Source organism: Malania oleifera, chromosome 1 (assembly GCF_029873635.1).
Source record: "Malania oleifera isolate guangnan ecotype guangnan chromosome 1, ASM2987363v1, whole genome shotgun sequence".
Lineage (NCBI taxonomy): Eukaryota > Viridiplantae > Streptophyta > Magnoliopsida > Santalales > Ximeniaceae > Malania > Malania oleifera.
In genome coordinates, this window is record NC_080417.1 from 132,604,615 (window position 1) to 132,884,266 (window position 279,652).

At 36.8% G+C, this 279,652-nt stretch overlaps 1 protein-coding gene across 1 annotated transcript; it reads left to right on the forward strand.

Annotated features, from left to right (window-relative positions):
* The first annotated feature begins 82,234 nt into the window (after positions 1-82,234).
* LOC131157945 (uncharacterized) lies at positions 82,235-227,488 on the forward strand. Its single transcript, XM_058112416.1, has 17 exons — positions 82,235-82,545; positions 82,629-82,692; positions 110,890-110,998; positions 113,054-113,116; positions 131,403-131,506; positions 160,076-160,142; positions 160,247-160,318; positions 181,082-181,243; positions 182,795-182,868; positions 182,962-183,059; positions 196,239-196,346; positions 203,702-203,799; positions 212,869-213,006; positions 213,138-213,185; positions 220,122-220,236; positions 226,478-226,575; positions 227,143-227,488. Exons 1-17 carry the CDS (start codon positions 82,476-82,478, stop codon positions 227,227-227,229), a joined length of 1,575 nt encoding a protein of 524 aa, XP_057968399.1. The 5' UTR covers positions 82,235-82,475; the 3' UTR covers positions 227,230-227,488.
* Positions 227,489-279,652: the final 52,164 nt, after the last annotated feature.

Below are 279,652 nucleotides of genomic sequence, written 5' to 3' on the forward strand. Positions count from 1 at the left end.
GATAACATTACCCCCAGCATTGTCTAGGATTCACGACGTGTTCCATATGTCCATGCTTAGGAGTTATGTTCCTAATCCTTCTCATGTGATCAACTACGAGTCCTTGGAGCTCAGGCACACTTTAGCATATGATGAAATATCGGTTCAGATTCTAGACCATAAGGAATGGAAGCTACGTACTAAGAAGATTCCGCTTATGAAGGTACTTTGGTGTAATCATACAGTCAAGGAAGCTTCATGGGAGTTAGAGTCAAAGATATGTCAAAAGTATCCTCAGTTATTCAAAGATGCTCAAAGTTAGACAGGTAAGTAGAGTGGTAAGTAAGTGGTTTGTTTGGTCTTCGGAAGAGCTTGTATTTGTAATCTCCCAAGACGTTATGTGTAATCACGGTATTCCTCTGCCATAAGTGAGGACAGGTAATAAATTTGGGACGAAACTGCTATGTGGTTGGCTACCGGCTTTTCCTAGAGACAGAGTTGTTAGAGTTTAGACTCTATGATAGAAACAGTTAGCAAATTTCAAGGACGATATTTTAGATGGAGGAGAGATTGTAGTAACCCGAACAAAAAAAAATATCTTGGAGGAGATATTTTTAGATTACTTAAAGTCTAAGTTATGTTTATTATATAACTCTCTCTCTCTCTCTAAACCACGAATTCACTCACTCACTCTCTCTCTCTCTCTAAGATCTTGGGCGGCTCGTTACTTGAATTAATAATCCAAAGTTCCTACGTGGATCAGCGGGTGAATCTCTACAAGTTCTACGGAGTAGAATCTCGATTTGAGGATTTCCAAGTTTTTACCCTGAAGTTGAGGTAAGGTTCGAAATGAGCCTAGTGACTTGTAAATCTGTACTAAATAGGGTGATGTTGACGTATGGTCTTTTGGTTTTAGGACTTGGGAATCCGTGTGGCTGTTTCGAGCCGTTTGGAGTTGTGTTTCGGTATTGAGGAATAGGTAAGGGAATTTTTTTATATCAATTATTTTTCAAATTTGATCCGGTAGAACTATAGGTTATGTTTATATGGATGTTTTGGTTACTTGTTTGAAAAATTTCACCAGGTGAGATTACTGATTTTTCGAGTGTACGATTTTCGGGAAAATTAGGGTTTCGAGTACCGTCTCTGTTTCTTTTGGAAAATCATTTATTTGAATAAAACTAAAGTATAGAGATGATCATACCTTTATTTTATTTTAAATTGTATTTTCGGATCAGTTATCATATGATTGTTTAATTATCCAAATAAGTGTGGCAGGAAAGGATATTTTTTATGATTGAGTTGTGGTGTGTTTGAAATGGAATATAAGAAATGGAGTTCCAAACTGTTTTCAGGAATGTAGTTATTGACATGTCAGTTTCATTACCGTGGGGTCAATAATGACATGCCAGTTTGATTCCGTGGGATCGAGACATTCCAAATTAATATCGTGGGGTCGTAAGACATATCGGGTTAATACCAATGGTTGTAAATTGTTGGTTTATGCCGAAGAGTGTGAAAGCACTAGATTTGTGTCAGTTCAATACCGTGGGTCAATAATGACATGCCGGTTTGCCAGACTATGGTTACTAAAACGCCGATTCAATACCGTGGGGTCAATAATGACATGCCGATTTGCCAGATTACGGTTACTAAAACATTGGTTCAATACCGTGGGGTCAATAATGACATGCCGGTTTGCTCGATAATATTGAGGGTTGTGGAATGCTGGTTCAATATCGTGGGTCAATAATGACATGCCGGTTTGCCGAATTATACCGATGATTGTGAAATACACTCGCATTGTTTGTGAAAATACTGGAAATGCGAAATGATTTGTTTCTTATTGGAATAACAGTCATGTGCCCACACACTAATATAACCTAATTCTCACTTATTGAGAAGTGTCTCACCCCAATCATACAAATTTGTTTCATGTCCTTCAGGTAGCCGGACCAAGAGTTCTGAAGGGTTCTAGAGCGTAGTATTCTTTTAGTTTTTGTAAGTACTGTTGTGAGTACCGAATTGTAGCCGAGATGTCATTTTGGATTATGTCGGATACCTTGGGTTGATGTTTTGTATTTTGACAGACTTAGTACTCTAGTATGAATGAATGTAATAGGTTGAAATATGTTCCGCTGCATTATTCATGTGAATAGTGGTTGTGAGTAGGGTATCCGCGAGCCCTATCGAGTTGGACCCTCATATTCATTGGTATCATGGATGTTTATGTGATACAAATACAGGTTAGGTTCTCATATCACGCCCTGGGGCCCATTTTCGGGGTTCGGGGCGTGACAAGAAGACCCTGGATGACCCAACAAAATTTTATGAGAATCTTTTCCTCTTGAGAATTATACTTTTGTAATTAAATTGTCGTCAATATTGTAGTCAATATATGTAACGCCCTGAACCCGAAAGTGGGGTCGAGAGTGCCATGTACAAAAAACATACTGCTCTGATACCACAATTGTAACGCCCCTAAAAATATTCCATAATAAATGTAAAAATGAAATCATCATACGACATCTCTGATACCACCAATGTGACAACTAGAACCCAAAAAAGGGGGTCCTGGGTACATTCTTTACATAACATAATTTACATGCATACATCAGAAGCAAAAAGGCCATCCATTCCATACGTACCAGAGTACTACCTCACAATCATTACCCCAACCATACTCAACATTAATATTACAACTCAGAATACTCAAAACATCTAATATAACATACCAGTGTCCCACCAACACTCACCCTCAACGAGATCGTCTAAGTCCCGCTTTGGAACTCCTAGGCTTGATTTCCTGTAGGCCTTGAAAAGTTGATATATTTGTTGGGGTGAGACACTTCTCAGTATGACGGAATAAATTATTGTTAGTGTGTGGCTAACATGGGTTTTAGTGATATAAAACAAATTCATTAATTTACTATATCTGACCAACATGGCATTTGCAAAATATAACTCACACCTATATAGTTGAAAATACACATTTTTCCTTCATAATATAAATTGACTCAATAAATAATACCATTTACATAAATTCACATATATGTGTAGAAGAAACCCCCCTTCGGACAAACAACATTATCATGAATAACCACCATGATCGGGTTGTGCAGTCCGAAGACTGGACTGAGCTCTGGTTGGCCTACCACCAAGCTAAGTAAAATTCCTTATCTACAAGTCCAATTTTCCTACCAAAACCTGGTCCGAACTCCAAGGGGTATAACAACTCTTCAGGGTCAAATCGACTTTCCATTACTAACACTTTTCAATACAGTGTGGTTGCACTATCTCATTCACTAACGCTGGTACAGTGCTTTCATTACATTTAGTCCTCAAGGTTCTCAAACCATATAATGCAATTTAAGTAATAATAACAGTTTCATGATCTCATTTTCTCAACATACATCTCAAATCAGTATTTCCAATCATTTACAATCCAATATAAAACCGCCATTTCACAATTTGGTATCAAATCTTCATTTCACATTTCACAACATTCCTAGTATTTCCATAAATGAATATAAAACCATATTCTCATCGTATAACATCATAAAAACCCTCAGATTCAATTATGCAATCACAATAAATCATTCTCATGCCACGCGATTTAAACGTTAACTCGTAATATGATAACTGCTCGCGAAAAATACATTTTTACTAAAAACTAGGTCAGATCATCTCATTAATTTTATTTAACTCAATATATATATATATATATATATATATATATTTGGGAATCGAGATGATTAACCTATTCACTTGGGTTTTCCCCAAATACTTATAATAATCAAAACTATAAATTTCAAATGCCTAATACAACATTCACGAAACCATTTATTCAAGTTTAATCGGTTCAAATTTAAGAAAAAACTGACATAATTTATTCCCCTTACCTGTTCCTGAAAATAAGCCTACCACACTCGCTGTAATGAACCCTAGGTTTTCTTAACACAACGAGGAGAAAGCCGCAGGCACGCCGAAAAATGAGAGAGAGATGATTGGAGGTTGTGTCGGAGCACTGGGAGGCCATAGGAGAGAGAGAGACACATGAGGGTGGAGAGAGGAAACCCTAGGAAAGAGAGTGTTAGAGTTAAAATGAAATAGAAATAAAAGATTCTAACTTATAAGCCTCTTCCCCATAGGAAATTGTTGACGGTTTTCTAAAATAGTCGATGGTTTGGTCACTTACCAAACCAGTTTCTGTAATGCCCCGAACCCGAAAGGGGTCCGGAGGGTTATATTAAATAAATCTTTGATACCAAATAAATATACAGCGGAAGATCTCTATAAAAATTACCAGAGTACTAAAAACCGTCTTTTATTACAATAAAAATCCCAGTATCACAATAAAGTTATGAACTCATCAAAAACATAAATAAAATAATAACAATTCTAAATGAGGACCCTCTACCCCACCAATGCTTCCACTACGCACTCTGATTACTGTTATACTCCTTATGATAAAAAATATTGACTAATGATGGGGTGAGATACCTCTCCGTAAGAAGGAATAAATTATTATCATTGTTTGGCCAATGAGTTTTTTTGTATCATATATAAATAACATTTAATGTCATGGATCATGTTTACATATAAAATAGTATTACTATTTTCTCATTTCCTGTGTCATGTTTACGTAAAAAGCAATATAATGACCTCCTCGTTTCAGTGCCAACATTGTATTACAATTTACAGGATAGACAATAAACGAACTCCACATTTCCTGTCAACGTTATATTGCAATCATTTTTCAACATTTCCCAGAAAACCAGTATATCACCAAACATAATCTCTTAAATATGTCATAAAATACCACTCCACATAATCTTACTATAACCAGTTCCATACCATGAAAATTCCAGCAGGTTTAATTTATATAATAAACTGAATTGATCTCATGCCACACATTTTAAGTAATATTTCATAATATAATATTTGCCCAGAAAATATATAATAATCCAAAACCACTAATTCCATATGCCTGATAAGTCAGAAAATCATATACAATATTTTCATATTCTCATGATTTAAATTAATCAGTTAATTTTCAAAATTCCTGACATAATTTATTCCCTTTACCTTAACCTTGGAGTGGCGCTGGCACCTACGACGTCCTAACGACGAATCCACTCCGATTAAAATATTCGTGGCAGAAATTGGAACGTAAGGATATTTTCCGTTCTTCAATTGGCGCGTGATTTGCCAAAGAAATTGATGAGAATTAAGGGGTTGAGAAGAGAGAGAAACAGAGAGAGCGCAGAGAGAGAGAAAGAGAGATGAAATGGCCACTCGAAGGTGCCTTTGAAATTGAAATCAAAGGTTCTTGATCGAAGAAGCTTCAGAAACCATTATAATATTATTATATTATATTATATTATATTAATATTGTAACGCCCCGGACCCGCCACGTGGGGCTTAGAGTGTTATGAGACTGACACGCGTCTCTGATACCATTCACGCAGCCGAAGTAATAAAACAACCTCAAACATAATATACCAGAGTTCTATATTTGTACATCAACGAACTCATATCATACAACCACGTTCTCCATATTACAAAAGCTGGATGAAATATAATAAAACATAAAAGGTAAAACATAACCGTTCAAGTACCACTCACAAAACTACCCTGCCCTGGAGCTATCCAAGCTTGATCACCTGGATAACCTGAAAAGTTTAGAATGTCAACGGGGTGAGACACCTCTCAATAAGGAAGAAATAATTTATAACAGTGTGTGACTGAAGTGTTAATATATATTTAAAATATCCATCAGGATGCATTCACGATCCTTAAGCAGCCCAAAATATCATGCTCATAATCACAACATGGTCAACGTCTTTGTCATCATATCACATGCCCACAATCATAAATATTTTACTAATAATTCCTGAGCATAGAGAAGTCTACCCGCCCATACAAGTAAATTCCTTCTGCTCTAGTGCTAACACTAGGGCACTCACCTTTCTCAGTAAGCCTTTAGGTTAAGTATCTAGGTAAAGTCACCAAGAATAGGGAAGGTCACCCGCCCATACAAGTGGCTTCCCTATACTCTGGTATCCACAAATTACCAAAGTACTCGTCTTCCTCAGCAAGCCCTCGAGTGGAGTAATCTACTTTACCGTAAATACTTAATTAATTAAAGTCACACATAGCCAACCATATTTGCTTCATAGAACTCCACACATATATGCATATCACAATCAAACCACACAAGAATTCATACAGTCTTCAATCACACCCACACAGGGTCTACATCCAGATATCATGTAATCGTCCACACAGGACTCTAACACACACATCATACATGTCCACACAGGACTAATCAAACCACAAAGCATATATGTCCACACAGGACTAATAAAACCACACAGGATACAAAACAAACACTCTGTTCATGGTAAATAGGTAAACAACCTCCTCATACCACTGTCAATGTTTGCCTCCCAATACAAACGCCCATATAATGACCTCCTCATTACCACTACCAACGTTATATAATGGTTATACCAAGTACGATATAACGACCTTCTCATACGACTTCCAACGTTATATCGTAATTTACATGAACCACAACACAAGTCAACAGCAACCAATCATTCAACACATCCACAGTATACACAACATCTTTATCCACAATCAACGAGTATATTCGACCAAGTAGATTTTATAGTCAAACAATATTTGCAGTCTCAATGATTTATCATTCCACATTACTTACAATCATTTAATTATCAAAAATGACTTCAACCACACGATTTTTCCCAATATAATTTATCTATCTAAAAGCAACATTTTCAATACTAGTATGGTTTAGAAAAATTATAACTGAATATGTAGAAGTTTATACCCGAAATTTGTCGTTTAAAATTATTAAAAATCTATTATAAAATATTTCCCCTCACCTGCTCCTCGAGATTCGCCCTAAAATCAACAAAACGAGACCCTATAATCCAAAATTCCAAATTTCTCAAATCTTAGTAAAACACCCTTATAATACTTCCTAAGCTCCAAATACCTCAAAATAATAATAATACCTTAAATTATTTCACTTACCCTGGTTTTGGAATGTTTCCCAAACTTCTCAAATCGAAAATCCACTCCGCCTATATTGCAGAGAATCTTTCCAAGAGTCTCGTGGTAGCTTCCGATCCTCGAACCGAGCTAAATTCGGCCCAAAATCGAAGAGAAAAGGTAGTAGGGCCGAAATTCTAGAGAGAGAAAGGATATATGTAGAAAATTTCATGCTAAAATGAAAGAACACACTATTTATAAGCAAGGGTTCATCGACGAGACACGTGGACTCGTCGACGAGTCCTAGTACACAGTTCGACGATGAAACAGTGAACTCATCATCGAATTTCAATCATGTGAGAACCCCTCTCGGTAATTCCTCGTTGACGAGAAATGTACCCTCGTCGACGAGCCAAGACAGAACGCTCGTTGACGAGACCAGTTGGTTCGTCGACGATTCTTTGCTAACATTCTTTAAAATATTTCTCTTCCTTCCCTTTTCTCTTCTTTTATTATTTTTATTAATTAAAAATTTTGGGTCGTTACAAATATATTATTATATTATATTATTTAATTAATAATAATTATTTTTATTTATTTATTTTATTTTAATTTTTTTTTAAATCATAACCTTAATCAAGTGTAATTACTTTTGGGGTCGTTACATTCTCCCCTCCTTTTAGAAATTTCGTCCTCTAAATTTGTTAAACGTAATCTTGAATAAAATCTATTGTTAACGCCTAACACTAAAAATATCCTAACCTACCCATTCCTACCTTCATCCTAATTCATACCTATACTCTTGTATTATTATTCCTAGAGTTTATAGAATCTGTATCCTAAACTCTGATACCACTTTGTAACGCCCTGAACTCGAAAAGGGGTCCAGAAGGTTATATTAAATAAACCTCCGATACCAAATAAATACACAGCGGAAGATCTTTATAACAATTACCAGAATACTAAAAATCATCCTTTATTGCAATAAAAATCTCAGTATCACAATAAAGTTTTGAACTCATCAAAAACATAAATAAAATAACAACAATTCTAATTAAGGACCCTCTACCCCACCAACGCTTCTGCTGCACACTCTGATTACTGTTATACTCCTTATGACATTTGAAAAATATTGAGTAATGATGGGGTAAGACACCTCTTAGTAAGAAAGAATAAATTATTATCAGTGTGTGGTCGATGAGTTTTAATGTTTTATATATAAATAACATTTAATCCTGTGGATCATGTTTACAAATAAAACAATATTACTATCTTCTCATTTCCTGAGTCATGTTTACGTAAAAAGTAATATAACGGCCTCCTCATTTCACTGCCAACATTATATTACAATTTACAGGATAGACAATAAACGAACTTCTCATTTTTTGTCAACGTTATAATGCACAATCCCTTTTCAACATTTCCAAGAAAACCAGTATATCACCAAACATAATCGCTTAAATATGTCATAAAATACCACTCCACATAATCTTACTATAATCAGTACCATACCATGAAAATCCCAATAAGTTTAATTTATACAATAAACTGAATTAATCTTATGCCACACATTTTAAGTAATACTTCATAATATAATAATTGTCTAGAAAATATATGATAATCCAAAACCACTATTTCCGTATGCCTAATAAGTCGGAAAATCATATAAAATATTTTCATATTCTCATGCTTTAAATCAATCAGTTAATTTCCAAAACGTTTGACATAATTTATTCCACTTACCTTAGTCCTGAAGTGGTGTCTACGACGTCCTAACGACAAATCCACTCTGATTAAAATGTTTGGGTAGAAATTGGAACCCAAGCGTAATTTCCGTTCTTCAATCAGCACACGATTCACTGAAAAAATTAAGAACCGAGAAAAGGGTTGAAAAGAGAGAGAAATAGAGAGCATAAAGAGAGAGAGATGAAACGACCACTAGGGGGTGCCTTTGAAATTGAAATCAAAGGTTCTTAAAGAAGCTTCAGGAACCATGAGGTTATATATATATATATATAATATAAATATTATATTATATTAATACATTATTATATTATATTATTTAATTAATAATTATTATTATTTATTAATTTATTTTTATTTTTATTTAGGATTATAACCCTAATCAAGTATAACTATTTTTGGGGTCGTTATAGTTTCCCAGTGTTCTTATACATGCACTCTCGATTGTTCAGGAAAATCGTCGACGGTTTTCCCTAAGCTCCTGAAACCGTCAACAGTTTGGTCCTGTGCCAAACCGATTTCCTTCTTTTCTTTTTCTTGGTTTGGGTTTCTACAATATAATTCTAATCATAATTTTATATATGATTTAAGGTGTTTGTTTAATGGTTGAAGGTTTATATGGAGTGTGTAAATATACTTTCATTGTGTTCACCTTTGTAAATACTAGAAAACATAAGAAACATAATTTTTCTTTTTAATTCTCTCTCTCACTCTAATGTGGTGGCATCAGAGTAAGGTCATTTCTATGTTCTCTAGTGTCATAACGTTCTAAAGCTTGAGGTTAAGAAGCTTTCGTTGAAGGTGATTTTGTTCTTCTAGTGCCACCTGCTTCAATTCACCATCCTTTGTACACAATTCTTTTTGTCTATTCTACATTTGACATGTCTTCCTCAACTTTTTCAAACATGCATGTACAATGACCTTAGTAAACCTGCCATTTCATTACCCATCTACACAATTTTTTATGAGTGCAATTATCTTCTCTAGGAGCAAGAGATGTGCAATTTCTTGAAGGAAATAAGATTTTGGGGTTAAGTTTATGGGGTTTTCATTGCTTAGGAAAGTAAAGTGTTCTAGAATCATGCCGAAATTTCAATAGGAAAAGGAATTAGAACTTATATTTTAGGTAAATAAATGGGCCTAAAAAAATTCTCTCAAAGAACTTTTCCCCAATCTCTACCATTTGTCAACTAGTAAAGAAACAAAGGTGGAGGAACTTCTTAGCACTAAGGAAAACTCCTTTTGGAACATCTATTTCAATAGACTGATTAGAGGGAGAAACTCTGACTCACTAGCTGCTCTTTTAAAGATGTTGTATAACAAAAAAATTTATCTCAAGGGGGGAAGACTCGTGTTGCTAGAATCTCGCAATAAAAAAGACTTTCAGTGTTAATATTTTATACTCCTATCTCAATTTGAACTAGAATGGAACTCGCCCAGGAGTAAACATTAGGAAATATTGGAATGTCATCATCTTGTTCAAAATTTCCTTATTTCTTTGGCTTTCTTCTCCTAATAGAACCCTCCCTTGCGAAAATTTACACAAAAAAAAAAAAAAAAAGGAATGGACACTGGCCTCAATATGGCATATTTGTAAAAATGAAGTCGAATCAGTGGATCACCTACTAATGTACTACACCTTTAGCAATGAAATTTTTGGGCATAAATGCTACAATTTTCAAGATCACTTGGATCATGCTAAAATCATTCAAAAACTTTCTTACAATTTGGTGCAACTCAAGCTACAATGTTAGCCCAAACAAGCTAGAATGCTCAGTAATGACAACAATTTTTTGGGAATTATTGAAGGAGAGGAATGTACGGATATTCTAGGATACTTATTCACCACCCCTGAAGATTTTTCAAGAGAACTTAATGCAACACTTATAACTAGAGTCGTTTCTACCTTGAATTTCACACACTAAACTGAGAAGACTTTTTTAATCTTTGTTCTTTGTTTGGATTTTAAAACACATGCCTATTTGTGTTTTCTATTTAGCTGTACTTCAAGCTCTCAAGATCCTTGCTTGGTAGCTCATCATTTAATAAAATTTCTTCTTTTACCTCTTTAAAACAATTAGAGGAGGAAGCTAACTGTCACGCCCCCAACCCGGTAATGGGACCTAGGGGTGAATTAGTAACTTAACCTGTCCCTGTATTATACAAAATACCAATGATACACTAATGAATGAGGGTCCGACCCGTGGGTTCCCGTACACCCTATACACATTCACAAATATGACAAATAAGTAGCAGAACTGTTCTTTCTGTACATACAATGTACCATACTAGAGTTTATACAAAAAGGAGTCTAGGCTCAATAATACAAAACATAAACCCGGGTATCAGCCAACAACCCAAAATGACAACCAAGTTATAGTCCTAGTACTTACACAAGTACTTCCCACACTACACCAACCACTACGTTCCCAATACAAGGATGCTAGTTCCGGTTACTCGAAGGACCTGAAAAACATGTATGTGCGATAGGGGTGAGACACCTCTCAGTAAGGCAGATCCAGGTTATATCGGTGTGTAGAATATGAGTGTTATCATGACATAAAACATAAACAGTTCAATGCAATTCCACTATTCTCACAAAACAATTTTAGTATAGTGCATATCACGCACACACACATTATCAAGTGACCCAATGTCATCACACCCTTCGGCCCAAAGCCGACCCACATTACACGCCGTCCCCAGCACATGGCATAGCCCCAAACTCCTATGGCATCATACAGGTACAACTGGTGGATCCACACCCTTTGGTGATCAACCGGTAAGGCTCACGCCCTCGGATATAGAGTTGGACACTCTTGCCAAACATGGAAGATGATATTTCACACCCTCGAATATAGAGTCAAACACTCTTTCACAACCTGGAACAATTTGGAACCCAGTTCCTATTTCGTTGTAGTAAAACACAACCATGCATGTTCATATAGCCAAACAATCCACACCCATTTGGTAATATAAAATCATGATTTTCCAAAAATATACAGTTTAAACAAGTCAAGGCACGGCCATCCCCATAACATAATATATATCACAATATATTCACGGTTTTCCAACAAAACCAGATATGCAACCCAATGCCCCCTTTTTTCAAAAACTGTAACATGAAAAACCCATACCTTTACCGTTAGATTTTCCCAAATGAGTAACCAAAACACACACAGGACCGTGAACCACAGTTCTACTGAGTTCGATTTTGAAAATAACCGACATAACCACAATTCCCTTACCTTTCCCCAAAAATCCAAACTCGAACTCCACGGCCCCTAAACCACGAACCGAGTTCCCAAAACCTATAAACCACAGTTTAAAACATACTCACAATTCTATTCCCTACATAACTACTGAAATAGAATTGAAAATCGAGCCTTACCTCGATTTTAAGCCAAAACCTAAAAACGCCCGAAACGAAGATCCGTTCCATAAATCTTGAAGAGAATCCTTCCCTGATCCTCATGGTAACGTCGGATCGACAATTCCAGCAACGTATGGCAAAGAAATCTAGAGAGAGAGAGAGAGAGAGTGGTATTTGAGTTCCTAGAGAGAGAGAGAGTGAGAGAGAGGATTTTAGATTTCCTAGCTGAGAAGTAATGGAAAATGATATTTATAACCCTTTGACTCGGCCAACCTCATCGACGAGATGGCTTCTTCGTCGATGAGTCCATGAAGACAGTTCGTTGATGAGATGGTGGCCTCATCGATGAGCCTGAGATTCTCGATTTGCCGAAACTTCTTGGCCTCTCCTCGTCGACGAGCCTCTGCATTTTGTCGTCGAACATTGTAAGGCCTTCGTCGACAAACTCTAGCTTTGTCGACGAAGCCTACTTAATTTACAATTCTACCCTTCTCTTTAACCCCCTTTCTCTCTAAAAACACTCCCCTCTCCTTCTCTCTTCGATTCTGACCCTGATTCACACCGAATTGACGATCTGAAGCCACCACGGCGCTCCTGACGAAGTTCTCTGCAAGTCTGCTAGAGCTGATCATTGGTGGAGTTGGCTTGGATTTCGTCCCAATCTCAAGGTAAGACATTTTATTTAGAATTTTCCTTTCCCTCGGTTATAAGAAATACAAGACACGAAGAAATACTTGTATTTTGTTATGGGGGAATTGATTTTCAAGGTGTTGAGTGGAGAACTTTGCGGGTATAGGGGCTTTTCAGAGTTAAGGTAAGTGAAATATGCTATGCTAGGAGATTTACTTACGTTATCAGAAATTTTATATATGTAAGCATGTATACCAAATATTATACAGGATATGAATTTTTAAAACATGTGTGGCCTGAGTATATGATAATGATATGGAGTTTTATGTAGTCTTTTTCTTTCAGTATTTCAAGTTATACAGATATAGTTAGATAATTGCAGATTTTATATAGACAGAATTTGTATACATATATAGTTTATTTCAGATGATTACATAGACAGTTATAAATATATATATATATATATATTCATCAGTATACAGATATTTATTCAGAACAATATATATAGTGTATATAGAAAGTTATGTTTTCCTAAATGCCATAACACTTAAATTATACAGAAAGGAAGTACAGACAGATTATATAGAAAGAAAGTACAGACAGATTATACAGTTATAGCATCAAGATGCTACAGATATTACAGTATTTACAGTACAGTAATATAGTGTTATGGTTATTTTGGAAATATAATGAAAATAGTATAAAGAGAGTAGTATGTATATATATAGTATCAGATCCCTGTGGAAAGATTACAGACAGATACAGTACAGATATAGAATACAGAGCACGGTACCGTTGCTAGATACAGATAGAGTGCAACCACATATCTCAGAAAGTGTGTGGGTACCATCGATCGCGCTCAAAGAGTATGCAGCTCCCTAGTTCGCTAGGTTCACCAACCTGATGTTCACCAACCTCTTCCTAATACAGAGGAGACCGAAACCTCCGACCATATAGAGTCTCGAACAGTGTCATCCCGATACTAGCCTGAAAGCTATTGTTATAGGCAAACTCTACTAGTGGCAGAAATTGCATCCAACCACTACCGAAGTCTAACATGCAAGCCCGTAACTTATCCTCCAAGATCTGTATTGTCTTCTCCGACTGTCCATCAGTCTGGGGGTAGAACGCTGTACTAAAAGTAAGTTTCGTCCCTAATGTGTCCTACAAGCTCTTCCAAAAACGAGAGGTAAACCTCAGGTCTCGATCTGACTCAATGGACGCTAGTACTCCGTGCATTCTAACTATGTCATGCACGTACAAGTCTGCTAGCTTGCTTAAAGGGTAGCTAACCATCATCGGTAAAAAGTGAGCAGATTCGTCAACATGTCCACGATCACCCAAATGACATTCTACTCATGAAGTGTTAACGGCAATCCAGTCACAAAGTCTATGGAAATATGCCCTCATTTCCACTCCAGAATAGCTAAGGGCCGTAGCGGTCCTGCCGACCTCTGATGATCAGCTTTCACCTGCTGACACGTCAGACACTGCTCCATGAACTGGGCAATCTACCTTTTCATACCACTCCACCAGAAGGTCTCGCGCAAATCCCGATACATCTTCATACTACCCAGATGTACTGTATACAAAGAACAATGTGCCTCCTCCAAATTCGTCCTTTTGACCTCGTCGTCGTTTGGAACACATAGCATGGTTCTAAACCTCAACACCCCTCCTTTAGAGATGTTAAAATCTGCAGCCAACCCCTACTGTACTTTCTCCATAATCTCAGTCAACTTTGCATCACTAGCCTGCATAGCTTTAATATGCTCAAATAAAGTCGGCTGGATCACCAAGCTAGCAATGAAAGCCCGATGATCACCGGACACCAAATCTATACCAAGGCTTTCCAAATCCCATCTGATATGATGCTGAGCTGCAACAGTAGATATTGTTGCATGATTTGACTTCCGACTCAATGCATTGGCTACCACATTAGCTTTCCCTAGGTGATAACTGATGGTACAATCGTAGTCTTTGATCAGTTCAAGCCACCTCCACTACCTCATGTTTAACTCCTTCTGTGTGAAAAAGTATCTAAGGCTTTTGTGATCAATGAAAATCTCACACTGCACACCATACAAGTAGTGTCGTCGAATCTTCAGTGCATAAACAACAGCAGCTAATTCCAGATCATGCGTAGGGTAATTCTTCTCGTATTCTTTCAGTTTTTGAGAAACATACGCTATTACCTTACCTTGTTACATAAGCACACATCCTAAACCCTTCAGAGATGCGTCACTATCGATCACAAAACCACCATCCCTAGAAGGAATTGTCAAAATCGGAGCAGTAACTAGCCGGTGCTTCAACTTCTGAAAGAACTGCTCACAATCACTGGTCCACTCAAACTTCACCCTCTTCCTGGTCAATCGAGTCAGAGGTCTAGACAACTTAGAGAGCCCCTCCACAAACCAACGATAATAATCCACCATTCCTAGGAAACTACGAACCTCCTACACACTCTTCGGTCTCACCTAGTCAACCTCAACTTCGATCTTGCTAGGATCAACTGAGATACCACCTTTAGACACCACATGGCCTAAAAATGCAACCTGATTCAACCAGAATTCACACTTCTTTAGCTTGGCATACAGTTTCCTCTCCCGTAAAATATGTAGCACCAACCTCAGATGGTTTTAATGCTCTTCCAAACTCCTCGAATATACTAGAATGTCGTAATGAACACCACTATGAAATGGTTCACGTACTCATGGAAAACCTTGTTCATAAGATCCATGAACACTGCCAGAGCATTCGTCAACCCGAAAGGCATGACTAAGAACTCGTAGTGGTCATATCTGGTTCGGAAAGCAGTCTTCGCAACATCTTCAGATCAAACCCTCACCTAATGATACCCTGACCATAAATCGATCTTTGAAAAGACCTGCGTCCAATGTAGCTGGTCAAAGACATCATCGATATGAGGCAAAGGATAACAATTCTTCACAATCACCTTATTGATCTCACGGTAATCAATGCACATATGCATCGACCCATCTTTCTTCTTCACAAACAAAACTAGAGCTCCCCAAGGCGAAACACTAGGTTGAATGAAGCCCTTGTCCAGTAATTCCTTCAACTACTCCTTCAACTCCTGAAGTTCTACTAGAGCCATCTGGTACAAAGCTTTAGAGGGGTGTCTTGCCAGGCAGCAACTTTATTGCAACTCCACCTCACGCTCCAGAGGTAAACCGGGTAAATCTTCGGGAAACACATCAGAGAACTCGTTAATTACTCAAATATCCTCAAATTTCAACTCATCCCATGGCGGTTCCCTCACGCAAGCTAGGTACCCCTAACATCCAACCAAGAGTAACCTCCTCGCCTATAATGCCGATAGAACCTGTGGCGTCAAATGCACACACGATCCTACAAACTCGTACTCCTACTCCCCAGGAGGTCTGAACACTACTACCTTTCCACGATAGTCGATCACAGCATAACTGGAGGATAACCAATCCATCCCTAGTATGACATCGAAACCAAACATGTCGTATACGACAAGATTCGTCGGTAGAAATCTTCCCTGAATTACCACTAGGCAGTTTTCTAACATCCTCCTACAGAACGATACACTCCCAGATGGTGTAGCTACAGACAATTCTTCATTCATGACTTGGGTCACAACCCCACACAGTTTTACAAAATTAGCAAATATAAAGGAGTGGGTTACACTCGAATCAAATAAAATCACATCTCAATTTAAAAGTAACATCATAGTACCTGTTACCACATTCCCCGCATGCTCAGCATCCACTGGAGTAAGCGAGTATACCCTTGCCGGAGCTGTGTTCGTCTGATAAGCTCCTCAGGATACCTGATTACTTCTCTTATTCTAACTCGAAGAAGGCGTACTCCTCTTTGGCCCAAGACAATGACCAGCTATTTGGCCTAACTGCCACAATTGTAACAGTTACCCCCAAACGATTGGCATTCACTACTATGCCATCTATGGCACCTGATACAATGACTCATCTGAGAACTCTGTTGCTCGATATTCTGGCGGTAACCCGAGCCCCTGCTCTTCTTCTTCCATAACCCCTGGCGAGATCCAAACTAAGAACCAGAAGGTGCTGGCCTCTTCTTCAGCTCCTGATCCACCTCATCCTCCTAGATGTCGGTCTCGATCATAGTGACCTTATCCACTAAAACTGAGAATTCGCAAATCTGAAGCATACCCATTAATCTACGGATGTCCTTCCTCAAGCCCTTCTCGAACCTCTGAGTCTTCTCATACTCATTCGAGATCAAGCACAGTGCAAAACGGGATAGCTTTATATATCGAACAGTGTACCCCCGCATCGGCCTATCTCCCCGAGTCAGATCAAAAAAACTCATCCGTCTTTTCATCACGCATGGAAGCCGGGAAGTACCTCTCAAAGAACACCTCCTTGATACGGCTCCATGTCATCTCTATAGGACTGGCTTTCTGCTTCTCCAGTAGACTCACCGCAGTCCACCATCGCCTGACCTCCCCAGACAGTTGGAAGGTAGCATAGAGGATCCTTTACTTATCCGTGCAATGTAAGACCTCCAAAATCCTCTCAGTCTTCTCAACCCAGTCCTCTACTATCACCAGGTCATGTCCACCTGAGAACGTCAGAGGGTGCATGCATGTGAACCTCTCAATGGTGCACCCCGAAGTAGTAGGAGAACGTTCGCATCTCTTAACACTCCCCCTGATCTCCCACATGACCTGCCTCATCAACCTTCGAGGCACGGAAGGAGACTCATCGCTCACAGTCTCTTCGGAGCCACTCTCCAAGTTATTATCCTTGGGTTCCATTCTAAAATACAATAGAAGTCTATTAGCACTCCTATATCACGTACAGTTAACACAATCATTTACAACTAATCATGTTAACTACCACCTGACGGGTCTAGGGGTGTCCTGTCACACCTACACGAAAAATCATCAATGGTTTACTATGATTTTACTAAAATCGTCATTTTAGGAAAAACATGGAACACCGCAAAGGAGTCCCTATCTAGTAACAAAACAATCCTCGACCAACTCTGCCCATTTCCTACCCCCTATACTATGGAATGTAAACATAACAACGCGTAACCAAGTCTAGAAGACCTAACAACCTGGTTAGCTCTAATGTCATGCTGTCATGCTTCGAACTCGATAATGGGACCTAGGGTGAATTAGTAACTTAACATGTCCTTGTATCATACAAAATACCAATGATACACTAATAAATGAGGGTCCGACCCCGTGGGGTTCTCGTACACCCTATACACATTCACAAATATGACAAATAGGCAGCACAATTGTTTTTCTATACATACACTGTACCATACTAGAGTCTATACAAAAAGGAGTCTAGGCTCTATAATACAAAACATAAACCCGGGTGTCAGCCAACAACCCAAAATGACAACCCAGTTACAGTCCTAGTACTTACACAAGTACTTCCCGCAGTACATCGGCCACTACGCTCTCAACACAAGGACGCTAATTTCGGTTACTCGAAGGACCTGAAAAACATGTATGTACGATAGGGGTGAGACACCTCTCAGTAAGGCAAATCCAAGTTATATCGGTGTATGGAATATGAGTGTTATCATGACATAAAACATACACAGCTCAATGCAATTCTAGTATTCTCACAAAACAGTTCAAGTATAGTGCATATCACGCACACACGCATGATCAAATAACCCGATGTCATCACACCCTTCGGCTCGAAGTTGGCCCACATTACACGTCGTCCCCGACACATGGCGTAGCCCTAGGCGCCCATGGCATCGTACCGGTACAACTGGTGGATCCACACCCTTCGGTGATCAGTTGGTAAGGCTAATGCCCTTGGATATAGAGCCGAACACTCTTTCCAAACATGGCAGGTGATATTTGACACCCTCGAATATAGAGCCGGATATTCTTTCACAACTTAGAACAATTCGAAACCCAGTTCCTATTTCATTGCGGTAAAATACAACCATGTATGTTCATATAACCAAACAATCCACACCCATTTGGTAATCTAAAATCATGATTTTCCAAAAATATAAAGTTTAAACAAGTCAAGGCACGACCATCCCCATAACATAATTACATCACAATATATTCACGATTTTCCAACAAAACCAGATATGCAACCCAATGCCCCCTTTTTCCCAAAATTGTAACATGAAAAATCCATACTTTTACCCTTTAGATTTCCCAAAATAAGTAACCAAAACACGTACAGGACCATGAACCACAGTTCTACCGAATCTGCTTTTGAAAATAACCGATATAAATAGAATCCCTTACCTTTCCCCTAAAATCCAAACCCGAGCTCTACGGCCCCTAAACCTCAAACCGAGTTCCCAAAACCTATAAATCACAGTACAGAATATACTCACAATTCTATTCCCTACATAACTACCGAAACAGAATTGAAAACCGAGTCTTACCTCGATTTTAAGCCAAAACCCAAAAACTCTAGAAACAAAGATCTGTTCCGTAAATCTCGAAGACAATCCTTCCCAAATCCTCGTGGTAACGTCGGATCGACGATTCCCGCAATGTACGGCAAAGAAATTTAGAGAGAGATAGTGGTATTCGAGTTCCTAGAGAGAGAGAGAGAGAAAGAGAGGATTTTAGATTTCTTAACTGAGATGTAATGGAAAATGATATTTATAGCCCTTTGACTCGGCCAACCTCATCAACAAGATGGCGTCTTTGTCGACAAGTCCATGAAAATAGTTCATCACGAGATAGTGGCCTCATCGACGAGTCTGAGATTCCTGATTTCCCGAAACCTCTCGGCTTCTCCTTATCAACGAGCTTCTGCATTTCATCGCCGAACATCATAAGGCCTTCATCGACAAACTCTAGCTTCATCGATGAAGCCTGCTCAATTACAATTCTACCCTTCTCTTTATTTATTATTTCATATATCACGGTTCAGGTTCTTACACTAACACTTTTTTATGAATGTTTTGAGAACTATGATCCTAATTAAGTATGTATCATCATATATATTCTTACTTGGTTTCATAATATTTGTGTTCCTCTATCAAGTAATAACAAATTTAGAGTTTGTAAGTGTAGAGACCCGAATAATTATCGTAATTTAATAATAGGAGGAGGGGAGAAAAGAAGGAAACAGGATCTCGTTGACGAACAGAGGGAGTTCGTCGACGAGCACATATGAGGGGCTTATCGATGGGGACGTATCTCGTCAACGAGAAGATACCGAGAGGATATATCTCAGTTCTGAATTTCATCAACGAGGAGTGATCATTCATCGACGAACTTCCTTCTTGACCTCATCGACGAAGGCCAGTGTATAAATAGCCTAAACTTGATTTTTTAGCCAAATTCTCACGCACAAACCCTTCTCTCTCTCTCTCTCTCTCTCTCTCTCTCTCTCTCTCTCTCTCTCTCTCTCTCATGTTCATCCCTTCCTCATTCTTTCTAAGTTTTCGAGCCGGATTCTTGTCTGTTTGATGATCCGAGGCCACCATGACACTCTTAGGAAAGGTCTCTTCAGGCCTGTTGGAGTGGATCGTTGGTGGGGTTGCCTTGGATTTCATTCCAAATTCAAGGTAAGACTTTTTATTCAATATTTTTCTTTTCCAAAGTTATAAGAAATGTAGTACACAGAGAAATACTGAAGTCTGGTTCTGGGAGATGTTGTTTTCAGGGTGTTGAGCGGGCAACCCTATGGTTGTAAGACAAAACTTTATAAGGGCTTTTCAGTTGTCAGGTAAGGGAGTAAACTAAAGCAGTTATTTTCTATAAAAATCATTATTACTTATTAGAAAATTAATTTTCAAGAAGCATGTAATATATATATATATATATGTGTGTGTGTGTGTGTGTGTGTGTGTGTGTGCGTGTGTGTGTGTGTGTGTGTTGGTAAAAATGCATGTTTGGGAAAATACTGTTGTTATACAGGAAATATGATTTTAGAATGGAAATTATGATTTTATTTAGCATGGTGTCATTGAATATTATTTTACTCAAATTGTATTATGTTAAAACAAGTCTATATAAAAAGCATATTTATAGTTATTTCAGGAATAACAGTATAATATAGTACGTTATGATTTCAAAATACATGATAAAAAATACATTTATTTAGATCAGTATGTATGTTATGTTCGGTGCAAGGCCGTGATTGATAGCTGGCGCAAGGCAGTGGATTACGTATGTTTTTGGTGCAAGGCTGTAATTGTGAATGTTTTCGGCGCAAAGCCGCAGATATGAATGTAATCGGCACAAAGCTGCATTTATTTACGTTATTACAAAAATAAGAACATGCTATCAATTTATTTATGTTAAACAGTATATTATCATGTATTATATGTTATTAGAACTCGGATGATAGTTCAGATCAGTTTCAGGAGCACGGTACCGTAGCTATAAAGTTCAGTTCAGTTCAGTTTAGACTTGTACTAACTGCCCCTACTAGTAAAGGGTGTAGGAGATGGATAGTCGATGTAGCTTTAAGTGTAGAGTTATAGACATCCACCTGGAAGTCCGGACTAGGGTGTGGCGGGTCCATCGTACTTACAGACATTTTTTACTCGACAGTGATCGGCCAGCCATTGTCGGGTCCCGCCTTCGAGCTGCACAACCCATCATGGGGGTAATACAAGACATCAGCTAGCTATTCATCTTGGGTAAATTTCAGAATTACTAGTTATATTAGATGGTTTATGAATAGTATGATTTAGTTGAATTATTAAATTAAATGTTTACTCAGTTATACTATTAGCAGTGCTTTCAAGTATGTGACATGTACTGTATATCTATTATAGTACTAAATACTCATGTTGCCACACAACATTATTTAGCTTATTTTCCCTTACTGAGAGGTGTCTCACCCCAGATTAAACCATTTCAAGGAACCCAAAAAGACAGGCGGATTGAGCCCGCCATTGAGGCAGTATTACTACCCCGCTAAGAGGGCAAGTTTTAAGCTAGGATCGGTTGATTTTTGGTATTAGATCCTAGATATATCTTTTGATGACTTTGAAGACTGTATATTTAAACAGTATATGGTGGGATGTAGAAACTTTGGTATTATGTATCTTATGGTTTGGTGAATGGAATTTATATTTACTGCTGCTTACGTTTTCTTTGTGTATGACAGGAGTGTCCCTAGTGCCCACGGGTTCGGGTTAACCTTATTATATGATTAGTTGTGGTATCAGGGTATTTAATGTGATTAAATATATAATGAGTTAAGCAGGTTATTACCATTTGGTATCAGAGCCTAGAATGCTAGGTTCTACAGACTCTAAAGTGCAGCAGTAATAATAACAGAGTATATGTAATGCCTCAACTTCGGTCTGCTAGGGAGCACTACATCTCTCCTCCTCCACTTAGACCAGACAACAGGGGGGCGGGCCTTATCGGACTAATGACTGACCCCACAGTTCAACACGTGTCCTTTTCAGTGTGTTTTGTCCTCACTCACACACTTCTTGAGAAAACTTCCTAGGAGGTCACTCATCCCAATATTGCTCCAATGCAAGCACGCTTAACCATGGAGTTCTTATGGGAAAGCTCCCGAAAAGAATGCACCTTATTGATATGGGTAGTAACATCTAATCTTTTAAGTCTTTCATCCATGGGGTATCACATTCTCCTCCACTTATAGAACGCAACGTCCTCGTTGCGAACCCACATTTCCAAACCCAGGCGATGTGAATCTCATCACACTTCTGCCTGGGTGTTGGCTCTGATACCATATGTAACGCCCCGAACCCATAAACCCGGGTCCGATGTGTTATACCTAATAAAATCCAGACATTCCATAATTTCATACATACGCAGCGGAAAACATAAATATAATCTCCATATAACATAATACCAGAGTTTATTAATTCTAACTATAATATATAATAAATCGTTCATCACCTGCATTTCCATAAATCTACATAACTCCCAAAACAATTCAGTATTTTTACAATTATTCCTTACTCAATAGCCTTAAAATATAAAGACATAAAACATAAAGATTTACATTCCCCAAAATTAACATAGAAATATACCCTTTTCTTTTTCTATTTCCCAATAATGCTATAAAAACATCAAACTTTTAAGGCTCGACCTCGAGGATGTTCTGAAAAATAAATACATTTATATTCAAGTGAGACACATCTCAGTAAGGGAAGAAACAATATATTAAACTCAGCATTTGGCCATCATGAGATTGTACATATCATTTTGTAATATTTGCAAATCATTAACATAATACTGAAAGTCATTTTTTGAACCTAACAATCACATGCAAAGGTTTACCCATGAGATTACCCAAGGATAGGGGTGATTACCTGCCCATACAAGTAACACCTCTCTGCGCTGATTCTTAGGTAACCCGAAGGTCACTACTGAAGCATACTAGAGCACTCACCTTACTCAGTAAGCCCTCAAGTGTTAACTTGATCTTGTACTCACGCATTCAACTATAGTTTGCCGGCAAAGACCCTAAGGATAGGGAAATCTACCCGCCCATACAAATAGTTTCCCTCTGCCCTAGTATGTTATGCAGCTACTGCCACATCTGAAGCTACTAATGCACTCACCTTACTCAGCAAGCCCTCAGGTGAAGAGTATGCCTCGTCTAATCATAACATGTTTTACATACATAAATACTTCTAATATCATAATACATCATTCTTTCCATCATTATTCAATCATTCACATTCTTTCATGTTCATAACTTAACATTTCCTTGTGTTTCACTTTAAGTGACTCTTTCCCATTCGTGTCATTCATTTCATTGCATTGTCATTCCTTGTCATTTCATTTCATAACATTTTCATTTCATTCCTTTGTACTACAGCCGCTCTTTAGCCGTCATCAGTTAGTCCACATAGAAATGCGCTAGAATCTGCTAACCCGACTTTCAGCTGTCGTACCTTTATATGGTTGCATTTAACATACACAGGCAACATTGTCCATATCATATTTTATTCTTATTGCTTTACTTACTTAGCCTGCATCTCATACATTTAACATATAATTTGCATCGATTCTCATGCCACACAATTTAGTAGTAAAATTCATACATATTTCTCATAAAATAAGTCAACCCACATTTAACATTTATATGCTCAAAATACATTTCATTTCTTATTTAATTCATTAGAAAATTCTTTTCACTTTCATTCGTTCACTTTCACATATACATAACTATATCGACAATCTTAGGCTCAGAAAACATAAATTTCATGGTTGGCATTTTAAACCCACATAAAAACATATATACATAAATAACACAATCATTTTTAATTCATGAAAATTTTGATTTAATATATAAATTTCCCCCTTACCTGAATTCTCGAACTACACCGACAGGGACTCTGGAAAAATACCTGTGGTGCTCACCCAGACCTTGAATCAAAATTTCTAGTTCTATGTAATTATTCCTAAATAAAATACTATTTAAATATTTTCTAGGGTCATAATTTTCAAATTAACAATTATACCCGCAAATTTAACTAATTTGCCAAATTTTCCAAATCTCACTCTGGCTTTGGAATGGGGCCTAAAAAACCCCAATTGGAAAATTACCTACGCTAAAATGACAACAACCGTGATTAGGACCTCGTGGTGGTACCCGATCGTTGATTTAACCGCATATTAACAGTGAAAATGGGAAAATTGGGAAAAATTACCTTTTCCTAGGAGCAGTGCCTAAGTCATTCCCACAAAAAACCTGCTCTAGTAGAAATGTCAGTGGCAGAGTCAGGAATCCAACACAACACCTTTCATTTCTCGATCCGCTGCGAATCCGGCGAGAAAGTGAGAGAGAGAGAGAGAGAGAGAGAGAGAGAGAGAGAGAAAGAGAGAGAGAGAGAGAGGTGGCTGGCACGTGGAGGAGGATTATTCAGGGGGGGGTTTGCGCCTCTAACTTCTTCTTCTTCTTCTTCTTCTTCTTCTTCTTTCTTTAACTTTACAGAAGTATATATATATTATTTCAATTAGTTTTTAGTTTTTTTTTTAATCCAATGTAATAATGTTTAATTTAATTATTAATTATTTAATTTATCTTAATTTAATTTAATTTCTTTAATTTTTTTCCTTGTTCCCACGTCATTCCTTTTATTTATTTATTTTTTATTTTATCTATATATTTTTTTATTTCAATCATTTTAATTTTTCAGGTCTTTACATTCTCCCCTCCTTAAGAAATTTCATCCTTGAAATTTTACTAAGTAATCATCCCTTCATATTACTTAAATTAATTTTCTAACTACCATCATAAGAACTCAACATACATATCATCATATTAATCATTCAATCATTCATCATTAAATTAAATCATCATTATCTTAAATATACTCTCATACCTGCATCCCTAATAGTATCCTCCTCAGCTTGAAGTGTGTACAGCCGGGGTGGACCACCTCTTCTAAGTGGTACCTGCTATTTTCCTCGGTCTTGATTCTGAGCAGCTGCCATAGGCAATGGTGCCCGGTAATCCTTCCTGATATGCCCTGGCTTAGCGCACTTGAAGTAATTCAGAGTGCCAAACCAGCATTCGCCCCTATGTCTCTTATTACACTTCGGATATACAGAGCCTACCGTTTCCTTCCCTTTCTTTGCTGGTCCCTGACTGGCCTCAGACTGAAAACCAGATGGTGCAGGTCTCTTTTTCTACTCGGAAGGCTCAGTGCTGCCTTGAATACTCTTCTCTAACACCGATGCCTTATTAACTAATTCTGAAAAATTCTAAACTTGAAACCCCCACCACGAGCTCATAAATCCTGCGCCTTAGGCCTTTCTCAAATTCCTGGCTTTCCTTGCTTCATTTGGGATTAGAAATGGAGCAAAACGTGATAGTTCTATAAATTTAGCTGCATACTCTACAACTGTCATATCCCTCTAGGTCAGACTGGTGAACTCTTCAATCTTTTCCTCTCTGACAGATGAAGAAAAATACTTGTCAAAGAACAGCTCCTTGAATCTCTCCCAGGTAAAATCTATCTTTACAACCCTCTGACCCTCTACCAACTTCGCAGAACGCCACTAGCGCTTTGCCTCTCCTATCTTTTTAAAGGCAGCATAACGGACCTTCTGCTCGTCCGTGCAGTCGAGTACAACCATAATCCCCTCTATCTAATAAAAAAATATATAGATAAAATAATAAATAAATAAATAAAAGGAATGGCGTGGGAAAAATAAAAAAAAATTAATTAAAATTAAAGAAATTATATTATATTATATTATATTAAATAATTAAATAATTAGTAATTAAATTAAACATTATTACATTGGATTTAAAAAAAAAACTAAAAACTAATTGAAATAAGATATATATATATATATATATATGTATAAGTTAATGTTTTATATATACCTGAATAATCCTCCTGCGCGCCAGCCACCTCCGTCTCCGTCTCTCTCTCTCTCTCTCAATTTCTCGGCGAATTCACAGCGGATCAGGAAACGAAAGGTGTCATTGGGTTCCTGGCTCCGCCACTAACATTTCTACTAGAGCAGATTTGTCACGGGAACAGCTTAGGCACTACTCTTAGGGAAAGGTAATTTTTCCCCATTTTTTCAATTTCGCTGTTAATATGCGGTTAAATCAACGATCGGGTACCACCACGTGATCCTAATCACGGTTGTCGTCATTTTGGCGTAGGTAATTTTCTAATTGAGGTTTTCTAGGCCCCATTCCAAAGCGAGAGTGGGATTTGGAAAATTTGGCAAATTAGTTAAATTTGCGGGTATAATTGTTAATTTGAAAATTATGACCCTAGAAAATATTTAAATAGTATTTTATTTAGGAATAATTACATGAAACTAGAAATTTTGATTCATGGTCCGGGTGAGCGCTGCAGGTATTTTTCCAGAGTCCCTGTCGGTGTAGTTCGAGAATTCAGGTAAGGGGGAAATTTATATATTAAATCAGGTTTTTCATGAATTAAAAATGATTGTGTTATTTATGTATATATGTTTTTATGTGGGTTTAAAATGCCAACCATGAAATTTATGTTTTCTGAGCCTAGGATTGTCGATATAATTATGTATATGTGAAAGTGAACGAATGAAAGTGAAAAGAATTTTCTGATGAATTAAATAAGAAATGAAATGTATTTTGAGCATATAAATGTTAAATATGGGTTGACTTATTTTATGAGAAATGTGTATGAATTTTACTACTAAATTATGTGGCATGAGAATCTGTACAAATTATATGTTAAATGTATGAGATGCAGGCTAAGTAAGTAAAGCAATGAGAATAAAATATGATATGAACAATGTTGCCTGTGTATGTTAAATGCAACCATGTAAAGGTATGACAGCTGAAAGTCGGGTTAGCAGATTCTAGCGCATTTCTATGTGGACTAACTGATGACGACTAAAAAGCGGTTGTAGTACAAAGGAATGAAATGAAAATGTTATGAAATGAAATGACAAGGAATGACAATGCAATAAAATGAAATGTGAAATGTGAATGAGACGAATGGGAAAAAGTCACTTAAAGTGAAATACAAGGAAATGTTAAGTTATGAACATGAAAGAATGTGAATGATTGAATAACGATGGAAAGAATGATGTATTATGATATTAGAAGTATCTATGTATGTAAAACATATTACGATTGGGTGAGACATACTCTTCACCTGAGGACTTGCTAAGTAAGGCGAGTGCACTAGTGGCTTCAGATGTGGCAGTAGCTGCATAACATACTAGGGCAAAGCGAAACTATTTGTATAGGCGGGTAGATTTCCCTATCCTTAGGGCCTTTACGAGTAAACTATTGTTGAATGCGTGAGTATGAGATCAAGTTAACACTTTAGGGGTTACTGAGTAAGGTGAGTACTCTAGTATGCTTCAATAGTGACCTTCGAGTTACCTAAGAATCAGAGCAGAGAGGTGCTACTTGTATGGGTGGGTAATCACCCCTATCCTTGGGTAATCTTGTGGATAAACCTTTGCATGTGATTGTTAGGTTCAAAAAATGACTTTCAGTATTATGTTAATGATTTACAAATATTGTAAAATGATATGTATAATCTCATGATGGTCACACGTTGAGTTTAATATATTGTTTCTTCCCTTACTGAGATGTGTCTCACCCGAATATAAATGTATTTCTTTTTCAAGACATCCTCAAGGTTGAGCTTTGAGAGCTCGATGTTTTTATAGCATTATTGGGAAATAAAAAAAGAAAATGGTATATTTCTATGTTAATTTTGGGGAATGTAAATATTTATGTTTTATGTCTTTATATTTTAAGACTATTGAGTAAGGAATAATTGTGAAAATACCGAATTATTTTAGGAGTTATGTAGATTTATGGAAATGCAGGTGGTGAACGATTTATCATAGATTATAATTAGAATTAGTAAACTCTGGTATTATGTTATATGGAGATTATATTTATGTTTTCCGCTGCGTATGTATGGAATTATGGAATGTCAGGATTTTATTAAGTATAACGCGCCGGACCCAAGTTTATGGGTTCAGGGTGTTACAGTATAGGATAAGGGAATTTGGGGTCTGGTTCTGTAGTCTAGATGCAGAACTTCAGTGATGGTTTATGTGTCTTTCCTAGGGTGACAATTTTAGGAAAGTCATGGTAAACTATCATCAGGTTGGGTATCTAGATTGCAGGATTGAGCCTTGAATTAAGATTATGAATGATGAATTGGTTAAGAATATAATATACTAGTTAGACGATATGTTACGATGATAGGCTACTAAGTTAAGTTTATTTTATTTTCAGGATGGACTCTGGAGGTAGTAGCACACATGCTAGTGATAATGAAGGTGCTGGGCCCTCAGGTGCTCTGAGTGGTGATTCAGATGCAGTAATGTGCAGCGTGGCACAGCAAGTCATGGCTGAAATTGCCAGGAACTCTAGACAGTTAGGTGGTTCGTCTGCAGGCCATGGCAGTTCGCTACATATAAATTGACTAGAGAGGTCAAGAGATAGTGGACAGCAGTGAAGCTCTTAGAGCAGTAGAGGACAATGCATATAGAGATGACATGGGAGCGATTTAAGGAGATATTTTTCGATATATATTTTCCAGCCTCGTCCAAGGAAGCTAAAAGGGAGGAGTTCCTAAATCTAAAGTAAGGACAGCAGACAGTGCAGCAGTATGCGGTAAGGTTTATTGAACTATATCGCTTCGCCCCGTACATTGTTCCAGATGAGACAAAGAAGGTAAGACAGTTTGAAAGAGGTCTGAGCAGAGAAATATATAAGTAGGTATCGATACTGAAATTGCAAGATTTCACCAAGCTGATAGATAGGGCAACTGTAGAAGAAGTTGGAGAGCGATTGGAAGCTGAGGAGCAGAGATAAAGGAAGAGATCCACTCCGTCTGGTTCCTAACAGGGGTCCAGTCGTGGTTCGTGGAAGATAGGTGGCTTCTATAGGGACCGGAGGTAGGAGATAGGGAATCATGGTTTTCAAGGTATGCAGCCACTTCCAACTTGCCCGACTTGTGGGAAGGGACACTCGGGTGACTGCCGTGCCGGGAGAGGTGTTTGCTACTGATATGGGGAGCCAAGGCATGTGATGAGATATTTTTGGGCTCAGATTGGTGTTGCTCCCGCTCCTAGACCTACTCGAGGAGTCTATCAGACGCCACGTGGAGGCCAACAGAGGAATATGGCTTCAGCCAAGATTTTTTCTTTGACGCCGGGTGATGTTGAGACAACCGACGACGTGGTGACAAGTATGGTTAGCATGTTTTCGTTTAAAGTTATTGCATTCTTTGACTCAGGGGTCACACACTCGTTTGTGTCTATAGGGTGTATTAAATATTGTGGGGTAGAAACACAGTTATTAGGTGTCGAACTATTAGTGACTACACCAACCGGGCCAGCAGTGAGGTGTAGTAGGGTGCTCTGTGGCTGTCCCATTGATATTCAGGGAAGAATTTTGTCTGCTGATTTGATAGTGTTGGACATGCATGGCTTTGATGTCATATTCGACATGGATTGGCTAGCAGCTAACTTTGCCAATATAGATTGTCGTTCGAGAAAAGTGATATTCAGACCCCCAGGAAGATCAAAATTCAGGTTTATAGGGTTGCATGTGCAATCCCTACCTCTGTTAGTTTCAGCTATTCAGGCGAGGAGACTACTCCTAAGTGGTTGTCAGGGATTCGTGGCCTTTGTAAAGGAAATGCCAAGGAATGAACTGAAGCTCACTAGTACGCTAGTAGTAAAAGAGTTTACAGATGGGTTTCCAGATGAGCTACCAAGCTTGCCACCTGATCGTGAGGTAGATTTTCCTATTGATCTGCTTCCAAGTACAGCGTCGATCTCTAAAGCACCTTACCGAATGGCACCAGCAGAGTTGGCAGAATTAAAGAATGAGTTGCAAGATATTCTTGATAAGGGTTTTATACGACCTAGTATATCTTCGTGGGGAGCTCTAGTATTATTTATGAAGAAGAAAAACGGGTCCATGAGGATGTGTATAGACTATAGGGAAATTAATAAGGTGACAATCAAGAACAGGTATCCGTTACCCCATATAGATGATTTATTTTATCAGCTCTAGAGTGCACAGGTGTATTCTAAGATTGACCTCAGATCAGGCTACCATCAAGTGAGGGTAAAAGTAGAAGATGTCATGAAGACAGCTTTCAGGACCAGGTATAGGCATTATGAATTTCTTGTTATGCCTTTTGGTCTGACGAATGCTTCTACAATATTCATAGATTTGGTGAATAGGATTTTCCACTAATATTTAGACCATTTTGTTGTTGTTTTTATTGATGGTGTACTGGTCTATTTGAGGAGCTATGAGGAGCACCAAACGCATTTGAGGCAGGTTTTGCAAACACTCAGGGAAAAGAAGTTGGACGCCAAGCTCAGTAAATGTGAATTTTGGCTTGAGAAGATTGTGTTTTGGGGGCATGTTATCTCAGGGGATGGAATTTTTGTGGATCTTTATAAAATTAATGCAGTAGTGAATTGGGCTAAACCGAGAAACGTCTAGGAGATCAGGAGTTTCTTAGGGTTGGCTGAATATTACCATCGTTTTGTTGAGGGATTCTCAACGTTATCAGGGCCTCTGACATGACTAACTAGTAAGAACGTTAGATTTGAATGGGACGATAACTGTGAGTAAAGTTTTTAGGATTGAAGCAGAGGCTTGTCGCGACACCAGTGTTGATCATCCTGTCAGCGGGTGAAGGTTATGTTGTTTATAGTGATGTGTCCTTAAAGGGATTTGGTTGTGTATTGATGCAACATGGTAGAGTGATATCGTATACTTCTAGGCAGTTGAAAGAATATGAAAAGAACTACCCTACCCATGATCTTGAATTGGCTGCAGTAGTACACGCATTAAAGATTTGGAGGCATTACCTGTATGGTGAGCGATGTGAAATCTTCTCCGACCATAAGAGTTTAAAGTACTTTTTCACTCAGAAGGAACTGAACATGAGGCAGAGAAGGTGGTTGGAGCTTATTAGAGATTTTGATTGTACTATCAGTTACCACGCAAGAAAAAAAAATGTGGTAGCTTATGCGTTAAGTGGGAAATTTGTGGGGCCAGCACTGACACTTATGGAGATTCAGTTACCGATCATGATGGATATGGAGAGACTCGGCATAGAGTTGATCGAGAGTGATCCTCAGGCATGTATTGCCAGTTTACTGGTACAACCTACTCTACAAGGAAGGATTAAAGCTGCTTAGAATGACGATCCAGAATTGGCAGAAGTATTGGTAAGAGTGCAGAATGGTTAGGGAGAGGAAATTTGTATTACAGATGATGGAGCTTTGCGGATCCATTCCAGATTATGTGTTCCTGCTGATGCTAATATCAGAAAGACCATCCTAGAGAAGGCTCACAGATCTTTGTACACAGTTTATCCCAGCAGCATAAAAATCTATAGGGATCTACAAGAGTCTTATTGGTGGAGTGGTATGAAGAAGGATATTGTCGAGTATATAGCACAGTGATTGACGTGCTAGTAGGTAAAGGCTGAGCACCAGAGGCCTGCATGTCAGTTGCCGCCACTTTTTATCCCAGAGTAGAAATGGAATCAAATATCCATGGATTTTGTTTCAAGGCCGCCATTGGCATTGCATGGCCAGAATGTCATTTAGGTGATTGTAGACCATTTGACTAAGATCGCCCATTTTCTTCCTATCAAGATCAGTTACTCCCTTAACCACCTGGCAGGGATTTATATTCAGGAGATAGTCCGTTCTCATGGAGTGCCAATGTTTATAGTGTCAGATCAAGACCCGCGTTTCACGTCACGTTTTTGGAGGAGCTTACAGGAGGCTCTAGGGTCTCAGTTATCTTTCAGCACGCAGTCTATCCGCAGTCAGATGGGCAGACTAAGAGGATGATATAGATATGAGAAGATATGCTTCGAACATGGGTGCTGGATTTTGGGGGTAGTTGGACTCAATTCATGCCACTGGTGGAGTTGGCGTATAATAACAGTTATCAGGCCAGCATTGGTACGGCACCATTTAAGGCACTTTACGAGAAGAGATGTCGTTCTGCTTTATATTGGGATGAGATGGGTGAGCAACGAGTTGGGGGGCCAGAGTTAGTACAGAAAGCGTATAATAAAATACGACTCATCAGAGATAGAATCACTACAGCTCAAAGCTAACAAAAGAGTTATGTAGATAACCGTCGTAGGAAATTAGAGTTTGATATTGGTAATCATGTGTTTTTTGAAAATAACTCCGTTAAAAGGGGTTATGAGGTTTGGAAGGAAGGGTAAACTTAGCCCTAGGTTTATTGGCCTGTTTGAGATTATAGAGAAAGTGAGGCCAGTTGCCTACAGATTAGCTTTACCACCTGTATTTTCCAGGATACACGACATATTTCATGTTTCCATGTGGAGAAAATACATCTCAGATCCTTCTCATATAATCAGTTATGGTGAATTAGAGTTAAGTGATTCACTAATTTATGAGGAGGTACCAGTATAGATTTTGAACAGAAAAGAGCAGGAATTACGTAATAAGAAGATTTCTCTAGTAAAGGTTATATGGAGAAATCATGCAACACAAGAAGCTTCTTGGGAGCTCGAGGAACAAATAAGACATAAATACCCACAATTATTCCACGTGATTCAGTTATAATCGGGTAAAGTATAAGTAATTATGTAATGTTTCTTTTGCAAGTTAGTTAGTGTATGTATTAGTTTAGTTAGTAAGTAATATTTTAGTTTTGGAGGAATTTTATTTTGCATATGTAATCTCCCAGAACTTGGAATGTAACCACGGTATTCCTCCACTATTACTGAGGGTAAGTAATAAAATAAGTAGACCATTTATCTTTATGGGATGATGAATCATATGAATAGTAAATTTCAAGGATAAAATTTTTATAAGGAGGGGAGAATGTAGAGACCCGAATAATTATCGTAATTTAATGAAGGGGAGAAAAGAAGGAATTGAAATAGGGTCTCGTCGACGAACACAGGGAGTTCGTTGACGAGCACACATGAGGGACTCGTAGATGGGGACGTGTCTCATCAACGAGAAGATACCGAGAGGATATATCTCAGTTTTGAATTTCGTCGATGAGGAGTGATCATTCATTGACGAACTTCCTTCTTGACCTCGTCGACGAAGTGACGTGTCTCATCGACGAATGCCAGTATATAAATAGCTTAAACTTGATTTTTCAGCCAAACTCTCACGCACAAACCCTTCTCTCTTTCTCTTGTTCATCCCTTCCTCCTTCTCTCTAAGTTTTCGGACCGGATTTTTATCGGTTCAACGATCCAAGGCCACCACGACACTCCTGGGAAAGTTTTCTTCAAGTCTGCTGGAGTGGATCGTTGGTGGGGCCACCTTGGATTTCATTCCAAATTCAAGGTAAGACTTTTTATTCAATATTTGGCTTTTCCATAGTTATAAGAAATGTAGCACATGGAGAAATACTGAAATTTGGTACTGCAAGATGTTGTTTCTAAGGTGTTGAGTGGGGAACCCTACAGGTGTAAGACTAAACTTTATAGGGGCTTTTCAGTTGTCACGTAAAGGAGTAAACTTGTAACGACCTACTACTTATTTAGCATTATTTTACTGGGGAAGACTCTGTACGTCATACAAAACTAGGCAGCGGTAAACAAAAACTGGGAATTACTATATACAATACAATACCAGAAAACTATAGAACTCTGGAATATATTTACAATACAAATTACCCAGTAACGCCACTATAATCTGAAAACTATCCCAAAACACTGTTATCTCAAAAATACCTACCCTTCCCACAAGGGCAGCTCAAGTCAACCTCTACTCGCGAGCCTAATCTGCTCGCCAAACTGGATCTCCTAAAAAATGATAAGTCACTGGGATGAGACAACACTCAGTAAGTGGAAATATGCTATTATTAGTGTGTGGCAATTGAGTTACATATTTAAAATACTAAAATAATACTGAAATCTAAGAAAACTGATAAACTGTACAGAATATATCTATCTATCATATAATCTTTAAAACATGACTGTGTATCTGAGTTTGCTATCTGAAGGTATTGCTAGTATAATAATATAAACTGTTGTTGTGTGATATATCTATACATAGGAACTTCTGCTATACCCTGAGATCTGTATATCATGATATAACCCCTCATGATAAGGTTGTGCAGCCCGTAGGCTGGACTTACTCTGGTTGGCCTACCAAGCAAGCCAATATATTTCTATACATCAGCCAATCTAGCCCACTGCAATCTCTTCGGGCAATCTCCAAACTCTAATATCGTCTAACTGGCCACCTCAACCCAGCTCGTTGGGGAAACTACAATCTCTCCTAGTTCGGCTAGAAGGAATCCACATACTATCTGAGTTATGTGGTTGCACTCTATTCTATACTAGCAACGATACCATGTTCTGCTGTATATTTGTAATAACCCCAAAAAAGGACTATAGAAGATTAGTGGAGTGATTCCAAAAAAAAAAAAAATTAATTAATTAATCAAATTTTAAAGAAAGAAAGAAAATAATAATTAAATTTTATTTTTTATTAATAAATATATTATTATTAATATTAATTAAATTTATTATTATTATTATTATTATTATTATTATTATTATTATTATTATTATTATTATTATTATTATTATTATTATTATTATTATACTCTCCTAAAGCTTCTTTAAGCTTCAGGAGGCTTTTTTTTTTCTCTTTCTCTCAGACTTGCGCCCCTTTTTCTTCTTCTTTTTCTTGCAGCGCAAGTTCTCTCTCTCTCCTCTCATTCTCTCTCCCTCTATCCTCGATTTCGTGGCAGATTTTCGCTCGATTGAAAATCGGAAGATACCGTTTAACTCCATTCTCTCCTATCATCATTTCTACCGAAGCAGATCGGTGGTTAGAGCGGCGTAGACGTATCTCCTGGGGTAAGCCAATTTCTCCTTTTTTTTATAATTTCTTGTAAATTATAAGCCTGATTGATGAACGAACACCACCACGAGAATCTAGGAATAATTCTCTACAAGTCTAGCGAGACTGAATTCTTGTGGGGTCGTCGTGGGCAAAACCCCAAATTTGGGGTACGGGGGTTATTAAGGGGGTTATTTTTAATTAATTAGGATTAATTTAGAAATGCTAAAATGTTGAGCATCTCGAGTTGAAGTAGAATTTTCAGAATTTAGGGCCCAAGTGAGCGCCGAGGGTGTAATTTTGGGACCCGTAGGTAAAATTCAGAAAATTAAGTGGGGGTGTTAAATAATAGTTTAAATGATAATTTGGGGTATATGGAGCTTAGGGAAGGTTAGTTGAGTATTGTTTTGGGGGAAATTAGTTAATTAATATGGGAAAAATGTAAATTTCAAGAGTTGAATTTCGGGCGCCAAGGGCATAGAATCTGGGTGTTAACGAGTCTCTCAATAAGCCAGGTAAGGGGAATAAATTATAGCAGCATTTTTAGAATTATTGTTCAAATTAATATGTAAAAATGAGCATATGATATTTTGTCTGAAAATTATTATGATATAAATATCAGATAAATTGTGTGGCATTTGAGTAATTTTAAATTGTGATATTTTGAAGTGTGAAATATAACAATGAGTAATTTTTGAGAAAATATTGAAATGAGAATTATTGATGTGATTAGTGAAAAATAATGAAATATGGTATTTATATGTGAGTAGAAATGTTTTTCCTGAAAGATGAGATTTTGTGAATTTCTGATATTAGAAAATAATGAAATGTGGTATTTATTTGTGAGTGGAAATTATTTGCATAAGAAATGAGTTGTACAAATTGTTGATATGAGTATTTTGGGAAAATGTGAAAACTACGTGAAATTATGATATATGATATTACGAGATGATGAAATGTGCACAGAAAATAATGAGAATATTTATATTAAACTGAATTGTGATATACTGGAATATGATTGATGAAATGCCAATACCGCATAATGAATGCGGGTATTTGGTAGTGAACCGTGATAGATGGTTATGATATTGAGCACGGTACCGTTGCTAGTGGTGTCAATGCAACCACACGAACTCTTGGAGCGTGTGGCGTGATAGTCGACTTTGCCATTTTGTAGGGTTGTTGGGCCCCCTAAGTCCAGATCAGGGTTATAGGCCGGCCAGTCGTACTACAGACACGATATGTGATATGATATTTGATCTAACCGGGTCGGCCAACCGCGGTTAGATCCAGCCTTGGGGCCGCATAACCTTGACTATCGGGGCAAGCATGGCATGGATAGAAAAATCCTCAGGATGGCCATGAGTTACAAACGCGATGTTGGTATTTGATACCAAGGATACTCATGAGCCGGAAAGTAAAATTGGAAACGGAAAGTGAAAGAATGATAAAATTGGCTAAAATGAGAAATCAAAGAAAGAATGGAAATTGAGAAATAAAGAATGTTAAATATGAGAAATAAACTGTGTGAGTTAATGACATAAATAATTGAGGCGAAGTGAAACTCTCTGCCTGAGGGCTTACTGAGTAAGGTGAGTGCCCTGATAGATATCAGATAGGTCATACCTGACTGCATAATGTGTTACGGCAGAGGAAAGCTACCTGTATGGGCGGGTAATCTTCCCTATTCTCAGGAACTTCGTGGATAATTATGTGTTGAAAATATTGAATTTAAGAAATGATTTTAAAGCTTATAAAAGCTTGTGTTGTATATCTATATGACTATGAGAATATATTTGCCAATGTATTTTCTTAGGTGAAATGATGATTTGAAAAGTAAGGTGTATTATAATTGTACTCATATGACCACACACTGTAAATATATAAATATATAATAATCTTGCTGCTTTTAACATGATTTCAAAAACAACCATAACATTGTAGTTCTGAACTATATTCATAATATCTGTTGACCATCTGTGATTTCTGTCTGTACTATCTGTAACACTGTATATAATATCTGTATAATCTGGTTATAACATCTTGATGCTATAACTGAATAATCTGTCTATATTATCTATAAAATCTGTCTGAGTATTATGGTGTAGAAATCATGTTACTCTCAGAAATACTATAAGTCTCATTCATTGCTAATGATCTGAAATATCTAAATATCTGTAATACTGAAAATTCTACATACTATACTGCAATAAACTCATGCCACACATTTGAGTAAACATACTCTCATGCTCAATTTCTATAATTCTGCTATAAAGATAATATTCAAGATTCTCTAGGAAAAATAATCTGATCTGCATGCTTGTATATACATATTCATAATATTTTGTACACATATTAAAAATCACTAGCATAGCATATTTCCCTCACCTTAACTCTGAATTCCCCTACTAGGCTCTATACCCGTAGGGTTCCTAGCTCAACATCCTGAAAACAATATTTCCCAGAACAAAATATCAGTATTTTCTTACCTACAACATTTCTTATAACTACACGGAAGGCATAATCTAAATAAAATGTCTTACCCTGGATTTGTGATGAATTTCAAATCAACTTCCCCCACGATCTGCTCCGGCAGAGTTGCAGAGAACTTCGCTAGGAGCGTCATGGTGGCCTCAGATCTTCAATCCGACGAGAAATGGAGCCAAGATCGAAGAGAGAAGGGAAGGGGGTCGTAGGAGAGAGAGAGAGAGAGAGAGAGAGAGAGAGAGAGAGAGAGAGAGAGAGAGAGAGAGAGAAAGGAGGGTTTTGGGCTAAATATTTTGGTTAAAAATCTGAGTTTCAGCTTTTTATAGGACTGGATTCGTCGACGAGACACGTCACCTCGTCGACGAGTTCTTAAGTAATTTCATCGACGAACCCCAGACTGCCTAAAAATCCTCTCTCGGTATCTTCTCATCGATGAGACGTGGCTTCGTCGATGAGGCCTACTTATGCGCTCGTCGACGAACTCCCTGTGTTTGTAGACGAGGCCCTGTGCAAAATTTTTTGAGTCATTATATTCAAAGTGCAATGTCGTCGACGAACGTTCTCTCTCTCTTTATTATTTAAATATCATTATTCTTCGGGTTGTTACAAAACTAAAGCAGTTATTTTCCATAAAAATCATTATTACTTATTAACAAATTAATTTTCAGGAAGCATGTATTATATATATATATATATATATATATATGTGTGTGTGTGTGTGTGTGTATGTTGGTAAAAATGCATATTTGGGAAAATACTACTGTTATACAAGAAATATGATTTTAGAATGGAAATTATGATGAAAATTATGATTTTATTCAGCATGGTGTGGCATGAATATTGTTTTACTCAAATTGTATTATGTTAAATCAAGTCTATAGAAAAAGCCTATTTACAGTTATTTCAGGAATAATAATATAATACAGTACATTATGATTTCAGAATACATGATAAATAATACATTTATTCAGATCATTATGTATGTTATGTTCGGCGCAAGACCGTGATTGATAGCCGGCTCAAGGTCGTGGATTACGTATGTTTTTGGCACAAGGCCGTAATTATGAATGTTTCCAGCGCAAGGTCGCAGATATGAATGTAATCGGCGCAAGACCGCATTTATTTACGTTATTACAGAAATATGAATATGCTATCAATTTATTTATGTAGAACAGTATATTATCATGTATTATATGTTATCAGAACCCGAATGATAGTTCAGATCAGTTTCAGGAGCACAGTACCATAGCTATAAAGTTCAGTTCAGTTTAATTCAGACTTGTGCTAACTGCCCCTGCTAGTAGAGGGAGTAGGAGATGGATAGTCGATGTGGCTTTCAGTGTAGAGTTGTAGACATCCACCTGACAATCCGGACCAGGGTGTGGCGGGCTCATCGTACTTACAAACATTTTTTACTTGACAGTGGTCGGCCAACCATTATCAGGTCCGGTCTTCGGGCTACACAACCCGTCATGAGGGATAATACATGACGTCAGCTAGCTATTCATCCTGAGTAAATTTCAGAATTACTAGTTATATCAGATGATTTATGACTAGTATAATTGAGTAGAATTATGAAATTATATGTTTACTCAGTTATGCTAGTAACAGTTCTTTCAAGTATGTGACATGTATTGTATATCTCTTATAGTACTAAATATTCATGTTGTCACACAACTGTATTTTATTTATTTTTCCTTACTGAGAGGTGTCTCACCCTAACTTAAACCATTTCAGGGAACCCAGAAAAACAGGCGAATCGAACCTGCAGTTGAGGTAATATTACTACCCCGCTAAGAGGGTAAGTTTTGAGCTAGGATCGGTTGATTTTTGGTATTAGATCCTAGATATATCTTTTGATGACTTTGAGGACTGTATATTTAAACAGTATATGGTGGGATGTAGAAACTCTGGTATTATGTATGTTATGGTTTGGTGAATGGAATTTATATTTACTACTGCTTAGGTTTCCGCTATGTATGACAAGAGTGTCCCTGGTGCCCACGGGTTCTGATTGACCTTATTATATGATTAGTTGTGGTATCAGAGTATTTAATGTGATTAATAATATGATGAGTTAAGCAGGTCATTACAATAAGTTTGTCTAAGATTTCATTTCTACGTTCCTATAGAATTAGAGTCCTAATCGCCTAGAAACTATAAAAATAAAATTTTAAATTATGGGAAGACCAAAATGGGAAAGGTCTAGCTCCCTTGCGTATAAAGTTTTGAATTTTTTTCTTCATCATTAATATGTTTCTTACTTCAAAAATTTAGAATATTTGGAAATAGGAGATTGGAGTTTGAGTTTGCTTAGTGGCTTCCCTTATATTAGAGTAGTTGTGCATTTTTGAAGTACGATTTGCCTTTGGTGCTATGAACTGAAATCAATTACCAATAGTATTGTCTTCATTGGTGGAGATTATTTCTTGTTAACTTATTACATGTTATATATTGTATTTAACTTTGAAAATCCTAAATAATTAAATTAATTTGACACGTCACAACTCAAAAGTGATACAAAGTCATCCTTTCAAGATTCTTGAGGTAAGAGAAGTCTTATGTACTTTATCATAATGTTGAATGGTCACATAATGGATATATCAATATTTAATGGAAGATAACCTAACTAAAACAAAAATGAAGAATCAAAGTTCATGCATAGTTTGTATTTGAAAATTATGAAGTTATCATGGTACCACATTTGTGGAATAAATATATAGGGAGTGCTAATACCTTTGGCTCATATAATTGTACTCTCATACCTAACTCTATTTGGTTATGCAAGCCTTGATAAGTATCAAACTATAGGCATTTCATTGGTTTGTAAGAGTATTCGGATCCTTGGCCTTAGGTGCACACAACTAGAAGACCAATTAAGTAGTAGTACTTAATTAGGTGTTCTAATTGCACCTAGGATAAAGTAAGTTAATTCGTAGCAACTTCACCATTCAAGTCGAAGTGGTTTGGAGATTCACCTCTAGAAGGTGATGGTCCTCTAACACGTGCACATTGCGACACTACCAATAATTCTCCTATACATGGCCGGTTATGTTACCTTGGATACACTATTATCATCTAATGTTTTTCTTGTCCCTAAACATTCCTTTTATCTAATTTCTGTTAGACAACTTGGTTGAATATGGATTAAAAAGAGAATGTCGGCTCAACTTGGCATAAAAGAGAACACGTTAGATTCTTAATATATTCCCTAAGCTTGAAAGAATCTTTCGGGGCTTAGAAAAATTATGTATGTGCACGATGACTTGGTATAGGAAGAAGGGAAAGTGTCATTCCTATTACACACACACACACACACACACACACACACACATATATATATATATATATATATATAAGAAATATGTAATTCCTGAAATTATGGAGGGAAATTATTGAAGAAAGAAGGGTAACCCTTAAAAATAAAGCCCCATAACGTCCTCTAACTTGAAAGCACATGACATTAAATTTAGGGGTAACTTGATTATAAAATGAGGGGCTTTTTTCAAGGTACGAGACATCAAATTTATCTATATTCTTAATATTTTTGTCTTTAATTTGTTGTTATATACTATTATTTGCTCTGCCACACATCAATATTCTTAGGGAGATTTTAGTGATATGTAGTTGGCATGGCGGATCTAGGTTAAGCCCAGCGGAGGCAAGTGTTCCCAATAAAATTTAGAAAATAATATATTAAATATCTAATATGAGTTTGCCCCATTAAAATTATAAAATAATAATATTATACTAACAATTTTAATCCAAATTAGATGAAAAAATTATTTTTCAAACATAAAAAGTAATTAAAATGTTCCTTAAGGAATATCCTAATGGTTTGACTTCTATAAGACTTCTATATTATACATTAAAAATCTCAAGTTTAAACCTTGCAAGCATATGCATGTTGTCTTCTCACGAAAATTTCTGGGTTGGCCACTGATAGTACGTGCTTGCGCTTGTGCTTATTTTTGGGTGGGTGAATGGGCAAGCATATGCAGCAACTCTTGGCTTGAAATCTGAAAATGCAATGATGGTGATGACTGCATGGAGGTGCGTTTGGCAACGCAAGTAATCAATTATATTGCTAGCTGTACAGTTTTGGGGTTGTGCATGAAAGCAGTTGGAGCTGGAGGTGCATGGAGATGGCATGGCACGCGACATACCCATTTTGGTGTAAGCTAGCTAGCTAAAATGGTCATGAATGGTGATCATGATGACGATGAAGTTAATATATATGGTCCCCATGCATGTACGCACCCACGCTGCCGGATTGAAAAAAAATCAGGCGTGTTGGTGGAAAACGGCAAATACTAACGTCCAAACACGCCCCAAAAGCTGACCTTTGGAAGTTTTGTACGTAGAAATTCAATTATGAACCCTGCAGATGAGGCAGAACATGTGGCTGGGTTTTACATGCATGGTCTTGCTTGGTCTGCCAATTTATTGGCTTAGGGCAGCCACAGCCAGTTCAGTTAATCTATTCCCTTTCAATGAGTTCAAGGACTTTATGATTATTATTATTTTGGATAAGAAGCGTTCAAGGTTCTTAATTGAGATGTACTCCACTAATTCATATGGATAACGGATTAGCTTGTTCTATAATATACTTCTAAGGTCACGGGTTTGATTCCTCCTTAAGAGTTTATCCTGATGAATTATCAGGGGTGCTTCAATGGGCGGGCAACTTTTACTGCATGAGTTTGGTGCCACACCAAAATGTCCAAAGTGGCGTGATGGTGGCAGGAGACCCTGAATTATAAAATAAAATAAAATAAATATGTATTTTGTTGATGTATGTATAACTTGTTCGGAATTTTATTTATAATGAGCGTAAATAAATTAGATAAAATGTGTGTGTGTGTGTGCGCGCACGCGCGCGCGTATCATCACAAAATAAGACAAATATTCGACAAAAAAAAAAAGGCATACTCATGAAAATGAAGAAAAACATTTAAGATCTGCTTAATTATAAAAAATAGTTCTTATTTTAAAATTTTTAAATTTTTTTTAAAAAGTCAACTTAATTTTAAAAATTTTCAACATTTGTAAAATAATTGAAAGAAAATAATTTGTTGGCATTACTCTCTTGTTGAAAAAAAAATTTATTTTCACTACAGAAATGTTACCTAACTGTTCAATTTTCTAAATTTATAAAAATTTTAAATTTCAAACTCTTATGTAGATTTTTTTAAAAAAATAGAAAAATAACATATAATTTTTTTTTATATTTATGTAGAAATTTAGATGAAACTTATTTTGGACAACTGAACAAACTCCTTATTTACTACCTTCTTCACGCAACTCATGGAAAACCAAAAAATAATAAGTTGGCATTTTCATTATTATCTGAAAAAGTAAAATTAAAATATAAAAATAATTTTTTTACCGCTAAATAAATCCTTAAATATGTACAATTATTTCCCAAAAATATGTTTTCCTGTAGTTGTTTTCTAAATATTTTCAATATTTTTTGAATTTTTAAATCTATTTTCCTAAAAAATATTATTTTATTGTGCAATTTTAGTTGTGATTTGCTTTTGTATAGCACATTGAACTTGCAAATGCACACAAATTTTTTCCTCTTTAATGTGTAATAAATCCCTCTCTCTCTCTCGCGCATATTTAATACCTCACCTCTCACTTTCTCCCATCTTTTTTCCCCCTCATGCTTATTTGACATAATGTATTTGTTTGTACCCTAATATTCTTTCTAATTTTTCTCTTTTATGCTTTTATATGGTGTTTTGTACAATTAATTATCTAGTTTTAACATGTTATCTTTGTTTGAAACGTTATTAACACTTTGAAAATGTCAATCTTGTGATGATCATGAGCATGATTAATATCTCTATTGTTTCTTTTGCATAAATTTTACTTCTACCCTCGCTACTCTGGTGTGCAAAAAATTTATGATTTGTTGATATGCAATAATGAAATCGTTTGTGTCATCTTTGTGCATATAATTTTGTGATATGAAAATATTGGCATGAAATATCGTTTGTGTCATCTTTGTGCATACAATTTTGGGATATGAAAATATTCACATGACTATGCATTATCTTCTAGACTTGTGACAGATAAGGCAAATTACTTACCTCAACATCGTCATAAGAATTACAAACGACAAGACATTTAAGTGACGCATATGATGAGTGTTGAGACAAATCATTTTCGCTAAACCATCTAAGGAATTGTAAGAAATCACTTACTTCAACTTGGCCATAAAAATTACAAATGATAGGTCATTTAAGTGATGCATATGATGAGTGTCATTTGGACATATGATAGTCACTAATGTGAGGTGAATCATTTATCGCTAAACCATCTAAGAAATTGTAAGAAAGATCACCTATTCATTTGAAGGTCATCAACTCACCAGGCAAGACGGATAATTAGTTGCCAACCCAGTTGATAGATTAAGGTTGCCTAGTCATCAGACGAACATCGCTTAGTTATCAAACAACAAGACAAGCAATTAAAAGAATTATGTAATGAGAATCAAGCTCTCTCATCTAACATTGGACTTCTAATTCTAATAATCAAATCCAAAAAAAAAAAAGAAAAAAAAAGCAAGAAAAAATGGAAAAAACCGTGGATATCCAGAAAAACCATGGATACCTATAGCTAAGTGTGAATCCGACCCGATGTTCAGACACCGCCGCCTCTAGTATTTTTTCCCATTTTATTATTATTTTATAATAATATATTAAATAATATCTTGTTTAGGAAAAATATTCCTAAAATGACGCTCACATAACCTCGCTAGACTATCCAACAAGATTTAAACGATGAGGGTAGCCATTGAGTGACACGTGGCAGGCAAATCTCGTTGGACCAAACACAATATTTGCATGGGCACTTCCAAAAGCAAGCTCTATTTCTCTTTGTGCAGATGTTCCATTTCCTTTGTCCTGAAAATTTGATTTCTTGTTTCAAAAAGATTTCAACAACTTCAGGTGAGCAACAGACACTAAATCCCAAGCCCAACCTTCCATCTAAAAATCAAATTGCCCCTTGCAACTCGCAACCCAGAAGTAGATGCAGACAGCACAAGATACAGTGCACAATTCGAAGATGATGACGAAGAGGAAGAAGAAGACGAGTACGAAGAAGAGACGACCAGCTACACCAGCTCCAACACACCCCTCTCTTGCTGCTCCAGAGGAGTCTCCACAGATGAGGCATTAATCGAAGACCCACAACAACCTCAAATAGAGGTGTTAACCCGGAAGAAGCCCATCAAGTTAACACTCGAGACCAAGTCGCCGCCGTCGACCTCATCCACTAAAAAACATAGCAACAAGAGCCAATTGCAGCAATTAAAGGTTTTATTCCATATGCTCTATGCACAAGAGATAAAAATCCATCCTCTATTGCAGAAAAACCACCTTTAAGAATATCCTCAAATATCATCCAATTTTCTTGTGTTCCATTTTCTCAGACTTTCCATAATCACAACACACATACACAACAAAAATAATCGATGCAGCCTGAGTTTTGAAACAATTCATTATCAAGAAGCAGAAGGTGGCCTGCCATCTTAAAACTTAAGGGATGCTACTTTTTTTCATAACTTTGATTTATTTAAATATTTAGAAATTTTTAATTAAAATTAGAGATGAAATCTTTTTTTTTTTTTTTTTTGCTATATTTTAAGTTGCAGAGTTTAGAGGTTGTGGTGGGGCGGCAGTAGAGGGATGAAAATCTTAAGAATTTAATTTGGGCTAATTTTCTCTATTTGATTTCCAAAAAATCGCAAGCACCTCACCAGCCTAGGGTGCAATGGCCGGCAACTCTCGCTCACATTGTCACCGCCGAGCCTGTGCTGGTTCTACCGTAATCAATGGCTTCAACGTTCCCAATGAAGACGAGGAGGAAAGGAGAGATGTGACCTCGTTGAGTTGAGTTTTATAGAGATCAAAAACTAAATATGGTCCACCATAGGCAAATCAACATTCACAGCGAAGACGAGGAGGGAGGGAACCCTGTTCTGCAACTTCATCCACTTGATCCGGCTAAAGAGATGTTATAGACACCCGAAAAATAATAATAATAATAATAATAATAATAATAATAATAATAATAATAATAATAATAATAATAATAATAAAAAAGAAAAGGGAAAAGTTGGTTTGGCACAGGACCAAACTGTCGACAGTTTGGCAGAGTCTCTAGAAAATCGTCGACGGTTTTGAGTGCATAGGGTTCTGTGAGGACAAACCGTCGACAATTTTAGCAAGTTCAGGAAAACCATCGATGGTTTTGATTTACCAAGGCCTAGTACAGGTTAAACAGTAGAAAATGGTATGGTTAAAAGGCCAAACAGTCGACAATTTCAGGAAAACCATTGACAATTTCCCCTGCGCCAGCAACCCTATATAAAGCATTTAAGTTCATTTTTGGAAGAAAATCAAATTCTCTTTGTTGACCTTATAGGTCAAACCCAATTTTGATAATGATAAATACTATTGGTATTTGATGACTTTCGAGTTTGTGTGCACCAGTAGATCAACTAATGGCACATGAAGACTCAAAGTCTAAAGACCCTGAAGACTTCTTTTATTGTTGTAATCTACATTTCATTTTCACTGGGTCTGTAATAGTAACTAGGTATATCAGTCTGTAATAATCTCTATATGTCATGCATGTAGGTGTGTAAGCTCAAAAATGCCATAGACTAACCATAGAGACCGAATGACCTTAGGGCACCCTTCGGTCGACTGAAGGTCGACCGACGCCAAGTTTTTAGGCGTACTTGAAAAGACCCTAGGATCCTACACATTGTGCACAAAGTCCCCATATCACTTACATTATCAGGGAAAAGAATTGAAATATAATTGGACAAAATAGGGTAAGTATGTGAGAAGTCGGACGATCGAACCCCAGGATTTCAAAACTCCTCGGGCGCTCGAACTGTTGAAAGGTCAATAGTTTGACCAGGCTTTGGGCGACTGAACTAGAAATGAGGGCCTCTGCCTCGGGCGACCGAACCCATCTCGGAATGCTTTCCACTAACCCGGGCACCCGAACCTTTTAGCTCAAAATGAGCCTCGAGCGACCGAACCTATGACCAGGCACCCGAATTTACGAACAAAGGCTATTGAATTTGTTTCGGGCTGCTGAAGCATGACAAGGGCGACCAAACTCGTTTAAATTACTTTTATTTCTGTGTCTGTTTGGGTGACCGAACCATGGTTCAGCCACCCGAACCTCGGTAGGTTAAAACTATTTTAACTGCGGTAAAATTGGTTTAAGTTGAGTTAAGTGTGTTTAAACATTTTGAATCTTTTCTAATAGTTCCTAACAAGTCTCAAATGGTTATATTTTTACCTCTGCCTATAAATATGGGTTCATTTGTGAGGATTAGGGTGAGATTAGCTAAAATAATTAGCAAAAATCCTCTCTATCTCAAAAATCCCATTTTGGCCAAATACTCTCAAAACTTCTATTCCCTTAATACATTTTAGTATTGTGAGAGTATATTGATTGTGCTAGTGTATATTAGGTATTGCAAATACTCCCAGTATTCTTAATTGATTGATTTATTTATTTTTGGGGAGTTAGCAAAATTTATCCCATAGATTTGAATATAATAAATCTTGTGTTGGGATAAACTCAGTAGCTTAAGGATCTTTGCATTATCACTACAAGATTCCTATAGCTTTACTTTTGTTGTGCAAATATTTTTTCAAGCTATAATATTTTTCAAACTACTCCTATGCTCATTACATTGAAGGAAAATATTTTGAGTTAGTTTGAATATTTGTTTAGCATCTTTGAAACCCTGATTATTATTGAGATTTGATATATGCTGTTACAAAGAAATAGCTTTATTAGAACACTCTTAAGCATATTAGCGATCATATCTTGTTGAGTGTAGCTTGCACAAAACTACACATCATTGAGCTTACATTTCCTACATTTTTGATGTGTGGTTGATTAATTATACTATTCGTAATTGGGTACATATCTGCTTTACATGAAAGCATAATCACTGTACCAGTTGATTGTAATACTGTTGTATTTCCAGGCATGGCCTAAGGGGGTTTGATCTAGCCTGGAAGGATCAGGTTGGGGTCAGCCCTTTGAATTTGACCTAGGGTCTTCTCTGCCCCGCAAGGAGAGTTTGTAAAGGTCGAGGTCAGTCCTATGCTAATTGATCTGGCTGTATTAGGTGTCACTCCACCCATTAAGTGAGCCATTAGTAGAATCCTCGGGCTTGCAAGCTAGAGGCGAAGATGTAGGCACAGTTGGCCCTAACCCCGATAACATATCGTGTGTCTGTTTTTATTTCTGCACTTTATATTTACTGCACGTGTATGTTATGGTGTGAATGATGCGTATGATTTAATTTCCAAATCATATTTATCTGCGCATTTGGAAATTGTATAGACAAACCCTAGGTTGTGTAAATACTACTTTTGGATAGATTAACCTAGGAGAAAAATTTAAATACCAATTCACCCCCCCTCTTGGGAATACACCAAAGCCTACAATTGGTATTAGAGCCTCATAGCATTGACTTAAGCGTTTTTTCTAAAAGATCAAGATGACTTACATTGGTGTATCCCCATTCGGTGAGGGACAATCACTTTCCATCTGATGACCCAAAAATATATATACGATTAAAGCACAATAATAATAAAATAATAAAAATGGTCATTCAGTTAATATCAATACGAAAGTGTTTCTCTGTTAGGATTCTTGATTCCATGTTTGATGCCTAAGAAAGACCTTGTCTAAGCGAGTGCTCAGAGACCATTGCGGTTCAGTCGCTCCCTGGAGGTCGGCCTAGTCAAAATAGAATTTCATAAGATAAAACAGGGTAGACACTGTTTATATACATAAATAAGTACATTAAATAATATTTTGACTGACATAATCTGTAGAAATATATGATAAAATAATAATAATTTAAGTATCCTATGCGGGGCCCACCTAAGTCCCAAAGCTATGTAGAGGTTTACACGAGTCTCAAAGTTATGTAGGACGCATAAAATCGTATGAGGATTATTCAAGTTACGTAGGATTCATTTGGGTCTCAAAGTTGTGTGGGGCCCACATGAGTTTTCAAAATTCAAATTTAATTCTTATTCAAAAATAAATAATAAAATAAATGAACACTAAAAATAGTTTAAAAGTAATAACAATAAGAATAATAATGATAATAATGATTAATAAAAATAATAAAATAATTAATTAACTAATTGATTAATTAATTAGGTAAGTAATTAATTAAAAATTTATTTATTAGAAATGGTGGCAAGCACTCCCACATGGCCTCCATCCCCATCCCATACTCAACCCATACCTTACTCATCCCTTGCCTATTCTTTTATTTTAAAAAAATTATAATTTCACTCATCTCCCCACACTTTTATAAATTCAATTTCTTCCCCCAAATTCTCCTATAAATAGAAAGCTCTAAACCTTCATTTTTCACAACAATTTTCCAAGAAAGAGAATAATTAGTGAGTGAAAAGATTTGTGGTGGAGAGAGAATTTTTGAGTAAATTCTCAGTCACCCACTCTTTTCGATCTCATTTCTTAGAGATAGTTATTGTGTTCGTAGCACAAGATAAAAGAAGAAGGTAAGTAAATTCGATTATGTTAGTATTTTTATTCAAAATTTATACCCAAGTTTATTTGTAAGTAAATTTCGTTTATGTTACTTAGTTTCGTAAAATTCCTATGAGTTTATTCTTACGCATATTTAATTATACCAGTTTTAATTTTAATATTCTTGCATTTATTTTTTTTTTGGTTAAGAAATATTCTAATCCACTCGGGTAATTTTCAGCATTTCTTTCTATTCAAAAATAAATAAATAAATATTTTTACCACAAAAATTGTGTGGCATGAGTTTATTTCTATGTTGCATGTGTTTATGAAAATATGAGTAAAGATGAGATTTTCACGCTATTATTTTAAATTGCATAAATTATAATAAGATGAGTTTAAAACCTCTTATGGCAACCAAAGTTCAAAGTTACAGATACTCGATACCGCAACTTAAAGTTTATACAAATTAGAGTGCACCCACACTGTTTACAGAGTGGTTATTTATGTTAGTGGATTTCTCCTGAGTGCACACCTGGTTCCGGGTCAGGACTTAATAAGGAAAATCTTACTTAAAGTTTACGTACGTTGATTTAGTTTGGTCGGCCAGCCAGCTAAGTCCAGTCTTCGAACCGCACAACCCAATCATGGGGGTAAACATGACTTACGGCAAACAAGTCTAAGGGTGGGTTTTACAATATATGTTTATATATAATTAATTACGTATACAAAGTTACTAATGATTTGAAGGAAAAATGTAAGTTTACATGAAAATGATCATTATGGTACTTAAACGACGATCTAAGGAAAAAGTATAAGGAAAAGTATATGTATGCTTATCATTAAATATTTTTACTGTTTTAAAGTTAAAAGTTTAATTTAACAGTTATAGTATATGATTATAAAATTCTATTGTCATAATTGATGGTAAAAGTTTTATATAGTAATTTTTAAATTTATATTTATTCTAGAAGCAGTTTTAAAGTTATAGTATTAAATATTGTTTTACAAAATTTTTAAAAAACTCATTTTGGCCACACACTAATAATAATCTTATTTACTTATTGAGCGTCGTCTCACTCCAATCATATTTTTATTTCAGATGACTCTAAAGGGCATGTCGAAAATCAGGCTTAATAAGCATGCGGGTAGGAATTAGAAAAATTAAAGATTGATTAGAAATATTAGTATGATCCCAGATATTTATGCTTATGTAATTTTTCTTCTTTTGAAATAAATAATTGTAATATGGATAATTAGCGCTCTAATTTAATAAAAATTGAGTTTATTTGCTTCCGCTGTAAATCACTAAAAAAAAGTAAATATCACAGACCCTTCAGGGTTGGGGTGTTACATTCCAGCTCTCCATTATTTTGTGGTGTCGATTACACCACCTGAAAAATTAGAATGACCATACTTTTGAAATCTATGGACTGGAGGATCTGGCTTGTGACTGCTAAAGGAAGATGTGTACAAATAAATGAAAACGATTTTAATATGATTAATTCTAATGCCATGGATATATTGTACTATGCTTTAAAGACTAATATTTTTGTTGAGATTGTGGCATGTAGTAGTGCATAGGATATCTGGGATGAACTTGAAGGGAAATATGGAGAGTCCCAGGAGAATGAGACCACCACTCAGGAAGTGGTAAATAATAGGACAATTGCATTAACAGACAGTGAGGTATATGTTTCTATCTTAGCCTCCATAGATGATTCTATTGCTGAATGCTATGATGTATCTAATGTTGAATCATCTTTTGAATATTGTGATAGTTATGTTATTGATGCACTTGATGATTCTCATGTTGAATACTGGAATATATCATGCAATGAATCATCTGATTGCTCTAGTGATAATTATGCTATTAGCTCATGTAATAATCCATGTGATACATGTTGTGATGACTCTTGTGCCAAAACTTGTGATATATTATATGATGAGTCATCTATTGGTTCTGAAGATAATACTGTATGCATTGATTCATATGAATGTTATAGTGATAAACTTTGTGATGAATCATGTATTGAATCTTACAATGAAAGCATGCCCTCACATATAGCACTAGAAAATGAACAATTTAAAATGCGTAAGATTCTAGTCGGGATGTCTAAGAAGAAAACCTTTTTGAAAAATGAGAGTAATAGGTTGGCAAAGCAATTAGAAAAGTTAAAAGAGTATCATGCCATCATTGAAAAGAAAAAGGTTAAGAAGATCTTGAAAATCATCTGCTTAGAGAAAGAAATAAATTATTATTCTAAAGCTGCTTCTAAAGTAAAATATGGAAAGAATAATCATAATAAACCCTTACGATTCAAAAGAAATAAATTTTTCAAAAAGGGTTCATATTATAAATCCCACAATCATGCTTCTTTGTACAAACATAAAGTCAGAAAGCATACTCTATTATACATGACTTGCTTACACTACAAAAGAAAGGGGCACACTAAACATAATTGTTCATCTGGAGATGCCCGTGGCTTGGATAAGAAAATGATATGGCTTATCATGAAAGCAAACCCCATAGGACCTAAAGTTAAATGGATCTAAGTTAACTTTACATAATTTTTTTCAATCATCCTTAGTTCCTAGGTTTAGGGGGTTGTGATGACTGTAGGTTTGGGAAGTGGTTGTCGCTTAAAATGAAAATCTTAGTATATACATTCACCAAACTATCCAGTCATACTAAGAATCTTTATCCACTTCCAAATGGACTAGGCATCATTGCTAGGTAAATATTTCCAAAATGCTTAACTCATACTTTAAGACAAAACATCTTAAGTTAAGCAACTATTGTCCATTGCTCAGAAATGAACTTTAGGGTCTCATCCTATTCTATATATCTCTAACCCTAATCTCATCAACCAAAATCTAGTCATCACCTTAGGTATAAGCAGTATTCATTAAAATTCAATATTTATTGTGTGCTTATTAAAAGTCATCATTCTCAATCAAAATTAGAGGTAACCACTAAGGGATTCAAATTTTATTGATTAAATCAAAATATTCCCTTTGAACCAAAAATATAAAAATCCTTTAATTTTGGCTTATCTCATCCATAGAAATCCTTACCAAACCACGATCATATTCTGTAAGGTTTCACTCATTCTTTGGTTCGTATCCTTGCTTCATATTTGAAGGATACTTTCCAATCACCAAAGAGCATTGTTCAAGAAAATTCAAACACTCATAAACGCTCTTTGCCTAAGCAGTTGGACATATTCAATTCCACGTGAATATCCTGAATCTTGTCCACTCGCTCTAAATACTCTTCTGAACTAAATGATAATTTAACTTTAAGAGTATTTGTTTTTAATTCACTTCATAAGCTCTCAAACATTAAATCAAATGATTTAGAGCTTCACCTTATCAAAATGATGTTGAATGGCTAAAATTATTTGCACTAGGTTTCAAATCTAGATTATGAAATGAAATTGAAAGAAACCTATGCATGATGAGTTAAATTTAAAAGTCATTCAAACTCATGCCAATCACATTTTGAAGATAATAAGAAAAGAGGCAGTTATAGGCTTATCACACTTAAACAAATATACATTGTGACATTTTGCTCCAATAAGCCTAAGCATTCATGCCAAGTCTAAATATATTAAAAATCTTATAACTCTTGGCTAAAGAAATTAGAAAATGAAAAAGGGATTAAATTAATTGAGTTACATAACTCAGGGGGAGCACTTCTTTTCAAAATTTCATGACTCTTTTGAATGCTCTCATTATTATATCTCCATATTCCTTTATGAAAAGCAACACAGCACTAAACTCATGACTATCCACTATTGTTCATTGTTCATATTATATCTTAATGGATAGTGATTTGTGATTATCTAGTATTGTGAACTGTTATTGAATATACTGTTTGATAATACTGGATTGCATGGAACGCCATCTGCAAGGTTGTTGTAGAAACTTATTTACTTGCATGCTTGTATGAAATGCCTCCTGCATGGCGGATGCAGTTGATAAGAATTGCATGCTCGTAGTGGATTATAGGTTCTCGCATGCTCAAATTGATTTATTTTGAAATGATTACTTGAATCTATCAAGTTTTGGTGCATTAAAATTTAGGAAATGTCCGATTTACAAACGACATGCTACCAAAATTTCGACAAGATTTTTCCCAAATCAAAACCTTGTGTTAAAAATGATTATGATAAAATTAATGTTAAAATCTTTTTGAAAGGATGAGTGAAAATCAATTAAATATTAAACTTCATCCTCGCATAATCATCCAATGATTAGGGGAGCTCAGATCCACCCCTATAGAGAGTGCAAAAATGACTTATATTGTAACGATTCGAATAATAATGAGATTTAAATAATAAAGAGGAAGGGAAATGGAGACCATAACAAAAGGAGGAAGACGACTTCGTTGACAAATACAGGGGATTCGTCAACGAAGGCATTAGAAAATTCGTCGACGAATACAGGGGACTCGTCGACGAGGGTATAAGAGAATTCGTCAATGAATACAGAGGATTCGTCGACGAAGAAATACCAAGAGAGGTTTGAGTCGACTGAATTTCATCGACGAATTTATTAAAGGATTCATCGACGAATGACGTGGCTTGTCGACGAATCCCCTGCTCTATAAATAGCAAAATCCAGATTTTTAACTTCCTAAAGAAGCTAACTCTCTCCTCTCTCTCTCTCTCCCCTTTGGTTCCCTCTCTCTCTCTCTCTCTCTCTCTTCGATTTCGGGCTAGATTTATGCCGGATCGACAGTTTGAAGCCACCACGACACTCCTGGGGAAGTTCTCTCTAAACTTGCCGGAGCGGATCGTTGGTGAAAGCAAGTTGGAAATCATCTCTGAGTTGAGGTAAGACTTTTTAAGTCAAATTTGGTCTTGCGATAGTTATAGGAAATGATGTATGCATGAAAATACTAAAGTTTAATACTAGGAGTTTTCATTTTCAGGGTATTGGTTAGGAAATCCTACGGGTGTTAGACTAGATTATTTTAGGGGATTTCTCAATAGCCAGGTAAGGGGATAAACTAAGCTAATTCTTTTGAGAAAATGTATATATATATATATATATATATATATATATATATAGCATTTGATTTCAGGGAAGTAAATATGTTTACATATATATGGTTTATATTTGGGAAAAATACTATTGAAAATGATGGTATGTTGAATATGTGAAAAACTGTTAGTGTGGCATGAGTATAAAATGTTACGAAATACTGTTTTCTAGAATGGGATTATGATACGGATTTTTATAATGGGAAAACCAGCATACGGGCCGAGATTTTTATATATATATATTTGCCGGCGTACAGGCCATGCTATGATATGTTTGCCGGTGTACGAACCGTGCTATGATATGTTTGCCGGCGTATGGGCCGTGCTATGATATGATTTGCCAGCGTACGGGCTGTGCTATGATATGTTTGCCGGCGTACGGGCCGTGCTATGATGTGATTTGCCAGCGTACGGGCTATGCTATGATTTGCCGGCGTACGAGCCGAGCTATGATAAAATGTGTAATACAGGCGTACGGGCCGATGATTTTCATGATATACGTATATATGCAAAATGACATGATTGATGTGAAAATTTATGATATGAAATATTCATGTATCGCAGTTTCAATATATGTTATATGGTATCAAAATTTGGTTGGTTTGGTCTATGCTAGCACTTGCACAGTACCGTTGCTATGTGTCCATGGTCTTCATGATCATGATATTTGTGTTAACGCTGCTGTACGGAGTGGTGTGAGATTGGATGGTCGATGTGGTTTTTAAGAAGTGTGAGATCACCTCTGGTGTACGGACCAGGTCAGGCAGACCCATCAGACTTATAGAATGTACTTTTGACTTAGCAGTGGTCAGCCAACCATTGTCAGGTCTCGCCTTCGGGCCACACAACCCAGTCATGTGGGGGTAATACATGACAACATCCAGCTAACCTACCAGAAATGTTTTTGTATTATACTTTATGAGATGAGATATGTTATGAAAATGCAGTATGTTCTGCCATGATTTGATGTATATATATTTTCCCAGATTTGACAAAACAGTTACAGAATATGTTATGTATGGTATATGTAGAACACGAAATACTCATGTTGTCACACACTAGTATTAGTTTATTTCCATTACTAAGAGGTGTCTCACCCTAAAATTTTTTAAACTTTTCAGAAGCCCCAGATAGGAGAGCGGGAAAAGCCTCGCTGAACTATAGCTGTTGTCTGCCCTTTTTGAAGGGTAAGTTTTAGTAGGGACAGTGGATTTTTGTGGGAAGTGTCCCTAGATTTTGTTTCTTTTGGGATGTATATACTGAAATACAGTGGACGTAGTGACTCTGGTATTTATAGTAATGTGATGGATGTTTTGTATTTATTTTATTGTGATTATATGTTTCCTGCTACTTAGGCTTCCGTGTCGTATTCTGATGTATCCCTGGTACCCACGGGTCCAGGTAGATTATGATCTGCTAATATGGGTTTTATGATATTGAATGTATATATTAAAAAAAATGTGGAAATTAAGCTGGTCGCCACATATATGCATCAATTCATCTTTTGAATATCGAGGCTCTTTAGAAAACCTTGAACATCATATCATGTGCTTAATGGTCTATGAATATATATGGTTTGTTCTAAGTTATGAGTATCATTTCATGCCTCAGTATATCTTGTTTTTCTGATGCATGTGTAATACATAGGGATAGCTATACTGGTTGCATAGAAGAGTAAATAAATCTTTACTAGTATATTTATTTCAAGAGATTTAAAATGATGGCTTATACTACTGAGCAAAATGAAATTAATCTTTGGATAGTATAAGTAGTCAAAGAATCTAAGCACATACTCAAATTGATAGGGGGAGCATCTAAACATAAATTCCTATTTTATTTTGCTCACAAACTTTTAAGCTTAGATATGGTGTTGAATCAAATGCAGCATGTGCTTGAACAAAATAGTTATATTGAAAATGTTTAAGTTGAAATATGTTGTTTTGCCACAGTCAATCGATTTGCCATATGATCTTGCAAGTGATTGTTAAATTTTTAGGATCATGATGGTTGTAGTTTTTTTTTTGTTATTTTTCAGTTTGTGTGCTTAATTAACAAGCCATAAAAATGTCGCTTGCTTGCATAATCTTTGAAGTTTGTTTTGCAAGCATCACCCCCAGCACTATTTTGCAAAAATCATAAGGGAGATATATATTTATATGTATATACATATATATTTATGGTAATATTTTATGGCAAGAATTAATTTCAAAACTAAATTCCTTTTTCCTCTCTTGCCTTATTATTATATATGGTTTTAAAGTCACATAACTGGTTCATTGATAATAAATGAAATGCATGTGAACTAGTTAGATCATTTTTATGTTCAAACCTACTATTTGGTATCATATGTCGTGTGTTTTAAAACTCAAATCTTTCACAGGTCTTATGATATGTTTCAATTGCCATGGCTTGCGTATCTTTATGGTTTAATTTAGTTGTCATGTCATTTAAATCTTTAAATGACCAGTTATATTATTTGGGTGCGTAATTGTTATATCTCATAATTTATCATTCATTGTGCATTGTATGGTTATATTATTATCTCTTTGGATGTTGAAAGTAATATATCTTGATCATACTGGAAATGTTTGAGTAGTTGTGCATAAATTGCTAGGTTTTATTAACTAAAATAGGTCATTGTTTATACAGGATTTGTTTTGGAAAGTCCTATTTTCAAACGGCACTCTGTTGAAATTTTTCAAAACTTTCCAAAACTTATAATGTATAAAAATGATGTTTACCCATTGCCTAGAGCTGTTATTTTTATGGCCCTTTTTGCGGTTGCTAAAGGGGGAGATAAAGAGGCAAAATTTGGGTCGAATTGAACTTAAATGAAAAATTATTTGCATTGATATACATTATGCATATTGTTAAGGGAGCCTTCTAAGGCTATACCCAATTTTGCACGATGTATTTGTCATCATCAAAAATTAGGAGAATGTTGACCTTATAGGTCACACCCAATTTTGATAATGACAAATACTATTGGTATTTGATGACTTTCGAGTTTGTGTGCAGGTATATAATTAGCATATCAACTTATGGTACATGAAGAATCAAAGTCTAAAGACCCTGATGACTTCTTTAATTGTTGTAATCTAAATTTCATTTCACTGGGTCTATAATAGTAACTAGGTATATCAGTCTGTAATAATCTCTGCATGTCATGCATATAGGTGTGTAAGCTCAGAAATGCCATAGACTAACCATAGAGACCGAATGACCCTAGGTTCCTACACATTGTGCACAAAGTCCCCGTAATCACTTACATTATCAGGGGAAAGAATTGAAATAAAATATGATGAAATAAGGTAATTATGTGAGAGGTCGAACAAATGAACCCTAGGAGTTCAAAACTCCTCGGGTGTCCGAATTGTTGAGAAGTCAACAGTTTGACCAGGCTTTGGGCGACCAAATCGAAAATGAGCACATCTTCCTCGGGTGACCAAACTCATCTCGAAGTGCTTTCCACTAACCCAGGCACCCAAACCTTTTAGTTCAAAAAGAGCCCCGGGCGACCGAACACAAGAGTTCGGGCGACTGAACCTATAACCGGGCACCCGAATTTATGAACGAAGGCTACTGACTTTGTTTCGGGCTGCCGAAGCATGACACGGGCGATCGAACTCATTTAAATTACTTTTATTCCTGTGTCTGTTCGGGTGACCGAACCATGGTTCAACCACCCGAACCTCGACAAGTTAAAACTGTTTTAACTGCGGTAAAATTGGGTTAAGTTGGGTTAAGTGTGTTTAAACATTTTGAATCTTTTCTAATAATTCCCGACAAGTCTCAAACGGTTATATTTTTACCCTTGCCTATAAATATGGGTTCATTTGTGAGGATTAGGGTGTGATTAGCCAAAATAATTAGCAAAAATCCTCTCTATCTCAAAAATCTCATTTTGGCCAAATACTCTCAAAACTTCTATTCCCTTAATACATTTTAGTATTGTGAGAGTATATTGATTGTGCTAGTGTATATTAGGTATTGCTTATACTCCCAGTATTCTTGTTTGATTGATTTATTTATTTTTGGGGAGTTAGCAAAGTTTATCCCACAAATTTGAATATAATAAATCTTGTGTTGGGATAAACTCAGTAGCTTAAGGATCTTTGCATTATCATTGCAAGATTCGAATAGCTTTACTTTTGTTGTGAAAATATTTTTTCAAGCCATAATATTTTTCAAACTACTCCTATGCTCATTACATTGAAGGAAAATATTTTGAGTTAGTTTAAATATTTGTTTAGCCTCTTTGAAATCCTAATTATTATTGAGATTTGATATATACTATTTCAAAAAAATAGCTTGATTAGAACACTCTTGAGCATATTAGTGATCATATCTTGTTGAGTGTAGCTTGCACAAAACTACACATCATTAAGCTTACATTTCCTACATTGTTTATGTGTGGTTGATTAATTATACTGTGCATAATTGGGTACATATCTGCTTTACATGAAAGCATAATCACTGTACTAGTTGATTGTAATACCGTTGTATATCTAGGCATGGCCTGAGGGGGTTTGATTTAGCCCGGAAGGATCAGATTGGGGTCAACCCTGTGAATTTGACTTAGGGCCTTCTTCACTCCGCAAGGAGAGTTTGTAAAGGTTGAGGTCAGCCCTGTGCTAATTGACCTGGTTGTATTAGGTGCCGTTCCACTCGTTAAGTGAGCCATTAGTGGAATCCTCGGACTTGCGAGCTAGAGGCAGGGACGTAGGCACAATTGGCCGAATGCCGATAACATATCGTGTGTCTGTTTATATTTCTGCACTTCATATTTACCGCACGTGTATGTTATGGTGTAAATGATGCGTACGATTTAATTTCCACATCAAATTTATCTGTGTATTTGGAAATTGCATAGACAGATCCTAGGTTGTGTAGATACTGCTTCTGGAAAGATTAACCTAGGAGAAAAAATTTAAATACCAATTCACCCCCCCCTCTTGGGAATACACCAAAGCTTACACTCTCCTTCTCTCTCTCTCTCTCTCTCTCTCTCTCTCTCTCTCTCTCTCTCTCTCTCTCTCTCTCTCTCTCTCTAGTGTTGCGGTCAGGTTTCTCTCTTTCTCTTTGTTTTCTTGTCCAATTTCAACCCGAATGAGTTAATAAACGTGATTTCAGGATCGAGGCAGTGATTTTCCGCAATTTAACTAAAGCAATTTCGTGAATCGGGCATTTCAAGCACCACTCCAAAACCAGGGTAAGGAGGTTATTTTTAAAAGTTTAGCTAGTTATTGGTAATATGTGGGCCTAGGTATGTTGAATAGCTGTTATTCTAGGGTTAAGTTGATTGAATTAGGATTTATCGATATAAGCTTTGTGCGGACGCCGCATGCATAGTATTGGATTCTCTGCAGGCATAGTTCCAGGAAACAGCTAAGGGGATAGTAAAATTAGGTATTTTTAGAAACTTAATTGTTTAAAATACAGTATTTGATTTAAAAATTATTTATATGAATTAATGTAAGTTTTTGAAAAATCTGATGTTTGAACTGAGAAAACCCTGAAAACAGATTTATGGTTATTTTTCATAAAATATAATCTTCCAAGACAATCAACATATTATAAAATAGAACTCACTTGTGTGGCATGAGTATAAATACTTTACAAAAATATTAGCATGTCAGATTATTTTATGATTACACAGAACAAGTATGTTTTTATAACGAATTTTTAGAAAATCTATAAACAGTTCAGAACTTATTATATTTTCAGTATATTGTGATATTTCAACCTGCTCAGATGCCGTGACTAGAGATATTTATAATAATTGATTCATAAATATTATTATGACAGTTTAATTCCATTCCTTGATATGATAGACTTTGCGTGAATGATTGGAAACTTTGAATATACTGGCATTGTTAGAGTATGTGTGGGAAAAGGTCCTGGGGGATGGCAATATGTAACGCCCCGGTAATGAATTGCAGGAAAAAGTCCAAGGGGACGGCAATACGTAACGCTCCGGTGATGAATTATAGAAAAGAGGTCTCGGGGGAAAGTGATACGTAACACCTCGATGATGATTACAAAAAGGTCTCAGCGTACAGCGATACGTAATGCCTTGATAACGATTACAGAAAGGTCTCGGGGGATGGCGATATGTAACGCCTCGATGACGATTACAGAAAGGTCTCAAGAGATGGCGATACATAACCCCTCGATGACGATTATTAAGAAAGGCAAAAAGGGGACAACAATACGTAACGTCCTAATCCTCAAAACCTAGCCCGAGAGCTTGTTGTTGTGAGGGACAGCGATGCGTAACGCCTTACAGCGAGTGCCTACCGTATGTAGCTAGATTGAGGGATGGCAATACGTAACGCCTCAATCTTAGCATATAAGAACTGTGAATGGATCATATAGAGTGTAAATGATTGTCATGTATACATAAATTTATTATTATATTGTACGCATATGTTGAGTAACTAAATAGGAATTACCAAATTTATAAGTATGAGTACAGATTTTCCTAACTTATCAGTTAAAGTTAATTATGTACCATATATGCTTATAATACATTAGAACTCATGTGCCACACACTAATGTTAACCTATCCCGCTTATTAAGAGGTTTCTCACCCCCAAAAATTCAAATATTTCAAGAAATTCAGATAGACGAGTTAAGCGAGCTCCGAATAGAGGAGGTTTTAGTACTGCCCTAGCTGCAGGATAAGTACTTGAGTTGGGAAGTGGATTGTGGGACTGTCCCTAGGATATTTACGGTTCGTTTGGGGATGTATATGTGTATTTATGGATACAATAGAACTCTGGTATTGTATTTAAGGTTTGGGTAATTCATGTTTTCCACTGCATAAATAACATGTATGTATAGACTGGTATTCCCCGGTATCCATTCCAGGTCCGGGTTGATTTTGTTATTATGGTATGGTATCAGAGTTATTATTATGTGAAAAAAAATTATAGAAAAATTTTGGGGTCGTTACAATTGTGGTATCAGAGCCTAGGTTGCTAGGCTTTGTAGACTTTAGTGCACAGCGGAAAACAATACCAGAGTATAGGAATAGATCTTGAAGAGGATAGGAAATGAGTAGATCAAGATTTTAGTGAGTCATTGTTGGAAGTTAAGATGAGAATTTACGGTTTTAGTTTTGCTGTATGGAGGCAAGAATTTCATGGTGGTTTCTGTGATTTTCCTAGGGTGACGATTTTAGGAAAACCATGGTAAACTATCGTCGGGTTTTTGTTTCTAAATTGTAGGACTGAATTTTAAATTGAGAATAAGAATGTTAGGATAATTGGTTATCTGAGATTCTTAGTCAGATTAATGTATTAGTCATATTATGAAGATAGGGTCCTTAGACTATGTTTATTCTCTTTTCAAGATGGGCCCTGGGAATGGCATGCTTATGCCAGTGGTGATGATGGCGCAAGGCTCTCTAGTATGGACGACAGCAATTCTGATGCAGTCCTACATAGTGTAGCTCAGTAGGTTATGACTGAGATAACACGGAGCTCTAGGGAGTAGGGATGCCTATCAGGGGACCAAGGCTGCACGATTCAGTAGCTTACTGCTATGAATCCTCCGACCTTTTCAGGGAGTGTAAACCCAATTGTGGCAGAGAACTTGGTACAGGAAATAGGAAAGATACTAAATGTACTATGTTGCACCAACGAGCAGAGGGTATTGTATGCCACATACAGACTGACAAGAGAGGCTGAGGGTTGGTGGTCGACTGTGAGACTCCTAGAGGAGCAAAGACCGGTATCGGTAGCTATTACCTAGAGCCGGTTTAAGGAGATGTTCTTTGATCAATATTTCCTAGCCACCATTAGAGAAGCTAAGGTGGAGGAGTTCTTGAATATGATGTAGGGGCATCATACAGTCCAGCAATCTGTGGCAAAATTTATTAAATTGTCCTGTTTTCCCCATACATAGTTCCTGATGAGGTAAAGAAGGCAAGAAAATTCAAGAGAGGCTTAAGGTAAGAAATCTATGAATAGGTGGCAGTTTTGAAGGTGCAAGATTTCGCAAGATTGGTGGATAGAGCCACCGTAGAGAAAGAGAGCAAGCAGAGGAATGCCGAGGTGCGGAGTTAGAGGAAGAGACCCACACCTCCTGGATTTCAGTTGGGCTCTAGTCGAGGCCCATAGAGGAGAGGCAGATTCAGCGGGGGATAGACACAGGAGGTTGGAAGTCGTGAGTTACAAGGTGACCAGACTTACCCTATTTGTTCGAGATGTGGTAGGAGGCACGTGGGAGAGTGCTGAGTGAGAAGGGCAGTCTACTATCAGTGTGGTAGACTAGGACAGTTGGAACGAGACTGTCGTGCACAGCCGAGCAATGCTACTATTCCCAAACCATTTCGGGGAAACATTCAGGCACCCCGAGGTGGTCAACAGAGGAATACCGCGTAAGCGCAGGTCTACGCACTAACACCAGGAGATGCTGAGGCAATTGGCAATGTGGTGACAGGTACTATTAATATGCTTTCAATTAAAGCTATTGTTTTATTTGATTCAAGGGCCACACACTCTTTTGTTTCTATAGGGTATATTAAATTATGTGGGGTAAAAACTCAGTTGTTAGACATTGAGTTATCAGTAGCCACACTGACATAGTCAGTGGTGAGGTGTCAAAGGGTGCTCAGAGGCTATCCAGTAGATATTCAGGGGAGAGTATTATTAGCTGACCTAGTAGTGTTAGACATGCATGGATTTGATATGATATTGGGAATGGACTAGCTAGCCTCCAACTATGCCAGCATCGTCTATCATCTGAAATAGGAGATGTTCAAACCTCCTGGAGAGCAAGAGTTCAGATTTGTGGGATCACATGTGCGTTCCTCACCACAGCTAGTGTCAGTCATTCAAGCGAGAAAGCTACTTCTGGACGAATGTCAACGGTATATAGTCTATGTAAAGGAAGTGCCAGAAAAAGAATTGAAACTTACCGATATTCCAGTGGTGAAGGAATTTTCAGATGTCTTTCTAGAGGAGCTACCTGGATTGCCTCCTGACTGTGGGATTGAATTTGTCATAGATTTGGTTCTAGGGACGACACCAATTTCTAAAGCTCCCTAAAGAATGACTCTAGTAGAGTTGTGAGAGTTAAATGATCAGTTGCGGGAATTATTAGATAAGGGATTTATCAGACCCAGTGTATCGCCCTAGGGACCTCCAGTTTTGTTTATAAAGAAGAAAGACAGGACGATGAGGATGTGTATCGATTACAAAGAGATAAATAAAGTAACAGTTAAGAATAAGTATCCTCTTCCCCGCATTGATGACTTGTTCAATCATCTCCAAGGTACATGGGTTTACTCAAAGATTAATCTACGCTCAGGGTCCCCCCAAGTGAGGGTCAAGGTAAAAGATGTCCCCAAGACAGCGTTTTGGACTCGGTATGGCCATTATGAGTTTTTGATCATGCCTTTCAAATTGACCAATGCTCCTGCGGTGTCTATGGATCTAATGAACAAAGTTTTTCATGAATACCTAGACCAGTTTGTAGTGGTTTTCATTGATGATATACTGGTCTATTCTAGGAGTCTAAAGGAGCATGAGACGCACTAAAGGCTGGTGCTTCATATACTCAGAGAAAGGAAACTATACGCTAAATTCAAGAAATGTGAATTCTGGCTAAAGGAAGTTACATTCCTTGGACATGTGATCTCTAGAGACGATATTTCGGTGGATCCAAGTGAGATAGAAGCGGTAGTGAATTGGGCAAGACCAAGAAATATTCAGGAGATTAGAAGTTTATTGGGACTAGCGGGATATTATCGTTAGTTCGTAGAGGGATTTTCTAGGCTATTAAAGCCTCTAACATGGCTAATCAGGAAGAATGTTAAGTTTAAAATGAATGATGATTATGAGTAGAACCTCCAGGTGTTAAAACAGTGGCTCGTCACTGCACCAGTTTTGATTATTTCATCAGGAGATGGTGGATGTGTAATCTACAGTAATGCATCTCATAAAGGGGCTTGGATGTGTGCTAATGCAGTAAGGAAAATTTATAGCATATGCTTCTCATGAACTCAAAGAGTACAAGAAGAACTACCCTACGCATGATTTAGAATTGGCTACAGTGGTGTACGTGTTAAATATCTGGAAGCATTATCTGTATGGTGGAAAGTGTGAAATATTTACAGATCATAAGAGTTTGAAATATTTCTTCATGCAGAAGGAGCTGAACATGAGGCAAATGAGGTGGCTAGAGCTAATTAAAGATTATGATTGTACAATTAGTTACCACCCAAGGAAGGCTAACGTGGTAGCTGATGTGTTAAGCCGTAAATCAAGGTACGCATTCCTATCAGCAATAGTGACTGCACTTCATATCAGAATGGATTTAGAAAGAGTTGGTGTAGAGCTGGTAGAGGGTAATTATCAGGAATTAATTGTTCATCTGGTACTTCAACCAACTTTGTTCGAAAGGATTAAGATTGCACAGATGCAGGATGCAAAATTAGTATAGATCAAAGATAGAGTGTAGAGCGGACAGGGAACTGATTTTAATATTTCAGATGATGAAGCTCTAAGGTTTCGTAGTAGGTTGTGTGTACCCAATGATGCTGGAATTAAAAATACTATTTTGGGAGAGTCACACCATTCCCTGTATACAGTACATCCAGGAAGTATGAAAATGTACAAGGATTTGTGAATATCCTTTTAGTGGAGCAATATGAAGAGAGAAATTGTTGAATTCGTGGAGCAACGTTTGACATGCCAATAGGTGAAGGCCAAGCATCAGAGATCGGTAGGACCATTGCAACCACTTCGCATCCCTGAATGGAAGTGGAAGCATATTTCTATGGACTTGGCATCGGGGTTATTGCCAACACTTTATGGACAGGACAACATTTGGGTAGTTATTGATAGATTGATGAAAACTACCCATTTTCTTCCCATCAGAGTTAATGTCACGCCTCGAACTCAAAAATAGGCCCCAAGGTGTGATTTAGTAATCTAACATGTCCTTGTATCATACAATAGTCCATGATACTATATAATATAAGGGTCCAACCCCGTAGGGTTCACGTATACCCTATATATTATCACATACACATTATATATACAGCAGAAAATCCAACCTTATACATCCATAAAACCATACCAGAGTCTATACAAAATAGGATCTAGTTTCCCCAAAATACATGACATACCCCGAGTGTCTACATAACCCAAAATGACTACCCAGCAAAAGACGAGTACTTGCACAAGTACCTCTACATAGCTAACCAACCACCACGCTCTCAAACCGCTAGGATGCTAGTGTCAGCTACTCGAAGGTCCTAAAAAACATTTGTACGATAAGGGTGAGTCACCTCTTAGTAAAGGAGAACTAGGTTATATTAGTGTGTGGATACCCGAGTGTTATTTCAACAACAAACATACATTTCACAATACCAGTATTTTCAAAAATACAGTTCCTGTATACATACGATACAAAGTAATACGATCTAGTGTCGTCAAACTCTTCGGCCTAAGCCGAACTATCTGGTGGTATTTCACACCTTTTGGCAAAAGTTAGACTGTCTAGTGGTATTTCACACCCTGCGGCAAAAGTCGGTGCCCCCGATAACCTAGCATAGCATAAGCCCCCACAACATTGAACCGGTGCAGGTCTAATGTTCTCACACCCTTCGGTAAAAATATGCCAATCTAGTGGTATTGTGTACTCTTCGGCAAAAGTTGGACATCAAAGCCTGCGATTTTATTCTAACTTGGTTCAATATCTCAGCCTATGGCGTTTTAATCCAACTTGCTTTGATATATCCCCATTGGTATTATCCCGATTCGGCATTTTCACAAAACGTGAAACATTTTGGAACTCATGTTCCTATATTTTATTTGAATAATTCATAGCCTACGGTAGTTAACTGGCACACTATTCTACGCAAAATACATTATTCAAACTCATCATCTCATTCCACACTTATTTGGGTAAACAAACAATCACATATCAGGTATTCTAGAAAGAAAATTTAAAATAATCAAAGGTACGATCATCTCTCTATCACAATTTATACCAATATAAAGTTTTCCAATAGAAACAGAGATGATACCTGAAACCCCCAATTTTCCCAAAAACTGTAAACCGAAATCCCGTAATTTCACCCGATAGATTTTTCCAAATAAGTAACCAAAATATTCGTAGAATCGTAAACTACAGTTTTACATATTCAGATTACAAAAACAACCGATATAAACAAAAATCCCTTACCTTTCCCGAAAACTGAAACACAAACTTACTCGGTCCAAAACAATCCAAAACCTAAAAATCAAAGAACAATACTTCAATATATTCACAACTACTACAGATCTACCGAACTAGAAACGAAATTGGACTCTTACCTCGATTTTGGATCAAAACCTGAAAATCCTCGAAACGAAATTCTGATCCACTATAAACGTAGAGATTCCCCTCTTGATCCACGTGGTAACGTCGGATCATTGATTCGGGTAACAAACCCGAAACCCTAGAGAGAGAGAGAGTGGTTTGAGTTCTAAAGAGAGAGAAAGGAATTTAGTTTACTTAGTAATGAAAAAGTGAATAGGTATTTATAACCCCTTTAACCCGTCCAAACTCATCGACAAGACGGCATCCTCATCGAAAAGCATAAGGAGGGAGTTCGTCAACGATGGAGTTGCCTCATCGACGACGGAGTTGCCTCATCGACGACGGAGTTGCCTCATCGACGACAGAGCTGCCTCGTCGACGACGGAGTTGCGTCATTGACGAAGGAGTTGCCTCATCGACGAGCTTGAGATTTCAGAATTTTCCAAACTCCCTTGGCATCCTCTCGTCAACGAACCTCTGAATTTCGTTGCCAAGCTGTAGAAGGGACCTCATCGACGAGAAAATGAGCCTCGTTGATGAGCCCTGCTAGTTCTCTTTTTAATTTCCTTACTCTTTTCTTATTTATTTAATTTAAAATTCTTGGGTTGGGTTCTTACAACCTCCCCTTCTTACAAAAATTTCATCCTCGAAATTTGTAATCTCTCACTAGATAACTCACCCACATACCAAAACGTATACCCGACTCTAGAAAGAGTCGGCGGCCACCCACATAGCAGCCCCATCCCAAATATATAACATACCCTCACTTATGGTGGAGGAATACCGTGGTTACATACATAGTGTCTCAGGAGTTCACAATATCACAAAACTCTCCCAAAGAATAACCACACATTAATACTCTAAATAGATACATCACATAATTACCTAAATTATACCTGTAAACATTAAACTCAGAACAAATGTGGATATTTCTTATGTATTTCCATCTCTAATTCCCAAGAAGCCTTCTCAACCGAGGGAATCCGCCACAGCACTTTCACTAACGGTATCTCCTTGGTGCGTAGCTTCTGAACTTTCTAGTCCAAAATCTGAACCGGTATCTCCTTATACGCCAAAGCATCCCCAATCTCTAAGGATTTGTAACTAATCACATGTGATGGATCCGGCACATACCTCCTCAACATAGATACGTGGAATACATCGTGGATTTGAGAGAGCGTCGGAGGTAGTGCAATCCTATAGGCTACTAGACCCACTCATTCAAGTATCTTGAATGGCCCAATATACCCTCGGCTCAGCTTACCCTTCTTCCCGAATCTCATCACCCCTTTCATCAGAGCGATTCTCAAAAATATCTTACCCCCTAACTCGAAATCCAATTCACGATGGTGAACATCCGCATAACACCTCTGGCGACTCTAAGTCGATTTAATTCTATCTTTGATCAATCTGACCTTCTTATAAGCTTGTTGTACGAGTTCAGGAGTCAATATCTACTGTTCACCGACCTCATCCCAATACAAAGGAGACCGACACCTCTAACCATACAATGCCTCAAACAGTGTTATCCCAATACTAGCTTAGAAGCTATTGTTATAGGCAAATTCCACTAACGGTAAAAACTAAATCCAACTATCACTGAAATCTAATACACATGCCTGTAACATATCCTCCAAGATTTGTATCATCCTCTCTGATTGTTCGTCAGTCTAGGGGTGGAATGTTGTACTGAAAGTAAGCTTCATCCCCAGTGCTTCCTATAAGCTCTTCCATAATCGAGGAGTGAATCTCGGGTCTCGATCTGAAACAATGGATACTGGTACCCCGTGCATTCTGACTATATCCTGCACGTATAGATCTACTAGCCTACTCAAGGAGTAGCCAACCTTCATCGGTACAAAGTGAGTAGATTTCGTCAACCTGTCCATGATTACCCAAATTATATTCTACCCATGAACTGCTGGTGGTGACCGGATGACAAAGTCCATGGAGATGTGCTCCCATTTCCACTCTAGGATGCTCAATAACTGCAACAGCCCTGCCGGCCTCTGATGTTCAGCCTTTACCTACTGACATGTCAGGCATTGCTCCACAAATCAAGCAATCTCCCTTTTTCATGCCACTCCACCAAAAAGATTCGCACAAATTTTGATACATCTTTGTGCTGCCCGAATGTACCGTATACAAAGAATGATATGCCTTCTCTAGAATCATCCTCCTTATCCCCTCGTCATTTGGAACACACAGTTTGTTTCCAAACCTCAATACACCTCCCTTGGAGATGTTAAAATCTGCAGCCAGCCCCCACTACACCTTCTTTATAACCTCAACTAAGTCCGCATCATTAGCCTGAGCTGCTTTAATCCTCTCTAATAATGTCAGCTGGATCACCAAGCTAGCAATGAAAGCCTGATGATTACCATTCACCAACTTCACGCAAAGGCTTTTAAGATCCCATCCCATATGATGCTGAGCTATCACTGTAGATACTATTGCATACTCTGACTTCCAACTCAACGCATCAGCTACCACATTAACTTTCCCTGGATGATAGCTAATGGTGCAATCGTAGTCCTTGATTAGTTCCAGCCACCTCCTTTGCCTCATGTTCAACTCCTTCTACGTGAAAAAAGTATTTGAGGCTCTTGTGGTCCAGAAAGATCTCACACTTCTCACCGTAAAGGTAGTGTCTCCAGATCTTCAGTGCATACACCACTTCTGCCAACTCCAGATCATGCGTGGGGTAATTCTTCTCGAACCCCTTGAGTTTTCGAGAAGTATAACCAATTACTTTCCTCTGTTGCATTAGCACACATCCCAAACCCTTCAGCGATGCGTCGCTGTAAATCACAAAACCACCGTCCGCAGATGGGATGGTTAAAACCGAAGCAATGACCAGTCGGTGTTTCAACTCCTGGAAACTCTTCTCACACTCATCGATCCAATCAAATCACACACTCTTCCTCGTCAACCATATCAGAGGGCCACATAACTTAAAGAATCCCCCCCACAAACCGTTAGTAATACCCAACCAGTCTTAGGAAACTCCGAGCATCATGTACACTCTTCGGTTTCACCCAGTCAATCACTGCTTCTATTTTACCTGGATCAATTGAGATACCACCTCCCAACATGACATGGCCAAGAATTGTGACCTGCTTCAACCAGAACTCACATTTCTTCAACTTGGTATACAACTTCTGTTGGCCTAACTGGACTTTTCAATCTTGTTTTGATGATAACAAAATGAAGGATGCTTTAATATGTTATGTTGAGTGATTTGATTTAGGTAAAAGGGCACTTACAGTTGATAAGTTGAAGTTCAATGTCAATTTAGTGGAAGCTCCTCAAAATATTGAGGTCAATGAAGAACAAATGAAGAGGTTAAAGGCCAAACAATTCTTAAAGTCAAAAGTGAATCTCGAGAGGCTAAAGAACTTAGTGTTTTAGGAAAACCATGATTAGAAGGATTGTTGTAAGTACTTCAAAACTACATACTAACTAGATACATATGAAGCTCTTATAAATCAAAACAAACTAAGAAACACTTTTTTGAAAGACCTTAGAATATGTCTTTGATTAAAAGGCCTCAAAGGAAGAAAGTTTTCAAAGTAAAAAAGGAAAATACTGAGAGTCAGGCGACTGCCCTATATAGGCAGGCGACTGCCACAATTTAAAAGAAATAGTTTAGGAGGCAGTAGGGCTCCAGGCGACTACCTAAGCACAGACAGGCGCCTGGGTGGTCAAGTCAGACGACTGCCAACCTTTTGGGTTTTCAAAATTGTTCCTTGGAAAAATTTTGAATTTCAAAATTAATTCAATAATTTAATTAAATGAGGAAATTGCTCTTTGGAAAAATGTTGAATTTCAAAATTAATTCAATAATTTAACGCCACCTAATTAAATGAGGAAATTGTTCTTTGGAAAAATTTTGAATTTCAAAATTAATTCAATAATTTAATGCTACCTAATTAAATGAGAAAATTATTTTTTGAAAAATTTTGAATTACAAAATTAATTCAATAATTTAATGCAACCTAATTAAATGAGGAAATTGTTCTTTAGAAAAATCTATAAATACCTCCTTTGGGCAATGAAAAAAAGAAAAGAATAGACAAGCAAGATAAGCCTAAAAGATCAAATAGTCAATACGCTGAAATTCTTCCTGCGCTGAAATTCTCCTCAAGTTCCTTTGCTCACATCATTGTGCTAGAGAAAAACTCTACGTTTTGGGGGGATTGAAAAATCAAAAGCTTGGATCCGAGTTGCACTCAATTCTTTTTAAAGAACCATCGGTGACTTCTAAAACTTTAGAGCTTCTCATGTTCTATTTAGCTTTGGTGTTTTGAAGTGCAATTTAGAACTCAATTTGTACAACCTGCTATGAATTTTGAGAGTATTTTTTGTACACAGATCTACTTCTATCTTCTTGTACTTTGAATGATTCAGAGGTTTGTTGGATCGTTGGACCAAGCACAGGCTAGTGTTTGGAGAGGTTTCTCTTCCTAAAAAAGAGGGTAAATTGTGTAAGGTTTTTGTTCCACCTGGAAGAAACAAGATATAGTAAATTCCTTGGGTGGTTGACCTAAGGCGAGGACATTGGCTGGGTATAAGCCGAACCTCGTAAAAGTGGTGGTGTCACTCTCTTATCCTTAATCTCTTTTAATTTCAGCAAAGATATACCTTGCATGGATGTTTAATGCTTTTAATGATAAAGCAAACACATATTAGAAATGAAGTGAACCCAAAAACTAATTTGTTCTTGGGCTTGCGGAAACTGAAAGGGAGTACATTGGTTAATCAATCTTTTGTGGAAACCAAAAGGAAGTACGTTGATTGGGAAACATCCAAAAACTTATTAGCTGAAGGTTTAATTAAGTTCTGATATTGAAAAAGTGTTTGAATGTCGTTGTAATATTCAAATTCAAAAACAACAACAGGAGTTGTATATTCATATACAGGGACTCTAAAGATTCAAATTGATTTTTGTTGGGTGGTTGTTGTGTTTGAGTAGTAAGTTAATTGATTGTATTAGTTGATTGTGGATTAATTAGAAAATAGGAATTTGTGTGGATTGCCTCATTAACAAAAATACAAGTAATTTTTAAGAAATTGTGAGAAGGGACAAGAGTTCTAAAAAAAAAATCAAAGAAATTTTAAATAACCCAATTCACCCCCCCTCTTGGGACTACACCCTAGGTTTCAATTTCTGTTCTCGTAGTACCTGAAGTACCAACCTCAGATGGTTTTCGTGCTCTTCCAAACTCTTAGAATAGAACAGAATATTGTCCATAAATATCGTCGAAGCGTTAGTCAACCCAAATGGCAAGACCAAAAACTCATAGTGACCATATCTAGTTCGAAAAGCAGTCTTCGCAACATCCTTGGTCCTAACTCTCCCTTGATGATACCCTGACTGTAGATCGATCTTCGAAAATACCTGCGTTCCCTGAGCTGGTCAAACAGATCATCTATACGAGGCAACGGGTATTGGTTCTTCACTGTTACCTTGTTGATCTTGTGGTAATCAATGCACATTCGCATTGACCCGTCCTTCTTCTTCACAAACAATACTGGAGCTCCCCAACACGAAACACTAAGTCAGATAAATCCCTTATCCAGTAGCTCTTGCAACTGTTTCTTCAACTCTCTAAGTTCAGTTGGAGCCATCCAATATGGAGCTTTAGAAATTAGTGTCTTGCCTTGCAGCAATTCAATAGCAATTTTCACCTCACGATTAGGAGGTAAACTAGGTAAGTTTTCCCTGAATACATCTGGAAATTCATTAACTACTTGGATATCTTTAAGTTTCAGATCATCTTGTGGTGGTTCCTTCACACAAGCTACGTACCCCTGACAACTGTCCAAGAGTAAACTTTTCGCTTGCATAGCCGACGGAATCTATGGCATCGAATGCACACATGATCCTATGAACTCATATTCCTACTCCCAAGCAAGTATGAACACCACCACCTTTTTACGACAGTCAATCACCGCAAAACTAGAGGATAACCAATCCATCCCTAGTATAACATCAAACCCATACATGTCGTATACTACCAGATTCACAGGCAGTGATCTTCCCTGAATTACCACTTGGCAGTTCTCTAACATTTTCCTACAGATCAACACACTCCCAAACGGTGTAGCCACAGACAACCCCTCATCCATAACTTGGGTTTCAGCCCCACACAGTTTCACAAAATTCGCAGATATAAAGGAGTGGGTTGCTCCTAAATCGAATAAAACAACATCTTTATTTAAAAGCAGTAACATGGTACCTGTCACCATGTTGCCAACATGTTCTGCATTCGCTAGAGTAAGCGAGTACACTCTCACCTGAGCTTTGTTTCCCCTAGACACTTGGTTCTGTCCCTGGTTCTGACTCGGTGTAGTTGTACCAGTCATCAGTGTAAGACAGTTTCAGGAAACATGGCTCGGTTCGCCACAGCGGTAACAGTTACCCATGAACGGCTAGCACTCCCTATCATGCCACTTACGACACTTGGAACAATGCATGCGAGGTGAATCCCCCTGCGGACCCTACCGTTTCGTATTCTAGCGATTTCCTGAACCACAGTTCCTCTTCTTGCATTGTCCCTATCTAGAACTAGTTTGAGAACCAGAAGGTACCGGTCTCTTCTTTTGATCCTGTGCCACCTTATCCTCTCGGAGACCAGCCTCAACTATGATGGCTTTCTTCATTAGAATCGAAAACCCCTGAATCTGCAGTATTCCTACCAGCCTACGAATGTCCTTCCTCAGACCCTTCTTGAACCTCCGAGCTTTTTCGTACTCGTTCGAGATCATACACGACGCAAAGCGAGATAGCTCAATGTATCGAACTGCGTAACTCTGCACTGTTAGGGTCCCCTAAGTCAGACTTGAGAACTCGTTTGCCTTTGCGTCACGGATGAAAGTCGAAAAGTATTTCTTGAAGAACACCTCTTTAAAGTTGCCCCACGTCATCCTAGGTGAATCGGCTCTTTGCTCCTTAAGCAGACTCACAACCACTCACCACCTCTCAGCTTCTCTTGCTAGATGAAATGTAGCATAGAGAACTTTCTACTCGTCGATGCAATGCAGAACTTTTAGGATATTTTCTGTCTTTTGCACCCAGTTCTCCGCTACAATCGGTTTGGATCCCCCGATAAACGTCAAAGGATGCATACAGGTGAACTTCCCAATGGTGCAACCAGCAGTCGTAGGTGGACGCTCCCGTCCTCTAACACTTCACTTGATCTCCCGCATAATCTGCCTGGTCAAACCCCAAGGCACGGAAGGTGACCCTTCACTCGCAGTCCCCTCCAAACTACTATCCTAGTTGCTATCTTTGGACTCCATACTGAAAATAGTATAGGAATAGATTAGCATTCCTATATCATTGCATTATTAACACAATCATTTGCAAAATAATCACGTTAAACTCTAGACTCTCAGGTCTAGGTCTGCCTTACCGCACAAACATGAACCATCAATAATTTGCCGTGACTTTACTGAAATCGTCATTCTAAAAACACAGAACACTGTCAATGAATCCCTATCTAGCTACAAGACAACCCTCGACCTACTCTACCCATTCCCTACATCTTGTACTCTGGTATGTTCACATAATCATGCCTAACCAAGTCTACAAGACCTAACAACCTGGTTAGCTCTAATACTAAGTTGTCATTGCCTGAACCTATAAATGGGGGGTGTGATTTAGTAATCTAACATGTCCTTGTATCATACAATAGTCCGTGATACTATATAATATAAGGGTCCAACCCCGTAGGGTTCACGTATACCCTATATATTATCACATACACATTATATATGCAGCAGAAAATCCAACCTTATACATCCATAAAACCATACCAGAGTCTATACAAAATAGGATCTAGTTTCCCCAAAATACATGACATACCCCGAGTGTCTACATAACCTAAAATGACTACCCAGCAAAAGACGAGTACTTGTACAAGTACCTCTACATAGCTAACCAACCACCACGCTCTCAAACCGCTAGGATGCTAGTGTCAGCTACTCGAAGGTCCTAAAAAACATTTGTACGATAAGGGTGAGTCACCTCTTAGTAAAGGAGAACTAGGTTATATTAGTGTGTGGATACACGAGTGTTATTTCAACAACAAACATACATTTCACAATACCAGTATTTTCACAAATACAGTTCCAGTATACATACGATACAAAGCAATACGATCTAGTGTCGTCAAACTCTTCGGCCTAAGCCGAACTATCTGGTGGTATTTCACACCTTTCGGCAAAAGTTAGACTGTCTAGTGGTATTTCACACCCTGCGGCAAAAGTCGGTGCCCCCGATAACCTAGCATAGCATAAGCCCCCACAACATTGAACCGGTGCAGGTCTAATGTTCTCACACCCTTCGGTAAAAATATGCCAATCTAGTGGTATTGTGCACTCTTCGGCAAAAGTTGGACATCAAAGCCTGCGATTTTATTCTAACTCGGTTCAATATCTCAGCCTATGGCATTTTAATCCGACCCGCTTTGATATATCCCCATCTATATTATCCTGACTCGGCATTCTCAAAAAACCTAGAACATTTTGGAACTCACGTTCCTATATCTTATTTGAATAATTCATAGCCTACGGTAGTTAACTGGCACGCTATTCTACACAAAATACATTATTCAAACTCATCATCTCATTCTACACTTATTTGGGTAAACAAATAATCACATATCAGGTATTCTAGAAATATAATTAGAAATAATCAAAGGTATGGTCATCTCTATATCACAGTTTATACCAATATAAAGTTTTCCAACGGAAACTGAGGTGATATCCGAAACCCCCAATTTTCCCAAAAATTGTAAATTGAAAATCCCGTAATTTCATCTCATAGATTTTTCCAAATAAGTAACCAAAACATCCATATAATCGTAAACTACAATTTTACCGATTTAGATTACAAAAACAACTGATATAAATAGAAACCACTTACCTTTCCCAAAAACTGAAACACAAACTTAATCGGTCCAAAACGACACAGGACCCCCAAAACCTAAAATTCGAAGAACAATACTTCAATATATTTACAACTACTACAGATCTACCAAACCAGAAATGAAATCGGACTCTTACCTTGATTTTGGATCAAAACTCGAAAATCCTCGAAACGAAATTCCGATCCACTATAAACGTAGAGATTCCCCTCCTGATCCACGTGGTAACCTCAGATCGTTGATTCGGGTAATAGATGGCCCGAAACCCTAGAAAGAGAGAGAGAGTGGTTCAAGTTTTAGAGAGAGAGAGAGAGAGAGTGAGAGAGAGGATTTTAGTTTACTTAGGAATGAAGAAATGAATAGATATTTATAACCCCTTTGACCCGGCCAAACTCATCGATGAGACGGCATCCTCATCGACGAGCATAAGAAGGGAGTTCATCAATGATGGAGTTGCCTCGTCGATGAGCCTAAGATTTCGGAATTTCCCAAACTCCCTTGGTATCCTCTCATTGACCAAGCTCTGAATTTTGTCGTCGAGCTGTAGAAGGGGCCTCGTCGACGAGCCCTGCTAGTTTTCCCTTTTTTAATTTCCTTCCTCTTTCCTTATTTATTTAATTCAAAATTCTCGGGTTTAAATTCTTACAGTTAACTACTCCATGGGTAGATTGGCAAACCTGTATGTATAGGAAATAGTCAGATTGCATGCAGTGCCAATGTCCATCGTTTCTGATTGGGATCCATGTTTCACGTTTCAGTTCTGGAAAAGCTTATAGAGAGCTTTGGGATCTCGGTTGACCTTTAGCACGAACTTTCATTCTCAGACCAATGGACAGATAGAGAGGACTATACAGATATTAGAGGATATGTTACGTGCTTGTGTGCTTGATTTTGGGGGCAGTTGGATTCAGTACCTACCACTAGTGGAGTTTGCTTACAACAACATCTACCAGGCCAGTATCAAGATGGCCCCGTATGAGGCATTGTGTGGTCGGAGGTGTCGATCTTCATTATATTGAGATGAAATTGGTGAAAAACAAATATTGGAGCCAGAGATGGTACAACGGGCTTCTGAGAAAATTAAGCTTATTCAGGAAAGAATTAAAACAGTTCAGGGCCAACACAAAAGCTATGCAGATACCCATTGACGAGCGCTGGAATTTGATGTGGACGATAACGTGTTTTTGAAAATTGCACCAATGAAAGGGGTAATGAAATTTAGGAAAAAGGATTAGCATAGCCCTAAGTATATTAGGCCATTTGAAATATTGGAAAGAGTTGGCCCAGTTGCCTACGGGTTAGCTTTACCCCTAGTGCTATCCAGAATCCACGATGTATTTTGTGTGTCCATGTTGAAGAAATACGTCATAGATCCATCTTATATAATAAGTTATGAGGCACTGAATATTGGCGAGACTTTATCTTATGATGAAATACCAAGGCAGATCTTAGATCATAAAATTAGGAATTACGCACCAAGAAAATCCCACTGGTGAAAGTATTCTAGAGGAACCATGCAGTTGAGGAGGCCTCGTGGGAGTTAGAGGAGGAAATGCGTCAGAAATACCCACATCTATTTAGTGGGGTCTAGCATTAACTAGAAAGAAAGGTGATGATTTAGGTAAGAATTTATTGTATGTAAGTAGATTTTCGTGCAGGTTAATTAGTTGAATGTAATAGTTTTTATGTTTGATGGTCTTGGGGGAGTTTTGATTTGGTTCTTGTAATCTTCCAAAATCGTAAATGTAACCATGGTATTCCTCCGCCATAAGTGAAGGTAATTAATAAAATTTCGGCGATTTTTCCCAAATGTTAGTAACAGTGCTAGGTAGCAAATTTCAGGGACAAAATTTTTATAAGAAGAGGAGAATGTAGAGATCCGAAAAATAATAATAATAAAAATAATAAAGAAAAGGGAAAAGTTAGTTTGGCATAAGACCAAACCGTTGACAGTTTGGGAGAGTTTCTGGAAAACCGTCGATGGTTTTAAGTGCGTAGGGTTTTGTAAGGCCAAATCGTCGACGATTTTGAATGCGTAGGGTTCTGTGAGGCCAAACCATCGATGGTTTTAGCAAGTTTAGAAAAACCGTTGATGATTTTGATTTACTAAGACCTAGTATAGGTTAAATAGTAGAAAATGGTACAGTTAAAAGGCCAAATCGTTGACGATTTCAAGGAAACTGTTGACGGTTTCCCTTACACCAGCAACCCTATATAAAGCATTTAAGTTCATTTTTGGAAGAAAATCAAATTCTCTCCCTTTCTCTCTCTAGGGCTGCAGCCAAGTCTCTTTCTCTCTTCGATTTCTCGTCCAATTTTAACTCGAATCAGTTAATAAACGTGATTTTGGGATCAAGGCAGTGATTTTCCGTAGTTTAACTAGAGCAATTTCGTGAATTGGGCATTTCAGACACCACTCCAAAACCAGAGTAAGGAGGTTATTTTTAAAAGTTTAGCTAGTTCTTGGTAATATGTAGGCCTAGGTATATTGAATGATTGTTATTCTAGGGCTAAGTTGATTAAATTAGGGTTTATGGATACAAGCTTTGTGCAAGCGCTGCAGACATAGTATTGGATTCCCTGCAAGCATAGTTCCAATAAATAGGTATGGGGATAGATTAAGTCAAATATTTTCAAAAAGTTAATTATCTAAAATACAACATTTGATTCAGAAATTATTTATATTAATTAATGTAAGTTTTTGGGAAATTTGATGTTTGAATTGAGAAAACCCTGGAAACAGATTTATGGTTATTTTTTCAGAAAATATAATCTTCTCATATAGTCACCATATTATAAAATAGCACTCACTTGTGTGGCATGAGTATAAATACTATATTGCAGATATTAACATGTTAGATTATTTTATGATTACACAAAACAGGTATGTTTTTATAATGAATTTTTAGAAAATCTATAAACAGTACATAACTTATTATATTTTCAGTATATTGTGATATTTCAGCCGGCCCATATGCCATGACTAGAGATATTTATAACAGTTGATTCAGAAATATTATTATGATAGTTTAACTACGTTCCCTGATATGATAGACTTTGCGTAAATGATTGGAAATTGTGAAAATATTGGCATTATTTGTGTGGGAAATGGCCCCGAGGGATGGCGATACGCAACACCCCGGTAATGAATTACAGGAAAAGATCTCGGGAGATGGCAATACGTGTAACGCCCCAAAAAATAATATACATGGAAGTGTACAAAAAAATAAAATAAATAAATAAATAATAAATAATTAATAATAATTATTAATTAAATTATATAATATAATATATTAATATAATATAATATATTATAATTACATAAAGTAACCTGAAGTTTCAAAAGAAGCTTTAGGAAATCTTTGATTTGGAGATGTAGAGAAGTCTTTGCGCCAACTCTCGGTCTCTCTTGTTCTCGTCTCTCTCCTCCACCTTCCCTCTCTCTAATCATTTTTTTGGCAAATACTTGACCGATTGGAAAATGGAAAATACCGCTAGGTTCTATTTTTTGCCATCGTCAATTTAACCGGAGTGAATTTTTCGTAAGAGCGTTGTAGGTACCACTCCTAGGGTAAGGTAAATCCACTCTTTCTCCTCAATTTCTCTCAAATCTTCAGCCTAACTAACGATCTGAAACCACCACGTGGTTTTGGGAGTGTTTCTTTACAAGTCTAGCGGAGCAGATTTTTGAATTGGATTTTCCAAACACCAATCCAAGGCTAAGGTAAGATTTAGGAAATTAAGCAAATTGGTTATTCTTGAGAGTTTAATTGTTTATTTAGAGTTTATGGACTTAGGAAATGTTAAAATGGTATTTTATTTGGGTTGGTGTTGATAAACTAGGGTTCATGAATTCAAGGTTCAGGTGAGCGTCGTAGGTATAATTTCGAGATCCTTGCTGGTGTAATTTCTGGAAACTAGGTTAGGGGAATAGATTAAACTTGTAATTTTGTGAATTTACTCGTTAAAATGAAAAAAATAATATGTGTAAGTATATGTTTATTATGCGAGTTTTAGAAAAGCCAACAGTTTGAAAGGTGATTTTGAGCCTGGGGCTGTATTATTAGTTATTATTTGCAAAAATGGAATGATGAAAGTGATGGATTTGCCATATAATTGTGGAGATGATTAAATGTGTACTTTCAGTAATGTGAATGACGAATGTGAGTTGGTGTATTTTTAGTAAATATATAAATATGTGTATTATTCTAAATTGTGTGGCATGAGTAAAAAAATATATATTGTGATGAATTATGAGATGTTGGAAATATTGAAATGCGTTGAGAATATTTATTGTGTGTGATTGTTAAATCAGAGTTGAATGTGAATGTTAAATTGCAAGTTATGATTTGAGAACTCCGGTGGATTGTGGTTTCATATTATGCACAACACTATTGCGCATGATTTCTCAAAAGCTAGTGCACCCACACGTCTCGTGTAGAGTGTGGAGATGAGATGGTCGATTGTGCTGTGTAGTGTAGAGTTCCCTTTGGAGTCCGGTCCAGTGTGGGAAAGTCAATCTGACTTACAAACTGAAGATGTTGTTTTTTTTATTTAACTTTGATGGGCCAACCAGGGTTAAGTCTAGCCTTCGGGCTGCACAACCCGTCATGGGAGGAAGCATGACAATGTGTTATCCATTTGGTAGTGAGTTCTAAATGCATAATTGTTAATTTAACCAGTGAATAAAATGAAAACATAATATATGAATGCAGACGGAAATATAGAGAAAGTGAAATGTGAATGTGAAATGTGGAAGTGAGATTTATGTGATATGAAATACTGAAAAGTGTGAAAACTGAGAACTTTGAAAAGATGAATAATACAGAGATAACAGACACTGAGTAAAGTAATAAATGTATTATATATTGTAGTATTATATGTATTTGGGGCGAAGTATACTCTCCGCCTGAGGGCTTGCTGAGAAAGGCGAGTGCCCTAATTAATATCAGATGTAGCCATACTGGATTGCTTAACGTACTAGGGCAGAGGGAAGTTACTTGTATGGCCGGGTAATCTTCCCTATTTTTGGGAACTTCTGCCTGTAAACATTTGTGTGAATGTGTGTGAATACGAGAAAAACTATCCACCTGAGGGCTTACCGAGTATGGTAAGTGCCCTGATATGCTTTAGTTGTAGCCATAGGTTGCATAAGGTATCAAAGCAGAAGGGTGCTACTTGTATGTGCGGGTAATCACCCCAATCCTTGGGAAACTCTCGTTAATAAAATACGCTGCGTGTGTGTGAGTAGTGATAGAGAATGATTTCATAATTGTGGATTAATTTGTAAATGATGATCATAGTTTGTACACAAACCTCATGATAGCCACACACTGGTATTAATCTATTATGTCTTACTGAGATGTGTCTCATCCGATATGAAATTCATCTTTTTCATGACCTCTGCGTGATCGAGCTCAATGAGCTCGGGGTTGGGTTTGTTGGCATAACATTTTTGTGAGAGGTTACAGATCTTGGATGTATTTTTGGGTTTATGTTTTAGTTTTTTGAGAATATATATGGATATTGGATGTTGGGAAATTTTTGGGATGTTTATATAGAACTCTGCTATATTATTGAGGATGTTATTTATTTTTCCGTTGCGTGATTGAGATTATGGTATTAAAAAAGGGTGATTGGATCGCATCACACCCTGGGCCCCACATGGCGGGTTCGTGGCGTGACAATACGTAATGCTCCAGTGATGAATTATAGAAAAGGTCTTAGGGGACAACGATATGTAACGCCTTGATGACCATTACAGAAAGGTCTCGGGAGACGACGATATGTAACGCCTTGATAACGATCATTGAGAAAGACAAAGGGGGACGGCGATACGTAACACCCCAATCCTCGGGACTTAACCCGAGGGCTTGCTGATGTGAGGGATGATGATACGTAACGCCTCACAGTGAATGCCCAACGTGTGTAGCTGGATTGAGGGACGACGATATGTAACGCCTCAATCTTAGCGTATAAGAACTGTGAATGGATCATGTAGAGTGTAGACGATTGTCATGTATACTGAAATTTATTATTATACTGTATGCTTATGTTGAGTAATTAAACGTGGATTACCGGATTTATAAGTATGAGTACAGATTTTCCTAACTTATTAGTTACAGTTAATTATGCGCAATATATGTTTATAACACATTAGAACTCATGTGCCACACACTGATATTAACCTGTCCAGCTTACTGAGAGGTGTATCACCCCAAAAATTCAAACATTTCAGGAAATTCAGATAAACGAGCGGAGCGAGCTCCGAGATAGAGGAGATTTTAGTACTGCCTTAATTGCAGGGTAAGTGCTTGAGTTGGGAGGTGGATTTTGGGAGTGTCCCTAGGATATTTGCGGTTCGTTTTGGGGATGCATATGTGTATTTATGGATATTGTAGAACTTTGTATTGTATTTTAGGTTTGGGTAATTCATGTTTACCACTGCATAAATAGCACGTATGTATGGACAGGTATTCCCCGGTACCCATTTTGGGTCCAGGTTGATTTTGTTATTATGGTACGGTATTAGAGTTATTATTATGTGGAAAAAAAAATTTATAGTAGAATTTTGGGGTCGTTACAGATGTTGCTGTGGAAATGTGCAAATCTCGCTGTATGAAGTAACAAGATTTGAGGATTTCGCCTAAACTCATTGGACCAACTAGGGAGATTACCCGTCACGTGTCAATCTTCGGTCACCCTTATTGTTTAAATCTCGTTAGATCAAGTAACGAGATTATGTGAGCATCATTCTGAAAATATTTTTTTCGAATAGAATATTATTTAATATATTATTATATAATAATAATAAAATGGGAAAAAACTCGCCGCGTGTGTGCGCCTCAAACCCCCCCCCCCTCCGCCCCCCCGGCGGGCGGTGCGTCTCTCTGTCTCTCTCAAAAGAGAAAAAATGGAAAAAAACCGTGGATACCCGGAAAAACCATGGATACCCATAGCAGGTGTCCATCCGACCCGATGTTCAGACACCGCCACCTCTGCGTCTCTGACTCAACTTGACGCTTCTCTCTGACTCAACTCTCTCTCTCTCTCTCTCTAGACTTGTTTCAGCGTAAGCCATGGAGGAGTACTCGGTTGATGATCCATCTCTGCTTCTCCAGGCAGCTTCAGACTTCGCTTACTATCCCAGTAATACTTTCCATCGCAAATCTCTCTCTCTCTCTCTCTCTCCGCTTTTTAGCATTCCACATTTAGCTTTTACTACATTTCAGGTGTTCAAAATGATGCTTCGGCAAAGGACTTCCTTGATCGCTTCCCTATTCCGGTCATCATCAAGTAATATTCTTCTGTAATCTCAGTTTGCTATCAACTTTCCTGTAATTTCATTTAATTGTATTTGATTTCTGGGAATATATATGTAATTGAAACGCGTGGTCATTCTTCTTCTAGGGTTTGATTGATTGATCATCTGATTATATTTCTCCTTTCTCTTCTCTTTCTCAATTTTATGGCAAAACATTTTTTCTCTCTTCTTTCTCAATTTTATTTCAAAACTTTGTAAGAGTTGCTTATGTAAACATAGAACACTTGTTTCTTCTTTTAACTCGTGCGTGCACGTGCGAGGACACACGCACACACTTATTGTTGACAATGTCTATTGTAGAAATTATATGTTAGTTTATATTCATCAATCATTAATTATTGAATGCTTAATTTCAGTGGAATGGGTTTATAAAAAATCATCTTACACATGTACCAAGTACTAAGACTTCATGCAATATCTTTCTAAAAACGTAATATGGAAATGCGCAAATCCCATATTTTGCCTAAAAGAGCAATTCATCTTATACAATGGTTTTATTTTGCTCATTTTAGTTAGATGATGCATATGTGTTGGGACAACATTGGATGTCCAAGAAAATTTCCATAACCATTCATTGAAGATGGGTTTTAAAAAAATAATCTTGCACATGTATCAAGTACTAAGAATTCATGAGACATCTTGCAAACAACGTATGTAACGACCTGCTTAATTAACTGGGTATATTATTATTATTTTTACTCTAATATTCTACATGCTCTGATATCATGCTGGGGATAAACCCAACCAAAACCTAAGCAGCAAGAAGCGGAAATCATGTAACATAACCATAAATTATTACATACAATACCAGAGTTCTGAAATGTTTTGCAATATATACAACATAACTGTATCCCCAAAAATGCCCTCAACTAGCTAGGGCTACACAAAATCATTCCCAAAAATGATACTCACTCTCTGATGGGGCACTACAGACGCTCTCTATTTGCGAGCCTGATCTGCTCGCCTACTCGGATCACCTGAAAAATATTTCAATACTGGGATGAGCCAACGCTCAGTAAGAGAAAATATGCTATTACTAGTGTGTGGCAAATGAGCTAACAATATTATGCTAAATCTGATTTCATATAAATATGCATAACTGGATATGTTATGTACAGTATAAATAAGAAAATACATCCCCTTTCCATGTTGTTTAACATAACAGTATTGTAAGTTATAATTCAAGATACTTCTAGTGTACATAAGTAGGGTACCTGAATCTGTAAATCCATATATATGTAATAGTAACTGAAATCGTTCCCTGTGGCTATCTGTGTCATGACATGCCCCTCATGACGAGGTTGTGCGGCCCGTAGGCTGGATTTACCCTAACTGGCCAACCAGGAATAAATCACTGAACTACGTCAGTCGACCTGCCTACCTCAACCCATATCTGGATGGGGAGCCTAACCTCTTCAAGGGCCTAGGTGGTCAACTTTACCACGTATATCTGAATAGGTGGTTGCACTCGTAAAGTAACATAGTATCTGTAGCAACAGTACCGTGCTCTGTAGCTGCAAGTCCAACAGGGTCTGATATCATATAATATATTTCTATACATAATTAACTGATTTATCATGATTCTGAAGTACTGAAATAACCATGATGCTGCATAACGTACTGAAATCCGAATAATTATAACATGGAACTGCATATTCGTAATACTGGAATTCGTATAATCATAGTACTGAGATTCATAAAATCATGGTACTGAAATATCGTAAAAGCATGGTACTGAAATCCATAAGATCATGAAATTGAAGTTCGTATAACCATAATACTGAAATTTATAAAATCAGGAAGCTAAATTCGTAAAACATATGCCCGTACCATATACATAATCACAAGCCACACGATACTAAAATACGTAATTTTTCGTAAATAAATAAACTGTATAATATTTAGAAATTTCCTAGCATAGCATATTTTCTTACCTTAACTTTGAAAAGCCCCTAGGGAATACAGGCCTAACACCCGCAGGGCCTCCTACAAAATACCCTGAAAACAATATTTGTCAGAACTAAATATCAATATTTTTCTACCTACATCATTTCCTATAACTACCAGGAAGTAAAAAATTAGATAAAAGTCCTTACCCTAAATTTAGGATGATTTTCAACTCCAATTTCCCGACGATCCGCTCCGGCAAATTCACAGAGAACTCCGCCAGGAGCGTCGTGGTAGCTTCGGATCGTCGATCCGGCGACTGGTGGGGTCGGAAATGAAGAGAAAAGGGAGAGGGAGTCGTAGGAGAGAGAGAGGAGAGAGAGAGCGGTGAGAGAAATGTGATAAAATCCCGGGTTTCCACTATTTATAGGGCCTGGTTCGTCGATGAGACCCTGTGTTCGTCGACGAGCCCTTCATAAAATTCGTCGACGAGGCCTTGTGTTTGTCGACGAAATTCAGTATTTTCTCGTCAACGAAGCTCTGTGTTCGTCGACGAAATTCTGAAGACCTTCGTCGACGAAGCCTGGCAAATTTCTTAAAATTAAATTAAATTATTTTATTCTTCAAATTGCAATGTCGTCGACGAACGCTCCGCGTTCGTCGATGAAGTCTACGGCCTCCTTCTGTTTTTGTATCTATTTTCTCTCCCTTTTAATTATTAAAATGATATTATTCTTCGGGTCACTACAACGTCATTTGGAAATTCCAAAATCCATATTTTGTCTAAAAGTGCTATTGAATGATTGGATAAAATGGAAGACTTAATTTCAATGATAGGTCTCTCCCTCTATTTTATAATATATGTTAAGTACAATCCCAGTGACTGTAGTACCCTTACTAACTCACAATAATGCTAAATGACTAAATAACTATTAACACTCCCCTCAAGCTGGAGCATATATATCATATGCTCCTAGCTTGTTACAAATGCATTTCTCACGAGCACCTCCCAAGGCTTTAGTGAACAAATTATCAAGTTGAAACTCATACTTCACGAGTGGTTGTAATGAGCTTCTTTACAAGTTTCTCCCAAATAAAGTGACAATTAACTTTAATGTGCTTTGTGACCTTTGTCTACTCATGGAAGATCGGGCTGGAGGCAATGTGATTAGCAGCTTGATTATCACACATCAACTCCATAGGTTAATAATAAGGAAAACCTAGTTCTTTCAATATGTTCTTCAACCAAACAAGCTCATATGTAATGTGTGCTATAGCCCTATACTCTGGCTTAGCACTTGACCTAGCCACCATGGTTTTTTTCTTACTTTTTCAATACACCAAATTACCACCAACAAAGATATAGTACCCAGTTGTGGATCTTCGGTTGGAAGGCGACCCAGCCCAATCTGCATTTGTATATAAGAGACCTCTCCTTGGTGCACCTTTGAGATGTCTCAAAATGCAAATTATTGCATCCTAATGACTTATTCTCGAGGAATCGAGAAATTGACTCACAACACTTGTTGCGAAGGATATATCTTGATTGTGAGATAATTCAACTTTCCAACAAGTCTCCGATATTGTCCTAGTTTAGGCAACAAATCACCTATATCTAGCACTAACTTACTATTTGGATTTTTGAGTTGCCAATAGTTTTGGATCCTAATAGCCCTGTCTTATCTAAAAGATCAAGAACAAACTTCCTTTGTGCGAGTTCTCGCATGGGATCTCAATACTTCTATACCATAGAAGTACTTCAATGGTCCCAAGTCCTTAGTTTGTAACTTACTTTGTAGGAAAAGCTTTAGGTCTTGGATGCCTCGATCATCGTCACTACTAATCACAATGTAATCCACATACACAATAAGCAAAATCCTGTTAGCTGAAGTATGATGATAAAATACAAAATGATCTACTGTATGTTGTTGGAGGCCAAACTCAAGTACTATAGCACTAAATCAGCCACATCATGCTTTGGGAGATTGGTTCAATTCATATAATGATTTTGTAAGCCAGCACACTGAGCCTAACTCCTCCTGAGCAACAAAGCCAGGTGGTTGCTCCATATAGACCTCCTCATGAAGATCACCATGTAGGAAAGCATTCTTCACATCTAATTGATGTAGAGATCAAGGACAAGTAGTGGCTAAAGAGATGAACAAACATACTGAGGCAAATTTAGCTACCAGAGAGAATTTTTTTGAGTAACCCAAACCGTACATTTGAGTATATCCCTTAGCAACAAGGCAGGCCTTCAAATGAGCCATAGAACCATTGGGATTGACTTTCACATTGTACACCCAACAACAACCAGTCATAGACTTATCAGGAGGAAGAGGTTCCAAATCCTAAGTATCAGTATCATTTAGCACATACATATCTTCAACAATTGCAGCTCTTGACCCAAAATGGGATAGGGCTTCAAAAATAGATTTTGGAAGAGCAACAAAAGACAAAGTATTAACGAAACAGTAATATGAAGCTGACAAGAAATAATAACAAACAAAATTAGAGATTGGATGTTATGTACAAGTGCATTTACCTTTCCGAACAGCTATATGAGGATCAGCATGGGAAATAAGATCATCTGAAGAGGGAACATGAGGCGTAGTCGTGTAGCAGTAGACGCTAGAGAAGGCCCTTCTCTCTCGAGTTGCCGTGCTTATACCTGCAAATTTGGATGATCCAAGCGATGAGAAGGAGTCAAATTGGATGCAGGTGTAGGAGGATTGGGCACAGATAATATGTTGGGATCTGGAAGGCAAAATAGAGGAAGGGACTCATCAAGGTCAATAGAACTCAAGGAATCATAGTAGTATGGTGTAGACTAAAAAAGGGTGACATCAATAGAGACAAAATTGATGTAAAGTAGGGCTATAACACCGATATCCCTTTTGAGTATAGGAATAGCCTGTAAAAAATGCATTTGATAGCACGAGGATCCAACTTAGCCATTCCTAGAGTTATTTGATGGACAAAAGGGCACACAACTGAATGTATGAGGAGGAAGGGAGAAAAAAGGAGCCTTAGGGAAGATAACTGAACATGGGATTTTATCACCAAGGACGGAGCATGGCATTTTTTTTTTTTTTGGATGAGAGAGCAAGCTGTGAGCACAACATCACTCCAAAAAACTTTGGGGACATTCATTTGATACACTTTTATGCTTGGCAACTCCATTTTTTTGTGGAGTGTGGGCACAAGAGGACTGATGGATCATACCAGAATTAGTTATATAGGTAGTGAATTGGATACTGAAGTACTCCTTAGCATTATCACTATGAAGTATCTTGATTGGCATATAAATTGAGTCTTTCTTTGAGAATAGAAGGCACAAAAGATATTGAATAACTCAGAACAATCTTTCATTAAATATAACCAAGTCATCCTGGAGTAGTTACCAACAAATGTAACAAAGTATCGAAACCCCAACTTCGACATGACATAACTAGTACCCCAAATATCGGGAATGGGCTAGCATGAACAGACTAACCACCTGTTTTCGACCTGAGAAACAAAGGGAACACGATTATGTTTTCCCAATTGACAAGATTTTCACTCAAGATTAGACTAGAACTCAATATATGAACTAGCTATTTCAACTTTCTGAGAATGGATGACCAAGGCGACAATGGATTTTAAATGGTGTAGCTGCGGCTGTGCAGGCAATGGGAGGAAAAGCGACTCAAAGTAGTAAAGTCCATGAGCCTCACGTCCTATGCCAATTGTCTTCCTTGTCTTCAAAGCCTGAAAAACCGTAGAATTAGGAAAGAAAGTGGTAGAACAATTTAGTGACTTTTGTAAGCTTACTGACAGTCTTGAGATTGAAAGGGGATTTAGGAATGTATAAAACAGAAGATGGAAGGAGTAGGATTTACTGCTCCTATCCCCTTAATAGCAATAGTGGACTCATCAGCAAGGGTAACTTGAGGTAAGATTTTTAGGATACTGGAGGGCAGAAAGAAGTTGGTTGCACTTGTTATATGGTTAGTGGCAGCAGAATTGATAACCTAAGGACTAGTGAGAGAGATACCATATGACATGCAAAATGTAGGATTAACTTTCTGGGCAAAAGATGCAATGTGATAAGATGCTTGCTGTGATGATTGATATTTGTAGAAACCTTGATTACACCTCCTCCGATATAGTTATAGTGTGCGGTTCACTTAAACGAGTGAATAATGAGGGAATCATACTTATTAAACTGGAACAATCTGAACAACCACGTACGAGGTGACCCTCCATCAATGAGTCACAAATAAATCAGTGCAAGGCTGCCACAGCGCCAACAAACTCAGATACAGCCCCAAGAAACCAACACACAGCACTGGAACAAGTGGAGAGGTCACTGAAAATACCACGGACAAATCACCAACAAAATTATATAACACTTTCAGAGTCTGATAAAAACAGCTTATGAACACTACCACTGCTCCAAGAGACTCGCCAATGGCCTTTACTAACTCTGAACAACAACTAATGGATTACCATGAGTGCATGGTCAAAACAAAGATTGGATCTTTGAGCGAAACACATGCCCAACCGCTTGATATTTTGGTCTATGGAAAGAATTAGAACATTGAATAAAAAACACAGCAAATCCCACTGTTTCAGACTCAATAAACTCAATAACCATTGACAAAAAGCTTCATGAAGCATCAAACAAGCACATGAGCAATTTAAAAAGGTGAGATCTTTGGACAGAAAACATCATGAAAAACTCCATTAATATGTTTATAGAGGAATTTGAGCTGCTGGATGAATTCAGGCCAAAAACATGTTTGAAAGTGGCTTCATGCTCCGGCCTCTGATCGGAGCTTGAGGGTGTGTGGGGCACTGCCTGGAGATGGGAATTCAGAGAGGGGCAGGTCGGCAGTGTCTGTGGGTGACTATGGCGGGGTGTTTTTGCAAAATCTGTAGTAGATTTTGTGTTCTTGAACTGGTAGTGTCGTCCAGGAAATTTCCAGTGACTGGTCTGACTTCCAGCAGCTGCTGTCTGTTTTCTAGGGCCATAGTGTTGCTGGAAATTCTTCAATGATGGTAGACATGCAGTGGATTTATGGTTTTAGGCTTTGATTTTGATGGTGGTTGTAACAATTAGGGTTTAGGTTTTAGAATCATGCTCTATACCATGTTGGATAATTGGGTAAACAGAAGACCTAACTTCGATTCCCTCTATTTATGATATATGTCAAATACAATGCCAGTGACTGTAATACCCTTACTAGCTCGCACTTACTAACATAGCTCTAACACATAATAATGCTAAATGACTAAATAACCATTAACAAGAGCAATTCATCTTGTACAGTGGGTTTATGTTGTTCATTTCAGTTATAGATAATGTGTATATGTAGGGATGGCAATTGGTTGGTTATCCATGAAAATTGCCATAATCATTGTCGAAACCTATATGAAGGTGTCACCCAAAATCTTTTCAAGCCCTCTTAATATTTATTTGCCCAAATCCAAAATCGGACTGTTTATATTTGAAGAAATAAAAATCTACCAGAAACTGCATAACTCTGTTTATATTTGAAGAAATAAAAATCTACCAGAAACTGCATAACTACTTATAAATGGGATTGGAAAAAATAATTTTATTTTGTCTTTTTTGACAAATAAAAAATCCCTTAAACTTTCATTTGATGTTTGGTTGGTGGTAAATTCATTGCACTTTAACCTTCAGGCCACAAGTTCAACAAGCACCTCTCACGCAAATGTTAGAAATTCTCATATATTATTTATATAAATATATAAAACTGTTAAGTATTACCAAAATCCATTGGTTATCTTATTCTTATTATTAGAACTGTTAAGGATTACTCCAAACCATTGTAATTGGGTCAGATGAGGTTGATTAGCTGGGAGAAAAACATTGTGTTGTCATCCCCGAATGTATAGTTGCAAGGCTAAAACTCAACCCCTCCCCCCTCCACCCCCCCTCCCAAAAAAAAAAAAGAAAAAAAATCATTCTGCAAATACAATAGATACCAGAAAAGCCTGATCAAATCCACCAGATTACTACGCAAAAGTTCTATTTGGTTTTTGGAGTTGAGTAAGAGCTGTCTCAAAAGGAGGAATGAGCTACCTGCTGCTCAAGTCTTGCTATTATAGTGAGTGTTGCTGTGAAAGGGGATACTTCATGGCTTATGCAGGGCTTTCTATTGGCTGGATTAAAATTGCTCGCAGATGATGCAAGGTGGAGCCATGTTTTTGGGCTAATATCAATAGAGTGCAGGCACTTAGAATGAAGCTGCTGAGAATGATGGCTGTTGAGCTTGTGGTGTTAACAGAGTCCAACGTCGCACATCTAAAGGAAATAAATACCAGTATATGACCTAGTTGGCTACTGCATCTATTGCTGATTGGTTTTGGGTTGGATGCTTATTGGGTTTGCAACAATATTTCAAAAGTATAGGTTTTTACATCATTTGGTTTTCGTATTTTGGTGTCCATGGTGTTTCCCAGACTTTGTTAAGGAGATGTCTCTTCTCTTGATTGTACACACACACACAAACTCATGCACAAAATAACAGCAGCAGCAGCGTAGCCTTCATCCTGACTATTTTAGTTCTACCATACCTTGCCAAATTATGGTTGTGGAGCTTGTGTTCTGTTATGAGCCCAATGTCTCACATCAAAAAGTTAAGAGGAAAAAATACCAGTATATGAACCTAATTGGCTACTGCATCCATTGCCAATTGCTTCTGAGTTAAATGCTTATTGGGTTCATAACAATATGTTCACAAGTCTAGGTTTTTTCTTGCATCATAGAAGTTAGGACAAATTAGACGCAAGTGATGTGGGACTTGGTAAATTTGGGCTCAAGTTGTTTATAAACAGCATCAGTAGCAGGCTAGCAGCAATATAGCCTTCCTCTCCAACTATTTTAGTTCTTTTATGCCTTGTCAATTAACATAAAAAAAAAATGGGAAGTTCAACACCTTATCAAGTTTAATTTGTAAAATTAGGTGATCTAAAAGCAATTTAATCAAGTTTTATATACTCTATAATATTGTGTGTGGTTCACCGGCTCCCCCCACCACAGGGGCTATGATCATGCAGAGGTGTTTTATTCTCCACCTGGTCAGCTTTGCATTTCTTTCTAGTAAGCCCCAATCTTGTCTAATGATTCTTGATAAAGTAATTTGGACCAGTTTGAGTTAAAGTCAATAGATTATTAGATCAGATGTATCAAGAATCAACTTGATTGTTCCCAAGAATCTTAATGATTAAGAAACTTTCAAATTTTTCTCGTTGCTTGCCTTTTTGGATTCTTCTCAGCCTTTCTCTTGAAGGCATTTCTATAGTCTGGACTTTGGAAGGTTCTAGAATCTTTTCTTGTAATTTCTTGTAAATCATTTTCTTTCATTCAAATCACTCTTGCATATCTGTTCCTTTTGTTAATTGAATTTTGTGGGCTAAGATTTCTTCCAAGATCAAGGATTTTGTTTGGTTGCCAATACCAATTAGAGTTATTACCAATACTAATTTGCAGATTAGGAGGTTTTTCAGGGGTTTATCTTTGGATATTTGTTTGGTGCATTTAGATAGTGATGAGATGCACTTTCACATGTTTCTGCATTGATTTGCAGCTTGGAGTTTGTGAAACATGTTGTTTGGTTTCTTTGTAGAATGTTCGGTGTTTCTGAGTTCCTTGGAGAGTTGAGAGTTTCTTTTGCTTATTTCTTTTTTAGAAGATTGAGAGGAGGTTAAGGAACTTTGTTGTTTTTGCCATGCTGCAGAGTGTATATCTAGTTGGCGAGGGATTTACACATCTTTGAGCAGGTTCTTGGGATGATAATAGGAGGCATCTTTTCATAAAAATAATGAGATGGGATGTAATGGAGATTGCTGAGAGAGGAGAATTGGACAATCTTTAGTAGATCAAGTATAGGTGGTAGGATGATGTGGTGGGGATGATGCACAGTTGAGGGACGAACATCCTTACACCATGGAAGGTGTGGGAGAATGTACTTGGTAAGTACAGTTGCAAGGAGATATGAGGTTCTAGAGAAGCTTTGGGTCAGAGGGAGAGAGTCTATGGTAAGAATAAGGGCCAAATAATTCCAAAATGGCGTAAAGAAGGGGGTATTTCTTGTGCTAGCTAGGGTGAGGCTATTATCCAATGAGCAGAGGTTATGGTTGTGCACGAGGCTTCGCCCAATAAGAGAATTAGATTTGAACTTCCCACTTGGTATAGCAATACTTTGGTAAACAAAGCAATAAGGAAAACATCTGCTGAATTGTTCATGGACCAAGAAATTGTGGACTTGGCTGTCTCCATTGTAAATCAGAAGTGGGTCACTGCACCTACAGTGGGAGGTGAACTGTGGGCTTGGAAAGGGATCAGATCAAATAAGGAAGGGAGAAGATCTCTCCGCCTCATTCCCCTTGCTATTTTCTGGGCAGTGCGGAGAGAAAGGAACAATAGAGTCTTTGAAGGAATTCTCTCTCCTATTCAGGCTGTCGTGGACCATTTGATTGCTACGATCTCTAGTTGGCATTCTGGGCTAGTTGAAAGGGACCCTTTTGAAATCCTTGATTTTCTTTATACTTTTCAGTAAGGGATGTTTCTCTCTTGTTGTTTCTTTTGTGCTTGGGTATGCCCTTGATGCCTCTTCATATAATTTTTCTTTGCTGATTAAGAAAAAAGGAAAGGAAGGGTTGAAGGGGCTGGGCCACCCTTAATGGACCTGGTTTGTGCCCACCAAGCCAAATCTCTCTACAACATCTTGGGACTTGGAATTGATCAGGGGTCTCCTCTGTGTATCCTTTGATCAATCTTGGGTGTGCGCATAGGATTTGACTCCCTGCAAAAATTTTGGAATTAAAATAAAGCAAGAAGATGACACTTGATTGTGGACGAAATTTAGTATGATGTTATGTGATTGGACTGAGATAAATGGAGGTGTCTGCAATGGTCCTTGTCTGCTGCTGCATATGATTTGGACTAGAATTGGCTACAAAGCAGCAAGTTTTTCAGATTTTCAGCTGGATTGAATCGCTCTGGTAGCTGGATATATTCTGTTTTTCGTTCTGTCTCCCTCGGCCTCATAATCTCTACTTTCTATCTTGATACCTTTCTCCGTTGTATATCTCTTCTTTTAATTATTTTAATTATTTTATTTCTATAAAATCGTGGTTTTAAATTGCGGTTGTGGGTAACATTGCGTAACAGTTGCGGGTGTCACGGGATGTGGGAGAAGCGGGCCTAACGTAACAGGAAGTGGTTGCAGCGGTCTTAAATTTTTTTCATGCAAGCACAACCATGCCAAAATTGAAGAATAAGCGTGGAAATTTTAAAACATGATTTTTAATGAATTTTGACCACTTTTATTCAACAAACAAACACTTCTTAATATGCAACATGATTTTTATACTAATTTTAGTATGCAGTTTACAGAAAAAGTCATTTTTTTTTTTTATACTTTCCACAACTTTAGTGATTAAAAAATTTGGAAATATAATTGAAAATGATTAACTCCGCCTGTGATGCACTTAATGTCCTAATTTTTTCACACACAGCCGGTCCCAAGCCCGGGTTAAGGAGGACGGTTGCGTTAGGTAGCTGACAGCTAGCGTAAAATTTGTCAGATCACTATGATATGAATCCTTATCGAATATTTGTTGGGGCGTCCCCTATGAGCGACGCGTTGCACTTTAACCACCCGGGTGTAGCGAAAAGTGGGCGAGGGTGGGCTGGGTCGTCGCCCCGAAGCGACGCGCCGTGTCGGCACTGGGTACGGTGTCAAATATGCGAGGGTTCCTGCATCATTCTGGACGTGGGTAGGTAAAGACGTTAGTTTAGGAAACTAGGATTAGATTAGCAACTTGGAATATAGGGACACTTATGGGTAAAAGCATGGAAATTGTGAATACAATGATTAGAAGAAGAATTAATATAATTTTCCTTCAAGAAACTAAGTGGGTGGGGGAGAAAGCTAGAGAAATCGATAAATTAGGATTTAAACTTTGGTACACTGGAAAAGAAAAACATAAGAATGGAGTAGGCATTATTATAGACAAAAACTTAAAAGATAACGTTGTGGATGTAACTAGAGGAAGGGATAGAATTATAAAAATCAAGATGGTATTAGGACAAGAGATAATAAATATCATTAGTGCTTATGCTCCTCAAGTTGACTTAGCATAAAATCTTAAGAGACAATTTTGGGAAGATATGGATAGTATTATACAAGGCATACCAGGGACTGAGAAAATATTTATAGGAGGAGATCTGAATGGACACGTTGGAAGAGATAATAAAAATTATGAGAGGATACATAGAGGATATGGATATGGAGACAAAAATGAGTCAGGGGAGATGATCTTAGACTTTGCTATGTCATATGATTTTAGTATAATGAATACTTGCTTTAAGAAGAGAGAAGAACACTTAATAACCTTTAAAAGTGGACAAAATAGAAGTCAAATAGAATTTTTTTTAACTAGGAGGGTAGATCGTTTATCATGCAAGGACTGTAAAGTTATTCCAAGTGAAAGCCTAACCACACAACATAGAGTCTTAGTGTTAGATATATGTATTAAAAAATGGAAGAAAATGGATAAAATAAACCAGTGTAGGAGAACTAGATGGTGGAACCTAAAAGGAGAAAACATAATAAAATTTAAAGATAAAATGATCAAATATGGGGATTGGACCTTAGAGGATGTGATAGATACAAATACTCTTTGGAATAGATTAACTAGTTCTATTAAAAAGATAGCAAAAGAGATTTTAGGTGAATCAAGGGGAAGATTCTCGAATAGCAAAGAAAGTTGGTGGTGGGATAAGATGTACAAAAAATCATAAAGACAAAAAGAATTTGGTATAAAACGTGGCAAAAATGTAGAAATAGAGATAACTTTGAAAAATATAAGGAGGCAAGAAAAATGCAAAAAGGGCCATTAGTGAAGCTAAATACAAATCATTTAATAGTTTGTACGATAGATTAGGTACAAAAGAAGGGGAAAGAGATATATTTAAACTTGCTAAAGCTAGAGAAAGGAAGAGTAAGGACTTAGGAAATGTAAAATGCATAAAAAGTGAGGATGATATTGTCTTGGTTAAGGACGAAGATATTAAAGAAAGATGGCGAAGTTACTTTAGTAAGTTGTTTAACGAAAACCAAATAGAAGACTTAAACTTAGAGTTGTCAAATGAGGAAAAGACTAAAAATATAAGATTTATTCGCAAAATTAGAGTTAATGAAGTTAAGTTTACACTAAAAAAGATGAAAAATGGAAAAGCTATGGGACCGGGTAACATCCCAATTGAAGTTTGGAAATGCTTGGGTGATAACGGAATTATATGGTTAACTAATTTATTTAATACAATTGTAAAAACTAAGAAAATGGCAGATGAATGGAGGAAAAACACTTTAATACCTATATATAAAAATAAAGGAGATATTCAAAATTGTAATAACTATCGTGGAATTAAACTTATGAGTCATACGATGAAACTATGGGAAAGAGTTGTTGAACAAAGATTAAGGTTAGAAACGAAGATCTTAGAAAATCAATTTGTTTATGCTTAGGAGATCTACCACAGAAGCTATTTATCTTTTAAGAAGATTAATGAAAAAGTTTAGGGAAAAGAAGAGGGACTTGCATATGATATTTATTGCCCTTGAAAAAGCATATGATAGGATACCTAGGGAAGTTCTATGGTGGGTTTTAGAAAAAAAAAGGTATATGTTTTAGGTAAACCGATGTCACTAAGGATATGTACGATGGAGTAATGACTAGTGTAAGGACTATAGATGGAGAAACTAGAGAATTTCCAATTACCATAGGTGTACATCAAGGATCTGCTTTGAGTCCTTATCTTTTTGTTTTAGTGATGGACCAATTGACTAAGAGTATTCAAAAGGAGGTTCAATGGTGTATGTTGTTTGCAGATGATATTGTATTAATTGACGAAACTAGGGATGGAGTAGAGATTGAGTTAGAATTATGGAGAGAAGCCTTGGAATCTAGAGGCTTTTGGATAAGTAGAAATAAAACAAAATATATGAAATATAATTTTAGTAATGATAGGAGGAATATTGGAGACAAAGTTAAACTCGATGATGAAAAAATAAATAGCACTTGTAGATTTCGATACCTTGGATCTATTATGCAAGCTGAAGGAGAAATTGAAGATGATGTTATGCATAGAGTTAAAGCAGGTTGGGTAAAATGGAGAAGTGCTTCAAGTGTGCTATGTGATCGTAGAATACCCTTAAAATTGAAAGGGAAGTTTTATAGGACAGCTATAAGACCAGCTATGCTATATGGATCGGAATGTTGGGCGACGAAGAAACATAATATCCAAAAAGTAAAAGTTGCCGAGATGAGGATGCTTAGATGGATGAGTGGTATAACATTGAAAGATAAATTAAGGAATGAACATATTTGTGGTAAGTTAGGTGTAGCTCCTATAAAAGATAAGATAAGGGAGGGACGACTTAGATGGTATGGACACTTGCAACGTAGGCCTTATAGTGCACCTGTGAGGAAGAGTGACTTAGTTACTGTGGGGGGCAGTAGAAGGGGTAGGGGTAGACCTAAAATAACTTGGGAGGAGATGGTGAGTAAGGATTTAATATCCTTGAATCTATCAAAAGAAATGGTTCATGATTGCATAAATTGGCGGAAAATGATTCATATAGCCGACCCCACTTAGTGGAACTAAGGCTTGGTTTTTGTTCTTGTTGTATAATTGAAAATGATTATACATACATAATAAATTTATTAGCATCAGTATGTGAAATGGTTACATTTAATAGTTCCATATAGTTTTATCATTTTCTAGAAAATAAATTTTAAAATTTTGCTATTCAAAATAACAATAAGTTAATAACAAAGCAAACATAAAAATTTGGGACATTAGGGGTTAGGCGATTTAGGCTCATTAAGCAATGTAAGACTAAATAGGTAGTAGTTTCATTGTATTTAATACTTAATAGTTAATAGTTACATGTTCTTTTGTATTTTATAAACAATTTTAATTTTTAAATTCTAATATTCAAAATATCAATAACTAAGCATAGCAATTTAGGCCATAATTTTAATTTTTAATTCTAATGTTCAAAATATCAATAACTAGGCATAGAAATTTAGGCCATTAGGGACTAGGCAATTTAGGCCCATTCAGAAAATTAATTAGTTAAGCTATAAGCATAGAAGCATAGCAAATTAGCAATTAAAAGTGTAACTAAGTAGTAATTGGAAATAGTTAAGTTATAGACATTGCATAAGCTTAAGCTATAAGTAGAAAATTAATTAATTAAGCACTTTAGCTATAAGCATTGTTTAAGCTTAAGTTATAAGTAGCAAATTAATTAGTTAAGTTAATAAGCTGCCTAACTTGCTTTAGCCAAAAAAGAAAAAAAAGAAAAAAGAAAAAAAAGAGGGCTGGAATAGATTTGTACATGCTGACAGTAGGCAGACCCCCGAAAAGGAAGTCAGGACTCAGGAACTCACGAAGACAAAGCGTCTCCCATTCCCGAACCCTCTTCAAAGCTCAAGCCTCAAAGCCTCGAACCCTCTTTGGATCTACTCAAATCCCAAGTTTCTAGCTTGATTTCTCACTCAAATCCACCCAAATCACTTCCAAACAGCAATAAATTTCTTTTTCAGAGGGAAAGGGAGCAGATCACCTTCATATGGCGATTTTAAGCACAAATTTCTGTTTTGGCAGCCATAGATCACTGGATGTAAGCTGGACGACCTTGAGGAGAGGGAGAATTGCAGTAAAATCAGAAAAAATCAGGAACAAATGAGGTATTTTTCATTACATAGAGCTGTTGGCAGGAAACGATGGTGTAACAGGGTGTAACGGAAGTGGAATGGCCATTACAGCCGTGATTTTTTTCCCCTCACCGCTATAGTGGGCCGTATCGGTATCGAGGCTTTAAAATTTTGTTACGTAACGGCTGCTATTTAAAACCATGATAAAATGAAAGAATCTGCCAGCAGTCCTGATCTCATTGCGGGTTTGATCACAGACTTCTATAAGAACTTATTTCCAGAGGAGGATGTAGGAAGAGCTACAATTGAGGGTAGGATTGGTGCCTTATCTTGATTGCCAAAACAGGATGCCTTGAGAGGCCTTTTGAAGGGAAGTAGATTAGAGGTGCTGCATTTGAGATGGATAGAGAAAAAGCTCCAGGATCAGATGGTTTTGATTGTTGGGATTTTTTTGAAGGATAATCTTTTCAGAGTCTTTCATGAGTTCTTTGGCAATGGTCATAGGTAGGAGTCTCTATTCCACTTCTATCACTCTGGTCATTGTGCTACTAGAGTTAAAAACTTCAGAACAATTAGTTTGGTTACAAATGTTTATAAGATCGTGAGTAAAGTCTTATCTAATAGATTATCAATAGTCTTCGTGGATACCATCTCCCACAATTTGAGTGCTTTTATTGGTGAAAGAAGAAATTTAGATGCTGTGTTGCCTGCAAATGAGGTGGTTGAGGACATGGTTAAAAGAAAGAAGAGGGGCTTGGTTTTGAAATTGGATTTTGAAAAAATCTATGACCAGGTTAGTATGGGTTTCTTGGATAGAAATATGAATAGAAAAGGTTTTGGAGGAAGATGGAGGAAGTGGATTTGTGGGTGTCTGTCCTTTGTAGTTTTTTCAGTCTTAGTAAATGGGGAAGCTAAGTCTTGGTTTCGAGCATCTAGGGGTCTTAGGTGAGGTGATCCCTTATCCCCCTTCCTTTTTGCTATAATGGCAGATCTCAGAGTAGGATCATTGATAGGGGGTCGAAGGAGGCTTGGTGGAAGGGATTAAGAGGGTCATGAGGATCTGCCCATTTCTCACATTTAGTTTGCTGATTATACAATTCTCTTTCTTTTGGAGGACTGGAGCTGCTTCTCTAATGTGCTGATCATTTTACAAGTTTTTGTGAAAGTTTTGTGGTTGACAATTAATTTCTCTTAGAGTTGTATGTGGATGTGGGCACTCAAGTTCTTTTGCTAGGTTAGCTGGTTTCGGTGTTCAGATTTGGCCTCTCACCTACTCCGGAGTCCCTTTAGGGGCATTCCTATCGTTGATTCTTTTTGGACACAGTTTTTGGGACAGTCTGTTCCACTTTTTGATAACAAAAGTAACATTGAATACTAAACCCCTATTTTTGCTTTTCTTCCTTTGCAAGAAGATAGACATTCTTGGAATTTCCATTTTGGGAGAAATCTTAATAAGAGAGAGATTGATGAGTTGGCTCTCTTGACTAGGCTGCTCGATATTTTCATGTTCAATTGGGGATTGATAAAGTGTTTTTAGCTTAGACATTTCTAGGGAATTCTCTTGTAAGTCTTTTTTCTCCTACTTTACTCATGACCCTTTTGCTGATAACTTTGGTTTGTATCTATTGATTTGGAAAGCTAAAGCTCCCTTGAAAATAAAAGCTTTCATTTAGACTGCGATACTTGAAAAAATCAACACTAATGATTTGCTTTAGAAGAGAAGACGTAATAAAGCCCTATCACCGGACATTTGTGTCCTTTGCTTGAGGAGTAGAGAGAATTGTGCACATTCCTTTCTTCATTGTCCTTTCATGTTGGCTATTTTGAATAAATTATTTGGTTATTTGGTGAAGACTGGGTTTGCCACTCCACATTGAAGGCGCTTTGTACTATCATGTTTAGAGGTTTTGGTAAAGGGAAAGATAGGAAAGCTTTATGGTGATGCACTATTATGGCTATTATTTGGTGTGTCTGGTTGGAGAGGAACACTAGAATATTCAAAGCTGTGGCTATGTCTAATAATTTGCTATTGAGTAGAGTGGTTCATCTTGCGTTGTTGTGGGTGTTGGCAAATGGATTCTTTCACAATGTTTCTTTGGAAGACTCGCAAGGGGATTGGTTGGCTTTATTGTATTGAGTTTGGTTTTTGGGCTTAGACTGTGAGCTTTGTAATTAATTTCTTTTGATGTAAAGGGAGGATTTTTTATTCCCCTATTTTTTCCCTTCTCCTTTCTTCTCTCTTGTTCTTTTGTTTGCTGTACATTCTGCTCTTCTTTGTTTATTAATAACATTAAAGACTAAAAAGAGTACAAAAATGGCATTCTATATTTTATATTTCTTTATTTTTATGATTTCTTAGTTGAAATTTCACTTATAATCAATAAAGTAGTGAAAAGTAGCAAATGTGCTCCTCTTCTCGCCAATAGCAACTAAAGCAACCAAAAATACATTCAATACTTGTAGTGTATGTTATATTTAAATTGATAAATTTTACTAAAAATCATTAAAGCTTTTGTGTATGGGATTTGGGATCAAAACATATGAATCTATATGTTTTTAAAAATTTTGCTGATGCAAAAAATGAATTCAAGGATGACTTGTTGCGTAACGTCTACGACATGTGCAACAGTTACATCGCTCTGCTACCATTATGCAGACCATTGCTGTTGTTTAAAACAATGCTTATGGGAGGATCATTGGATTGGTCTTGTGCCTTTGGCTGGCTATTGGTTTCCCTCGTCATTTTTGGTCATATACTCTTCATGAGTCTCCTAGTTCTGTCTTTCTCATTTTGCAAGAGGATCGCCATTCATGGGATTTTTCATTTTGGGAGGAAATAAGGAATCGAAATTCGAGAGAAACTAATGAGCTTGCTTCTTGGATTATAGTGTGTGTTCGGAGTTTAGATTCTCATGCGGATTTCATGTGCAAATATTTATTTTGCCATTTATCCATGACCTTGCCCTTTATTCTTGTTAAATAATTGGGTAAAATGGAAGACCTTACCTTAATGATAGGTCTCTCCCTCTATTTATAATATATGTCCAGTACAATTCCAATGACCATAATATCCTTTTCTAACTCACAATAATGCTAAATCACAATAAGCACCTCCGAAGACTTTAGTGAACAAATTAGCAAGATGAAACTCATACTTCACATGAGTGGTTGTAATGAGATTCTATACAAGTTTCTCCTAAATAAAGTGGCAGTTAACTTTAATGTGCTTTGTTTGCTCATGGAAGACCAGGTTGGAGGCAATATGAGTAGTAGCTCGATTATCACACATCAACTCCATAGGCTAAGAATGTGGAAAACCTAGTTCTTTCAATATGTTCGTCAACCAAACAAGCTCACATGTAGCGTGCGCCATAGCCTTATACTTTGATTTAGAACTTGACCTGGTCACCAAAGTTTGTTTCTTACTTTTCCAATACATTAAATTACCACCAACAAAGATACAGTATCTGATTGTGGATCTTAGTCGGAAGGCGACCCAACCTAATCTGCATCTGTATATCCGTGAATATGAGTGTGACCCCGATTTTTATATAAGAGACCTCTCCTTGGTGCACCTTTAAGATATCTCGAAATGCGAATTATTGCATCTCGGTGACTTGTTGATATATCTTGTCTAGTGATTGTGAGATAATTTAAGTTTCCAACAAGTCTCTGGTACTGTTCTGGGTTAGGCAACAAATCACCCATATCTCACACTAACTTACTATTAGGATCTGTTAGACGTCCTAGCCCGGGAGTATATAGTCTAGAGGGGGGGTGAATGGACTCTTTTGTAGAATTACAAATTTTTTCTACAAAATAAAATACTTGACAAGATGCAGGTAATTATATCACAATATATGAAATTTAAATCATATACAAGACAAATAATAAAGAGTATAGGAAGAGAAAATCAACACCGTTATTTTTACGTGATTCGGCACCAAGCCTACATCCACGCCTTGAGACCAACTCAAGGATTCCACTATACAATCTCCTTCACCGGCGGAGAAGCCTTACAACTTGGGAACAAATTCCTAGCCCGCTCACCAAGAGCTCCTTCGGTTCACAAAGAACCTTCACCAAATGGTCCACAAAGAATTTTACAAGAAGATGATAGAAATATAATATGATGCTCCTCAAATGAGCAAATATTAAATACAAAGCAAACCTCACACTATCTCTCAAGTAATGAATCAAACACAATTAAAGAGCAAGAGAGAATGAGCACTTGTGAATGAAGAACAACAATGCAAAGTGCTAGGTGCTTAGGTTTTGGTGTAAAAAATATTTTTCACTAAGAATGATCAAAAGCCTTCAAAACCATGTTAATACAAGTCTAATAGCTTGTATTTATAGCCCAAGAGCCTTAGGAGCCGTTAACTAACCGTTGGGGGGGAGAAAAGATATTTTATTTGGCAAACTAACCGTTTTCCACCCGTTAGCGTCATTCTGCCCGTTGGATTCGTCGACGAATCCCTTGTGTTCGTCGACGAGGTCCCTGAATCAGAAAAAGTCATAAAAATGAAAGTTCTGGAATTTTGTCTTAGCTTTCTAGGGATACCAAGATTGTCCCATTTGGACTTTTCTAGAAAAAGTTATGTCCAAAATATCGCAAGGTGTTCAGGACTCAAGGCTGCACTACGGTAGTGACGATTGTTTTGTTTTTCCTTGTCAAAAAGTGTTTTAATGACTCAAAACATTCTTGGACAAAAGTATATGAAATATATTAAGTCTAATGAAGATTAAAACTTGTTCAAATAAGTTTCCTTTTGAATATAAGATATTTTAATTAATAAAACACGATTGAAAACTTATTTTGATATCTTATATGCTTAGTATGTCATTTTGTAAATATACTTGACTTTCTTTGAACCCTTAGGACATTAAACTTGTTTTAACACAATCGGGACTAAGTATAAAAATGTTCTTAAAATTAGGATGTTAAAAACTTGTCCCTTTGAAAACATATTTGAGTTTTAGGATTCATTTGACAAACTCTTGTTTTAACTTAAAGTCATGAAAGGTGAGTTTGTGTTTATGTCTTTAGTGCAATCCTATAAACTCATGTGTCCTAGTATGCATGTGCTTTGCTTAACTCTTGCTCAGAAATCATGCAAGAAACACACTCACAAGAGTTACAAAACATACTACCTCACACAACCCTTATTACAAATAATTCTGCAATTAAGCTTCCTTTGGTTGTGCTTGGGTCATTCCGAGTACGTGTCCATTTAATCTTTCCTTCTTGATGTCTACTCGGTCCGATCTTTGCCTTCGATCCAATAATTCATGTACGAGTACCTATAGTAAACATGATCTGCAAAGATAGGAAAACACTGGGAGCAACATATAGGTTAATATCATCAAAACACATTAAACAATGATGGTGTAGCCACTAAGGCTAACAGGATCCATGGGTGTACCAATAGGTTTGGATCCCAATAGCTTGTTTCATCTAAAAGATCAAGAACATACTTCCTTTGAGACAAGATAGTTCCTGTCATGGCTTTAAATCGCCGTAGCGGGTAGCATAACATAATGGTTACGGGTGTAACGGGAAGCGGGAGTCGCGGATGTTACATAACAGGAAGCGGGTGTAAGGAGCGTGAATTTTTTTGAAGGACGCACAACCTTGTGCATATTAGCGCACTTGCATGTTTTAAGCTTTTAACCCTTCTTAGAAAGAGTTTTAGTGTATTTTGGATCCTTTAGTTCAAGTAACTATGTTATTTGGTAAGGGCAACAAGTTTACATTTGTTTTAAACCACCATTGATTGAAAAATTACGTGTGTGTGCGTGCGTATTTATACTTCTCATTGTCCTTATCTGTGATAAATTCTTATGTGTGCTAAATTAATTAATAAAACAAAATACATTAGACACTTCATTAATCTATTAGACACATAAGACATGCGAATAATACAAATATAAAATAGCTTGAAAAGAAAGAAGGTTGAAGTTGAAAAATATACAACATAGATATTACATTACTAATATTATCAAAATAAAATATTTTCGTAACAAGTTAGTATTTTCAAATTGTTAATTAATGCACCTATTGTGAGTATTTAAAGAAATAGTAAATTTTGTATCAGTGTCATCCTTTTTATAATCTTTTCCCCCTCTTGCCACTTGGTATGTTGAGAATTATATATGGAAGAGAGGGAAAATGTGAGAAGAAATAGTAAATAATAAAATATTTTTTTGGTGTAACAGTCCTATAGCCGTTACGTAATAGCCGTAGCGGCTGTCACGTAATAACTACGACCGTGATTTTTCTTCCCACCGATTTCGCGGTGTGTAACGGTAACCCAAAAAACTGCTACGTAACGGCATCATGTAGCGGTCGCGGCCTTTATTTAGAACCATGGTTCCTGTACAAATCTTCATACTTGTATACCTAAGAAGTACTTTAATGGTCCCAAATCCTTTGTCTGAAACTTAGTCTGTAGGAAATGCTTTAGGCTTTGAATGCCTTGATCATCATCACTAGTGACACAATATCATCCATATACATTATTAGCAGAATCCTTCTAGATGAAGCATGGCGATAAAATATAGAATGATCTACTGTACACTGTTGAAGGTCAAACTCAAGTACTACAGTACTAAAGCAACCAAACCATGCCCTTGGAGATTGTTTTAAAGCATATAGTTACTTCTTGAGTTGACACACTAAGCTTGACTCCTCTTGAGCAACAAACCTAGGTGGTTGCTCCATATAGACCTCCTCCTGAAGATCACCATGTAGGAAAGCATTCTTCATGTCTAACTAGTGTAGAGGCCAGTGATAGGTGGTGGCTAAGGAGATGAACAAATGTACTAAGGTGAGTTTGGCTATAGTGGAGAACGTGTCTGAATAGTCTAGGTTGTACACCTGAGTATATCCCTTAGCAACAAGGTGGGCCTTCAATTGAACCAAGGAACCACTTGGATTAACCTTCAGTGTACACCCTACGACAACCAACCACAAACTTATCAAGAGGAAGACGTACTAAGTCCCGAGTCATTATTTTGTAGAGCATGCATCTCTTCTATCATTGCGTTCCTCCACCTAGAATGGGACAAGGCTTTAGAAATACAATTTGGTAAAGCAACAGAAGACAAAGTACTAACAAAACAGTAATATGAGGGTGACAAGAAATCATAACAAACAAAATTAGAGATTGGATGTTTGGTACAACTACATTTACCTTTTCGAATTGCAATGGGTGGATCGACATCTTGGGAATTAGGATCATCTGACAAGGGGACTAAAGGCGTAGAAGAGTAAGCTAGAGGAGGCTCCCCTCCCTTGAGTCGCCGTGTGTATATCTGCAAATTTGGATGATCCAAGCGATGAGAAGGGCTCAAACTGGATGAAGATGTTGGAGGATTGGGCAAAGGTATTCGATTAGGATTTGGAAGACAAGGCAGAGGAAGGGACTCATTAAAGTCAACAAAACTCAATAAATTAGAGTAGTATGGTGTAGACTTAAAAAAGGTGACATCGTCAGAGACTAAGAATCAATGTAAGGTGGGGCTATGACATCGATATCCCTTTTGAGGATAGGAATGCCCTAGAAAATGCATTTGATATCGTGAGGATCCAACTTATCCGTTCCTGGGGTTAATTGATGGACAAAAGACACACAACCAAATATACAAGGAGGAAGGGAGAACAAAGGAGCCTTAGGGAAGATAGCTAAATGTGGGATTTACCACGAAGAATAGAGGATGGCGTTTTTTTAATGAAAGAGCAAGCAGTGAGCATGACTTCATTCCAAAAAAGTTTGGGAGCATCCATTTGATACAATAGGGTAGGAGTGACTTCAAGAATATGTTTGTTTTTTTGTTCTGCAACTCCATTTTGTTGTGGAGTGTAGGCACAAGAAGAGTGATGGATCATACCAGAATTAGTCATATAGGTATTGAATTGGGTATTGAAGTACTCCTTAGCATTATCACTACGAAGTATCTTGATTGGCATATCAAATTGATTTTTTATTTGAGAATAGAAGGCACAAAAGATATTAAACAACTCAGAGCCTCATTAAATACAACGACGTGACATGATTCGGACCCCCAACATTAGAATGGATGAGCACGAAAGGACTCTTTGACTGTTTGTTGACTTGAGAAGTAAAGAGAATAGGACAATGTTTTGCCAACTAACAAGACTCGCACTCAAGACTCGACACAGAACTCAAGGTAGGAACTAGCTGTTTTAATTTGTCCAAGGACGGATGGCTAAGGCAATAATGGATTTGAAGAGGTGTAGTAGTGGCTGTGCAGGCAATGGGAGAAGAGAGCGACTCAAAGTAGTAGAGTTCACAGGCCTCACGTCTTGTACCAATTGTCTTCCTCGTCTTCAAATCCTGAATAATCACAGAATCAGGAAAGAAGGGTACAGTGCAATTTAGTGCTTTTTAAAGCTTACTTACTGACACAAGATTGAAAGGGGACTTAGGAGTGTATAAAACTGGAGAAAGGGAGATGGAGTAGGATTTATTGTTCCTATCCCTTTAACTGTAGTTGTGGGCTCATCAGCAAGGGTAAGTTGAGGTAGATTTTTAAGATATTGAAGGGTAGAAAAGAAATCGGTTACACCTGTCACATGGGCAGTAGCAGCAGAGTCGATAATCCAAGGACTAGTGGGAGCGATACCAGATGACATATAAACTGTAGGATTACCATTCTGAGCAAAAGATGCAATGTGATGAGATGCTTGTTGGGATGTTTGATACTGTAGGAACCTTGAATACTCTTCCTCCAAGATAGTTATAGTGCGCTGTTCACCTGAACAAATGCTTGACGATGGAAACACTTTTGGGATTTGAGGACACCATCCCAACACACAGACAACCTCGATACAGCAGCAAATCAGAAGTACACAGTGAACAAAATTCTCTTGGGATTCCAAAAAGTGAACTTCTGTTTGAAACAATCACAAGTGAATTTTCAGGCCAACCAAACCAAACAGAAGCGAGTTAATTGATTCAACCACAAACAATTCACCAACAACTGGACATAGCACTGTCACAACCCTACAAAATCAATGTATAAATGCTGCCCCTGCTCCAAGAGACTAAAACACATCCCCAAGAAAACAACATGCAGCTCTAATAATACCAAACAGCCTCTATACAGTAGAACATCTGCAGTACACAGCAAACAACATCCTCCTCGAGTTCATGGATACCAGCCCAACACACAATGTTCGACAACCGGAGCAAACCACAAGCACACAATGAGCAAAAAAGATAAAAAACAAATCAAGAACACCGCAATATCACTGTTTCAGGCCTCAATGAACTCTATAATTATTGGCCAACAACGTCATGCATTAGCAAGCAATCAGTCCCAAAATGCCGCACATGAGCAACTAAAAAAGGTTATACCTTTGGGCAAAAACGATGCCAAACAACTTGCTATTATGGTATGAGGAAGGATTCAAGACATTGGGGAGGAAATTGGAGCAAAATGGCTGCTAAAAATGTCTCACGCATCAGCACGTGGGGTCGGCACTGCCGGCTTTTTGCCGGCGTGTGGAGGCACGTTGAGGATCTTTTTGCTATGAAATTTTGAGGCCTGGCGGATCAGCAGGTTCTATGCCTTGCTATGTGGTTAGTTTTACAAAATATGAGGTATTTCTTGAGGTGTCAGAAAGGACAGCAGCATCCAGGATTTTTCCGGCGACTGCAGTTTTTTCTGGCAATTGTTGAAGCTGCTCCTGGAATTTGGTGGTGCTGATGACTCCCTGTACTCGCGCATTTTTATATTGTCCCTTCCCTTGGGTTTTGTGGAATAATTTGTTTGAGATATTTGGTTAAAGTTGGATGCATCCTGCTTCTTTGGAGAGTTTTTGTACTATTTTGTTTGGAGGTTTTGGTAAGAGGAAAGAGAGGAAAGTTTTGTAGTGTTGTATTGTTAGCGCTATGATTTGGCACATTTGGTTGGAGGGAAATGCTAGAATCTTTAAGTTGTTGCAGTGTTGCCATTTCCAGTAGTTTGCTTTGGAGCAGAGTGGTCTTGCATACCTTCGGTGGTTGACAAATGGATTCTATAGTCATGTTTCCTTGAATGCGTACAGCGGGATTGGTTGGCATTACTTCTATTAGAACTGTCTTGTATTTACTTTCTTTTTGTTTAGCTGTTTCCTTTTTGTTGTTTGAGGATATCTTGTTCTCTTTGGTTTTTCTTTTCTTTGTTGTACACTTTTCTTCCTTTAATAAATTTCTTTGTTCATATAAAAAAAATATATTTATCATATGTGGGTCCTTATCTATATCTGATGCCTACGACATGTGAAGATTTGTTTAATTGCTTTGGGGCAAGACACCTCTGGATTTGGCCTTTGCACTTGAGGTAGCAGTGGGCCACTGCTATGTCAGTGGAGAAAGAAACTTGTGCTTGGAAAGGCTTTTGGTCAAGATTCAAGAAAAGAAAGAAAGACAGCTTTGACTCTAATTTCCCTTACCATTTGGGGGGAAAGAAATAGAAGAGCCTTCGAAGGATCAGCTACAATGCTGAATGCAATGAAAGATTAATGGCTTGCACTATTACGAAGATCAATGTCACCTAGAATGCGTAATGTTCTGGTTCATGGAACAGGAATGGGATCATAGCACAGCACATGCTCTAAATCGTGGAAAGTTTTAGGGGTATGGTTATATGTGTATATTAGTGAAAAATATGTTACGGTACTTTGTATTTGGGGAAGGATGTTGAAGTGTTTCAAAAATGAGAATAGGTTTCTTTTTTTTTGGTGAAGTAGATTAGTAATGACTTAGGATAAAATTATATAATTCTACACCTCAACTAATAAGTGAAAAAGGTTGAATTAAAACATAGGATTGTTAGATTTAGCATTCTGGAAAGAAAACTAACCAAGTTTCGGTACATTTGTACCAAAATGTAGTCCGGTAGGGCGTCAGCGTTTTTTGGCAACTATGGCGCAGATTATACATGATAGAACTTCCTTGCTATTCTTTGACATTTTTGACACCTTGTATTACAGGTGATTTTTTGACACTTTTTTTGTACTTGCTTTTCACCTCCTTGGTGCCTTTTAATGAATTTTATATTTACTAATAAAAAAAAATCTAATCAACTGGGGCATATCATGGACAAGCCAGTGTTGTGATTGCTTAGCTTGTGGGGATGGCAAGTATAGCTGTAGAGCATCAGGGGTGTAGTGAAGACAATATTGCTATCCAGCTCCTGTTTCTTTTGATATCAGAAGTTATCATTATGTTTCAAACATTTTATCTCTTGTACAGATGCCCATCGTTTTCACTCCCAATTAAATTATATTGTTATTCATCATGTCATGCTCCACTCATTATATTTTCTGTTTGGGTGTGGGGTATTGGGTTTAGTTTGAAGAAACCTAGAAATAATGATATCATTGTTGCAATTACAGCATTACTGGTTTCAGATTCCGGATGAAGTAGTGCCGTTTTTCTTGTGTAAATTCAATACCTTAATGTGAAGTAATTGATGGCTATTTAAAATTTCTTACTGTTGCTTTAGTTTTTTAAAGTGTTATCTTGAAATTATAATATCATTGACGTTATTATTATTTTTTTGTTTTTTTAATGGAAAAAAGAAGAATATTATTAAAATAGAAAGAATTTACAAGACTAAAGAATGTACAAGACTGGAGAACAAGAAACCTTCGTAAAAAGAAACGAAGGAGCAGAATTAGAACAAAAAAAATTATTGGGAAACAGAAAATCAATTGCGCTGAACATTCTGAAAAGACAATACCTTGAACAGCCAGCAGGAACAGCCCTAAATGAAGCCTACACTGTCCCTAGACAATGATCAAGAAGTCTTACTAGACAATGAGCAAGAAGTCTTATTTCCCTTTAAAATATAAGTGTTCCTTTCCATATGCGCACCCTACAATGTGGAATAGCCTGCATCTCCAAAGGGCCGATCTGTCTTTTTACTCCGAACTCTGAAAAAGAACTGGCCAACATATCCTCCGGACCTCCTCTGACCCCTGACAAACCAACTTTCCCCAATAACACCTAGAGTGTTTCAAATCCTCCAAAAGAAAGAAAACAGAAACAAATGAGCAGGAGTTTCAGAAATGTCAGAACAAAGAACACACATATTGGGATAAAGCCTTAGAAGGCGTCCTATTTTGCAACAAGTTGTTAGTGTTGATTCTATTATAAACAATAAACCAAATGAAAAACTTAATTTTGGAGGGAACTTTGGCCTTCCAAATGCTATGATATAGAGAAAAGGACAACTTCCTGGATCAATAGCCTAAAAGAAGAATCAAGTTGTTTGTTTGTTTCTTCCCTCTCCCTCATTCTTTTGTGGTTCATGATAGTTCATGTTAAGATGTTATTGTTGTAAAGAATGAAGTTGTGTGTTTGTTTCTTCCTTCTCCCTCATTCTTTTGTGGTCCATGATAGTTCATGTTAAGCTGTTATTGCTAAGTCTTTATTTTAGATTTTGTTTGGATTGGTTTGTTAATTTTAAGCCATTGTCATTTGTAGAGAATATGGCTTTGATTTCATTATTTTCACTTGTAGTGCTTTACAAGCTAAGGCAGATGTGCCTGGTCTGGAAAATACTTTGGTTGCTTGTCTAGAAAGGATATTTAGCACAAAGTATGGTGCCTCTCTCATCCCTCTGTATTTGGTATGTATGCTTTCTCAGATAACATACTTGTTTCCAAATGCGATTCACATTGTCAGGCAGCATCAGATGTAATTTGTGTTTATGCTGATTAATATTATTTGGAAGCATCATGTTATTTGTTGGACAAGCTGGGTTTTTAAATCCTTCTATGAAAGAGATCATTATATTTGTTTAATATCTACATTTTAATGTGCACCATTCATTTTCCTTGGAAAGCACATGGATGTGAGCCATTGGTAAGATCTAGTACATGATATTTGTAGAGGAGTGATCGCATAAATTGGTGGAAAGGGATTTATGTAGCCGACCCCACCTAGTGGGACTTAAGGCTTGGTTTTGTTGTTGTTGTTGTTGTATATCTATAGAGAAGTATCCAGAATTTTGAGCTTGTTTTTGTTTTTTAATCAGTAAAGAGGTAAAACTTTTTTTAGTCCTCACGATTCAAAATTTTGTTCTTCTAGATACATGCATAAGCTTAAACAAAAATGAAAATATATTTAAACTTAGCAAGCTCAAAATGGCATGCTTATGCTTGTTTTTCTGTTCCTAGATTTGATTTTTGATGAGTTCCCATATGCAATGTGTCACGGTCTGACAATTTTCACACTGTTATGAAGGGCCGTGCGGCGCTAGCTAAAGCACTCTTGCTTAACTAGCCAGCCTATCGTTTACCAACAGTCATCCACGAAGCACTTTCATTAACATTCATTTAGATAGCAGCGGAAACAATAATCAATTCATGAAAGCCGTGGCAAGCAAGCAGTAAACATTGAAACAAACGTAATTCATTAACAAATCCTCCGTTGACATGTTGTACTTAGCAAGGGAGGCAAGTAGGCTAAGCACGTTGACAATTGCTAGTGAGTTTTACAATGACTGATGAACACCCACCCTTCCCTAAAGAGGTTTTTATGTAATTATCATCCTGGCACTAGGAAACATCAAAGTGACCGAGGAGTCATACTGCCTTATTTGGCTTACAAAGACTCTACTAGCAGAAAATAACCCTACATTGGTATTTACATGATGGAAACCCATCCCAAGCACACGAGATAAGCGGTCACAGGCAAGCATAATGCCCTGAACAAGCTTAGCTTGTGACACAATGCCTTGTGTCCAGGTGGGATGCAATGCTTGGGTTTGTGACCTTGTGTCCAGATATGTTTGAATAAAAAGAGGATTTTTTTTTTTTTGGGGGGGGGGGGGGAATTAGGGGATGGTCCATCTAGTTTTCTACTTTTCCTTGATGCCTTGTCCTGATTAAGTTTTATGTTTGTTGCTATTTATGGTACGTTTTGCTTCTTTAGCATCAACAGTTCTACTGATCGTAGTCTTCATGATCTGCCTCTTAGTATATTGTTGTTTGAGAATCTAATCAGTATCTATATATACTTGTGTGGATTAGGACTGATGTTACCGCATGAACAGGTAGTGCCCTGGCACATTTCTGGTTGAGAGTTCTGGTGTTATACATGTTTGATGTACAGCATGTGTAGCATTCTAGAGTTACTCTTTTTTTTGTTTTGATTTGGTTCATTGTGGAACAGCCTGTGTTTAGTCCCTTTGTGATTTGAGTTTTTGATGTTTGCTTTAATAATTGTAAAAAATGTAGGCTTTGACTACGCATTCATTCCAGATCTGGAAGAATTTGTATTTTTGAACTCTATATTCTCATTAGAGAATTTCAATCAGAAGTTCACATACAGCTACAGTAGTTACGACTTTTTATTGGATCTATATTGTTAGAAAGTATATGTATCTGCAGTATTTATGATTTTATTGGATGTAGATTGTTGGAAAGTATATGTACTTGTAATAGTTTTTCCTATGTTTTATCTCTTGAGTATGTTAGTGTTGACAACAATTTTCATTTTACTTGGAACGAGTTAATAGACTGCTGCTCTTGCCACTAGCTGCATGTCAAGACAAAGTATTTTAGTTTTTCACAAGATGAAGTACTGTGCGTGCATGCACACTTTTCATATTTTCTTGGATTTAGATTGTTGAACTGCATGATTGACCTAAAATTTTGTTCTGTTATTGATGTTTCCTCAGCCTTTTGTACAAATTGGTTTGAAGGCTGACTCTCAAGTAGTCAGATACCTAGCTTGTAAAATAGTAAGTACTTATATAACTTTTCTGTGGTTTTATTATTACTGAAAACTTTTTAATTTTCTGAAATTATTTTCACTTGCAATCCTCCAGTTATTCTGGTTTTGTAACTGCTGGCGTATTTCAAATATTTGTATTCAGTAACATGTTAGCATATTTATTCATTTACAAGTAACTAATTTGCGTGTGCTGTTCAGGTTTTGTGCTGGGTCTCAGTAGGACTTTTTTCTTTACCTAATTTTCTGTTGGTCCCTTGTTATCAGATGCAATTTTGGGATCCCTTTTTATTTTGATAACAAAAGAAGAGATTTCATTAGTAAGAGAAGAATTTACAAAGAATAGATTATGACATCTCCCTCAAAAATTCTGGAACAAGCCAGAAGAAAGAAACTAAAACAAATAAAGACTAGGAAAATCAAAGTGAAAAATTCCTCCATTCTCGCTGAACTTCTGAAAAGCTAACTCCCTTAAGGCATCCAAAGCCAATTGTTGAATCTTCTCCCAAACAAGCTGTTAATTCAATTTTTTCCCTGAAAAGATCTGTGCATTATGCTCCAACCATAATCCATGCAACACTGCAAGAATACCGCATTTCTGAAGTGCAGTCCTATCTTTCCTTCTTCCAAAACCCTCAAAAGAAATAGTCAACATTCATTCAACCTAGGCTTTGGAAACCCAAGTTTCTCTCAAGTCCCAACACACTAAATAATTCATTCCACATTATAAAAATAACATTATAAGAACAGATGAGATGCTGTTTCAAAACTCAAGTAATTGAACACACAAACATCTGGAGATAAGGCCTTCAATGGTCTCCTGATCTGCAACAGGTTAATAGTATTGATTTTATTCAGCACGATCAGCTAAATGAAAGTCTTAATTATTGGAGAAGCTTTGGTCTTTCAAATAGATGAATATGGGGAAAAACAAGAGTTGGAACAGGTCAAAAATTTTAAAATGATTCACAAGAATACAACCCTGAATGATCCAAAGCCCAAGAACCGAGTATCCCTAGCTGAAGAAAGATGACAATTATTCAATAACAACAACGAGGAGGAAAGTTCCATTAGCTCTCTATCATTTAGAGATCTTCTGAAATGAAAATTTTTAGAGACCAAAAATGACATCCCCTCTCTCTGTCTCTAAAGAATCTCCCTTGGGTTTCAAATGTAGCTCGTGTTGCTCTGACGCTGCCCTAGCAGTGCTCCAATGCTTATTCTATTCCACGATGGTTTTCTCATGCAAAAAAATCTTCTCTCTCTCATATCAATATCCTGCTCTGTCATGGTGCTGGTAGATTTCGATGGTGGGGGTTCGTTCAATTTAGATTGAACGGAAATCGTTTGATCTGAGATTGGATAAAGTGGGTAATGTGGTAGCACTGTTCGTTCTTGAGAAAAATTGTCTATGCAGTCAATGGGTAGGACTTTCATCAGCTGCTGCAACATGGTTCTCGCAGGGATTTTCATCTCTTGATGGAAGGTCAAGCAAGGGTGTTCGAAGATCTAGGGTAGGTTTCAGTGAGTACTGGATGGTGATACATGTGATGAAGGCAGGTAAGTTCTTGCAATCAGGGCATGGTTGGAGAGGCAAGAGATACTTTATATTTGTTCCTTGAGGGTGCAAAGGTGATGGGAGGCTTTGATTTGGGGAAGAATTTAGTGCTCTGGTAAGCTCGCTTCCTCCTGTCACTAATTGTGTAGGGAGTAATAAGATCTTTGAGAATCGTTCATGGAATCCGGTAGTTTCAGGTAATAGAGTTGATGCTGGTGCTGTGCGACTTCTAAGGGTAAGCGGTTGTGTGTGTTTGTTGGGGTGGGGGGGGGGGGTGGGTTGGGAAGATGCAATCATGCAAGAGGGAGGGGGCTGACTTCATAGGTGGCTGAGGGGCTGAGTATTCTGGAAAGGGTTCCAGTTGGGGGACCAAGTCGAGAGGCAGCTAGGGCTTCCTGCTTGGATGAAGGAGTAATGAAGATTGGATGGTTTGGGCTGGGTATTTGACAATAGTGTTAGACCTGGGCTAGCTGTTTGACAGCAATATAAGCCTTTTAAAGCAGAGGATGGGCCTTTAGGTTAAAAAGGCCCAAAATCAGAATTATGATCCTACATTGGGCTTGTTTAATGAGAAAGAAAGCAAACTGGTTAAGCCTCAGTTGGGCCAACCAAATGGGCAGGCCCAAAAGCTTATTTCTACTGGTGTTTCTAGTCCAGTTGAAAGTCAGGATCCTAATCTGAATGAAGCCCATATTCCTTCTTCTAAATCCTGTGCAGCTGCAGGACTTCAGCTTCCTTTGGAACAGAAGCAAGCTATGACTGCATCAGTGATCCGGTCAACATCAAATCAGATCCATGGTGGTCAACAGGAGAGGAGCAATTGTTTTGATTAAAGAAAAGAGAAGGGGGTGGGAATAGAAAGGCTGATATTATTGAGGGTAATTTTTTTCCTGTTCAGAAGAAGTATGCTAGGGGGCAGGGTTTTGAGAATGAAATTTAGGGAGATTCATCTACGAGTATTAATTATTGTGAGAATGAAATTCAAGATTTTATTGGGAGTCAGGAAGGAATGTCAAATGGTAAGAGAGCTAATTCAGATAATCAGATTAGATGAAAAGGTTTACATTTGGAGTAAGGAAGCACAAAAGGGTTTTGGAATGAGGAAACTTCTTGAAGAAATTTGAGATTCATCTAGTGAAATAACAAAAAAAATATACTTAAAGAGATTCCAAAGGTGGGTAAAGTGGAGTCAATTGGCGAGAGGGCTAGTACCTGCAAGGATAGTAAGAGATGGGGGGATGTTTCAGATGACGATAGGGCAGAGACATAGTGACTTTGATTGTGACAAGGGCTTACTTTTGGATAAAATTAGGCATCAGCATGGTTATTTTTCCGATTCTTCTGCCGATCACCTGGGTATTTATTTTACATGCTGCCTCCTCCTTTAGAAGATAATTAATATTTTTGAAGATGTTCCTAAAGAAGAGCGCAGAAGGAAAGGATGGAAATTTGCCTACACTAGTTCAAGAAATATCTGGGAAGGACCTTGAAATGAGTTTTTTGGATGACTTGGGGGCCTTATGTTGTCTGATCAAGGAGGAAATGAAGTTAGGCTTAACTGTGGCAAATCAAATGTGAAGAAGGGTAAGAGTGAATTAGCTAATTTGAAATGTTTGGTGAACTATGATGGGAAGGGATTAAAGAGGGGTTTTCTATGCTGATTGTAGCAGTTGATATTATTGTTTATTTATTTTTATTTTTATTTTTAAAGGATTTAGTGTCCTTGCTATGGTTGTACATTCTCTTTCATAATATATCTTCTTTTATTATCAAAAAAAGAAAAGTTCCTGCAGAGAAGGAAATAATAATACTCAGCCCTAAGCTTGATAAAAAATATGAGGAAAAGATGTGGATAAAACATCATTCCCCAACCACAAGGTCTTCCCAAAAACGAATCCCAGAACTCCTCCCCACCATAAATTTAATGTGGAGTGAATAAGGGATAAATCTGAGAACTAAATCTTCATGGACTTTCCGATGAACATGGTAAACTAACATTGGTATCCCATCCGTTCTCTCCTATCCCATACTTGTAACTACTGTATGCCAAAGGGAATGATCTTCTAGGGAAAGCACCAAAACCATTTAGCTAACACCAATTTTCCAAGACCTAGCTCTCCCTCCGATTTAGACTTGGTAACGTTTTGAACCTTACTAAATGTTCCCGAAAACCTCAAGACTCCAGACTGCAAGAAATCTCTCATTGTTTTCTCAATCTTGCTTGCAATCCCCATTGGATTCTTGAAAATATACAAATAATATAACAAGATACTGGATAAGCAGGCTTGAGTAAGGGTAACTCCAACCCCAAAGTGCCCTCTTCCAACCGTCATGGCCACTCTTTCTACTACCAGGTTCCAAAACTCTGCAGATCTAGGATTTCCCCCAAAAGATCCCTAAATAAATTAAAAGCCAATCCAAAAACCACACCCCACATCAGAAGAGCACTCCCTGACTCATTCAATGGCACATTAATATTTGCTAACCTACTTTTGCCCATATTTATTTTAAGCCCCGATACCCTCTTAAAGACATGGAGGAAATACATATGAAAGAAGGGTTATGATCATCTAGAAAGAAAAAATTGTATCATCCGCAAATTGAAGATGAGAAACCATCACTCCCTCTCCCCCACTTCCAACACTTTCACCAACCTCCGATCCACAGCCTATCCACCATTCTACTCAACATGTTTGCTACTAGGACAAACCAAAAGGGGGAAAGTGATCACCTTATCTAATAGCTTTCGAAGCCTTAAACCAAGAAAACCATTCACAATGGCTGAGAACACACATTAGACAAACAACCCCTTAACCACTAGCACCAATGCTCACCAAAACCCTTTCTCACTAAATTTTTTTTCAAAAAACTCCAACTAATTCTATCATAGGTCTTCTTAGAATCCAAATTAAAAGTGAAACCCCTCTTCTTCCTCGTACAAATATCCTCCACCACCTCATTAGACACCGAAGTAGCATCCAGTATTTGTCTACCACCACAAACGCACTCTGACCTGTAGATATAGTCTTATCAAGTACTGCACTCAGCCTATTAGCTAGAACTTTGGTGATAATCTAATAAACACTAGAGACTAGACGAATGGGTTTGAACTCCTCTAGCACTAGGGTAATAAAATTCATCATATACTTTAAGCAAGTATTCCTTAATAATAACCCAACAGTATTGAAAGAAAGCTAAATTATAACTATACAGACTTGGAGCCTTAGCCCTCTTTATCCCAAAAACTGCCCCCCTCATGGTCTCACTTCCTCCTCATCAAAAGGTCTCTCTAACCAAAGCATATGATCTATAGAGATGATTCCACTCTTAACCCCTCAACTATTGGTCTACAGGTCTCTTCCTCCAAATAAAAATTATAAAAAATATTAGAGATCTCAAAGGCAATCCTACTAGGATCATTAATAATTCTCCCTCTCCCTACCTCCAAATCTCTAATCTTATTTTTCCTCATCTTTCCATTTGCTAGCCTGTGGAAAGAACCAGTATTACAATCATCTTCTTTGACCCATTTAAATTTGGTCTTTTGCCTCTTAGCTCCTCATTTCCTTAAAAATCACCTCTTCTAGTTCATTCTTTAGAGGGATCCCTTTTGTGCTTTCTCACTAGGGCTGCGAATGAACCAAGCTGTTCATGAGTAGCTTGGGAGCTTGACTCAGCAAGGGCTCATTCAGACTTATTTATTATCTAAATGAGCGAGTTCCAAGCCCAATTTTTAGGCTCAATTTGTAAACGAGTTGAGTGTGACCACAGGCGGGCTAGCCCAAGCCAAGCTCTAGCTTTACCAAGCCGAGCTCGAAAATGCTGAAGCTTGGTTTGGCTCAGCTCGTTTGCAGCCCTAACCTCACTCTCTGAGAGGTTAGTCTCCTCATAGTTTTTATCCAAAAATTCCAGCTCACCTAATATGATGAATTTTCTAATTCAAACATCACCAAACGCCCCCCCCCCCATGGAACATTGGTTTGCTGGCCATATAAATGACATCTTGGTTATCACAAAACACATTTATGGGTTTCATTACCAGAATTCCATTTCAGACACAAGGAACTTCAACCATATACGCATGTTCGCGTTATAAGCTGCAGCTCAGTATTCTGCTTCAGCACTAGGTCTTGTGATGCAGGGGCAGCATCAAGGTTCTGCAGCCATGGAGAAGTTAGAAGAGGAAGTAAGGGGAAGGGAAGGGAGAGGACGTACCAAGGGGAAAACTCACGTTCAATTCAATTCAAATTCATCAACAATTACTACAACATGACTTTCACATACTATTTACAAAAAAGCCTCTTCATATGAAAATTATGTGTAACCCCTAAAACTAAATTACATCACAAACATATCCCTAGAATACACATATACTACAAGCAATCCCCCAAACACCCATAATACTCTACTAATTAAACTAGACACATAATGAACTACTAACTTAACCCCACAATTCCTTAACCCTACTCTTCTTAATTATTCTGCAACAAGGATCTTTCCAAGGTTTGACTTCTTGTCCTACATCAACTCTCCCCTAGTTAGAAAAAAATTCGGCCTTGAATTTTGAAATGTTGTAGGATCAAAAAGGAGAAGCAAACTTGGACTCTTTGAAAGCTAGTGCTTGAATGAGACAAAAAACCATGTTTCATTGGCAGCACCATAGACTTGACTTGAGAATTAGCATCAATGAACTCATCGGGGATGACAAACTCTACAATAGGAATGTTTGAAGGACTTCAAACACATTTATTGCCTTCCTCGTGGTGTCTTCAAGTTGTGTAACTTTGACATGATCAATAATCTTGGATTCTTTGTCCTAGATAGTTGGTGAAATAGGCTTCAAAATAATTTTCTTTCTAATATAGTGGAAGACATATGAGTTTCTCATGTTCTTGAGTCACACGCAAATCATCCAACCAAGGAGAACCAAGGAGTAAATGGCCAATCTTCATAGGTTTTATATCACACCAAACATTAGCCAATATTCACCCATTTGAATAGGAACCAAACATCTCTCACAAATGTATAGTAGAGTTATCAACCCAAGATATCACATAAGGCTCTAAGTGAGGTTCCGGATGAAGCTGCATTCAAGTGGTTCCATTCCCATTCATTGGACATCTTCCACTAGTGATGATTTTGCAAATCTTTTCTCCGCATCTGAGGAAGGTGTTGTAAAGCTTGAAATTATACCCAAAGTTTGGCAAATGACATTCCTTTTCCCTATAATTTATCACCATGTTTCTGAATATATATATGCTGCAGCTATGTATCACCAATGACCCTTTAACAAAATTTCCCACAAGCATTACTCCCAATTTTTCATAAACTATCTTCAATTCACCTTGATATTGATTGTCCTGCTGAAGTGAAACAAATTCACGAAGAAAACTCACAAATAACAGCAACAGAGCCAAATTTTTAATGATGGAGTGACAATTTCTTGGGTTTTGTGCCAAAAATTATTGCACTTGCTTGCAATATTGCAGATCAAAATATTGTGGAGAAACCCAAACTATCGTAATTGAAGGCAATTTCTCATGAATATGACATTGTTCTATCACACGATTCTTGACTATTGTTTGGGTTTTCTAGTCTTGAATTGCTCTCACATTCTCCATTTCTATTTGAATACAACCTTGTTCAATCACATGGTCAAGAAACTTGATACTTCTAAGCAAAATTACATTTCTCCTTCTTGGCAGATAGGTTGTTGTCCTTCAGCCTATTGACTAATAAACACCTTAATTAGATGCTTTTGATGTTTTTCAGAGTAGAAGACAACAATGTTGTCAAGGTATACCACAATGAACATATTCAACGTGCAAAAAGTAGCCAACGCCTTTGTTAATCTGAATGGCATTACTAAAAATTCGTAAGTCCCAAACTGCACGACGCAAGTAGTCTTTAGCTCATTTCTTTATGCTATCCTTACCTAATAGCAGCTGATTGTGAGTCAAGTTTGGTGAAGTGCTTGGAATGGCGTAATTGATCAAACAAATTAGCAATAAATGGAAGGGATATTTGAGCATGCAGTAACTTTGTTGAGCAGATGGTAATCTGCACATAGTTTCATGCAACTTCCATCATGTTTGTTTTGAGATAACACTAGTTCTTTGAATGGTGCTTTGGAGGGTCTTATGCAACTTGCTTCCAATAAGTCATTGAGCTTCTTTCGTGATTCACTAACTGGTCGGGCGATATTCGCTATGGCCATAGCCAGGGGCTTCACCCTTAGTAACAACTCAATCTCATGCTCTACCCTTTATGTGGAGGTAAGTTGCTCGTTAGCTTCTCCAACATCACAATTTGGCATTCCTTCAATCAATCTTGATGGCAACAAGCATCATTGCTTGTCCTATGTCTTCATTCCACGACCAACGAGGCGAGATAAGTTGGTTTACTCCTTCTCAAATCCTTTTTGAGTTGCATAGTAAAGTGGAACTTCTCATTGCCTCCTTTCATTGCCACAAATTGAACCATGCAAAAGCGGCCACCCACTAGACAAAGGGACCCTGAATTGTGTTAGAATCACCCTAATATCCTTTAAGAATTCCATCTCAAGTATCAGTTGGAAATCATCCATCGGACAACAATGAAATTGGCATGTCCCTCCCACGAAAAAAGCTTCACAATTGCATGCTTGGATAGTGCTTGGACACTCCTAGTACTAATTAGGCTATGAAGTTAACCACTTTCATGTGTCCTAAGTCTTCTTCTAGCTTCAAGTTGGGTCTCTAAACCATGGTTTTAAATAAAGGCCGCGACCGTTACGTGACGGTTTTTAGGGTTACCGATACCGTTACACCGCGAAATCGGTGGGAAGAAAAATCACGGCCATAGCGGCCTTTACAGACCGTGACCGTTATGTAAAGGCCACTACGACTGTTACGTAACGGCTATAGGACTGTTACACTAAAAAATTATTTTATTATTTACTTTTTCTTCTCACTTTTTCCCTCTCTTTCATGTATCATTCTCAATATACCGAGTGGGAAGAGGGGGAAAAGATTATAATGAGCATGACACTGATACAAAATTTAATATTTCTTTAAATACTCACAATAGATGCATTAATTAACAATTTGAAAATACTAACTTGTTAGGAAAATATTTTATTTTGATAATATTAGTAATGTGATATTTTAATGTGATATTTATGTTGTATATTTTTCAACTTCAACCTTCTTTCTTTTCAAGCTATTTTATATTTGTATTATTCGCATGTCTTATGTGTCTAATAGATTAATGAAGTGTCTAATATATTTTGTTTTATTAATTATTTTAGCTCACATAAGAATTTATCACAGATAAAGACAATAAGAAGTATAAATACGCGCACACACGTAATTTTTCTATTAATGGTGGTTTAAAACAAATGTAAACTTGTTGCCCTTACCAAATAACTTAGTTACTCGAACTAAAGGATCCAAAATACACAAAATCTTTCTAAGAAGGGTTAAAAGCTTAAAACATGCAAGTGCGCTAATATGCACAAGGTTGTGCGTGCTTCAAAAAAATTTACGGCCATTACACCCACTTCTCGTTATGTAACATCCGCTACTCTGGCTTCTCGTTACACCCGTAATCGTTACGTTATGCTACCCGCTACCGCGATTTAAAACCATGCTCTAAACTTTACCTTGTGAGACAAAGTTGGGGGTAGCCCTAGAGGTTAGAATACCTTGTTCTTCCCACTGATCAATAGATCAACAAACATTAACCTATTAGTTTGGGCAAACTTGGGTTCTTTTGTCCGCCTCTCCAATGGATTAAGTAACTGCATTGCACCCGTCGTTGGGGTTTCCTCATCCTAATGTTGTCCTCGTGAGCCTTCTGCTTTGGAAGCTTGCTAGGTATTGATCAACAACTTGTGAGGCTAATCTACAACTTGATCAAGACCTTAAAATAAGAAGCACACAATCTTAACCTCACCACTAGATTTGTTTGAGGCCCAAGACAAAGACAACTCCTTCAAAAATGATGCCTTTGTCTAAAGTCTCCCACTTCTGGGTTTGCCCTTCTTCAAATATTTTCTAGTGTTTCCACTCAGTGAGCCATGCGTGGGGAATTTTCTCCACCTTAGTTAGTCAAGTGTTTTGTGGAAACATGTGTGATAGACGAGTCTTGAACCATTTGTCAATGAAGTTCAGCCCTTCCAAGCCTTGAAGGAAGTGGAACTACTCATCTTTCTTTGACATTCCTAAAAATCCAACATTAAAGTGGAAAATTGTTCCACATATTCTCTTACTATCTTGGTGTGCTTGAGATCTCATATTTTGTGCCAAGCATTGTTCTCAAGAATGAATTGGGCCTTAAGATCTCTCCTTAAGTCTTACCAAGCATCAATTGTATATCAACCATTTCAAATTTCATTGTACTTGGTACACCATCACATATTGGCAGCCCTACTTAAGTACATAGTAGCCATAGATACTTTTGCATCCTCTAAGTTGGTCTTAATTGTACAAAATTTCTGTTCGATGTCAAAAGAGTTCTTCAAATTGTTTGCATCACGGGCTCCATTGAGTTAAGGAGGTTCTATCACCTTTGCTTTCCCATGTTCTACCCCATAGTATTGGTAGCTTCGCCTTGACGGTAAGCTCATGAACCTGATGCACTTCCACAATGCCATGGACATACTTTTGATATTTGCTCAATGAAACCTTGCTACTATTTTTGGATCCCCCCAATACATGAACATGATTCATAAGTTGGGCCACTCTTATGGCTACATGGTTGATAGTCTTGATATGCGCATCTAACCCATCAAGTCTCGCTGTGTTAGTGTGCCGCGTGGTTCTCTTAATGCTTTGCACAAAATCACATTTTGAAGGAATAAGCCACAAAGATTCCAATCATATGAAGTGCTGTGTGGTAGTAGTTGTAGTGTATAAGTTTAACTTATAACCCATCAATTCACCATGCAAACATGTTACTAAGCATCAAGTACAAAGTACGCAGTAAGCAATAAGAAAGAAGTAAGCGTGAAAGTCATGTGATAAACAATAAAGCAACACAATTCATCTTATTACACCTTTGTAGGCGATGTGTAGCGAGGGAAGCAAGTAGACCAAAAACATTTACAATGACTAGTAAGCTATGTGTCACGAGCTAAGCTTGTTCAGGGCATTATGCTTGCCTGTGACCGCTTATCTCATGTGCTTGGGATGGGTTTCCATCATGTAAATACCAGTGTAGGGTTATTTTCTGCTAGTAGAGTCTTTGTAAGCCAAATAAGGCAGTATGACTCCTCGGTCACTTTGATGTTTCCTAGTGCCAGGATGATAATTACATAAAAACCTCTTTAGGGGAGGGTGAGTGTTCATCAGTCATTGTAAAACTCACTAGCAATTGTCAACGTGCTTAGCCTACTTGCCTCCCTCGCTAAGTACAACATGTCAACGGAGGATTTGTTAATGAATTACATTTGTTTCAATATTTACTGCTTGGTTGCCACGACTTTCATGAATTGATTATTATTTCCGCTGCTATTTGATTGAATGTTAATGAAAGTGCTTCGTGGATGAATGTTGGTAAACGATAGGCTAGCTAGTTAAGCAAGAGTGCTTTAGCTAGCGCCGCACAGCCCTTCACAACGGTGTGAAAAAGGCGGACCGTGACACTATGCAATGATTTTTGAACATTCATCCTCCCCTAATGAGCTTTTTATGCAATTACTACTTTTGCACAAGGAAAAATATCCATGACTAGGGAATTATACTCTTTTTTTCTCTTAAGCAGTACTTTTAATTAAAAAATAAATCCTACACTATTATTGCATGATGGTTACCCATCCAATGCACAAGACATGTAGTCATGGACGATTATAGGCAAGCATAAAGAGCTAAAAAAGCTTGGCTCTTGAAATCTTGCATTGCTCCTAGAGGAGAAACTTTGATTCAGTGGGCTAAAACGAGAAAGGGGGAAAACTTTGACGTTTACTAAAGCAATGGGAGAAGAGTTATTGGCTTGGAAAGGTATCTGCTCAAACAAGTAAAAGAGGGAAGCTTTTTCACTCATTCCCCATGCCATCGTTTCGCCTATGTGTTGTGGGGGGGGGGGGGGGGGAGGAGGAAGAAATAGGAGAGTTTTTTTGAAGGATTGGTTATGCCCTTATATGTTCTCAAAGATGGGTGAATCGGCTATTGTAGTTGGCATTATGGATTTTTTTATATTGTATTGACAATCATGTAATTCTTGACTTTTTTGATACCATGTTGTGTGGGTGATTTATTTTGCATGTTTGTGCTTGGGTGGCATTCCTTTGTTGTCCTTCAATGAATTTTTCTTTGATAATAATTTTTTTTCCTTTTTGACATAGTCTTAAATGGAATAATTTTTAAAAATTATGTTGTCTTTGTCTCCTCTTTACCCTTTCTAGATTTGGTTCTTTTCTAGATGGATCATGGCTACTATCTATCACAAGAGAAGGTGGATTTCAGAGTAATATCTAGGTCAAAGAGAAATCTTTTAATATGCATTTAAAGAGAATGGGGAAAGGTGGATTTGTTTTTCACTTTGTTTTTGAGAGACCTATTTTTGTAACTGGCTAGGGTTTCTTTGGCGGCAGCACAATGATTTGTAAATGGCTTGTCGTTGGTGTTTCGGAAGTTTTCTTATAAGGCAAAATATGGGATTGTGGATTATTGTATGGTGTTTGGGATGACGAGGAAGGGAAAATTCTTGGACTTTGGGTTCAGGTGGAATTGGAAAAGGTTTCCTATGTTCATCCTAAGAGGTGGTTAGGATGATTGATGGAAGAGTTTTGTGAGACAGCTTTGAGTGTTGGAGTATTCAAGTCAAGAACTTCTATGTATGGTGATTGGCATTGGTTTGCTATATTCAAAACATGCCTTGGAAGGATTATCTATATTGTGTTGCTGGAGAACAATCCTTGTTGTTCTAAGAAGGTTGAGTATTTGCAGCGGAACATAATTGAAGATGGTTTGAGGCAGTCAGAATGATACTTTGCGGAGGAAGCAACTTATTGCAAAGGCGGCTAGGGTTTCGGATGAGACTTTATGGGGTTGACAGTGAAATTGTGTTGGCATGGAGCATTTGCCATTGCATTATACTATATTTGGACAACTGTTGGTTAGGTTGGCTTCTCTTAGGTTATACATGGAATACACCCAAATTTTAGTGTATGGGAGTGGAGGTCAAGAGTCCCAAGACTTAGGTGTTAGAGATAGAGCTAACCTTGAGTTGAAAAAATGAGATCTAGTTTGGCCCCAAAAATGACTAGGGTTAAATGGGCCTCCTTTGAATTCCCAAACTTCTAACCCACGTAATCAAGGTAATCAGCCCAATACAAACTATTGGAAGGGCTTGTATAATTCCATTACAATTGATTCTCATTTGGAAGAGGAGCTAACTTTGCCTTTTTGCAATATTCAGGTACGATGCCATATCCATTTTGCAAACAAGGGGAAATGATACTCCTACTTATCAGTACAGGGTGAATTTTGGAAGGCAAATTTCGACTAGGACTGGTGATTTAGATAGGTGATTTCAGTGGATGTTTCTTTGCTTTTGCTAAGGGAGGCTTGAGAATGAGAACTTGAATAGGAAGTTGTCATTAGGTGACTGTTGGGGGGTAGGGGTTTACTGAGGTCAAGGAAGTGTGTCTGGATGATACCTGAAGGTGTGTCATCAATGTGGGGTATAAGTTGATTAGGAAGGTAAGGAAATATGAGTGTTTGTGCATGCTAGGTGGGCAAGTGAGGTAATTCTGATGGGACAATGAACCTGTAGGTATACTGTGTTATGGAATATCTGAATATTCTGAGATGACAGAAGGAAAAATGGGGTGATGTCTTGGATAAGGTTGGTCATGACGTTCGTGAATTCGTAGATGATGGAGGTGTACTTTTGGTGAGATTCGGGAGCAATGTGGTTATGTTTATGAATAATCTTATTTACTTTGGGGTATCTTGTATGTTCCAACATCTCAGTTGGAAGGTTTAGATGGTATTTCAATATTCGAGGAGGATGGAGTGGGTAAAGAGCAGCAGTCTAAGAACTGGATTTTGCCAACTCCCGTAGATGAGGTTAATGGGAAGGGCTTAGAATCTCAAAAGTTGCTGGATGAGTTGGGTTTCAGGCTATCCGTTCCTCGAGGTAGCAGAGTTTTCTTTGATGGGTTAGAAGGAAGTCCAAGATGTCAGTGTGAGTTGGCAAATTTGAAATGCGAATTACAATAGGAAGGATTTAGGGGGTGGGGGGGAGGTTTCTTATTTGGATTGTTTGTTTATTTCCTTGTTTTGTTTTCTCTTGAGAATTATTTGTCATCTTTTAGGTTGTAAATCCTTTTTCTTCTCTCATTATATCTTCTTTTAGTAATTGACAAAACTTAATTTAAAAGGATGTGTGGAGTTTGGGTAGTATCAACTTGTAGGGTTGATGCTTTATGATTTTTTAAGAACTCTCACTGCTTCAAGACTGGACATTGATTGGGCAAATCGAATAATTCCACATTTCATGACTAGGGACATCCATGAGATACGTCATTTAAGACTTAGGTTAAATCATCGTCGTTTAGAATTTCAGACCAGTTCACTTTGCGTTAGCTTTGGAATAGTGTTGTTTTATGGACCTCACTTTGCTTTTGGGAATGTTGCTTGGGTTTGTAGAAAGGTTGAAGAATGCTACTGAAACATATGGATAATGGTCCTATGGATATATAAAATATATGTATTTCATTTTTGTCTATTTTTCAGGTGCATGGCATCTCACTATATAATTATATGTGCATTATTTGGATCAATTGCACTTATAAAATCTTGAAATTAACTTATGCACTTAATGTCCTAATTTTTTCACACACAGCCGGTCCTAAGCCCGGGTAATGGAGGAGGGTTGCGTTAGGTAGCTAACAGTCAGCATAAAATTTGCCAGATCACTATGATATGAATCCTTACCAAATATTTGTTGGGACGTCCCCTACGAGCGACGCGTTGCTTTTGTACCACTCAGGTGTAGCGAAAAGTGGGCGGTGAGGGTAGGTTAGGTCGTCGACCCAAAGCAACGTGTTGTGTCAGCGCCCGGGTACAGTGTCAAATATGCGAGGGTTCCTGCATCATTTTGGACATGAGTTGGTAAAGACGTTAGTTCAGGATAGTAGGATTAGATTAGCAATTTGGAAAACAAGGACACTTATGGGTAAAAGCATGGAAATTGTGGACACAATGATCAGAAGAAGAATTAATATAATTTGCCTTCAAGAAACTAAGTGAGTGGGGGAGAAAGTTAAAGAAATTGATAAATCAAGATTTAAACTTTAGTACATTGTAAAAGAAAAACATAAGAATGAAGTAGGAATTATTATAGACAAAAACTTAAAAGATGGTGTTGTTGATGTAAATAAGGTAGGGGTTAGAATTATAAAAATCAAGATGGTATTAGGACTAGAGATGATAAATATCGTTAGTGCTTATGCTCCTCAAGTCGGCTTAGCAGAAAATCCTAAGAGACAATTTTGGGAAGATATGGATAGTATTTTACAAGGCATACCAGGGACTGAGAAAATATTTATAGGAGATATGAATGGACCCATTGGAAGGGATAATAAAAATTATGAGAGGATACATAGAGGATATGGAGACAAAAATGAGTCTGGGGAGATGATTTTAGACTTCGCTATGTCATATAATTTTAGTATGATGAGTACTTGCTTTAAGAAGAGAGAAGAACACTTAATAACCTTTAAAAGTGGACAGAATATAAGTCAAATAGATTTTTTTTTTTTTAAACTAGGAGGGTAGATCGTTTATCATGCAAGGATTGTAAAGTTATTCCAAGTGAAAGCCTAACCACACAACATAGAGTCATGGTGTTAGAAATATGTATTAAAAAATGGAAGAAAAATGATAAAATAAACCAGTGTAAGAGAACTAGGTGGTGGAACCTAAAAGGAGAAAATATAATAAAATTTAAAGATAAAATGATCAAAGATGGGGATTGGACTATAGAGGATGGGATAGATACAAATACTCTTTGGAGTAGATTAGCTAGCTCTATTAAAATGATAGCAAAAGAGATTTTAAGTGAATCAAGGGGAAGGTTCTCGAATAGCAAAGAAAGTTGGTGGTGGGATAAAAATGTACAAAAAGTCGCAAATACAAAACGAATTTGGTATAAAACGTGGCAAAAATGTAGAAATAGGGCTAACTTTGAAAAGTATAAGAAGACGAGAAAAGATGCAAAAAAGGCTATAAGTGAAGCTAAATACAAATCATTTAATAGTTTGTACGATAGATTAGATATAAAAGAAGGGGAAAGAGATATATTTAAACTTGCTAAAGCTAGAGAAAGGAAGAGTAAGGACTTAGGAAATGTAAAATGTATAAAAAGTGAGGGTGATATTGTCTTGGTTAAGGACGAAGATATTAAAGAAAGATAGTGAAGTTACTTTAATAAGTTGTTTAAGGAAAACCAAATAGAAGGCTTGAACTTAGAATTGTCAAAGAAGGAAAAGACTAAAAATATGAGATTTATTCGCGAAATTTGAGTTAACGAAGTTAAGTTTGCACTAAAAAAGATGAAAAATAGGAAAGCTATGGGACCAGATAACATTCCAATTGATGTTTGGAAATGCTTTGGTTATCATGGAATTATATGGTTAACGAATTTATTTAATACAATTATAAAAACTAAGAAAATGCCAAATGAATGGAGGAAAAGCACTTTAATACCTATATACAAAAATAATGGAGATATTCAAAATTGTAATAACTATCGTGGAATTAAAGTTATGAATCATATAATGAAACTATGAGAAAGGGTAGTTGAACAAAGATTAAGGTTAGAAATGAAAGTCTCATAAAATCAATTTGGTTTTATGCCTGGGAGATCTAACACAGAAGCTATATATCTTTTAAGAAGATTAATGGAAAAATTTTGGGAAAAGAAGAGGGACTTGCATATGATATTTATTGACCTTGAGAAAGCATATGATTGGATACTTAGGGAAGTTCTATGGTGGGTTTTAGAAGAAAAAGGGCGTATATAGTAGCTATACTGATGTCATTAAGGATATGTACGATGGAGTAATGACTAGTTTAAGGACTATAGATGGAGAAACTAGAGAATTTCCAATCACCATAGGTGTACATCAAGGATTTGCTTTGAGTCCTTATCATTTTTCTTTAGTGCTAGAGCAACTGACTAAGAGTATTCAAAAGGAGGTATCATGGTGTATGTTGTTTGCAGATGATATTGTATTAATTGATGAAACTAGTGACGGAGTAGAGGCCGAGTTAGAATTATGGAGGGAAGTTTTGGAATCTAGAGACTTAAGGATAAGTAGAAATAAGACAGAATATATTGAATGTAATTTTAGTAATGATGGGAGGAATATTGGAGACAAAGTTAAACTTGATGAAGAAATAAATAACACTTGTAGATTTTGATACCTTGGATCTATTATGCAAGCTGAAGGAGAAAATGAAGATGATGTAATGCATAGAGTTAAAGCAGGTTGGGTAAAATGGAGAAGTGCTTCAAGTGTGCTTTGTGATCGTAGAATACCCTTAAAATTAAAAGGGTAGTTTTATAGGACAGCTATAAGACTAGCTATGGTATATGGATCGGAATGTTGGGCGACGAAGAAACATAATATCCAAAAAGTAAAAGTTGCGAGATGAGAATACTTAAATGGATGAGTAGTATAACCTTGAAAGATAAATTAAGGAATGAACATATTTGCGGTAAGTTTGGTGTAGCTTCTATAGAAGATAAGATAAGGGAGGGACGACTCAGATGGTATGGACACTTGCAATGTAGGCCACATAGTGCACCAATGAGGAAGAGTGAGTTAGTTACTGTGGGGGGCAGTAGGAGTAGGGGTAGACATAAAATTACTTGGGAGGAGATAGTGAGTAAGGATTTAATAGACTTGAATCTGTCAAAAGAAATGGTCCATAATCGCATAAATTGGTAGAAATGGATTCATATACCCAACCCCACCTAGTGGGTCCTAAGGCTTGGTTTTGTTGTTGTGTTGTACTTTAATGCCTCGTGTGTGTGTGTCCATGCAATTGTCTACTTTAATATCTTGTTATTCAATTTTGGATACATTGGCACATTTGAAAATATTTGATTCAGAAATTATTTGCATGATTTATTGAGAAAAAGAGAAGTGAAATTGAATTATGGATCAGGATCCTCTAGTGTTTATGGTCCTTTCTATCTCGCCGAACACTTTTTCTCTTGCAAATACAAAGGAGGTTGTGGCCCCATCTCAACTGCTGAAGGAAAGATAATAAATGATTCAAATTTCAATGACTCTAGTTTGAGTTACCATAGAGTATCCATTTCCTCTAATTATGAGACCTGACAATTTTGTGAGCTTGAATGTTAGCCTTTTAATGTTTTTTGAGTCAGCTAATTTAAATGGAAATCGGGTATGAGAAGGTGATTCGAGTTGTATTTACACTAAATTGGTTTCCTTCACCTTCTGATCAACCTTGCATTCTACCTGTTGTGATATTGTTCATTTGTGGTTGTTTCTAGCTCCAACTTCAATGCCATTGTGTGTTCTTGGAGACTAGCTTTGTGAAGTTGATTTTTAGCATATTTATAATGCTTACTTTCCATTATTGCGCTAGTTTTGTAAATCAGTTTAGTTTGTGGTTTAAATTCAAGACTGGTGTTTTATTTTTATTTTTGTTTGTTTTGCAATTGTTTTCTTATAAAATTTAGTGATAGCATTTGGCATTGTGTCAACTCTGTTCAGGTGTCTTGTCTTTTGGAGAATTGGGATGAGAAGTCTGTTTCTGCTGTGAAGCTAATTAGTGAATATGTCCTGTATCCCCTTTTGCTCGACTGCCTCATTGATGGGTAAGGCTTTAAACTTTTAGTTGCCTGTTTCTACATTTGGCCTTTCTTACTGTTATGAATTGGATGCTTGTTTGTGATACTATATTTTGTGCTTCCCACTTGCATCCTTGTTACTAGTTACTACAAATATTTAAGTTGAAATGGGATGGAAAGTGTTGCCCAAGGTAGCATCAATTGGCCTGCATGGTGGAGGTTGTGCTGTGGTTACAGCTACACTTAAAATGCATTGCTTGGGTTACCATAGTTTAAAAGATTTGCATAGCACTCTCACTATTAACTATAGTTTTTGGTGTAGCAACATGTGCTCAGTCCTACAGACAAAATATAGAACGTGGTAAGTTTTCCACAGAATACACAAATTATATTGAAGGGAAAGAGTGAAAAGAAAAAAATCATTTACCATAATCATGAGATGCCCTGTTGATAGAGAGCCAAACAACCACCACCACCACCACCAAGCCTTAAGTCCCATTTATCTGGCATCAGCTATAGGAAGTTAAGAGTCCTTCTATGACATTCCTTGCAGTCTAGGGTAATATTCACAAAGAGTGTATTTTCAAATCCTTATCTCAAACCAAGTTATATTCGTCTATCATTCCCCTTCCTACTGCCTTCTGTAACAACTAAATCACCCCTTCTCACTGGAGTAATCTATGTTGCATCAGCTTGAAACAATCTTTACCGCATTTCCCTTATCTTTTATTCATTTGTTTATTTATTTTGATAAAGAAAGAATTGTATTAAAGAGATAAGAATGCACATCAAAAAATTAGAAAGAGAAAGGAAAAGAGAAAAAGAAAAGACAGGGAGAGTAAGAAATCCTCCCTTCACATCAATAGAAGCTAGTTACAAAGAATGCAACCTAAACAAAGAACCAAACTCAATGTAACAGAGGGCCAACAAATCCTGCTGTGAGTCTTCTAGAGAAACATGATGAAAAAAACCTATTTGCTGACACCCACAGTGACACAAGATAACTTTACTCCAAAGAAAATTGTTAGTAGTAGCCACACCTTTGAATATTTAGTGTTGCTTTCCAACCAAACACAGCAAATAATAGCCTTAATGGTACAACACCTTAAAGCTTTCCTATCCTTTCCTTTGCCAAAACCCCTAAAAGTAATGGTATAAAAGGCCTTCAAAGTGTATGGACAGACCCAATTTTCACCAAATATACCGAATAACTTATTCCAAATGGCCAATGTGAATGAACAGTGAAGAAAGAGATGTGCACAAGTTTCTGCACTCATGCAAAGGATACAAATGTCAGGAGACGTGACCTTATTGGGTCTTTCCTTCTTGAGCAAATCATTGGTATTAGTTCTTTCGAGTATCACTGTCCAAATGAAAGCTTTTATTTTTGAGGGAGCTTTAGCTTCCGAAAGTGAAGGATTGAAAGCAAAAGGATTCACAGTAGAATTACAAGTCAAGTAGGTGAAAAAAGATTATAAGAAAACTCCCCAGAAGGATTTAAAATCCAAACCCTATTATTATTCCCCAAATGAACTTGAAAAGAATCAAGAAACCTAGTCAAAAGAACCATCTTATTAATCTTTCTCTCATTTAGATTTCTCCCAAAATGGAAGTTGCAAGAATGCCCATCTTCTTGCAAAAGAAGAAAAAGCAGAATTTGGGGTGTCATGGAGATTTGATAAACGAAAAAGATGAGGGAAAATACTAGCCAAAGGCATCTCCCTTACCCAATGATTTCCCAAAAGCGAATACACTCCCCAATAACCACTGTGTAATGCACTTTAGGAAGGAAATAATCCTAAATTTGAGATACAAACTTCCAAGGACTCGAATAAGTATTGTTAATTCCCACTTTAGTGCCTCACCCATTTTGTAGCATTTCAATTTACTGCGAATTACCTTATGCCGAAGAGAATTAGGTTCTAAAGTAAAACACCATAAACATTTCCCCACCAAAGAGGTGGTTTTTGGTCACCAAGTTACCAAGACCCAAGCCTCCCTACCTCTTAGGCCTACTAACAGTCTTCCAATCTACAAGATGATCTCTACTACCTTCTCTCCAACTAGACCATAAGAAATCCCTCATTAATTTCTCAAGCCTCCTCGCTGATCTCATATGGATTCTAAAAGGAGAAAGGTAATACAAAGGGATAGAAGATAGACAAGCATGGATAAGGGTAATACAACCCTCTAAAGTAAAGAACACTTCTTTCCACCCGTCCAGTCTCTTAGCCACTCTATAAAAAACAAGGTTCCAAAAAGATTCAGCATTGGGGTTACCACCAAGGGGGGCACCTAAATAAGTAATAGGCCAAGTCAAAACAGCAGCAAAAGAATCCATATTAATACCTAGACCCACCAGACCATTCTTAGAGAAATTAATTTTCAGTGTGGACACTTTCTCAAACACCTGTAAGATAGTCAACAAATTAAAGAAGCAGATTATGTTATTGGGTAGGAAGAGAATAGTATCATCTGCGAACTAAAATGAGAAATGATACAATTCTCATAACCTACCTTAATCTCCTCCACCAACCTCTATCTACCACTCTCTCAATCATCCTACTCAAAACATCAACTACGATAGTAAAGAGAAAGGGAGAAAGAGGATGTCCCTGTGTTAGACCCTTGGACGCACGAAACCAAGACTTGACTGCGCTTTTTACAAAGGCAGAAAAGACTACAAAAGATAGACTCCTTCCAATCTTTTTCCTCCACTCAGGCTGAAACTTTTTGTAGCCATAATCTTGTCCTAGAAGCTCCAATTCACCCTATCATAACCTTTCTCAAAATCCAATTTCTATTCCTAGGAACATCATCTTCAACCACCTCATTAGCTATCAAGGCAGCATCTAGGATCTGTCTGTTACCTGTAAAAGGACTTTGGCTAGGCGAGTTAGCATCCTCCAGAACAGTAGCCATCTTATAGACATTAGTTATGAAGCTAATAGGTCTAGAGTCCTTGACTTTAACCACACCATTTTTTTGGGGACCAAGGTTATAAAAGTGGAATATAAACTCCTCCCCACCACTCCATTGTGAAAGAATTCAAGAAAAATTCTGAGAAGGTCTCCCTTCAAGGTCTCCTAACTATCTTGAAAGAAAGCCATGGTAAAACCATCTGGCCTAGGAGCCTTTTTTCTATCCATTTCAAAATCAAGCTTTTAATCTCCTCTTCCTCAATGGTCTTTCTAGCCAAGCAACTTTATTAATTATTACTTGATATAGGACACCAATCCAGCCCCTCAATCATAACCGTACCCTCGTCCCTCCTTTAAAAGTGATTCCTGTAAAATTCAGTAATCATGCCATCCATGTGGTTAAAATCCCTAATAGCCTTGTCCCTATCATTCTCAACTTCTCTAATCATGTTCCGTCTTCTCCTACTAGTCGCTACCCTATGGAAAAGCCTAGAATTACAATCCCCATTCCTGATCAAATTCATTCTAGATTTTTTTCTCCAACTCATCTCTTTCTCTAAAGACAACTTTTTTTGAACTCGTTAGACAATTTGACTCGTCTATCAACACTTGAAATACTTTTTCTTCCTAAATCTTTTGATATTCTTGAACTTAAAGATTGTCCTGCACTTCTACTTCTAGTTAATAATGACTGAAAATTGATTTTAACATTTCCTCCTTGGTCTTGAATAATACTTGTAGCAATAGTCTTTTGAACACTTTGAACTTTTTCTTCAGTATTTTCATTAAGATTATCAAATTCCCATTCTCCCCTAGTTTTCTCATGCCAAAGAAGTTTCTTTGGTTGAGAAACTAATGGGGTTCTTTCATTATTAGCTTTGAAGTAAAAGAGTTTCTCCTTTTGGACTTTCTTTGATTGCATTTGGAAATATTGTTGATGTTGTTACTTTGTAATAAATTCTATAAATCATTTCTAAATTTGAAGACCTACTATCCATATTGTAATCCTTTGTTTGGATATCTAATGTTAATAATTTGTATATGGATTCATCATGAAGATTGACTCTTATGTTTGGATAACATTCAAAATAAATTGGTCCTTCTGCAATATTTGACTCTAGCATTCCTAATAATGAATCATTTGAACTCATGATGTCTGGCATCTCGAAGTAAGATGCAGATTGGCTTATTAAGACTGGCTCTTATAAAAGGAAATAGTCCTACTTGTACCATTCCTATATGAATTCTATCATATTTTGATCTAAAGGCTTTTAAATCTTCTAAATTTATGAGTCTCTTTTGTTGTCTAGCTTCATTTGTTACTAATGAAATGGACTTATTAACAATTTTGCCAAGGTATTCTTCATTGACTTCTAATGAACCCTTTTGTTTAATAATTTGTGATTCTCTAATGTTAATAATTTGTATATGGATTCATCATGAAGATTGGCTCTTATGTTTGGAAAACATTCAAAATAAATTGGTCCTTCTGCAATATTTGACTCAAGCATTCCTAATAATGAATCATTGAACTCATGATATTTGGCATCTTGAAGTAAGATGCAGACTGGCTTATCAAGACCGGCTCTTGTAAGAGGAAATAGTCCTACTTGGACCATTCCTATGTGAATTCTTTCATATTTTGATCTAAAGGCTTCTAAATCTTCTAAACTTATGAGTCTCTTTTTTGCTGTCTAGCTTCATTTGTTACTAATGAAATGGACTTATTAACAATTTTGACAAGGTTTTCTTCATTGACTTCTAATGAACCCTTTTGTTTAATAATTTGTGATTTTGTTAGAGTCGTCTTCCAAATTTTTTTGGCTCTTGTCTTGGTAAATCTTTACCATTCCAGTTTGCTAATCTTTTCTCAATTTTTCCTAGTGAAATTTGAATTTCTTTTTTGTTTGATCGTTTGCTTGAAGTAGATTCTTTTTGTTCCATTTTTACTTCCTTTAAAAACTTTCATGTTCTTTTAATATTTTGAACCAACCTATCCATAATACTTCTTTATTTTTCTAACCATTAACAGCCTCAAGCTGGAGCATATATATCATATGCGCCTAGCTTGTTACAAATGAATAATATGCAAAATGACTAAATAACCATTAACAACCTCAAGTTGGAGCATATATATCATATGCTCCTAGCTTGTTACAAATGAATTTCACACGAGCACCTCCCAAGGATTTAGTGAACAAATCTACAAGTTGAAACTTAGACTTCACATGAGTGGTTGTAATGAGCTTCTGTACAAGTTTCTCTCCAATAAAGTGGCAAACAACTTCAATGCGTTTTGATCGCTTATGGAGGATGGGTTGGAGGCAATATGAATAGCAGCTCGATTATCTCAACTCTATAGGCTGAGAATGTGGAAAACTTAGTTCTTTCAATATGTTCTTCAGCCAAACAAGTTCACATGTAGCGCGCCATAGTCCTATACTCTAACTCAGCACTTGACCTGGCAACCATAGTTTGTTTCTTACTTTTCCAAGACACCAAATTACCACCAACAAAGATATAATACCCGGTTGTGAATCTTCAATCAGATTGTGATCCGGCCCAATCAGCATCTATATATCCCTCTAAATATGAGTGTGACCCCGATCCTAATATAAGAGATCTCTCCCTGATGCACCTTTGAGATATCTCAAAATGCGAATTACTGCATCCTAGTGACTTGTTCTGGAGAATCAAGAAACTGACTCACGACACTTGTTGCAAAGGATATGTCTGGTCGAGTGACTATGAGATAATTCAACTTTCTAACAAATCCCGGCACTAATCTGTTTTAGGCAACAAATCACCCATATATGACATTAACTTACTATTGGGATCCATGGGTGTATCAACAGGTTTGGATCCCAACAGCCCCACCTTATCTAAAAGATCAAGAACATATTTCCTTTGTGGCAAGACAGTACTCGTACGAGATCTTGATACTTCTACACCCAAGAAGTACTTCAATGGGCCCAAGTCTTTGGTTTGAAACCTAATCCGTAGAAAATGCTTTAGTTCCTAGATGCCACGTTCGTCATCATTAGTGATCACAATGTTGTCCACATATACTCTAAGAAAAATACTACATGACGGAGTATGACGATAAAATACAGAGTGATCTACTGCACACTGATGAAGGCCAAACTCAAGTACTACAACACTAAAACGGTCAAACCATGCTCTTGGAGAGTTTTTTTAATCCATGCAATGACTTCTTGAGCCGACATACTAAGCCTGATTCCCCTTAAGCAACAAACCTAGGGGGTTGCTCCATATATACCTCCTCACGAAAATCACCATGTAGGAAAGCATTCTTCACATCTAACTAATGTAAATGCCAATGACAAGTGGTGGCTAAATAAAATGAACAAATGTATTGAGGCAAGTTTAGCAACCAGGGAGAATGTGTTTGAATAATCCAAACCATACACCTGAGTATACCCTTTAGCAACAAAGGGGCCTTCAGACGAGCCACAGAATCATCAGGATTGACTTTCACATTGTACACCCAGCGACAACCAACCACAAACTTATCAGGAGAAAGAGGTACCAAATATAATGTATCATTATCATGTAGTGCACTCATCTCTTCAACCATTGTCGTCCTCCATCTAGAATGGGATAGGGCTTCAAAAATAGATTTTGGAAGAGCGACAAAAGACAAAGTACTAACAAAATAGTAATAAGAGGGTAACAAGAAATCATAACAAACAAAATTAGAGATCGGATGTTGGGTACAAGTGCATTTATCTTTACAAACAGCTATTGGAAGATCAACATCAAGAGAAATAAGATCATCCGATGAGGGAACTAGAGGCGCAGTAGTAAAAGCTAGAAAAGGCACTTCCCCCTTGAGTCACCGTGTGTATACCTGCAAATTGGGATGATTCAAGCGATGAGAAGGACTCAAACTGGATGAAAATGTTGGAGGATTGGGCACAGATACTAGGTTTGGATCTAGAAGGCAAGGTAGAGCAAGAGACTCATCAAGGTCAACAGAAGTCAAGGAATCAGAGTAGTATGGTGTAGACTCAAACAAGGTGATATCAACAGAGACAAAGAATCGATGCAAAGTAAGACTATAACATCGATATCCCTTTTGAGTATAGGAATAGCCTAAAAAAAAATACATTTGATAGCACGAGCATCCAACTTATCCATTCTTGTAGATAACTGATGGACAAAGGGCACACAACCAAATATATGAGGAGGAAGGGAGAACAATGGAGCCTTAGGAAAGATAACTGAATATGGAATTTTACCACCAAGGACAGAGGATGGCATTTAATTGATGAGGGAGCAAGTTGTGAGCACAACATGATACAGTAGGGTACGAGTGACTTCAAGAATATGTCTGTTTTTCCTCTTTGCAACTCCATTTTTTTTGTGGAGTGTGGGCACAAGAGGACTGATGGATCATACTAGAGTTAGTCATGTGAGAATTGAATTGGGTACTGAAGTACTACTTAGCATTATCACTACGAAATATCTTGACTGACATGTCAAATTGAGTCTTTATTTGGGAATAAAAAGAAAAAAGATATCAAAAAACTTGGAAGGATCTTTCATTTAATATAACCAAGTCATCCTAGAGTAGTCATCAACAAATGTAACAAAGTATTGAAACCCCAACTTTGATGTCACATGAGTAGGACCCCAAATATTAGAATGGACAAGCATAAAAGGACTAACCACCCGTTTGTGGACCTGGGGAACAAAGGGAACACGATGATGCTTGCCTTATTGATAGGACTCACACTTAAGATTATACACATAACTCAATGTAGGAACAAGCTGTTTCAACTTTTCCAAGGACAGATGACCAAGACGACAATAGATTTGAAGTGGTGTAGCTGAGACTGTGCAAGCAATGGGTGGAGAAGCTGAATCAAAGTAGTAAAGTCCACGAGCCTCATGTCCTATGCCAATTGTCTTTCGCGTCTTTAGATCCTAAATAACCACAGAATCAGGAAGGAATGTGATAGAACAATTTAGTGACTTTGTAAGCTTACTAACAAACATAAGATTGAAAGGAGATTTAAGAATGTATAAAGCAGAAGAAAGAGAGATAGAAGGAGTAGGATTTACTGTTCCTATCCCCTTAACAACAATAGTGGACCCATCAACAAGGGTAGCTTGAGGGAGATTTTTAGGATATTAGAGATTAGAAAAGAAGTTGGTTGCACCTGTTATATGATCAGTGGTAGCATAATTGATAATCCAAGGACTAGTGGGAAGGATACTAGATGACATGCAGACTATAGGATTACCTTTCTGGGCAAAAGAAGCAATGTGATAAGATGCTTGTTGAGACAATTGATGTAGTAGAAACTTGGAATACTCCTCCTTTGATATAGTCATAGTACGCAGTTCACTCAATCAAGTGACTAGCGACGCAATCATACTTTTTGGATTTGCAAACGCCATCCAACATTCACAAACTCAGATAAATGATCAGAAGATTATTGCTGGAACAATTGGAAAACCACGAACAAGGTGACCCACCATGAACAAGCCATGGATTAATCAGTACGAGTCTGCGATAGCACCAAGAAACTCACACACAGCCCCAAGAAAGCAACACTTAGCACTGGAACAATTGGAGAGGTGAACCACCGAAACTACCATGAACAAATCACCAACAACCTCAGATGCAGTCCCAAGAAAGCAACACTTCGACAACCTCACACACAAAAAAGAAAAGGTGCTTATGAGCACTGCCTCAGCCACTACCTCAAGAAGGTCACCAATTGTTAGAAATGGTGTAGTCCCGAGAGAGGGGGGGGGGGTGAATTGGGTATTTAAAAATTTTAAGCAAATAATTAAACAATTTTAACCACGATTTGAGCAAGTGTTGAATAAAACCCAGATTTTACAAGGTTTGGCTATACCCATCTACGTCTTTGCCTTAAGAAAACCACTTGAGGATTTCATTATCCACTCCTTTCAATAGGCGGAGCCACCTCCCTCCTTCACTTAACGGAGAAACCTTTACAATCTCTCATTACAGGCGAAGATACCTTTACAATCCCTCCTTGTAGGCGGAAATACCTCTCCAAGTAATATCCCCTTGCTTGGCACGATTCACACCCGAACCGTTGTTTGTAGAAAGAAAAATAGAAGTTGTACAATGAATGCTCCTTGATTGAGCGAATGAGTAAAATTGAAACACAAATCTAATACTCTCCCAAATGCATATGAATGAAGCTCAAAGGAGACTTTAGAAGGTGAGCACTTGAAGGATAAACGAAGAAACTACAAAGTGCTTGAGAAAGATTTACAACAAAGGAACAAAAACTTGGATTTTTATGATAAATGTGTATCTCTCTTTTTCTCCTTGTTAAAACAAGTTAGAGACCTTGTATTTATAGCCAAAATGACCTACTAGCCATTTTATGACCGTTGGGGGTTGAAAATAATTGTTTATTTTGAAAACTAGCCGTTTTCTAGCCGTTATGCCGCTTTTCCCGAGAGGTTCGGTTGACCGAGGTGTAGGTCGGTTCGATTGGATTTTGGGTCTGCGATTTTCGGTTGCTTGGATTCTGAGTTTTTCGCTGTGGACACCCTTCAGTATTCCATGCATAACTTTTTCTAGAAAACTCCAAATGGGGCGTTCTTGGTATCAAAAGAAAGCTAAGAGAAAATCCCACAACTTTCATGTTGAACATTTTCTAAGATGAGAACTAATTGATCGAGAAAATTGCTCTTCAATGCGGCGGAAGGAACATGAAGAGAATTTTGGAAAACTTGTTTTGGGGTTTTCATTCCAAAACTTTGACATAATTTTTGCGCATTTGTAAAATGATTTTCAACGCTTTGAAACAATTTCTTTTGTACATCTTAAAAATGATTTTCAATGGAATATAGAGTGCCTAGGGTCCAACTAAGGTCGCCTATGAGCTTCTTCACATAATCAATGAAAGTGTACTTACATAGGTCCTATTTGAAAAATACATGAAATAAATTGTTTAAATTCTTCAAGCTTGGACTTCATGAGTTTCATAAATATCTTCATAGCCTTCAAGCTTGGTCTTAATATGCTCCATTTTTATGGCTCATCGTCTTGTACGCTTCATGGCTTTCCAATTTGAATCTGTTATTGTGCTTTCTCAAAGGTCATTCCTATGAACATACTCAAAGCACAAATGAGATGTTGTAGTTTGTCATTATCAAAATGAGACAGGACTCAAAAAGTCAACACCAATGACTCTTACTAACACTGCACAACAACTAACAAATTACAATGAGTGCATTGTACAACAAAGATTGGATCTTGGAGCAAAAAACACATGCCCATCAGCTTGATATTTTGGTACATGGAAGGGATTAGAATAGTGAATCAAAAAACATGGCAAATCCAACTGTTTTAGACCCAATAAACTCATTAACAATTGATAAAAAGCTTCACAAAGCATCAAACAACCATTCCTTGGGTGCCGCACTGCCACGGATGAGGTGAACAACTCACCGATGGATATAGAACTGCCACAGCCTCACAACTGAACATATGAATGCTTCCATGGCTCCAAAAAACTCACATAGAAGCCTTCACAAGCCTTGAACAAATGTTAATGGAATGTCGTAAGTGCATAGTCGGAAAAGGTTGAATTTTTTAGCAAAAAACTGATCTAACAGCTTGATAATATAGTCTAGAGAAGGAATCAGGCAGAGGGGGGAAAAAAAAAGAGAACAGAAAAAGGTGGCCAGAAATTCACTCATGCACTGGCGTGTGGGGTCGTCCCTGCAGGCATTTAGTCGGGCCGTGGGGGCTCCTCCAGCAATGGGATTTTTTGGGGTGAGCCGTCCGCCGGGGGGTTCAATTTATGGGTGTATGGTTGGTTTTGTGAAATAATATGGGATAGATGTGAATTTAGGAAGGACAGCTGGGGGAATAGTGTTTTCCTGCGACGGCTGGGGAGAGTAAGGGTTAGTTTGGATCATGCTCTGATACCATATTTGAGTAATTAGGTAAAATGAAAGACCTAAACTCAATGATAGGTCTCTCCTTCTATGTATAATATATGTAAGTATGGTGGGAATGACCATAATACCCTTACTAACTCACACTTATCACTAACAAAACTCTTAACATATAATAATAACAATAATAATTCTAAAGAGTAAATAACCATTTATTCAACCACCGGTTTGACCCACTGGTCCAACTGATCCAACCAACCCAGAGGCTTCACCAGGTCAATCATTGGTCCGGGTTTTAAAACTATGATGTATATTAAGCTTTAACACTTCCCCGCATGTGTAGCTTGAAAGCACGTGGAGAGAAACACACAATAAATAACACCAATGATAAGGAGCACAATAATTTTTAAAGACCACACAATAAACGTAGGGAACAAGACTAGAACCCAAGACCTCCTCGTAACCAACTCTGATACCATTTTAGATTGTCACTTTTTACCTAAAAGCTTAAGCTATTAGGTTGTGGGCCAACCATAGTCTTAATTTTCCGTGAAATTCTCGAAATTTATGATTTCCATCGCTCTCGAAATTGAAATGGCAGTTGTTTTCCGTTTTACATAATTTGCATTGAAATTTTAGCGAAACTTATTGAAATTTAATCTATAGAACAAAACTTCATCAGAATTCAACTAAGAGATTTAGGAATTAAGTGAAATTTCACTTTTAATTGATTTATTTATTGAAACAAAAAGATTGTTACAAGGGCTTTTGACATTATATTAAAAAATAAACTTACAACACCATTTTTTATTGAACCATCCATGTCTATATTATCATTATTGTAGAATAAATAATATTTAAATGATTTTTGTATTAACTGAATATGTTTAATGCACATTATCTTACAAGTATGTTTGATACACAAATTATATTACAATTTTTCTATCTCATGCACAACATAGGTGTATTTAACTTATAATATATTAGTCCTGAAAACTTATATTATTACGTCAATTAACCATTTCTAAAGTTTCATAATAGAATTCCATGCTTTACTACTGATTTCCATTATTCAAATCGAAATCGAAATTTTTGTCGAAATTGAAATTTAAGACCTTGGGGCCAAGAATGTATATCAAGCTTTAACATGGATGAAGTGAAATGTGCTGGTTTGGAAAAAAGATACATTATTTGATTTCACTTCTCTTTGGTGTGTGGGGCGAGGGAATTTTAAGAGGGTGAGTTTTTTGATATTGTTCCTTCGTGTTTTTTTTTTCTCTGGATTTTACAGACTTTGTTAAGGTGATGGCTTGTTTACCTAGATGTATTCTTATTCTATAAATGAAATCTTCTTTTATAATTATATATATATATATATATATATATATAGTTTGTAAAATGTGCCATTAATGATTGTGCATGAAAGATGGCTATATTTCATTTTAAATTAATACCTCAAATTTGTCATCTTGAAGGGAAAAACATGGCTAAATATATGTATTTTTTATTTTAATTATGTTAGTTTATCATTGCTATGTTGTATTCTCCTTTTTCTTTTCTTTTCTTTTTTCCCAAAATTGAAGTATAGCCTCATTGGTAACTCATTGCGTCTGTGTTGTGATTCGGTGCTAGTGCTTCCAAGCTTTCTTGTACTTGTACTTGAGCAGTATGTTTTCAGCTTAAGTCTTCATAGCATTGACAAGAAAAATGCTTGAATTTTCGTGGATGTTGCTACTTCCTGTGATTTGCTTTGCTGCCGAGTGGTGTTTCTTGCATCACTTTGGTGTTTGGAGAATGGTTTGTTTAGGCATGCTTCTCTAGAAGGCTTATAGTGGGATTGGATTGCTTTGCTTCATCATAGTTACCCTATAATTATTTTCCTTTCTCTTTTGTTGTTTTCCTTTTGTTTCTAGTGCATATCTTTTCCCTCGTTTAATTTATAAAATTTTTATTTTCTTGTCTATGTTTTACTTTTCCCTTTTTTAATACAAATCTTTGTTTATAATGATGCTTCATAATATTGGACGAAGTTAAGAATCATTGTATACGAAGACCTAAAAGATGGTGTTATAAATGTTAAAAGAGGAGGAAATAGGATCATAGAATCAAGGTGGTCTTGGGAAAAAATATAATCAATTTCATTATTGCTTATGCTTCTTAAATAGGCTTTGCAAAAAACCTTAAAAACAAATTTTCAGAAGATGTGGATAATATTATACAAGGGAATAAGAAAATATACAATGAAGCTAATTCTCCAAATGTGCTAATAGTTAGAAGAATAAGTGTGTGACCGAAGCCAATAAGAATCATCTAGGCCTGGAAGATGGATCCGAATAGGGTCAAGACGTGGGAGGTAGGATTGGTTTCGAAGCACGTGGATTGCAATCCAAGGTATGTAAGGCCTGGTGGTAAGACCCATTTGAGCAACTATTGGAGAATTGAGCTTGCTCCCATGAGGGAGACGATATCTGTTCAAAAGGGAGCAGTTGGAACTCACAAGTGAGGGGGAGATTGTTGAGAATTCCACTTGTGAGTTTGTCCCTCATTGCGAAAATTGAGTGGAATAAGGGATCCACTTTTTTTTACATGAAATGAATATATCCATATATCTCTTTCTGTTTTCTACTCACAAAAGCCCATATCCTTTCCTTTCTATCAATCTCGGTTCTTCACCACTTGGGGCTTGTTCGTTCATTAACAAGCAAAAGGGGGACATGGTGAAATTGGTAGACATTATGCACTTTAAGCTTATTGGGTCTTGGGCCCAAACCATGTATATAAGCATCCATATTCCACTCTATATTTCCAATGTGGGACAAACTCACAAGCATAGTCTTAAATTTCCATGAAATTGTCAAAATTTCCATCGAAATTTCCGATTTCCATCACCTTCGAAATCGAAATGGCAGTCGATTTCCGTCTTGCATAATTTCCTTTGAAATCTCAGCGAATCATTCGAAATTTATCGAAATCTTGAAATTTTAGCGAAACTTGTCGAAATTTTAACTATATGATGAAATTTCATCAAAATTCAAATGAGAAATTTAGAAGTGAAGTGAAATTTCTATCTTAATTTATTTTATTCATTTTATCGAAACAAAAGATTATTACAAGTGCTTTTGAAATTATATGAAAAAACAAACTTATAGTAACATTTTATTTAACCATTCATGTCTAAACTATCATTATTTGTATACTAAATAATATTTAAACGATTTATGAATTTTATTTGTATTAATTGAATATGTTGAATGTACATCTTACAAATTTGTTTGATACACATACTATTTTACAAGTTTTCCACCTCCTACAAAACATAGATGTATTTAATTTGTAATATATTAGTCCTAAAACTTATATTATTATGTTTGTTAACCATTTCTAAAGTTTCACAAAGAATTCCATGCTTTATTACTAATTTCCGTTATTTTTTCAAATCGAAATCGAAATCGAAATTTCTTTTGAAATTTCCGTACTTTTGGAGCTTCGAAATTTGAGTCAAAATCGAAATTTAAGACCTTGCTCACAAGTGGAATTCTCAACAATCTCCCCCTCACTTGTGAGTTCCAACTGTTCCCACTTGAACGGAAATCATCTCTCTCACGGGAGTAAGTCCAATTCTCCAACAGTTGGTCAAGTGGTCTTACCACTGAGCCTTACGTGCCTTGGATAGTCGAATTGCATTCGACGTGCCTAAGTGGGTTAGGACATGTTTATAAATGTCAACCGTGCTTATTTGGTTGGTTGTGCTTAAGAGGCTTAATACCAATAATGTGTTGTAGAATAGGAGACCTTTGAAGCCACTTTCCCTAGGTTTGTGTTTTATATGCTTTAGCAGTTCAAAAACAGCTTCTCACTTGTTTTTGACTTGTGGTTTTGCTTGGAAAATACAGAACAAGATTTTTGGTTTATAAGGAGAAAGTTGGGTTCGCATGGAGTTTATAGTCTAGACAATGTTACATTTTTTCCTTGATAAAGAAATAATTGTATTAAAAAACAAGAGAGAGTTCCACAAAAGAGGAAAATAAAAACAAAGAGAACAAGATATCATAAATTACCAAAAAAAAAAAAAAGAAAAAGAAAACAATTACAAGACAACTCCATGAAGCAAAGCCAACCAATCCTACTTTAAGTCTTCTGGAGGAATGTGTCAAAAGAAGTCATTTTCCAAATTCCACAGTTACACAAGAAACACCACTCTACCGCAAAGAAAGTTAATAGAAGTAGCCACACCCTTAAAAATTGGCGCATTCTTCTCCAACCAAACACACCGAATGATCACCGTAATAGTGCACCCTGACAAAGATTTTCTCTTCTTCCCTTAACAAAAGCTGCTAAACATTACAAAAAAGCTGTCAAAGTGGAGGGGCAGACAAGAAGACCAAACAACTGATCTCAAAAAGCCCAAGCAGAGGAACAATGTAAAAACACATGTAAATCAGTGACCTCACTCCTAAAGCAAATGACACAAGTGTGAGGCATCAACGGGGCCTTATCTTCCGTTCAAAAGCAAGTCATTGGTATTGGTTTTCTCAAGAATATCAATCCAAGTAAAAAAGCCTTTATTTTCTAAAGGTACCTTAGCTTTCCAAATCAAAGAATAAAGGGCAAAAGCACTAGGATCATGAATCGAACGAGAAGAAAAAAGAAAGACTCGCAAGAATATTCCCCAAAAGAATTGAACACATCAATAAGGCTAACTCGTTAGTCTCTCTCATTATGATTCATTACAAAAATGAAAGTCCAAGGAATGCCCATCCTCTTGCCAAAGAAGGAAAGCATAAATAGGGGTTTCATGAAGAGTAGACAATAAAAAAAAGAGAGGATATGCAAGCACCAGAAGTACCTCCCCAACCCGACTAAATGGGTTGGATATTAAAGTAGGAATTAATATCACTTATTTCCAGTTTATGTCTTATATTTATCATTCTTTCCTTCCTAATGCTTGGGAAATGTTACCTTTTGCTCCCGCTTTTCAAACATAAATAAATATTTAAATTTTACTATTTCGATGGGCCTTTTTGTGCCCTGATTTCTCATTTGTTCTGTTTGATGTGGTTTTGAGCTAGGTCTGGGAACAAAATTTATATGTACCATATTGGGTAGGGCTGTTCATAGTTTGGGTATCTGAATCGAACCTGTGTTTGCCAAGATGAACCAATCCCCCTTCGTTCAAAGATTTTTTGAACCAAAAATGAATTGAATACTTTGGTTAATCAATAGTGTGGTTAATTAACAGTTCTGTTCGGATATCTAATCCAATCCGAATGTGACTATATTGCACGTGAAAAAATTATAAACATTGATATTTTAGATAAAAGAGTGTACAACTAGAGATAAAGTCGAAGAAAAAAAATTATTATTCAACAATACTAACCTTGTGTCTTAATTTTTAATCTTAAGACATTATATATATTATTATAAATGAATATATATCGGTTTGGGTTGGATAGCCGTCGGTTTAGGATCAAGAAAAAAAAAAATCAAACCAAGAATGAACAACAACAAAAACAAGCCTTACATCCCACTAGGTGGGATTGGTTATATGAATCCTTTTCTGCCAATTCACCCGATCAAGAGCACTTTTCTACGTCAATTCAAGGGCTATAAGATCCTGATCCTTTCTCACTACCACATTCTAGGTTATTTTTGGTCTATCCCTATTCCTTGTACAACCACTAATAATAAGTAACTCATTTCTCCTCATTGGAGCACTACTTGGCCTATGCTAAGTCGCCATTCTCTTATCTTATCTTCTTTTAGATCCATGCTTACCTTATTGCAAGTATGTTCGTTCCATAATTTATCTTTTAAAGTTACACCACTCATCCACCTTGGCATTTGCATTTCTACAACTTTTACTTTTTGGATATGTTGTTTCTTAGTAGCCCAATATTCTGATTCATATAGCATGGTTGGTCTTATGGTTGTCCCATGAAACTTACCCTTTAATTTTAAGGGTATTCTATGATCACATAGCACATTAGCGCACTTGAAGCACTACTCCATTTTAGCCAATGTGCTTTAATTCTATATATTACATCCTCTTTCATCTCATCCTCCGCTTGCATGATAGATCCAAGGTATTGAAATCTATTGGAGCTATTGATTTCTTGATTATCAGCTTTTATCTTATCTCCAATATTCCCACTTACTTGGTTAAAGTTACATTTCATATATTCTGTCTTATTTCTACTTATTCTAAAACATCTAGACTCTAAAAAAATTTTCTTCGTAGTTCTAACTTATATTCTACTCCATTTCCACTTTCATCAATTAAAACAATATGCAAACAACATATACCAAGGGATCTCATTTTGGATATTCCTAGTGAGTTCTTCAATTAGTAAAGAAAAAGATGTGGATTCAAAGTAGAAACTCTGATGTACCCTTATTGTGGTTTGAAATTCTATGGATCTTTTCCTTCAATCCTAACATTGGTCATTACCTTATTATACATATCCTTGATGACATCAATATTTTTATTGAATACTCCCTTCTTTTCCAAACCCACCAAAGGACTTCCCTAGGCACTCTTTCGTATGCTTTCTCTAGGGCTATAAAAACCGTATGTAAATCTCTCTACTTTTACCTAAACTTTCTATCAACCTTCTTAGAAGATGGATAGCTTCATTTTTGACTTCTTAGGCATAAAACCAAATTGATTGTGTGTGACTCTGGTTTCTAACCTTGTTCTTCGTTCAATTTCGATTTCCCATAGTTTCATGTTGTAATGCCCCAACTCGAAACGTGGGCTCGGGGTGCAACTAAAGTGATGTTTGTGTACCTGATACCATAATCATTTAACAATAATGCTGCAGAAGTAATGAAACATTTTCCATACATACATTATTAGAGTTCTAAGTTTGTTCATTCATAAAGGTTTCCATGCATCCATATAACAATCCGACCAAAACTAGACAACTAGTTCGGTCCATACGACCATAATACAAGCTACGAGTCTGACAACATAACTTACATACGGCAGAGTTCTTACAGACACTCTAAAAAAGGAACTAATCTAACTTTCACCCCCTGATCCTGCTAAGCACGATACCTGTAGTTTCCTGAAAAGATGATTTGTGTATTGGGGTAAGACACTTCTTAGTAAGGGTGATCAAGTTAATATCAGTGTGTGGGTAGCATGCTTTTAGTGCTTACAGAAAACATTCATTCCTCATAATCCGAAAATAGCTGTCTTAACATCATACATATACATTTGGAAATACTCTTTTTGTTTTCCTGACATAAACACTTCTTCATTTCATAACATCATCATTTACATAAATGTACAGATATGCATAAAAGACACTTCTTGGGACTAACGCCATCTATAAACCCCCATGGTCAGGGTTGTGCTGACCGAAGGCTGGACTAAGCCTGGGGTGATCAACCTAGACAAAGTCAACATTCATCTGCGTCATAACTCCGACTACGCAGGCATCTACAACGTACTTGCATGCCTCGATTGCCCTACTGTGTACTGAAAGTCTGGCCTTCCAGGTATGGTACACCCTCTATCGAGGCTAATCGGCATAGACTACCACACCACTCTTGCAGTACAGTGTGGCGCACATGGTCACATATATAAATCCTAGTAACGGTATCGTGCTCTTGACATAATGGTGCATCAGGGTTCCTAAAGCATATCGTGTAATTTAAGTAATAAAACCATATTTCATAATCATTTCATATAAAACCTAACATGTAACTTCCGACCCTTGACCGTCATATCATACTTGGCTCACAGCCGTTAAACATATACCTGGCCCTCACAGCCGTAAACATCATCCTATATTTTCGTAAGCAGTTTCAGTATATTTCACAGACAGTTCAGTATTTCACAAACATTCATCATTTCAGTTATAACATAATACATACATACTATTCACCTGCCACACAATCTCCTGTACTTTAAACATAACCCGTAGGCAACCATGGAAACATAGTATTTATGGTTTAAAAACATAAAATAGGCCTTCCCACCGTTTATTTGTACTTAAAGTAGGATACCATATATCCTAGGTTTGAAAAATGACCTTTTGAACGGTCGGTTTTTGAAACCTCAACTGAAAATATAAATACACCTACTCCATAAACATTTCGTACGGTTCAAAATCATTAAAAAGCTGACTTAACTAAATTCCCTTACCTATTTCTTGAAAAACAACCTGAGACGCTCGAAAACCGAACCCTAGCTTTTTCTCAAGTTCGAGAATCCGCTCCTCTAGACTCGTAGATATTCACTCCCTGATCCTCGTGGTAACTTCCGATCGTTGAAACGAGCAACGATCGGCGAAAGATCGAAGTGAGAGAGAGAGAGTGGGCATGGGTTCTAGAGAGAGAGAGAGAGAGTTATATAAAAAAAATACATAACTTATCTCTTAAGTAACTAAAATATCTCCTCCAAGATATTTATTATTATATTTATTTATTTATTATTTTATTTTATTTTATATATATATATATATATATATATTGTTCGGGTTACTACTTTCTCCCATTTCGTCCTCAAAATTTGCTGACCGACTCCCATTATATCCATTAGATTACTATTGATCTGCTGGGCCGACTTTAGTAAGAGCCGGTGGCCATCCACATAGTAGCCCCGTCCCAAGTTTATTACCTACCTTCACTTATGGTAGAGGAATACCGTGGTTACATACCATGTCTTAGGAGATTATAATATTCATACAAAACTCTCCCAGAGACCATATATACTCTAAACATGAACAAAACATTCATACATAAAACCACTTACCTATTGCTTTACTTATCTGACTAGCTCTGAGCGTCTCTAAAAAGATGAGGATACTTCTGACATATCTCTGACTCTTACTCCCATGAGGCTTCCTCTACTACGTGATGACGCCACAATACTTTTACTAGAGGAATATTTTTCGTACGTAACTCCTGCTCTCTATGATCTAGGATCTGAATTGGTATCTCCTCACATACTAACGTGTCTTCGAGTTCCAACGACTCGTAATTGATCACATGTGAAGGATCTGGTATATACCTCCCAAGTATGGACACGTGGAACACGTTGGGAATCCTAGACAATGCGGAAGGTAATGCTATCCTGTATGCCACCGAACCGACTCTTTCCAGAATCTCGAATGAAATGACGTACCTAGTGCTTAGCTTGCCCTTCCTACCAAACCTCTTCACTCGTTTCATCGGAGTAATTCTCAAGAATATAGCATCACCTACCTCGAACTCTAGCTCCCGTCGGCATGTATCTACGTAGCTCTTCTGCTGATTCTGAGCTGCTCTGATTATCTTCTTGATAAGCTCGACCTTTGCAGAAGTCTGCTGAATCAGTTTCAGTTCCAAAATCTGCCGCTCGCCCACCTCATCCCAGTATAACGGAGACCGACACCGGCGACCATACAAAGCGTCATATGGTGCCATTTCTATACTGACCTGATAACTGTTGTTGTAGGCAAACTCAACTAATGGAAGATATCTAATCCAACTGCTACCGAAATCCCGTACGCACGCCCATAACATATCTTCTAATATCTGGATAGTCCTCTCTGACTAACCATCCGTTTGTGGGTGGAATGCAGTATTGAATGTGAGTTGCGATCCTAAAGCATCCTGCAAACTCTTTCAGAAATGAGTGGTAAATTGTGGGTCTCGATTTGAAACGACAGAAACCGGGATGTCGTGGAGTCGTACAATCTCTTGTACATATAGCTCTGCCAGCCTATTCATGGAATAACTGACTTTCACTGTGACAAAATGGGCTGTCTTTGTCAATCTGTCAACCACAACCCAAATCGCATTTTGTCCGTGGAGCGCTGATGGCAACCCCATGACAAAATCCATGGAGATGTGCTTCCACCTCCATTTAAGAATAAGGAGTGGTTGCAACGATCCCGCTGGCCTCTGGTGTTCTGCTTTAATCTACTGACATGTCAAGCACTTCTCTACGAAATGCGCAATCTCTCTTTTCATGTTAGACCACCAGAAAGTACTGTGTAGAGCGAACGATGTGCCTCATCTAGAATGACCCTCTTAATCTCGGCGTCATTCGGTACGCAAATCCTGGTGTGGAATCTTAATACCCCATCATCTGAGATATTGAAATTCGACTTTAAACCATCCTGAACCCCTTCCATAACCTCTACTAGTTCTGCGTCATCCTTCTAAGCAACTTTGATTCTCTCCTACAAAGTTGGTTAAATAATTAAACTGGCAATGAACGCCCGTGGATCCTTGTCCACCAACTCCACTCCCAGCCTCTCCAGATCCATCATGATCTGATTCTGTACCACAATTGCTGAAATCGACATACTCACTGACTTCCGACTCAATGCATCAGCTACCACATTAACTTTTCCTAGGTGGTAACTATTGGTGTAGTCATAGTCTTTAATCAACTCAAGCCATCTGCGTTGCCTCATATTCAATTCCTTATGGGAGAAAAAGTATTTGAGACTTATGATCCGTAAAAATCTTGCACCTTTCACTGTATAGGTAGTACCACCAGATTTTTAATGCAAAAATCACAGTTGCTAACTCTAAGTCATGCGTAGGGTAGTTCTTCTCGTACTCCTTGAGTTGGCGAGAAACATAAGTGATAACTTTACCCTGTTGCATCAAAACACACTCGAGCCCTTTCTGGGATGCGTCACTATAAATCACGTAATCACCATCCCCTGATGGAATGGTCAACATTGGGGCTGTGACTAGACGTTGCTTCAACTCCTGAAAACTTTGCTCACACTCATTAGTCCAATCAAACCTGCTGTTCTTTTTCGTAAGCTGTGTCAAAAGACCCGACATCCTAGAAAAAACCCTCGATAAATCGGCGAGAGTACCTTGCCAGACCCAAGAAACTTTTAATCTCATGTATGTTTTTCGGTTTCGCCCAGTTTACTATTGCCTCTACTTTGCTCGGGTCTACTGATATTCCTTCCTGGGACACCACATGTCCTAGAAATGCAACCTGTTCTAGTTAGAATTTGCATTTCTTGAATTTAGCAAATAACCTCTTCTCTTTGAGTACTTGAAGTTCTAGCCTCAAATGAGTCTCATGCTCTGCAGAACTCCTCGAATAAATCAGGATGTCATTAAGGAACACCACCACGAACTGGTCTAAGTATGTGTGGAACACCCTATTCATCAGGTCCATGAATGCTGCAGGTCGTCAAACCAAACGGCATAACCAAAAATTCATAATGGCCATACTGGGTTCGAAAGGCTGTCTTCGACACGTCCTTTGACTTCACTTTGAACCAATGAAACCCGAATCGCAGATCGATCTTAGAGAAAACCTGAGTACCCTTTAGTTGGTCAAATAGGTCGTCAATACGTGGTAATGGGTATCTATTCTTTACGGTTACCTTGTTAATCTCCATGTAGTCGATGCATATCCTCATCGACCTATCTTTCTTCTTCACGAACAATACTGGCGCTCCCCAGGGTGATACGCTCGGTGTGATAGAACCATTATCCAAAACTTCCTGTAGTTGCTCCTTTAGCTCTTTCAGTTCAGTCGGAGCCATTCGGTACGGAGCCTTGGAAATTGATGCCGTCCTTAGAGTCAACTCAATGGCGAACTCTACTTCACGATCAAGAGGTAATCCCTGTAAGTCCTTCGGAAACACATCCGAGAACTCCCTTATCACTGGGATATCCTCCAATTTTTGTCCTTCCTTTGGTGCTTCTTTCACATATGCAAGGTACCCCTAGCAACCGTCCTAGAGAAATCTCCTTGCCTGAATCGCCGAAAGGATCTATGGTGCAGAGCGCACACACGACCCGAAAATCTAAACTCCTGCTCCCTTGGAGGTTTGAGTACTACCTCATTCCTGTAACAGTCATGCTTGCGTAGTTGGATGCTAGCCAATCCATTCCTAAAATAACGTCAAATCCATGCATATCGAATACGATTAGACTAGCAGAAAGCTTTCTCTCCTGAATCTTCACTGGATAGTCCCTAACCACTTTACTGCATACAATAACCGACCCTGTCGGTGTCGCCACACTTAACTTCTAACGGTTGAGTCTCTATTTCACATACTTTAACAAACCTCCTAAATACAAATGAGTGGGTTGCACCTGAATCAACAAGCATAACAGCTTTATGGGAAAACACATAAATAATACCTGCAACAACATCTCTTGCGTGCTCGGCGTCACCCGGTGTTATAGAATACACCCATGCTTGGGCTGTATTCCCCTGGTGACCCCCTCGAGGTGCCTGGTTCCCTCTCCTATACTGTTGTAACTGAGGTGGGTACTTTAGCGTCGCACGACAGTCCCGCACCTGATGTCCTGCTACTCCACACTGGTAGCAGATATTTGTTCCAGTCCTGCACTCGCCCAAATGATTCTTATGGCATCTGGGACAAGTGGCACTCGGCGAGCTCCCCTGAGAGGCTCGAGATCCTAACTCCTACTGCTGACTCGTAAAATTGTTGGGCCGCTTCCATGTACTCTGACTGGAGCTAAACTGAGACCCATGAGATAAGGTTCTCTTCTTCTGGTTCGCCTCTCTCACCCCTTCCTGAATATTGGCCTCTACTGCCATAGCCCTGTCCACTAGCTTAGTAAAGCTCTGGACCAATAATGCTGCCACCTGCTTACGTATCGCTTGTTTCAGCCCTCTCTCAAATATCCGAGCCTTCTTCGGCTCACCCGGGACCATATGTGGAGCAAATCGGGATAGATCCACAAATCGGGCCGCATACTACTGAACGGTCATGGATCCCTAGTTTAGGCGTAAGAACTCCTCTACCTTTATCTCCCGAGTGGCAATAGGGAAATATCTGTTGAAGAAGATCTCCCTAAACAGCTTCAGGTAACAGATACATACCCTGAACGCTGCTCCTCCATTAGCCTAGCCGATCTCCACCACCTCTTTGCCTCTCCCAACAGTTTGAAGCCAGCAAATCGGACCTTATGCTCCTCTGTGCATTCCGGCACATCTAACAGTTCCTCCATCTCCTGAATCTAGTCTTCAGCCGCAATCGAGTTTGGTCCTCCCGAGAATGCCGGCGGATTATCCGAGAAAACTGTTGGAACTTGCAGCCTTTATCAGCCGCTGGTTGACTCCTTTCTCGAGAATCCCTCCGAGATTCTTTCCTAGCCTGCCGTGCTTTACTACGCAGCACAGCCAAGGCCTCAACATCATCATCGCTGGAGGTATCTACATGATTGTCCCCTCCTGTCATAACTTCCTTTCCCCTAGGATTCATTTTGAAGATAGGATAGAAACCGACTTAGAAATTCCATATTTATCCTGGTCAATGCAAATATGGAATGACTAAATAACATAACATTTGAGTTTGCAGTTAAAGGAAATCATTTATGCATTTCAACTACAGAACTGCCAAGGTACGGGTCCTTAATCATAACACTGACACTACATACATACTTTTCCATCCTATCTTTCCCAAGCTAAATTTTCGGGTCCTAGTCCTTCAATCTAGAACCAAAACCATCAATGGATTTACCATGGTTTTCCTGAAATCGTCATTCCAGGAAAAGCAAAAAAGACTGTCGAAAGATCATCGTCCCAAAACTCCTAGACTAAATCCCGACCTAACTTACTTATTCTTATCCTGAACTTATCTCAACCTATACTCTGGTAATTATCATTGACAAAGTCTATAGAACCTAGCAAACCTAGGCTCTAATACCACCTGTAACGCCCCGACTGGACATGTGGGTCTGGGGTGCTACTAAAGTGACGTATGCGTACCTGATACCATAATCATTTAACAATAATGCAGCGGAAGTAATGAAACATTCTCCATACACGCATTACCAGAGTTCTAAGTTCGTTCATACATAAAGGTTTCCATGCATCCATATTACAATCCGACCAAAACTGGTCAACTAGTTCTGTCCATATGACCATAATACAAGCCCTGAGCCTGACAACATAACTTACATATGCCAGAGTTCTTACAGACACTCTCAAAATGGAACTAATCTAACTTTCATGCCCTGATCCTGCTAAGCTCGATACCTGTAGTTTCCTGAAAAGATGCTTTGTATATTGGGGTGAGACACTTCTCAGTAAGGGTGATCAAGTTAATATCAGTGTGTGGGCAGCATGCTTTTAGTGTTTACAGAAAACTTTCATTCTTCATATAACCGAAAATAGCTGTCTTAACATCATACATACATACACAGTTGGAAATACTCGTTTCGTTTTCCTAATATAAACACTTCATTCATTTCATAACATCATCATTTACATAAATGTACAGATATGCATAAAAGACACCTCCTGGGACTAACACCATGTATAAACTCCCGTGGTCAGGGTTGTGCTGTCCGATGGCTGGAGTAAGCCTAGGGTGATCAACCCAGACAAAGTCAACATTCATTTGCGTCATAACTCTAACTACGCAGGCATCTGCAACGTACTTGCGTGCCCCGATTGCCCTCCCATGTCCTAAAAGTCTGGCCTTCTAGGTATGGTACACCCTCTTCCGAGACTAATCGGCATAGACCACCACACCACTCTCGCAGTACAGTGTGACGCACATGGTCACATATATAAATCCTAGCAACGGTACCATGCTCCTGACATAACGGTCCATCAGGGTTCCTAAAGCATATCGTGTAATTTAAGTAATAAAGTCATATTTCATAATCATTTCATTTAAAACCTGACATCTAACTTCTGGCCATCGACCGTCATATCATACCCGGCTCACAGCCGTTAAACATATACGCGGCCCTCACGGCCGTAAACATCATCCTGTATTTTCACAAGCAGTTCTAGTATATTTCGCAAACAGTTCAGTATTTTACAAACATTCATCATTTCGGTTATAACATAATACATACATACTATTCACCTGCCACACAATCTCCTGTACTTTAAACATAACCCGTTGGCAACCATGAAAACATAGTATTTATGGTTTAAAAATATAAACCGGCTTTCCCACCGTTCATTTGTACTTAAAGTAGGATACCATATATCCTAGGTTTGAAAAATGACCTTTTGAACGGTCGGTTTTTGAAACCTCAACTAAAAACATAAATACACTTACTCCATAAACATTTTGTACGGTTCAAAATCATTAAAAAGCTGACTTAACTAGATCCCCTTACCTATTTCTTGAAAAACTACCCGAGACGCTCGAAAACCGAACCCTTGCTTTTTCTCGAGTTCGAGAATCCACTCCTCTAGACTTGTAGATATTCACTCCTCGATCCTCTTGGTAACTTCCGATCGTTGAAACGAGCAACGATGGGTGAAAGATCGAAGTGAGAGAGAGAGAGTGGGCGTGGGTTCTAGAGAGAGAGAGAGTTATATAAAAAAATATATAACTTAGCTCTTAAATAATTAAAATATCTCTTGCAAGATATTTATATATAAATATCTAAAAAATATCTAAAAATATCTCCTCCAAGATATTTATTATTATATTTATTTATGATTTTATTTTATTTTATTTTATATATATATATATATATTTTGTTCGGGTTACTACACATGTATGATTCATAAGTTTGATTCCTCATAGTTATTACAGTTTTGAATATCACCTTTGTTTTTGTATGAAGATATTGTTGTGCTTTTCTTCAACTCATCTGGCATACTATTGGTTTTTAATATAGTGTTGAAAAGATTTGGACCCATACACTTCCATATCTCCCTAGACACTTTTGAACTTCAATTGGGATGTTATCTGGTCCTCTAGATTTCCCAATTTTCATCTTTTTTAATGCCTTCTTTACTTCACTAACTAGAATTTTACCGATAAATCTAATATTTTTAATCTTTTTCTCATTTGTCAATTGTAAGTTCAAGCTTTCAATTTGGTTTTCATTAAACAACTGATCATAGTATCTTCACCACCTGTCTTTTATGCGTTCTTCTTTAACGAGGACATTCATTCTCATCCTTTATACATTTTACTTTACCTAAGGCTTTGCACTTTCTTTCTCTACCTTTGGCAAGTTTATAAATGTTCCTTTCTCCTTCTTGTGTACCTAGCCTCTTATATAAATGATGAGCTCTATGTTTAGATTCACTAGTGGTCTCCTTTGCATCTTTTCTTTCCTCTATATACTTTTCAAAGTTTTATGTGTTTCTACAATTTTGCTATGTTTTATACCAAATTCTTTTTGTCTTTACAGCTTTTTGGATATTTTGATCCCTCCACGAACTTTCTCCACTGCCTGAAAATCTTCCTCTAGATTTGCCTAAAATTTCTTTTGCTGTCCTTTTAATAGAGTCAGCCATCCTATTCCACATATTTATTCGCATCTCCCTTATCCCTTATTAATTAATCCCTCTATTTAATAATTTTATCTTTAAATTTTACTATTTTTTCTCCATTCAGGCTCCACCACCTAGTCCTCTTGCCCTGATTTATTTTGTTCTCTCTCTTCCACTTCATAGTATACATCTAATACTAGGACTCTATGTTGTGTAGACATGCTTTCACTTGGATTAACTTTACAGTCCTTCAAAGATACACGATCCCCCCTCCTAGTTGAGAAAATCTATTTGACTTTTATTGTTCACTCTCGAAGGTAATAAGTGTTCGTCTCTTTTATTAAAACATGATTCAATATAACCAAATCATAGGACAAGGCAAACTCTAAAATCTAATCACTAGGCTTATTTTTATCTCCATATCCATGTCCTCCTTGTATCCACTCATATCCATTATTTATCTTTCCAATGTGTCTATTCAAATCAGCGCCTATGAAAGATTTTTTAGACCTTGATATCCCCTGTATAACGCTATTCATATCCTCTCAATTTTTTTTTTTTTTTTTTTGAGGTTTTCTACTAATCCAATTTGAGGAGCATATGCACTAGTTACATTTATTATCTCTAAGCCTAAAATTATCTCCAAACTGAACCAAGAACCGAAAACTGTAAAAATTCTGAACCAAAACTGGACCGAAGAAATTGCTTGGCTGAATTCTCAGTTCGGTTCAGCTTGGTTTGGCTTTCAAATAGTTTTGAACAGCCCTGATACTGGGTGTCATGAAATGTTTGTCAATCCAAACTACTTATATTTCAGCTCCTAAGAATGTAAAAGGAAAGAGGATTCTTCAGAAAATAGAAGGAAAGAGAAAAAAAATATCTGTAATGAAAAAATATACAAAATTCATAAACAAAAAATTTCTAAAGAGGCTCTTATATGGTTAACATACATTCCAATATAATAGCAGCCTCTTTGGTTGAAAATCTGCCTTCAAATTGGCCTGCTTAGGTATAAAGATGAATGACCATATTAAAATCTTAAAGGGGATTAGTCCATTCTTTTTCAAGTTTGAATATTCCTAATTTCCTGATCAGTAAAATGTTACGCACATTCCAGTTTTTTACCTTAATTCCATTATCCCACAAGAATTTCAGCAAGTTATTACTTATTAGCAACCTGAAAGTTTCAGGAAATATAAAAATGATTTTGCGATTGTGGTCTCTGACAAAACCCAATTATGTGATCCATATTTCTTGATGTTCTTTAACTGTGGTTGAACAATAATCAGGGTTGTGTGCTTCTAAGTGTTTATCCAAAAAGAAAAAACAATCTAGCTCGTTTGGAGGCTTTGATTATCATTTTTGTACATGATATGTAGAAGGGTTATATGATAGTCTGTCATCACATCTTGTTTTTTAGGAGCAAGGTCTGCCTTCCAACACTTCTGTTGCATTTATATGTAATTTTCTCCTTGTTGGTGCTTTTGAATAAGAAATGGTCAGAATGCAACTAATGGTGTATTTGATTGATGTACATTTCTTTGTAATCTCTAGCAATGAACAAGTTGCTGCTGCTTCAATGGATGCAATTAAGAGTTTAGCTGGCTTTCCAGAAGGCATGGTAGGTTGTTGCCAACTATTGGTTAACTTATGAGTTTGTTATATGTTACAGTGAACAAATATAGTGGGATCATGATTAAGATTGTATGTGCAAATGTTATGCAGGAAATCATCTTTCCGGCTAACAACAATGAATCTACACACCTCAGAAATTTAGCAGCTCGATGTTCATCGCTGGTATGGTAGTTTGTAATTGTCATTTCACTGACAACTTTTTTTAAGGTTCGATATACATTTTCAGCCACAAACAGCACAGCCTTTAAGGGGTGAAGTTGGGATTTAGCATGGTGTGTGGAATTATGGTTGTAGGAGATCCTAGATTCAAATATTTTTGCCCTTGTTTATTGTATGTCTTTCCAATAGTGAGCGGTATTCCTTATTTATGTAGCCTTCCAAGTGCAATTGTTTATAAGATTTTACTAAGGCTTGATATACATTGTTGGTCCACAATCAAACAGCTTAAGCTTTTATACATTGTTGGTCAACAACTTTTTTTTTTGGCAATAAAGGGTGTGCATTTTTTTGGGCAAAAGACACTTACTTCTAAGGTTTGGTGTAAAGATGGAACCTGCCTAAGGTTTCAAAAATCCTACAAACCTCCCCTTAAAATTTGGCAAAAAGGCATGGATCTCCCCTGAGGTCATGTAAATTTTAGAGACCTTCCCTGCCATTTGATTTTTGGGACAAATATACAGTTATACCCCCTCATGCATGTCTTTTTGCCAAATAAAAGGGGAGGTCTGCATCTTTTTTGTCAAACGTTAGTGGAGGTTTGTGGGATTTTTGAAACTTCAATGGAGGTTTTGGAATTCTTGAATCCATGGGAGGTTGTGTCTTTTTGCTAAACCTCAAAGGAGGTTTGTTTCTTTTGCCCTTTAATTAATTTCATATATATATATATATAGATAGATAGATAGATAGATAAGAAGTTATATTATAAATGGAGGTTACAATACATCAAAGGACAAGAAATCTCCCTTATATGAAATAAAAAATAAAACAAACTAAAAATAACATGACTTGCGATGTCTTCTAAGCAATAGACCTAGGTACATTGGTTACCATGGGCAGAAAACAACAAGGCTCCCCAGTTTTTTGACACATCAATATGTCGAACCCTTGGAAACAAATCAAAAGCAGAAAACTGTAAAGATGCTAGCTGTTAAGGTCTTGGAGTTTTGGGACATGGTTTTGGTATATGATTCTGACTTGGGGGGGAGGTTGATTAATTTGTGTACAACTATGCGGTTGTCATGGGGATGGTTTTGGTATGTCGCTATAACGTTGTGGTTGGTCTGGATAGTATTGATGGTGGTGTTCTCGAATTTGAGATGTATGATTATTAGATCCCTGGTGGTTACTCCTACATAAACGGGAATACTTCGGAGACATTCCTTTTGGAGGAACACCAGGTGAGCGGCCTAGCTCCCCTCATATTCTGTTAGGTACTAATTGTGCACCTTTAGGAGCTTAGGGGCAGGTTCTTGACATCCTCAAGGGGTGTCTTGGGCTTTCGTGTGGGATTGGGAGCCCCATGGACGATCCATTTGAGAATGAGATTGTGTGGTACTCTTAGCCTAGAGGTTTGGTTCTTCGCCCTTCTTGGTCATTGACTATATAGTTGGGAAGTGTCATCCTAGACCCCGATTGTATGGTGGGGATGAGAATTATCCTCAATCCTAGTGGCATGAGAGTTTATTCCTTTTATCGATCGAGACTGGGTTCCTCAATGATGACCTTAGTTGGTTTAGGGGCCTTCGTGCGGTGAGACTTGACCATTGGATTAAACACTTCAGTGTTTCTTCAGATGAGGATGAGTATGGCTGGGCTGGACTTGGTGTTGTCTTGCAACCACACGTGCATGACTCCTTGACTCTTTTGCTAGATTTGGGCAAGGGCAACTCCTTTTAGGCTTTGAGATCCCCATGTCTGCGACATCCCAAACACATCAAAAGGCTAGAAACAAATGCCCAAAGAAAAAGGCAATGGAAAAATAGGTGAGCATTTGTTCCATTACTTTGGGAACAATGAAAAATGCATTTGGGGACGAAGTTTTCAAATGTCATCTAACCTAGAGCTTGAGCTTATCATTAGTATTTAATCATTTATGCAGTCAAGAATGGTATATCAAATAAAAGCTTGAATTTTTTTTTAATGGAATTTTTGCTTTCCAAATAATTGACTATCATGAGACAAGGAACCATTAGCTTCATGAGTCAGCTTATAAATATATATTTTTTTAAGAAGCAAGAAAACTTCCCCCCTTCCAAAATCCAAACTCTACAATCGAATGAGAAAAGGGAATAAAGGAATCCAACACCCCCATGAGGCCAAGTTCTGAGCTTCCCTCTCACCGAAATTCCTTCTAAACTAGAAAATTCCAAGATATAGAAATCCATGTATTACATATTCTTCAATTTCTCCTTCCGCTTGCATAATAGATCCAAGATATTGAAATTTATTAGTGCTATTAATTTCTTGATATCAAGTTTAATCTTCTTTCCACTACTACTTACACTACTAAAATTACATTTCATATATTTTGTATTATTACTACTTATCCTAAAACCATTAGACTCTAATGCTGTTCTTCAAATTTGTAACTTAGATTCCACTTCGCTCCTACTTTCATCAATCAACACAATATCATTTGCAAACAACATACTCCAAGAGATCTCGTTTTTGATATTCCTAGTATGCTTATCAATCACTAAAGTGAAAAAGATAAGGATTCTATTAATGTTTATTTAGTCATTTAGCATTATTATTATGTGTTAAAGAGTTATGTTAATAAGTGAGTTAGTAAGGGTATTATGGTCATTGGTATTGTACTTGACATATATTATAAATAGAGGGAGAGACCTATCTTGAGGTTAGGTCTTCCATTTTTTACCCAATTATTCAACATGGTATCAGAGCAAGATCCAACCTAAACCCTAATTGCATGACTGCCGCTAAATCAAACTGTAAACATCATAATTCCACGCAACCTCCTGCTGTAGAAGGGTCATCAGCATCACCAAAGTCCAGGAGCAGGTTCAGCAGTTGACAGAGAAAGCTGCAGTCACCGGACAAATCCTGGATGCTGCTGTACTCTTAAATACTTCAAGAAAGACCTCATATTTTGCAAAACTAACCACATTGCAAGCCACAGAACCTGCCGATCTGCCAGCCCTAGAAATTTCACAGCCAGAGGAGCCGCCACACACCGCCACATGCCGTTCGAAAACCAGCAGTGCCAACCCCATGTGCTGGTGTGTGAGATACATTTGAGCAGCCATTTTATTCCGATTTCCTCCAAAATGTCTTGAATCCTTCCTCACATCATAATACCAAGTTGTTTTTCATCTTTTTCGTCCAAAGGTATCCCCTTTTTATTAGTTTCTTTTGTGCGACTTCCAAGAATGATTGCATGCTAATGCCTGAAGCTGTTGGTCATTATAGAGTTCGTTGATGCCTGAAACAAGGGTATTGTTGTGTTCTTGATTCGTTTTTATCTTTATTATTGTGTGCTTGTGGTTTGCTCTGGTTGTCAAACGTTGTGTGTTGGGATGGCGCCCTTGAATTCCAGGAGGATATTGTTTACTGTGTAATTCAAATTTTCTGCTGTATAGAGGCTGTTTGGTACTATTAGTGTTGGTTTCTTGGGGCTGTGTCCAAGTCTCCAGGAGCAGTGGCAGCATTTATACATTGATTCTATAGGGTTATGGCAGTGCTATGTCCAGTTGTTGGTGACTCATTCGTGGTTGAATCAGCAATTGACTCGTTTGTGTATGGTTTGGTTTGTCTAGAAGTTCACTTGTGGTTATTTTGGCTGGTTGAGAAGTCCACTTTTGGAATTCCAAGAGCATTTGTTTGCTGCTGTATCGAGGTTGTGTGTGTTGGGATGACATTCTCAAATTCCCAAAGTGTGTTTCCATCATCAGGCATTTGTTCAAGTGAACAAAGTATTAAAACTATCTCGGAGGAAGAGGACGCAAGGATCCTATAGTATCAAACATCCCAACAAGCATCTCATCACGTTGCATCTTTTGCTCAGGAGGTTAATCCTACAGTTTGTTTCATTTGATATCTCTCCCACTAGTCCTTGGATTATTGATGTTGTTGCTACTGACCATGTGAAAGGTGTTACCAACTTCTACTCTTCAGTATCCTAAAATCTACCTCAACTTACCCTTGCTGATTGGTCAACAACTACAGTTAAAGGTATAGGAACAATAAATCCTACTCCCTCCATCTATCTTTCTTCTTTTTTATACATTCCCAAGTTTCTTTTCAATCTAATGTCAGTTAGTAAGCTTACAAAGGCACTAAACTGTTGTGTGGCCTTCTTTCTTGATTCTATGATTATTCGGGATATGAAGATGAGGAAGAATCTCTACTACTTTTGAGTCACTCTTCTCCCATTGCCTGCACATCTACTGTTACACCGCTTCAAATCCATTGTTGCCTTGGCCAACTGTCCTTGGAAAAATTAAAACTGCTAGTTCCTACCTTTGGTTATGTGTCTAGTCTTTAGTGTGAATCTTGTCAGTTGGTAAAACATCATCGTGTTCCCTTTGCTCCCAAGTTAACAAATGTGCAAATAGTCCTTTCATGCTCATCCATTGTGATGTTTGGGGTTCGAGTTGTGTCACATCGAAATTGGGGGTTTCAATACTTTGTTACATTTGTGCCCACACTCCACAACAAAATGGAGTAGCAGAAGAGAAAAAACAGATATATTTTTCGAAGTCACTCATACCTGTTGTATCAAATGAATGGCCCCAAAGTTTTTTGGAGTGATGTCATGCTCACTGCTTGCTCTCTTATTAATAAAATGCCATCCTTTATCCTTGGTGGTAAACATCCCATATTTAGTTATCTTCCCTAAGGCTCCTTTGTTCTCCCTTCCTCATATATTTGGTTGTGTCTTTTGTCCATCAGTTAAGTCTCGGAATGGATAAGTTGGATCTTTGCGCTATCAAATGTATTTTTCTAAGGGTGTTCCTATACTGGAAAGGGATATCAATGTTATAGGGCCACTTTACATTGATTCTTTGTTTCTACTAATGTCACCTTTTCTGAGTCTAAACCATGCTACTCTGATTCCTTGAGTTCTGTTGACCTTAATGAGTCCCTTCCTCTGCCCTGTCTTCTAGATCCTAACCTAATATCTGTGCCCAGTCCTCCAATATCTTCATCTAGTTTGAGTCCTTCTCGTCACTTGGATTATTCGAATTTGCAGGTATATACGTAGCGACTCAAGGCTCTCCTCTAGTTTCCACTTCTACGCCTTTAGTTCCCTCGTCAGATGATCCTATTTCTCGAGATATTGATTTGCCCATTGCTATTCAAAAAGGTAAAAAGTAGTTGTAACCAACATCCAATTTCTAATTTTGTTTGTTCTGATTTATTGTCACCCTCATATTACTATTTTGCCAGTACTTTGTCTGTTGTTGCTCTTCCAAAATCTATTTTTGAAGCCTTGTCCCATTCTGGGTGGAGGAACGCAATGATAGAAGAGATGCATGCTCTACAAGATAATGATACATGGGACTTGGTGTCTATTCCTCCCGACAAGTCTGTGGTAGGTCGTTGTTGGGTGTACACTATGAGGGTTAATCCAGATGGTTCCTTAGCTCAAAAGAAGGTGTGCCTTGTTGCTAAGGGATGTACTTAGATGTATGGCCTAGACTATTGGAACATGTTCTCCCTTGTAGCCAAACTTGCCTCAATACGTTTGTTCATCTCCTAAGCCACCACCTATCCCTTGCCTTTACTCTAGTTAGATGTGAAGAATGTTTTCCTACATGGTGATCTTCAGGAGGAGGTACATATGGAGCAACCAACTAAGTTTGTTGATCTATGGGAGTTAGGTATAGTGTGTCGTCTCAAGAAGTCACTATATGGCTTAAAATACCCTCTGAGGGCATGGTTTGGTGGCTTCATTGTTGTAGAACTTGAGTTTAGCCTTCAATGGTGTGCAATAGATCATTTTGTATTTCATCGTCATACTCCATATGGAATGATTCTACGTATAGCGTATGTGGGCAATATTGTAATTACTAGTGATGATGATCAAGGTATTCAAAGCCTAAAGCATTTCTTGCAAACTAAGTTTCAAACCTTGGACTTGGGAAAATTGAGGTACTTCTTGGGTATAGAAGTATCAAGATTTTGTATAGGAACTATCTTGTCATAGAGGAAGTATGTTCTTGATCTTTTCGAAATGGAGTTGTTGGGATCCAAACCTGTTGATAAACCCATGGATACCAATAGTAAGTTAATGCCATAAATGGGTGATTTTTCGCCTAACTCACGACGGCGCCGGAGACTTGTTGGAAAGTGAATTATCTTATAGTCGCACTCAACTAGATATATCCTTCTCAAAAGGTATTGTGAGTTAGTTTTTCGATTCCCCAGAACAAGCCACTAGGATGTAGTAATTTGCATCTTGAGATATCTTAAGGTGCACCTAGGAGAGGTCTTTTATATCGAGATCAGGGTCACATTTATGTTCAAGGATATACAGATGCAGATTGGGTTGGGTCGCCTTCCTACAAAAGATCCACAGCTAGGTATTGTATCTTGGTTGGTGGTAATTTAGTTTCTTGGAAGAGTAAGAAACAAATTGTGGTGGCCAAGACTAGTGCTGACTCAAAGCAAAGAGCTATGACTCACACTACTTGTCAACTTGTTTGGTTGAAGAACATGTTGGAAGAACTAGGTTTCCATATTCTTAGCCTATGGAGTTGATGTTTGATAATCAAGCTACTATTCATATTGCCTCCAACCCGGTCTTTCATGAATGGACAAAGCACATTGAAGTTTATTTCCAGTTTATTCAGGAGTAACTTGTACAGAAGCTCATTACAACCACTCATGTGAAGTCTAAGTTTCAACTTGCTGATTTGTTCACTAAAGCCTTGGGACGTGCTCTTGTGAAATTCATTTATAACAAGCTAGGAGCATATATACAGAAGCTCATTACAACCACTCATGTGAAGTCTTAAGTTTCAGCTTGCTGATTTGTTCACTAAAGCCTTGGGAGGTGTTCTTGTGAAATTCATTTGTAACAAGCTAGGAGCATATGATATATATGCTCTAGCTTGAGGGGGAGTGTTAATGGTTATTTAGTCATTTAACATTATTACTATTATGTGTTAGATTTTATGTTAATAAGCGTGAGTTAGTAAAGTATTATGGTCGTTGGTATCATACTTGACATATATTATAAATGGAGGGGGAGACCTATCATTGAGGTTAGGTTTTCCATTTTACCTAATTATTCAACAGACTCAAAGCAGAACCTTGATCTAAACCTATTGTGATTGGAAAATCTCTAGATTCCCCTCCTACAGTCCTAACCCTAGTCACTACTCTATCATACATCCTTAATGACCTCAATATATCTACTGCATACCCCTTCTTTTCTAAGACCCACCAAAGAACTTCCCTAGGTACTTTATCGTATGCTTTTTCTAGGTCTATAAAAACCATATACAAGTCTCTCTTCTTTTCCCTAATTTTTTTCATTAAACTTGTTAAAAGATAAATAGCTTATTTTGTTGATATCCTAAGCATAAAACCAAATTAATTTTTTGAATTCCTCGTTTGTAGTCTTAATTCTTTGTTCAATTACCCTTTCCCATAATTTCATCATATGACTCATAATCTTGATTACATGATAGTACAATTTTGAATATTACCTTTGTTTTTGTATAAAGGTATTAACGTTGTTTTCCTCTATGCCTCTGACATTTTCTTGGCTTTTATAATAATGTTGAGTAGATTAGTTAACAAAATATTCAATTTATCCTATAAACATTTCCAAACTTCAATTGGTATGTTATCTGGTCCTATAGATTTCCCACTTTCATCTATTTTAGCGCCATCTTAATTTCAATGACTCTACTTTTGTTATTAAATAATTTAAATCTCCTACTTTTAGTCTTCTCCTCATTTGTCATTTCCAAGTTCAATCTTTCATTTTGGTTTTCATTAAACAACTTTCAAAGTATCTTTGCCACCTCTCTTTTATGTCTTTTTCTATAGTTAAGATTATCATTCTCATCCTTTGTACATTTACATCACCTAAATATTTACATTTTCTTTCTCTATCTCTAGCAAGTATATAAATGTCTTTTTTCTCCTTTTGTATCTAGTCTAGTATATAGAGTATCATAAGCTCTATGTTTAGCTTCACTAATAGTCTTTTTTTGCATTTTTTTCTTGTCCCTTGATACTTTTCAAAATTTTTGATATTTCTACAACTTTGCCATATTTTATACCATTATTTTTTTTATTTTTTTTATTTTTGTCTTAATGGCTTTTTGGACTTCTTGATCCCTCCACCAACTTTTTTTTACTACCTGGCTATCTTCCTTTGGACTCGCCTAAAATCTCTTTTGCTATCCTTATGATAGAGAGTTAGTTATTTTATTCCAAACAATATTTACATCTACCTTAACCCCTACCATCCAATCACACTCTTTGATCATTTTATCTTTGAATTTTTTGCTATATTATCTCCCTTCAAGCTCCACCACCTAGTCCCACTGTGTTGATTTATGTTACTCTCTCTCTTTCATTTTTTAGTATATATATCTAATACTAGAACTCTATGTCGTGTAGCCCAACTTTAACCTAGGACAACTTTACAATCCTTACAAGATAGACAATCTCTCTTCCTAGTTAAGAAGAAATCTATTTGCCTTTTATTAAGCCCAGTCTTAAAAGTTATTTAGTGTTCTTCTCTTTATAAAGCAAGTATTCAATATAACCAAATTGTAAGACATGGCAAAATAAAAAATTGTATCACCGACCTCATTTTTATCTCCATATCCATGGCCTTAATGTCTCCTCTCATAGCTTATATTATCTTTTCCAATGTGTGCATTCAAATCAACTTCTATGAATGTCTTTTGAGATGTTGGTATCCTTGTAAAATATTATCCATATTTTCTCAAAATTGTCTTTTAAGATTTTTTGCTAACCCTATTTAGGGAGCATACACACTAATGACATTGACCATCTCCAATCCTAGAGCTATCATGATTTTAATGATCAGATGCCTTCTTCTTTTAACACCTACTACATTATCTTTTAGATCTTGGTCTACAATATTCCACACCCCCTTTTATGTTTCTGTTTTCTAGTGTGCCAAAGTTTAAATCCGGGTTTTTCAATTGCTCTAGCTTTCTCCTCTACCCATTTTGTCTCTTGAAGGGCAAATTAAGTAAATTTTCATTCTAAACATTATTTCCACTATTTCTATAGTTTTGTCTGTAAGTGTCCCTATATTCCAAGTTGCTAATCTAATCATAGTTTCTTGTGCTGACTTTTTAGTCCTCTCCCTTCTACACTTACTTGGTCCATTCCCTTAACCCAAGTGGCTTTGGTAAGAATTCATGATGGTGTAAAGATTTGACAAAGTTTTACATTTTCTATCAGTTACCTAGCACCTTCCGGGCTTGGGACTGGTCGTGTGTACAAAGACAATTTGTGTTACACGAGAAATACAAGTTTGATTTTTTTCTTTTTAATGTAAACTTATTTCACATAGACAATTTTCTAAATCACACCCTACAACCAGGTGTAGGGTGTCCATGTTATTGAACGCAAATAAATAATAATTGTGAAATCTGAGAAATGATATTCGAGGGGCTCCTAGGTGTCCTTGTTATTGAGCATCTTTCTTGAATTGTGGCCTTTAACCCTTCGACATTGCAGTTGTCATGATGTTGCTGATGATTTTTTTAATTTTTGTCCAAAAGCTTGTTCCTTCCTATGGCCTCTTATCCCATGCTCAGTTTCCATGTATCCATGTACATAGCTGTTTTTTTTTTTTTTTTTCTTCCTTTTGATCTGCAAAGAGAGAATTCATTCAAACGCACCAAGGGGGTGCCAGCTACGTCTAAAACAGTGTCAAAAGAAAATCATCTGTGATGCAAGGTGTGCAAAAGTTCAAGAATTATGCAAGTGACCATCATGTACAAGCCACTATTCCAAATGGTTAAGTGTTGTAGTCTATTTGTCTTTGATTATATTCAGTGGTGTAGCTGATCATTTGATCACTTGTTTATTTTTCTTTTTCTTTTTTAAGATAAAAAAGAAGGTATATTAGATTGGGAAAGAGAAGTTACAATGTAAGGGGACAAGAATTCCACCTGAGCAAGTAAAAAACATAAAAAAAAAAAAAAAAAAACAAACAAACAAACAAAAAAATACAAATTTTAAATTAAAACTGAAAAATAAACAAAAAGTACAATTATCCAAGAAAACCCTTTTTCAATCCCTTTCTGTCATAATTCACCTAGTACTGTAAATTTGCTAGCTCGCCCTGGCCCTTCTTCTCTTTGTACTTGCCCCCATCAAATCGCACTTCAATTCCTCCAGAATCACACATTTTAAAATCCAATTTATCCATGATATTGTGGACTTCTAAATCTTTCCTAGAAATCATCTTCACTGGTGTAGGCAAAATCCCATCCTCGCAGTGCAGCTTATTATCCAATCTATTGTTTTCAAAAGTAGGAACCCCCTCCAATACTTCCACTGGGGCTGGATGTACATATGATAGGTCCCTCGCAGGATTCAAAAGCAAATCTGTAGTGTTCCCGAATTTCATCCAATTGCAAATCCCCATCATAGTCAAACTCACTGATGTCATCACTATCATTATCTGATAAGTCTCCCCATTTCTTAGCCTCCTTTCCTTTGCTAACTCCATCACTTGCAATGTTGTTCATCTTAGCAAGTGTGTCTTCCACAATACTCAACTCTCCTTCAGAATCCCTCCTTAATATTTTTGGCCTTGTCTCACCAGAATGCTCTTCTTTGCTTCATATAATTTCCTCATTTTCACACCCATCAGAGCAGCCTTCTGATGAGCATACACCTTATGACAATTAGATTTTTCAGAATTAAAAACTGAAACATCAGGTTCCTACCCAAACCAGCTTCTTCTATTTTATTAACCTTTAGACACCAGCCTCTAATCCCTCTGCAAAACCAGTATCAACGGCCAATCTGACATTTATAATATTGTCATCATTTTCGTCACGAACAATTTTTGAAACCAAGCTAAACTCATCCTGAATATGCTCTGAAAGTTGATCCATTTTATGCATGTCTTGGAGAAGTGGAGAGAGGATTTGGACTTTGTTAGTGGCCGACTGAAAACCCACCTCCCCTGTATCTGGCTTCTGTTAATTTTGGCTAGAATAATGGACCTGCTCAGTAACAGGGTCAGACAAGGGCAAGGCCTGAGTGCTCATATCCTTGCAGTGAGTCTGTTTAGAGACGAGACCCATCTGTGAGAGTCCCTGCTTAGAAGAGCCCTCTTTTGAATCCAAAGAAACCCATAGTATTATTGTCTAAATATTGGGCCTGCTCTATTAAGTGGCTCAACTTTGTTGAAAAAAAAAAAGCTCCTCCTTTCTCACATGTCTGGCCCAAATCCAAGATGAGAACCAGCAACCCAGACATCATCGCCTCATCATCCCCAATCGCTGCCCTAGCCACCTATGCAAGAATTGCAGCAGCCTCTGGAACTCTATATACCTTCACGTTATGGATATTTGCCTCCAATCGAGCGGCGGTATATTAGGGTAACAGCACCCCAGATTCCTTCAATCACAGATCACACCTGCACTGAAGACACAAGTTTTCTGATTGAAGATGACTTGAGCATTTCCTTTCCTTCCATCACTACCTGACTCCACAATCTAGGAGCTGAAGCACTTGCAATGCCTGCTCCTTCAAAATCATTACGTATTTCCTTCGTGAATTTGCAGAACTCTTTCACAAAGTTTTGCCATCCATTCCTTTTCCGCCTCCAGGATTAACACCGAAAAATCCTTACCTTTCCTCCTCAGCCCTAACTCCAACTCCAAAAATTTCCCCACCTTCATCCATCTAATCGCCATCCAGCAGTGAAGGTTTCCTTTATGAATGCTTCTGGATCCCCTTTGCAGCCTAATGAAAGTTGATAAATCATTGGCAAACCAGGAAACTGCGTCCTTCAAGAATCAACCCACCTATAGAGATGTTGTTCTTGAGAACGCACAGTAGAGGGGTCTCCCCCTCCTTGTTCAATTTCCAATTGAAGAAATCCTTCAATCTGCACCAAGCGCTTTAACGCCGCCTACTGCAAGCACAGCCATGGTCTTGTTCTTGCGAGAGTGAGAGTTGTTTTGTGTGAGACAGAGAGAGTACCATTTTACTCTCTCCTTAGTTTACTTCTTAAATTTTCCGGTTTAATTCATTCCTTTTTGTGCTTATCTTTTCTAATCTGCCCACACCACCTTCACCAATGAACACTCTTATATTTATTTCTCTCCTCACAATCTGAAAAATGGTAGGTGGATTGAGAGTCAAATTTTCCTTCTTTCCTTGAATAAATAACTTTCCATGCGTGGATTTCGTTCTCCACTGCCTAATCAGAGCAGTGGCCAGATCCCAGATATTTATGGTCCAATAATGTTGCAAAAGGATATGATCAATTGTCTTAGCATCTTCCTTGTACAAAAAGCGTCTTTTGACAAAAGGCGGTCCCCTTTTCTGCAGGTTGTCAACTGTGAGAATATTCCCAAAACTTGCCTCCCACACAAAAAAACCAACCTTTGTGGGGGAACTTGCTACTGGTTGCTGCAGGAGAAATGAGTTTCCTGTAGTAGGAGCCAACTATAAAGCTGCCGCTTTTGTCTCAAGTCTACTTTAATTCGTTAGGGATGTTTCAAAAAGAACAATATACAGGCTGCCAAAATAATTGACAAAGTTTTCAATATCCCAATTATGGGGAATGCCCTAGGTAATCCCCATTGGCTGAAAAAACTGAAGGTGACTACTAATTATAGCCTAGGTCTTAAATTTAGATTTCGACTCAAATTTCAAAGCTCCAAAAGTACGGAAATTTCGACAGAAATTTCGATTTCGATGTCAATTTTGATTTCGATTTGAAAAAATAACGGAAATTAGTAATAAAGCATGGAATTCTTTGTGAAACTTTAGAAATGGTTAACAAACATAATAATATAAGTTTTAGGACTAATATATTACAAATTAAATACATCTATGTTTTGTAGGAGGTGGAAAACTTGTAAAATAGTATGTGTATCAAACAAATTTGTAAGATGTACATTCAGCATATTCTATTAATACAAATAAAATTCATAAATCGTTTAAATATTATTTAATATACAAATAATGATAGTTTAGACATGAATGGTTAAATAAAATGTTACTATAAGTTTATTTTTTCATATAATTTCAAAAGCACTTGTAATAATCTTTTGTATCGATAAAATGAATAAAATAAATTAAGATAGAAATTTCACTTCACTTCTAAATTTCTCATTTGAATTTTGACGAAATTTCATCATATAGTTAAAATTTCGACAAGTTTTGCTAAAATTTCAAGATTTCGATAAATTTCGGATGATTCGTTGAGATTTCAAAGGAAATTATGCAAGATGGAAATCGATTGCCATTTCGATTTCAAAGGGGATGGAAATTGGAAATTTTGACGGAAATTTTGACAATTTCGTGGAAATTTAAGACCATGATTATAGCCAAGGTCTTAAATTTTGATCTCAACTCAAATTTAAATACATCTATGTTGTGTAAGAGGTAGAAAAGTTGTAATATAATTTGTGTATCAAACATATTTTTAAGATAATGTGCATTAAACATATTCAATTAATACAAATGAAGTTCCTAAATCATTTAAATAATTTTTTATTCTACAAATAATGATAATTTTGACATGAATGGTTCAATAAAAAATGGTCTTGTAAGTTTACTTTTTCATATAATGTCAAAAGCCCTTGTAATAATCTTTTTGTTTCAATAAAAAATAAAATAAATTAATAGAGAAATTTCACTTAGTTCCTAAATCTCTTAGTTGAATTCTGAGGAAGTTTCGTTCTGTAGATAAAATTTCAACAAGTTTAGCTAAAATTTCGATGGAAATTATGTTAAACGGAAATTGACACCATTTCAATTTTGAGAGCGATGGAAATTGGAAATTTTGAGAATTTCATGGAAATTTAAGACTATGATTATAGCATTTTTGTTATTGGCCAAACTGAAAGTAGTTGGAAACCTTGTTATGAATTATAATAGGAGAGAGGCCACAGCCAAAAGAAAATATTTTTCCCATCCCCCATGCCTATTTGATAAAAAAGGGAAGAAGTTTTCCTAGCCTCGCCAAACTCTTAACACCTGAGGGTTCTCTAACTTCTTTAAAAGTCCATTAGTTGTCCTCAATGCTTTTGAAATAATGATCTTTGTCCAAACAAGATGATGTTCATTCATGAACCTCTATGGCCATTTCCCAAGGAGAGTTTTGTTAGAAGCAGAAAGAATCGTCTCCTAAGTTTCCTCAAGAAAGCTTTTTTGAATGTCCTCCAATGTTTTGGCTATTGAGCAAGGAATGGGGAAGAAGATCATAAAATAAATAGGGACGTTTGAGATGGTACCCTAGGTGAGGGTAATTCTTCCTCTTTTGTCAGGTAATTTCTTTTCCAACCAAAAATTTTGTTTTTCAAACCTTTCAATTGTAGGATCCCAAACTCCTTTGTCTTTAAATCTAGCTCCAAAAGGATGACCATGATAAGGGAAAAAGCCCAATTTGAAGCCCAAAGTACCTGCAAGGAAAGCCCCCTCAGCACTGTCCCACATTGGAATAATTTTGCTTTTCCCCAAGTTGGCTTTCAGCCCTGAGAGTGCTTCAAAGCCAAGGAACTTTTTGCGGTCAAAGCTAAGTGCAATGCCTCTTCAATTAATCCTTGTGAAAGAAGTGATGGAACTTTAGAGAGCATTTCTTGGTATAAGAAAAAATATATATTAACTGTTAGATTACCACTTTACCTAAAAGTTTAAGCTGTTTGATTGTGGGCCAACAATGTGTATCAAGCTTTAACACTCCTCTGAACGTGCAGCCCGGCAGCACATGGATATATAAACACATGATTAATAGCACCCATGATAGGGAACACGAAATAAATTTTTTCAAAAAAAATACCATACAGTAAATGCGGGCAATAAGACTAGTACCCAAGACCTCATGGTAACTAGCTCTGATACCGTGTTAGATTACCACTTTACCTAAAAGCTTAAGCTATTAGTTTGTGGGCCAACAATGTATATCAAGCTTTAACATTAACAATACAACATAACCGTTTGCGAATAGAGGAGAACAAGATGTCCTCCAAAAATCAAAGCAAAAGATTCTTTAAAATTATGCTATAGCTGCCCTTGAATCCCTTTTCAGAGTGCGAAAACCTCCAAAGAAACCAAGCAAAAGGCCCATAAAGAAGCCAAGAACACAACTTTGTCTCATAACAAGCTAGGAGAGGTTGAATGATCCTTTAAAGTTATTGCATTCCTCTTGATCCAAAAGGTACAAAGGATGGAAAAAACATGTGCTACACCATAAAGCTCTTCCCTTTGTGCTCATTCCAAAATCCCCAAATCCTCACTAGTAAGAAATCCCCCACAATCCGAGGTGCCACCTAAGCTTCAATGAAACAAGAGAAAACATTTTATAGATGGTTTGTTGTCCAATAATGAAGGAAGATGTGAGTGTTCATTTCATTGGACTCATGGCGCATCAAGCAGATTTAGGACTAAGAGGCTTATAGGGTCTTCTAATCTGTAACAGATCATGTGTGTTAATCTAATTGAAAGTTGCAGCCAAATGAAGATCTGAATCTTAAAGGTGTATTTTCCTTCCAAATGATATGGCTGCAAGGAAAATAATTCCTTAGATATCTCCTCTTCCACATCTTTTTTTTTTCCTCACCAACTTCGGAGAGCATAACCATGAATTTTTAGAGTTCATTAATGTAAATACCCTCCTTGGTGTTTCACATGGTCTAACTCTTGAGAGATCCCCTCATACCCAAAGATTGACATGTTTTTATTCTTAATGAGATGGGAAGAACATCTTCCTCCCAAGGTTTCACAAAAACTTCTCTCAATGCCTATCTCGAATCACTTCCCTATCATTCTTGATATAGGGGGAATAAATGGGGTCTAGCTCCCTTCTAGTTTGAACATATGTTGGCCAAGCACAAAGTTTGGGTTAGAAAGTCAATTATGGAGGTCTTTGCTTCATTTTGAAGGGCAAGTAAGCTTTGTGAGTACCTCAAATTTGAAGGGATTTGTTAGAATACCACTTTACCTAAAAGCTTAAGCTATTAGGTTGTAGGCCAACAATGTATATCAAACCTTAACAATCACCCCACTTATGCAACCCAACAACACGTGGGGAGAAACAAATCATAAACAGTACCCATTTTAGGGAATATGATAAGTCTTAAAAAATAGACAAAAATGAACCATAGACCTCTTGGCAACCTGGCTCTAATACCATGCTAGAATATCAGTTTACCTAAAAGCTTAAGCTATTAACAATCACCCCACACATGCAGCCCGACAACACGTGAAGAGAGAAACAAATCATTAACAGCACCCATTTTAGGGAATAAGATAAGTCTTTAGAAAATAGACAACAAATGTGGGCAACAAGACTAAAACCCCAAACCTCTTGGCAACCTGGCTCTGATACCATGTTAGAATACTAGTTTACCTAAAAGCTTGAGCTATTAGGTTATGGGCCAACAATGTATATCAGGCCTTAACAAAATTGAAAGAAAAATTGAAATGATGGAATAAGAACACTTTTTGGGAATATTTGTTTGAAAAGGATGTAATTCTTGGTAACCTCAAAGAGCTCGATGATGAAGAAATAGCTCAAGTTCCTAGTGTGGAAGATAAATCAAGAAGGTTTCTATTCATTTGATGGTGTTGTGGCTATCAATTTGAGTTACAGTAGATTTATGGAGTTTTCTTGGCTAGCAGGTCGTGGTCTTTTGGATTGTCCTTCGTCTTATTTTAGAGTCCCGTTGAATGGCAGTCCTAGCCTTCCTATGCTAGTGGGTTTTGGGGATTAAGTGGTGGAGAGGGTGTATAAGCGTTTGGATGGGTGGAAATGTGCATTATATTTTCTAGTGGTTTTCATTACTCTTGTTCCTGCTTTTCTTGTTAGGATCCTTTTTATTTTTGTCTATTTTTAAGATTCTGGTGGGAATAGCTTGTAAGCATGAGAAGATTATGAGATATTTCCTTTGGTTGGGGGTTGGAAGTAAGTGGGATCATTTAGTTAGTTGGGACATTGTGTGTAGATATAATTTGGATGGAGTTCTGGGTCTTGGTAAGTTGTCTTAAAGTGCTGCTCTTATGGCTAAATGGTTTTGGCAGTTTCCATTAAGAGGAATCCTCTCTTTGGTGCAGTATGGTGGAATGCTAATTTGGGAACTAGATGTTCTTTGTAAAGCCCATGGAGGTGTATTTTTCAGATATACCCCCTCTTAATTCTTCATATTAATTTTTGTTTTGAGTAATCGTTCTCTACTTCATTTTCAGGGACATATTTTAGTTGGTAATACTGCCTCATTGACATTGTTTCCTTGTCTCTATCACTTGAGTTTGGGCCATAGTTATGTTATTTCTTCCTTTTTGATTTCCTAATGGTGATTTGCTTCCTTGTATTTCAACTTTTGTAGAACTCTAAATGATAGGGACGTGGAGGATCTTTCTTTGTTACTTTAGTTGGAGAATGTTTTCCTTCCTTTACGAAGGGTAGCGATATTCGATTCTTCTGGGGTTTATTCTTGCAAGTCTTTCTTTAATCTTTTGACTAATGCTAATGCATCCTTTACACTTCATAAAACTATTTGGAAGGCCAAAGTTCCTCACAGAAATTAAGGTTTTTATTTGGTTGGTTGTTCTTAATAGAGTTGACACCAACAATGTATGGCAGAGTAGGAGACCTTCAAAGGCACTTTCTCATGATGTGTGTTCCCAGTGCCTTGACGGTTCAGAAAAACAGCTTCTCATTTGTTTTTGCATTGCACTTTTGTTTGGAATATTTGAAATAAGCTTTTTGGTCTACTAGGAGAAAGCTGAGTTTGTCCAGAGTTTGTGGAAGGTTTGTTGGTCATTTCATTTTCTGGCTTTGCTAGAAGGAAAGAAGCAGATGCTTTATTGAGTTGTGCAGTTTTCGCAGTTCTGTGGGGTTTATTGTTGGAACAATGCTCTTCAGGGAAAATCTGAATTCCTCTTTCTTGTGGGAGAAGGTTCATTTTGTTAGCTTTGCTTTGATGTGCTGCTGCTGGTTTTTTTAAAGTGGTGAGGTTTTATGATGTCCAACAGGATTGGCTAGCTTTATTAGTTCGATGACTGCTCCTTATCTTGTCTTTATTTTATTTTTTCTTTGTTTTGTTTAGAAGGATTTCTTATTCTCCTTTTTGTATATTCTTTTTAATCTAATGAATTCTTCTTCTTTTGTTATCAAAAACAAGGAAGGTGATCGGAATCCTGGTTTTTCCCACCAAACAGCCAATGCCACAGAAGCTTCTAACACCTCAAGTAGAGTTGGAATTAAGGGGAAGATTTTGGTAGTGGAAGAGGCCGTTGAGAACAGAATTTGCAACTTTTAGAAGAATCTGTCTTTTTATCCTGGGAGTTAGAGGCCAAAAGTTGATAGCGATGCTTTCAGAACTTTGAATACCTCCACTGTGCAGTGGCTCAAAAGGCGTTCTTATTAGGAGGAAATTCTTCTAGCCCTCTAGGTCCTTATGGCTTCATTCTGGCTTTCTTTCAAGCAAACTGGGACCTCTTCAAGCATGACATAATCAGGATTTTTGATGATTTTCACAGTTCCACAAGATTTATAAGGAGTCTTACTTTGAGATTTGTAGCCCTGATTTTTTAAGAAATCAGGGGCCTTAAAGATCAATGGTTTTGAGCTTGTTACCTTGTGGTTATACTTGCTCTATGGCTCCTTAAGAATGTTGATGTTTTCTAGTACCAAGGCTAGCGAAGTCCAAAAGCCTTTTAGGCTTTAAGGGAGGGTGTGTGTCCATCAAGTTTTAAAGCTTACCAGACCTTGTATCCATGTTTGGCCTACATTGCCTCCCTCGCTAAACTCTTATAACCTTTCACATAGTCTTATATTTCCGCAACATTGTCAAAATTTCTGCTTCTACTGCCCTGAAAATTGAAGTGGCATTCAACAATTTCTCTGTCTAAAGATTTCCACAAATCATCCAAAATTTGTTGAAGTCTTGAAACTTCAGTGAAATTCAAAAGAATTCGACTGTGGAACAAACTCTCCATGAAATTTGAATTTGAGATTCAAACCTACTTGGAATTTCTCTCTTTATGAATTCTATTTTTTTAATTAAAAATAAAGATCATTACATGAAGGATAGTAATGATAACTTTCTGTTTTTGAAATTTTATGCAAAATTGGACTTGCCTTTTGTCAAAAGAAGTTTATTAAGTTTGGAGAAAATAAGTAAACCTGACAAATAATAAGGGTGAAAAATGTATGTTTTTTTATCCTCAAAAGGTGGAAAACAACAAACAAAAGAAGCAAATAAGAAAACCTAACAAATAACTCTTGAAGGAAACCCCTTTTTAAACCCTTCCCATCATAATTAATTGAGCACTTCATGTTTGCTCACTGACACTGACCCTTATTCACCTTATTCTTACCCCCAATTGAACTTCTTGTCCTAAGGATCAGACAAGGGACAGGGGTAGGCAAAAGGCCATCCCCAATGTGATCACTTGCTGCTCTTTACCCATACCATCATCCTAAAAAATAGGAACACCCTTTAAACCTCCTAGCAGAGTCGCAGGCACATAAGAAATACCACCAACTATATTAGGGGAATCTGAAACATAACCATTTTTTACAAAATTCATCCAATAATAAACAGCTAATTATCAAAGTTACTCTCAACATTGTTTTACAGGGTAAGTGGTTATTTAAGTTTCCCTGGGAACTCGATTCCTTTTGGCATGAGATGATTAATAGCAAATTTGGTATGCAAGAGAATAGTTCAGATGCTAATACTGGTATGAGAGTCCTCAGAGATGCATTTTGTAGTTCTCTTCTTGGTTCTTTCCTTCTTTAAACATAAATTTGATAACTCATGTCCATTTTTTGAGGGCTTTGTGGGTGTGGAAGGCTTCTTCTTCTTCTTTTACTTGTTTCTATCATCATTCTTTGCCACATAATGCACACCTCTCTTCTTTTATGATTGTTGATGAGGAGTCTATTTCTTAGAATCTTGATTTTCAAAGAAACCTCAATGATCAGGAGGCAGTTGAGCCTTCTTTGTTGCTTGATTCATTAGATGGTTTTCAACCTACAATTAGTAGGGTTCATAGACTGTGGACTCTGGATGCTCATGAGGTGTTGCCTTGTAAAAAAGGAAAATTTAATCCTTTGATTCACTCGTTGTTTTTATGTCTTGAAAATATTTGGAGAGCTAAGGTTCTTTCAAGCTCAAGCCTGTTACTTGGCTGTCCTTATAGGCTTCACACCAACTACTGTTGCAAAGAAGGAGACCTTGCAAGGCTTAATCCCCGGATTATTATGTTGTGTGTTTCGAAAGTGCTGAGGCTTACCAATGTCTTTTTTTTTTTTCATTGAAGTAGCTTGGAATTTATAGAGTAGATTGCTTGGTTTTTTGGGAGAGAATATTTGATTGGAAAGGAATGCTTCTATCTTTTGATCATTTGCTTTACCTTTGCTTTGGGGTAGAGTTGTGTTTCTTATGTCCATTTGGACTTTTTCATTTGGTTGCTTCAAAAGGATTCACTTTTTTTATTTTCAGTGGTTGGGCAGCTTTGTTGATAAGATGTTTTCAGTTATCTTTTTTTCGTTCTTTTGTATTTTAGGTCAATATTTTATTTTCTGCCTTGTACATCTTTTCTCCCTCGATGAAATTTCATTTTTTATAAAAAATGTTTCTTAAAACAGATTTCATATAAATTCCCATCAGCCATGCTGTTATTATCATGAAAGCCATATATAAATTGAGATTGTTTATGGCTGTTTGTACTTTCTCCTTCTTACATATGAACATGTTTCAGGGACGAGTAAGGGTTTTAGCTTTGATAGTGAAACTATTCTCTGTTTCAACCTCTGTGGCATCAGCTATTCACAACTCAAATCTACTCAGTCTATTGGAGGCAGAAGTCAGCAATACAGATGATATACTTGTAACTTTAAGTGTTTTGGAGCTGTTATACGAGGTTTGTCATTCATTATTTACATTTATTATAGCTCCTCTCTCTCCAAAGGAAAAAGAACAAAAAATAAATAATAAATAAATAAATAGGATAGTGTTATTGTCCAACAAAATTTATGTTTTTGATTCTGAGTTATATTGTTACTCAACATGCTACATATTGCCAGGCAGGCCAATGAGGACAATGTCCTAAAAATTGTACTGTGATGATTTCATTGGTCTGATAATAGGAGAACACATGCAAGATGAGACTGAAAGATTTGACCTTCTATTCAGCTCTTGCGAAAGTCCATTGCATCTGGATCTCTGTTTTTTCATTAAGTTTATTTTGGAAGAAAGAACTCTAATAAGTAAATAAGAGAATGCAAGATGAAAGGATAATGGATCCTTCAAAACCTGAACCAAAACATAGCTGCTCGAGATTAAAAAGCAAAAGCGGAGACAGAAAAGGCAAAAACCAAACAACCTGCACCCTGAGGGTCAATAGCTTCATGCCTGTAAGATGGGAGTAAAAGCTGAATCTTGTCTCCTGGCCCAAAGGTCTACATTAGTTTCCACCAGAAGGAACATTTTTAAAAGAACGGGATAAATCTTGAATCTCTCTCATTAAGTGTCATGTTGGGCTTTTGTGGAGCCTAGTTGTGTCTTAATTTGGATGACGACCCGACCTCTATTTAATTAGAGATTTCTATCCTAAGGCTTAGTCCATGGAGCGAAGGCTTAGCCCATTCGGAACGGAACCCTAGGCGCAACATATAAAAAGGGTGCTTTCGGGTGATTAGGGTGTGGTGGTTGTATCCGTAAGAGAGAGCGAGAGCGAGAGAGAATTGTATCGCCGCACTCTCTATGCTTTCTTCCTGATAATATTGAAATCCCTGCAACTCCGTGGACGTAAGCAAAATTGCCGAACCACGTAAATATTGTCTTGTGCGTGTGATTGAATTTTTCTTTGGCGTTATTCTTTCTCTATTTGTTTCTCACAGGTTTCGGGAATTTGTTCGTATATTCCTAACATGTCATACGTTTCTTACTATGTATCTGGAGCATAAGTTCATGTTGTACAGAATTTAAACAAGCTTTTGGTCTTCTCATATATTCATCCTAAAAATTGATTGCTTTATGTGGATTGGGAAAGGAGTATTCTTAGTTCCAAACCCTAAAGAGCCTCAACAGATTTTATTTAATGCAGATCTTTATTAGCAAATAGACAGTAATATGCAGCATTTGAAATAATTATCTTATGATTGGAATTGTTTTGTATGAAAATTTTTTATATGCCAAATGGCTGCAGAAGTGCATTAAACCTTTGAGGAAATGATGGACATTCCATATTATATTTGTTGCTTGTTATGTTAAATTTTGCAGAACAATCACTTCTTCATGGGTGGATAATTTCCTATTGAATCTTATATTAAATTCTTACTGCTTTTCACCTCATAATTTGTTTTTATTTTCTGTTTCCCTAAGTTTACTTAGTTTATTTGTCGATCCACTTTCTATGTTCATTTGCTAATCCACATTCTATGTTCTCATTTTATGTGTTGAATGGATGAAGTTGGCAGAAATCCAACTTGGTTCAGAGTTCTTGTCAAGGACTACTTTTCTTCAATTGCTTAGTTCTATAATCAGGTATTACCTTGTACAACAACTTATTTTATTGATTTTTTTCCCCACATTTCCTTTATTGCTCTATAAATTGTTTGTCTTTAATGTCCTTTACAGCAACACTTCAAATGAATCAATTATAAGATCGAGAGCAATGATGATTACTGGAAGACTATTGTCGAAAGACAATATTTTTATGTTTGTCGACGAATCTAGTAAGACTTCCACTCAACCCCCAAAGTTCTAGATGTTGTAGAGATTTTTTATAGTGATTGCAAGGCTTCTACTCATCTAGATTCCTAGTTTTCCAAGATGTTGTGAAGGTTTAGCTAACCTGATTATCTCTCATATTTATCCTGAATGCTATTCATAAAGCAGCCTGACAAGTTTAGATTGCTTCTGTTATTTTGACCTTCCATTTGCCATCTGATACCTATCTATGGGACTTATAGCTCTGTGGAGACCTTGGAGCGCTTGTTTTGAGCACCCAGTGTCTGCTAATAGTTACTACAATATCAGACTAAAAGCTGACTTTGGGCCAAGGTTCTATCAAACTGTCAAATCAATTCTGTTTAAAGCAAGAAGCACATGATTATTCATCTATTGCAAGAAGCATTTCTTGTAAGTCATACATGAACCATTTGTTCTTTTTTCTATGACAAATGATTAGAACTTCATCTGGGTTTGAACCCTACTAGTCTATTGGGCCTGTAGAAATCACTTGGATAAGCGGAGTCAAAACGCACAACTTGGTGTTGTGTTTTTTTATTGGTGGTAACTTGGTGTCTTGTAAGAGTAAGAAACAAACTGTATTGGCTCGGTCAAGTGCTGAGTCAGTGTGTCGAGCCATGGCCCACACTACATGTGAGCTTATTAAAGAACATGTTAGAAGAACTTAGTTTTCCATATTCCTAGCCTATGGAGTTGATGTGTGATAATCAAGCTGCAATTCATATTACCTCCAACCCAGTCTTCCATGAGCAAATGAAACACATTGAAGTCGATTATGTCACTTTATTCAAGAAAAACTTGCAGAAGCTCATTACAACAACTTGTGCAGTCTGAATTCCAACTTGCTGATTTATTCAGTAAAGCCTTGGGGGGGTGGGGGGGGTGCTTGTTTTAATCCATTTGAAACAAGCTAGGAGCATATGATATCTATGCTCCAGCTTGAGGGGAAGTGTTAGTGATTAGCGTGGTTATTTAGTATTAGTGTTGTGTGTTGTTGCTGTGTTTGGAAGCATGAGTTAGTGCATGAGAATTAGTAAGGGTAATATGGTCACCGTTATGTATTTGGCATATATTATAAATACAGGGAGGGAGATGTAATAGTGATTAGGTCTTTCAGTTTATCCAATAATTAAACAGGAAGAAAATAGGGATGCTGAAAAGTGAGGCACTGTTCAGTGTGACACAATTCCCAAAAGAAAAATACAACCTCTTTCATCACTCCAATCTTCTACCTACCCTCTCAATCACAAGGTCTCAAAAAGCCACAGAGTTTGGATTGTCACTAATGGGGATACCAAGATAAGAAAGCGACCACTCAAGGGAAACACAACCCCCCAAGGTTTTAAAACTCTCCAAGTCCAAGTCGCCCAAACAGGCACCAGCCACCCCAATCTTGGACAAGTTGATCTTTAAACCTAAGACCTTGAAGATTTTTAGCTAGATAATGACTGTATGGAATTTAGCAATGTTGTCCTCAAGAAACAAAATGGTATCATCATCAGCAAACTGAATAAGAGGCGCCTCCACTTCCTCCCTCCTTATGTAAAAGCCTCTGATCACCCCCAAGCATGGAGCATGCATGAGCATCCTACTCTGCTATTAAGACTAGGTAGTTATACCTTCTTGGCCAAGCTCCGGTTAGATGATGTTTTGGTGTTGTTTGTTAGCGGATTAATCAGCCAGCATTTTAATTAAATGATTGTCTAGGGCCAGATGTCACAAAACAGCATAAATCTTTAGTCTTTTGCAATGTGATTCTTGTGATTTTATATTTCTACAGGGTTCATATTTTATATTTCTTGAATCTATTTGTAAGGGTGGGCAAGCGAAACCGCAAAACCGAACCAAACCAAACCAAAATACTGGTTAACCATTTGTCTGGTTTGGAATTTTTATTTTTTCAATCATTTGTTCAGTTTCAGTTCGGGCCATTCAATAACCACAATTAACCGAACTGAACCAGTACGTTATATATATATATATATAGGTATTATATATAAAATTATATTACATTTTAGGAATTTAAAGTAAGAAAAGTTGTATTGCACTAAGATTGATGCTTAAATTTTAGTGATGAATATTGATTATTATGAAAGAAAAAATATTGTTTGTAGTCACTTTAAAATTTTAAATTGTATTTAATGGTTCGGTTCAATTAACCATTGGATATTGGTCTAAAAACTGGTTTAGGCCACAACCTAATAGCTTAAGGTTTTAGGTAAAGTGGTATTCTATCATGGTATCAAAACCAAGTTGCCATATGGTCCCAAGCTGTAGTCTTGTTTCCCTTGTTTATTCTTTCTTTGTAAACAATCATCGTTTTTCCTATTATGGGTGTTGTTTATTATTTGCTTATGTTTCCATGCACCATTGGGCCACATGTGTGAGGGAGTGTTAAGGCCTGATATATAGTGTTGGCCCACAGCCTAATGGTGCTTTTAGGTGAAGTGGTATTCTTGCAATCATCATCGTAGTCCTCTCTCTCTCTCTCTCTCTCTCTCTCTTCAAAATAGTGTTATTCTTCTTCTTTTTTTCTGTTAGAGGTTATTTATGTCTTTTGGTATTATTATTATTATTAAGTGTGTTAGTATGTTAATTAGTGAGAGTTAGTAAGAGAATTATTGTCATTATAATGTATTTAATTTGTATTATAAATAGAGGGACAGACCTATCTTCAAGTTAGGTCATTCATATTAGTCAAAATCTTAATATGGTATCAGAGTGTGATCCAACCTAAACCCTATTTCCTTTAGTCATCACGGGAAAAGCCATTCCCACAGCTGTCCTTTCCAGATCCTCCTATACCCCTCATTATTTCACAAAACCAACCATATACCTAGAAACATAAACCCCCCAAAGCCTAACCCCCCAAAACCCCATCGCCAAAGGAGCTCCCACGTCCCCCACATGCTGGCCAAATGCCAGCAGTGCCGACCCCATGCGCCGGCACATGAGTGAGTTTCCAGCCACCTTTTTCTTTTTTCTCTCTTGCCATGTTTTGATTCCTTCTCTAGACAATATTATCAAGCTTCTAGGCCTGTTTCTTCCTTAAAAATCCAACCTTTTTCGACCATGCACTCGCAATACTCTGTTAATCTCTGTTCAGGGTTTGTGAAGGCTTCTTTGTGAGTTTTTTGGAGCAGTGGCAGCATTCGTATGTCCTGTTGTGAGGCTGGGCAGTGCTATATCTGTTGTTGAGTTGTTCACCTTGTCCGTGGTTGTGTCGGTTCTTCACATAGTTTGTGATTGCCCCAATTAGTTTTGATTGTTCTTCTTGTTTGACAATGGTGTGGCTGCTGATTTGTGAGTGTTGGGACCCAAAAACTTGTTTCCTACATCGCTACCACAGATAACAACTCAAAAGTTGGATGGAATGAATTATGTTCAAAAGTCTAAAGTTGTTTGGGTTTATTTAGCAAGATTAGGCAAATATGACTACTTTCTCCAATCTGATCCTTTTGATGAGAAGAGAAAAGACGTGTGGGTTCAAGAAGATGCCTTGATTGTTTCCCTCTTATGGAATTCAATGGAGCTTCAGATTGCACGAATGTGTATGCATCTAGGTACGTGGAAGGAGATTTGGGATTATGTCAAAATTTTATACTCTAGTAACATTACATGCGTGTATGATCTATCCTAGGAGTACTTTCAGTTACAACATGGAGATAGGAGTATTGCAGATTATTTTGGAGAGATACAACAAAACAACAACAACAAAACCAAGCCTTAAGTCCCACTAGGTTGGGTCGGCTATATGAATCCTTTTCCGCCAATTTATGCGATCATGGACCATTTCTTTTGACAGATTCGGGGATATTAAATCCTTACTCACTATCTCCTCCCAAGTTATTTTAGGTCTATTCATACCCCTTCTACTGCCCCTCATAGTAACTAACTCACTCTTTCTCACTGGCGCACTATGTGGCCTACATTGCAAGTGTCCATACCATCTGAGTCGTCTCTCCCTTCTTTTTATCTTCTATAGGAGCTACACCTAACTTACCGCGAATATGTTCATTCCTTTATTTATCTTTCAATGTTGTACCACTCATCCATTTAATCATTCTCATCTCGGCAACTTTTATTTTTTGGATATTTTGTTTCTTCGTCGCCCAACATTCTGATCCATATAGTATAGCTGGTCTTATAGCTGTCCTATAAATCTTCCCTTTTAATTTTAAGAGTATTCTACGATCACAAAGCACACTTGAAGCACTTCTCCATTTTACCCAACCTGCTTTAATTCTATCCATCTTCAATTTCTCCTTCAACTTGCATAATAGATCCAAGGTATCGAAATCTACAAGTGCTATTTATATCTTCTTCATCAAGTTTAACTTTGTCTCCATTATTCCTCCTATCATTACTAAAATTACATTTCATATATTTTGTCTTATATATTCTGTCTTATTTCTACTTATCCTAAGGCATCTAGATTCCAAAGTTTCTCTCCATAATTCTAACTCAGCCTCTACTCAGTCACTAGTTTCATCAATTAATACAATATCATTTGCAAACAACATACACCTTGGAACCTCCATTTGAATACTCTTAGTCAGTTGGTCCATCACTAAAGCAAAAAGATAAGGACTCAAAGCTGTTCCTTGATGTACACCTATGGTAATTGGAAATTCTCTAGTTTTTCCATCTATAGTCCTTACACTAGTCATTACTTCATCATACATATCCTTAATGACATCAGTATACCTACTACATACACCATTTTTTTTCTTAAACCCACCATAGAACTTCCCTTGGTATCCTATCATATGCTTTCTCTAGGTCAATAAATATCATATGCAAGTCCCTCTTCTTTTGCCTAAACTTTTCCATTAATCTTCTTAAAAGATATATAGCTTCTGTGGTAGATCTCCCAGGCATAAAATCATTTTGATTTTCTGAGACCTTCGTTTCTAACCTTAATATTTGTTCAGCTACCCTATCCCATAGTTTCATCGTATGACTCATAAGTTTAATTCCACGATAGTTATTACAATTTTGAATATCTCCTTTATTTTTGTATATAGGTATTAGAGTGTTTTTCCTCCATTCATCTAGCATTTTCTTAGTTTTTATAATTGTATTAAATAAATTAGTTAGCCATATAATTCCGTTATCACCTAAGAATTTTCAATTGGGATGTTATCCGGTCTTATAGCTTTCCTATTTTTCATCTTTTTTAGTGCAAACTTAACTTCGTTAACTCAAATTTCGCGAATAAATCTCATATTTTTAGTCTTTTCCTTCTTTGACAATTCTAAGTTCAAGCCTTCTATTTGGTTTTCCTTAAACAACTTATTAAAGTAACTTCACTATCTTTCTTTAATATCTTCGTCCTTAACCAAGACAATATCACCCTCACTTTTTATACATTTTACATTTCCTAAGTCCTTACTCTTCCTTTCTCTAGCTTTAGCAAGTTTAAATATATCTCTTTCCCCTTCTTTTATATCTAATCTATCGTACAAACTATTAAATGATTTGTATTTAGCTTCACTTATAGCCTTTTTTGCATCTTTTCTCGTCTTCTTATACTTTTCAAAGTTAGCCCTATTTCTACATTTTTGCCACGTTTTATACCAAATTCGTTTTGTATTTGCGACTTTTTGTACATTTTTATCCCACCACCAACTTTCTTTGCTATTCGAGAACCTTCCCCTTGATTCACTTAAAATCTCTTTTGCTATCATTTTAATAGAGCTAGCTAATCTACTCCAAAGAGTATTTGTATCTATCCCATCCTCTATAGTCCAATCCCCATCTTTGATCATTTTATCTTTAAATTTTATTATATTTTCTCCTTTTAGGTTCCACCACCTAGTTCTCTTACACTAGTTTATTTTATCCTTTTTCTTCAATTTTTTTTTATACATATATCTAAAACTAAGACTCTATGTTGTGTGGTTAGGCTTTCACCTGGAATAACTTTACAATCCTTACATGATGAACGATCTACCCTCCTAGTTAAGAAAAAATCTATTTGACTTCTATTTTGTCCACTTTTAAAGGTTATTAAGTGTTCTTCTCTCTTCTTAAAGCAAGTATTCATTATACTAAAATCATATGACATAGCGAAGTCTAAGATCATGTCCCCAGGCTCATTTTTGTCTCCATATCCATATCCTCTATGTATCATTTCATAATTTTTATTATTCCTTCCAACGTGTCCATTCAAATCTCCTCCCATAAATTTTCTCTCAGTGCCTGATATGCCTTGTATAATACTATCAATATCTTCCCAAAATTGTCTCTAAGATTTTCTATTAAGTTGACTTTAGGAGCATAAGCACTAATGATATTTATTATCTCATCCTAATATCATCTTGATTTTTATAATTTTGTCTCCTACTCTATTTACATCAACAACACTATCTTTTAAGTTTTTGTCTATAATAATTCCTACTCCATTCTTTTTCTTTTTCTTTTTCTTTTTTTCTTTTCTAGTGTACCAAAGTTTAAATCCTGATTTATCTATTTCTCTAGCTTTCTCCCCCACCTCCTTAGTTTCTTGAAGGCAAATTATATTAATTCTTCTTCTGATCATTGTGTCCACGATTTCCATGCTTTTACCCATAAGTGTCCCTATATTCCAAGTTGCTAATCTAATTCACAGGTATACTTAGCTTCTTCTCCACTCTTCAATCCTTCAAATTTACCTTGTGTTCTTGCTTGATGGATCCACCGCTACAGTCAAGGGAATTAGTAATGTAAATCCCACTTCTTATATTTATCTTCCTTTGATTTTATATATTCCCAAATTTCTTTTCAATCTTGTGTCTGTTAGCAAAATTACTAAATCCATGAATTGTTCAATTACATTCTTCCTTGATTCTATGGTTATTCAGGATTTGAAGACGAGGAAGATGATTGGCGGAGGGCATGGAGCTGGTGGACTATATCACTTTAAGTCGCTATCTCCTTCTAATGCCTACATTACTACTGCCACTTCCTTCCAAATTTATTGTCGCCTTGGTTATCCTTCATTGGAAAAGTTAAAATGTCTTGTTCCTAGTTTGAGTTCTGTGTCTAGTCTTGGATGCGAGTCTTGTTAGTTGGGAAAGCACCATCGTGTTCCTTTCAATTCTCAAGTCAATAAACGGGCTGCAAACCGTTTTAGTTAGTTCATTATGATGTTTGGGGTCCTAATAAGGTTGTGTCCAATTTGGGTTTCCGGTACTTTGTAACCTTTGTGGATGATTATTCAAGAATGACTTGATTATATTTAATAAAATATCGTTTCGAGTTATTTCATGTATTTTGTGCCTTCTGTTCTGAAGTAAAGACTCAATTTGGTTTGCTAGTTCAAATACTTTGAAGTGAAATTGCTAAAGAGTATTTTAGTGCTCAATCCACACTCCACAACAAAATGGGGTTGCAGAAAGGAAAAATAGACATATTCTTGAAATCACTTGTGTTGGGAATGGTGTGATCCTAAGAGGGGGTGAATTGGATTTTAAAACATTTTGGCTAATTTAAACTTTTGTTGATTCACCACATGTCATATCCCATTCAAAATGTACACGTGTATGTAAAATAATTTAAGCAGTGAAAACAAGCACACACGTTTGCAGTATCTTATTTAAATTAAATGGATGTATGCAAATTGTTATGACAATAAATATGAACAAGCATACACATGCAGGAATTTAAATAAGATAGAGAGAGTGAGACGCGCAGATTTGTTATCAAAGTTCAGCCAAACTAGCCTACGTCCCCGCCTTGGGCATACCCCCCAAGGATTCCACTAACCCTGTTCACTTAAACGGACGTAGCAGAAGTCGTTTACAACTTTTCCTTACGGGGTAAGGTAAACCCCAGCTCAAATTACAGGGTTGTAGCCCCAACCTACACACCTCTCCTTACGGGGTGAGGAATACCCCAACTCAATTACTAGGTTGAGCTGAACTGGTCTCCCTTACAGGGCGGAGACTCCTCAGTTCAATTACGGGTTGAACCCAATTGGTCTCCCTTACGGGGCGGAGACTCCCCAATTCAATTAATGGGCTGAACCCAACCGTTACATTAAAAAAATTTTTGTACTTATAAAATGCTTCAAACAATAAGCTGGGATATACACATTTAAGCTCATAAAAGGCACACTTAAATATGATATGAAATATGCTCAGTAGAGTAAGGGTGCTTGTCAAATAATTTTTGCACAACAAATATGTGTTTGTATAAAGATATAATCTCCAACAAAGATTTTTGCAGATAAAAATATTTGGAGAATCTGGAGTTTAAGCTCAAGAAAAATATTTGTGCAATAAATAATTTCTCCCAAAAATATTTATCATGAAAATAATCGGGAGAAACTCAAGCAATACTCTCAAAAATGATTTTCAAAAATAAATACTAAGTGAGAGTATATGCATGTGAGATGATAAAATAAGTGCCCAAATAAAAATACTCTCTTCAAAGATGATTTTTGAAATCAATGAATGAAAAAGAGTTGGAGAGATTTGTTTGAAAAAATTGCCCTAAAGAAATGATTTTAGCAATAAAAATTGATTTGGGGGAACTTTGATTAACAAAGGTTTAGAGAGAATTTGGAGTCAATCAAAGTTACTAATCTAAGCTATGAAGGGGTATTTATAGTTTTTTCTGAAAAATATGACCGTTGGGGACACTCTCGTCATTTTCAAAGTTGTTTAATTACGATTAAGACGTGATTAGCGTTGAAAAAATAACCCAACCCGAGAGGTTCGGTCGACCTAGGCACAGGTTAGTTTATCAAACGAAAGGCGACATAGAACCCTTCATAGGTTCGGTCGACCAAGGCAAAAGGCCGGTCGACTACTCATGTGGTTCGGTCGACCATGACGTTTTTGAACTAAGAGGTCGGTCGACCGAGGCAGGTAAAAAGTCAAATTCTTGAAGGTCAGTCGACCGTGGAAGCTACGTTCAAGATTGGGTCGGTCGACCGAGCCTTGGTCAAAACTTTTACTTCGGCAAACAGTGCGGTCGGTCGACCAAGGGGCATAAGGCATAAGCAGGTCAGTCAACCAAGCCAAGTCAAATGTTCGCTTTTGTCCTAATGTGCGGTCGATCGACCTAGGCTTTTTAATTAAGCCTAAAAATCCAACGTCCGTCGACCGAAGTCTTTGTAAGCCCTAATTTGACCTTAAAGCAATTCCAAAAACTTTGTATGATTTTAGTCTTTTTAGAAAAAGGTTTTTGGTGAAATGTTAGGTGTCCTATGGTCAACCTATAGTCATCTAAGCATTCAATCATATCATGCAGATGCATGCATTATTACAGACCAAAGATAAAAACTTAAATGCAATACAAATAAAATAAATGTCTTCTTTATCTTCTTTGCTCCTCTTCACGGAAAACGTCAGATGTATGAGTTTTATGCGTCTTTATGTCTTCCATTTCCGTTTCCTTATGTGTGTGTTAAATTATTGAATTTGTTCACATGCTAAATATGCACTTAACTTGTGCTTTGTTAGCATCAAAATAGGGGATTGGACTCAAAAAGCCAACAGCTTGCACCTTTCTTTATCAAATGCATGTACCTAAAGTGTTTTGGAGTGAAGTTGTACTTACTGCATGTCATCTGATCAACAGGATGCCATCCTTTGTTCTTAGTGGTTAAATTCCCTACTCCATTCTCTTTCCTAATTCACCTTTTCCCTCCCTCCCTCCCTCATATATTTGGGTGTGTGTCCTTTGTTCATCAACTAAATCCTAGGGTGGGTAAGTTGGATCCTCGTGCTATAAAATGTGTCTTTCTGGGCTACTCATATACTCAAAAGGGATATCATTGTTATAGTCTTGTGTTGCATCACTTCTTTGTTTATGCTAATGTTACCTTCTTTGATTCTACACCTTACTACACCCAATCCCTAAGTGCTTATAAACTCAATGAGTCTCTTCCTTTGCCTAATCTTTCAGATTCTATTTCGTTGTCATTCTCCAACCGACCATTTAACTCTCCATGTAGTCTGAGTCCTTCTCATCGTCTTGATCATCCTAGTTTGCAAGTGTATTCATGATGGTGTCATACTCCCCATAATGTTGATCCTCCTATTGTTGTTCGAAAAGGTAAAAGCACATGTACTCAATATCCCATTTCCAACAATGTTTGTTATGACTCCTTATCACCCTCCTATTATTGTTTTGTTACTGCTCTTGATCTGCTACCCTTCCTAAATCTGTTTCAGAATCCTTAGCCCATTCTAGGTGGAGGGATGCTATAGTTGAAGAGATGAATGCTTTCCATGACAATGGCATTTGGGACTTGGTACCTCTTCCTTCTAACAAGTTTGTGGTTGGTTGTCCTTGGGTTAACACTATGAAAATCAACCCTGATGGTTATATGGCTCGTCTAAAAGCCTGTCTTGTTGCTAAGGGATACACTCAGGTGTATGGTTTAGATTATTCTGATACTTTTTCTCCGGTTGCCAAACTTACATCAAAACGTCTGTTCATCTCCTTGGCTACTACTTTTCACTAGCCTCTACATCAGTTAGATGTGAAGAATGCTTTCTTGCATGGTGACCTTAAGGAGGAGGTTTATATGGAGCAACCACCTAGGTTTGTTGCTCACGGGGAGTCAGGCTAAGTGTGTAAGCCCAAGAAGGCTTTATATGGTTTAAAGCAGTTTCTCTAAGCATGGTTTGCTCGTTTTAGTGTTGTAGTACTTGAGTTTGGTCTTCGATGGTGTGCAGTGGATCATTGCATGTTTTATCGTCATACTTCATCAGGTAGGATTCTTCTTGTTATTTATGTGTATGATATTGTTATTACAGGTGATGATGATAAAGGTATTCAGAGTCTCAAACTTTTTCTACAAAATGAGTTTCAGACCAAAAGTTTGCTACCTAATCTTGGATAATACCATAGACTTATTGAAAAGTTGAATTATCTAACAGTCACTTGGTCGGATATATCTTTTGCAACAAGTATTGTGAGTCAATTTGTAGATTCTCCGCGGACAAGTCATTGGGACGTAGTAATTCACATCTTGAGATATCTCAAAGGTGCACGTGGAGAGGTCTTTTATATCGTGATCAAGGTCACACTTGTATCCATGGATATACAGATGTAGATTGGGTTGGGTCGCCTTTTGACCAAAGATCCACAACCGGGTACTATATCTTGGTTGGTGGTAATTTGGTTTCTTGGAAGAGTAAGAAACGAACTGTGGTAGCTAGGTCAAGTGCTGAATCAGAATATAGAGCTATGGCTCACACTTCTTGTGAACTTGTCTGGTTGAAGAACATGTTGTAAGAATTGGGTATTTCTCATTCTCAACCTATGAAGTTGATGTGTGACAATCAAGTTGCTCTTCATATTGCCTCAAACCTGGTTTTCATGAGCAAACAAAGCACATTGAAGTTGATTGCCACTTTGTTCGAGAGAAACTTGTGCAGAAGCTCCATACTACCATTTATGTGAAGTTAGATATGCAACTTGCTGATTTATTTACCAAAGAGTTGGGGGGTGCTCATGTTGAATCTATTTGTAACAAACTAGGAGCATATGACATTTACGCTCCAGCTTGAGGGAGAGTGTTAGAGGTTATTTATATCTTTTAGTATTATTAATATTAAGTATGTTAGTATGTAAATTAGTGAGGGTTAGTAAGGGTATTATTTTCATTAGAATGTATTTAATTTGTATTATAAATAGAGGGAGAGCATGGTTTTAAATCGCAGTAGCAGGTAGCGTAACGTAATGGTAATGGGTGTAACAGGAAGTGGGAGTAGAGGATGTTACATAACAGGAAGTGGGTGTAACGGCTGTGAATTTTTTCAAGCGCACACAACCTTGTGCATATTAGCGTACTTGCATGTTTTTAGCTTTTAACCCTTCTTAGAAAGAGTTTTAGCATATTTTGGATCCTTTAGTTTGACTAAGTTATTTGGTAAGGGCAACAAGTTTACATTTGTTTTAAATCACCATTGATAGACGTGTGTGTGCATATTTATACTTCTCATTGTTCTTATCTGTTATAAATTCTTATGTGTGCTAAATTAATTAATGAAACAAATTACATTATACACTCCATTAATCTGTTAGACACATAAGACATACGAATAATACAAATATAAAATAACTAGAAAAGAAGAAGGTTGAAGTTAAAAAATATAGAATATAAATATCAAATTACTAATATTATTGAAATAAAATATTTTCCTTACAAGTTAGTATTTTCAAATTGTTCATTAATGCATCTCTTGTGAGTATTTAAAGAAATAGTAAATTTTGTATCTTTGTCATCCTCATAATCTTTTCCCCCTCTTGCCACATGGTATATTGAGAATGATTTATGAAAGAGAGGGAAAAAGTGAGAAGAAAAAGTAAAAAATAAAATAATTTTTTTGGTGTAACAGTCCTGTAGTGGTTTCGTAACAGCCGTAGTAGTCTTTACATAACGGTCGCGGTTCATAATGGCTGCTACAGCCGTGATTTTTCTTCCCACCGATTTTGCAGTGTGTAATGGTATCGGTAACCCAAAAAACCGTTATGTAATAGTCGCGGCCATTATTTAAAACCATGGTTATACCTCCTACTACTAAAGAGTTTCATTAACTTGGGTAACCTTGTCTTGTGTTTCTGTAAATTCAAGCTTATTACTTATTAGTGATCAACTGGTTCAAGGTTCCTTGAAAACTTGTCTCACATCAAACTACCAACCTAATTTAGAATGTTTAGCATTGTGTTTTTAGTACCAAGATATTTGCAATGTTTATTTCAAGCCTTTCATGCCCCATCCACTTACAGGATAAAGATTACTAAGTTCTGATTGAAATGGTACACTTGCCAATTCGTTCTGGGCTTTGAAATAATGTGCGAGATTGGTTCTGGTTTCTAGAAAGTTGGATTGGGAGCCTGTATGTTTCCTAAGTCAAGATCCCACCTCCTAGCTTGTCCGGTGAAGTGCCTCGTCTCTCTCCAGAAGCAAGTCACATATTTAGAATCATGGTTTTAATTCTACCACATGGTAATGCTTTTCTTTGCAGAAATGCTATGGTTCCATTAATATTTGGAAGGTGAATTAGTTCCTAAAAAAATTCTGTGGTTGCTTTAAGCTCAATTTCAAGATTTATTATTATCAAGAAATATCCAATTGCTTATTATTTTCTTTCTTTTTCTCTTTTTTTTTTTTTTTTTGTGTGTGTGTTGGGGGGGTGGGGGTGGGGGCTGAATTTCAGGTGTTAAATCTGTCATTTCAGCCATTGATGGAAGGCTTGGATTGTTGGAAAGTCAAGATACAGATGAATGTGAATTCGCACTTGAAGCATTGGGTCAAATAGGGACATGTAAGTATGTGAATAACTGCAATAGGCTGGGGGGCATACTATGAAAGGACCTTTCTTTGTAATGTTTTAATTTCTCTTTTGAGTCCATTTAATTTGATATTAATATAATGGGTATAATGTGGTTTTCTTATTGTTGTTTTATTGGCTTTTGTTTCTCTGACTTTCAGCATGACTGGGTAGCCTTACTAGGCTGATTTTTTTGTATCTTTTTTGTTTTGTTGCAGAGGAATCCTCTTTCTCCTTATACATTCTCCTTCTCTCTGTAAAATGGAATGAACTAGGAGTGGGAATGTGATGAGAAATTTTATAACGAATGTTTAGAAATAAAATTGTCAATTGATTCAATTCCATTCCGTTCTTATGTACCTAACATTAGGTCAGTACAATTTAGCCAACCTAGTATTTAATATTGCTCATACTAATGAAGATATACACAAATATTGAATGTTATCTAGTCACTATTTGTTGGGAAAGCACTATATTTGTTACTTATTATTACTTGACTGTAAATGCAATTTATACTATGAAATCATAAATATAATGAAACATAAATCATTTAATCTATTCATATACTTTATACTTCTTGACTTCTAGATTCAATCATGTGAACACATAAAACGTGTAGTTGAGAAATGAGGAGCAGGGTGTGCTGTTGCCTTTTTTCTTAGCGATCACAAAACAGAATGGCATAGAGTATCTTTCTAAGCTCTATCCCTCCCATCACCCTGCGTTTAAGAGCTAGTACTAGTGCCTCCTCCAACTCCCTCAAATTTGGATAATGGTAATTCTATAGAGTTGGTGGTAGGATGATGCTTGTAGGTGTAGAGGATATGAATACTAGTTATGGCTTTTGTCGCTGTTAGTGTTGTGGGAGAATGGCTATCTAATTTCAAAATCTGAGTAAATTTGTGTTGAACATCAGAATTCTGACTCTTCTGTCTACTTCATTGACCATTGCCACTTGCCCGACCACCCCTCACCTGGATTCTTATAATTTTTGTGGTGGAGGAGCAATTTTGGGTGTCAATGTGGGATCAATTAACCCATAACATCAAATCTACTGTCATAGGACCAACTCCATATTGTTGTCCACCTTCAACTCCGAATCCTCTTTGCTTTACACCCTAGTTGTGGATGTGTTGAGTAGGATGATGGGTAGAAGGGTGGACAAGGGTGCAATGAAGGGGATAGGGCGGGTTCTTAAGATGTTTCTCTCTTTTAAAGTTTGCAGATGATACCATTTTTTTCTTGTTTAAGCATATCGAATCTGCTGACTATTTTGTCTGTTTTTAATAAGGCATCAAGCCTGAAGATCACCTGCTAAAGAGTGGGATTATAAGTATTAATTTTGATTTTGATTTAACTTTACCAATCTTCCTAGGTGACCACTTGTGATGGGTTGGCCTCTTACTTATTTAGGTGTTTGCGTGGGTGGTAACCCTTCAACTATGTTTTTGGGACCCGGTTGATGAGATGGTTTATAGGAGGTTGGATGGTGAGGACCTATTTTATCAGATCAGGTTATTTTAGTTTGTTGATGCTACTATCTTCTTTTTAGAGGATCATACCCTCCTTGGGTATCCTCCACGTTTTCAAAAAGGTTTTCGGGCTTAAGATAATATTGGGAAGAGCAGTATCGTGGCTATCAATATGCCTGACGAGAGTGTTAGGGAGTTGTCTGTGGAGGTGGGTTGTGTTGTTTTGGATTGGATGGTGTCCTATCTTGGGGTTCCTATGGAGGGTAACCCTAGATTTGTCAATTTTTGGGATCCTATTGTGGAAAGGGTTTCTATGAGACTAGATGGGTGGAAAGGTGCTCTTTTTTCTCTCTGTGGTAGAATTACACTCATCCAGGAAATTCATATGCTCCATGGATGGAGCAAAAAGTGGAGTCTTAGTCAGAGCAAGCCACCCTATTCTATTACCAGACATAATTGGGAGAAGCTCATCCAAAACTGGAGCTAGAATCTTTCAATTTTTAAGATTCTAGTGGGGGTTGTTAGAAAGATTGAGAAGAGAATGAGGGACTTCTTGTGGTCAAGGGTAGGGGGTTTAGGGATTATTTGGTAAGTTGGGAAGTGGTGGGTAGGTCTAAACGGGAGGGTGGTTTGGGTATTGTAAAGTTGGTGTGTAGAAACAAAGCTCTTTTTGCTAAATGTCTGTGGCGGTTTCAGCTAGAGAATTATTCCTTGTGGCATAGAGTTGTTAACAGTAGGTATGGACTAGACGAGAATGGCTGGGATACTAATTTGAGATAGATGTTCTTCAAAGAGTCTGTGGAAAGCTATCTCTCAGAGTTACCTCCTCTTCATTCCCCATATTAAATTCCTAGTGGGAAAGGGTAGTATATCCTTTTTTGGATTTATTCTCCTGGCTGTATATTCTTAATCTATTAATGAAAATTTTCTTTTACCATAAAAAATAGCCGTTTTTTGGAAAGATCCTTGGTTGGGGAATGTAGATGATGTAGGACCAGTACATTTGTCCACCTCTTTTCCATGCCTCTTTCGCTTGAGCCCTATGCAAGATGGTTCTATTTCTTCTTTTGTTGTTGATCCAAGTGATCCTTTATCTTCTTTAGATTTCTATTTTTGTAAGTTGTTGAACGATAAGGAGATGGTCAAGCTGTCCTCTTTGCTAGACTTGTTGAATAATCATCGTTTTTCTTTAGAGGAGGATAGTCGGTCTTGGCCTTTGGATCCTTTGGGTGTTTTTTCTTGCAAATCTTTTTGTGATTTTCTGACTCTATCTAATTCATCATTTCATCTTTTCCTCTATAGATCCATTTGGGAGGCAAAGTCCCTTTTAAAATCAAGGCTTTATCTGGTTGGTTGCACTTGATAGAATTAATGCCAACTTGCTGCAGGTCTGGAGACCTTTGAAGGCTCTATCTCCAGACATCTATGCTCTTTGTTTTAACTGTTTAGAATCTGCATCGCATTTGTTTATACATATTGATTGTGCTTGGAGGGTATGGAATAAGCTATTTGGTATTTAGGCGAATGTTGGGCAATTTCAGATGAGCAGAGGACTTCTTTAACAGTTTCCTGTGTTGGTTTTGGCAGGAAAAAGGAAAGGGCAGCACTCTGGAAATGTGCTTTCTTTGCAGTATTTTAAGGGTTATGGATGAAGCATAGTTCGTGTATTTTTTCTAGGGAAGAAATCGTCACATTTGCTGGTTTGGGAAATGATACATTATTTGGCTTCTCTTTGGTGTGTGGGGCAGGGGAATTTTAAAGGGGTTAGCTTTTTCGATATTCAGCGCAATTGGCATTATGTGTTGGATTGCTAGTTCGCACTGGTTTTATTTGTTTTTTTTTTTTTTCCTGGTTCTTTTATCTGGATTTTTCCAAATTTGGTCAAGGATGTCTTATTATCCTGGCTGTATATTCTTAATCTATTATTGAAATTCTTCTTTTACTATCAACAAAAATTTTGGTTCAGAAATATCTTTCTTCTATTCCTTCATATTATTTGTTTCTTTTTAGGATTCTTGTCCAACTAGACCATCAATTAGAGACGATGATGAGCGACAGCTTGGTGTGCGAATTTGTGAGGGGGGATATCTTGTAAGATGGCAGGCTATTTGTAAGCCAAGGAGTCATTTATGGGGGTGGGGGAAGGGGCCGAGTCTAGGGCAATTTGGTATCTAAAAATTCTTTAGCGGGGAAGTGATTATGGCAGTTCCTTTTAGAAACTTGACTCCCTGTGGCATAATATTCATAGAAAATATGAGCTTCAGTAGAATGGGTGGAATGTTAGAGCAGGAGTGAATGTCCATGCTACCTCTTGGAAATTTGTTTATTAGGTGTCTCATGTTTCTTTTACAAGGTGATGCATAAAGTTACTATGTGCGAGCGGTTCTATTTTAGGAGGATCTTTGGGTTGAAGATGCTCCTTTTTTCCGTCTTTATTGTTTGTGTGATCTTCAACTCTTCACGATGCTCCTTTTGATGATTTGTTCCTTCTTGAAGGGGATTTACTTTCATGGGATTTTCATGTAGCTTGAAACCTGAATGAGAGGAAGACTAGTGATCTATTCTACTGCTAAAATTCACTTGATTACTTCATTATTTAGTGGGGAGAGATAGGTCTTGGGTCCTGGACTATTATTTTTCTAGTAAATCATATTTTTGGCTTATTTGACACACATTTGGTTTTCCTGAAGTTGCTTCTTTCTAGTTACATTCTCTTGTCAGGAAATTTATTATTTATTTTTTCAAAACTAAGGTGTCGCATGAAATACAACCTTCTTATGTTCTTCATTAGAGGAAAAGGCTAAATAAAGCTTTATCTGCTGGTCATGGTGTTAAATTTCCATCAAATTGTTGAAATTTCCACTTTCCATCACCCACAAAATTGAAATGGCAGTCAATTCCGTCTTACATAATTACCTTCGAAATTTCAATAAACCATCCAATATTTATCAAAATCTCTAAATTTTAGTGAAACTTGTAGAAACTTTTAACTATAAAATGAAATTTCCTTGGAATTCAAATGTGAGATTATGACACAAAGTGAGATTCTCTCTTCATTAATATCTTTTTATTGAAACAAAAAATTACTGCAAGAGCAGTTGAAATTATATGAAAAGTTGAACTTTCAACAACATTTTATTTAATCACTTATGTCTAAATAATCATTTTATTGAACCTTTATTTGTATAATAAATAATATTTAATTGATTTATGAATTTCATTTATACTAACCGAATATGTGCAGTGCACATTATGTTATGACTCCTTTTAATAGTTCATGCACGTATGATTTACGACTATTGTGCACTTCACACACAACATAGATGCATTTATTTTGTCATATATTAGTCCTAAAACTTACATTATTATGTCTATTAACCATTTCTAGAGTTTCATAAAAGAATCCCATGTTTTACTACTAATTTCCATTGTTTTTTCAAATCGAAATGAAAATTGACCTCAAAATTTCCCTACTTTTGGAGCTTCAAAATTTTAATCAAAATCGAAATTTTAGACCTTGCTACTGTCAGAGTGTTGAGATAAATTCTCATTGTTCTTTTTTCATGGGAGATCTGGAACAAATTATTCGTTGTTTCTGGAAAGCAGTGGATTTGCCTTTCCTCTTTGAAGAGCATGTGTTTTATTTCTTTAAGAGGTTTTGGTAAAGGGAAGGAGAGGAAACCATTGTGGAGAAGTGCTATGTTTGTCGTCATCTAGTGCATTTGGCAGGTGTGCAATGCTAGAATTTTCAGGGATTCTTTTATTTTTGTTGATAACTTCCGATGTATTGGTGGCATTCTTGGAGGCATAACTTTGGGTTTCAACAAATGACTCTTCAGAGGAATGCTGCCTTTGACTAATCTGTGAAGGGACCTGCTTTTAATAGTTTCATAGAATTTTTCCTATTATATTTTTAATTTGTTTTCTTTCTATGCTAGTGGAATGTATGTAATTCTTCTTTTCTATACTCTCTTTTCTGCATTCACGTAATTCCTCATATATCTTTTAAAAAATTTAAATTATATAAAAAATAAAAAAAACGCACTACCATTAGTAGTGACAGCACTTTGGACATGCACCATCACCACCACTAGAAATGTCAACAACTGTGAGTTGCAGTTGCAGATGGCCTAGAAGTTTCTTCTGGTTGAGTGGCTTGAGGTTTTCTAGTGCTGCTAATTTGCACCATCCACCATTATCATGATCCATCTCTAACATTCAGAATTGTCTTGTCCATCCATCATAAATGCCTCCCTTTCCCCAAACCATGAAGCTAATGAATTGACTTCCTCAAAAATATAATCAAGGGTTAATGGGGTTAAAGTCAAATTCTCTGTGTTGATGGTTTGTATGGTATCCCTTAATTTAACTTTCATATTAGCTGTAGGCTATTCTTTGGACTCTTGCACCTTTTAGCCTATTCCTTGTTTTTTAATGAATCAGGCTGAAGGTACTCTAGTTGCAGTGACAATTTGAAGCTGCTGTTCTCCAGATTAATACTTACACAGAAGTGTGTTGGGGTTCACCCGCAAGTACCATAATAGATCCACCATTTGGCTGCGTTACAAATCCAAACCCATTCTTCTTCCTTTTTCCCTGATTGCGACAAAATCCAAAGCCTTTTGTTTTTCATCTGTTGGTATTTTATATAAAGTTAGTAAATGACAGTTGCTAATTGAAATTATTAGACACCAAGATTTGTTCTTCCTGCAATCTTGGCTCCCAATGAATATTCTTTGACTCAAACCATCATAAGTTGTAAAATTATTATGCTAAAACTTAATTCAAATTTTTATTTCCCCGGACAAACATAAATTATCTGAAGGGTATCCTTGCTTTACTTATTGCCTTAATTTATTTGATTGTCCATATTGGGCTCCAATCTTTTGATCACCTGCTTTACTCCATCCATAACCTTTGATCGTGTGATAGTTCAGCCATGTAGTAGAATTGTGGATTTAAGAAACAGCCTGATAACAGTAACATAATTATGTCAAATCTACATTAGGCATGTATATTGTTCCATTACAGACATTTTGCTTGTGACTATCAATATATTGTTGTGAACTTGTCATGCCAGCCACTAAGACCATTATGCAATGGTCATTGTAGCACTTCCAACAATTTTTAAAACCATGGAAAAAACCTCAATGCCCATGGATTACAAGTTGGGGCAAATGATAGTTGACTGATTTGTCTCATGCTTATGATGCAATTTTAGAGATATGTATAGTGAAAAGGAAAATGCATCCAACACTAAACTTGGTTTGTGTTCGAATTTCCCCTGATTATGAAAAACCTATATCTGTCTCAAAGGGACTGGAGGGGGAGCTGACCCAATTAATATTAGTCTTTGTCCATGAAAGGCATTTGTCACAAATTTAGATTACATTATATGATAACAAAAACTGTCATTTTATTTAAAAAATGATCTAGAAAAAGGAATATTGAACAATGCAAAAACCATTACATCATATGATAATTCCTTTTTTGTCACATAAATACTTGATTCAAATTCAATAGTGTTCATAAAAGTTTACGTATTAACAGTTTATAACAAAATTCATGGTTTATCTTAAGCCTCTCGCACTAGTAACTGCCAGAAATTTTGAGAAATAAAAGTACAATGTTGCTAATAGAAATGAGGTAATATTAAAACTACTATGAACCATGAATTTATATTACAAATTCTAAAGCAGTTTAACTCTCTTAAAGGTTTTATTCGTTTCATTGAAATATTTAAAGATTGAGGGCCTGTTTGGTCAAAGGGCATTTCAATCTTATTCTTTATTATTGAAAAACAGGTGATGTTTCTCTATTTACATGTTATCCTTGGAAAACTTAAGTTTGTTTCCCACTGTCTTGTGATCCTCTTAGCAACCCAAGGAGCCACACTGCTGCTCTCAAGTTCAACGCCTGCTGCCAGATTTGTTGTTGAGACTGCCTTTGACCGGAAAGGACGCAGTAGACAGTTGGTGAGCACCTTGCTGCCTTTTCAGTTTATTTTTATATTCAATTTGAACTTTTTGAAGTATATATTATTTTTTCTTAATATGTTCAAGCCATTTTTCCATTTGGGAAAAAAGGGTAGGGGGGCAAATAGTTCTTGGCAACACTCCTTGGGCACTATGAAAGGAGCCCTCTCCCACTAGGGAACCAATGCCAAACGTGGTAGTTGCAGGTGCCCTCTCCAGCTGACCTATAGCTTAATCCTAGTGCCACTGAGATAGAGTGGTGTGGAGCTGGAGGCTTGAGATTTAAGGTCTTGAGGTAAAATTCAGTCACTCCACTGCTCCCGAGATTCGAACTCATGACTTACTATTTTTCCAATCTTGAGTTAAAACTACATAGAGTGTGCTATATGTGCTGTTTTATGGGGAATTTGATTGGAACTGAATGCTAGAATATTTTCTATATAGGGACCGTCTTAAGAGCAACTTTGGTACAGGGTGCAATGTTCGGCATCTCTTTAGGCTTACAGTGCGGGGTGTCCAAAGGCTGCTCCTTTCCATCTAAAACAAAGTTTCTTTTTCTATAAAAAGTTGTTTGATTGAAGAGATTTAAGATATGCAAGATTAAAAGAAATTTATGGAATTCAATTTGGCTCTATGAAAGAAGCCACATTGGAGATTGATGACTGAAGAAACTGAGTGACGATTCTCCTTTCTGTCCCTGATAAAGTTTCTTTTTTCTGTAAAAAATTATTGGAATTGAAGAGATAAAAGATATGCAAGACTAGGAAAAAATTTATCAAATACAATTTGGCTCTAGGAAAAAAGTCAAGCTGGAGACTGATGACTGAAGAAACAGAGGGTGACCATTCTCATGTGTTTGTTTAATTAGTCATATGGAGTTGAAAGAGAGGAAAGTGTCACTCAGGCAGTCGAGTAGCAACATATGTATAAAGTAATAGTAGCTGCAGTAAGCTACTATTACTGCAATGAGATAAATCAGATCATCAAGAGCTATAGATTATGTGAAATTATTTGTTATTTTTAATCCATTATCTAACTATAACTATTTCTAGGATTTTGAGCTTGTGTATGTGTCCTTGAGCAAAATAGTTTACTGTTTTCTGAAACTTAGAATCGATCCATCTTGGACATCCTTTTATGTGAGACAATGTACGTGTTGGCAGATACCACCTTGTGGTTGACCAATTTGATTGTTTACTATATTAAGTTGACTCCTAGAGAATTTTCCTTTTCCATTTTCTTTCCTGTTTCATTTGAAATCAAAGTCGAATGACCCAAGAATTAGTAAAATTCCTTTGGTCTGTGATCTAAATGGCTTCTTCTGTTGCTTTAGCTAGGCCAAACCTGTTGTTGTTATTGTTTGGTAACATACATCTGTCATGATCTGCAGTCTGTAGAATTGTGGGGCACTCCAAATCACAGAAAGTTCGTCAGTTCATTTGTCTTACTGTGTGAAAATGGAATCAGTTTGGAAATTTGGATAGAAGAGGTTAGGTCGTATTAATTGCCTGTTTTCTTGTCAATTTTCGGTTGTGGTTTGAAGAAAAAAAGAAAGAAGGAATACATTCTGCCACAATGTATCTTGTGTGTCAACTGTCAAGTCCTAAAATCTAAGATATAGGATATGACATTGCTGAAGAGTTTGTGTCAAAATTTTGGATCTGCTTATAGAAAATATGGTTGTCCTTCTTGTATACGGTATATCCTTCTTTTTTTAATAAAATTTCTTTTCTTTTTGGATATGTTTCTGTTTCATCTGATTTAAGTGGGGATATTTATCATGAGCCACCGTCTCCACCCAAAGGTGGGAGAGTGTTTCATTTTTTGAGGATGGTTTGACTAAAGAGTTGCCAGGGTAGGGATGGGATTTCTCCCAATCCTGAGGAGGTAATTGGTGGGAAGGATTTAAAAGCCCAAGAACTGATGGACAAGATGGGATTGTAACTATTTAGTCCTGGAGGAAAAGAAGTTCATTTAAATGTTGGTAAAAGTAAGCTGAAGAAAAGCCAACATGAAGTAGCAAAATTACAGTGCTCTGTAACTAATTAACTATGATGGGAACAGATTAAAGAGGGGTTTTCTTATTGTGATCTTGTTAGATTTTTATTTTTAATTTTTCTCTATTTAAGATTTCTTGTCCTCCTTAATTAGAATAATGAGTATGGAGAACCGAATAATTGTATATGGAACTTTTGATGTTGTTTTTTTTTTTTTTGAGTGTGGGGGGGCGTCTGGGGGGTTGGGAGAACAAATTCTAGAATTGAACTTCCTCTTTGATGGAGGGTCTGTAATTTGGAATCTCTCTGAAAACATCAGTCATCGTTGTCGTCGTCTTCTTCTTCTTCTTCTTCTTCTATCACTAACTGGTTGTGTCTAGAGCCATGTGCTACACCTTTGCCCTTTCTTCTTGTTCAAAATGGGTACTTTGGTAGAAAATAATGAGCTACATAATGTGGGCACTTCAAAAATTGACGTTTCCATTCCTGATGCAGCACAGCTGGGTTTATGGGTGTGGGATATGATTGGCATTTGATCACATATGTATGCCACTTGTATGACTGAAAAAATGTAAGAATTCCTAGTTTAGGAGAGATTTCTAGAGTTTTTTCTAATGTTTTCTACTCATTTTTTGGGGGTTTTGACATTCTTTTTTTTTTTTTTGTCTTTCTTTTGATGGCTAAAGAAATATATTGAGAGAGAAAGAGAGAGAGAAAGAAATTACAAGAGAGCAGAGAACCAGAAGTCCTCGCAATAAGAAAAAAAACAGAAATAAAAAAACAATGGAAAAAACTGACACTGCCAGACCCAAACATCCTTTTAACCTCTTAATTAACTAGTAAATATGTCATGTCCCTTGATTAATTGTATATAAAATATTTTTATAATTTTAATCAAGTATGAATATTCAAATTTATTTTAAAAAATTATATTTTGTTTAAAAATATAAAAATACAAGCATAAACATGAGATTTTATTATGATATCATGACAATGTAAGGAAAAGAAAAATCTTAGAAATATGAGATATTATATGATAGGAATGCTGTAATTAGCATTATGCGCATATTACATTTTAAGTCATGTATAAAAAAGTAATGTATACATATATTTATTATTATTTTTTATTTTGTAAAACATATCATTATATGACTTCTTCAAATGAAAATATTAACATATTGATTACAATTTCTAATTTTTTATATGCTGTATAAAATCTTTACAATTATTATTTTTTGTTTGTTTAATGATCAATTAGTGAGCTTTTTAATTTTAACTAATTAAAAATATTATTTCTTGAGGATACTTCTAGGTCTATAAATTTATTTCTAAAATTTATTTTTCATAATTTAAGGTCTATAAATTTATTTTTAAAGTTTCTTTTTCATAATTTAATTATTATTTATAATGTTAAACACTTCACTATAATTTTAGAAGACATCAAAGACATTTACCTATTTTATTTTGGGATATACCTCTTATTTAGTATTTGTAATACTATTATATTTATTTTATTGAATTTTTTAAGTTCAAATACTAACCAATTTAAAATAAAATTTGAAAATATAATTTTATCTTTATAAATTATTTATCTTAATTTTAAGAGATACTATTTCATACCTTTATATGTGATATGTATGTAGACTGTTTGTTTGTTTTGTTATTAAGTCAAATAATTTTTTTTTTTTTTTTTAAGATTCAAGCATCTAACTTGTACAAAGTAGATTTGATAAATATAATTTTTTCTAATTTTGGCTGAACTTACTTCTTTTTTTTACAAATGTTTTGCTTTACTTTTAAAATCTAGGAATATTTAATGAAAAATTTTGTCCTATTTGTACTTTTATTAATTTATAGTATAGATATAGAGATAGATATGCATACATATTGTTAGTTTATTTTATTTTTAAACTTAATGAAAATTTTTATTTCACTTTAAACTATAACTTTTAAGTATTCTAACCCAATGTTTGGAGAGGCCTTGGATTTGGATTTGTATTGAATTTGAATAAGATGCAATATAAAATTGTATTGAAAATTTTCAAAATCCACCCAAATCCAAACCCAATGTCCAATGTCCATGCTTCCAAAAGCAGCACAAGTGTAATTTTATCTAATTTTAATTGAACTACTATATAGTATAGATTTTCAATGTTGGCTAGCTAACAATTCTAAATAAAATAGATTTTCATTATCTAGATATAACATTATTTAAGGATAAATGAGGAAGTAAAGGTTAAGAATCAAGTTGAAGGTGAATTGAAGGCCATGTAATGTGCCATTTAGGATTAACATGGTTCAAGTTGAAGATGAATGGGGCTGTGATTTTTGGAAGAAGTGTTTTAGTTTATTTTTTCGTAGACATATGGAAAAATAGGGGTGTATTGACCATCCATGTATTTCTTTGCTTGTATAGTGTCTAATAAAGGGATTGGATGGAATTCTTTTGTAATTCTTTTCTTATTTGTTGGTGGACATGATTTTGTACATTTTTCGTTTTTCTAAATAATATTTTTTTTCTTATCTAAAAAAGTTTCATTTATTATGGATAAAGATTTTGTAAGCTTAACATGGTATATTGCACTCTTCCTCCAGTAAACCTGTGTAGCCATTGTGTAGCACTTATTGATGCTAGTCTGCCATCTTTATGTAATTTTCTGGTTGTGCGCAAAATTGGAGTTGCTTCTCTTGGAAGCCTTGGGGTTGGCATAAGTAGGAGCCTTCACCTACTTTTCTAGGAGTTCTGAGGCTTGAGTTTTCAAGATGTGACCCTGTAGAGCCTACAGTCCCTCCATTGCTTCTAAAAGTGCTAGAGGCTAGCTGATAGCTGCTATTACTATTCCAAAATAGTGCCAAGACAGGTGGCTGTTCACTAGTGTGGATTGGAGGTGTTTGCGCCTGTAACTTAAAAATAGAGGTTGACTTAGCCCTGGGACTAATATTTCTCGACTATTTTGTGTAATGGGTACTGATATGAGGGTAAAATTGCTCTTTTGCCTAGAAATTGCCTATTTACTGGACTGAATTCACAGCGGTAATCACTTTACTATTTTGAGGATTCAGCAGACATTTGAGACACATGGTAGTTAAAATACTATTCTGAAATCTCAGCCTCTAGTTGTGAATTTCCTTCGATCCCTACACCTATTGGTATCTTGATATTGTGCCAAGAACCACGTGAGAAAGGAGACGTCAGTTTCTAGTTTCCCATTTTGATAAAATCAGTGTCAAATCAGTTCTTTCCCTGGCTGGTTTGTGTTTATTGATGTTTGCTGCTTCATTTCGGATTCTTAAACTTCTACATATCCCCTTTTTTGGTAACTCCTCTTCAGTTTTCTACCAAGTACATTGCTTATATTTTATTCAAGTTTCTATCATTAAGTCTAGCTGCCCACTTTCAAGGATAAATTATTCCATATGTCAGGAAACACTCGGTTATTGCTGCTATAAGGAGGACCTTCGATGATAAAATGAGTAATATGGTAGTAGCAATCTCTAAGTAAGGGCACCAGACGGATTGGTTGATTATTCAGATGAAGGATGCTGGCTGCAGAAGACTTGTTTTATAACAACGTGCGCAGCAAGACAAAAGCTTCATAGGTTAGTAATTTATAACGATAGCTGCAAAAGTATGCTGTCTGAAGTATTGGTGAAAAAATCGTAACTTTAAATGGCGGAACACCCACAGCTGTGTCTCATTCTTTGGTCCAATAAATGGGAGGAAGTATTCATGTCAATAAAATACATGATCAAATTAAATAGGAGTCTCTTGTAAGGAATCCATTTGGTCTGAATGTAGTACTGATGGAAACACACCGAATTCTACTGCAAAGAAGCCGAAGTGTTGTCCATGATGAGCTTGCCAATACCTACTGTTTCTATGTCAAAAATGGCGAGAAGAAGTAGCTAGTTTTAAAGCCCATAAAAGATGTTGATCTGACAAACAAGGATGAAATGCAGATCATCAGTTTTGATAAAACAAACCAACATATCACTCAAAATGAGAAGAACTTGATGGAATCAACGTCTTAGATTTCAATTTCGACTAAAATTTCAAGGCTACAAAGTATTAAAATTTTGAAATTTTGATGAAATACAATTTTGATTTGATTTTAAAAAATGATGGAAATTAGTAATACAGCATGGAATTCTATTATGAAACTTTAGAATTTGTTAATAAACATAATGATGCAAGATTTATTACAAAAGTAGTATCAATAAAATATTTCAATGACACATATCTGGTATATTAAGTGCAATAACTGTAATATAAGAATCATGTTAAACATATTCCATTAGCACAAACAACATTCTTAAATTACTAGAATGTTATTTGCCATACATATACAGATAATCTATACATAAATGGTCAAATTAAATGTTGTAGGTAATGTTTTAAGTTCAATTTTTTCATGCGATTTCAAAGATTTGTGAAACTTTCAATAAAAGGAGAAAATATTAATTGTGAAATTTCAATTTGGATTTTAAATCTCAAGGAAAATTTATTTTATAGTTAAAATTTTGACAAATCTCACTGAAATTTTAAGATTTTTATAAATCTTTGATGATTTTTTGAAATTTTGTCAAAAATTTTGTAAGACAGAAACTATCTGCCATTTTGATTTCAAGGGTTGTGGAAAGCATAAGTTCCAAATGGAAATTTCAATAATTTCATGGGAATTTAAGACTATGGATGGAATTTCCAAATGTCCCCTTATAGCACTTTGTACATTTCTCTCCTTAAAGATACGAGTGGTCTTACAGTAAAAACAAGTTATCACTAGTGTTGGCCCTGTTCCTATGATGGTTGCCATAGTAATAAGGCTATCGAAAAAATTATTCCACACAAAAAAAAAAAAATTGAAGTAGTTGCTACTACCAAAGCCAAATCAAGATTCAAGAGTGAGACAGCAACAAAAACAAGTTTTTGGAGTCCAAGAATGCTGGAAATGTGCAGGATGTTCAACAAGCTCAAGGGACATCTTAGCACATGAGCCAAAAAGAATCTGCTAATCACCACTGTAAGTTTAGAAAGGATAAAGTGGGACTTTGGGCTCTCAACTGGAGTCATAAAGATGAATTTCGAATGAGGACAATTTCAAAAATGGAGAAGATGTAGCGAAAAAGGCAATCAAGGTGCAGAAAAATGAAGGGAAAAAATGATACTTCAGATTTCTAATCATGTGGAAAGGAAAGCCCAATTATTGGAAGTCATAGATAAGCAAATTGGGGCTTTTGCTGAGTGATGCCAAGATGTGTGGACTAACTCTACATGGAAGCAACTAATCAACATTGTCGGTTCAAGGCGTATAGCTTGATAATAGAGTGATGGTTTTACTTTCAAAAGAGAGATTTCTAGCATGTGCCGACCACAAGTTGAAAAGTCTAGAGATTGGGCCATGCACAGTTTTGCACAAATTTGGTGAAAATGCCTATAAAGTTGAACTGCCTCAAGGCTTGGATCTATCACCCATCTTGATGTGGCTAACTTGTACCCATTGTGATCTGAATACTAAAACACAAAGTTTTGAGTGCAAGAACTTAATTAAAATCACTCCTAGCAAGCTGGAAAAGATTGAGGCTGTCATACATGGCAGACCTAATTATGAGAATTCATGAGTTAGTAAGGAATTCATAAAGATTAACCATATCATATTATGACAGCCAAGATGACAAGGGAATGATGCAAATCTGCAATGTTTATGTAATTTTCTATTTATATCAAGTCTTCTTATTTGTGGGTGCTAGGGATATTTATGTAATTTCGAAATTTAGGGATTTATTTTTGTTAAATTATATTTTGAGGTCATTTTGTGGGTATTTTTATGATGGAAGTTATTTTTGGATGAGCTTTGAAAGATAAGTGATTTTTAGACGGGATTATATGCAAAATTGGAGTTGGATTCTCTTGAAAACCTTGGAGTTGGTATAAGCAAGAGCCTTCAGCCCCTTTTCTAGGAGGTTTTTTACTTTCGTCTCTGTGAAGATTTCTCTCCTAACCTCAGCTCCAGACCAGCTGGGTTGTGAAGATTTGGAGGCTTGTTTTTTGAGGATTCAACCCTGTAGTGCCTACTAGCCCCTCCATTGCTTCTAAAAGCGTGAGAGGCTAGCAGAAAGCTGCTATTGCTATTCTGAAACAGAGCCAAGACCGGTAGTTGTTCAGATCTAGTGTGGATTTGAGGTGTTTGCTTCTGCAACTTGAAATAGAGGTTGACTTAGCCCTAGGAATTAGGATTAATATTTCTTGAATATTTTGTGTATTGGGTACTGATATGAGGATAAAGTTAACGTTGTGCCTATTGCGTATTTTCTGGACTGAATTCACAGCAGTAATCTCTTTACTATTTTGAGGATTCAGCAGTTATTTGAGTCAAAGATGGTAGTTAAAATACTATCTGAAATCTCAGCCTCTAGTTGTGAATTTTCCTTCAATCCCTACACCTATTTGCATCTTAATATTGTGCCAAGAACCATGAGAGTAAGACCTCAGTTTCTAGTTTACCATTTGCAGATAAAAATGTTAAAGGAGAGTGCATGACTGGTCAAAAGAGAATGTCTCCCCCACTGATGCATGTCTCCGGAGAAGAATAGATGGCCACAAAAGTATTCTTTAGTAGTTACAATCATTTATTTAATGAGTTCAGGCATAGAAATTCACCTTTGTGATTTTCTATGACCTAATATTGCTTACTTTTTTTATTAATTTTTGGTTTCTGCTCATTCGGCAATCATTGATCTGCTTTTTATTCAATTTCTTTTTTCTTAATTTGCAATTGAAACCTGAAATTTGAACTTATACTTGTGAATTAAACATATAAGGATGTAACTGTTAAGTTCGTATGTTAAAACTATCCAATTAATAAAATAAAATAAAAAAATTCTTGAGTTGGGCTCGGGGGTGTTGTGGGGTTCATACAAAGCCTTAAACATAATACAATATATAAGCATAAAACTATCACTTATGTGCACTTATATGGAGGAGAAATGGTGACAGAAGTTATTTTCTTCTATTTAAATTGTTCATAATAATGTTTTGGTGTAGCTCTGATTTAGTTCTTTTATGACAAACCAGGCTGCACTGCATGCCCTAGCAAACATCTCAGGAGAAACTCGATACGAGAACAACATTGTACTCGATAGTAATGCAGAAGAAATCCTTCGGTGTTCTATCTATGAAACAGCATCCAAGAGTTCAAAGCTGACACCATCCGTTAGTAGTTTTTGATATACATTTTTAATTGCAGAGTTTATTGATCTCTCTCTCTCTCTCTGACAGTCTTGTGTTGCCCTCTCCCTTCAAATCATTCAAATCTTTTACGAAGTTTGAGTTGCATTTTGCAGGGTCTTTTTCTATCAGTTCTTCAGCAGGACACAGAAATTCGTCTAGCGGTGAGAATTTCATTTGCTTTTAACTCAAAAAAGTTTCATAGAAATTTTTTTTACCTTTTCAAGCCATTAGAAAATTAAAGTACAGGAATATTTTTCCATCTAGCTAATCAGTTCAAGCCACCCAATTGGAGCCACTATTTCATAAATCATATAGATATGAAAAAGAAGTTGCACAAAGATGAAGATGTGGAATCCCCATAATGTCTAAAGAGAGAAGAATGTGAAGAGGAAAAGCAAACAGCCTACTGGGCTAGCCTAGGTTCTCCTCAAGCCTCAAGGAGAATAAAACAAAGTTGAAGAAAAGTCTAAGATTTGATTAAAATGAATGACCTAACTTGAAGATAGTCTCTCCCTCTATTTATAATACAAATTAAATACATTCTAATGACAATAATACCCTTACTATCTCTCACTAGTTAACATACTAACACACTTAAAATAATACTAAAAGACATAAATAACCTATAGCACTCCCCCTCAAGCTAGAGCATAAATGCCATATGCTCCTAGCTTGTTACAAATGAATTTAACACGAGCACCCCCCCCCCCCCAAAAAAATCGCTTTGGTAAACAAATCAGCAAGCTGCATATCCAACTTCACTTAAGTGGTAGTAATGAGCTTCTGTACAAGTTTCTCCTAAATAAAGTGGCAATCAACTTCACTATGCTCGAGGTCTTAAATTTTGATTTCGACTCAAATTTCATAGCTCCAAAAGTATGGAAATTTCGATTTTGATGTCAATTTCGATTTCGATTTTAATAAATAACGGAAATTAGTAATAAAGCATGGAATTCTTTGTGTACTTTAGAAATGGTTAACAAACATAATAAGATAAGTTTTAGGACTAATATATTACAAATTAAGTTCATATATGTTTTGTATGAGGTGGAAAAGTTGTAAAATAGTATGTGTATCAAACATATTTGTAAGATAATGTACATTAAACATATTCAGTTAATACAAATGAAATTCATAAATCATTTAAATATTATTTATATACAAATAGTGATAATTTAGACATGAGTGGTTAAATAAAATGTTACTGTAAATTTGTTTTTTCATATAATTTCAAGAGCACTTGTAATAATCTTTTGTTTCAATAAAATAAATTAAGATAGAGATTTCACTTCACTCCTAAATTTCTCATTTGAATTCTGACGAAATTTCATCCTATAGTTAAAATTTCGACAAGTTTTGCTAAAATTTTGAGATTTTGATAAATTTCGGATGATTCGTTGAGATTTGGACGGAAATTATGCAAGATGGAAATCGACTGCCAATTCGATTTCAAGGGTGACGGAAATTGGAAATTTCGATGGAAATTTTGACAATTTCGTGGAATTTTAATATCATGACTATGCTTCATCAGGATGGAGGCAATATGAAGAGCAGTTGATTGTCACACATCAATTTCATGTGTTGAGAATGAGAAATACCCAATTCTTCCTACATGTTCTTCAACCAGACAAGTTCACAAGCAGTGTGAGTCATGGCTCTATATTTTGATTCAACCCTTGACCTTGCCATCACAGTTTGTTTCTTACTTTTCCAAGAAACCAAATTACCACTAACCAAGATACAATTCCCCGATTGTGGATCTCTAGTCGGAAGGCGATCCAGACCAATTTGCATCTATGTATCCATGGATATAAATGTGACCCTAATCATAATATAAAAACCATCATGGGTGCACCATTGAGATATCTTAAGATGTGAATTACTGTGTTTGAATGACTTGTCCTCAAAGAATCTAGAAATTGACTCACAACACTTGTTGCAAAAGATATATCGGGTGAGTAACTGAGATAATTCAACTTTCCAGCAAGTCTTTGGCATTGTTCAGGATTAGGTAGCAAATCACCCATATCTTATACTAACTTGATGTTAAGATCCATGGGTGTATCGACTGGTTTAGATCATAGCAAGATAGTTTCATCCAATAGATCAAGAACATACTTCCTCTGTGACAAAACAGTTTCAATATGAGATCTAGATACTTCTATACCCAAGAAGTATTTCAATAGTCCCAAATTTTTTGTCTACAACATTGTCTATAGAACAAGTTTGAGACTCTGAATACCTTTATCATCATCACCTGCAATAACAATATCACCCACATAAATGACAAGAATGATCCACTACACACCTTCGAAGACCAAACCCAAGTGCTACAACACTAAAACGACCAAGCCATACTCAGGGAAACTATTTTAAATCATATAAAGCCTTCTTGAGCCTACACACTAAGCCTAACTCTCCTTGAGCAACAAACCCAGATGGTTGCACTATATAAACTTCATTCTCAAAGTCACCATGCAAGAAGGCATTTTTCACATCTAACTGATGCAGATACTAGTGACAAGTAGTAGCCAAGGCGATGAACAGACGTTCTAACGTAAGTTTGGCAACCGGAGAAAAAGTATCAGAATAATCCAGACCATACACCTAAGTGTATCCCTTAGCAACTAGATAGGCCTTTAGACGAGTTACAAAACCATCAGGTTGACTTTCACTATGTAAACCCAGCGACAACCAACCACAGAATTGTTAGGAGGAAGAGGTACCAAGTCTCAAGTACCATTGTCGTGTAAAGCATTCATATCTTCAACCATAGCATCCCTCCACCCATAATGGGCTAAGGCTTTCGAAATAGATTTAGGAAGTGTAGTAGATAATAGAGCACTAACAAAACAATAATAGAAGGGTTATAAGGAGTCATAACAAACATTGTTGGAGATGGGGTGTTGAGTACATGTGCATTTATCTTTCCGAATAGCAATGGGATGATCAACCTCATGAGAAGTATGATCATCAAACGAGGAAACCAAAGACATAGTAGTAGAAGCTAGAGGGGACTCTCTTTGTTGGAGCTTCTATCGTAAATACACCTGCAAATTAGGATGATGAAGATGATGAGAAGGACTTGAACTACATGGAGACTCAAATGGTTGGTTGGGAAAGGACGGAACATAGAATTTGGAAGATTAGGCAAAGGATGAGACTCATTGAGTTCAAAAGCACTCGGTGGCTAGGTGTAGTAAGGTGAGATTGAAAGAAGGTAACATTAGCAAAAATAAAGAACTAATGCAGCGCAAGACTATAACAACGATATCCCTTTTGAGTATATGAGTAGCCCAGAAAGACACATTTTATAGCACGAGGATCCAACTTATCCACCACAAGAGCTAGTTGATGAACAAAGGACGCACACTCAAATGTACGAGGAAGAGGAAATAAAGGTGAATTAGGAAGGAGAATGGAGTAGGGAATTTTACCACTAAGAACAGAGGATGGCATTCTGTTGATCAGATAACAAGCAATAAGTACAACATCACTCCAAAACACTTTAGGTACATGCATTTGATAAAGGTGCGAGTGATTTCAAGAAGATGTCTATTTTTCCTCTCTGCAAACCCATTTTGTTGAGAATTGTGGGCACATGATGATTGATGAATATAACCAAACTAAGTCATATAAGTAGTGAATTGTGCACTAAAAACCCTTTAGCTTTATCACTTCGAAGTATTCAAACTAGCAAACCAAATTGAGTCTTTACTTCAAAACAAAAGACACAAAATACATGAAGTAAATTAGAACAATCTTTTATTAAATATAACCAAGTCATTCTTGAATAATCATCCACAAAGGTTACAAAGTACTGGAAACCCAACTTGGATACAATCCTACTAGGACCTCAGACATTAGAATGAACTAACATAAAAGGGCTTGCGGGCCGTTTATTAGAACTCACACTAGGAACAAGACATTTTAACTTTTACAATGAAGGATGACCAAGGCAACAATGAATTTGGAAAGGTGTGGCAGCAGTAGTGCAGGTGGTAGAAGAGATAGCGACTCAAAGTGATAGAGTCCACCAGCTTCACATCCTCCGCCAATTGTCTTCCTCGTTTTCAAATCCAAAATAACCATAGAATCAAGGAAGAATGTCACTGAACAATTCATGGATTTAGTAATTTTTCTATTGAACATAAGATTGAAAGGAAATTTGGGAATCGAAAGAAGAGAAATAGAAGAAGTGGGATTCACAGTCCCAATTCCCTTGACTGCAGTGGTGGATCTATTAGCAAACGTAACACAAGGTAAATTTGCAGGATATTGAAGAGTGGATAAGAAGCTAGGTATATTTGTGATGTGATCAGTGGGAGCAAGGACCATAACCCAAGGACTAGGATAAGAAGTACTGGATGACTAGCATACCGTGTGATTTCCTATTTAGACAAAATATGCAATGGGAAAAGAAGCTTGTCGTGATGCTTGACACTACCAGAACTTGGAATACTCTTCCTTTGACATGGATACAGTACGTTCTCCCCCCCCCCCCCCCCACTTGGCCCCAAAGGTGAGGAGTCAGTGGTGGCTACATTGGCTGCCCCCAAAGGTGTGAAGTTTGCGATGGCTGCATTGGCAACACGTGAAAGTTTGCTGTGAAGATCCCAGCACAGCTCAATAGTATGATTACTCTGTCCACAATGAGTGCACTTCTGAGGAGTACCTGTACCTCGTCTGTCTGTACCACTACGACCACTCGAACCACCTCAATAACTTTTGCGGTTGTTTGTTAGAGAACTAGAATCATCTTGTGTAGAAAAGGCTATCCTCTCAGAGCAAATGCAAGAGCAGGAAAAAGCATGCTAAAGAAAGCACGAAGGACACAAGAATAAACATCAACAAATGATGGCAGCTTGGCATTGCTAGTATCTAGGATTTGATTGCCTCAAATTTTGGTCTCAAGCCTGCTAGAACACGAAGAATTTTCATATGCTCCCTCTACTTCTGCATCTCACAAACGTTGGTAGTTATAGGTTGCACGACAAGCTCCTCATGAATACGCTTCATCTCTCCAAAATAATCTGCAATACTCCTATCGCCTTGTTGTAACTAAAAGCACTCCTAGGATAAATCATACACACGTGTAATGTTGCTAGAGAATAGAAGTGTGACATAATCCAAAATCTCCTTGCCCGTATTTAGATGCATACACATTTGTGCAATCTGTGGCTCCATCGAATTCCATAAGAGGGAAACCATCAAGGCATCTTCTTGAACCTACACGTATTTTCTCTTCTCATCAGAAGGATTAGATTGGGGCAAGTGGTAATATTTCCCTAATCCTGCTAAATAAATCTAAACTTTCCATCCAACTTTTGATTCGTTATTTGTGGCGGCGATGTAGGAAACAAATTTTTTGGATTCATAGATTCCATCCCAACACTCACAAATCAGCAACCACACCAAAACAAGAAGAACAATCAAAACTAATCGTGTCCATCACAAACTATGTGAAGCACCGACACAACCACGAACGAGGTGAACAACTTACTGACAGATATAGTAGTGCCACAGCCTCACAACTGAACATACCCACAGCCCCAAAAAACTCACAAAAAAGCCTTCACAAAACCTAAACAAAGATAATCGGAATACCGCAAGTGCATGGTCGAAAAAGGTTGGATTTTTTAGCAAAAAACATGCCTAATAGCTTGATAATATAGTCTAGAGAAGGAATCAGAACATGGCAAAGGAAAAGAAAATAAAATTTTGGTTGGAACTTCACTCACACTGCGGCGCATGGGGTCGGCCCTGGCGGCATTTGGCTAGTGTGTAGGCCCATGGGGGCTTGTGGGGGCTCCTCTAGCAATGGGGTTAGATTTTCGGGGGTTTTGTTTATAGGTGTGTGGTTGGTTTTGTGAATTATTATGGGATGGAGGTGGAACTGGGAAGGACAACCACGGGAATGATGTTTTCCAGTGATAGCTGAGGGGAATAGGGTTTAGGTTGGATCACGCTCTGATACCACATTTAAATTTGACTAAAACGAATGATTTAACTTGATGATAGATCTCTCCCTCTATTTATAATACAAATTAAATACATTATAATGACAATAATACCCTTGCTAACTCTCACTAATGAACATACTAACACAATAATAATAATTCTAAAAGGCATAAATAACCTCTAACAAAAAAATTGCTTGAATCCATTGCATAGGCCCCTCTGTTATGCCTCAAACAGAGTCGTAACTTTATCAATGGCAACTTCTCCATGTAAACTAGGAAACTAAAAATGCTTTATTACTCTTGAAATTTCTAAAGGGACCATACGCTAGTTAGCTTGGTAGGGACCATCCTTCAATTCGCATAACCTTGCCTTTTAATGACTAGAATCCGAATGAGGCCCAAAGATGAAATTTACCTTGAAATTTTCATCATAAAGAATTTATTTTTCCTCTCCATTTGCATCACTTCTTATTAAGATAGGGTATGAAATCAAGTCCTTATCTTCGAACCCATGCCATAGCTCCAAAATAACTTAGGATCATGTAATGAAATTCCACGCAACAATCCAGTTGACCTCCACCAAGTTACAATTTTTCTATAATGAGTATGACCTTGAGCATTGGATGAATGACTAATCAATTATTTGACCATTGCAACATCCTACCCCTGTCAAGGGAGGGAACCTTTGTATTTGTGCTTGAATCTTTTCATTGGTATTCACTTTCTTGCAACTTGCAAGTCACAAAGCAAGCAAAATCCTTAACTTTGAATTGAGGCAAATGAAAGGTAGATCTTATTGGTAAGATAATGGAAATAGAATTCGGAGGCAAGCGAGCTATTGCTTAAAAATCAACAATGCTCTCCTAGTAAAATCTTTTGTGTGTTATGTTTTTTGGGTGGGGGAGGTGAAGAATAGAAAAGAATCCATATTTTCTGTCTTACATGTCAAGATGGATAATGTTACCTTCATTAGTAAGTTAAACAAGAAAGTCTTCGACTTACCAATCAAAAGTAACTTTAGTATTTGACCTCCACAAGTTCATTTAACGAAGTTATTGTGTCTGTAGTCTGGCGTCTACAATTGTTGGTCACTCTTCACTCTTAGCATGGCAAATTTTTGTGAATTTATTTCAGGGTTATGGAGTGATATCTGGATTGGTAGCTCGGCCATGGTGCTTGATGGAAGTTTGCTCAAAACAAGAGATAATAAGTATGGTTACTGGTGCACATACCGAAACCACAAAGATTGGTATGGATTCTTGCTTTTGTCATAATATTTTTCATCTAGTACCGTAATCTACATTATGCACACATTAGAACTTTTGTATTTGCATGCTTTTGCATTCTCATATGCTGATATACTACTGCGTTGCTTCTTAGCTATGGAAAATATATAAGTGATTGGCCCTAGGCATATCAAATGAGTGCTGTTTGGACACAATGGAAGGCCCTTCCTAGACATGGAATGAATGTTATGTCATGCCATGCTTTCCATCAAGGTTTTAAATAATGGTTGTAATATAAAGGTTTGGCTCATTCAATACTAATATTGGCCGCTAAAATCAATTTGAAAAAAATTGGTCATAACAATCATTTCATCTACATAACAGGCAATGACAACCATTATGTTTTGTCACAATTTGTAACATCCTGTTATGCTAAGGTGCCATTTGGTTCACAGTATCAGTTGGTTCATGGCATCTCATTTTCACATTTGTTTTGGGGCTGAAAAGTGAATTGGCGGTGATATCACATTCCTTGCAAATGAAGGTTTCTCACAGAACATGGAATCCCATTCCCATGCTCACCGATAGGTACTTTACATTCCTATGGGGTTTTTATTTTTGGGGACTAGGTTTTGGTGTGGGAAGGGATAAGGCCCCAGGCACGGATGGATTTAACATAGCTTTTTCTCAAGATTGTTTGGAAATTGTAAAAGGCGAGTTGCTTAAATATTTTACTGAATTCTTTGGCAATGGGATTTTGGGCAAAAGAATTAACTCCTCTTTTATTGTCTTGGTGCCTATATAGTCCATGTCTATTAAGGTTGAAGATTTTAGACCTATTAGCCTTGTTTCTAAATATGTATAAAATTATCACTTAAGTCTTAGCTAATAGGATGAGTGAGGTGCTTGTTGATATCATTTCTACTGCCCAAAGTGCGTTTGTGAGGGAGAGGTAAATGGTAGATGCTATTCTAGTGGCCAATGAAGTGGTGGAGGATGTCCACAGGAATAAGAAGAGGGGTTTTTTCTTCAAATTAGATTTCAAGAAAGCCTATGATAGAGCAAGTTGGAGCTTCTTGGATAAAGTCCTTAAGAGAAAGGGTTTTCATGAGAATTGGTGTCGTGGATTGGGGCTGGTTTTTCTAATATGTGGCTTGTTCATGGTGAGACAAAATCTTGGTTTAGTGCTTCTAGGGCCATTAGACAAGGTGACCCTTTATTCCCCTTTTTATTTGTCTTGGCAGGTCATGTGTTGAGCAAGATGGTGGATAGGGTTGTGGAGAGGGGGTTGATTAAAAGTCTAGAAGTATGGAGAGAGGGAGTGGTGGTTTACTTTATCTTCATCTTGTTAACGATACTATTTTCTTCCTTGACGATCATAGCCTTTCCTTTGGGAGAATTTTGGGTATTCTTCAAATTTTTGAGAGGGTGTTTGGCCTTAAAATTGATATGGGGAAGAGTGTTTTAGCATCTTTGAATGTGCTCGTGGAGCAAGTAAGGGCAAGGGCCACTAAAGTGAGGTGTGGCATTCTAGATTGGCCCATGACTTACTTAGGGGTTGCTTTGGGGGAGTAATCCTAGAGCAATGAATTTCTGGAAACCAATAGTCGAAAGGGTGACAAAGAGGTTAGATGGCTGGAAGGGGACTCTTTTCTCTTTAGGGGGTAGAAAGAATAACCCTGATTCAGGCTTGTCTTCTAGCATGGCATTATATCCTGTTTTTTTTTTATATTCCAATGGGAAGTGCTTGCAAGCTTGAGAAAACTATGAGAGGCTTTTTTGCGGTCTGGTTTTGGGGGGGGAGGGGAGAAGAGATCACAAGGACCACTTAGTTAGCTAGGGCGAGGTTTGTAGGTCAACAAAGGAGGGAGGGTTGGATCTAGGGAAGTTGGTGTCTAAAACCACGGCTCTTTTAGTTAAATGGCTATGGTGCTTCCCTATAGAAGAATCGTCCCTTTGGCATATAGTAATAAGAGAAGCAAGTTTGGGTTGAATGAGAATGGGCGAGATACCAATGTTAGTTTAAGATGTATTTTGTTGAGTTTGTGTAGGGAAGTTGGTGTCTAAAAACACGGCTCTTTTAGTTAAATGGCTATGGTGCTTGCCTCTAAAGGAATCGTCCCTTTGGCATAGAGTAATAAGAGAAGCAAGTTTCGGGTTGGATGAAAATGGGGATACCAATGTTAGTTTAAGATGTATTTTGTTGAGTTTTTGTAGGTCCATATCTCAAATTTATCCTTCTTTCATCCCTCACACTAAACTTGAGGTGGGGATGGGCTCTTGGATCCGTTTTTGGAAAGGCCCTTGGCTGGGTAATGCATCCTTATCCACTTCATTCCTTCGCTTATTTCAATTGAGCTCCAAGGAAAATAGAGTCATATCTTTCTTTGTATGGGATTTGAGTAGCCCATTGGTTTCCTGGAATCTCCATTTTAGGAGACCTCCTGATGATAGGGAGTTGGTGGAGTTGTCTTCTTTGGCATCTCTATTGAATGGGAGTAATCTTTCTTTAGGGAGGGATGTTCAGTCATGGGCTTTGGTTCATTTAGGAGTGTTTACTTGTAAATATTTTTCAAATTCTTAACTCATCCAATTATTTTTCCCCACTCTATTGTTTCATCTGGAAAGCCAAGGCTCCTCCAAAGATTAAGGCTTTCACTTGGTTGGTTGTTAGGGCAGGCCTTGGATCAATAGTAAGGTTGCTCCTTTGTAACCGGTTGGTCATGCGTTCAAGTCCAAGGAAAGAACTTCTCTGCATAAAAGTAGGGGTAAGGCTGCGTACACTGTGACGATCCTCCTCTTAGCCTTGAAAAGCAAGGAACCTTATGGCCCCGGGATGTCCTTTTACTTGGCTGGTTGTGCTCAACAAAATTAAATACTAATAACTTGCTGCACATTAGGAGACCTTTGAAGGTTCTCTCTCCTGATGTGTGTTTACTCCATTACAAACATTGTGAGACAGCTCCTCATCTTCTTTTGCACTATGAATTTTCTTGGAGGACTTGGAATAAACTTTTTGGTATTTCAGGAGAGAGCTGGGTGTGCCCTTTCTTCAGTTGGTGAATGTTAGCTACTTCTTTCGTAGGCTTTGGTAGGAGGAAGGATAAGGCAGTCCTATGGAAGTGTGGATTACTTGCAGTTTTATGGGGGTTATGGTTTGAGTGTAATGCAGGGATATTCACTGGCAAGAAATAAAATTGGGTGTTGGTTTAGGGCCAAATTCAGTATTTCACCTCACTGTTGTGTGCTGGTTGGGATTTTTCATAGGAATTAGTTTCCATGAGTTACAAAGAGATTGGAAGAACCTGTTGGCATGTTAATCTTTTCTTTTTTGGTATTTATTAGTTTTTTTTCTGGATTGTTCTAGGCCTTTTTCAGGAGATGTCTCATTCTCCCTTGTGTAAATTCTGTTCCTATTGAAATCATCTTTTGCTATAAAAAAAAAATGGGACAGTTGTCTGTACTATTTTGGCCACTTCAAAATAAATGCCTCTTGTATAAGATTATTTGGGACACTGGCTCCATGTATATCTAGTGGGATTATTTTCCTTATCTTTGTTGTTTGATGTTAGAGGCAGTGGGTAGTGATGGGCTACGCATATATATGGTCCAGCTGGGCCTGTGTTTAGGTCATTTTTGCAGGAAGAGCTTTATTCAATGTTTGGTTTTGTTCACCTAGATGTTTCTTTTGGCCGGGAGGGGGAGGGGAGAGGGAGGAGATGGATTGTAATGTGGTAAAGTAGAGAGGTTTTCTTCTAGCATGATTAATTTGATAATTTTATCAGGCTGTGTTTTTTTTATTTTCCTTGTTAGGGAGTGGGAAGAGACTGCTCGCTACTTGATCAGATAGGTTCTTATTTTATGGAGAGTGGGAAGATGATTTTCAAATCCTTCTTAAATGATTTTGTACAGCCTCTCTGGTCATTTGCCCACTTTTTAAAATAGTATAGAAAGATTGAGTGGGGTCCTACTCCTTTTAGGTTTGAGAATATGTAGTTTTTTTAAAAGTATTTTCACCATATGGTTAGGGATATCTGGAATGAGGAGGTTGAGAGGGGCTAGGAGGGCTTTAGGTTTATGAGAAAGCTGAAAATGTCGAAGGAAGTAGTCGAAGTAGAATATTGGAGTTTATGGAGAGAACAGAATCCAAAATTTTTTTTTTTTTTTTTTGGGCCCCGCGGCGGGGGGGAGGGGAGGGCAGGGCAGGGCAGTGTGGAACCAACCTTTGGGGAGATTTGAAGTTACTGGATGAGAAGTTGGGAGGTTAAGAGGTGGGTTTAAAAAAGAGTTAGAGGCTATAATATGGCATTTTTTTTCCCCAGGATTCTTGGGATGTGGTTAAAGTGGTGTTAATAAATGTCTTTAAGAATTTTTTCTTCGATGGAGTTTTGTTTGAGGAAGAGTATTAACTCGACCTTCATTAGTTTGGTGCCTAAAAAAATTATTTTGTTGATTTTGGCCTACTAATTTGGTTGTTAGTGCGTACAAGATCATTGTGTTGGTGCTTCTGAGTGGGCTGAGTTCAGTAATAGGAGATGCGATTTCTCAGGCCCAAGGTGCTTTGTGAGGGGGAAAAGGCAAATTAGGATGCCATTTTGGAATCCTATGGTGGAGAAGGTGCTCAACTGTCTGGATGGGTTGAAGGGCACTCTCTTTTGTTCAAGTGGTTGTGTTACTGTTATTCAATTCTTGTCTTTCTAGCATTCCACTTTATCTTATCCATTTTTAAAGTTCCTGTGGGGTGACTAGGCAGCTATATCTATAGAGAGAATCATGAAATGCTTTCTTTGGTTTGGGGCAGGGGAGAAAGAGGATTATTTGGTTAGGTGGGAGGTCGTGTGTAGTATTAAAATAAATCTTTGCATATCTTTATTATATACAAAAGTATGGATGGTGTAAATTATTTTTCAAACAAAAATATATCCATGTTTTGAAAGTATGACAAGATGTTCTAAAAATAACAAAATTCAATCAAGTTTATACTACATGCCAAAATGGATAGTGCAAATTATTGTTCACAAAAATATACTTATCACTTAGTAATAGACAAAACAATCCTAAAAATAGTGAAATTCATCTATGCTACATAGAAAAGTACATAGAATGTAAACATTTTGCAGACAAAAATATCCTTATGTTTTGAAAGTATAACAAAATATTTATAAAAATAATAAAATTCAATCAAATATATGCTATCTATAAAAGTGCAGATAGTGTAAATTATTTGTGGACAAAAATAACTTATCTTGCTAAAGCAGCACAAAACATTGCCAAGTATAATGAAGTCCAACCAAATATAAATAAAATTCTATTATCATTCAAATAAGCAATAATATAAATTCTAAAAATTAAAATATTGATGGTAAATTAATAGATCTGAAAATACCTAACAAAATATTTTTTAAAAAGAATACTTCAACATTTTTTATAAAAAAGGAAAATAATTCATGAGCAAACAAAGAATGTACAAAATGGGGAATAAGATGTCCTAATAAGAAGAGACTGCAGAAAGTTTTTTAAAAAATTTTTTAAAAAAATTGCATAGCCTGCCAATCTCGCTTTAAATCCGAGAAGTACAGCCTTTTAAAACAACAAGCTGCAAAAGACCAAAGTGAAGTCAAATAATGATTCATAGAACTGTTAAAACCCCCATCTCTCTAAGGCTGAGCCATCTCTGTTCCTTCCAAAACCTAAAAAGGAAATATTCTACTTCTCAATGGATTCTAGACATGCCCATGCCTCTCCACGCAAACCGAACAACTTATTCCACACCTTCCATGAGAACAAGCAATGCAAAAGAAGGTGAGGGACAGACTCTAAACTGTCAAAACATAAAGGACATAAATCCAGAGATACGGCCTCGGGAGGCATCTACTTGCAACAGGCTCTTTGTGTTAACTCTGTTAAGAACAACCAACCCAATAAAATTCTCAGTCTTAGAGGGGACTGTAGCCATCCAGATAGTACAATGATGTGGAAAGATATCAAATGCCCTGAAAGAATGATTTAACAGAATAACACACACAACCCCCCTCCTCCTCCCCCTCCCCCCTCCCCCTCCCCCTCCCCCACTTCTCCTTCTTTGTTAAAGTTCAGTTAATACTTTTTTGAACTTTTTAAAAATTGTTAATTATGTTCTCCTGTTTGATTTATGGTGATAAATTATCACTCTTTTCCTTTTAATAATGTTTCAACTTTCATCAATGCTTTTAGGTCTTCTTCCTCATCTATATCTCCGCTGATACAATTTAATTTGTCCTCTAGGCATGGAAGCTAGATATAACTGCTGCAAGGCAATCCACAAGGCTTTTACTTCAACTAAACTTATGAGTGATCCTTCCTTTTCTGGAATAGCTGCAAAGGTGATTAAGTTTCATGATTCGTATACATGCACACAACATTTTTTCCCATGATGTTTACTCTTACTCATGGTTCATTCAATCAATGGCTCCTTTTCAAAAACTAAAAATTACAAAGAGCTATGATTATTATCATTGTTGTTATTGTCATCATAATCTTTTTCTTTTTGGAAACAAAGGGGTGCAGTTGTAAGCTGACCACTCTGGCACGTTAGCATATTTATTTGAGGCTACATAATCTTTAGGAGGTCCCAAGGAGTCATTTATACCTAATGGGATTTAAAAATGACCCATGCTTAATAAGGTACTTAACCTAGCTTTCTCCACCACTGGGCTGCTCCTTTGGTGTAGGAAGCTAGTGACCAGGATAGATCATAGCTGATGCATGCTTGGAATTTCCAAACATGGTCAGTAATTCATGTGCCCGATGCATGGGCAACCCATTTGTGGCCTAGACACATCACCTTCATAGGTGTGCACATTCCTTGCTCACAGTCACTTGAGTATGAAAACGATTCTAAAGACAAGGAAAAATCAATTTTACATGTTGTGCTTCTTTCCCTTGTACAGTTGCAGGAAGCCATTAGTGGGGGTCCTTATCTGACGAGAAAGCATTCTGAAGCTCAACCTGCAGTGATGACAGCTGAGAGATTTTAGCTTTCTGTTGGGTCATTGAGGCTTTGGGCAAGCCCTTTGCTGTATAACACAGTATTTATGGTGATTTCTTCCACCCAGTGATCTCAACCTTAGACATTTGAGACATAATTACTATTCTGTTTTCAAGTTAATGCATTTGGAAGGCGGTTGGAATTGAACCGTTTTGAGATTTGGTTCAGCATTCCAACAGAGCAATGATCAACCTAAGCCCTAGTATGAACTATCTTTAACAAATTTAATTATGAAGTTTGCTTCTATACCTAGGGCCTCTCTTGTTATGTGCTCTTATGATTGACTATTTTCTTTATGTAGACTTCCAGACTTGTTACCAGTATTCGTAAGCTAAAATGCTTCTTTTTTCCTTATTGAATATTTTCTTTATGTAGACTTCCAGACTTGTTACCAGTATCCGTAAGCTAACATGCTTCTTTTTCCCTTTTTAAGACGAGACTACTGCTATATTGCAATTTTCTTTCCGTCATTTATTTGAAGCATCAACTGTTGCCCTTTTTATTTCTCCTTTTTCTTTTTAGGCAGCAAATGAAGATAACCTTTTCCAAGATATTTGAAACCTAAAATAGAACCATTTGAGTTCATCTAGAAGAGGCATTAAAGGCAGAGTTGGGCCTTGGATATCCCAAGTCCCAACTTCAGTTTCCCAGTTTTGGTTTTCTTGGTGAATTACCGGGGCTGCATCAATGGACGGGTGGCAATGATTTCTTCCACCGGTTTGGTGCCTCCTGAGTTGGTACAAAGGGCCTGTCTAAGTGGGAGTTCCAAGGTCATCAAAGAAAAGGTGCAAGGGCCTGTCCAAATAGGTAACTCAATGCCCCCAATTTCCCCCGTGCCCTGCCCCATCAAAAGATCTTACAATCATATGACTTGGTTGCATATAGGAGTTATCAACTGGGAGTTTTAAAAGGGTCAGGCCCTGGAACCATCTTAAGAGATCACCTGTTGTCAATTTACAGGTTTGCTACGATATGATCCCTGCATCTGCTTGAAATGTTTGATCATTGACAAAGGCTACGAATTGTGAGGCACATGGGCTTGATTGTGCACCACGAGTGTTGCATTTCTGTGAGATTCTGGATTCACTTAAGACAGACAAAAGTGAGACCCTGGTTTGATGAGTTTTATAAAAACTCACAAGCTTCTTTTTTGGAAATTGCCATTTTGGCTGAACTCTCTTGGCTTGCATGAGAAACCTTCTTCAGCGTTCATAATGATCCGTTCGTAGGATTTCTTCACTTCCCTTTGGTTTTTCTTTTCACAATTGCTCAAGATTTTCAAGTAGAGCTTCCAGCTCTTACCATCCCATTGTTCCTGATATATTTGCAGGATGACTTGTTTTGTTTAGGTCACCCAAAGGGCCCGTTGACGGCATTATTGATTTCCTTAGCACCTCAAAATGCTATTTCATTGGAAAGATGTTTTGACCAATTACACTTGAAAGATGGACTGCTATTTGTTGTAGTTGGATAAGGGGTTGCCATAGATTCGAGTTCCTTTGCTAGAATTTTAAAATCAAGCCACTTTGCATCTCTCAGCAACTAGTCCTCTCTGCTGTAGATTACTCTCTAAATTTTTACAAGTCTAAATTCAATGATTTGAACTTTATGTTCCGTAGGAAAAAAAAAAAATTGTTTGCAAATTGCAGTCAATGAGGATGGTCTGCCTAGACCACCATATGCATTATACCATGGCATGCTCTGGTTAAACGAAGGGCAGGAGCCAGAGCCGGGGCGGAAAAAGAGTTTTGCAAATTTTCAAAAATTGTCTAAACAAATGGAAAGCACTATCTCTCGTGTGTGTGTGTGTGTGTGTGTATTCACGTTGGTGTATCTTTGAGCTATTTAGATTTGTAATAGTGTTATTCACATATAGTGGAATCATGTTAATCTCGTCTATCATCTTTCATATTACTCATTACTTTTTATTTTATTTTCAACGAAAGTTCATGTGATCAAAAGGTGAACAATGGCACTAGAGAGTTAAAATTGTATTGTTTTGATCATGTCGAAGCACAATTAACATCCGATTGTTTCAACAAATAGGATACCGCATAAAAAGAAAACTGAAGGAGTCTCGACGAGCTATGAGTCACTGAATGGATTGTTAATCCAATGGTTAATCCTAGTGGTCTTCAAGGTAGATTACTCCACACATTTTTCAGGGGATATTATTGGTTATGGCCATATTTTGACAGGTGGAAAGGCTTAAGGATGATCAAGACACATGTTCAATATAGCGTTGTCGGTGTCAAGGGCGCTAACTTTTCATCTTACAAATAATACGCTATTAAGCCTTCGGACAACTGAACAGCTACATAAAAACAAATAAATTGAAATTTGACAATAATTTTTGCGAATGTAACTATTGGTTAAAGAAAAATTTATAGTTTCTCAAAAACTAAATAGATTGGACGCAAAGGAATTAATGAATTGATTGGAGATATGGGGAGTGAGAAAAATGGATTGGGAGAAAAATGGATGGACCAATAGACTATAGATATTATACATCAATTAAAGGTATTTGGCGAATCAATATTTTGTTGCATTAGGACTACCATGAAAAATTATTTCACTTTTAGGAATAGTTCAATACTGGTTTTTGTGCATGTGGGGTGAAATTATTTGTTCATGAAAATTAATATTTAATTTAGATATTAAAGTCTATTTAATAATAATAATAATAATAATAATAATAATAATACAGAAGCCAACACTTGCATTGCTTTCAACAAAATGTAGACTATAAGAAGAAAAAATAAAAGAAAAAGAAGCTATCATCGTCAACTTAAAATGCTTACATGTAAAACACTTTTTTTTTTAAAAGGCTATTTTATCAAAACCAACTTAATTCGGAGTAAAAATATTATGAACTCTACAACTTCTTTGACCTTGAATAACTGGAACTGTATAATAAAAGATTCAACAGCCAATTACATTGATTGATTGTCCTCCAATATTGAAAACTTTTTAAAATTCAAAGTTGTAACTTGAAAATCAAAATATACTCATAGGAATTTAAAACATTGTTATAGAAATATAACATAAATAGTTGGAATTTATAAAAGCGGGATGGAACAAAGTCTTGGGCTTTAAACGAATGCGTGGAATATGCATCCACCAACATAAATTTAATTTTTTCCTTTTCATAAAAATTAGATGTATGACGTATCAAGATGAGATAAACATAGAGAGAGATGAATTATAAGGAAAGAAAAAAATCACATCATCTCCATGAGTTCTCTAAAAATTATAGAGATTTTCCCTAATCATTTTAAAAAATTGTATAAACTTTTATAAGATTTGGTGACACTACTAAACAAATATTTTTTTTCTTTATTCACCATCAATGAAAATGAACTATAACTCCAAATAATAGAAAATGGAAGATCTGTCGTATTTAGGTCTCTAGAAAGTCCTGTGCCACTAAAATCCATTTGAGAACCTCTATAATTTAATTCAAGAGGTCTTTGAGGCAAATAGCCCCACATACACTTTCAGATTACATAATTGTCTATTGGCAAATTTTGACACATGAGAAGCATTGTGAATGATCAAAGTGCACGCACCTATTCAATAAACCATCGTCCTTCAGCAGCATCAAGAGCATCAATTTTCCATCTAGTGGTTACCATTAGCAGAGCTTTCTTTTCGACCCTTTGGACACTCTAATAGCTACATAGAGATAAATAAATTAAATTTGTCTATATTATAAAAGATGCAGAAAAATAAATAAATAGAGACGAGACAGAGATTTTACGTGGTTCGGATATACCTACTTCACGGGCAGATTGGATCAAAATTTCTCTATTTTTGGAGAAATTAAAATATAATATGGATCTGGCCTTATATAAAACTATCTCTCCCACTTCTTTTATATCTCTCCTCTTCCACTCCATTTTTTTTTTTTTTCTTTTTCTGCTTTCTTTCTTATTTATTTTATTTTCTTCGTTTCTTTTTTCGCACACATTCTCCATCATCTGCTCCTCCTTATATAGTCGTGGGAGGAGCAGCAGAGATGAGGGGGTTATATTTAATGGGGCAAGTTGATGGACATCCATCATAATGATGGGGATGGGGAACATGAAGAGACATGTGAGAGGGCCAGACACAATTGTTCATAACACTCCCCCTTAGCTATCACTCTTATATTAACTATTTCTGTTTAGATCTTTAAGATGCCTTATTCCGATAAGATAAACTAATTTCTTGAATGATGTAGTAGGCAAAGTTTTGGTAAACAAATCTATTAGATTATCACTTGATCAGATTTGCTGAACATCTATATCACCATTCTTATGGAGTTCGTGTGTATAGAAGAATTTTGGAGAGATATGTTTTGTTCTATCACCTTTTATATATCATCCTCTTAGTTGAACTATACATGCAGCGTTGTCTTTATATAAAATTGTTAGAATATCCTTGATTGATTGAAGACCACAATTTTCTTGGATATGATAAATCATTTATCTGAGCCACACGCATTCTCTGTTAGCTTCATGAATAGCTAGTATTTTAGAATGATTGGAGGATGTTGCTCTAATCGTTTGTTTTACTGATTTCCAAGATATAGTAGTTTTCTGTAAAGAAATACATATCCAGTTTGAGATTTAGCATTGTAAAGATTAGATAGATATCCAGTATTTGCATATCCTACTAGTTGAGATTTGGAATTAAATGAGTAGAATAGACTCAAATCAGATGTACCTCCCAAATAGTGTAGAAGTGTTTAATTCCATTCCAATGTCGTCGAGTAGGAGCAAAACTATATTGTTCTAGTAAATTTATAGTAAATGCAATGTCAAGTCTTGTATAATTGGCCAGATACATTAGAGAGCCGATAGTACTTAAGTATGGTACTTCAGGATCAAGTAATTCTTCCCCCTCATCATGAGGTCAAAATGGATCCTTCTTAACATCAAGTGATCGCACCATTATTGGAGATTCCAAAGGATGAACTTTGTCCATATAAAATTACCTTAATACCTTTTCAGTATATTTATATTGATGAACAAGAATTTCGCCATTTACATATTTAGTTTACAGGCCAAGACAATATTTTTCCTTTCCTAAATCTTTCGTCTCAAATTGCGCCATTAAATAATTAGCAGCTTTAGTGAGCTCTTCAGGAGTTCCAACTAAATTCAAATCATCAACACAAACAGCGATTATAGCAAATCTGGATTATGATCTTTTAATAAAAACACATGGACAAATTGGATCATTTATGAATCCTTCTTTCACAAGGTACTCACTTAACCGATTGTACCACATGCGTTCAGATTGCTTTAATCCATATAAAAAACATTGGAGTTTAATTGAATATAAATTTCTGGATTTTGCTTCAGACAATTTAAATCCTTCAAGGATTTTCATATAAATTTCATTACCCAACGATCCATATAGGTATGTTGTTACTACGTCCACAAGACACATGCTCAATCTTCAGCGACGTTAGCCTAATTAAGAATATGAAAGTGATTCCATCCATTACAAGAGAATATGTCTCCTCATAATCAATTTTGGATTTCTGTGAGAAACCATGTGCCACAAGCCATGCTTTATATCGAGTAATTTCATTATTTTCATTTCGCTTGCACACAAATACCCATTTGTCTCCAACGGGTTGGGCATCTTCTAGTGTCTGGATTAAAGATCCAAAAACTTCTCTTTTTGATAGGGAGCTTAATTCTGATGTGATAGTCTCTTTCCATTTTGGCCAATCACTTCTGTATCGACATTCATTAATAGATTTAGATTTAGGATTTTCATTACTTCTAGTAATGTCAGTAGCTACTGCATATGCAAATGTGTTGTTGATAACAACTTTATTTATATCCCACATTTCTCCTATGTAATGAGTTGAGATTTCATTATTATTTCTAGGTACCTATCCCTTTTCAAGGCATGTCTCTTCAAGATTTTTCTCTTCAGAAGATTCTTTTTCAAAAGGTTCCACAATAAGGATTTTATTTTCAGGAGAAATAGGTTTCTAAATGTCGAATGGATTATCCACCTATGTAACTTCTTTTGGAGTGTTTATAGATTGCATTTTTCTCCTTCTGGGAGTTTTATCTTTTGCACCAGCAAGCCTTTCACGCTTAACTTGTGGTTTAGGTTCATTAACCAACTGTTGTCCTTCAGAGATATCAATACGTGTTGGAATATTTGCAGCAAGTATATGAAATTTTAATATGGTCTTAGTATCTGTAAAAGAATTTGATAATTGATTTGCAATCTCTTACAAATGTATAATCTTTTGAACTTCAAGTTCACTTTGATTTGTGCGAGAATCTCAATGAGATAAACTCATGGAATTTCATGTGATTTCATGTTTTGCTTCAGGCACTGATTTTGCTCCCCCTAATGTAGGAAATATTGTTTCATCAAAATGACAATATTGAAACCATGCTTTAAAAAAATCACTTGTTAAATGTTCAAGATATCTAATAATAGAAGGGGAATCAAAATCAATATTGATACCAAGCTTACGTTGAGGACCCATTTTAGTTCTTTGAGAATGGGCAATAGGAACATATATAGCACAACCAAAAGTTCTTAAAAAAGAAATATCAAGTTATTGCCCAGAAACTAATTGCATAGGTGAAAGATTATTGTAAGCAGTTGACCTTATATGAACTAAACATGTAGCATGAAGAATAGCATGTCCCTAAATAGATAAAGGCAATTTGGTTCTCATAATCATAGGTCCAACAATGAGTTGAAGTCTCTTAATAAAATATTCAGCTAAACCATTTTGTGTATGAGCTACGAGATGTTCAACATCTATTCCAAGTAACATGCAATAGTTATCAAAAGTTTGAGATGTAAATTCACTATCATTATCCAAATAAATTGATTTAATTGGATAATCGGGAAAATGAGCTCGTAATCTAATCAGTTGAGAAACAAGCCTAGCAAATGCAATATTACGAGTAGAAAGTAGAGAAACATGTGATCATCTAGTATATGCATCAATTAAGACCATGAAATATCTAAATTGTAACGACTCGAAAATTCTACTGTATTTTTTTTTCCACATATTAAACTCTAATACCATGCTATAATATCCCGAACCCCAGATGGGTACCAAGCTGACCTGTCCATATTTCAAATAAAACATACAACAAAAACTTATACATAAATTCTGAATACAATACCAAAGTTCTAGAACCATCATATCATATATATACACGTCTCCCCAAAACTAGGATAATACTACAGCCAAAAGTAATACCAAACATATCCACATACATATAAATACAAGTGTCTCACCAGCACTATCTTCAAACCCCACTAACTAATCCTGCCTCGAGCTTCCTAAGATCGGCTCTTTGGATCTCCTGAAATGTTAAAAGATTATAGGGGTGAGACACCTCTCAGTAAGATGAGATAGATTATTGTCAGTGTGTGGCAGCATGAGTTCTAAGTAGCATACTTATAACCTTTAAATAATTAACTTAAACTAGTAAATCAAGTAAATTTGTACTCATATATACATATATATTAAGAAACATGCATGCTTTTATTCATAAACATTCTTTATCATAATAAATTCCTCTAAGTAAGTAAATAGTCTAACATATCTATACATACGTAAAACTTTCCCTGGGACCTTCATAAATCTCGTCATGTAATAACCCCACATGACTGGGTTGTGCGGCCCGTAGACTGGACTTAGCAGTGGCTGGCCTACCATGCCAAATCAAACATAAAGTTTATAAGTATGATTGCCCACCTAGCCTGGTCCAGACGCATCCTGCTCTCCGCAACACTTCGCAGATCAGACCCAGGGGGTATCCTGCTCCCCGCAACACTTCACAAGCTAATCGACTATCCAATACCAACATTCTATCTAAGAAGTGTGGTTGCACTGACTGATCTGTACACCCATCCTGGTCCGAACCCATCTTGCTCTCCGCAACACTTCTCATGTTGGACACATGGGGGGTGTCCTGCTCTCCGCAACACTTCTTAGATCTTGCTAGCTAGCTACGGTACCATACTCAGAACATACCTAGTCTGCTAGGGTTCTGATATCATATAGTATATGTCATATATTATAACTGTAACATATCTTATTTTCATATTTTTGTGTAAAATCTGTCATAAATACTTATCACAGCATAAAGCCGGCTGAAACTGAGCTTTCACGGTACTAGGTCGGCTGAAACTGAACTATATCATAATTTTTGTAAGGTTTATAAAATTTTTTTGAAAATTATTATCCAGTTGCACATGCTCTGTATAATCATAAAATATTCTGACATGCTTCTCTATTCCATATAATATTCACACTCAGGCCACAGAGTTTGAGTATTATTCTAAAATATACTATCTGCCTAGGAAAAATATGTTTTGCTGAAAAATAGTATTAAATCTGCTTCTAGGGTTTACTCAACTCAACAAGCTTGTTTTCCTAAAAATACACATTAATTCATAAATGCCATTGCTAAATGTCTGAATTCCCAAAAAAATCATAGATACAATTTCTGTGAACAAATATTGCATTTTAATCAATAATTTTCTAAAATATGCTTGACATAATCTATCCCTTTACCCAATTCCTAAAAGAATGCCTGCAAGGATCCTAAATCGTTCCTGCGGCGTACGCACAAAACCCTGTATCCATAAATCCTAATTTAATCAACTCAACCCCTGAATAACAGTCATTTTAACATTCTTAGGCCCGCATACTCCCAATGACTAATTAAACTTTAAAACATTCTCCTTACCCTAGTTTTGGAGTGGTGCCTGGAATGCCTGAACTATGAAACCGTTCCAATTAAACTACGGAGAATCGTCGTCAGGGTCCCAAAATGCTGTTTATCCTTCAATTCAAGTTGAAATCGGACAAGAAATCGAAGAAAGAGGGAGAGGGTTTCACAGCATAGGAAAGAGAGTGTGTGTTTTGATTTTTTTACAAATAAAATGACTTTAGAAGCCTATTTATAGGCTGTTAGCCTAGGAAAAACCGTTGATGATTTGGTCTTTTAACCAAACCATTTCTATTATTTTACCTTTTTCTAAACCTCGGTAACTAAAACCGTCAACGGTTTTCTGAGCTCCACCAAAACAGTCGACGGTTGGGCCTTGCACCAAACTATTTCTCCTTTTTTCGTACTTATTATTATTATCATTTTTTCGAGTCTCTACATTCTCCTCCCCTTATAAAAATTTCGTCCTTGAAATTTGTCATTTAGCACTTATACTAACATTTGAGGAAAATTGCTAAAATTTTATTAGTTACCCTCACTTATGGCGGAGGAATACCGTGGTTACATTTATAGCTTTGGGAGATTACAATAACCAAATCAAAACTCTCCCAAAACCACCCAAAACACAAAACTATTACATGAAAATCTACAATTAAATACACTTGAACTACTTAACCTGCACAAAACCTACTTACTTACAAAGAGTCCTTAGGAACCATTACTTTTCTTTCTGGCTAATGCTGGGCCCCACTAAATAGATGTGGGTACTTCTGATGCATTTCCTCCTCTAGCTCCCACAAGACTTGCTCAACTACATGATTCCTCTAGAGTACTTTTACTAATGGGATTTTCTTGGTGCATAGTTCTTGCTCTTTATGATTTAGGATCTGGACTAGCACTTCTTCATACGATAGAGTATCTCCAAGCTCCAGTGCCTCATAACTTATTATATGTGATGGATTTGAGACATATTTCTTCAACATAGACACATGAAATACATCATGGATTCTAGATAATGCTGGGGGTAACGCTAACCTATAGGCAACCAAACTGATTCTTTCCAATATCTCTAATGGCCCAATATACCTAGGGCTTAGTTTACCCTTCTTACCAAATCTCATCACTCTTTTCATTGGTGCAATTTTCAAAAACACATGATCTCCTAGACCAAATTCCAATGCTCATCGGCGGATATCTTTGTAGCTTTTCTGTCGACTCTAAGTTGTTTCAATTCTATCCTAGATAAGCTTGATTTTCTCAGAAGTCCGTTGTACAATATCTAGCCCCAAAATCTGCTTTTCACCAATTTCATCCCAATATAATGAAGATCGATACCTCCAACCATATAACACCTCATACGGGGTCATTCCAATACTAACCTGGTAGATGTTGTTATAAGCAAACTCCACCAGTGGTATATACTGGATCCAACTACCACTGAAGTCCAATACATGGGCTTGCAACATATATACCAATATTTGTATAATCCTCTATATCTGTCCATCGGTCTAAGGATGAAATGTTGTACTGAATGTTAACTGAGACCCCAAGGCTCCTTGTAAACTCTTCTAGAATTGATATGTGAATCGTGGGTCCCAGTCAGAAACGATGGACACCAGCATGCCATGCAATCTGACAATCTCATGTATATATAGCTCTGCCAATCTACCCATGGAGTAGTTGACTCTAATGGGAAGAACATGGGTTGTCTTCTTCAATCAGTCAACAACTACCCAGATAGCGTCCTACCCATGAAGTGTCGACGGTAATCCTGTGACATAATCCATAGAAATGTGTTCCCACTTCCATTCAGGGATGTGAAGTGGTTGCAACGGTCCCTCCAGTCTCTAATGCTCAGCCTTCACCTGCTGACATGTCAAACACTGCCCTACATATCGGGCAATTTTTCTTTTCATATTACTCCACCAAAAGGATACCTGAAAATCCCTATACATTTGTGTGCTTCCAGGATGTACTGTATACAGGGAACGATGCACCTCTTCTAAAATAATCCTTTTAATTTTGGTGTTATCACGTACACACAACCTATCACAAAACCTTAAAGCTCCATCATCCGAAATATTAAAATCGGCTCCCTGTCCACTCTACACTTTACCCCTAATCTTTACCAATTTTGTATCTTGCATCTGCGCAATCTTAATCCTCTCCAACAAAGTCGGCTGAAGTACCAAATTAGCAATAAATGCCTAGTGATTTCCCTCTACCAGCACCTCACCAAATCTTTCCAAATTCATTCTAATCTGATGTTGCACCACCACTACTGATACTAAGGTGCATCCTGACTTCTGGCTCAAGGCATCAGCTACCACATTAGCCTTTCCTGGGTGGTAACTGATGGTGCAGTCGTAATCCTTTATTAATTCCACCCATCTCCTCTGCCTCATATTTAACTCCTTCTGTGTGAAGAAATATTTCAAACTTTTATGATTTGTAAATATTTCACATTCCCCACCATACAAGTAATGCCTCCAGATTTTCAATGCGTACACCACTGCAGTCTATTCTAAATTATGTGTCAGGTAGTTCTTCTCATACTCCTTAAGTTACCAAGAGGCGTATGCAATGAACTTCCCCTGCTGCATCAAGACACACCTGATTCCCTTTTGACATGCATCATTGTATATCACAAATCTACCATCTCCAGATGGAATAGACAAAATCGGTGCAGTGACAAGTCGCTGCTTCAATTTCTGCAAACTCTACTCACAATCATCAATCCACTCGAACATCATTTTTTCCTCATTAACCGTGTCAGAGGACCTGATAGTATGGAAAAATCCTCCACAAACGGCCTGTAAGAACCCAAACCATGATATAGGGGTTAATTATGTAAAAGAGGGGTAAAAATGGAATTTACATAGACTTCGTCGACAAAGCCATAATTCGTCGACGAAGGTTGAAGGCTTCTCGTCGACGAAATTCAGAAGCTCGTCGACAAGTGAATACCGAGAGGTCTAGGAAAATGTGAAATATCTGGCTCGTCGACGAGGTCACTGGCTCGTCGACGAGGTCACCGACTCGTCGACGAGGACCCTAATTCGTTGATGAATCCCCTCGGGTCAAAGGCCTATAAAAGGTATTTTTGGGTTGCTTTGGGGCTAAGTTTTCCCCAAACTCTCTCTCTCTCTCTAGAACTCTCCCAAACACACTCTCTCTCTCTAGTTTTGTTTGCCGATCGTTGTCTGATTCGTAAATCCAACGATATTGCGAGGATCAGTGAAGGATTCTCTACGTTTCTAGCGGATCGAAATCTCGTTTCAAAGGATTTCGGGTTTCGGGCTAAAATCGAGGTAAGGCTCGATCTTCATTTCTAATTCGGTATATGTGTAGTAGTACGGATTGTAAGCATGTACTGTACTGCGGTTTGTAGGTTTTGGAGTCTCGGTTCATAGTTTTGGGGACCGTAAAGTTCGTAGTTGGATTCTATTTATATCAATTTATTTTCAAAATCAGGATCAGTAACCTTGTAGTTTACGATAGTATGTATATTTTGGCTACTTATTTGGGGAAATCTATAGGGTAAAAATACGGGATTTTCGGGTTATAGTTTTCGAGAAAAATTGGGAATTTTGAGAATCATCTCTACTTTGTTTTGGAAACTACTGGTTATGTTAAAATTGTACTATTGAGGTGACCGTAATCCATATTTGCATAAACTGTATACTTGAAATTGTAATTGATATAATTTTCTGTAAAAAGTGTGGTATGTATGGTTGTATGTATTTGTTCCAGGTATTTGTAAAACAACTATGTGGCGGCTAAATACCGTACTCTGAAATGTATAGGAACATGAGTTCCAAAATGATTCCAGGGATTTGTAAAACAGCCAAGTATCGGTTAACTAACGTGGGCGAGAGTGGTTGGCTCTATATCCGGGGTATGAAATATCACTAGTATGTTCTGGCTGGTCGCCGAAGGGTGTGTTCTACACCGTATGTAGCAATGTAATCACTATGGGCCTAGGTCGTCGTAGCGTAGTTGTGCATGTGGCAATGTAATCGTTGTGAGACTAGGTGACCTTGTGTAGTTGTGTATGTAGCAATGTAATCACTGTGGGCCTGAGTCGTTGCTTCGTAGTTGTGTGTGTAATAATGTAATCGCTGTGAGACTAGGTGACCTTGTGTAGTTGCGTATGGAGCAATGTAATCACTATTGGGCCTCGGTCGTCGCAACGTAGTTGCGTATGTAGCAATGTAATCGCTGTGAGACGAGGTGACCTTGTGTAGTTGCGAACTAGTGTGACGACACTGACCGTATGTTTTGGGTATCGTATGTATTGGAATGGTTTTGTGAAAATACTGGAACTGTATGTATATGTATGAAATTGTATGTAAATGTTTCAAACTGTATCGTATCTTTTATAGTGTTATGAAGTATGTAAAATAACACTGGTATGCCACACACTAATATAACCTACTTTCTTCCTTACTGAGAGGTGTCTCACCCCGAATGTACGTACAATGTTTTTCAGGACCTTCAGGTAGCTGTAAGTAGCATCCTAGCATCTAGAAGCAAGGGTGTCATAGCTACTGTTCGTACCTATTATGTACGAGTTTTGGTATCCAGGTTGTCGGGATTATTTTTGTAGATGCCTAGGGTATGTGTTGTGTTATGGGGATGTATATCCTAGCTTGTATAGACTTATGTATGATACTGGTTCTGTATAAAAGACCATATTCCACTGCGAATTATGGATGAGTATGAATGTTTGTATGTATGTATGTGGGCATCCGTTCACCCCACGTGGTCGGACCCTCTATTTGTATTGTATCAGGTATGTTTTAAATTGATACAGATACAGGTTAGGTTACTAAATTCACACCTGGAACCCACCTGTGGGTTCGGGGCATGACAGCTTGGTATCAAAGCTAACCAGGTAGTTAGGTCTTGTAGACTTGGTTAGGAGTATTGATGTGTACATACCAGAGTATAGGATGTAGGAAGTGGGTAGTGTTGGTCGGGGGTTGTTCTGTTACTAGATTGGGATTTGTCGGCGGTATTCCGTGTTTTTCCTGGGATGATGATTCCTGTAAAGGTAGGGCAAACCATTGACGACTTTCGTGTTGGTGTGACGGGACAAGCTTAGACCTATGAGAGTAGTAGTTGACATGATTAGGTCTCTAATTGTGTTAACTGTGTACGATATAAGGATTCTAAATGATTCCTATTCTGTTTTCAGAATGGAGCCCAAGGATAATAACTTGGAGAGTGGCTCCAAGAAGATGGCAAGCGATGAGTCTCCTCATGTGTCTCGTGGTTTGGCGAGACAGGTGATTCAAGAGATTAGGCGAAGTGTCAGAAGACGCGAGAGCTCTCCTACTGATGTAGGGTGTACCATCTAGAGGTTCACACGCATGCACCCTCCAACATTTACGGGAGGACCTGATCCGACTGTGGTGGAGGACTGGGTTGAGAAAACCGAGAGGATTTTGGAAGTCCTTTAGTGCACAGAGAAGCAGAAGGTCTTGTTCGCTACCTTCTAGCTGACTAGGGAGGCAGGGCGATGGTGGACGGCGGTGAGTCTACTTGAGAGGAGAGCTGGTCCATCTGGTATGATGTGGGGCCGTTTCAAGGAGGTATTTTTCGAAAGATACTTTTCGGTCTCCACTTGGGATGCGAAGGCCGATGAGTTTTGGGCCTGACGCAGGGAACTTTAACGGTGTAGAAGTATGCTGCCGGGTTTATCGAGTTGTCTCGATTTGCGCCGTACCTGGTTCCGAATGAGCACGAGAAGGCTCGGACGTTCAAGAGGGGTCTGAGGAAAGACATCCTCCATTTTGTGGGGATGCTACAAATTCGTGAGTTCTCTGTCCTGGTGGATAAAGCCACCACAGTTGAGACTGCCCTTCGGGGAGATGAGGTAGGGCAAGTCTAAGGGAAGAGGCCAGTATCTTCTGGTCCTCAGAATGGTCCTCAATAGGGTCAGTGGAAGAAGAAGAAGAAGAACTACAGCTCTGGTTATTGGCAGAACACCGAGCGGCTGAGTTCTCAGGGGGATCCATCCTCTACACCGTGCGCCAAATGTCGTAAATGGCATAATGGCGAATGTCAGCCATTCTGGGGTGTCTGCTACAACTGTGGCAAGTCAGGCCACATGGCGAAGAGCTGTCAGGAACAGAGGAGGATTATGCCTGCACAGAGCCAGCACCGTGGGAGTAATCAGATGGCTCAAGGGAACTACCAAGCAACCACGACTCCGGCGAGAGTATATTCACTTACTCCAGCAGATGTAGAACACACTGGAAACGTGGTGACAGGTACCATGTTATTGCTTTCGAATAAAGCTGTTGTTTTATTTGATTCGACGGCAACCCATTCGTTCATATCTGCTAGTTTTGTGAAGTTGTGTGGGGTTGAAACTTGTATAATGAATGAGATGTTGTCTGTGACTACGCCTACTAGGAGTGTAACGACTTGTAGTAAGATGTTAAGAAACTGCCCAATTGTGATTCAGGAGAGACTGCTACCGGCAAATCTTGTAGTATACGACATGTCAAGTTTCGAAGTTATACTAGGAATGGATTGGTTGTTCTCCAGCTATGCAATGATTGATTGTCGTAAGAAGGTAGTGGTGTTCAAACCTCCTAGGAAGTAGGAGTATGAGTTCGTGGGATCGTGTGTGCGTTCGACGCCACAGATTCTATCGGCATTATAGGCGAGGAGGTTACTCTTGGATGGTTGTTAGGGGTACCTAGCTTGCATAAAGGAACCGCCGCAAAATGAGTTAAGACTCAAGGACATTCGGATGGTCAACGAGTTTTCGAACGTGTTTCCAGACGACTTACCCGGTTTACCTCCAGATCGTGAGGTGGAGTTCGCGATAGAATTGTTGTCTGGTAAGGCACCGATCTCTAAAGCTCCATACCAGATGACTCTAACAGAACTTCGAGAGTTGAAGGAGCAGTTACAGGAACTACTGGACAGGGGATTCATTTGACCTAGTGTTTTGCCCTGGGGAGCTCCAGTATTATTTGTGAAGAAGAAGGACGGATCGATGCGTATGTGCATTGACTGCCGTGAGATCAACAAAGTGACGGTGAAGAATCGTTACCCTTTGCCTTGTATAGATGATCTCTTTGACCAGTTGGAGGGAACACATGTCTTTTTGAAGATTGATCTATGGTCAGGGTATTATCAGGTGAAGGTTAGATCTGAGGATGTAGTGAAGACTGCTTTCCGAACCAGATACGGCCACTATGAATTCTTGGTTATGCCATTTGGGTTGACCAACGCACCGGCAGTGTTTATGGATCTGATGAACAGGGTGTTTCATGAGTACCTAGATCAGTTCATAGTGGTGTTCATTGATGACATTATGGTATATGGTTAGTCTCTGGGAGAGTCCTGTTGTATTGTAAGCTCCCGAGACCATGTATGTATGTAACCACGGTATTCCTCCACCATAAGTGAGGGAATGTATGTATGTATCGTAACGATTCTGCGTATAAATGGTCGTCGTATTCTCTAGAGTATGTATGTATGTATCGTGATGGGGATGTGTATAAATGGCCATCGTATTCTCTAGAGTATGTATGTATGTATCGTAACGGGACTGCGTATAAATGGCCACCGTATTCTCTAGAGTATATATGTATGTATCGTGACGGTACTGCGTATAAATGGCCTCCGTTTTCTATAAAGCATGTATGTATTGTAGAGGGGCTGCATATGAATGGCCGTCGTTTCACCTCAGGGTATGTATGTAGTAGTATGAATGTGTTTGTAACAAGAGATTGCAAATTTCGAGGACGAAATTTTTGTAAGGAGGGGAGGTTGTAAGAACCTGAACCATGATATAGGGGTTAATTATGTAAAAGAGAGGTAAAAATGGAATTTGCACAGACTTCGTCGACGAGGCCATAATTCGTCGACGAAGATTGAAGGCTTCTCGTCGATGAAATTCAGAAGCTCGTCGACAAGCTCACCGACTCGTCGATGAGGCTAGTGAAGAATTCGTGAACGAGGACCCCAATTCATCAACGAATCCCCTCGGGTCAAAGGCCTATAAAAGGTATTTTTGGGTTGCTTTGGGGCTAAGTTTTCCCCAAACTCTCTCTCTCTCTCTAGAACTCTCCCAAACACTCTCTCTCTCTAGTTTTGTTTGCCAATCGTTGCCCGGTTCGTAAATCCAACGATACTGCGAGGATCAGTAAATGATTCTCTACGTTTCTAGCGGATCGGAATCTCGTTTCAGAGGATTTCGGGTTTCAGGCTAAAATCGAGGTAAGGCTCGGTTTTTATTTCTGATTCGGTACATGTGTAGTAGTACGGATTGTAAGCATATACTGTACTGTGGTTTGTAGGTTTTGGAGTCTCGATTCGTAGTTTTGGGGACCGTAAAGTTCGTAGTTGGAATTCGAGTTAAGGTAGGGGGATTCTGTTTATATCAGTTTATTTTCAAAATCAGGATCGGTAAGCTTGTAAGTTACGATCGTATGTATGCTTTGGCTACTTATTTGGGAAAATCTATTAGGTAAAAATACAGGATTTTTGGGTTACAGTTTTCGAGAAAAATTAGGGATTTCGGGTATCATCTCTACTTTGTTTTGGAAACTGTTGGTTATGTTAAAATTGTACTATTGAGGTGACCGTAATCCATATTTGCATAAACTGTATACTTGAAATTGTAATTGATATGATTTTCTGTAAATCAAATGAGTGTGGTATGTATGGTTGTATGTATTTGTTCCAAGTATTTGTAAAACAGCTATGTGGCGGCTAATTACCGTACGTTGAAATGTATAGGAACTTGAGTTCCAAAATGATTCCAAGGATTTGTAAAACAGCTATGTATCAGTTAACTACCATGGGCGAGAGTGGCCGGCTCTATATCCGGGGTATGAAATATCATTAGTATGTTCCGGCTGGTCACCGTAGGGTGTGTTCTACACCGTATGTAGCAATGCAATCACTGTGAGCCTAGGTAGTCACAGCATAGTTGTGCATATGGCAATGTAATCGTTGTGAGACTAAGTGACCTTGTGTAATTGCGTATGTAGCAATGTAATCACTGTGGCCCTGAGTCATCGCTTCGTAGTTGCGTGTGTAGTAATGTAATCGCTGTGAGACTAGGTGACCTTGTGTAGTTGCATATGGAGCAATGTAATCACTATTGGGCCTCGGTCGTCGCAGCGTAGTTGCGTATGTAGCAATGTAATCGCTGTGAGATGAGGTAACCTTGTGTAGTTGCAAACTAGTGTGATGACACTGACCGTATGTTTTGGGTATCGTATGTATTGGAATGGTTTTGTGAAAATACTGGAACTGTATGGAACTGTATGTATATGTATGAAATTGTATGTAAATGTTTCAAACTGTATCGTATCTTTTATAGTGTTATGAAGTATGTAAAATAACACTGGTATGCCACACACTGATATAACCTGCTTTCTTCCTTACTGAGAGGTGTCTCACCCCGAATGTACGTACAATGTTTTTCAGGACCTTCAGGTAGCTGTAAGTAGCAACCTAGCGTCTAGAAGCAAGGGTGTCGTAGCTACTGTTCGTACCTATTAGGTACGAATTTTGGTATCCAGGTTGTCGGGATTATTTTTGTAGATGCCTAGGGTATGTGTTGTGTTATGGGGATGTATATCCTAGCTTGTATAGACTCATGTATGATACTGGTTCTGTATAAAAGACCGTATTTCGCTGCGAATTATGGATGAGTATGAATGTTTGTATGTATGTATGTGGGCATCCGTTCACCCCACGGGGTCAGACCCTCTATTTGTATTGTATCAGGAATGTTTTAAATTGATACAGAGACAGGTTAGGTTACTAAATTCACACCTGAGACGCACTTTCGGGTTCGAGGCGTGACACCGCCGGTAGTATCCTACCAGACCCAAGAAACTCTTAATCTCCTGAATATTCCTCGGTCTTACCCAATTCACTTCCACTTCTATCTTTCTTGGATCTACCTAAATACCATCCCTGGAGATCACATATCCAAGGAATGAAATTTTCTCCAGCCAGAATTTGCATTTTCTAAATTTAGCATAAAACTTCTTTTCTCTCAACAGCTGCAGCACCATCCTCAAATGATTTACACGCTCCTCAAGACTCGTCGAATATACCAGAATATCATCAATGAATACCACTACAAACTGGTCCAGGTACCGATGGTAGATCCTATTCATCAGGTCCGTGAATGCAGTAGGACCATTCGTCAGTCCGAATGGCATAACCAAAAACTCATAATGCCCATACCGAGTTCGGAATGCTGTCTTTGAAACAACTTCTGCCTTGACCTTCACTTGATGGTACCCAGATCAAAGATCAATCTTAGAATAAACATGCGTTCCCTAGAGCTAATCAAACAAGTCGTCAATACGGGGAAGAAGATACTTATTCTTAATTGTCACTTTATTTATCTCTTTGTAGTCGATACACATCCTCATTGTCCTGTCTTTCTTCTTTGCAAATAGAAATGGCGCTCCCCAGGGTGACACACTAGGTCTGATAAACCCCTTATTTAGTAATTCCCGCAACTGCTCCTTTAATTCTTTTAATTCAGTTGGAGCCATTCTATAAGGAGTTTTAGATGTTGGTGTCATCCCTGGAAGTAAGTCATAGAAAATTCAATTTCACGGTCAGGAGGCAACCCTGGCAAATCCTTTGGAAACACATCAGATAATTCTCCCACAACGGGTATATCTTCAAACTTTAACCCTTCCACGAGTGCTTCCTTCATGCAAGCTAAGTATCCCTGGCACCCATGCAGCAGTAGCCTCCTCATTTGAATAGCCGACAATAACTGTGGTGAGGAGCACACACATGACCCTATAAATCTATACTCCTACTCCTCAAGAGGTCTGAATACTACCTTCTTCTGATAAAAATCGATGCTGGCATATTTAGCAGCTAACCAGTCCATCCCTAAAATCACGTCAAATCTGTACATATTCAACACTACAAGGTCGGCTGGTAACACTCTCCCCTGAATATTCACTGGATAGCCTTTGAGCACTTTTCTACAATCCGCTACTACTCTTGTCGGTGTAGCCATAGATAATTTGGCATCCAGTAACTAAGTTTCTATCCCACACAGTCTAATATATTCCCAAGAAATAAACGAATGTGTGGCCCCTGTATCAAATAAAATAGTAGCTTAATTGAAAACATAGCAATAGTACTTGTCACCACATCGCCGGCCACCTCTGTGTCTCCTAGTGTCAAGGCATAAACCTGCGCCTAGGTAGTGTCCCTCTATTGGCCGCCCTAGGGTGCCTGGTTGTTTCTCCTGAATTGTTTCAGAGCTAGCGCACTACTAGCAACGCACGACAGTCTCGTGCTATATGACCATCTCTACCACACCGATAGTAGGCATTCCTTCCTACTCAGCACTCTCCCATGTACCTATAGCTACATCTAGGGCAAATAGGATAAATTTAATCACCCTAATACTCACGGCTCCCTATCTATTGTCTCTGCCCCCCACTGTATCTGTCTCTCCTCTATGGGCCTCAATTGGTTCCTGCTCGAAATTCAAGGGGCGCAGGCCTCTTCCTCTAACTCTGCACCCCAGCACCTCTCTGTAGGCTAGTATCTATTACCGTGGCTTTATCTACTAGCTCTGAGAAGGTCTGGACCTGGAATGCCACCACCTGCTCATAGATACTCTGTGTCATGCCTTTCTCAAACTTCCCCGCCTTCTTCTCCTCATTCGGCACCATGTATGGGGAAAATCGGGACAGCTCTACAAATCTAACTGCATACTGTTGTACCATCAGATGCTCCTAGGTCAAATTCATAAATTCTATTATTTTCGCATTCCTGTTAGTAGCAGGTAAGTACCGTTCAAAAAACATCTCTTTGAAGCGACTCTAGGTCAAAGCTATAGGCACCAGCCTTTGCTCCTTCAGCAACCTCACTGACCTCCACCGGCATTTAGCCCCCTCTGTCATCTTAAAAGTGCCAAATGATACTTTATGCTCCTCGGTGCAAGGGAGAACTGCCAACTTCTCCTCAATTTTCTAGACCTAGATCTCTACCACGAACGGGTCGGCTCCTCTTGAGAATGAGGGGAGATTCATCCGAGTAAACTGCTCAATCATGCAACCCTATTCCCCTAAATTTCTTGCTATCTCCACCATTACTTGTTGGGCCACACTGTGCAATACCGCATCAGAATCACTGTTGCCCATACTGGAAGGCCCTGCATCATTACCACCACCAGCATGTGCATCACTATTCCCAGGGTTCATCCTAAAAATAGAACAAAAATAGTCTAAGAATCCTAACTTCATAACATAACTAGTACATTTATCTAACTAAGAACCGTAAAATATCCTTTTACCACCAATCGACTTAACATCCTTATTCCCAATTTAAGGTTCATTCTTACCACACCGAAACAAAAACTAATGATAGTTTACCTTGTCTTCCTTGAAATTGTCATTTGAGGAAAATCATAGAAACCGTCATGAAATTCCTGCCTCTAGGTTGTGACTAAACCATAAATTCTCATCTTAACCTCCTACAATGTCTTACTGAAATCCTGATCTATTCATTTTCTATTTTCACCAAAATTCATTCCTTTACTCTATTATTGTTATCCGCTGTCTACTAAAGTCTATAGAACCCAGCAACCTAGGCACTAATACCAAACTGTAACGACCCGAAAATTCTACTATATATATATTTTTTTCACATATTAAACTCCAATACCATGCTATAATATCCCAAACCCCAGATGGATACCGGGCCGACCTATCCATATTTCAAATAAAACATGCAGCAAAAAATTATACATAAATTCTAAATGCAATACTAGTGTAATGACCCAAATAATTTATAATATTTAAATAATAAAAGGAAAGGAGAAAAGGAAATAAAAAGGGGGCAAGCAGGTCTTCGCGTTCGTCGACGACGTGGCATATTGGCCTCGTCAATGAAGGTGTGGTTCGTTGACGAGAAAATACCGAGAAAGGATTTAGGTGATTCTAAATTTCTTCGATGAGGAGAGAGTTCGTCGACGAACTGTCTTCTTAACCTTGTCGACGAGGTGACGTGGCTCATCGACGAAGGCCAATGTATAAGTATGCTAAAACCAGATTTTTCAACAGAAATTACGTGTGAAACTCCTTCTCTCTCTAAATTTTCATCCCTCATTCCTTCTCTCTAAGATCTCGGGGTGGATTCTCGCCGATTCGACGATCCGAAGCCACCACGATACTCCTGGGGAAGTTCTCTGCATAACTATCAGAGTAGATCATTGGTGGGGCTAGTTTGAAATCCATCACAAATTCAGGGTAAGGCTTTCTACTCAATATTTGACTTCTTGACGGTTGTAGAAAGCATAGTATGCGTAGAAATACTAAAGTTTAGTTCTGGGAAATGTCGTTTTCAAGGTGCTGAACAGGGAACCCTGCGGGTGTGGGACTGCTTATTTTAGGAGATTCTTAGGAATCAGGTAAGGGGATAAAATAAGCTAGTTATTTTATGAAAATGTATGTATGTTATTACAACATCTGATTTTAGGAGAATAAATGTATTTATATATGCTTTATGTTGGGAAATACTGTTGTAAAAGATGATATGTTTAAATCTGTATAAAACCTATTTTGTGTGGCATGAGCAGAACTTATAATGAAATACTGTTTTCTAGAAATATGATAAAATATGGATTTTTATAATGAAAAATCGGCATACGGGCCGAGAATTTTTACATGTATTGCCGGCATACGGGTCGTGCTATGGATACGATTTGCCAACGTATGGGCCGTACTAAGGATATGATTTGCCGGCGTACGGGACGTGCTACGGATATGATTTTTTGGTGTATGGGTCGTGCTATGGATATAATTTGTCAGCGTATGGGCCGTGCTATGGATATGTTTTACCGGCGTACAGGCCAAGCTATGGTAAAATATGAAATGCTGGCGTACCGTTGCTATGTGTTCGTGATCATCACGATATTATGTCAACGCTGCTGTACGGAGTAGCATGAGGACGGATAGTTGATGTAGTTTTAATAAGTGTGAGAGCCCCTGGTGTACGGACCAGGTCTGGCAAACCCATCGGACTTATAGATTGTACTTTTGACTTGGCAGTGGTCAACCAACCATTGTCAGGTCCCGCCTTCGAGCTACACAACCCAGTTATGTGGGGGTAATACATGACAACAGTCAGCTAACCTACTAGGGTTGTTTTCTTATTATATTTATATGAGATGAATTATGCTTATGAAAATCATGTATGTTCTGTCATGATATGAGAATATACGTTTTCCATATATGATACAAACAGTTATACTGATATGTTTATGTATGATTTTATATAGAACACGGAAATACTCATGTTGTCACACACTAGTATTAGTTTATTTCCCTTACTGAGAGGTGTCTCACCCCAGATTAATGAAATTTTTGGGAGCCCCTGATAAGAGAGCGGATAAAGCTCAGCTAAGATATTACTGTTGATCTGCCCTCTTTAAAGGGTAAGTTTTGGTGGGGATGGTTGGATTTGTGAGAAATGTCCCTAGGACTTTCTTTTTGGGATGTGTATATAAATGTAATGGTTGTAGTAACTCTAGTATTGTGATGAATGATGTTGGGTTTATGATATTATATGATTTTATGTTTCCTACTGCTTAAGCTTTCGTTTTGTGTGTTTGTTATATCCCTGGTACCCACAGGTCCAGGTTGATTATGATCTGCTGGATAGGCTATAATAGTTTTTAAATAGGAAAAAAAATTAAATAAAAAAATTATATGAAAATTAAGCAGGTCGTTACAACCAGAGTTCTAGAACCATCATATCATATATACACATGTCTCCCCAAAATCAAGATAATACTACAGCCAAAATTAATACCAAACATATCCACAAACATATACATACAAGTATCTCACCAGCACTATCTTCAAACCCCACTAACTAATCCTGCCTAGAGCTTCCTAAGATCGGCTCCTTGGATCTCCTGAAATGTTAAAAGATTATAGGGGTGAGACACCTCTCAGTAAGACGGGATAGATTATTATCAGTGTGTGGCAACATGAGTTCAGAGTAGCATAACTTATAACCTTTAAATAATTAACTTAAATTCGTAAATCATATAAATTTGTACTCATATATACATATATATTAAGAAACATATATGCTTTTCTTCATAAACATTCTTTATCATAATAAATTCCTCTGAGTAAGTAAATCATCTAACATATCTATACATACGTAAAACTTTCCCTAGGACCTTCATAAATCTCGTCATGTAATAACCCCACATGATTGGGTTGTGCGGCCTATAGGCTAGACTTAGCAGTGGTTGGCCTACCATACTAAGTAAAACATAAAGTTTATAAGTACGATTGCCCACCTAGCCTAGTTTGGACCCATCTTGCTCTCCGCAACACTTCGCGAGTCGGATCCAGGGGGTCTTCTGCTCCCCGCAACACTTTATAGGCTTATCGACTATCCAATACCAACACTCTATCTAAGAAGTGTGGTAACTAACTGATCTGTACACCCAGCCTGATCCAAACCCATCCTGCTCTCTGCAACACTTCTTGGGTCGGACACAGGGGGTATCCTGCTCTCCGCAACACTTTTCGGATCTTTCTAGCTAGTTACGGTACCATGCTCAAAACATACCTTGTGATACCCCATTGATGAAAGGCTTAAAGGATTAGATGTTACTATCCATATCAACAAGGTGTACATTTCTTTTCGGGAGCTTTCCCATAAGAACTCCACAATTAAGCGTGCTTGACTTGGAGAAATCTTAGGATGGGTGACCTCCTGGGAAGTTTTCTCAGGAAGTGTGTGAGTGAGGACAAAACACACTAAAAAGGATACGTGTTGGTCTATGAGGCCAGTCATTAGTCCGATAAGGCCCGCCCACTATTGTCTGGTCCAAGTGGAGGAGGAGAGATGTAGTGCTCCCTAGCAGACCTAGATTGGGGCGTTACAAATGGTATTAGAGCCAACACCCAGCCGGAAGTGTGATGAGATTCACATCGCTTAGGTTTGGAAATGTGGGTTCGCAACAAGGACGTTGCGTTCTATAAGTGGGGGAGAATGTGAAACCCCATGGATGAAAGACTTAAAGGATTAGATGTTACTATCCATATCAACAAGGTGTACCTTTCTTTTTGGGAGTTTTCCCATAAGAACTCCACAATTAAGCGTGCTTGAGTTGGAGAAATCTTGGGATGGGTAACCTCCTGGGAAGTTTTCTCAGGAAGTGTGTGAGTGAGGACAAAACACACTGAAAATGACACATGTTGGTCTGTGGGGCCAGTCATTAGTCCGATAAGGCCCGCCCCCTGTTGTCTGATCCAAGTGGAGGAGGAGAGATGTAGTGCTCCCTGGCAGACCCAGGTTGCGGCGTTACATACCTTGTCCATTAGGGTTCTGATATCATATAGTATATTTCGTATATTATAACTTTAACATGTCTCATTTTCATATTTTTACGTAAAATTTGTCATAAATATCTCATCATGGCATAAAGCCAGCTAAAACTGAGCTGTCACGACACTAGGCCAGCTGATCTGTCACAGAACTAGGCCGGTTGAAACTGAACTATATCATAATTTCTATAAGGTTTATAACATTTTCTAAAAATCATTATCCAACATGTTCTATATAGTCATAAAATATTCTGACATGCTTATCTATTCCATATAGAATTCACACTCAGGCCACACAGTTTGAGTGTTATTCTAAAATATACTATCTGCCTGGAAAAAATATGTTTCATTGAAAAATAGTATTAAATCTGCTTCTATGGTTTACTCAACTCAACAAGCCTGTTTTCCCAAAAATACACATTAGTTCATAAATTCCATTTCTAAATGCCTAAATTCCCATAAAAATCATAGATATAATTTCTGTAAACAAATATTACATTTTAATCGATAATTTTCTAAAAGATACCTAACATAATATATCCCCTTACCTGATTCCTGAATGAATGCCTGCAAGGATCCTAAATCGTGTTTGCGGCGTACGCACAAAATCCTGTATCTATAAACCCTAATTTAATCAACTCAACGCCAGAATAACAGTCATTTTAACATTCCTAGGCCCACATACTCCCAATGACTAATTAAACTTTAAAACATCCTCCTTACCCCAGTTTTAGAGTGGTGCTTCGAATGCCTGAAATATGAAACCGCTCTAGTTAAACTGCGGAGAATCATCGCCAGGATCCCAAAATGTTGTTTATCCTTCGATTCGAGTTGAAATCGGATGAGAAATCGAAGAGAGAGGGAGAGGATTTCGCAACTTAGGAGAGAGAGAGTGTGTGTTTTGATTTTTTAACAAATAAAATGACTTAGAAGCCTATTTATAAGCTGCTGGCACAGGGGATGAAATCGTCGACAGTTTCCCCTTTTAACCAAACCATTTCTACTGTTTTACCTTTTACTGAGCCCAGTAACTAAAACCATAAACTGTTTTCTAAGCTCCACCAAAATTGTCGACGGTTTGGCCTTACACCTAACCATTTCTCCTTTTTCATACTTATTACTATTATTATCATTTTTCACTATTATTATCATTTTTCTGGGTCTCTACATAAATGGTCTAGATGGTGGATGTATTGGTCTACATATATCACCATGAATTCTCTATAAGAAATTAGGTGATTCAAAACTTACTTTTGAAATAGATGGTTTTACAATTAATTTCCCTTGAAAGTAAGTAGTACGCATGAAATCATTTGATAAAAGAATCTTCTGGTTCTTTAGTGGATGTCCATGTGTATTCTCAATGATTCTTCGCATCAATACATCTTCAAGATGTCCAAGATAATCATTACAAAGTGTAAATAACTTTGGGTCATTGCACTTCTGGTGCTAGACATTATATGATTCAACTGCTTTAATCTTTGTATAATACAATCCAAAAAAAAAAAAATTTTGGTAGTTTTTCTAAAATTTGTTTCTTCCCAAAAACAATTGAAGTAATATAAATAAATTCTTTACCGCCTTCATCTATAGTTTCAATGTGATATCCATTGAGTCTTAAATCTTTAAAAATCTTTAAAGCTTAACAAATTTCTTATTTATCTGCTAGAATATAAAGATTCATCAATTTGTAATAAAATACCATTGGGTAACTTTATGTTAGCTCTTCCGGAGCCTTCAATCAGGTTGTATTAACATTTGTTGAAAATATAATCAAGTAATGAAAATATTTTCTCTCTCGAAGAATTGTATGTGTTGTAGTACTATCAGCTAAACAAACTTCTTCCAATTCATCTTAGAATCGATCAAAACTTTAAGACAATTCACACTACAACACATGTTTTAAAAAAACATTATTATAATTTATTATAGCAAACAACAAATACAATACAATATTGCTTACTATATATCTTAAAATATTACATCATTATTTTCATCTGGATTTACAAGGAAATCAGCAACATCAAGATAAACAGAGTTGGATGGTCCAACATTAAGATCTACTGGAATAACATTATTAGCAAAATTTGTTTCAACTTCTTTACTATTTTCATTTTCTTTTATAGAGGATTAGTATAGATCTACCAAGTGCCTGAGCATATGATAGATACACGACCAATGACATTTTCCTTGGCATCTATAACATTCAGTTTCATGCTGCATGGGTTGCTGAATTTGATCATTAACCCACTTCTGGGGGTCATCCCTCTTCTGGAAGAATGTAGCCTCACGTTGATTCCAGTGATAATTTCGATCACGACCACGATCATGCCCACGACCATGCCTGCGGTTTCGTCCTCGACCACGAGATGTATTCATATTCACTTTAAGGAATGGGGTCGAACCAGTTGGATGAGTTTGGTGATCTTTCATTGAAAGCTCGTTATTTTACTCAGCAACAAGAAGACATGATATAAGTTCATAAAATTTAGTAAATTTTCTCTCCCTATATGTCTGCTGCATGAGCACATTAGTGGGATGGAAAGTAGTAAAAGTTTTTTTCTAGCATGTCTTTATTAGAAATATTTTTACCACATAATTTTAGTTTCGAACTAATCTTATGCAGAGCTTAGTTATATTCACTAACTATTTTAAAGTCTTGCAACCTCAAGTGCAACCATTCATATCGAGCTTTTGTTAAAATCACAATTTTTTGGTAGTCAAATCTATCCTTTAAATTTTTCCATGGGATAAGTGGGTCTTTAACAGTGAGGTATTTAGTCTTTAATTCTTCATCTAAATTGTGACGCTCTATACCCCGGTTGGGTCTGAGGTGCAACTTTTCATAAATAATTTAATATAAATAGTGAAAGTAATTTAAAACCTCAAATATTATACACCATAGTACTAAATAACCATATTTATAGGGGTATCTCAAATAAGAACATTTTTAGTTAGTATTATACAAACATTTATTCTAAACTACATTCTCTAATCCCGCCTAGATGCTCGCTATGCCTAATTTCCAGTACACCTTGCATAATTATCTATAATGTGAAATAATAGTTGAGGTGAGATGACACTCAATAAGTAAAGACTAGATTATTATCAGTGTGTAGTTAAGATGAGTTTTACGGCGTAAAAAATTATTTAATAATTTAATTGTTAAAAATTGCATTTGAATAATTGTAAATCATTTTTATCCAAATAGTTGTATGCATATAACTATATATACTTTCCTTTATACCTTTCCTTCACGTCATCACTTAGCCCTACTAAACGGGGCTCTATTCACATATATGTGTATACTTCCTTTTATTGAAAATCATCATGTAGGCTCTTTAAATATGGTCATGTATATATATACGTACATACATATTTTTCCTTCAAATCATTATTTAGGCCTATAAATGACCCTAATGACATAAATATATAAATATGTATAAAAAAAAAACTTCTTTTGGTTTGTGGGTGTCATGTTTATCCCCATGATTAGGTTGTGCAGTCCGAATACTGGACTTAACTGGTTGGCCAATCAAACTAAATCAAACTATATATGTAAGTGAAATTTTCCTTATTAAGTGTTAATTCGGAACCAGGTGTGCACTTAAGAGAAATTCATTGCCAACCACCACCACTTACACAACAATGTGGTTTTGCACTCATAATCCTCTATAAGTTACAGTACCAAGCATTCATAACATTCAAGTCATCACGGTTCTTAAAATATAAAATTATAATTTATGCAATAAAAATAGTATAATAAAAATATCATCATTTCTTAATATTAAACTTGTATTAAAATCTCATCATTATTCGCAATAAAATTTGTTATAAATATAATACCGTAAAAATCTCATACTTGTTCATCTATGTAATAAAATAAGCTCATGTCATACAATTTGCATGCTAATTATTATTATAATTTTATAAATTACTTGAAAAATTTTATAATATTTTGTAACAAAAATATACTCAGGTATATTTAAATAAAAAGTGGGTATGATCAAATCTACATATTTTTATTTAACTCATATATATATTTAAATAAAAATCATATAGGATCAAATCTACGTAGTTTAATTTAACTTGGGTATATATTTAAATAAAATAAATTTAATTAAATTTACGTACTTAATTTAATTCACGTATATTTACAAAAAATAATCAAGTTTACTTACAAATAAATTTGGATATATATACATTTTATAAAAAAATCTAAGATAATCTAACTCACTTACCTTGATCTATTTCACTAACGCAATAAAATAATGAATTCCTAAAATGAGTTGGAAAAGAGTGGAAGAGTAAAAATTTTAAGTATATAAAAATTCTCTCTCTACCACTAAATATTTTTCCTCACTTTTTCCTTCAAATTTTCCTTAAAATTTCTTATGAGAATGAATTTAGGAACTAATCTTATTATTTATAGGGAATTGAGGAATGGTAAAATTAAATTTTAATAGGAGATGCGTACGCATGCAAGTGGTAGGGTGGGGTGTATGTGTGCATGCACGGAGGTTTGCATGCATGAAATAGGTAAGGGTAAATAAATTTTCGTTGGGGGGAGAGGGGGCTTTGTTTTGCATGCATAGGGAAGGGAAGTTTGCTTTAATGCAAACAAACAAAAGGAAATAGGGATGGGACGTATTTTAACAAAATACTTTTGGGGGGTGTCTTGCATTAATGGATATGGGGGCTTGCATGGGGAGGATAATAATAAAAAACTAAAGCATTAATGTGGAGAGAAGAAATGAGAGAAGGGGAGGGATATGGACGGGAGGGTGCTTTGTCAGGAGAAGATTGAATTGAATTTTTTAATTCAATCCAATTATCATGCATATCCTTATATATATATATATATATATATATATATATATATATATATATCCTTATCCATATATATTGTATTATATTATACTATATTATTTATTTATTTATTTTATTATTTTATTTATTTAATTTATTTATTTATTTTATTTTTTCCGGATTATTACATCCTTCTCTCCTTATAACAATTTCGTTCTCAAAATTTACAAACTTTAAACTTAATAAAAATCAATTGAATTATTGAGTACTTGATTTAGTATCAAGCCTTGTTGAAAAATGTGGATATTTCTGACGTATTTCTTCTTGGTACATAAATCCTGATCCTTTCTGTCTAGAATATGGACTACCATTTCTTCATATGATAGAGTATTGTTGAGTTCCAACGACTCACATGAGAATGGTCTGATACGTACTTTTTTAGCATTGAAATGTGGAATACATCATGATTTTTGGATAACGTTGAAGATAAGGCTACTCTGTAAGCGACTGGACCAATCCTCTTAAGTATCTCAAATGGCTCAATATATCTTGGACTTAGCTATCCTTCTTTGCAAACCTTATAATTCCTTTCATTGGAGCAATTCTCGAAAATATATTAACCCCTACATCAAGTTCTAACTCTCGTTGATGGGTATCAGCATAACTCTTTTGTCGACTCTAAACTGTTTTTATTGTATCCTAGATGAGTTTAATCTTCTCGGAGCTTTGCTGTATAATCTCTGACCCCAAAAGTCATCGTTCACCAACCTCATCCCAATATAATGGAGATCGGCACCTCTGACCATATAACGCTTCATAAGGTGTCATCTCTATGCTGACCTGATAACTGTTGTTGTAGGCGAACTTAACCAATATAGGATACTGAATCCAACTTCCTTTAAAATTTAGCACACATGCCCGCAACATATCCTCCAATATTTGAATTATTCTCTCTGATTATCCATCAGTCTAGGGGTCAAATATTGTGCTAAAGGTAAGTTGAGATCCCAAGGCTTTTTGCAAACTTTTCTAGAACTGGGATGTGAACCGTGGGTCTTGATGCGATATGATGGACACTGATATGCCATGTCATCTAACTATCTCCTGAACATACAACTCTCCAAGTTTATTCATAGAGTAGTTAACTTTGATTAGAATAAAATGGGCAATTTTTGTTAAACAATCAACAACTACCCAAATGACGTTTTGCCCATGGAGTGTTGGTGGCAACCTTGTTACAAAATCCATAGAGATGTGCTCCTACTTCCACTCAAGAATATGAAGTGGTTGTAGTGGCCATGTTGGTCTCTGATGTTCAGTCTTCACTTACTAACACGTAAAACACTGCTCTACGAATTGGGCAATTTATCTCTTCATGCTGTTCACCAGAAAGATTATTTCAAGTCTCGATACATCTTGGTGCTTCTTGGATACACCACACAGAGAGAGCAATGAGCTTCTTCCATAATTGTTCTTTTGATCTCTCCATCATTAGGTACACATAATTTGGTTTAGAACCTCAAAACCCCATCATCTGAGATGTTAAAGTCCGCCCTTAGTCCACTCTATACCTTACCCATAATTTTCACTAACTCTGTATCTTTCATCTATTCAACCTTAATCTTTTCCAGTAAGGTCAGTTGGATTACCAGATTAGCAATAAGAGTCTGATGATTTCTCTATACTATTTTCACACCAAATCTTTCCAAATCCATTATGATTTGATGTTGGGTCACCATTGCAGAGACTGATGCCTTCAATGACTTTCGACTTTAACGCATCTACTACCACGTTGACTTTTTTCGGGTGATAGTTGATGGCGCAATCATAATATTTGATCAGTTCTAATCATCTTCTCTATATCATGTTTAATTCTTTTTGCGTGAAGAAGTACTTGAAACTTTTATGGTCTGTAAAAATCTCGCATCTTTTACCATACAGATAGTGTCTTCAAATTTTCAATGCAAATACCACAATTGCCAGTTCCAAATCATGCATACGATAATTCCTCTCATACTCCTTGAGTTGTCGAGAAGCATATGCAATGACCTTTCCCTGTTGCATTCGTACGCACCTAAGCCATTTCCTAAATGCATCACAATAAATCACAAAACCACCTTCTCCTGAAGGAATTGTCAGTATCGGGGCAATGATGAGTTGTTGCTTTAATTCTTGGAAGCTTTGCTCACATTCATCAGTCCACTCATAATTCACATTCTTTCTTCTCAACCCCGTCCGAGGACCTGATAATTTAGAAAACTCTTCTACAAATCAGTGATAGTGTCCGGTAAGGGTTGCTAATTCTGACCCTTGTTCCAAGAGAAGTTTCGTGGAATTCCACCAGCATTTGGACTCACTAGTCATTTTGAAAGCGGAGTATAATACTTTTTGCTCGTTCGTACAGCAAAGGACTTTCAGTAACTCCTCCATTTCCTAGATCCAATATTCTGCAATGATTGGATCAGCTCTTTCTTCAAAAGTTGGGGGGTTCATGCAGGTGAACTGCTCAATTATGCAACCCTTGTCAGTGGGTGGACAATTTTGTCCCCTAAAGGTCCGCAGAATTTCTGCCATAATCTATTGGGCTACCTCACGTAGCACCATGGTAGCATTAATGCCTTCTTCGTTGGAAGCCCCCATATTATTATTGTTTCCTTCAGCATTCATGTTGTTTATCTATGAGGTCCATTATGAAGAAAAAGAGACAAAAGTTATTTTAGAATCATAAATTACAGCGTATCAAAATAATAGGCTAAAAAGATCTTAACCTACCCATTTCTACCCTCATCATAATTCATACCTATACTCTAATAAAATTATTTTGCTAAAGTCTACAAGACCTATCTCCTAGGCTCTAATACCACAACTGTGATGCCTCTAACCCCAATTGGGGCTGAGATACTACTTTCCATAAAAAAAAATTGATATAAGCAATGGAAGTAATTTAAAAACTCAAATATTATACACCAAAGTACTAAACAACCGTATTTACATGGGTATCTCAAATAACAATATTTACATCATGTGAAATATAAGAACATTTTTAACTAGTATTATACAAACATTTATTCTAAACTACATTTTCTAATCCCACCCAGATGCTCGCTATACCTACTTTCTAGTATGTCATGCATAATTATCTGTAATGTGAAATAATAGTTGGGGTGAGGCGACACTTAGTAAGTAAAGATTAGATTATTATCAGTATATGGTTAAGATAAGTTTTACAGTGTAAAAATTCATTTAATAATTTAACAGTAAAAAACTGCATTTGAATAATTATAAGTCATTTTTATTCGAATAGTGGTATGCATACAACTATATATATTTTCTTTTATACCATTCCTTCTTTTATACCATTCCTTAACATCTTCATTAAGCCCTACTAAACGGGATTCTATTTACATATATATGTATACTTTCCTTTACTGAAAATCATTATGTAAGTCCTTTAAATATGGTCATGTATATATATATATATATATATATATATATATACTTTTCCTTCAAATCATTATTTAGACCTGATAAATGACTCTGATCACATAAATATATAAATATGTATTTAAAAAAAACTCATTTTAGCCCATGGGTATCATGTTTACCCCCATGATTGGGTCGTGCGGTCCGAAAACTAGACTTAACTAGTTGGCTAGCCAAACTAAATCAAATTATATCTATAAGTGAAATTTTCCTTACTAAGTACTGGTTCAGAACCAAGTGTGCACTTAAGAGAAATCTACTCTCATCCACCACCACTTACACAACAGTGTGCCTTTGTAAGTTATAGTACCGAGCATTCATAACATTCATTAAGATTCTTAAAACATATAATTAAAATTTATATACAATAAAAACGGTATCATAAAAATCTCATCATTTCTTAATGTAAAACTTGTATTAAAATCTCATCATTATTCGTAATAAAATATGTAATAAATATAAAACCGTAAAAATCTCGCACTTGCTCATTTATACAGTAAAATAAGTTCATGTCACACGATTTGCGTGCTAATCATTATTATAATTTTTTAAATTACCTGAGAAAATTTATAATATTTCGTAACAAATATATACTCAAGTGTATTTAAATAAAAAGCGGGTATGATCAAATACATGTACTTTAATTTAACTTAGATATATTTAAATAAAAAGCGGATATGACCAAATTCACGTAATTTAATTTAACTCAGGTATATATTTAAATAAAACAGATATAATTAAATTCACATACTTAATTTAATTCAAGTATATTTATGAAAAATAATCAATCTTACTTACAAATAAACTTGGATATATATACATTTCTAAAAAAATCTGACATAATCTAATCCATTTACCTTGATCTATTCCACTAACACAATAAAATAATAAATTCCTAAAATGGGTTGGGAAAGAGTGGAAGTGTGAGAATTTTAAGTATATAAAAATTCTTCGTCTACTACTAAATTTTTTTTCCTCACTTTTCCTTCAATTTCTCCTTAAAATTTCTTATAAAAATGAATTTAAGAACTAATTCTATTTATAAGGAATTGAGGAAGGGTGAAATTGAATTTTAATAGGAGATGCGTACGCATACAAGTGGTAGGGTGAGGTGTAAGTGTGCATGCATGGAGGTTAGCATGCGTGAAATGGGTAAGGGTAAAATAAATTTTTGTTGGGGAGAGAGGGGGTTTTGTTTTACATGCATGGGGAAGGGAAGCTTGTTTTAATACAAGCAAACAAAAGGAATAGGGATGAGACGTATTTTAACAAGATACGTTGGGGGTTGTCTTGCATTAATGGATACAGGGGCTTACATGGAGAGGATAATAAAATAAATAAATAAAAGCATTAATGTGGAGAGAAGAAATAAGAGAGGGTTGTGGAGAGAAGAAATGAGAGAGGGATATGGACGGAGGGTACTTTGTTAGGAGAAGATTGAATTGAATTTTTCAATTCATTCCAATTATCATGTCTATCCTTATATATTATGTATATATATATTTATATTATAATATTCGTTATATATATATATTATATTATATTATACTATATTATTTATATATTTATTTATTTATTTATTTAATTTAATTAATTAATATTTTTATTTTTAGTTTTTTTTTAATTATTACATAAATGATGACGGAGGAAGATCATAACTTTTGCGCAATCTTGCAGGGATGCAGTATTCTTATCTAAAATAGTGTTTTCCAAGTTCATTATATTTAGATGGATATCAATATCAAAAATTCATGATAAATAATTGTTACATTTCATATTAAGGGGAATAAATTCAAGTTTGCTTAAGTTTGACATCCAAATAAATTAACAATAATAAGACAATTTTGAAAACAAAATATAAAAACTGAAATAAAACTGAAATAATAATATAATATTATTTCCACCTTTCTGAGGTATTTAATTATGTTTCTTCAAGAACATTATGTTTCTTTTCTCAATTTATATTTTTCAGGAGTACGATTCCAATTTACAATATTTAATTGGGTAATAATTTATCACCTCTTACGGACGTTAAATATACTATCTCATCTGGAGGATAAACGTTTCACCTTTTCAGGAGGTTGATTTAAATATCTCTTCAGGAGGTTAAATATGTAGATAAGAAATTAAATATATTGCCTCTTCAGGAAGTCTATCTCTTCTGGAGATTATATATATATGGAAGATTTAAATATATATCTTCTTGAGGAGGACTATCTTTTCGGGAGATTTAAATATATAGCATCTTCAAGATAACTATATTACCATCTCTTCTGGAGATTGGTACTCTTTAAATTTTAAAAAACATATTCTCTTCTAGAGAATATTATATTCTTGTGGAGTAAAACTTACAAGAAATAAATAAGTTAAATAAGAATTAAAGAAATAACTTCATTGGTTAGAGCCTCATGTTGATAATGCATTATAAAAGATGAAGAAAAACAAATAGGAAAATAAATAAATAGAGATGAGACAGATATTTTACGTGGTTCAGATAAACCTACTCCATAGGTGGATTGGATCAAAGTTTCACTATTTCAGGAGAAATTATAATATAACATGGATCTGGTCTTATACAAAATTATCTCTCTCACTTCTTTTATATCTCTCCTCTTCTTCTCCTTTTCCTTTTTTTATTTCTCTGCTTTCTTTCTCATTTATTTTCTTTTCTTTTTTTGCATACATTTCCCATCATCTACTCCTCCTTATATCGTCGCAGCAATAAGGGGCTTATATTTAATGGGGCAAGTGGATGGACATCCATTATAATGATGGGCATGGGGTACATGAAGCGATGGGTGAGAGGGGCTGACACAATTGCTTATAACAGTCTACAATTTTTACAAATATAGTTTGTAGTAATCCTAAAAAAAAATTAATTGATTAATTAATTATATTAATATTATTAATTAAATAGTATAATATAATAATAATATAATATAATATATATATATATATATATATATATATATATCAGGTTTCCTGAAGGATCAGGAAACAGGATTTTTATTTTATTTTATTTCTTCTTCTTCTTCTTTCTTTCTTTCTTTCTCAGTTTGCGTCAACGCACTCCTTGTCTTCTCTCTCCCACTCTCTTCCATCTCGTCTTCATTATTCGGCCGATCAAAAATTCGAAAATACCATTGGGCTCTACTCATTACCACCGACATTTCTACTGGAGCAGATAAGTCGTAGGAGTGGCGTAGGCATATCTCCTGGGATAAGGTCAAATCTCAAATTTACCTCAATTTCTCTTAAATTATAAGCCCCATTAACAAATGGAAATTGTCAGGAGACTCGTGAGGAGATTCTCTACTATCTAATCGGAACGAGTTTTCGAATTGGAGTTCCGGAAAACCAATCCTAATTCGAGGGTAAGTTTGATAATTTAGGATTTTATTAGGCTATTTAGGGTATTCAGAATATATGAGAATTTTTGGGAAAGTTGCTCTAGGAATTGTGACGAATAATATAGTGAATTTTGAATTTCAGGGCTTAGGAATTTTTTTTTAACGCCTAGGGCGTAGGCCGGGGTATTAGCGGGGAATCAGGTAAGGGGATTAAGTTAAGTCAGTAATTTTATGAAATTTGAATCCATTTAACTATTATGTTTATATAAATTTATAAATTTATTTATTTATTTATTCATTTGGGAATTTAAAGGTTATTCTGCAAACCAACCATTCGAAATGGGTTTTATAAACATCAGATATATGGTATAATATTTTTGAATAAAATGAACGGTGGAAAACTTGTTTATTTATATGGATATGTTAAAATGTGAAAAATTGTGTGGTAGATGATTTAATTTGTATGGATTATTGTATACTTGGATTTGGGATTTCGAAATACTGGAATTGTTGTGAAAAATACTAGAAATACTTGTGAAAATACTAGAACTGTTTATGAAATGCAGGGGTTTGAACTAACGGCTAGTGGCCAGGTATTGTTTGATTGGACAAGGGTCAGGATTATTATTTGACGGCCGAGGGCCGAGTTTTATTTGATGGCTATATGTCGAACTGTATTTTTGGCTGGGGGCCGGGTTTTTGGAATAACAAGAAATATATGTGAAATGATGTTTTAAATGATATTTTCTATTATTTAAATTGCATAATATGCTTAGGAACCCAGGGGACCAGTGTAGTGTGAGCACGGTACCGTTGCTAGAGATTTGTTATGTGGTCGTGTGCGCCCACACCTGTGCTGAGAGGTGTAGGATGGCCTTATCCGATTTGCCTACGTGAGGAGAATGCACCCCTGGGTGAAGTCAATCGGACCAGTAGTTGGAGTTGCGTATACCCGCGGAGTATGTTAGTGAAGAGTATAGATGACTACTGTCTAGGTGGATCCCCTAGGACATTAGTCCAGCCTTTGGGCCGCACAACCCGTGCCATGGGGATGTAAATGGCGTGTTTGTTATTGGGAGTTTCTTATATGCATATCTGTTAATTTATGTGAATACGGTTAATTAATAAGATAACTTCGAGGACTTACTAAGAAATATGAGTGCCCTGGTAGCAGTAATAGTACTAGAGCAGAGGGAAGCTACTTGTATGGGCGGGTAATCTTCCCTATCCTCGGCTAATTGTGTGTGTGAGTGTGAATTAAGAATGTTTTCATAAATGTGTTTATCTATTTAGTGAATTGGTTATTTTTTGTACACTGAATGCATGATAGCCACACACTAACATTAACTTAGTCTTTCCCTTACTGAGTTGTACCTCACCCCTACTTTACAAACTATCTTTTCAAGAAATCTTAGAGATCGGGTCTAGCGGGCTAGAGGTGTAAATTTATGTAGGTAGTGTGTAGATAAATATTTTATATTTGTTTAGTTTTATGGGATGTAATTATGTGGAAATGGGTATATTTGTGAATAAAGATAGTTAGAACTCTGATAATGTAATTTGAGGATTTTATATTTTATTTCTGCTGCGTATGTGTATTTTATATTTGATGAATACGGTATCAGGTATACTAACGTCACTAAAGTAGCACTTCGGGCCCACGTGGTGGGTCAGGGTCGTTACAAGTTTATTATCCATTTGAATACTCATAAAAGAAATAAAATTTGTAGTTTCTCAAAAAAAAAATCAAATTTGATATAAATTGATCAAGAAATTTGATGAGAAAATTTAAAAAGGAAATAGAAAGTCATTGAGAAAACGAAGAGATGGATTCCAGAAAAAAGGAAGCTATTAATTGATTTGAGAATTGTAAAAGCTAAAAGACTATAGATATTTTTCATTAATCAAGGGTGTTTCATAAATCAATATTTTATCACATGAGATTACCATGAAAATTTGTTCTTGCTTTAGGAGTAGTTTAATAATTAATTAATTTTTGTGTATTTTATAATATAATTAATGTCAATTTTGGATATTTTGACATGCATCGACTCACTATCACAATACAAATTATTTTTATGCTGGATAAGGCATGGTATAATAAAATTGTTTACATAATTTTAAAATTTGTTAGAATATTTCAAAATATTAAGAAATTGATATTAAAGAAAGAATATTGCTATGGGTTATGTTAAATTAGGAGAAAAGTTTTTTTTCTCTCTATTAATTCACACATAATACAAGGATTACAAGGGTATATATACATGAGATAATTGGAAAAAATGGAAAGTATATGTTGTGCTAAATGGAAAGTAAATATATCGCTAATACTCCTCCTCAAGTTGGAGCATGGAGATCCGTAATGCCCAACTTGCAGGATAAGTTTTAAAAATGTTCACGACCCAAAGCTTTGGTGAAGATATCGGCAAGCTAACTGTGGATAGGAATATGATTAGTAAAGAAGAGGTCAGCTCGTAACTTTTCACTAACAATATGACAATCGACTTCTAAATGTTTGGTACGTTCGTGAAATACAAGATTTTGGGCAATGTGAAGAGTTGCTTGGTTGTCACAATATAAGAGCATAGGCTGGGAATGCAATACGCCAAGATCATTTAAAAGAGTTTTGAGCCATGTAAGTTCACAGGTAGTGGAAACAAGTGACCGGTACTCAGCTTCGGCGGAGGAGCGAGTGACTGTAGTTTGTTTCTTAGTGCGCCAGGAAATTGGACTAGTGCCCAACTGAATGAAAAACCCAATGGTGGAACGACGAGTGAGTGGACAACTAGCTCAATTCGAATCAGAATAAACGGAGACTTTACGAGTGTTGGCAGTAGGAAAAAATAAGCCTTGACCTGGAGAAGCCTTAATGTATCAAAGAACACGTACAACAGCATCATAATGTGGTTGTCTAGGTTGGTGCATAAATTGACTGAGAATATTGACTGGATATAATGTTGGGACGAGTGATGGTGAGATAGATCAAACGTCCAACGAGTTGCCGAAACGAGCTTGGATCGGAGAGAAGATCACCATCAGTATTATTGAGCTTTAGATTTTGTTCTGTGGGAAAGTGGGCAGGACAAGCACCCAAATGACCACTATCAATTAGGATGTCAAGAGCATATTTGCATTGGTTAAGAAAAATGTCACTAGGAGAGCAAGCTACTTCGAGGCCAAGGAAATATTTCAATTTGCCAAGATCCTTGAGTTTGAATTTCTGAGCGAGCATGACTTTGAAAGAGCTAATATCGGAGAGATCATTGCCTGCCATGAGAATGTCATCAACATAAACAAGTATAAGAGTAAAAGACTGACCCCGAGAGCGGGTGAAAAGAGAGTGATCGGCCTGAGATTGGGTGAAACCCACAATAAGTAAAATGGAAGATAATTTAGAGAACCAATTGCGAGAAGCTTGCTTGAGGCCATAAAGGGATTTCTGAAGACGACAAACACGAGTCTCTCCTTGTTTGCAATAACCCGGTGGAAGGAGCATATAGACCTCCTCATCGAGATCACCATGGAGAAAAGCGTTGTTGACATCCAATTGAAGAAGATGTCAATTCTGAGTTGCAGCCACTGTAAGAATACACCTAATAGTAACGAGTTAGCAATAGGAGCAAAAGTGTCATGATAATCCAAACCTTCTACCTGAGTGTAGCCCTTGGTCACCAAGCGATCTTTCTATCGCTCTATAGATCCATCGGCCTGAAGTTTTATTTTGAACACCCATTTACAGCTAATTGGTTTTTTGCCAGGTGGAAAGTGTTGAAGAACCCATGTATTATTGGTTTCTAAGGCTTGGATTTCAAAAGCCATGGCATCATGCCAATGTGGGTGCAGCACAGCCTGAGAATAAGAGGTGGGCTCGGGATGTTGGGACATGATAGAAAGAAAAGTCAAATGTTAATTAGAGAAACGATGATAAGATAAAAAAGAGGAGAGACAATGAACCATACCTGAGGAACATCTTGAAACTTGTGAAGCCGTGGAGGACTTTGGTAAATTAGGGCAGATATAATCAGCCAAGTAAGAGGGATGTGTGACAACTCATTTAGGGAGTGAGGAGGTGGGTAGAGGGGGTGGTGGAGGGGGCGAGGGTGAGGGTGTCGAGGAGGATACCAAGGGAGAAGGAGAGAGAGGTAGGGGCTAGGGGTAGGTGTGTAGGAAGGGTGTATATCAAGAATAGGAAGGGGAAGGACGGGATAAGTGGTAGGAGTTGGAGGTATGAGATTATAGGGAAAGATATGCTCTTGAAAAGTGACATCATGGGAGATGAGAATTTTTTTGTTTTCAAGGTCGTATACACGATAAGCCTTATGATGAGCAGGATAACCCAAGAAAGCACATCGAAGAGCACGAGGAGAGAATTTTTCGCGATATTGGCTAGTGGTTTGGGCTTAGCACAAGCACCCAAACACTCGCAAGTGTGTATACAATGGTGGTTTCTGAAAAAGAAGTTCATAAAGGGACTTATGATTAAGGCTGGGTGTAGGAGTGTGATTAATTAAATAGGCGGCTATTAGAATGCATTCGCCCCAAAAAGAGATAGGAAGGTTGGCTTAAAAACGTAAACACCGAGCCACATTAAGAAGATGACGATGTTTACGCTCAGCGACACCATTTTTCTGAGGTGTATCCACACATGTGCCCTCGTGAAAAATGCCTTGATCATGGAAAAAAGTTTGAAGTTGGGTGGATAGAAATTTGCGACCATTATCAGTGCGTACATGTTTAACAGTGCAATTGAAATGATTTTTTATCATGGCGCAAAAATTTTTAAGACAAGTGAAAGTATTAGATTTCATGCGCAGAAGATAGACCCATATAGCACGTAGTTATCCACAATTGTTAAAAAATAATGTGCACCAGAAAGTGAAGTTGTAGGATAACCACCTCATATATCACAATAAATCCGATTAAAACAAAATGTACTATTATTTGTATTCAAGGAAAAAAGTAAACAAGTGTGCTTTGCTCGAGCACAAATATCAAAAGGCAAATGAGAAGAAGAAATATGTAAGATTTTCAGAATACCTGAAATGGAAGGGTGACCAAGACGTTGGTGCCAAAGAGTAGTGTTAGAAACACATTGAGAGTGGAAAACTGAGGCGAAGGGAGGTTTAAAGTGGTAAAGCCCGTTCCGTACTTCACACGTTCCAATCAGCTTCCTTGTTGATAGGTATTGAAAGACACAAAAGGTAGAAAAAAATATAGGCACACAATTGAGATCAGTGGTAAGTTTGCTGATGGATAATAAGTTAAATTTAAATGAAGGCACATAAAGAACATTAGAAAGAGAGAAAGTAGGAGAAAATCACATAGTACCGGTATGAGTTACAAAAACAATGTCACCATTTGGAAGCTTAATGGGGCATGCCCAACTGAGGAGTTGAATATTATCAAGAAAAGACAAATTGGAAGTCATGTGATCGAAGGCACCTGAATCAACAATCCATTCTGTGTTAGAAAGAGAAGCAGAATGACAAGAGACGAGGTTACCAGCAAAATTGGCAGAATTGTTGTTCAAGGGTGATAAAAGATCCAAGAGTTGACGACATTATTCACTGATGAGACCAGAGATAGCAATCTCAAAATAAGTTGAAGAACTGGTGACAGTATTTGTAGTCATTGAAGAATTAGATGCTTCCATAACGTCAGATAGTTCAGATAAATAAATTTGCCAAATTGGATTAAAGCTGATCTTTGCGACGACCTGAAAATGAACCTTTGATATAATAATTGCACCGTAAGAATTGTAACTGAGAAATGAGAGAAAACTAGAGTCCGGAGAGATTGCCTGAGCAAACGCCAGAGAAATACAACGAGCGCGGTGAGGGAGACTTAGAGATATGGCCGGACAAGATTGCTGCTTGCCCTTTCCTGAGAAACTGTCAGAGGACGGAGACACGAACCGAGAACGTTGGAGAAGGCACCGGAGTGGAGAAGACCCAAACGACCGGAATGGAGATGTGCTAGCCGAAAGTTGCTGCAAGCACGAAGCACGACAGAGAGCAAAGAGCGACGCTGGAACACGGAGATGCAGTGGCAAATTCCTGAGTGCAGAGAGTACAGCGGCGTGACAGAAAGAGACGGTAACACAATGGAGAAGACAAGAGACCTCTGAAAAAAAAAACAAAGAGAGTTGAGAGCACTGAGAAACTGCCAAAGATGAGACTGAGAACTTCCTTAATATGGGAGCGTCTGAGAATTAAAGGAGAGAAAGCCAGAGGCTGAAAATCTGCTGCACGGACTGCTACTTCGTCGGACTGAGAAAATGCCGGAGATGACGATGCCGGAGACCTGAATGATATGGGACCAGCGGAGAAGATGACTGGAGTAGCTGGTTGCAGAGGACGAAGAAGACGCCGGGAACTAAGAGATGGTCACATGTCAGAACAGAAGTGGAGAAGCCAAGAGATAGGAAGACTGCGACGGCGACGGCGAATAGCAACCGTAAAGCAAAGAAAGAGAGACTGAGAAGACTGTGAGCGTCAGAGAGACGAGCCGCGAGGAAAGTCGTAAAAAAAATGCACGCCGGAGAAGACGCTAATGAGCCACGACTGAGATACGTTGGAACGGTCGGAGTGTGGTCTTTGATGCCGGAACCTACGGGAACTTGTTGGATATGTGTGGCGGTAGCAAGGTTGCGGCAAGGGTGTGGCGGCAGCCGGACAGTGAGAGCGACGGCAAAGAGAGACAGACCAGCAACAATGGGGGTGGCACGGCAAGGCAAGAAAGAGAAGAAAAAAAAATTTAGGTTTGCTCTGATACCATGTTAAACTGGGAGAAAAGTTTTGTTTTTTTTTCTCTATTAATTCACACATAATACAAGGATTATAAGGGTATATATACATGAGAGAATTGGAAAAAATGGAAAGTATATATTGTGCTAAATGGAAAGTAAATATATCGCTAATAGGTTAGTTATCAATTAGTTAAATATTAGTTCTAATTAGTTATAAATTGTTTATTTATGTAACTGTGTTTTTAAAAAAATTATTATAAATTGTTAGGTAGAACATGGTCTAATATATTTGATTGAAGTTTCGAAGTATAGAAATGTTTTAGAAAAAGAATAGATTTAAAAAAATTATAATTATGAATTGAATAGTATATTTAGAAACACAAATTCGAGCATGTGTATTTAAATTTGGAGAAATTAAGGAATAACTTTTAAAATGTGTTTTTAAATTTGCATCAAATACATAATCTATTTTAAACCTCAAAATACATGGATTTAAATCGCCGGGAAAGAAAATACAATTCTCTTAGGCCTCTCTTCTCTCTTCCTCACACTCTCTTCTTCCTTTCTGTTTTTCTCTGCCCATACTATCTCTCAACAGCTCCTCTATTTATAGGTAGCTGGTAATCAATCATAATAAATTACAATAAATCAAATTTGAGGAATTACATTCATCTAAATTAAATGGTCGCCGATAACAGCTTGCAAACGCGTCTCCAGCTTGCAGCTCACGCGTCTCCTGGCTCCAGTACAACATTAAAATTACTTCCAACCAAGGTCTTAAATGTTGATTTTGACTCAAATTTTGTAACTCCAAAAGTACAGAAATTTCTATGAAAATTTCAATTTTGATTTGAAAAAAAACAGAAATCAGTTAAAACATGGAATTCTTTGTGAAACTTTAGAAATGATTAACAAACATAATAATATAAAATTAGTACTAATATATTACAAATTAAATACATCTATGTTTTGTATGAGCTGGAAAAGTTATAAAATGGTATGTGTATCATACATATTTGTGAGATAATGTACATTAAACATACTCCGTTAATACAAATGAAATTCATAAATTATTTAAATATTATTTATTATACAAATAATGATAATTTAGACATGAATGGTTAAATAAAATGTTACTCTATGTTTATTTCTTTCATATAATTCAAAAAACACTTGTAATAATCTTTTGTTTTGATAAAATAAATTAAGATAGAAATTTCACTTCACTTCTAAATTTTTCGTTTGAATTCTGACGAGATGTAGTTAAAATTGTGACAAGTTTCGCTAAAATTTTGAGATTTCGAAAAATGTTGGATGATTCGTTGAGATTTCGACTGAAATTATGCAAGACGAAAATTGATTGCCATTTTGATTTTGAGGGTGACGGAAATCTCGTCAATTTCGTGGAAATTTAAGATTGCTTCCAGCCCATGAATTTCATAGCCAAATTCATATCACAGCCTCGAACGAATCATGATTCATGGCAGGAGCTCCTCTGGCAGCCTAGCAGGTCCTCCTCGACCTCGCCCTCGCCCTCAGCCTCTATGGCTGAAGCTCCATGTTCCACAAGCTCAAAGCTACTGAATCTCATCATCATTGTCATCTTCTTCTTCTTGTTTGCTCTCGTGCTTCTCTTGCCTCTCTCCTTTTCATTTGTGCTTCTGTAGATATGTTTCACTGTGTGGTCGTGCTAATGAGATTGCTAAGGTCCTATATTGTTTTTAATTCCTTGAGATATGCAGTTAAAATAATTATGTTTTCTTAGGAATTTTGACTGTGCACTAGGAATTCTTTCAGCTGCCAGTATTTCCTAGGATTGTGAGGACATATTTCCTTTGTTGCAAGTTTTACATTGGAGTACCATATTAGCTACTACGTATGTGTTCATTGTTTTAGCCAAATACCCCTTTGCTACTAGTAGTAATGAATGCATAAAACTCTAGAATCCCAAATTTATATATGAACAGTGGTTTGATAGTGCACATGGGTCCACCGTGATCCTATTAGTCTCCCAAACTGAAACTCTCTGCCATATGAACAATGTCATCTCTGCAGTGAGTCTGTTCCTCCACCTGCATTATATGCCCATTTAAACTGTGATACTATTGACCCGAGATAGAACTCCCTACATTTTTGTCCTAAGTAACTAACTCTACCTGAATTATATAATTGTTGCTACCGCAGTTTTCTGACATTTTTTTCTCTTCCTTTACCTAAGTCCGCAAAACCTGCCCACAATTCACCTGCAACTCTTCCATCTAACGATACCTTTAGTGATCGATCACACGAGAAACTCGTCATACTCACTGACTTCACCAAGAAGTACCCTACAAGCTCTACATGTAACTTCTTGAATGAAACTAGTGTACTCAATCCCAATGTCTGATTTGAGGATCTCTTTCCCGATCTATTTCTCCACCTTAACCACAAGTTAAACCTGGTAAACACATTAGGCTTGTGCCACATGAGATAAACCATGACCTTTCATGTTAAACTCGCGAAAAAACATGTCTGCCCCGTGATATTATCCTCGTCAATCCCCAAACATGTGAATACATATAGTCATTCATATGCCTTAACCGCATAGGCTACAGAATATCTGACACAGATTCCACAACTGCAACTCCACCTACAACCATAACACCCTGCAGTGCATACATATTTCCTGCTACATTTTCTCCTTTCATCACTATCGAGCCACCTTCACACACTTTCATTTCTCTACTTTCAGACTTGTAACTATATCTGTTACAATCTAAAATGCCTAATGAATAACATTCTTCCTTAGACCCAGTACATGCCTTACATCACATATGATTCTTACAACACTATCATACATTTTGATTTTGACATTTCCAATACAAAATATTTTGCACGAAATATCATTTCCCATCAAAACATAATCGTTATTAACTGACCTGTAGGTGTTGAACCATTTTCTTATGCTGTTATGTGATAAGAGCATCTAGTATCTATAATCCAATAATCATTTGTAAGGCACTTCAAACCCGATGAAATACATAGCATGCCATCACTGCTTTCCGAGTCTCCTTCCACTACATTTGCAGATTTTGACGGACCCTTAGACATATTTCGACTGTTTAGTTTTCGTCAAACTAAAGTCGGAGAATCCTCATCTATGGCATGATACAACATGTCATCAACCAAACAAATTTGGATGGTGGATATTGTCGTTGTCCCCAATTCATTCAAAGTTGCTTCATCCATGCCTATCGGTTGAATTTTGTATAAGGCATTCTATAACGCCTTGACCCGCCACGTGGGGCCCGAGGTGCTACTTTAGTGACATCTATGTACCTGATACCAACTCATCATATAAAATGCAGCATAAATAAAAGATGCAACCTCAAAAATCCTTTACCAGAGTTCTATACTACCTTTATATACAAAAGGTTCCAAAATCCTTATTACAAACCAACGTATTTATACAAAAACCAATTCAAACTACACTCACCACAAAAAAAAAATACTACCGTCTCAGCCCCTCTAGCCTCCTAAGAACGTTTCCCGGAATTTCTTAAAAAGATAATTTGTAAATTAGGGTGAGACACTTCTCAGTAAGGGAAGACTAAGTTAATATCAATGTGTGACCAATATGAATTTTAGTGTATACAAAAAACAACCTGTTCCTTATTTAACGGAAAATAGCATTTAAATGTATAATCATTGTACACAGTTGAAAATACCTTTTTTCCTTTCCACAGTATAAATCAACTCAGTAAATAATTAACCACAGTTATAAAAATCATTCTTAGCCCATGCTCACACACACACACATAATTATTTATAAGTAAAAATTTTTGCGGATAGGTAAGATTACACGTCCATACATGTACCTTCCCTTTGCTCTAGTATCATTACAACTACCAGGACACTCACCTTACTCGGCAAACCCTCGGGGTTATGTTAATAATTATTCTCATTTACATAAATTAACAGATATGCATATAAGACAACTCCCTGTGACAAACGCGTCATTTACTTCCCTCATGGCCCAAATTGTGTGACCCAAAGGCTGGACTAAGCCTGGGTGATCAATTATAACAAAGTCAAAAACAACATCCTCTGCAAGTACATCTGCAGGCATCTACAGAAAAGCTACAGTCTCGATGCCCTTACTTCATCCTTACGCAGGCAGTCATCTGGGACCCCCTACACTTCTATCCATAACAGTGTGGGTGCACATGGTCTAACTAACAATGGTACCATGCTCACAATACACTGGTCCCCAGGGTTTCGAAAGCATATCATGTAATTTAAGTAATTTAAAGACTATAATTTAAAATCTCATTTCATTTCAACCCTACCATTTCATAAAACTCGGCTCGCAATTGTCATATCAAAACCTGCATTTTTCATAAGCAATTCCAGTATGTTTCACAACCATTCTCAATTTTAGTTTCACGATAAATCATAAAATTATTCACCTGCCACACAATTTCAGTATTCGGAAATAGTCCATAAGACAACAAAGATACACAATATTTTTAATTTGTAAAATAACTTAGATTTTCCATCGTTCATAATTGTAGTAATTGGGAAAAATAAAATTAATAATAATAATAATAAAATAAAATAAATTAATTAAATTAACAAGTAAAATGAATAGTATGATAAGGAATATATATATATATATATATAAATAAGTTATTAGAATATATATGTAATACATATAAGTTAAAAGTAATAATGATATATATATAATATATGTAAGTTATCTTAAAGTGAGCTTCTCCAAGAAACTTTGTTTAATTAATAGTTATCATGATATTAATATATATATATATATATATATATATATATAATTGCATTAGAAAGCTTGCTTTAATTAATAGTTAGTATGATATTAATATATATATATATATATATACATAATAGTGCAAGCTTCTCCAAGAAGCTTGTTTTAAGTTTGGAAGTGCTCTCTCTCTCTCTCTCTCTCTCTCTCCTCTCTCTCTCCTACGACTCTCTCTCTCTCTCTCTCTCTCTCTTCGATTCCGGGCCAGTTTTACCGAATCGACAAACCGAAGCCACCACGACGCTCTTGGCGAAGTTCTCTGCAAATCTGCAGGAGCGGATCGTCAGGGAAACAAAGTTGGATTTCATCCCAAATCCAGGGTAAGACTTTATACTCAATATTTGGATTTTTGACAGTTGAAGAAAGTGATATACGCGTTAAAATATAAAAGTTTAATACTGGGAGTTTTCGTTTCCAGGGGTATTGATTGGAAACGTTGGGAATCATTCCTAAGTTGAGGTAAGACTTTTTAAACCGAATTTAACTTAGTAGTAGTTATAGAAAATGTTGTACATAAGAAAATACTGAACTTTAATTTTGCGAGTTTTCATTTTCAGGGTGTTGAGTTGAGAACCCTGTGGGTACAGGGAAGATTTTCTTAGGGGCTTTTCAGGAATCAGTTAAGGGGATAAACTAAGCTAGTTTTGTTTTGAGAAAATGCATGTATATATATGTAGCATCTGGTTTCAGGAAAAATAAATATATTTATATATATGATTTATATTTGAAAAATATTGTTTAAATGATGATATGTTTAATATGTGAAAAATTTGTTTAGTGTGGCATGAGTATAAAAATGTTGTGAAATACTGTTTTCTAGGAATGGGGATGATATGGATTTCTATGGTGGAAAACCGGCGTTCGGGCAGAGATATATATATATATATATATATGTGTGTGTGTGTGTGTGTGTGTGTGTGTGTGTGTGATTTGCCGGCGTACGGGCTGTGCTATGTGGATATGTCTGCCAGTGTACGGGCTGTGCTATGTGGATATGTTTGCCAGCGTACGGGCTGTGCTATGTGGATGAGATTTGCCAGCGTACGGGCAGTGCTATGTGATTTGCCGGCGTACGGGCCGAGCTATGTGATTTGCCAGCGTACGGGCTGTGCTACGTGATTTGTCGGTATACGGGCCGATGATTTTCATGATATATGTATATGTGAAAAATGAGATGAAGGATTTGATAATTAATGATATGAGTTATCCATGTATCACGATTTTAGTATATGTATATGATATCAGAACCTGGTTGGCTTGGTCTAGGCTAACACTTGCACGGTACCGTTGCTATGTGTCCATGGTCCTCGTGATCATGATACCTGTGTTAACGCCGCTGTACGAAGTGGTGTGGGATTGGATGGTCGATGTGATTATTTTCAAGAAGTGTGCTGTTATCACCCCTGGTGTACGGACCAGTCTGGGTAGACCCATCGGACCTATAGACTACAGTTTGACTTGGCAGTGGTCGGCCAACCATTGTCAGGTCTCGCCTTCGGGCCACACAACCTAGTCATGTGGGGGTAATACATGACAACAGCCAGCTAACCTACTAGGATTGTTTTATGTTATTATTATTATGAGATGAGATATGTTATGAAAATGCAGTACGTTTTGTCATGTTTTTATTTATATATAAGTTTTCCCATATTTGATAAACAGTACTGAACATATTATGTATGATATATGTTGAACAAAGAATACTCATGTTGCCACACACTAGTATTAGTTTATTTCCCTTACTGAGAGGTGTCTCACCCCTAAATCTTATACATTTTTCAGGAGCTCCTGATAGGAGAGTGGGAAAAGCCCCGCTGATCTAGATCAGCTGTTTGCCCTCTTTGGAAGGGTAAGTTTTTGATAGGGACAGTTAGGTTTTGTGGGGATTGTCCCTAGATTTCATTTTTGGGATGTATATACTGTGAGATAGTGATTGTAGTGACTCTGGTATGTGTTATGCACATTATGATGAGATGTATATGATTTTGTACTTTCTGCTGCGTAGGCTTCTGCTGTATGTTCTGTTATATCCCTGGTACCCATGGGTCTAGGTAGATGACGACCTGCTGAGCTGGATTGTGGGATATGTAGTATTGATTTTATGATGTTGATAATATTATATAAAAAAAAAATAATATGTGCAAAATGAGTAGGTCGTGACAATAATATTCAAAAATATCATACCATATATCCTAAGTTTGTAAAATCTCTATTGAACGGTTGGTTTTCAAAATAATATTTGAACTCATAAATAAATAAATATATCACAGTTTAATCGGTTCATATTTAATAAAATCCTGACTTAACTTAATCTCCTTACCCAGTTTCCTAAAACTATGCCAGCAGAGACCCCAAAACTATGCCTGCAGCGCTTACCCGAAACTTGATTCAATAATCCTAATTTAATCAAATCAACCTAAATAAAATATTATTTTAACATTTCCTAGGTCTGTAAATTTTAAATAACAATTAAACCCTAAAAAACAACAAATTTCCTTAATTCCCTAAATCTCACTCTCGCTTTTGAGTGGTGCCTAGGACCTCTAAATTAAAAATTTGTTCCAACCAAAATGACGACGATTGAGACTAAGACCCCGTGGTGATGTCCGATCGTCGATTTAACTGAAGATCTAAGGAGAAATTAAGGAAAGAGAGGGAATATACCTTTTCTTAATAGTGGTGCCTACATCGCTCCCACGACAAATCCGCTCCAGTAGGAATGTTGGTGGCAGAAATAGAAGTACAATGGTATCTTTGGTTTTCAGATCAGCTGAATATTAGTCGAGAAAATGAGAAGAGTGGGAGAGAGAACGAGGAGCGAGAGAGTAGTGGCAAGAGTATGAGGGAAGCAATTCTCTATTTCTTAATCAGGAAGGATTTGATATCATTCATATATATATATATATATATATATATATATATTATATTATTATATTATTATATTATATTATATAATTAAATTAATAATAATTTATTTATTTTAATTAATTATTTAATTAATAATTTAATTTAATTTATTTTTAAATTTTTTAATTAATTAATTAATTAATTTTATTTTTATTTTTTTACATTTCCCTATATACAATTTACTGGAACGTTGTACATTCACCGTGCCTTACTGCACCAAAATATCCTTTACCATTCTCTGCCATAAATCGAAATTTTCGGTTCCATCAAAGTTGACAGCGTCAAATTTCGCAAATTTGGCTATTACCAAATTTGAACATATACGAGTCAGAAGCAAGTGTAATAATATATAACCAAAATTCTTTCAAATTTTGTCAACAATAAATTGAATATAAGAGAAAGGTGGAGATTTACTTAAGAATTGCCTAATCAAAGTTTCACTCCACTTTTGAGTATCAAGAAAGAAAATTTGACCTGGTGAATCAATTACAGCTTTACCATTTTTCATTTGAGGTTCAAAGAAACAAATAGTAATATCATCTTTATTTTTTTTGAACAAGTCCTTCCTAGAAATAATAGAATCATTTTCTTCACGTGCGCTTCCATTCTTCTTCAAAGAAATCTCAAAATCATCCATTTATTTTACAAAATCAATACCAATGAACAGTTTAATCTCTTCAATTGAAGACGATGTTAGAACCAGAGGAGCCCATGGGTGGACTTGATACACATGGGTGAACACCAACTTGACCAAAAAACTTAAACCTATTGGGTTTTGGTCCCAACCATGTATATAAGCACCCATCATCCACTCAAATTTTTCAATGTGGGACAAGCTTACAAGTGGAATTTTCAACAATCTCCCCCTCACTTGTGAGTTCTAATTGTTCTCCCTTGAACGGAAATTGTCTTCCTTATGGGAGTAAGCCCAATTCCCCAACAGTTGCTTACATGCACCTTACCACTGGCGCCTTACGTGCCTCGGATTGCATTCCAAGTGTCTCCGAACCAATCCTACCTCCTATGTCTTGACCCTATTCAGATCCATTCCCAGCCTAGATGATCCTTATTGGTCTCGATCACACACTTGGTCCTCCAACTATTAGCACCTTAAGAGAATTAGCTTCACGTCTCGACTTTTTTTATGATGTCGTTCATCTAGAGTTACGAACTGCACCTGACTCTGATACCACTTGTTAGGAC

Coding starts and splice junctions, on each gene's coding strand:
- LOC131157945 (XM_058112416.1), top strand. CDS start 82,476: ATGGAGGAGTACTCGGTTGATGATCCATCTCTGCTTCTCCAGGCAGCT. Junction 220,237..226,477: donor TACCGAAACCACAAAGATTG/GTATGGATTCTT, acceptor TTTGTCCTCTAG/GCATGGAAGCTAGATATAAC. Junction 226,576..227,142: donor TTTCTGGAATAGCTGCAAAG/GTGATTAAGTTT, acceptor TCCCTTGTACAG/TTGCAGGAAGCCATTAGTGG.